Source organism: Amphiura filiformis, chromosome 2, assembly GCF_039555335.1.
Source record: "Amphiura filiformis chromosome 2, Afil_fr2py, whole genome shotgun sequence".
Classification (NCBI taxonomy): Eukaryota; Metazoa; Echinodermata; class Ophiuroidea; order Amphilepidida; family Amphiuridae; genus Amphiura; species Amphiura filiformis.
Window position 1 is genome coordinate 89,923,864 of NC_092629.1, and position 269,220 is coordinate 90,193,083.

The window sequence follows — 269,220 nt, forward strand, 5'->3', positions numbered from 1 at the left end:
AGACCAGTATGCAGTCCGCTGTTATTCGGTGCAATTTAAATTGCGACAAAACGCTGCGATGTTATGTTCTTTGTGCAATTCTTGCGCATATAATTAGGATTGTTCAGGGCTTTGGTCTTTTTCAGTTTTTTTTTTCACAATGGCAAAACACATGCAAAATGTCAGACTGTATTCTGACTTAATATTTCAATGGACATTCTGTCCATTTTACTGATTAAAATTATACAGTACACATAGAGTATATGTTCACATAAGCCATTACTTAAAGATACTAAACTTAAATTACAAAATAAAGTAGTTAATAGATGGAGAATTTTGTTCTGTGTACTTTGATGCCTCATTTGGTACTATGCGGGTTTATTCTACTAAGCTATATGTATTTGAATGATAAAAGTTCAAAAGTGACAAATTTTGATATTTTCTGTGCTACCTTTTGTTACGGACCCACAGCCTGACAGATGAATGCTCATTCCAGTGTTCAATATTTGCATGCTTTGATGGAAAAGTCAATTTAAAGTTTTGTCACTTATGAAAAGCTCTCTTTTTTATTCAAATTGCTATAAGGTTGGGGAAATAAAGTTGTTTCGAGTCAAATGAGATATCAAAATATGCAGGACAAAATTCTCAATTTATCAACCACTTTATTGTGTAATTAAGTTTTAGTGTCTTTAAGACATGGCTTTTTGTGTGCAGTATTTTACATATATTTCTAGGATTCTAATCAAATCTGACATCCAAGATCACATAGTTCTGACAAATAGTTTGATGGACAATAATTACTATTAATGATGTATAGTTGAACTATAGTCTTGCCAATCTATATATAAATATGAATTATGGTGAATAAATGATGATCAAATCAACTCAAATTGTGTAGTTTGTTTTGAAATTTATTTTGCAGTAATCAATCGCTAAGGCTGCATGCGGGTGATATATTTAAAATGAGCTTAGACATTGATGGCTTAGATAAGCAATCAATTACTAAAATAAGGCATCACATAAGCAATCCATGGTTTATATTAAGCAATCGATGCAATTTCTTGTAAAGAATGTTTCTTGAAAAAGATATTCAAGAAATGGAAGAAGCCCATCCAAAGAACATAAGCCACGATCTCTTCAAGAAACTCACAAAACTAGCAGGTGATAGAGTCAAAGTTCAATCTGCAGCCAAAGACAAACATGGTTCGCTGAAAACAGCCCCAGAGGAAGTAATGAAGTCCTGGGATGAATACTTCAGTAAACATCTGAATGCAGAATTCCCCAGAGACTGTAATATACTTAACTGTATCCCGGAACCTGTCAACCCCGCTACAGCAAGTTTGCCCTTTTCCATAGATGAAGTTGAAGAGGCCATCAAGAAGCTTAAAAACAACAAAGCTTGTGGTTGGGATAAGATCTCAGCAGAAGTGTTGAAAGCAGGAGGACCCATGTTGAAACAAATGTTGAAGATCATCAACTCTGGGCTGAAGGAAAAATCCCTGAAGACTGGAGTAAAGGTCTGATAACCCCTGTGTACAAAAAGGTGACAAACTGGACCCAGCCAACTACAGAGCTATTACCCTCCTATCAATCCCGGGAAAAGTATTCTGTAGGATGGTTCTTAACCGAATACAACAGACTGTAGATAACCATCTGAGAGAGGAACAGTGTGGGTTCAGGAGTTCCAGAGGCACCTCAGATGTGGTATTTACAGTACGCCAAATCTTTGAAAAGGCTCAAGAAAGACGCATTCCAATACACTGGAACTTCATGGATTTCAAAGCAGCATTTGACACCATATGGAGGGAGGCCCCTTGGAAATGTCTGCGATCAGTAGGAGTAGACACTAAACTGGTGAACCTCATTGCAAAAATGCATGAGCAAACCAAATGGAAAGATCACGGATTGGTTTGAAATTCTAGTTGGTGTTAGACAGGGATGTCTGCTCTCACCATGCCTCTTCAATTTATATCTGCAGTTTGTCATGAAAGACATCCAAAATCTAGGCTCAGGTATGCAGATGGGTAACATGTGCATTAACAACATCCGATATGCAGATGACACCACACTTATGGATATGGACTTTAAGAACCTGCAAATCTCCGCTAATGAATTGGAAAAGGCATGCAGCAGCTGGGGAATGAAAATTAACCCAACAAAATCCAAGATCATGTCTGACGATCCAAGAGATATCATGCTGAACCAAATGCCCAGTGACAAAGTAAATAACTTCGTCTTTCTGGGTAGTAGTAGTGTGCCCTCAGTAGAAGAGGATATTAAATATCTCACAAAGTTGGCAGCTTAGGCATTTGGGAGACTGAAAAACACCATCTGGTCTAACCATGACATCACCAGATCGCTGAAAGTAAGGATCTACCAGTCTCCCAGGACAACACCAGGGAAGAAGCTTTGATCAGAATAAAGGCAGGTTGGAGTTACATTCTATGTGATAAATAGTTACCAATGTATCTGAGAAGTAGAATGTTCAACCAGTGTGTATTGCCAACAATGACATACAGGGTGTATCAAAATGATTGGTACCGGGCTATGTGACATTTTCAAAAATATATCAAAAATATAAAATTGGTAATTAATATAGTTTTTTTACAATAAATAGAAAGGATCATATTGTGACGGGATTCGAAATATTAAATATTATAAAGTAGTATCCTTTAATTTTATTATCCAAATCACGAAGTGCGCCTTTTTAAAGGCGAATTTTCGTTTTGCATTACGTCATTATCAATCAATCAATTAACTGGTAATAAGCCTCGCTGATTGGCTGCTTACCATGTGGTCTCGCCGGAGTGGAAATTTCCCCACTCCGGTGATGATCGTTCTAGGTAATTATATTTCTCTTGTTCTTTCGTTATTCTTTCATTATTTTGATTATTATAAATAATACTAGGAATTAAATCATTCCAACTCAACTTAGATTATTATGTATAGAACACGTAGAGGTGATTTGGGAGTCGTGAAATTAATTTTAGGATGTATTTTAAGCGATTTTCTGTGAGCAGTTCGAGTGATGCTTCGTTGTTTTATTTTCCGTGTGCGTGTATACGGAAAGCATAGCATCTCTGCACATTTCTTATCGGTTTTGGCCTCAAATTCACCCCCAAAATCATGCTTTATCGTGTTCGTATTTCAAAATCATATGTTTTAAACAATATAGTATTCTTTGCTGCTCGTGTTGGTATATAACAGGATTTTCTAGGTAAAGCGGAAAGAGAGAAATTGCTGATTTAGTTCGTCTATCTTAGATTATTTTATAATTAAATTTATTTGGGTTCCATTATTGCTAGATGGCTGACGTGCAAGATTGTGCATATCAATGAGGTCAAAGGTATACGTACCGCACAGTGCATTGCTGAGTAGCGCATATACATGTACATGCACTAATTGCGTCAATTACTCGGGTTTTCCCCGAATATTATTTTGGATCTTGGATTTAGTTAATTATTTGAGATGGCGAGTTGCGTATAATATTAATAGGGATTATTATATTTTCGCGTTGTATTATTTTCGTTTGGAAAATAATACTCTCACTCTCTTTCTCACTTTTCACAATTTATTATGTGTTTATTTATATTGTCTGACTTTTGATATTATTCATGATTATTAGTATGCAAACATTGTAGCCTCAGCTAAAAGCATTTGTTAATAACGAAATTACATTTTGTCAAATCATGGAGGCTTTAACATTTGGATCAGATTATTTATGTGGAACTCACGCAAGTCACACCCAGATACTATTTTAAATTAATTAGGTCTTTATTGCAAAACATGTCGTGTGCAGGGCCTATGATCTCATATAAAGTGTGTGAAGTGTATTTAAATATTCATGTATTTTTATTTTTATAATATGTGAATATTAAGAGCTTACGGAAAGTTATTGGTAAGATGATATGGTATATTTTTATCATTATTATTGTGATTTCAACAGACATGATTGTGTTATATTATGGTTCCGTGCACGTGTATGTTTGCTTTTCAGTGCGGGAGAGAGAGAGGCAATGGATCAAAAGGTACTAGCACGGATCCATAAAAGAGGAGCACGGAGCAAGGAGCACGGATCCATAAAAGAGGAGCAAGGAGCACGGATCCATAAGAGAGGAGGTCTGGGGGCCTAATTGCTGCGGAGAGTAATATTTGGCGAGTTAATGGTAGCAGAGAGGAGGTCTGGGGGCCTAATTACTGCGGGGAGCAATATTTAGCGAGTTAATGGTAGCAGAGAGGAAGTCTGGGGGCCTAATTACTGCGGAGAGTAGTATTTGGAGAGTTAAGGGTAGTAGAGAGGAGGAACACGTCGGGTAGGACTGGTGTCCTGGTTCTACGAGGACTGGTGTCCTGGTTCTACGTGGACTGGTGTCCTGGTTCTACGTGGACTGGTGTCCTGGTTCTACGTGGACTGGTGTCCTGGTGCGACGTGGGCTGGTGTCCTGGTTCAACGTGGGCTGGTGCCCTAGTACTGCGGGTATTTGGAGGAGAGTTGGACTAGTCCGAGTTGGGTGATGGAGGAGTTTGACTAGTCCGAGTTGGGTGATGGAGGAGTTTGACTAGTCCGAGTTGGGTGGTGGAGGAGTTTGACTGGTCCGAGTTTGGGTGATGGAGGAGTTAATCAATCCGAGTTTTGAGTGATGGAGGGCTTGGAGTTTTGATTGGTGGAGCACAGGGTTGATTGGTGGAGCACAAGTTTTGATTGGTGGAGCACAGGGTTGATTGGTGGAGCACAAGTTTGATTGGTGGAGCACAAGTTTGATTGGTGGAGCACAAGCTGAGTGATGGAGGTAGTGACAAGGCCTAATGGTATAGTAGGGCCTAATGGTTTGTATGGTGCTATTGTTTATAACACATAGTCTGTTGAAATCTGTATTGTTGTTTATCATGTCGTAATTTTAAGAGTGATGATGCATAGAGATATATACGTCATGTATCGTAAAGATACATACGTATGTCATCTTTTATGTATTGTTGAAAATCTGGTCTGCACCTAGAGAGGGGCCTCTATGTGCAAATTTTCAATTGCGTTCAAAAACTTGTGTATTTTTCAAAATATTAATATGTGCCAATGCATTTTAGTATGTCATTTGCATGTATTATACCTATTGGCGTGGGGCCATGCTGCCCAATTTTTCGTATGCCAATAGGTAGTTGTGTTTTATATCATATTTGTCAAACTTTGTGATGACACTACATGCTTGCATGTCGTACGCAAGTGTCGTCGATATTAGCATGGCGCTTCGCGGGGCTACTATGCCCAAATTTTCATTTTGTACTAAATAACTTAGATTTTTGTAGGCCTAACATGTTATATAATTATATTAACACATTTTTCTTATTTCACTCCGGTGATGATCGTTCTAGATTCTGATGTGGCGTATTTTAGCCTGTTAATTTGGCCCGGGTTTACCAATCAGATTGTTGCCGTTGTGTAGCGTGCTATTGGTGGTACGGCAACTTGTGTTTACTGTTACCTGCTGCCCGGTTACTGTGACGTGTGAAACAGCCTGCTGGCCAGATTGAAAGCTAGTGTTGATTAATATGTGAGATGTTACTACTTTGTGGAGATAAAGTATATTTTGAGAAACCGTAGTATGTTACATAGATGAGACAAGTGCCATGAATAAATCAATAATACATTGTTGAAGTAAAACGAGATATCACTGCAGTTTTCTTTGAGGTCCATCACAGACTCCTCCAGTGCATAGCCGGATTCTAGCTCCGGCAAGCCCACCTATAAAACCACTTGCTAAGTACCTAGCCGCTCGGTCCCGTCACAATATGTTAACTTATCGATCTAATAATATGAAGATGATAGGTTGATGCATCTGGGAGCTATTGTCATTTAAACGAAGGTCGACGTAATCATGGTTTTACTTACACAACACAAAATGAATAGGTTCACTGCTTGAACAATTTATTGCATTCATGCTCTTCAATATCTTAGTCTACGTAACATAAAATAATTTCATTGCTTTACACGTGCTTTTAGAAAGACAGTTCCTGAAGTCCCTGCCTTACGACTCTGGCAGTGTGAGGTGAAGCTCTATCTTGAATGAACTTAACACCTGGGATGGATCCATTCTGTAACTGCCCATATCAAATATTGAAACATTGCAAATTATAGCAAGTTTGCATGGGATACTCCTTGCTCTTGGAAACTGTCTTCTAAATCTTCTCTGCACTCCTCCATAGCTTCGTGTCAACCAGTGATTCTTTACTATGAAAGCATGCTGAAGTGTGGAATACTGTGGAGCCATTCCAATAACTTTTACCAGGTCTAACCTAACCTACACTGTCTACAGTCTATAGCCATTCTGCCACACCATCTACTAAGTAACCTCAATACTACAATTTAAATTACCGCCCTGGAAGCCGTTGATACACAAACTTCTTTTACCCCACCTGAATTATTCAAGTCAATAATATTACTCTCAACCAATGATTAGAACATTTATATAATATTATGAATGAAGAAATAGTTCAGGGAAAAAGCATTTCCATGATTTTCAACATATCATTCACACAAGGTATCTGTAGCAAAATAGAGCTTTGAAAATGGTGCGCTACTGATCCAGCGTTGCGATGAAAAGTGTAAAAACACCTACTTTCCTTTAGAATCACGTAATTTCTGACAAGAATGTGCTATCTTTATGATCTAAAATTCTTAGAGAAGATAAAACTATTATAATTACAAATATTTAAACAATTAACCCCAAACTGGTACACAAAATAGTAAAATAATTCGGCAAAAAATGAAAAGTCGTCGGTACCAATCATTTTGATACACCCTGTATGGGGCAGAAACATGGACAACAACCAAGTACCTGGAACAGAAACTACAAACAGCCCAAAGAGCAATGGAAAGGAAAATGCTACACATTACCTTAAGGGATAAAATTAAGAACACTGAAATAAGACGTCAAACTCAAGTCAAAGACATTATGGTGAAACTCAAAGAAGCGAAATGGAGATGGGCAGGTCACCTGGCACGAAGGGAAGATAACAGATGGACTGAATGGCTAACAGGGAAAAGAACAGGGAAAAGATCAAGGGGAAGACAGAAGAGGAGGTGGCGTGATGACATTACTGCCTGCATGGGACCTACGTGGACAAGAAATGCAAGAGACAGAGAACAGTGGAAGAATCATGAAGAGGGCTATGTCCAACAATGGTCGAACACAGCCTTGTGAGGTGAGGTGAGTCTCCCTATTGCCACCTATGGGCCCGGCCTATGGGTCAGAATCCTGAGCGCTATGTGAATCCGATCGACACAGACTGGCTGTTTTTGAAATGCGTTGCCTTAGGGCAATGCTTGGAGTTTCCCTACTTGACAAAAACCGCAACAATTCCATCGGACAGAGTCTCAACATCATTAGCCCCATCAATGATGTTATTTGCCGGAGACGTTTGAAATGTGCTGGGCATATCTTCAGGATGCCTCAACATCCTACCAAGCCTACTTTAATGACTTCAGCAAGAAAAGACCACGAGTTCGTTTAATAATGTGAAGCTATCGGCGTATTTATAACGGCTGTGTTACTTTTTGTGAAGACTGTCTTATATTATGTTGTTGAACTAAATAGAAAAGAGGGAATACAGATTATCAATGCATGCAAGTATATTTTATTTTTAATTACAGACAATCTTTATTAATTGATAGGCATTCAAACACCAATGCATTAGTTTAAAATAATTATATTTTGGTTATACGAATTTTTAAAGACTGGTGCCTTTAATAACGTTCAATGATCAACATAAAAATAACCAAATGAATGTGTTTACTAATATACACCTTAAACCCAGAGAGGCATATCTATGTGACTAGTGAACTGAAATAAAATAAATAAGTGATATGATTGAGTGACTGACTAGTGAACTTGAAATTATGTAAAGTACAACTCAATATTTAACTTTGTGAAACTTTTGCGATGGTGGTAAAAGCATTTCTGAAGCGCAATTGATTTTAACAACTTCCTGTTTCGAAAATGTAAAAATATTTGCATGTATACATGAAATTTTCAAATATCTTAACCAGTAATGATATTCATTAAATTTTACATGCAAGTAAAATTTAACATGCATGTAAATATGAGGGCAGAGTTAAGCAAGGTGGAAACAGAACTGTACAGTAACTGACAACAACATGTCTACATGTCGGGCTACATGTAGTATTGGAACGTCGAGGTATCACGTAAGAGGAATAATATATCTATATATATATAGTCAAACAAAGTGGACTTAGTAACATATTGTGCAACTATGAATAAGCGTCTTTAACCAGTGCTGGACTGAAACATCATTTACATGTGACAGGATTTGGTAAAAGTTCATAGTTAATGAAGGATTGTTAAAATGTGCACTACAGACATTATTCAATCATCTGTAACGAACTTGAAATACTAGTATTCGAGAGATTCCTGGTGTAAAGGGTATATAGAAAATATAGTATAATTTGTCAAGTCGTAATTTCCAAAGTCAGTATTATCATCACGCGACCACAAGAGCCACAAGCTTCCTCCAACTGCTGTGATTTGGGGCCAGTGATGGTATAGTACAAACAATCTTATGCAATTTGCCACTTCGTCATTATCATTGACACCGTGACACGACCTCACGTTTCCTACCAATTGCTGCTTGGGGCACAAGTGATACTTAGTACGGTATAGACAATCTATATGTAATTTTACAAAGTCTTAATAATCATTTGCAGGACCACAAGTTCAACTGCTGCTTTGGCCCATGATAAGTAGTATAGTAAGCTACAGACAATCTATATGTAATTTGTCAAGTCGGAATTATTATCATTTACGCCACCACAAGGTTCCTCCAACTACTGCAATTTGGGCCACAAGCCTTCCTCCATCTGCCACGATTTTGGGCCAGTGATGATAGGCATTCTATATTTAACTGCCAAGTCGTTATTGTTACCACAAGTTTCCCCAACTGCTGCAATTTGGGGCCAGTGATACATAGTATGTAGTATAGACAATCTATAACTATAAGTAATTTGCCAAGTCGTCATTGTCATTTACACGACCACAAGCTTTCTCCAAACTGCTATGACTTTGAACCAGTGATACATAGTATAGTATAGACAATCTTATGTTATTTGTTGAGTCATTATAATCACCTTTTAACTGCGAAGCAGGTGACCACAAACCTCCCCCAACTTGCTGCGATTTTGCGCCATATACAACTTTGGTCTATCATCAGAAATCCACCAAGATCCCCCAGCTGAAGGACACTCAAAAGTTGCTGAACATTAACCTAATACAAAAACACAATTGCGCTGTCGTCCGGAATTCTTCTTTCTGTTTGGTGCAAGATAAAGAGCATATTCTTTCAGAGGCTCCTTGTGTATACACCACACCTAACTTTTATCTGACTGTGTGATTCTTTGTCAACAAGAAGAAGAAAGGAGCTGACATTGATTGAAGTGGACGACGACCATGGATTGTCATCCGGATTGGCATATCTTTTCCTCCAAACTTCTCTACGTATTTACGCTAGTGTTGATTCAGCTAATGTGGTGCGAACAAAATGCTGTTTATGCACTAGCAGACGTGGGGTAAGTCATGACAAATTTGCTATATATACTTTATGGTTTTAAAACTAAATAGATGAACACTGACTCTGAAAACGCGACGACTCTGCCATATTTGTGTCTGACGCTTAAGGTTCAAAATTGTGTACCTCCATGTTATTTCGGGGTCGGCCTGTTATTTCGAAGGGGCGTTATTCTGAAAATTTGGGTTGCATATCATAAGAAATTTGTTCGCAATGTGGACCAATGATTTTGGGTTTTTCGTTCATATATTTTGTTGTTGTTGAATTAAATAATATTTTTCAATAACACTTTATTTTTTAGTAACCGACAATCTTTATTCAATACCCTAAACAATATCTTGCATTACTATAATCATGATAATAATGTATTGTTGTTAACTGAAATTGAGAAATGTCAAATACATAAAACAACAAACCAAATACTACAGTTCAATGATCAACATTATGTTGAAGAATATATGCACCTTCAAACTGGAGTAGGTGTGATATGATTGAGTGCCCAGTGAACTTGAACCTCTTAATTCCTGTGTATTACTGTACAGTGCAAATTAAAAATTTTATGAAACTTTCGCGATGGGATAAACATGTGTGAAGCACATTTTTGTGCATTATTGTTTAATATTCTTTAACTACCTGTTGCCGCAAAATAAACAGATTTTTACATACAAATCTCATAAAATTTGACAGTATGAGTAATGACATTCATTGAATTGTACATACGAGTGAAAATTTCTTAGGGTATGTCTAAATTTGAGGCCAGGAGGAAATATAGATAAAACTGAAACTACTGGTCGCATGTCATAAGTTGGGTATGCAAAAAGGGTGGAGGGATTACACTTTACTGAAAATTGCGATACACAATTGATTGGCTTTCCGTAACCCCATATCCTACAGCAGTGGTTGATACCTCATTTTAAGCCTAATTTTATACTCTTTCAGTCTACTGAAGCATATAATTATACATCATTCAGTAAAAAAATCAGATCAGTTGAAATGAAAAATGCCAGGGGTGGAGGAGCAGGCGGATGTGGAGCAGGCGGATGCGGGAGTGTGTGCATAGGGCCTATGTGAAAATTCACATGTCAGCATGTCAAAACTTATGGTTACTTTTTCAAATCTAGTGAGGGAATGATGTATTGACAGCTTTGAATGTTGAATTTATACAACTAAAACAATTACCGACTACTTAAGGTGGCACTACACCCCATGATATATTTTAAGACTAATTTTGCATTTTTCTCAAAAAATAACTACACACTGGTAAAAAAAAAGTTATGTATATTATAGGGGCCAGGAATCCAATTACCTCACTGAAATTTCAGTGATTCAAGACAAGTGATTCATCTAAATATGTTAAGAAATGAGGTACATTCTACCGGTACCTCTTTTCTTATCATAAATAACGTACTGCTTGTATTGAGTCACTGAAATTCCAGTGCAGTAACTGGATTCCTTGCCCCTATAATATACATAACTTTTGTTACCAGTGTGTTGTTATTTTTGAGAAAAATGCAAAAATAGACTAAATTTATCAAGGGTGTAGTACCACCTATAAAGGGTATTATGTTCCATTTTTTATTTTTTTTATTTTCATTTTTAATGAAATCCTAGTTGAATTTCACTATTTTAGCAACATGATAATGTACGTTTCTCTTCTTGATATTCATTTCCTCAATAATAGAATAACCGTCTCGCTATTTACTCGTAAAAAGGTCATTGACTTTCACAATGTAATTAACATACGTACAAATATTTCAAATAGTTCATTTGAAGCATTGATGTATTGAGAACATATCCTCCAAATCTGATGACATTCTTGTGTAAAATAAAAATTTTAGAGTCATTTTTATAATTGAGGTCCGATTTGAGAAAAATGCATTTGAAAATTGAGATTTACATAGACACCTGTGTATTAATTAAATCTCAAAAATTAAGTATGCGTTAAGGTTAAAAATTGTGTTAATTATTAGAGGTTGTCAATTATATATACAACATATCAAAAAATAAATTTTTTGTCATTTTTGACCATGTAATGGAAATTGTACCCAACTTATGACATGCGACCTACTATGTAACTGTGAAGCGAAATAATACTTCTACGCTACTCAAATTTGGTACACTCACCAGAGCGCTTTCGCCGGGTCAACCGGCGTCTTCAGTGGATGTTATTGCTCTGAAGATAGTTGTTGCTTGTGATGTAGTACTAGGACACCTCTGATGACGTCACAGATGTTGATGACGTCAAACAGGAAGATGTTGTGCTGCCCCCTTGGTTCCGGGGGGGGTCAGGAGGTTGTCCCAGACAGGGTCTATATCTAACCCTTTGTCACGGTTCAGTCTGGGTCTTTTAGTTCTAATATGGATTGCTTCCAAGACCCTGCGAGGAAAGTCCTTGGACTCGCTCTCTAACACTTTTACGTTCTCCCAGTCAATCTGGTGCCCTTTGCCCCTGTCGATGTGTTCCTTGATCGCTGACTTGGAACTGGCCAGTGGCCACTTTAGATTTATGTTCTGATAGCCTCTTTTCGAGCTTGCGTCCAGACTCACCAATGTAGGCTATAGGGAGTCACAGTCTTTGCAAGGGATGCTGTACACAGCACCAGATTGCTTTTCTTGTTCAGTTTTGTCCTTTGGGGAGACAAGAGATCTGCGTATGGTATGAGGTTTGAAAGCTGTGCTAACTTGTAAACTTGTAACCTGCAGAGTTGAAAGCCCTTCGCAGCCGTTCCGAAAGTCCTTCCACGTAAGTTCTTCTACATCTTCCTGTTTGACGTCATCAACATCTGTGACGTCATCGGGGGTGTCCTAGTACTACAGCAGCAGCAACAACGATCTTCAGAGCAATAACATCCGCTGAAGACGCCGGTTGACCCGGTGAAAGCGCTCCGGTGAGTGTACCAAATTTGAGTAGCGTAGAAGTATTATTTTGCTTTCTATTTACGTTTACCGCTACGTACAATCATACTATCATGTAACTGCTTAAACTATATTTACATGTAGTATGCAAATGCATAATGATAAAGAGAGAGATATTAAAGTAGTGAAAAATATAATACTGGTCCCGTAGTATGTTTTGATTCTCTTGACTCTTGCAGGATGAGAATCAATTTTGATTCACGCTAAGTTTTAAATGCACCACTGATGAATATCCCATAGGCTTACGTTTGGACAAGCTTGACCATATGACTTGAGCTAGGGCCATATTTGTAATTTACAGTCTTTTCAGTAATTTTCTTACAAAGATGTTTTTTTAGAATATGCAACAACAATTGGAAACAGACTTTCCAACTGTGAGAAATTAACCTTTATATCTAGACCATTTAAAGTGTGCAAATTGGGGTCCCAAGCATTTGGCATGTGCAAAAGGGGTTAGAGAAGTCTATCTCCCCCTTGCCACCCCACCCACCCCACCACCACGTGGGATGGTGGCCGCCCTAATATTTAAGCTTTTAGGCTTTTTAAAATACTTTTTAGTCCATTCTCTAAACTTCTCTACCATTTTCGTCAAAGTTTGCCCCCTTACAAAGTTGCCCCTCTTTGCCCACCCTCTGAAAAAGTGCTGGCTACGCCACTGGTGCTGTCGACTTCTTCACACAGTTTGGTAGATCATTGATGTAAATCATAAACAGGGGACGCCTGATGTAATTTTGCCCTCTTCACTGGTTTGACCGTCGACCACAACCGGCTGTGTGCGTTGCTTAATGAAGTCTTCAATACAAATACACTCATTTAGTAAAGTTATCTGGCAGCCTTCATCTTGTAGTTGATTATAAAATTCTTGTTCTCAATGTTCTTGATGCGCTCGTATATCCTGATTCACTTGTCCTGCAAAGATCACTGTTCAGCGAAGTCCAGGGAAGACTTTTATATCCTTTGCATAAAATCTTTTGCGTATAAAATCAGCGCTCAGAAATGGTGCTGCTTTCTCCACACTTAACTCCTAGTCTACTCCTTGCGCAGTTCTCCAAACACTTTTAAGTTAAAACTCCTTGCACCGCACTACGAACTTACACACTATACTGCTGTATCTAAATACTCGACAGCTTTGTAAGGTCAAACTTTTCACTGTGAGGTTACCACGCTTGCGCGGAAGCTGTCTTGTGTGACCTTTATGCTAATACAGTCCCCGGGGGGGCACTTCAATTTGAAATGGATATAGGTGTAGGGCTGGCGCTTTCGCACTAAGGGACATTCGGTGAGAGCAACATGTAAAAAATATGGGGTCATTGGGTGAGAGCATGATTTTTGGCATTCGGTGAGAGCAAAATGTAAAAAATATGGGGTCATTGGGTGAGAACATGACCTTTTTTAAATGGAATCTTTGGGTGAGAACCAACAGCGCCACAAAAACCTCGAAAATCGAATTTCTAGTTCTAAATGGCTTCAAATTTCTTTATTTTTTCGAAATAAGTAACAAAATCAGTGATAAATGAAAGTTGCTGTTCAAATTGAACTTGTAAGGGACTTTGGGTGACAGATCAAATGGAAAAATGGGGGGTCTTTGGGTGACAGAGCGCGGAGCGAGCATGTATTCGTAAAAAAATATGGGGTCTTTGGGTGACAGCGATGCTGAAAAAGGGGTCTTAACAGCCCTACATACGCGTCACCTCCAAAGTTGGAGTGCCCCCCCGGGATACAGTCACCCGTGTTCACTCACGCTGCCCTCACACTTCCCGCCGTGAATCAAATCATCCTCCAGACACGCTCCATAAGATATGCTAATGCATGGAGTACAAAGAATTACTTTGATCAATACCAGTTAAACAGGTGATTGGTATTGTACTCCATGCATTTGCATATGTCTTCTGGAGCGTGTCTGGAGGATGAGTTAACCAGTAAAAATAAAAACATGTTTCTCGTCCGGGTTTTAAAAAGGAGGAAGAGGGGCTTGAGGCCCTTTTTATTTTATTGTTCTGGTACGTACGCCCCCGCTAGTGATCACGGAACCATCCAGAATTGTTTCTTGCATATTAGCAAGGCTATAGAAAACATCTCAACTTCCAAAACATCTTTCTTCAAAGGTTTTGACTGAATTTAAAAAACTGAAAATAAATTTGAAGTGGCCTCAAAAAAGGAAGCGGGAGGGGACGAGAAACATGTTTTATTTTTATTCGGCCTTATTATCTTCCGTGCAGTAGAAACGGGAAAATCCGAAATATTACTCAAATTTGGTCCAACTTTGGCTTAAATGTAACACAAAACTCGAAAATGTAACACGTTAAAACTTGCACAGTGTTATACTGTGTAGTTTTCCGATGATGGAAAAAATCAAAGTATTCATCAAAAAAATCCAAGAAATTGTGAGTCTTGCGATGAAATTTATACCTCAAAATGTTTCAGAATTGTCAACTTGCCTAAAAATTCCGATGATCAAAAACATATGGTCCTGTGTCACAACCTGGGGTACCTTTGTGTTACATAGTAAAATTTAAATGGTTCAAACATTTTATCTACACATCTCATTTGAAGTGGTTCATCCTCCTGAGCATTTTGACACCTTTTTTTTATGGAAATCGGTTAAAAAATGAGAGAGTGAGGGCAAAAACAATCACAAAGTAGGGAGGATGTAACCCCACCTCTTTTTTCCACATTTACAATCATTTTGAGCAAGTATTGGTCTTTTAAATGAACTTCTGTATTTATTTACTTGGTTTAGATGTCTGGGAGTCCATTTAGACATTTTTTTACTAGATACAAATTTTTAATGGGGGGTTTAAATCAAATTTACGATATGAATCCCTCCCCCTAATCCTCCTCCCCCTAATCATCAGCCACCCTTGGCACATTTCATGGCAAACGTCATAAGAAAATAATTAAAAAATATTTTAAAACAGGATAAAAGCATGAGTAATCTAGAATAAATTAGCCTCAGTTTAAGACCTAATTGAATCTTCTAAGTGAAGGAAAACTCAAGAGACAGTGTTTTGAAATCCAAGCTGCACATCAAAATGTAACAAAGCCACCTTTTTGGGTACCCCAGTATATGACACAGGATCATATGCGCTGAAAAATGTCATTATGTTCCTTATCTCTTCACCGATTTTCAAGGTTTTCGTGTATATTGCCATTTTGTCTAAATGCGAGTAGAAAGTTGTCAGATTCAAAACATCATTCAACCCTCAAAGACCTTTCTAAAATCCCCGTGCCGAACACACGAAGATTAAAAGTTCGGCTGGTCATTCGGCAAACATCGGCCGGATCACTGGACCACTGTGATTGGTCCAGCGGCTGGAGCATGCGCGAGTAAATTAACAAGCATTTGGATACAGTAATATTTGTAGTGCACCGTTCTCTATCTCCAAAATGATTCTATCTTCACACACAACTTTCACACAATTTTTTCAGGAAACAGGATTGTATTGCAGTTGTCCCCCTGTTTCCACTCATATTGACAGATGTGTTGTTTCATAAACCAGACTTCAGCAAGTCGACAACACTGGGAGGTAGTAGTACATTGACTACATAAAATATTTCTGGTTCGCAATTTCCTTTCTTTGAAGGAAATGAACTGTAAGCACATTAACTAGCCCAGAACAACACTACAAACTGTGAAGAATTATGTTTACATTTTCTTTTATACCAAGCACTGGAAAACCCCATTCTATTAATAGCCAATTACTACCTTCACACTATGCTGCAATCTGGGAAATTCCCAAGTCTCAATTATTACATTAACCTTTCACATGACATCACTTCCTGAGGGGATTCCCATAGGATTCAAAGTATTTTGATTCAATTTGTTTTTGATCAAGTTGATGCAGAGGGGAAATTCCCATCACTCATGAAATAACTTTAATTTTGTAAACAAAGATAAATGATCAAATTAAATTACTCAGGACACATCTTAGGCTTCATCGATCTTTTGGTTTGTAACCTATCCGTGGTCTAATATATATTAAGGGAGAAGTGGAAAACAGACGTTGCTTATTTTATTTTAAGCATTGAACATTTACATCCTTTTTTATTCCAGGAAGGAAACCATTCTCTGTACCAATCTGACGCACATAGACCTGACCCACGTTTCATCAGTACTCATCACCACAAATGTGTCAGACCCATGCAACGTATCAGTGACTGTCCCATCAGAGAAAGGGTTACAACTAGACATCATGCAATTGTCTAACTGGTATGTGCATAGCTACTTCTATATCAACACAGATGAGCAGGAGGAATGTTGGGGTGACAAAGATCTTGTAACCTTCAGAGGACAACCAACTCCTTGCAGTATCAGATTCACTAGTAAGAACTTGACAATTTACATAAAGGCATTCACTGTAATGAAGGTAATCATTCATTCAATAAAGAATGGAAGTATGGATAAGAACCAAACAGAAGAACTTGATTATGAACACTTATGTAACAAAAGTAGTTTTGATTATTGTGGTATGTTAGAAAGTTTTGATAATGTATTCATTATAAGACCACGTAATGAATCATTTGATCACGTTTTAGCCACCAATCTTGGCTTGAATGCTGTATACAAGATATACTATGATTTTAATTCAATAGGTCCTATACCTGACTATGTGTACTTTGCAGAAATGCCTACCATTCCGTTTCGATGCCAAAGCTACATGTACCATAACAAAATGAAAATCAGCTGCCCATCAACATCAAACACAAGCACCCTTCTGATATATGAACAAATCTATGATCTATCTGTTCCTAGTGTACTAAATATCTCAAGGAGAAATGTGGTTTACATTTCTTCTGGAGTATTTGAAAGCCTGCCCCCAATCCAATACCTACTTCTCTCGCATAACAAGATCAAAACAATTGATGGCGTATTGCATGGTCTTGATAGATTGCAAGTGCTTGACCTATCCAATAATATGCTTGAATACTTACCAGCTAGGGTATTTTCAGGGCTTCAGTCCCTTCAACAACTTTATTTATGGAGAAATGGTCTATCTGTTCTGACTCCTCCCTTGTTCAATAGTCTTGGTAATTTGACAGTGTTATGGCTGAATGAGAATCAATTGACAGAACTTGATGTCAACATATTCCAAGGTTTGCATAGACTCTCTATGTTAGCATTCAATACAAACAAACTAAGAGAATTAAAACATGGCCTATTTGATAGTCTTGGTAATTTAACAACATTAACACTTTATCAGAATCAACTGGTTGAACTTGATTCCAGCCTTTTCCAAGGTTTGCATACATTATCTACTTTAGTATTGCATACAAACAAACTAACAGAATTAAAAACTGGCATATTTGATAGTCTTGACAATTTGAAAGAATTATGGCTGTATGACAATCAACTGACAGAACTTGATGTCAGCATTTTCCAAGGTTTGCATAAATTATCTACTTTAGTATTGTATACAAACAAACTAACAGAATTAAAAACTGGCATATTTGATAGTCTTGGAAATTTGACAGCATTATCGCTGCAAGAGAATCAACTGACAAAACTTGATGTCAGCCTTTTCCAAGGTTTGCATAAATTATATAAATTATCGCTAAATGAGAATCAACTGACAGAACTTGATGGTAGCCTTTTCCAAGGTTTGCATAAATTATATATATTATCGCTAAATGAGAATCAACCGACAGAACTTGATGGTAGGCTTTTCCATGGTTTGCATAAACTATCTTTCTTATATTTGAATACAAACCAACTAAAAGAATTAAAACCTGGCATATTTGATAGTCTTGGAAATTTGACAGTATTATGGCTGAATGATAATCAACTGACAGAACTTGATGTCAGTCTTTTCCAAGGTTTACATAAATTGTCTCTCTTAGGATTGTATTCAAACCAACTAACAGAATTAAAACCTGGCATATTCGATAGTCTTGGCAATGTGAAAGAATTATACCTGTCTGAGAATCAACTGACAGAACTTGATATCAACATTTTCCAAGGTTTGCATAAATTGTCCATTTTAGATTTGCATAAAAATCAATTAAGAGAATTAAAACCTGGTATATTTGATTGTCTTGGAAATTTGACAGAATTAGTGCTGTTTGAGAATCAACTGACAGAACTTGATATCAACCTTTTCCAAGGTTTGCATAAACTGTCTCTCGTTGCATTGAATTCAAACCAACTAACGAATTGAAACCAGGCATATTCGATAGTCTTGACAATTTGACAGAATTGGATCTGTCTGAGAATCAGCTGACAGAACTTGATACCGGCCTTTTCCAAAGTATGCAAAAATTGTCCAGCTTAACATTGACAAGAAACAAACTAACATAATTAAAACCTGACATTTTTCATAGTCTTGGTAATTTGACAGAATTATGGCTGCAAGGGAATCAACTGACAGAAATTAATGTCAACCTTTTCCGCGGTTTGCATAAATTGTCTAACTTAACGTTGGATATAAATCAATTGAGAAGTATTGGACTTGGCACATTCAATGATCTGTCACAATTGGTTTTACTTGCTCTACAAGATAATTTAATTTCAACTCTTGATTCTGGATTGTTTTCCACATTGATTGTATTGCACAGGTTGGAACTAAACAATAACAGTCTGACAACAATAGAACCTGGAATATTCAAGTCTCTGGGCAACTTGACAGTGTTGTGGCTTAGTGACAATAAGCTGACTTATCTAAACAGGGATATGTTTCAGGGATTATTCAGTCTGGAGTTTCTTACTTTGTATGGAAATGAATTAACAGACTTTGCGTCTTTCACTTTTCAACATTTAAAAAGTCTAGTTGGATTAATTTGCTTTAATAATAAACTTGTGCACATACAACGAGATGCATTCATAGGTATGTTATCTTTACAATTTATTGATCTTCGGTCCAATCCTCTTGGAAAGTTAACACATGATTCCTTTAGTGAACTAGGACGTAAGACAACGATATCAGTTGATTCTGTAGGAGTTTGCGAGTATCATAGATCAAGACGTAGGCCCTCTCTGTGCTGCTGAGGAAGATTTGAACCCATACTTATCATGTGAACCAATGCTATATAGGGAAGTGATCAGCGTGACAGTGTGGTTAATTGGTTTGTGCACAATTGTATCAAATACGGTAGTGCTGATATGGGGATGTATACAGATAAGAAAAGAACAACCAAAACGAGACGAAATTAAACAAAAATTACTTATTTTTAACCTGGCTGGTGCAGACCTACTCATGGGATTCTATTTGCTCATTCTTGGTGTTGTTGACACACAGTATGGTACATATTTTCCACTGCAAGCTGAAAACTGGAGGACAAGCTCATTGTGTAAATTTGCTGCTGTGTTATCAGTCTTATCAAGTGAAGCATCTCTATTCTTCTTGACGCTGATTAGTTTGGATAGGTTCTGGGTGTTTCAAAATATCACAAGATTAAGCAACGAAGGTTTGCTACCTACTCGCATGTCCAGAATAATTGCAATAATGACAATTTGGGCGATAGCAATTACGCTGAGCACTATACCACTAGGCCTAAGTGATGAAAGCTTTGAGTTCTCTCAAGTTTGTATTGGGTTACCTTTGGCAAGACGCATTGATTTTTACACAGAAAGGCATCCCGTCAACATCTCTTTACCTGACTCTGACAGAAATTTTAATATTGGACTTCAAACATTGAATCAAACAGGAACCAGCCTAGCCCCATACTACTCCATAAGTTTATTTCTTGGGATCAACTTTTGTTGTTGTATAAGTGTAGCAATGTGTTACATTTCCACCTTTTTTTATTGTAATATACACACGTACCGTGGCTCATTTGAGAATGAGTGTGTCCCGTTGGAGGAGAGAAGTGAGAATGACTTTGAAAATGGGAATCATCGTTCTTACCGATCTCATGTGTTGGATGCCGATCATAATCCTTGGAATTCTTGTCCAAACTGAGTATACAAAATTGTCCCACAGCATACGCATGGGTAATAGCATTTGCCTTACCAATCAATTCTGCCGTGAACCCATTCTTGTACGCAATAGGCCAGCTAGTGTCAAATCATTTAGATCGTAGAGAGAAAAATAAAGGAAATGCACAAACTGTTCCAATTGCTGAAACAAAACTTTGATTCGTGATTAAAGAAGGAACATTACAGCTTAATTTCAAAGCCAGTTTCGGGTTCAAACTCATAGGTTAATTTTCCCCTAGATTATTTGCACACATAGACTAATAATAATAATCCGTTTGCTTCACAGCACCCTAGCTGACCCCTACTCCAAAACTTGGTTCATGAAAAACATCACGAACATAGACATTATATAATCATCTTACTTCACAGCCCCAACTCACTCAAATATGATGAAAATTAGTGATGCGGAAAATTAAGTATCCGCATCTTGTATCTGGGAGAAAGATATAGAATCATCTCATTTAATGGAGGATTTCGTGATCCTAGCATCCTCTTTTTATGACATTTTTCAGTAGATATCCACGAAAAAAGCTTATTTCCAAAATTGCAGTTGATTCCGATTTTGCGTTTGCGAGTTATGCATGATTATGTGTATTACACTGCTCCATAGACAATGTGTTGTAATTTCGTTCTGGTGCACCAGAACGAAATTCAAATTTGGCGATATTTTTGCTGAACGAATTACTCTGCAAGAAATATTTGGTACATAAACATTATGTAGCCAGAGGTATCCAGTGGTGTAAAAATCTCAACTTTTTTTGGGAAAAGTGGGGGGGATGAGGCTGTGGATCACGAAATGCCCCTTTAAAAAATAACCAACATATAGTCAAGATGCAATGGAAATATCGTGCAATTTTGTGACTGAGCTTTAATATCATAAACTGACTGTAAAGAATATGAAAAATGCACCTTGTTCGGAAAAGAGTTTAAATAACACAGTGGTCAAATTTCACAATTGTTCAGATCGTATTTTAAACCACACCCAAGTATATGCTTTTATCATAACGATTCAGAAAAAGTATGGTTTGAACTATCTGATATGTATGGTTCTCGAGTTATAGGCAAAAAGGTCAACGGTGGCATTTTGGGCTTCACAGGAGTCAAAATCTAAAAGTCGCTACGATTTTTATTTAGAAAAATGGTCCCTAATTGTATAATGTTTGATAACAATTCGAACAAAGAATAGTTTGCATCATCGTTGCATACCTAACCGGGTGAAAGGATATGACACTTGACCTTTTTGCTTGTAACATTTTGTTTGTAAACTATATTTTTTCTGAATCGTTATTACCAGAGGAATTATACTTTTTTGCGGTTTCAATGCAATTTGACCAAAATACCCATTGTACCATATTGACCTTGATCTCTTTGGCGATGTTACCTATGTAACGATACATCATAGATGGTGTAAAACTATGCTTTATTTGAATGTTTTTTACAAGACGAACAATTTGCGACATTTTTTGGTTAAAATTGGAGCATTTGCTTAGGTTTTGACCCCGTGGAGCGACAGATCTGACATTTTACCTTTTTGCTTATTATTCGAGAACCATACGCCGCAGGTACACATAATTAGGAATGTGATAGGATTAGCCAAAAAAGTTTGGGTTCCACAAAGAAGGGTAGTACTCCCACCTTCAGTTTACAATTCAAATGCACTTGGCCTTCACGAAGTAAAAACAATTGTTAATTAAAGTCTCCCAACCAAAATAGCTATTAATTATAGGGATCATATTATTGTATAGATATTTGTGTATGTATATATTTAAAGGGAAATATATAACCTTATATAGAACTGTAGTGATATTGTACAAATTAATTTTTGACTTTAATTAAAGACTCTGTCAGCGGTTAAAATATCATAGAGAATAATTTTAAGGATAATGTTGGAAGAAAAATATAATCATGTATATTGTTTGATTTATATAAAGTATTATATTAATGATGTTGACACAGAATACACAGTATTGGGCACCATCAAGCAAATAAAGATGAAAAAAGTGTCCCAACACATATTGAACATCGTAAATATAAAGATATGAAGGTGTAACTATTTAAAGTAAACATAATATATGATAATAACAGTATAGAATAACAAAATAAACCTGTATATTTTGGCTTTAAGGATAATTTTGTAGGCAAATTATGTAAACTAGGATCTTATTGAACCTTTTCACGGATCCTCCATTTCGCTGCAAAAACGAGATTCTCCCTACAAACGCATGCGCAAAGTGCATTTTTTGTTTTTCGCGCTTTCTAGCAAAGGGTCAGAGGGATGTTGCAAAGACTAAGCGGTAATGCTAAAGAAACACATACAAACACACAACACGTACTATGTGGGTAGAATCTTGTTTGAGATGACCGTGTAAAGGGTTATACAAAATGTATTTTAAGTGTTGTAATACTGTGATAATTGTTGTAATACTGTGATATTACTCAAAATAAACTTTATGAGGTTTTTCAAAGTAAATTCGTATTCCGTGGGTGTTGTCTAGGTCGCAGACACAAAATTTGATTGGACAGTCACATGATTGTACAATCATGTCATCCATACCGCGGAATGTGGGCATGTTACCTATAGGGCAGGGCCAGTTGATTTCAAAGTTCAATCAAATATGTAAAAGATGCACAAAATCACACACACTTCACATTTTACATACATCTTTCACAAATAAAGGAATATTACAAAAACGGTTCCAGAGGCTCCCAAAGTCTTGTCTCTAGTCGAGTTTTAATAAATCGGCCTAAGTGTCGAAGGTTAAACTAGGATTTTGTACAAGAATATTTGGTTAATATTGATTTGTACAAGAATATTTGGTTAATATTGATTTGTACAAGAATATTTGTGTTAATATTGATTTGTACAAGAATATTTGGTTAATATTGATTTGTACAAGAATATTTGGTTAATATTGATTTGTACAAGAATATTTGGTTAATATTGATTTGTACAAGAATATTTGGTTAATATTGATTTGTACAAGAATATTTGTGTTAATATTGATTTGTACAAGAATATTTGTGTTAATATTGATTTGTACAAGAATATTTGGTTAATATTGATTTGTACAAGAATATTTGGTTAATATTGATTTGTACAAGAATATTTGGTTAATATTGATTTGTACAAGAATATTTGGTTAATTTTTTTTTTTTTTTTTTTTTTTTTTTGACAGCCATGGTGTTACTGTCTATGGTTTATTCCCTGTACTTGAGTCCGGTGGGGAAGAAAACATACAAAATAACCACCGGACCCTTCACAAAACTTTCCTGACAGCAAAGACTATAATTGTTATATATTATTATATATTATATAGTTATACATATAAAACCTTTAAATAGGGCCTATACTATAATTATTACACATATTTTACTTAAATGATTAACAAAAAAGATTAACAAAGGATTTTTTTTAAACCAATTAACCAGTGCAGAGACTTCGCCATAGTTGCCATTTTTTCGAAAACTTGTTACGCTCTAAATTACATGCTGCTTGATATTTCAGGATATTATAATAATGTTTAATTTCTTGTTTAAAAGCTTTTAAATCTGGGTATTGTTCCATCATCTTTGCTCTATAGATGTGGAATTTTGCCATTGTCATTATAAGGGTTAAAGTCAAATCAAATTTGGTTTAATATTGATTTGTACAAGAATATTTGGTTAATATTGATTTGGACAATATTTGGTTAATATTGATTTGTACAAGAATATTTGGTTAATATTGATTTGTACAAGAATATTTGGTTAAAATTGATTTGTACAAGAATATTTGGTTAATATTGATTTGTACAAGAATATTTGGTTAATATTGATTTGTACAAGAATATTTGGTTAATATTGATTTGTACAAGAATATTTGGTTAATATTGATTTGTACAAGAATATTTGGTTAATATTGATTTGTACAAGAATATTTGGTTAATATTAATTTGTACAAGAATATTTGGTTAATATTGATTTGTACAAGAATATTTGTGTTAATATTGATTTGTACAAGAATATTTGGTTAATATTGATTTGTACAAGAATATTTATTTGGTTAATATTGATTTGTACAAGAATATTTGTGTTAATATTGATTTGTACAAGAATATTTGTGTTAATATTGATTTGTTCAAGAATATTTGTGTTAATATTGATTTGTACAAGAATATTTGGTTAATATTGATTTATACAAGAATATTTGGTTAATATTGATTTGTACAAGAATATTTGGTTAATATTGATTTGTACAAGAATATTTGGTTAATATTGATTTGTACAAGAATATTTGGTTAATATTGATTTGTACAAGAATATTTGGTTAATATTGATTTGTACAAGAATATTTGGTTAATATTGATTTGTACAAGAATATTTGTGTTAATATTGATTTGTACAAGAATATTTGGTTAATATTGATTTGTACAAGAATATTTGTGTTAATATTGATTTGTACAAGAATATTTGGTTAATATTGATTTGTACAAGAATATTTGTGTTAATATTGATTTGTACAAGAATATTTGTGTTAATATTGATTTGTTCAAGAATATTTGTGTTAATATTGATTTGTACAAGAATATTTGGTTAATATTGATTTGGACAATATTTGGTTAATATTGATTTGTACAAGAATATTTGGTTAATATTGATTTGTACAAGAATATTTGGTTAATATTGATTTGTACAAGAATATTTGGTTAATATTGATTTGTACAAGAATATTTGGTTAATATTGATTTGTACAAGAATATTTGGTTAATATTGATTTGTACAAGAATATTTGTGTTAATATTGATTTGTTCAAGAATATTTGGTTAATATTGATTTGTACAAGAATATTTGTGTTAATATTGATTTGTACAAGAATATTTGGTTAATATTGATTTGTACAAGAATATTTGGTTAATATTGATTTGTACAAGAATATTTGGTTAATATTGATTTGTACAAGAATATTTGGTTAATATTGATTTGGACAATATTTGGTTAATATTGATTTGTACAAGAATATTTGGTTAATATTGATTTGTACAAGAATATTTGGTTAATATTGATTTGTACAAGAATATTTGGTTAATATTGATTTGTACAAGAATATTTGTGTTAATATTGATTTGTACAAGAATATTTGGTTAATATTGATTTGTACAAGAATATTTGTGTTAATATTGATTTGTACAAGAATATTTGGTTAATATTGATTTGTACAAGAATATTTGTGTTAATATTGATTTGTACAAGAATATTTGTGTTAATATTGATTTGTTCAAGAATATTTGTGTTAATATTGATTTGTACAAGAATATTTGGTTAATATTGATTTGGACAATATTTGGTTAATATTGATTTGTACAAGAATATTTGGTTAATATTGATTTGTACAAGAATATTTGGTTAATATTGATTTGTACAAGAATATTTGGTTAATATTGATTTGTACAAGAATATTTGGTTAATATTGATTTGTACAAGAATATTTGTGTTAATATTGATTTGTTCAAGAATATTTGTGTTAATATTGATTTGTACAAGAATATTTGGTTAATATTGATTTGGACAATATTTGGTTAATATTGATTTGTACAAGAATATTTGGTTAATATTGATTTGTACAAGAATATTTGGTTAATATTGATTTGTACAAGAATATTTGGTTAATATTGATTTGTACAAGAATATTTGGTTAATATTGATTTGTACAAGAATATTTGGTTAATATTGATTTGTACAAGAATATTTGGTTAATATTGATTTGTACAAGAATATTTGGTTAATATTGATTTGTACAAGAATATTTGGTTAATATTGATTTGTACAAGAATATTTGTGTTAATATTGATTTGTACAAGAATATTTGGTTAATATTGATTTGTACAAGAATATTTGTGTTAATATTGATTTGTACAAGAATATTTGGTTAATATTGATTTGTACAAGAATATTTGTGTTAATATTGATTTGTACAAGAATATTTGTGTTAATATTGATTTGTTCAAGAATATTTGTGTTAATATTGATTTGTACAAGAATATTTGGTTAATATTGATTTATACAAGAATATTTGGTTAATATTGATTTGTACAAGAATATTTGGTTAATATTGATTTGTACAAGAATATTTGGTTAATATTGATTTGTACAAGAATATTTGGTTAATATTGATTTGTACAAGAATATTTGGTTAATATTGATTTGTACAAGAATATTTGGTTAATATTGATTTGTACAAGAATATTTGTGTTAATATTGATTTGTACAAGAATATTTGGTTAATATTGATTTGTACAAGAATATTTGTGTTAATATTGATTTGTACAAGAATATTTGGTTAATATTGATTTGTACAAGAATATTTGTGTTAATATTGATTTGTACAAGAATATTTGTGTTAATATTGATTTGTTCAAGAATATTTGTGTTAATATTGATTTGTACAAGAATATTTGGTTAATATTGATTTGGACAATATTTGGTTAATATTGATTTGTACAAGAATATTTGGTTAATATTGATTTGTACAAGAATATTTGGTTAATATTGATTTGTACAAGAATATTTGGTTAATATTGATTTGTACAAGAATATTTGGTTAATATTGATTTGTACAAGAATATTTGGTTAATATTGATTTGTACAAGAATATTTGTGTTAATATTGATTTGTTCAAGAATATTTGGTTAATATTGATTTGTACAAGAATATTTGTGTTAATATTGATTTGTACAAGAATATTTGGTTAATATTGATTTGTACAAGAATATTTGGTTAATATTGATTTGTACAAGAATATTTGGTTAATATTGATTTGTACAAGAATATTTGGTTAATATTGATTTGGACAATATTTGGTTAATATTGATTTGTACAAGAATATTTGGTTAATATTGATTTGTACAAGAATATTTGGTTAATATTGATTTGTACAAGAATATTTGGTTAATATTGATTTGTACAAGAATATTTGTGTTAATATTGATTTGTACAAGAATATTTGTGTTAATATTGATTTATACAAGAATATTTGTGTTAATATTGATTTGTACAAGAATATTTGGTTAATATTGATTTGTACAATATTTGGTAAATATTGATTTGTACAAGAATATTTGGTTAATATTGATTTGTACAAGAATATTTGTGTTAATATTGATTTGTACAAGAATATTTGGTTAATATTGATTTGTACAAGAATATTTGGTTAATATTGATTTGTACAAGAATATTTGGTTAATATTGATTTGTACAAGAATATTTGTGTTAATATTGATTTGTACAAGACTATTTGTGTTAATATTGATTTGTACAAGAATATTTGGTTAATATTGATTTGTACAAGAATATTTGTGTTAATATTGATTTGTACAAGAATATTTGTGTTCATATTGATTTGTACAAGAATATTTGTGTTAATATTGATTTGTAAAAGAATATTTGTGTTAATATTGATTTATACAAGAATATTTGTGTTAATATTGATTTGTACAAGAATATTTGGTTAATATTGATTTGTACAATATTTGGTTAATATTGATTTGTACAAGAATATTTGGTTAATATTGATTTGTACAAGAATATTTGTGTTAATATTGATTTGTACAAGCATATTTGGTTAATATTGATTTGGACAATATTTGGTTAATATTGATTTGTTCAAGAATATTTGTGTTAATATTGATTTGTACAAGAATATTTGGTTAATATTGATTTGTACAAGAATATTTGGTTAATATTGATTTGTACAAGAATATTTGGTTAATATTGATTTGTACAAGAATATTTGTGTTAATATTGATTTGTACAAGAACATTTGTGTTAATATTGATTTGTACAAGAATATTTGGTTAATATTGATTTGTATAAGAATATTTGTGTTAATATTGATTTGGACAAGAATATTTGGTTAATATTGATTTGTACAAGAATATTTGGTTAATATTGATTTGTACAAGAATATTTGGTTAATATTGATTTGTACAAGAATATTTGTGTTAATATTGATTTGTACAAGATATTTGGTTAATATTGATTTGTACAAGAATATTTGGTTAATATTGATTTGTACAAGAATATTTGGTTAATATTGATTTGTACAAGAATATTTGGTTAATATTGATTTGTACAAGAATATTTGTGTTAATATTGATTTGTACAAGAACATTTGTGTTAATATTGATTTGTACAAGAATATTTGGTTAATATTGATTTGTATAAGAATATTTGTGTTAATATTGATTTGGACAAGAATATTTGGTTAATATTGATTTGTACAAGAATATTTGGTTAATATTGATTTGTACAAGAATATTTGGTTAATATTGATTTGTACAAGAATATTTGTGTTAATATTGATTTGTACAAGATATTTGGTTAATATTGATTTGTACAAGAATTTTGTGTTAATATTGATTTGTACAAGAATATTTGGTTAATATTGATTTGTACAAGAATATTTGGTTAATATTGATTTGTACAAGAATATTTGGTTAATATTGATTTGTACAAGAATATTTGTGTTAATATTGATTTGTACAAGAATATTTGTGTTAATATTGATTTGTACAAGATTGAAAATCAAAATAAAATGTTGTACAGATGACACTGTAATCATGGGAATATTTTGTAAATATTCACTTTTTAGCCTGATGCCGTCACTTTTGTCAGAATAAAAATAATCTGTAAAAACTGAGTTATAACTTCTTGAATTATATTTATCAGGACTGTTCAGGTCAACTGTACGATAAGCCTATATACTACTAGTCCAATAACACACTTACGCACAGACGTTTCGATAACTGTCAGTTCTCGAGGATCATGGAAAAAGAGAGTGACCGGTACAAGAGATGGATCAAGGAGGCCAATACCATCAGCCTTTCAGTTGGGGTTAGAAGTAAAACCATTACATTTCAAGTTCAAGTTTTTAAAAAAAGCACCACAATGAACCGAGATGAGGGGAAATATAACTTAGGTTATATTTTTGACGACCTGTTTATGGAGAAATTGATTGACAACTCCGTTGCCAAGCAGCGATCAACAACATTCATTACATCAACAGTAGCATCAAAAAAGATAACTGGAAGTTATCAAAACGTCCACACGAAAGTATTGCAACATTGCTGAAAAAAGATGAATTCCGCAAACTGTAAGTTGAACATTGGTCCAATATCCTGTCCACTTTACATGACGTACCGGATAGGCTGATAAATGAAATGGAATGTGTCACTTGTGGTAATTGAAGGGTCCACTTTCAATTTCTCAGCGGCACACCCCTACCAAAACCAAACTTGATACCCCCCCCCCCCGGACTCTTAGGTTGTGCCTAAAATTCAAGTTATGTCAAGGGAGGGGAATCTTTATGGTATTAGCTTGGGAGTATACACCAGGCACAAAAAGAAACTCGTCAGTTATTATTCATCCTTGCTGTTCAATAACTTGATCATTTTGGATTATTCTGAAATATACATTTTGTTAATTGGACTTTGCTTTCTCATTTGACACCCTGTTCGTGAAAAACGAACAAGAATTGACCAAGATATGCGCCTCCAAAGCCTCAAACCCCAAAATCAAAAGTTGCATTTTCAACAATTTTCAATGGGAACGCATCGTTGTATTGCACACAAGCACCACGGGCCAATCAATAAAGCACACAGTGTAACAGGCACAATTGAATCGTTAAAATTGCAACTTTTCATTTTGGGGTTTGAGAGTTTGGAGGCGCATATCTTAGTCAATTCTTGCTCAATGTTCACGAACAGGGTGTCAAATGAGAAAGAAAAGTCCAATTAACAAAATGCATATTTCAGAATAATCCAAAATTATCAAGTTATTGAACAGCAAGGATGAATATTACTGACGAGTTTCTTTTTGTGCCTGGTGTACATCAAATGTGTGTACATGTATGGGCTACTCCAATTGAAATCCACACTACCCATGTGGAAGATTTTGGTAATATCTTCCACAGGGGGTATGTTTTTCAAATATAAATGGTCCGTGTTAATCATTCTGGAAGCCATACTTCCCCTGTAGTATGGCTTTATCCAGCGGGCTGCAACGTTCATTGTTCTATTGTGTCCGATTAGAGCGCTGACATATTGGAATATGTTGCCAATCAATATTCATGAGAGTGTACATTCAAAGTCCATTTTTTGAAATTGGATGACTTGTGCTTGACAGGTGCGAAATACATCTGACTGGGCGTTTTAGTTACGTCATTGATGTCATCGAATGGCTGCTTAGTGCTGTTATGTGTTTAGTTTCTATAATAATAATTACATTTATTTTAATTTATTTTCTGTCTCTGTACTTATTCTTTCCTATGCCTACACTAACTTTATCACTCCCTCGCTCTCCTTCTCTCTCTTTCCTTCTACCCCCCCGCTTTCTTTCTTTTTGTCCTCGCTCACTCTCCCTCTTTACCTGTCCTTATCTTTCTATTATTTTATTTACTTCTCATGTTTTCTTTTTCTTCATTTTTCCTCTTTCTCCCTTCCTGTAGGCCCCTCTCATTCTCCAAATCCCTGGTGAATCTGCCCCCCCCCATTGGCAACGCCGCTATTTATATGCCAATCTACTTCTTAAAATAAAAATTACATGGACTTTTGTGGAAGAAAAACCCTTTATAGGCCTAGATTTATACTTACATGTATACGCAACGACTACAATTATCGAGTACTATAGAAATGTGGACCTGGCAGCCTTAATACATTCTGATATGTAATGAATCAGCAAAAGCATTCAATTTATTTAAATGAAGCGCCTAAAGTCAGGTGGGTGATAAATGAATTACATCGACAGCTAAAGCCTCCTTTATAGACTTCAGACCCGCACAAGCCCACATTTGAGATACGTGAGAACAATGGTATCACTTTACACATGACTGCCCTTACACATGACTGTATTGTGATCACTTATTGATACCTGTCTGTTGTGCAGAGCATTAATATGATGCCGGATCAGTGACCATTTTAATGGCAGAATCCCTTTGTTCGAAAGTATGGCACCACTTTTATGAATAGCCTGTCGCAAAATCAAATCGGCATCAAAGGAACAAAGCATTACGTAATATATTGCCGCTCCTTTCTATCTCGAACCTCCTTGGCTTTATCTATATATATTCTACAACTGGCATGAGTTTCTGCCAATAAGTTTCTGCATAATTTCTGCCAATAATATAAAGCATACTCCAGTTACTGTCCGTTTTCCTATACACAATACACAGTGCTCTCACCATTGACGCGTGACCACCTACAAATAGTGTATGTTAGAAGTATAGGCCATTGCCTAGTTAACGTCACTGTGTGAAAAATAACCGACCAATATTTAAAGTATTCTCTGAAATTCTAGAAAATATAGTTTTGTAACATGTCCTAAATTTTTAGCTAATTTAGGTGTTTGGAAATATTCGCACTTTGGTGTTTTAGGAAGGATAATGTAAACGACAGATAACGCCAAAAAATATGAAGAAATTATTTCCAAACCGTGTTAAGTCTACAACCATTATGTTTCTCATTTTCAAGAATGCTGGTTAACAATATACACACTATTGTCTCATTTCGTAAACAAAGGCCCACGGAGTATTGTTACCTTGCGTTTGCTTTATAATCGGTTACCCAACTGAAACTATAATACCAGCTCATTGCAATACCGCACAGGTAAAACAGAAACATGTGTAGTGTAGATTTAACCAGAGAAGATCAGATTTAACATAGTTGAGCTGTTTTCTTGGTTTAATAGCTTTTAATGGGGTTTAAGTCCTGCAAAGGTCGTGGTGAGTTCTGCTGTAGACATGACTGCATTATGGTTATTTAAAATCGATTGTTTTTTACCTAACTTACAATGCTAATTGGTTCATAAGTCTGGTTAATGTTGAAAAGGTCAAATTAGGACGAACAATGTTATTAACACGGTAAAACTTAAATTTTTAGCCAAGACTCCGTGCCGTGTGGGGGTGTGTTCACGTTAGGTGTACAAGTACAGTTTAGATATCAGACATGAATCATGCATCCAATGTATTTTATGTCACTGTGCTTCTATCAGGACCCTGACAGCAAGTTCAGAAGTGTGTTACTGCGTGTAAGCGGTCATTGACCCTGTCATCGCGTATCCAGGAACTACCGGTGGCGTAGGCGCACTTGAATGCGCCCTATACGCGTTATTGATTGCGTAGGACGCTTGTGCTGGCGACGAGTTTGTTAGCACCCCATCGACCCCCCGCGTTGCCGTTAGCACCCGTTAGCACCCCATGGCAGCTCCCATGTGTCAATTTGTGATTCGCGGGATCTTGTTTTTCAGGCTCTGTATCGTGCAAATTTGGCTGGTCCGATTTTACAGTGGGGGACTTGCTTCAATCTCGCTATACTTCGTGTCCTTCTAAGCTCTTCTATTCATTGATCAGGTCACACTTAAACAAGGTAATAAAATTAAACAAAATACAGATAGTCATACACAGCCATTTTCCACAGGTGAGAGGGTACTGTGTAACGTACTATGAATGGGTGCTAGCATGAAAGGCCTATAGGTACCCTCGTAGAAGTAGGTCATCAAACCTCACATGACATTTTCCACCCAAAATCGCCCTACTTTGTCTTTGTGTCCTTATTTTCATTGATCAGGTGACACGTACGAGGTAATTCAGGGACTTCTAAATGGTATGTATAAAAAATATGAACACAAGTTGGGTTTTTACATCAGTTACTGGTACTTCAAAAATGCTACATTTTGATTCAAATCATGTGGAAATTGTTACCAGGTCATACACACAAGGTAATTCTTACGGGAATTCCCAAATAATATGGATCGTATAGATGAATATGAACACAGCATAGGTTTTCAAAGTCATACAAATTGCAAATGTGGCATGATCGAGGAAAATGCGTCATTGAAATAAACCTATTGTTACCAAGTTATAGGTAATTTATCTAGGTTTGACATTTCCCTCTTTTTTTTAATTTTACAAATGTGGTATGATCAGGGAAATAGGTCATGGAAATAAACTTATTATATGCCTTTTCTTTTTTACTTTTTACAGATGTGGTATGATCAAGGAACTGCGTCATTGAAATTATGGGCAATTTATCAGTTGTTGAAAAAGTTAAGAATCAAAAGGACATCTGAACACCTTTCTTGACAATAACTCAAAATCTATATTAGGTTATTCCAGTTGAAATCCATACTACCTCCGTGGACGATTTTTGAAATATCTTCCACATGGGGGGTTTGTTTTTCAAATGTAATTCGTCAGGGTTAATCATTTTGAAACCCATACTCCCCCTGAGTTATGACTTTACCTATATCTTCCACAGCTGGGGTGAGTATTTCAAATGGAAGTTACCTGACTGTTTATTCTATTATTGAAACTCATACTCCCTCTGTGGAAGACTTTAGCTAAATCTTCCACAGGGGTAGTGTGGATTTTAAATGGAATAGTCCATTAGCAGCATTAGACTTATTTCCATCGATCGTGTCACGATTGAGTATCGGCCTTCGGTTTTGCAGTACCAATTTACAGGGTGAGGGGCATGAGGGATTGTCCACCCCCAGTTAGAACTCTTTTCCCCCAGTAAAATCCCCAAATTACGAAAATGTCCTTTTGCGGCAGTTTTGGGCAAAGTCGACCCCGCCAATTCACTTTACTCACCCATTCCCCCTCCCGACACAAACTCACAAGTGTTACTTTAACTATTTTGTATAAGAAGCTATTTATTTACGTTATTGTAAAACAAAAATATATTTTTTAAACCAAATAAAGAGGGAAGCTGAGGGAATATCCACATTGTAATCATCGTTTATTTTTACTACCAGACAATTTTCATTTATTTCAGTATTGCTACATTCGATAATTTCAAACAACAATGAATTGCTATAATTAACAGAAATTCAGAATAAAACGACAAATACATGACTCAATACCTTGCGCCAAAAAGACACACAAAATGCCGCTATTCAACATAGAAAAACCCGAATGAATGTGTTTACGAATTACTCAGCAAAACTGGAGCAGGCCTTTTATTACATCACAATAACAATAATTTGTTAACTGAAATTCAGAAGTAAATGACTCTTTCTGACGCAAAAACAGTAACTCGTCCAAAACGCCATCGTTCAAAGAACGACATGAAAATCAATGTGTTTAAGAACATACACTTATGAACTGTGGTGTTATGTGTGATATGGGTGAATGACTGGAAAACTTGAAATTGTGTATCATACAGAGCAATATTTATTTTATAAAACTTTTGAGATGAGGGTAAAACCCATTTCTAAAGCAAAAAGTTTTCACAATCGTATGTTTGTTTTTATTGTCTGTTGCAAAATAAAAAATATTTGCATACAAAACATTTTCCCAAATCCTTGTCAGTTAATGACATTCATTAAATTTTATATGCATGTGAAAATTGTTTAGGTTACACCTAAATTTGAGACCGGAGTTCTGGTTATTCCAGGCGGAAATAGAATGTAAATTAACTGCTTAAAACACATCTACCCTGTCTACGTGTAGTATTGGATGTATATAGCTGACAGAACATTGGACTTGTTTTGTATCTATTCCTCCATCCTTCTTCCAACTGCTGCGATTTGGGGCAAGTGGTACATAGTATAGCACAGACAATCGTATGCAATTTGTCAAGTCGTCATTGTTATCTGACCATCATCAGCTTCTTCCAACAGCAGCGATTTTGGGTCAGTGATACACAGTATAGCATAGACAATCGTTTGTTCTTGACCAAATCTTCATTGTTATCTGACGGCCACCAACTTGTTCAAACTGCTGCGATTTTGAGCCGTGATACACAGTATAACATAGACAATCGTTTGTTCTTGACCAAGTCGTCATTTTATCTGACGTCCAACAGCATATTCATCATCTGTTGCGATTTCGGGCCAGTGCTACATATTATAGCATAGACAATCTTCTATAATTTGCCAAGTCGCCATTGATATCTGACGGTCCAAGTCGGACCAACAGTTCCTTCAAACTGCTGCGATTCTGGGCCAGTGCTACATAGTATAGCTTGGGCAATCTTATGCAATTTGTTGTGCTACGATTATCACCAACTGATTGCGGAGCAGACATCCAAACACAAACTACCAACAACTACTACGATTGGGGCGGGGCTTTACAGTTACAACTTTGGTTTAGAAATCTACCAAGCTCACCTAGATGAAGATCCCTCAAAAGGTGCTGCAAAACAGGTGCGCGCGGTTGATTTGGTTTCCTTGTCCTGTGTAATAGAATAGAAAAATAGACCGCTATTCCTTAACCGGATCATTCTGTACATATCACACCCACCTGTTACTTGAATAACATTTAAAGTCAATGAGAAGAAAATATTGGATAGGTGCTGAGATTTAATGACGGGAACATGACCATGGATTGCCATCCGGATTGGCAAATCTTTGCCTCCAGACTCCGCTATGTATTTATGTTTGTGTTCATTCAGCTGATGTGGTGCGAACAAAATGCTGTTTGTGCAGACGTGGGGTAAGTTATGACAAAAGTGCTATATTTACGAAGGGTTTACTAAATAGATGAAGACACTCATTATAGTATTAATTAATAGTATAAATGCCTAATGGTTAGGCGTGCCTAATGGTTAGACTATATCGCTTTTGGTACATGAGGTCCAGGGTTATATTCCAGGTGGTGGCAACTCGCTGGGGTAGTGACTCGCATTGGTAACTTGAACTATAATAATACTCCGTCCTTCGAAGGATACTTTCTGAACTCTATGAAAGAATTTTTTGTAACAGGATACTACTCCAAAAGGTTATTATTCCGAAGAGTCATTGCTTTGGAATTTAGAAATGCGTTTTTGATCCAAACGGTTGTATATCCATAAATAGATATTCAGGAGGGGTTTATTTCCAATTTACGCCCCTTACGCATATAATTATTAAACAAATTGGAAAATCAACACTTTTCTGACTAAAGCCCCTTCCGAATAAAAACCTTTCGGAGCAATAAACCGGAGAAATAGTCTTCCAAAGTCAACCGGCGGTCATCTGAAGTCAAAGATCAAATGTGTTCGATTGGGCTTTTAAACTTATTAAAGGTATATCATCCTTGATGGGACAAATTGTTAAAGTTTGCCCGATTGGGTTTAAACTTGCTACAAGTACAAGTCGTCTTTGATATGATGGATATGATGAAAAAGTCCATCTGGGGTCACCCAAGGTCAAAGGTCAAATGTTAAGTTTTGCCCAATTTCACTTAAACTTGGTGCAAATCATCATTGGTATGATGTGAACATGAAAAAATACTCCAAGGTCATCCGAGGTTAAAGGTCAAATAGGGTCAACTGTTAAAGTTTGCCCAATTGGGCTTATCCTTAAAAGGTCTTTGTGGTTAAAAACGTGATTTTCACTAAAATGCTACCACATATCACATAGCACAATGACGTCACTTACACATATGCATAAGCTCGAGTTAGTGTCTATAGAGTGTGCACAGAATTGAGGTCAAAGGTCATTTCTAGGTTACTTCCGGTACGTAATCAAATGTTTTCAAGATGCTGGTAGGCCTACTTCTACAAATTTACAACGATGCTTCTGGCTAAATAAGCCTCTGTCTCTAGTAACTCTAGTTTCTTTTTAGTGCTAGTTAGGATGTTTTTGCTTATATAGTGGGGGTAGTTTTCCTAACTAGCATGATTCTAAAATAGTGTTCTGTTAAGCTAGTAAAAGCAGCAACGGTATTTCGAACCATTTTTGGTTTAGCAGCTATGAGATAAAATTAGATACCAGTAGCGTACGTCGCCTACTTGTGTCAGTCAATTAGGAAGGGAACCCAGTCGGGGGGAAATTTGGGGTACTGATTACGGCGAGCGAAACAAGTTGAAAATTTGAGCAGTCGTGTGAACCAGGCTCCCCAACTTGTTAATGCCTGCGATCGTTTAGTTTGTACCATCTATGGTCTAATATATGAGCCAAATGTTTTAGCATTGAACATTCACATCCATTTTTAATCCAGGAATGAAACCAATCTCTGTACCAATCTGACCCACATAGACCTGACCCAAGATTCATCGGTACTCATCACCACAGATGTGTCAGACCCATGCAGCATATCAGTGACTGCCCCATCAACATCTGGTTTACAACTGGACATCATACAATCGTCTAACTGGTATGTGTATAGCTACTTCTATATCAACACAGATGGGCAGAAGGAATGCTGGGGTGACGAGAATGTTACAGCTTTCAGAGGACAACCAACACCTTGCAGCATCAGATTTATTAGTAAGAACTTAGAGGTAAACGTTAAGACATCCACTGTTATGAATGTATCGATTCATTCAATAAAGGATGGGAGTATAAATAGGAACGAAACAGATGACTCTTGGTGTAACAAAAGTAGTTACGATTATTGTAATATGTTAGAAAGTTATGATAGTGTATTCACTCTGAGCGCGAATTATATATCATTTGATCAAGTGTTAGCCAATAATGATGCATTGAGCACTGCACACAGGTTTAATTCAGTAGCACCTATCCCGGACTATGTGTACATTGAAAATATACCGAGCCTTCAGTCCCAATGCCAACGCTACATTTACCCAACAAAAATGAAAATCAATTGCCCATCATCATCAACAAACACAAGCACCCTTCTGATATATGAACAAATCATTGATCCATCTGTTCCTTTGGTGTTAAATGTCTCAAGAAGAAATGTGGTTTACATTTCTTCTGGAGCATTTGAAAACCTCCCCCAAATCCAGTACCTACTTTTCTCATACAACAAGATACAAACAATTGATGGTGTATTTCGTGGTCTTGATAGATTGCAAGTGCTTGACCTATCCAATAATATGCTGGAATACTTACCAGCTAGGGTGTTTTCCAAGCTCCAGTCCCTTCAACATCTTTATTTGGGGAGAAATATTTTATCTGGACTAACTCCTCGCTCATTTGAAAGTCTTGGCAATTTGACACAGTTATGGTTGAATGAGAATCAATTGACAGAAGTTGATGTCAGCATATTCCAAGATTTGCCTAAATTGTCTATTTTATCACTGCAAACAAACAAACTAACAGAATTGAAACCTGACATATTTGACAATCTTTGCAATTTGACAAAATTATGGCTGAGTGAAAATCAACTGACAGAACTTGACGTTAGACTTTTCAAAGGTTTGCATCAATTGTCTATTTTATCCCTGCAAATAAACCAAGTAACAGAATTAAAACCTGGCATATTTGACAGTCTTGGCAATTTGACAAATTTACGGCTGTATGAGAATCAGCTGGGACAATTGAAACCTGGTATATTTGACAGTCTTGAAAATTTGAAACAATTATGGTTGGATGACAATCAACTGACAGAAGTTGATGTTAGGACTTTCCACGGCTTGCATAAATTGTCTATTTTATCACTACAAACAAACAAACTAACCGAATTAAAACCGGGCATATTTTACAGCCTTTGCAATTTGACACTGTTATGGCTAAGTAATAACCAGCTGAAAGAACTTGATGTCAGCTTTTTTCAAGGTTTACATCAACTGACTTTCTTACAACTGGGAAAAAACCAACTGACAGAATTAAAACCTGGTATATTTGATAGTCTTGGCAATTTGACAGAATTATGGCTGAATGATAATCTACTGACAGAACTTAATATCAGCCTTTTCCAAGATTTGCATAAACTGTCTATTTTATCACTGCAAACAAACAAACTAACAGACTTAAAACCTGGCATTTTTGACAGTTTTGGCAATTTGACAAAATTATGGCTGTATAAGAATCAGCTGAGACAATTAAATCCGGGTATATTTGATAGCCTTGTCAACTTGAAAGAATTATGGCTGAATCAGAATCAACTGACAGAACTTGATGACAGTCTTTTCAAAGCTTTACATCGGTTATCTGTCTTACAATTGTATTCAAACCAGCTAACAGAATTGAAACCTGGTATATTTGATAATCTGGGCAATTTGACACAATTATGGCTGAGTGATAACCAACTGACAGAACTTGATGTTAGCCTTTTCAAAAATGTGCATCAATTGTCAATTTTATCACTGCAAATAAACCAAGTAACGGAATTACAACCTGGCATCTTTGATAATCTTGGAAATTTGACAAAATTGCGAATATTCGAGAATCCGCTGAGAGAATTAAAACCTGGCATGTTCGATAATCTTGGCAAGTTGACAGAACTATGGCTGTACGAGAATCAACTGACAGAAATTGACGTCAACCTTTTTCAAAGGTTGCATAAATTGTCTATTTTATCACTGCAAACAAACAAACTATCAGACTTAAAACCTGGTGTATTTGACGGTCTTGGCAATTTGGCAACATTACAGCTGCATGAGAACCAACTTAGACAATTAAAAAATCCCATATTTGATAGTCTTAGCAATTTGAAAAAATTATATTTGTATGAGAATCAACTGACAGATCTTGACAGCAGCCTTTTCAAAGGCTTACATCAATTGTATCTCTTAGAATTACATACAAACCAGCTAACAGAATTAGAACCGGGCATATTTGATAACCTTGGCAATTTAACACAATTATGGCTGAGTGATAACCAACTGACCGAGCTTGGTGAGAGCCTTTTCCGAGATCTGCATAAATTGGCTATTTTATCACTGCAAACAAACAAACTAACAGATTTAAAACGTGGTATATTTGACGGTCTTGGCAATTTGGCAACATTACAGCTGTATGAGAATCAGCTAAGACAATTAAAACCTCCCATATTTGATAGTCTTGGCAATTTAAAAAATTATATTTGTATGGCAATCAACTGACAGATCTTGACAGCAGCCTTTTCAAAAGTTTACATCAATTGTCTTACTTATCCTTACGAACAAACAAACTAAAAGAATTAAAACCTGGAATATTTGATAGCCTTGGCAAGTTGACAGAATTATGGCTGAATGATAATCAACTGACAGAACTTAATGACAGCCTTTTCAAAGGTTTGCATCAATTGTCTATTTTATCACTGCAAACAAACAAACTAACAGATTTAAAACCTGGTATATTTGACAGTCTTGGCAATTTGGCAACATTACAGCTGTATGAGAATCAGCTAAGACAATTAAAACCTCCCATATTTGATAGTCTTGGCAATTTAAAAAAATTATATTTGTATGCCAATCAACTGACAGATCTTGACAGCAGCCTTTTCAAAAGTTTGCATCAATTGTCTTACTTATCCTTACGAACAAACAAACTAAAAGAATTAAAACCTGGAATATTTGATAGCCTTGGCAAGTTGACCGAATTATGGCTGAATGATAATCAACTGACAGAACTTAATGTCAGCCTTTTCAAAGATTTGCATCAATTGTCTATTTTATCACTACAAACAAACAAACTAACAGATTTAAAACCTAGCTTATTTGACGGTTTTCGCAATTTGGCAAAATTACAGCTCTATGAGAATCAACTGATATTCAAAGCTGGCATATTTGGTACCCTTTCCAATTTGATAGAATTATGGCTGTATGATAATCAACTGACAGAACTTGATATCAGCCTTTTTCAAGGGTTGCATAAATTGTCTATTTTATCACTGCAAGCAAACGAATTAAACGAATTAAAACCTGGCATATTTGACAGTCTTGGTAATTTGACAAACTTACAGCTGCATGAGAATCAGCTGAGAAAATTAAAACCTCCCATATTTGATAGTCTTGGCAATTTGAAAGAATTATATTTATATGAGAATCAACTGACAGATCTTGACAGCTGCCTTTTCAAAGGTTTACATCAATTATCTCTCTTAGAATTGCATACAAATCAGCTAAGAGAATTAGAATCTGGCATATTTGATAACCTTGGCAATTTAACACAATTGTGGCTGAATGATAATCAACTGACAGAACTTAATCAGAGCCTTTTCCGAGATTTGCATAAACTGTCTATTTTATCACTGCAAATAAACAAACTAACATATTTAAAACCTGGCTTATTTGACAGTCTTGGCAAGTTAACAAACTTACAGCTCTATGAGAATCACCTGAAACAATTAAAACCTGGTATTTTCGATAGTCTTGTCAATTTGAAAGAATTATGGCTGTATGAGAATCAACTGACAGAACTTGATGCCACCCTTTTCTACGCTTTGCGTAAATTGTCTAAATTAGTATTGGATAGGAATGAATTAAAAATAATTGAAAATGGCACATTTCATGAACTTTCACAGCTGGTTAATCTTACTATACCACATAATTTAATTTCGACTCTTGATTCTGGATTGTTCTCCACATTAACTCGATTGCACAGGTTGGAATTGAACAGTAATAATCTGAAAACTTTAGAACCTGGGATATTCAAGTCTCTGGGTAAGCTGTCACATCTATGGCTTCATTTCAATGAACTGACTCAGATAAGCAGCGATATGTTTCAGGGACTATTCAGTCTGGAATATCTTGCTTTAACTGGAAATAAATTAACACACCTTGAGTCTTTCTCATTTCAACATTTAATTAACGTACACTGGTTAAGCTGTAAATATAACAACATTTTATATATCCACCAAGATGCATTCATAAACATGACAAACCTGCAATTTGTTGACCTCAGGTTAAATCCGCTTGAAAAATTAACACCTGACTCTTTTCGTGAACTAAACAATAACACACTAATATCAGTTGATTCGCCAGCAGTTTGTGAGTGTATCATACATGATGATATCGGTCCCCTCTGTGCTGCTGAGGAAGATAAGACCCCATACTTATCATGTGAACCAATGTTATATAAAGAAGTGATCAGATTGACAGTGTGGCTAATTGGTTTGTGCACAGTTGTTTCGAACACTGCAGTTCTAATCTGGGGATGTATGCAGCTAAGAAAAGAACAAACAAAACGAGACGAAATAAAACAAAAGTTATTTATTGTTAACCTGGCTGGTGCAGACCTACTCATGGGATTCTATTTGCTCATTCTTGGTGTTGTTGACACACATTATGGTACATATTTTCCACTGCAAGCTGAAAAATGGAGAATAAGCTCATTCTGTAAATTTACCGCTGTGTTATCTGTATTATCAAGTGAGGCATCCCTATTTTTCTTAACGCTGATAAGTTTTGATAGGTTCTGGGTGTTTCAAAATATCATAAAATTAACCAATCAAGGTTTGCTACCAACTCGCATGTCCAGAATAATTGCAATACTGACCATTTGGGCAATAGCAATTATACTGAGTACTATACCACTAGGCTTAGGTGATGAAGACTTTGAGTTCTCACAAGTTTGCATTGGGTTACCACTAGCAAGACGTATCAATTTTCACTCAGAGAGGCATCTTGTTAATCTAACTTTAACTGACCGTGACAGAGTAGGCAATGTAACATATCAAACACTGAACCAAACTGGAACCAGTCCAGCACCATACTACTCCATTGGCTTATTTCTTGGCGTCAACTTTTTTTGTTGCATGAGTGTGGCAGTGTGTTATATTTGTACATTTTTTATTGTAATATACACACGTACTGTCGCTCATTTGAGAATGAGCGTCTCTCGCTGGAGAAGAGAAGTGAGAACAGCCCTGAAGATGGGAATCATCGTTCTTACAGATTTTATGTGCTGGATGCCAATAATAATCCTCGGAATACTTGTCCAAACAGAGTATACAAAAGTGTCCCCAACAGCATACGCATGGGTCATAGCATTTGCTTTACCAATCAATTCAGCCGTGAATCCATTTTTGTACGCAATTGGTCAGATAGTGTCAAATCGTTTAGATCGTAGAGAGCAAAGAAATTACCAAACTGTTCCAATAGCAGAAACAAGGCTTTGATTAATGACTGTATTCATTCACATTTGTACCACAATTAGTAAAAAGTTCGTCTTTGGTTCAAGTTTCCTTCAAGCCATGTACACCCAGTGGGATTTGTTTCTTTCCTCTGGTGCATTTTGTGTTTACAAATTGTGTTCCCCACGTTTGATGATATTACTGATGCTGGTAATAAAGTATGTTATCCGTCTCTCTGGGAGAAAGATAATCGTATAATCATCTCATTTTACAAGGCCCACATGCGTTGCCTGCTTTTATAATTACACTGGCGGATGCAAGTGTTATTTTCCATTCAAATACAAATGTGGTTAAGACTCAGATGTGGTTGCACTTGGATTGGAACTCTCCATGTGATACCTAAAACGTTAACACATTCACAAACACCCACCCACACATCCTCAACCCCCCCGCCATACAAAACCTGAAAGTGGTTTATTCTGGTTTGTGTCTTCTTGAATATAGATTAGGCAACACAAAAAATTAATTTAAACACAATTTCTATTTGAGAATGGCAATATTCACATTCTATATGTTATGAGTTATCCGAGCCAACATGACAATTTCAATAGCGTAGCGGTAGCCATCATACCTATTAGATATGCATAAAGAAAATTTTTTAAATTTAATTCGCTTCTTTTTTGTACCTCCTTTTTAAACCAAAAGTTTGTCACAAGAAATAGGATATCTTTTGAATAAAGGGCGTTTTCCCACAAAGACGGAATCACGTTATGTACTCCCATCTTCAATCTTCAGTTTACAAATGTACTGGTCTTAAAATCTCAATAATTTCAAAATATTTATGTATATATTCTGTAGTGATAATTGTAATTTTTTGCGTTTTACACCACTTGTTGTCAAAGGTGAAAATATCATGTATACATAATAATATTTAAGGATCATGTTGTTAGCAAACTATTTACATGTAGCAATGTTCAATATTATAGCAAGCATAATTGTAATCTTATTACTCTATAGGAGCAAGGTTCTTTCAAATGTCTCTAAAATCAAGTGAACATTATAGGATTATAGGGAACCATCAACATTTTGCGACGTGTATTTTACGTATAAGTAGAATTTTTGCATTACAAATATGTTCGGATACGAACTTACGAAGCAGCTACCAAGAAAATAAAAGAGGCGCGAATATATTAATTTGGTGCATATGTCACTGTAGGATACTTAGAATCAGAATTGGCAAAACGTGAAGAATTAATCAACAAAAATTTCTATTTTTACAGTTTTGTGATTACTTCATAGTGACAAATCCCAGATGACTATAAACCGTCCCTTTGTATTACGACTATAGAGGGCGGTGTTATCTATTATTACGGCGTAAAGCCATTTTCTCGTTACTGTTGCCCGCGTTTATCGAATAATATGCAGAGTATTAATGTCATCTATAATCTCTTACAAATACATTCATATTTTGGGCCTGACAGAGGTCATAAGAATTATGTAATCTAATATTTTTAACAAAATACGTATAAATTAATGTTGTTTGATGGGAATTTATGATATTAAATCCATTATTTGATAACATACCTTGTTACAGTTCCATGCTGCTACACATGTATGCACTTATCAGACTGGCAATCTTGCTTCTTCTTGTCAGTCTGGTGAAGTGCTGTGTAGCATAATAGTCTAACAAAGTATATTAACAAAATATAGATTTGATAGTATGAATTCTCATCAAACAGTTTTAAGTGACAATCCAAATTAAACGTTTAAATGTTGTTGTTTTTCAAAACAAGCATTATTTTAACAATTGTTTCATATACAATTTATACGCAAAGTGTGAATCCAGAGTTTTCGGAACTAGAGATAGATGCTGTTGGTGGCGTCTGGCCAGATGAAGGGGGCTATACCCGGCTACCTGTACATGTATCAAAGATCTTTTAGTAAAGCTAGATGAGAATAAGTATATGTGTTCACGTAACCTCCTTCAACTCATTTGCATAGAATTGGATACCAAGATCGTATTCTGATTCGTCGAACTTCGAATTAGCATACTTTTGGATACCTCCATATTTGGGTTTACCTAATTAATTATTAATGACGATTACGTTGTTTACATCATGACGTCATTAGAGCTTGTCACTCGTCCGATTCGAAACACGAAAAGCATTTGCACTTTTTTTCCCATTAATGTTATATCATGAAATACCATATAGCGGAGGTGTTAGTTTTTTATATAAGGAAAATATTCAAACCGATGACCCCATGTTGACAATGGCTAAATATGCTGTATTAGTTCTGGAAAGGGTCCGGCGACGGTCCGCCATTTTTTTTTTTCTTCAGATTTTGATGTCATTTAGTAGACTTGCTTACCAGTCGTTTTCATTATCCTAACTACAGTTTGCACATTGAAAAGTGAACTTCGACGTACGTGATGCGAAAAATTCTTGCCGTACCTTTTTTGATTCATTTTTCAGCCGGGACGGTTACGTTTGCGGCCACGCATCGGTATAGGGATGACCAGTTCTTGTGTATATAGAATTCTGTGACATGTATAGACCCGTGACGTCACGCAGACGTCACGGGTCTATTAGATCTGTCGATAAAATGCACTTTTTTGGCCCAAATCTATGCTGTTTCGTATATTTATCAGCGTTTCCAACCCTTTTGAAACCATTCTAAGGCATTCCATGCGCTACAATTTCAAAATTGTGGCTAAATCATAGATATCTCGGGCATCTCAGAGCATTACCTGGTTTTTCCATATGAAAGTAATTAAGGTGTTCCATCAAAGCTTTCGTCGTGTGCTGCCACCTAGCGGTGGTTCCGGGAACGTTGCGTCAAGTAAAAATATAATTGTTGTAATACTTACACTGTGATCATATTACACGTATTCCTCGTAAACAGATGTATTTTTATTTATGTACGGTAATTGACAATCTTACCAATGCAAACATGTTTGTTTTCTCTCCTCAAAAAACATTTCAAAAATAATGTTCATATAAAACCTGTAGACAGAGTGTGAATCAAGCAAGATATAATGATATTGCTGTAATTAATAATATTACAACCATATTACAACCATATGTGACGTACCATGTCAAAAGGAGACACTTTTGGGCAGGTTATCAATTTTGAGGTTTTTACATATCCTAAGTATAGAGATATTTTTCTCCACAACGCTGTTTTCCCCAATGAAATCGGACATTCCTAAGCGAAGATATTGAGTTCGTAAGTTATAGTATTATAAAATTAGAAATTGAGATATCGGCCTTTAAAAATATTATTGACAATGCTGAGAGTAGGAATTACCTTGAAAAATGTCAGATTTTTGGCTATTTCTCCATTTACGATCCTGCCCAAAAGTGTCTCCTTTTGACATGACACGTCACATATACTTGTGTATGTAATGAAAGTAAACAATAATATTGCATGGAAATAGAAAATCGTAAAATGCTACAGAATTAGGTGTCAGTATTACCGTAAAAACTCGATAGTTAGCATAATAATTATGTGCTTACTATCGAGCGCTTTTAAAAACATGAAATTGTACCAAGTCATTCGCTTTACCAACTGAGCTAATGGAGTTGAGACACACATTTGTCATTTGCAGATTTATTTGTTCGTATATAACTATGTGTGTCGATGATTTGCTCAAAACCCTTTAAGCTTTTGTGGATGGGGTTCATCATATTTGCATGTTTTAAAAGCGCTCGATAGTAAGCACATATGGTAACTATCGAGTTTTTACGGTATATTATTTAGGTACCTGTGTATCCTAAACAAAGACAAATATGTCATAATTACCATTACCTGTACCCTTTAGCTCTGATTTAAGATTGGTTGAAATCGGTTGATAATTAAAATAAACGTTGATTGAAAACCCAAGGAAGGAAAGAACCGGGGAAAAGAAATAAAAAGTTGCACTTTAATGTTCTAATCAATTGAAAGCACGGCGCTAGTTGTGTACAAATCAAATTAGCATCTTCCTTGGCATTTTGGATCACCTTGTCTTTATTTCTTGACCGATTTTAATCTAATTAAAGAGTTTAACTTCAACACTACACTATTTTTCGCTCACCTGGAACGTTTTCACTAGTTCGAAAGTAAAACTTTCATGTAGCTTCATTCGAATGTAACTTACATGCAAGCCACCAATTAAATTACGCTACATGTACAAGCGAGTGTGTGTCCATACGGGACTTTACTTGTAAGTCAACTCACAAGTAAGCGTGACCTTCACTAGTAACTTATGCCATGATTATACACAATGAGGATTGGAACATCAAGGTCAATGCTTACATGAGAGTTACATACAAGTCTTGATCACACTGGCCTTCGAATGTATAGCTCCCTACATATAAGATATCTTACATGTAAAATCGTCAAAAGTAACTTGTAGCTACATGCGACAGCGTTTAGATGGGCACTACTTGCAAATATACATTCGAAAGTACTTACAAGTGACTTTACAAGCGATCGTCTGAACAGATGATGTGAAATACACTTTTAAAGCCTTCTTCAGTAGACATAATAGGTGTGTTTAGATGGTAGCCTACTTTTGAATGTAACTTACAAGCGAGCCAGCAATTAAATTATGTTACAAGCGAGTATGTGTCCACACGGGACTTACTGGTAAGCCAACTCAAAAGTAAGAGTGACCTTCACTGGTAAGTTATGCCATGAGTATGCACAATCAGAATAGGATTGGGTCATGAGGTCATGCTTACATGCGAGTTTACATGCAAGTCTTGTTCACACTGGCCTTACGAATGTAGCTCACTACATGTAAGATATCTTACATGTAAAATCGTCACTTGTAACTTGCATGTAGCTACATGCGAGTGCGTTTAGACGGGCACTACATGCAAGTTTACATTCGAATGTAGTTACAAGCGACTTTACAATTGATCCTCTGAACAAGCCTAATAGTAAGTACGAAGTAATAAAAATATCTGTTGCAACTTTCGGATTTGCATACGAGTAATTCTGGTTCTACAACAATTATTTCTTTTAACACAAACACATTGCTGCCTAAGATGACTTTATAGCACTGTATAAATATCAAAATGAAGTAATAATTACAAATTTTAATGCACACTATCGCCTCTGTAGTTTCCCGAGTATAAAGACAGCACGAATATTTTCTGCAACACTGCAAGTAATATGTAGGTCAAGACTCGGCGCAAAATGGCGAGAAGCGCTTACTCGCCACGCCAAAAAACCGACGAGAGCAATTATGAACAATAAATTCAAAAAGAATTAATGAAATATGAAGTTATTTTGTAGTGATTCGTCTTTTTTAATTACAGTAAAATCTACGGGTATTTTATATATATCACCTACTTATTTTATATACCTTTAGCTGTACACAATAGTAGGTATTTGTCTCGGTTTTGTCATATAGTTATTTCTTTGTGAAGGAATTGTACGATCTGGCCTACTTTTCCTCGTTTTGAAAACCTCTATTTCATCGTTTGAACACTGTTTTTAATTCTGTAAATTCAACATGAACAGTCAAATTAATTGTTTATGTCACGTCTTAACTATGCAAATTTACTATTAACAATAAAAATTGTGCTCTTTTTGCTCATTCAGTTTTGACCATGTTTACGCGACGCAAACTTGTTAGACAAACTGGTTTGAGTCCCAAATCAATGTTTGTGTTTCTCATGCATTATTTCGTAGAGCGATATACCTTTACTTTCAATGGTAAAATACAGTTTTAAGTTGCAAATTTTCTTCGAGGTCTGTGGATTTTGGTGTTTTAGGCTACATCTGAATAAAAATTAAAATCTTAATCAAAGACAATGACGCCCTGTTTGACAAAGCTATTATGGGTTCATTGTAAAATAGATTATGCTATGATATATGACCCTCTTACTCAAACACCACGACACTTAAATCAGGGGCGATTTGAACAATTTTGTCCGACGAGTAAACATGTTGGGGTGGTTCACCAAGGAGGGAATAATGGATCCTTGTTGGACAACGTTAGATGTCTCAATCCCAAAGACATAGTTCAGTAATCAATACGGAAACAAATAGATTGGCAAGGTATACTTCGAAATGTGGGAGTATTATCCTGGAATATGGTTGAGTGACGTCTGTCCTTAGATTGGAGATTTGAACAATTTGTCCGGAGAGTAAACATGTTGATTTTGTTCACCAAGAGTGGAATAATAGAAAATAGCAGGTGTATAATATTTGTTTTGCAAGTTTTTCTTTTATATCGTGCTCCTTTTTTTGGTTCCAGTATAGAAAGGTATTCGTAAGCTTGCATATCTTTGATAACGCTGCATCTTTCAATGATTTCTGCAATGAATAACATCTGGCATCGTATATGGTGAATCAATTACGGTAGCACTCTTGAATTGTACTACAAAACCTGTTCGGTAACAACTACATCCAAAAACATCGTCATTAACTACTGAAACTATCTGAACGAAGTACTTGAATTTGGTGTTTGATTGTCACAATTATTTATTGGATGGTTGGTTTCTGTATGTACCAATAAAAATCATCTACAGCGCACCCGCTGACATACTGCTAACTGGTAATGTTTACCATTTGAAGTTTGTAACATTGACGTGATACAGAAGTATTTGATTATTATATAGCAGGAAAGTCGGTGTTATTCTTGGATATGACTGCACTAAGGACTTCGCTTACATCTCTGTTGACCTAAAAGCATGCTTCGTGCAAATGGTTATTTCACCAATATCTTGATTGAAACAATATTATTTAAACATAGTATTTGCTGTAAAGTGGCCAAATAGAACTAATGGTTATACGTACAAGGTTTACTAGTTTCATAGATCCAGTTTTGCAAAGTTTCCATCAGCACAAAACTTGATTTACCGCAGAGAAGATCCCTCAAAGTCTAGTGTCACAAATTTTTCATCGGCACAGAACTTAAACTTTTGCAAGGTAGATTCCTAGTAGTCATGTTTCACAACTTCTCTTGTTAGCACAGCACTTGAACTACTGTAGCGATGATCCTTAGTAGTCTAGTTTCACAAATTTTCCATCAGCACAGAACTTGAACTACTGCAAAATATCCCCGGTAATCTAGTTTCACAAAGTGTGAATCACATATCTTGAACTGCTAGTTTCACGAAGTTTCCAACCGAACCATCGCACCACATAACTTCTTCAAAGAAGATCCCCAGTAGTCTAGCTTCACAAGGTTCCCATCGGCTCAGAAATTGAAGTATTGCAGAGAAGATAGCAAATTGTGAATCGCAGCTCTTGAACTACTGCAACGACAAATAACTTTTAACTACTTCAGAGAAAACTCCTTTTTAACTACTCTCCCAGAGAAAGTTTCCATCAGCACAGAACTTGAACTACTGCAGAGAAGATCTTGAGAAGTGGGGAGACGAAATCATTCTGTGACTTAAAATAACACAGGAACTCTTCAAGTAAACATGGTCAGGGATTGGTATCAAGATAGGCGCATCTTTGCATTCCGAATAAGCTATGTGTTTGTGCTTCTTCAGTTTATGTGGTGTGGGCAACATGCTGTGTGGGCATATACTGGGTAAGTCAATAATATTATCTTATTGTAGTCCAATTTCTTTTATCCGGCCATGATGAACCAAGCATCGATCAGTTTTAACTTAAAAGTGAAACATTTGGATAAGTGCATGATGATTGTTTAATAAAGGGTGATAAGACTGAACATTGTGGTCTCTGCGTATTACACAGTATTGTACCTACAAAGAGATGTCCTTCAAGGTGTTGAAACAAAAACCATGTTCTACTTTGAAGATCAATAACAGGAATAAGGGAGATCCGTATAAAAGAGTATCGGATAAGGGATATTGTACTTTAGCTAATGAAGGCAAAGCCCTCTCCGGCGCCCTCCCTGTACATCCACCACTATACTTTGGTTTACCTCATGTTTGGTAGTGACGTCAATTCGTTTTCATGGTTGAGCCGGAAGTGTCCTTTGCGTGTGTGCCTATACGCTCTGAGAGATCAACCTTTCACCCATGACTCGATACTGCAACCAACGAAATACGCACCTAGGTCATTCCCAAAATTGAGGTGAGCCAAAGCTTAAATCGGACATTCCCACTTGCTAGGGTGATGCTCTATCCTATATGCATGATATACATATGAACTGATCTTCCGGAACCTTTCGTATTCGAATCTGCATGCATCGGCAACAAAGTATACATACTCCTCGCCTAAAAAAATCTTACTTATTCTGTACCGCGCATGTCCACCCTGTTTTGCGATACACTCCGTCAATCTCCTCCTCATACTAATCAATAAGTGTTGGGTATCCGGGCCTATTCTCGACGAAGCCTTGCACTTGCATGCAATTCTTTCAGGGTCATGAATGCGTTTGCCCAAATTATCACATAGGTTCTCGATTTGAGAAAGGTCTGGTGATCTGGCTGGTAGTTGTGTCGATAAGATAGGCCATAGATAATCTTGCTGTGTGTGGGGCGTGCATTGTTGTGCCGCAATGTCATGTTTGCATATTGATGAAAGGCTAGTACAGCCACAGGATCCACAATCTCGTCAACTTCACGACGTGCAGTTACGTTGCCTTTAATTGCTACAAGTTCAATGTTTCTGATTCAACTTATGCCGCCCAAAATCATCACGTGTCCACCACCGTACCTGTCATGCTCCAAGACACAGGGGTCCAGACACCTGATTGCAATCTCACCCAAGCTCTCATTGTCCTGCAGTATTTTGTTCTCTTCTCAGTGAAACAGGTACAGGTGTCATATCCAGTCGAACATTCAACACTTGTTGATTAGTATGTGGTGGGGTATTTTCGCAAAACGGGGAGGACATACACGGTACTCTTATCGTTCGGATTTCTCCCCGTAATCTAGCTTTCTTATTGTGTATGTTTCATTACGTTCAGATCAAAATACAAAAGGCCTTTTGATGCACCGAATATACATACCAAGAAATATTGTAAGATGACAACATCTTTTGGACAACTTGTATTTTAATGTAATTGGGTTTTTATAATCCAGGTATGAAACCATCGTTTGTACCAATGTGACCTACATAGACCTAACCCAAGTTTCATCGGTACTCATCACTGCAAATGTGTCAAATCCATGCAACATATCGGTGACTGCCCCGTCCGAGAAAGGTTTACAACTGGACATAACGCAATCGTCTAACTGGTCTGTGTACGATTATTTCTACATCAAGACAGATGAACAGGATGAATGCTGGGGTGACAAAGATCTTGTAGCCTTCAAAGGACAACTAACACCTTGCAGCATAAGATTCACTAGTAAGAACTTGGATATTCACATAAAGTCATCCACTGCAATGAATGTGTCCATTAAATCAATAAAGGATGGAAGTATAATTCAGAACCAAACAGATAAACTTGATCATGAACACTTTTGGTGTAATAAGAATAGTTACTGTGGTAGGTTAGAAAGTTATGATAGTATATTTCCTGTGACTCCACATAATATATCATTTGATCAACTTTTGGCCAACAATATTGTATTGAATGCTGTACACAAGAGACACTATGGTTCGTTAGGTCCTATACCTGACTATGTTTATATTGCAGAAATGCCTACCATTCCCTCTCAATGCCAGAGCTATGTTTACCATAAGAAGATCGAAATGAATTGTCCATCAACATCAACAAACACAAGTATCCTTTTGAAATATCAACCAATCTACATGTATGACCCATCTGCTCCTAGTGCATTAAATGTCTCAAGGAGAAATGTGGTTCAGATTTCTTCTGGAGCATTTGAAAACCTTCCCCCAATCCAATACCTGCTTCTCTCATATAACAAGATTAAAACAATTGATGGCGTGTTTCATGGCCTTCATAGATTACAAGTGCTTGATCTCACTGGTAATATTATGGAATACGTACCACTACCAGCTAGGGTGTTTTCAGGGCTCCAGTCTCTTCAACAACTTTATTTGGGGGAAAATGAACTATCTGAGCTGGCTCCTAATTCATTTGAAAGTCTTCGTAATTTGACAGTATTATGGCTGAATAATAATCAATTGAAAACACTGGACGTCAACATATTCCAAGGTTTACATAGACTCTCTATCTTAGTATTGATTACAAACCAACTGCAAGAATTAAAACCGGGTATATTTGATGGTCTTGGCAATTTAACACAATTATATATGTATGAAAATCAACTGACAGAAGTTAATGTCCAGCTTTTCCGAGGTTTACATAAGTTATCTATTTTAGAATTGCGTTCAAACCAATTGACCGAGCTTGACGTTAATCTCTTCCAAGATTTGCATGAATTGTCTATTTTATCATTGAATACAAACCAACTAAAAAAAGTCGAACCTGACATATTTGAAAGCCTTAGCAATTTGACAGAATTATGGCTAAATGATAATCAACTGACAGAACTTGATATCCGCCTTTTCCAAGGTTTAGACAAATTGTCTATTTTATCACTGCAAACAAACAAGCTGGCAGAATTAAAACCTGGCATATTTAACAGTCTTGGAAATTTGGCAACATTGCAGCTGCACGAGAATCAGCTGACATTAAAACCGGGTATATTTGATAGTCTTGGCAATTTGACACAATTGTTGCTGCATGAGAATCAACTGACAATACTAGATGTCAGCCTTTTCCAAGGTTTACATAAATTGTCTATTTTACAATTAAATACAAATCTACTGACAGAACTTGATGTCAGCCTTTTCCAAGGTTTGCATAAATTGTCCACCTTAACATTACAAAGAAACCAACTAACAGAATTAAAACCTGGTATATTTGATAGTCTTGGCAATTTGACAGAATTACAGCTGTATGAGAATCAACTGACAGAACTTGATGTCAGCCTTTTCCAAGATTTGCATAAATTGTCCATATTATCATTACATACAAACCAACTAACAAACTTGAAACCTGGCATATTTGATAGCCTTGGCAATTTGACAGAGTTATGGCTGTATGGGAATCAACTGACAGAACTTGATGTCAGCCTTTTCCAAGGTTTGCATAAATTGTCCATATTAGCATTACATACAAACCAACTAACATACTTGAAATCTGGCATATTTAATAGTCTTGGCAATTTGACAGACTTAGCGCTATATGATAATCAACTAACAGAACTTGATGTTAGCCTTTTCAAAGGTTTGCATAAATTGTCTATCTTGTCATTGCATACAAACCAACTAACAGAATTAAAACATGACATATTTGATACTCTTGGTAATTTAATTGAATTGTGGCTGTATGAGAATCAACTGACAGAACATAATGTCAGCCTTTTCCAAGGTTTGCATAAATTGTCCATATTAGCATTGTTTACAAACCAACTAACAGAATTAAAACCTGGCATATTTGATGGTCTTGGCAATTTGAAAGAATTATGGCTGTATGAAAATCAACTGACAGAACTTAATGTTAACCTTTTCCTAGGTTTGCATAAATTGTCTACTTTAGATTTGCATACAAATCAACTAAGAAAATTAAAACCTGGCATATTTGAGGGTCTTGATAATTTGAAAGAATTACATTTGTATGATACTCAGCTGACAGAACTTGATGCCAACCTTTTTAAAGGTTTGCATAAATTGTTGACCTTATCATTACATTCAAATCGATTAAACGAATTAAAGCCTGGTATATTTAATGACCTCTCACAGTTGGTTTTACTTGATCTCGCTGATAATTTATTTCCAACTCTTAATTCTGGATTGTTTTCCACATTAATTCGATTGCAAAGGTTGGAACTAAACAATAACCGCCTGCAAACTTTAGAACCTGGGATATTCAAGTCTCTGGGCAGCTTGACACACTTGTGGCTTCATTACAATAAGCTGACTCAGCTAAGCAGAGACATGTTTATGGGACTATTCAGTCTGGAGTTTCTTAGTTTACCTGGAAATAAGTTAACACATCTCAAATCTTTCTCATTTCAACATTTAATTAGCTTACTATGGCTAGACTGCAGAAACAACACACTTGCATATGTTCACCAAGATGCATTCATACACATGACAAACTTGCAATTAGTTGACCTCCGGTTAAATCCTCTTGCAAAGTTAACAATTGATTCATTTAGTGAACTAAGAAATAACACAATAATATCAGTTGATTCTCCAGCAGTTTGTAAGTGTATTCTACATGAAGATACCAGTCCCCTTTGCGCTGCTGAGAAAGATTTGACCCCATACTTGTCATGTGAACCACTGCTATATAGGGAGATTATCAGATTGATAGTGTGGTTAATGGGTTTGTGCACGATAGCTTCGAACACTGTAGTTTTAATTTGGGGATGTATGCAGTTAAGAAACACAAAACAAGATGAAATAAAACAAAAATTATTTATTGTTAACCTGGCTGGTGCAGACATACTCATGGGATTCTATTTGCTGATTCTTGGTGTTGTTGACAAATATTATGGCACATATTTTTCATTGCAAGCTGAAAAATGGAGGACAAGTTCATTATGTAAATTTGCTGCTGTGTTATCTGTTTTATCAAGTGAAGCATCTCTGTTATTCGTGACACTGATTAGTTTCGATAGGTTCTGGGTATTTCAAAATATCACACGATTAACCAAGGAAGGTTTGCTACCTACTCGCATGTCCAGAATAATTGCAATGACGACAATCTGGATATTTGCGTTTACGCTTAGTTTAATACCACTAGACTTAGGTGATGAAGACTTTGAGTTTTCTCAAGTTTGCATTGGGTTACCTTTGGCAAGACGTATTGATTTTTACACAGAAAGGCATCCCGTCGACATTTCTTTGACTGACCATGATAGAGTACCCAATGTCTCAGTTCAAACACTGCACCAAACTGGAACCAGCCTTGCACCATACTACTCCATCACTTTATTTCTTGGAATCAACTTTTGTTGTTGCATCAGTGTAGCATTTTGTTATATCTCTACATTTGTCATTGTAATATACACACGAACCGTGGCTCATTTGAGAATGAGTGTGTCCCGTTGGAGGAGAGAAGTGAGAATGACTTTGAAAATGGGAATCATCGTTCTTACCGATCTCATGTGCTGGATGCCGATAATAATTCTAGGTATTCTTGTTCAAACAGAGTATATAAAGTTGTCCCCAACAGCATATGCATGGGTCATAGCATTTGCCTTACCAATCAATTCAGCTGTGAATCCATTCCTGTATGCAATAGGTCAGATAGTGTCAAATCGTTTAGATCGTAGAGAGAAAAATCAAAGAAATAATCAAACTGTTCCAATTGCTCAAACAAAGCTTTAATTTATGATTGTGGAAGAAATTACGAAGTCAGTCTGGGGTTCAAGTCCCCTCACAGGTTAATTTCCCGCTGGTGCATCTGCCAGTGTATGTTGTGTTAACATTGTAATTATATGGATCAAATTCTAGTCTGGATTGATATGCAATGACCCCCTTTTATGTTTTCCTGCCACCAAAAGAACCCCCTTTTTTCAAAAATTTTGGGAACATTCCTGATAATCTCTCACTGAATGACCCCATTTTTCCATTATTTTTCTTTATTTTTTTTTCAACTTTTGAGGAATTTTTTCAAATTTTGTATCAACTTTTATATTTTGACCCAAAATATTTCCCAGTCTCACTGAATGACCCCTTTTTTGGTAAGATTTCCCCTAGTCTCACGGAAAGATCCCCTGTTTGGGGCCTTCTCAGTGGAAGACCCCCCGCCTTTTTCGGTATCTTGGCTCTCACCTACTTTCGAACTGCTGTCCGCACATCACTTCCAAAGTCGAGTGTCCCCCTCCCCGTTCACAACCCCCTGGCTGACCCCAATACTTGGCTCATGATAGACATCTCTAGCATATAACAGTCCTGCAATTGTTATTTTTTCTCCACGCGAGAGTAAATTGTCGGCTCTTGAAAAATATCTTGCATATTTAGCATATTTGTAGTCCAGCATAATAAACTAACAAACATAATTTATACCTGAGTAAATTTGATTAAAATTAATAATGCTGATACATTTCATGTACGAGAGGCAGATAAAACGTTTCACAAAAGTACATACTTTTTAAATTGTAAAATGATCTACCTCAAATTTAGATTATTTTACGTCATTAGCAAAGATCCTCTAGAGGGCGCCATATTACATTATTCATTCACAGAAAAACAATCTCAAAGATCATTTAACCATCAAAGGGAGTCGTGTTATGTTTGTTTATACTAAGCAGTGGCTCCGGAACGAGAGGAGGTGGGGCCGGCCCCCAATAATTCTGAAGGGCCTACCCCCCCCCCCCCCATAATTTAAGGTAAAATTTTAGAGTGAAAAACTGGTACTTTTATTCAAAAGGGCATATCTTCAAAAGCTGTGAGCCGATTGAAATAATTGTTTTGGTTTATTAAAGCTAACGATTAAAGGTTTCTTTACATATCAGAATATATTTAATCAACTTTTCAGAAATAGGAGAAAAAGAGGGCGGAATGAGGGGCCTCTTTTTTTGGGACACCCTGTACAGAGAAATATATTCACCTTTGTCAGTAATAAAATTGAGCCTTAAAAACACCAAGGGCCTGTTTCTTAAAGCTCGGCTAGATATAAGTCTTCTTACAGTCAGTCTACTCTGAAGTACAAAGTACAGACGCGGACGCACACGTTGTGCAGACTTTGAAGACACGTGTACGCATACCTGCAGCAGAGACGCAGCACTACGCACTGTTAACGCGCTGTATTCAAGAAATCGGCCTGAGTGTCCTAGCAAATAGATAAAACTGTAATACATTGTAAATATTCATTTTTCAGTCTTATGTTACTATCAATTAAACTTTTATGTAAAAAGTTTTCACTTGTGGGCAAATTATGTGATCTTATACAACATACTTTGCAAATGTTTTCCCCTCCGAACTACATGTAGTCTAACAATATCTTAATATAAATATAAAAGTTATGCACAGACTGAGAGTAAAGCCAATGAAAATCATGTTTCGTAATACACTGTGACAATACTCCTCTTATTATATCTTTTCATATACTTTGATCAGCCCGTAATCGGCGGGAATTGTTAGGCTTTACCCCGAAAAGTAGACCGAAGTGATACACTTGGCCTGTATGGTCTATATTTTGCGTGTTAAAGAAAATAGGGAAAAGTATAGGACTTCAATTTATAGATTATGATGTTTCTGGCGAGATGTCACAAGGCAATTCTCTAAATAAAATATATTAATATTAATCCGCGATGTTATAAGGCCCGCCGATTACGAGCTGATTTGTGAACATATGTAAAAAAAAGTAAACAATGATATTGCACGGGAATCACGGAATTGTTGTTTTATAACTGGTTTTTTTATAGTTTTATGACAATCTTATAGATAAAAACAATTCTGAAATGTTTTGTCGACAATCTATAAACCAATGTATTATTAAAAACAGTTAATGAGTTATGTATAATTAAAAGTATTTCAATTCAATCCTAATTTATATTGTAAATTGGTTCAATGTACTTCTGTGCTTTTCTGTACAATTTGTTTTTACAAATAACTGCCGCTTAAAACAAATCAACTGGACTCATGTTTTTCTTGAGAGGCTACGGAATCGCCATACTGCAGTTACTGTCCGTTTTCCTATACACAATACACAGTGCTCTTACCATTGACGCGTGACCTCTACAAATAGCGTATGTTAGAAGTATGGGTATTTGCCTAGTTAACGTCGCTGTGTGAAAAAGAACCGGCCAATATTAAAAGTACTCTTCTAAAATTCTAGAAAATATAGTTTTGTAACATGTCCTAAATTTTTAGCTAATTTAGGTGTTTGGAAATATTCGTACTTAGGTGTTTTAGGAAGGATATGTAAACGACAGATAACACCAAAAAATATGAAGAAATTATTTCCAAACCGTGATAAGTCTGCAAACCACCATGCTTCTCATTTTCAAGAACGCTGGTTATCAATAAGCAGAGTATTGTATCATTTCTTTAAACAAAAGCCCACACAGAATTGTTCTCTAGCGTTCGCTTTATAATCGTTCACCCAACTGAACCTATAATACCAGCTCATGGCTCCATTGCACAGTAAAGCAGAAACATATGTTGTGTGGATTTAACCAGAGAAGATATGATTTAATCAGTTGAGCTGTTTTCAATGAGTGTTATCTTGGTTTAATAGCTTTTAATGACCTGCAAAGGTCGTGGTGAATTCTACTGTAGACATGACTGCATCATGCACTTTATCCTAGGTGTATCTTCAGGCCATCTGTTGATTTGGCGACAATTACTAAGTAGTCATCGACCCTGTGACAAAGTGTTGCCAAAGGTCGTTGATTGTAAGTCAAACTTGGAGTAACATTTTAAACAAATAATAGTTTGCCAAATCCTGAGTGTTTTGTTACCTGAGTAATGTCATAATATAGGTCAAAATTAGCATGATTCAATGGGCTTGGACTTTTTTGCCCTGTTACCCAGGTCCTTAGGCAAACTGTCCTTTGTTTATAATGTTTTTACAAGCGGAACAATTTGAGACTTAATCAGAGCATTTTTGATCTTTACACATCTTTTTATCAAAAATTTTACCTATGCCTATAACGCCTATAACGCAAGAACTGTGCATCGGAGAGAAACTATACTGTTTTCTGAATCCTATTAATAAGAGGAATACAATTAGATGGGTTTTTTCAATCCATATTTGTCCAATTTAGAAATTTGAGCCCTGCATTAGCGGTCATTTTTGTTTTTTGCAATTTACCATTTGTCCCCTCCTTATTTGAGATGTTGTTCAGGAGGGTGCTCAGATACACTAGCAAGCAAAAACATTCGTGTTCCAATTATGACCATGTGTACCCATTATTTTATTGACTAGTCTAAATTAGAAGGAATCTCGTCTTCCTCGTCTTATGCCTTGTGTGCTGGCGAGGCTACTTCTGGATACTAACTGCATTATTTATGTTCCCTAACTAAATACCTCACATAGACCTGCCTTTAAAGGGGAAACCCCACTCAGCCAGTTCACCACAGAGGAACTGACTTACACCCGCTACATTGATGACAGACAGAACAGAAATAAACAACAGCAACAACGCATTGTATTTTGTTGTATTCATACACTCCTAGATAGTGAAAACCAATTAGAGCAAACGTTAGTAAATTGAATATATGAATACAAAAGCCACCTAAGTCCATACTTTGGCCAAATTGAGTTAAGCATGGGAAATTGTTGCTATACATAGGCCTGTCATATGCATGAAAGAACAACTCAAATTCATTATCTGTGTCTATTGGGCATGTGAAAAATAGCATGTATGAAAGAATCACCCAATTCCATGATTTGAGTCTTGTAACACATTGATTGAAATCCAGTATGTATAAAAGTCCAGCAAGCAAAAACATTCGTGTTCCAATTATGACCAGGTGTACCCATTATTTTATTGACTAGTCTAAATTAGAAGGAATCTCGTCTTCCTCGTCTTATGCCTTGTGTGCTGGCGAGGCTACTTCTGGATACTAACTGCATTATTTATGTTCCCTAACTAAATACCTCACATAAAGTGTTTACCCCCCTTAAAGGTCATATATATTGCTCGGACAACATCATATCATTGGCAAGCTAATATTATGAGGACAATGAAAATGACTCTTTTTTTTTGAGAAAATAAGACGTTTAAAATTGATATTCCGCAAAAACCAACTTAAGCGATGAGTTCCTTCGAGCGAGACAGATTTGACCTAGAAAAAAGTTGACATCATGAAATGACTGTGCCTGCTTTGCGAGAAAGGACTATAAACATTCTCAATGCACAGAACGTATACTGTTGTTCTTCACAGAAAAAAACTCTGAATTAAGTATTACAAATTTAATGGTTTTTAAACATATGGATAAAATCAGCCGCTTTTTTATATATTAGTAGATTGTGGTATTACAATTCATATGTATATCAATATCATGAGAAATATTTGGACTAAAAAATAAAAAAATAATTTGAGCTTAGAATTTCAGCGTGATCAATCTGAGACTAGCATATAAACCGTGTTAAGTCCACAAACTCATGTATCTGATTTCCCTGTGCGATATTGCAATGCTATAGTTATTATAGTTTCAGTTGGATGAAATATTACAAAGCAAACGCATAGTAACAATACTGTACAACTCATTGTTGCTAATGTCAAACTTGTCAAAGTGATCACACAAGTAAATGAGAGCATGATACAGTGTCCGCTTCATTTACTTACGTCATCAGCCGGTGCCTTGAAAATTAATTTCGCTTCAAACGGGGGAAGAACACGCACGAGCCCGAACTGTACCCACACAATTTCTCTTTTTTCAGGAGAAATACGCATAAAACAATTGCAACGAGTATCAACTTGTAATGTAATAATTATTCTCTTCGAATAGTAAATAAACTTGTTTTTGCAATAGACCTGCCTTTAAAGGGGAAACCCCACTCAGCCAGTTCACCACAGAGGAACTGACTTACACCCGCTACATTGATGACAGACAGAACAGAATTAAACAACAGCAACAACGCATTGTATTTTGTTGTATTCATACACTCCTAGATAGTGAAAACCAATTAGAGCAAACGTTAGTAAATTGAATATATGAATACAAAAGCCACCTAAGTCCATACTTTGGCCAAATTGAGTTAAGCATGGGAAATTGTTGCTATACATAGGCCTGTCATGTGCATGAAAGAACAACTCAAATTCATTATCTGTGTCTATTGGGCATGTGAAAAATAGCATGTATGAAAGAATCACCCAATTCCATGATTTGAGTCTTGTAACACATTGATTGAAATCCAGTATGTATAAAAGTCCACTTGTAACACAAGTGGGTTTAATAAAGGAAAGTGTGTGGTTTATATTACATGGCAGAATGCTTATCAACATTATACATACCTGTGTGCTTTATTTTGTATTATCTTACTAGTGGTAATCTCATTCTAACATTGTTGTCTTTGTATATGATTCAAAAAACCACCTAAGTCCAAAATTTAAAATGAACCCCACGAAGTCCCTGAAATGCTAATCGTCATACCTAATACAGGTTAATCCACTCATTTGCACGTAAAACTTACCATATTGACCAGGTAAATCTAACTGAAGGAATTAAAATGATACACGGGTTTTTCTCTCAAAATAACTTCGCATGGACTTAGGTGGCTTTTGTATTCATGTATTCAATTATTAGCCGTGCATAAATATTGTATAATTGCACGGGCGCGCACTCCGCGTTGTACGCGCAATGCTTTCGGACGCGTTCATTTCTTTTGCGGGTGGTTGCATTTATATTTGCTTGCATTTTTTAGTGACAGTTTTGTTATAATAATTGCAAAAATCACGTATGATCGTGTATGAAATAGGTTAATAAATACATATCACTTTTTGCTCGATAAATTGTACAAAATAATGCACTTGTACTGAAATTTTGATGTGTCTATAATGCACCCCCCCCCCCTTGGGGCTTGTGCATTAGACGCATCAACATCTCAGTGGTCGTGCAATATCTTGTACAATTTCACTTCCAACAAGTGATACGCATTTATTAACTTTTATAATTGGTATTCAGAAACAGTAAAACTAGGATCTCATATATCATCGGTCAGGACACAGTTCTTTAACCTTCATATGAATGTACACTCATACTCTACAACTTGGAACCATTGGATCGATATCATTATTTTGCTCATAGTGAAATAGATGACCCCTGTCCATATAGCCCTACAATATTACATATTAGGCTTACTCAAAGACCATGACGCTGCTGTTTGACAAAGCTAGATGAACCCTGTACATATGTGATGCGATCAAGCAAAATCAGTCGGAACTCGGAAATATTGATTTTGAGATATAGGCATACAAAGGAAACATTTCCTTTTGTTTCCTGTTGTTTTGGAAACTCTTTAATTGCTTATATCTTTTGAACTGGTTGTTCAATTTGAATGGTGTTTTCTGCAAAATCCAGATTTGTAAATGCTTTAAAATAGCCCTATATATTCCACAAACAAATTCATCAGGATTGTCTATAATTCATAATTTGTAAAAAGTTCTTTTTCTGTTTTACCCGGTTTGTGGATATGTAGAATTCAAAATATTGTAGGTGTGTGTTTGTTTTTTGGTTTTTAAAAAAGGCCAAACCAGGCCACTTTTACAAATTGTCAATGCATTAATATTGTGCTGAACTGGTGATCCGAAGTAGCAAGCAGCAATACTAGAGTCTCAAACATACTCCTCTGTTGGGCACAAGTTCCTTAACTCCAATATGTTTGTACACTTATAGAATGACCTTTGCATATATTGAGTATAAAAATCACACTCCAGAACTTCAGGTCAAATTTTGAGCCATGATTGCTAACTGTGAGTTATTGTACTGTGCAATTGAAAGGAGACCATTATGGCTCATAATGAAATACATGACCCCTTAAATAGGTGACCCTCACAGACCATGACGCCATGCTTGACAAAGCTATATCAGATATCCCTCTGAACAAATTCATCAGGATCGTTCATAAAAGTCACTGGTAAATAATGTTCTCAAGACAGATCCAAATAAGTAAAATTAGGTACTCACTAGAAATATTTCGATTCCTGTCAGGAATCTTGTTCACTCTGGTAGTGGTGAGTGGTAGTGTTTCTAGATCTTATCGGCAAACTTTGTGACTGGTCTTGATGACGTTACATGCGTTGCTTGCTCGCAAAGCACTCGTGCACCCTAAAGATAAACGAGACCCCTCCAGACAGCCGAAGCAGTCTACGAAATACCATGCAAGAGCTGTCCAAAAACTTACATAGGGGAAACTGGCCGCTTATTGTCAACCAGATTGAAAGAACACAAGACCGAATCGGAAAAAGCCGGTGAAAAACATTCACCAGAGCACAGAGAAAAGCGACCGCCACAGAAACTTACAAATCGGCCATAGCAGAACATACAGCCACAAACAATCACGTAATTGGGTGGAAGTAGGCCAACAAAACAACTCGCTGGCTCAAAGAGGTAATTTGGATACGAAGCAGAGGCAACACCACCATGAACAAGGACGAGGGGGCGTACAGACTCCATCGGATCTACGATCAGATCATCAATCGGCAAGCAACCCATGTGACGTCATCAAGACCAGTCACAAAGTTTGCCGATAAGATCTAGAAACACTACAACTCACCACTACCAGAGTGAACAAGATTCCTGACAGGAATCGAAATATTTCTAGTGAGTACCTAATTTTACTTATTTGGATCTGTCTTGAGAACATTATTTACCAGTATATCAGATATGCCTATTTTAATTGGGCTCATTGTGAAATAGATGACCCCACGATAGATGACCCTCTTAGTCACTCAACACACAACGACGCCCTGTTTGACAAAGCTGAATGCCTTTTTCCCTTTTTCAATCGGGCTTAGTTAGATAACCCCACGATAGATGACCCTCTTACTCAAAAACCATAACGACGTCCTGTTACACAAATAGCCCAGTTAAAACATAACCCACCACTAATTGCAACATAATCCATTTAAACATCATTTATTTCAGAAAAGCAAATGATATAACACATCAAAAGTCCCCGAAAATCTAATAGTGGAACAGTGCCTATTTTGTATCAATCCAAAAAGGCCGCTTGTGCAAAGTTGGTCAAATGTTGTTTAAAAAAATACGAGAGGAAAATATTTGTATGGCTATTAACAAGATTTGATAAACTTTGAAATTGCACACTCTGCATAAACGACCATTTTGGATTTATGCAAATTAGGTACTGTTCTACTACTTGGAATTTCTGGGATTTTGTGAACTTTTGATATGTTTTTGTGTGAGCTTTTGGGAGATGGACGCATGTGAAATGGATTCTGTTGCAAATAGTGGTGGGTGATTTTCATAATTTGACTGGGCTAACAGCTGGATGACTTTTTGGCTCGTTGTGACCCCTTGATAGATGACACGAATACTCAAAGACCATGACGCCTTGTTGAATAAAGCTAGATGTATCACTCCCAAAGGCATAGTTCAATGATCAATACGGAAATCAATAGCTTGGTAAGGTATACTTTGAAGTGGAGATATTATCATAATATGGTTGAGTGACTTCTGACCTTAAATCAGGGGAAAACGAAACAATTTTGCCCCGAGGACATAACATGTTGAATTGGTTAATCAAGGGGGGAATAATAGAAAATAGCAAGTGTATAATACTTGTTTTGTACCCTATTTCGTGTATATCGTATTCCCTTTTGGATCCAGTTTAGGACGGTATTCATAAGCTTGCATATCTTTAGTAACGCTGCATCTTTCTGCAATGAATAATATCTAACATCGTATATGGTGGATCAATTATGGTAGCACTCTTGAACTATACTAATACACTTGTTGTGTAACAACTACATTCAAATTTAAATCGTCATTAACTGCTGAAAATATTTGGACGAAGTGTCTACTTGGATTGAACTTTGCAACTAAGTTCTCTCAGCAGAGCTCAACAGGTGTTTGGCTGTCAAATCAACATTGGATGGTTGGTTTATGTATGTACAATCAAAACTTACAATGCTTTCTTATTGACTTAATCCTCAGAAATTGCCATAAGCACAGATATTGAGCTACTTCAGAGAAGGTCCCTAGTAGTCTAGTGCTACAAAGTTTCTATCGATATAGAGCTTGAACTATTGCGTGCGGAGAAGATCCCTGGTAGCTAGTTTCACACAGTTTCCATCAGCACAGAACGTGAACTACTGTAGAGAAGATCCCTGGTAGTCTAGTTTCACGAAGTTTCTATCCGCCCATAGCCTGAACTACTGCAAAAAAGATCTCCGGTAATCTATTTTCACACAAGTTTGAATCGCAGATCTTGAACTATGCGCAGAGAAGATTCTTAGTAGTCCAGTTTCACGAAGTTTCCATCAGCACAGAGCCTGAACTAATACAAAAAGATCCCCGGTAATCTAGTTTCACCAAGTGTGAATCGCAGACCTTGAACTACTGCAGAGAAGATCCCTAGTAGTCTAGTTTTACGAGGTTTCCATCGGTACCGCATAACTTGAACTTCTGCTAAGAGGATCCCTAGTAGTCTAGTCTCAACGGCACAACCATCAACAATTGCAGATAAGATCTTGAGCAGTGCAGAGAGGAAATCATCCCGTGACCTAAGACAACACAAGAACTTACATTGAAGCTTTAATTCAAGTAACATGGCCAGGGATTGCGACCAAGATAGGCGCATCTTTGCCTTCGGAATTAGCTATGTGTTTGTGCTTCAGTTTATGTGGTGTGGGCAAAATGCTGTGTGGGCATATAATGGGTAAGTCATCAATATAATCTTATTATAGTCCAATCCGGAAGTCCAACCTCTTTTATCCGGCAATGATGAACCAAGCATCAGCCATGCCAGTTAAAAGGGCATTTCGTGATCCACAGCCTCATCCTCCCACTTTTCTCAAAAAAAGTTGAGATTTTTTATCACTGGAATACTCTGGCTACATAATGTTTATGTACAAAATATTTCTTGCAGATTAATTCGTTAATAGCAAAGATATCATGCACAACTCACAAACGCGGAATCAACTGAAATTTTGGGAATATGCTTTTTTTCGTGGATATGTACTGAAAAATGTCATAAAGGATGCTAGGATCACGAAATACTCCTTTAAGTGATAAATCTGGATACGTACATGATTATTACTGTGTGTATTATATAGTGTTTTACATAACAAAGAGATATCATAGGCCTACTTAAAGGAACACTCCAGCAATCACAACATTATGCCTTATTTGTTACAAAAATAATTATCAAGCACGAATCACGTGGTTTTATTTAAAATAAACTTCTGTGATTCGTGCTTGATAATTATTGTTTTCCTAACATATAAGGTATAATGTTGTGATTGCCAGAGTGTTCCTTTAAATTTAAATATAATAAAAACAATATAAACATGGTAAAGGCATTGAAACAAAAGCATTTTCTCCTTTGAAACTCAATAACAGGAATAAGGGAGATCTGTACGTATTAAAGATTGAACGGTAAGTAGTAAAGTCAGAGCCCAATCTGTACATCCGCCACTATACTTTTCTTCACTTCAAGTTCGGTAGAGACGTCAATTCTTGTTTGCAGTTGCGCCGCATGCTGCATATAGGCTACATCCGGGATATACACCTAATCAGGGGTAAACCGGTATAGAGTGGCAACAACAATTTTTTTTTTTTTTTTTTTTTTTTTTTTAACACAGGGCTGTTAACTTTTCACAATTGCTGGGAGTTAGATATTGTTCTAACTCGTCCCGCTGAGAGGCAATATTTTTGACCGATTAAATGCGACAAAAACATTTTCTCAAATTATCTTTCTGTTAGTAACTACTTTTAACTATATTGCTATTGCAATTGCAACGTCCAATACCAGAAAAACAAGCATTGAAAATAATGCTAGTAAAATGGGTCTTAGTTTCAATAATTATTTTGACGATGCGTGAGAATTTACTACAGTGGCGTGAGAATATGAGAAAGTACCCAAAATCGTGAAACTCACACCAAATGCGGAGAAATCCCTTTATCGATTTTAATGAGATTAAACGGTATTATATTATATTTTATATACCTCATCTAAAGATTCCTGCCATCTGATTGGTTAAAAGAGCGGGCATAGTTTTGACTATGCCCGCAAAAGTAACTATTCCCCATGCATAGCTCTGTGTGGCGTTGTTCCCGGCGTAAAATGATATTACGCACGCGTTAATATTTTTGCGCGTTATAATTACGCGGAAAATCGCAGATTGTAATCTGTGCCGTTCGCATTGAAACTATTAATTTCTCTTGCCAAAATCGATGCTTTTAACCAACCAGATGACAAGAATCTTCAGATTTGATAAATAAAACAAATATTGACTGCTTTTTATTCGGGGAATGGTTAAAATTATAGGCCCGCGGTGATCTCAAAACCATGACTATGCCTCTCGGCTACGGCTCGGGGCATAGTCATGGTTTTGAGATCACCGCGGGCCTATAATTTTAACCATGCCCCGAATAAAAAGCAGTCAATATTTGTATAACTTAGCAGCATAATGGCTGCAAAGAACAAACAAATTAGTCATTTTTGCCGTAACGTGGGGGACACGTCCTCCCTGCCCACACCACCACCCCCATCCCATCATTCTTGCAGACAATTCCTTTAGAGTTGAAGGTGGCATTGCTAAAAGTTCAGCGCCTGCACAAATTATCCAATAGGTGCTCGATTTGGGAGAGGTCTCTTATCTGGCCACAAAAGGCAGTTGTGTCGATAAGATCTTGATTAATCTTGATGTGTGTGCGGGGCGTGTATTGTCGTGCTGTAATGTCATGTTTGGATCCCGATGGAAGGCTGGTATAAACGCAGATCCAGAATCTCGTTAACATAACGACGTGCGGTTAAGTTGCCTTTCAATGTTACAAGTTCGATTTTTCTGTTTCACCTTATGCCGCCCGCACCATCACGCGTCCACCACTGTACCTGATGATGATCCAAGACACAAGAGTCCAGTAAGCTAATTGCAATCTCACCCAAGTTGTCATTGTCCTACAGTTATCTATGCCCGTGTAACGGGGCATTTATCTATGCCCGTGTAACGGGCACAGATATTGTATTTGTTGTGTTTAGTCTTCGGCTTTTTCTCCTCCTTCTCCTCCTCCTCCTTCTCCTTAAAGGTGAACCTCATTGAAAATAAAGTTATATATCAATGGAAAGCTTATGATGCCAGGAAGCAGAAAAGAATATTTTTTATTTGCCTAACGTACCAGGATAGACATAATCTCCATGCAAAGATTGGATATTGGCACCCCCCCTAAATTACAAAACGAAATCGTTCAAATTGGGCGCTTTCGTTGATGACGTCAGCACGGGGACATACAGTAATGTTACTTCCGGGTTTGATTGTAAACACAATGTCCATGCATTACTACATGTAGTGTGGCATGCATGGGCCAATGCACGAACTCAGTCATTGTCAACTTACTTTACATGAAAAATATCTTCAATAAAATAAGAATAACATGAAGGAAACATCATGATCAAATCAAGAATGAAGTTCCTGAATAAAGAGTGTGGATTACAAAATGGGAAAAGTGCTGGCCGGGGTGATTTGGGATAGGTCAAGACATCCACGATATGCAGGGAATCATACAGTAAAACACGAAGAGCGAAGATTCGCCGAAGAACCGGAATGAAAACAGATTGCCAAAAATAACTGCTAGTACTACTAGTTCAGATCGTCACACCAAGTTGAGATGAACTTATCACAATGAGACAATGAAGGAATAGAATAAGGTACATGTACGGGATTTTTTAATTATTTCTTAACTTTACAACCGGTCATGTATGATAGGCGAACTTATAGATACAAACGGGGTGAACACAGTGACTGACTATGACTGCGTCTCAGTCGCCGAGTGTTCCGTATCCGCGATTGTACGTACTGTACTTGCAGACAAAATGACCGATTTGATATTCACATTCTGATATTTCCAACTTATTGCTACTTCATCAGCACAATTTATTCCTGTAAATGTTCCAAATTTAAGGGAACGATTGATCAAATCTGCTGAAACACGGCGCAAGTGCTACCGCCAAGACGAAGCGAGTCGCTGTGTTTGTGCATACGGCCATACCCACCTTGATCGGCGCTGCTCCCTGTAATTTCTTCAGCAGCAATTTACGTATCGTGTTCGGTAATCCATAAAACATGAATGTTTCACTTTTTCAGTACACTGATTGTAGTATCATTAAAAGAATCGTGACACAAGTGACAATATTTTAATTTTATTCAGATTTCAGAATTCCATCAAATAACGGTATACTAAGCTTACATTTTATTTATTTTATAATAAAGTATCTTTTTCTTTCAATCGTGATTGTGTTGAAAGAATGTACCGGGAGAATGTTTTACCGCAATGCGCTAAATATGAAAACCTTTATATGGGCTGGATTTGATGAATTTGATGAAATCGTCGGGTTTTTTTTTATTAATGTTTTGATTACTACAAGACGATATTTTTAAAAATCAGATATTTTTAAATGAATCAAGAATAGGGAATGTCACAAACAAGTTATTTAATTTGTTATTCGATCATGTTTATTCAGTCCATGACATGAACGGTATACGGTAGCAGCAAGCATTTGCGCATGGAATTGATCCCAGCCAGTTATGACTGATTTTGTCAAAAATTTACGGAAAAATTTCGTGTTGACAATAATTCTATTATTTCTAATATATATAGAAGGAATCAGCAACTGGAAGATTCTTCTCATTTCAAGCTTTATTGTGAAAATCAGACTTGCAGGGCAGCTTGCAAAGTACAGGAAGCAAGTCTTGTTTACATGTTTCCGAGTAGGATCACGTGACTGCGAACCCTGAGCTTACGTCACGAGCATTCCCAAGGTCAAAGACGATTAATTTGGGTGCTTTTTGGGCGCCTTAAAAAAGACCAAAAATTCATTCATTTTTTTAATTTTTCAGCTTTATTGGCCATCAAAAAAAATCGGAAAAAATTATTTTTAGTATCCTGATATCATAAGCTTTCCATTGATATATAACTTTATTTTCAATGAGGTTCACCTTTAAGACCACACCTTTGCTCTCCTCTAGTTCAAGAACTAAAGTGCCCCGGGGCCCATACTTGGTATAATGATGACCCATGACCCCTAGAGGGGCGCAACACTAAATCACTACGCATTTTATGTAAGAACGAAATTCGGCTAATATAGTCCATAGTGAGTATGAGATTGTAGCGACCATATCTACCGACATGTTCACTTTAAATCACTCAATATCAGCTCATATGAATTCGACAAGTGTCTTCAATGATAACATGCAGAAAAAAACGGACATTTTATCTCAAAAGCAATTCTCTGTGGCGGATGAGGACAACTTCCGATTTTGAAATGTGAGTGGTGAATTTAGTATATTTTTAGGCCATATTTTTTGCACCGCGAAATAGCGAAAAAAGTCAACGGTCATCGATATATGCCGACAAATGTTTTGGAATCTACAGAAACAGAGCTTTAATTTGATACCAAATTTATTTTTTCACGTATTGCAGGGACGCCAGGAATGGCGCTCGAAGTAGGCCAAAATCACACGTTATCCTATGGGACGCTTATTTAGTGTTGCGCCCCTAGAAATTTCGTAGGGTAGTCTCGACCCCAGAGGTCAAAGGTCATGGGCTACAGGGGGCAATATGTGTAATATTTGAATCATCTTTAGCCCAAGAACTATAGCGCCCTCAGGGTTCATACTTAGTATAATGATGGCCCATGACCCCTAGAAGTAACTTATGGTAGCCATAGGTCAAAGGTCACAGGCTACAGGGGGCAATATGTGTACATTTTTAAAACCACTTTAGCTCAAGAACTATAGCGCCCTCAGGGTTCTTGCTTGGTACAATGATGACCCATGACCCTTACATATTTCCTGTAGTAACATCTATCCCAGTGGTTCACGGTCATGTGCTACAGTGAGCAATATGTGTAAAATTTCAAACAGCTCTAGCGCAAGAACTACAACGCCCTCAGGGTTCATAAGTGGTAAAATTATGACCCATGACCCTTGATGTATTCTATATTAGCAGCATCCCCAGAAGTCAAAGTCTAAAGGCTTTAAAAAGCAAAATAGGTACGACCTATTAACACAGTGTACCGCAATAGGTAGTATTTTGTTAGCTCCCTGTGTTTGCAATGATAAAGGTCTGAATCGTACGTCAATGAAACTAATCACTTGACAAAAACTCCCTTAAAAGGGAATGTGTAGGCATTTTGATTTTTGATTTTGGACCACCTCAAAAGGTTGTCATGATGGGACAAGGGGTGTGGTTGGTTAAGGGGTGGGATATTAGAGAGAGTGTGGTCCAGTCTGGTGGTGGTTTAGAGAGAGTGAGGGTCTGATGGGGGTATAAGAGAGATTGAAGGCTTGGTAGGGTATTAGAGAGAGTGTGTGCCAGTCTGGTGGTGTTTTAGAGCGAGTGAGTGTCTGGTGGAGTATAAGAGAGAGTGAGGTCTAGTGGGGTATTAGAGAGAGTGAGGTCTGGTGGGGTATTAGAGAGAGTGTGGTCCAGACTGGTGGTGTTTTAGAGCGAGTGAGTGTCTGATGGAGTATAAGAGAGTGAATGCTTGGTGGGGTATTAGAGAGAGTATGGGTCAGTCTGGTGATGTTTTAGAGCAGTGAGTGTCTGATGGAGTATAAAGAGAGTGAAGGCTTTGTGGGGTATTAGAGAGAGAGAGTGAGGGTCTGGTAGGGTATTAGAGAGAGTGTGATCCAGTCTAGTGGTGTTTCAGAGAGAGTGATGGTCTGGTGGAGTATAAGAGAGAGTAAGGGTATGATGGGGTATAAGAGAGAGTGTGGTCCAGTCTGGTGGTGTTTTAGAGAGAGTGATGATCTGATAGGGGTATAAAAGAGAGTGAAGGCTTGGTAGGGTATTAGGGAGAGTGTGGGCCAGTCCAGTGTTATGAGCATTACATGTATATCAAATGAAAGCTTAAAACAAGCGCTTTCACATGGTGCTCACCATGTTTTCGTTTGTGAATCGGGGAAGGGGGTTAGGTTTGGTCACGGGCATAGATATTCGTGTTTGTTAAAACACATTACTGTGGCATCTAGTCATTTTTCTCTTCTAAGTGAAACAGGTACAGGCGTCATCTCCAGTCGAATATTCAACGTTTGTTGCTTAGCATGGGGTGGGGTATTAACGCAAAACGGGGAGAACATACACGGTACGCTTTTCGTTCGGATTTCTCCCCGTAATTTAGCTTCCATCTTCTTCTTCTAGCTTTCTTATTGTGTATGTTTCATTATGTTTTGATCAAAATAAAAAAGGTCTTTTGATGTACCCATATATAAGTAAACAATTCCCTAAATATTGTAAGATATGTATACTAGGCAACTATATTCTATTGTAATCGGGTGTTTTATATTTCAGGAATGAAACCATTCCATGCACCAATCTGACCCACATAGACCTGACCAAAGTTTCATCAGTACTCATCACCACAAGTGTGTCTGAACCATGCAATATATCGGTGACTGCTCCATCAGCATCTGGTTTACAACTGGACATCATCAAATTGTGTAATTGGTATGTGCATGATTATTTCTATATGAAGACAGGTGAACAGGAGGAATGCTGGCGCGACAAAGACATTGTAGCCTTCAAAGGACAACCAACACCTTGCAGCATCAGACTCATTAGTAAGAACTTCGAGGTAAACATTAAGACATCCGCTGTAATGAATGTATTGATTCATTCACTTAAGGATGGAAGTATGAGTAAGAACCAAACAGATGAACTTGATTATGAACACTATTGGTGTAACAAAAGTAGTCACTGTGGTATGTTAGAAAGTTATGATAGTGTATTCACTGTGAGTCCACATAATGTATCCTTTGATCAACTTTTGGCCAACAATATTGTATTGAATGCTGTACACAAGAGACACTATGATTCATTAGGTCATATACCTGACTATGTGTATATTGCAGATATGCCTGCCACTCCCTCTCAATGTCAAAGCTACATTTACCATAAGAAGATTGAAATTAATTGTCCATCAACAAACACACGCATCCTTTTGATATATGAGCCAATCTACATGTATGACACATTTCCTGGTGCATTAAATATCTCTAGAAGAAATGTGGTTCACATTTCTTCTGGAGCATTTGAAACCCTATCCCAAATCCAATACCTACTTCTCTCGTATAACAATATTAAAACAATTGATGGCGTTTTTCATGGTCTTCATAGATTGCAAGTGCTTGATCTCACTGGTAATTCTCTAGAATACGTACCAGCTAGTTTGTTTTCAGGGCTCCAGTCCCTTCAACAACTTTATTTGGGGGGAAATGTTCTATCTGAGCTAGCTCCTCGCTCATTTGATAGTCTTTACAATTTGACAGTGCTATGGCTGAATGAGAATCAATTGACAGAACTGGATGTCAACATATTCCAAGGTTTACATAGACTCACTATCTTAGTATTGACTACGAACCAACTAACAGAATTAAACCCTGGCATATTTGATGGTCTTGGCAATTTGACAGAATTATGGCTGTATGAGAATCAACTGACAGAACTTAATGTCAGCATTTTCCAAGCTTTGCATAAATTGTCTATACTAAAATTAGATACAAACCACATATCGGAATTAAAACCTGGAATATTTGATTGTCTTATCAATTTGATAACGTTACAATTACAAACAAACCAACTAAGAGAATTACAATTTGGCATATTTGATAGTCTTGGAAATTTGAAAAAATTGTTATTGTATGAAAATTATCTGACAGAGATTGATGTCAGCCTTTTCCAAGGTTTGCATAAATTGTCTATTTTAGCAATACATACAAATCAATTAACAGAACTAAAACCTGGCATATTTGATAACCTAGGCAATTTGACAGAATTGTGGTTATATGAAAATCAACTGACAGGACTTAATGTGAGCCTTTTCCAAGGTTTACATAAATTGTCCTTATTAGCATTACATACAAACCAACTAACAGAATTAAAACCTGGTATATTTGATAGTCTTGGCAATTTGATAACATTATACCTGTATAAGAATCAACTAACAGAACTTGATGTCAACCTTTTCCAAGCTTTTCATAAATTGTCTCTCTTAAATTTGCACACAAATAATCTAAAAGAATTAAAACCGGGCATATTTGATAGTCTTGGCAACTTGACAGACTTAGAGCTATATAGTAATCAACTGACAGAACTTGATGTCAGCCTTTTCAAAGGTTTGCATAAATTGTCCATCTTATCATTGCATACAAACCAGTTAAAAAGATTAAACCCGGGCATATTTGATAGTCTTAGCAATTTGACAGAACTATGGCTGTATGAGAATCACCTGTCAGAACTTAATATCAGCCTTTTCCACAGTTTGCATAAATTGTCTATATTAGGTTTGCACACAAACAAACTAAAAGAATTAGAACCTGGCATATTTCATAGCCTTGGCAATTTGACAGACTTAGAACTGTATGATAATCAACTGACAGAACTTGATGTCAGCCTTTTTCAAGGTTTGAATAAATTGATAATCTTATCATTGCATACAAACCAACTAACAGAATTAAAACCTGGTTCATTCGATAGTCTTTACAATTTGACCAAATTATATCTGTATAATAATCAACTGATAGAACTTGATGTCAGCCTTTTCCTAGGTCTACATAAATTGTCTATCTTAGCATTGGAATTAAATAAATTTAGAATACTTGAACTTGGTACATTTAATGATATGTCAAAGTTGGTCATACTTACTCTCAATGATAATCTAATTACAACTCTTGCTCCTGGATTGTTTTCCACATTAATTGGATTGCAAAGGTTGGAACTGGTCAGAAACAATCTGAAAACAATAGAACCGGGAATTTTCAAGTCTCTGGGTAACTTGACACAATTGTGGCTTACTTACAACAAGCTGGCTCAGCTAAGTAGAGATAGCTTTCCAGGATTATTAAATCTGGAGGTGCTTAGCTTAAGAGGAAATGAACTAACACATCTTGAGTCTTCCTCATTTCAACATTTAATTAGCTTACTATGGCTCGACTGCAGAGATAACAAGCTTATGTATGTACACCAAGATGCATTCATACACATGTCAAACTTGCAATTAGTTGACCTCCGGTTAAATTCTCTTGGAAAGTTAACAAATTATTAATTTACCCAACTATGAAATAACACAATAATATCAGTTGATTCTCCAGCAGTTTGTAAGTGTATCATACATAAAGATACCGGTCCCCTTTGTGCTGCTGAGAAAGATTTGACGCCATACCTGTCATGCGAAACACTGCTATATAGGGAAGTGATCAGATTGACAGTGTGGCTACTTGGTTTATGCACAATTGTATCAAACACTGTAGTTCTAATCTGGGGATGTATGCAGTTAAGAAAAACAAAACAAGATGAAATAAAACAAAAATTATTCATTGTTAACCTGGCTGGTGCAGACCTACTCATGGGATTCTATTTGTTGATTCTTGGTGTGGTTGACACACAATATGGTTCATATTTTCCATTGCAAGCTGAAAATTGGAGGACAAGCTCATTATGTAAAATTGCTGCTGTATTATCTGTTTTATCAAGTGAAGCATCTCTATTCTTCTTGACGCTGATTAGTTTCGATAGGTTCTGGGTATTTCAATATATCTCAAGATTAAGAAGGCAAGGTTTGTTACCTACTCGCATGTCCAGAATAATTGCAATAACAACCATTTGGGTGTTAGCGATTACACTTAGTACTATACCACTAGGGTTAGGGGATGGAGACTTTGAGTTCTCTCAAGTTTGTATTGGTTTACCTTTAGCTAGACGTATTGATTTTTACACAGAAAGGCATCCTGTTAACATTTCTTTAACTGACCCTGACAGAATAGGTAATGTTTCATTTCAGACACTCAACCCAACTGGAACGAGTCTAGCACCATACTACTCTATAATCTTATTTCTTGGGCTCAACTTTTTTTGTTGCATCAGTGTAGCAATATGCTACATCTCTACATTTTGTACTGTTATGCACACACATACTGTGGCTCCAATGAGAATGAGTGTCTCTCGCTGGCGAAGGGAAGTGAGAATGGCCCTGAAGATGGGAATAATCGTTCTTACAGATCTCATGTGCTGGATGCCGATAATAATACTTGGAATTCTTGTCCAAACAGAGTATACAAAATTGTCCCCAACAACATACGCTTGGATTATAGCATTTGCTTTACCAATCAATTCAGCCATGAATCCATTCTTGTACGCGATAGGCCAGATAGTGTCAATTCATATAGAACGTAGAGAGAAAAGGCAAAGAAATAAACAAACTGTTCCAATTGCTGAAACAAAGCTTTGATTCATGATTGTGGACGACGAATTTGTAGCACAATTACAACAAAGAAGTCAGCCTGGGTTCAAGTCTCGTTGGCGCTTTTTATTTTGATGTACCTACCTGTGCATCTGGGTTTACATTGTAATAAAATCATAAAATCATTCTAATATGCAATGTGTGTGTCTGTTTCTCAGAGCAATTAGCATATATTTGCTTCACAGCCCCCTAGATGAACTCTACACCCAATACTATGAAAGACGTCTCTATCGTGTAAACCAAACAAGTATTCCTGAAAAAAATTGGTGTCAGTTCCAATTTACAATGTAACTATTATTTTAATGTAAAGTTTTGCACTGCAGCACTGACAAGAACATTTAGTGGTAGTTCATTTTATCATTAAATAGGCCTAATTATACACTTACATAGGCGTGCGTGTTTTGGCGCAACGTCAGCCTTCTATTCTTCAAATTTTTTCACAGGAGGAAGATGGCGAATTTCATCATTCGATATCAGCAAAGTATCAGGCCCTTGCAACTCCTATACCAGCGCAATTCAAAAAGATTTTTGTTTAATTAACACTTTAATTGACATGCTGGATGTTTTTATAAAAATATTGTATGTGATGAAGAAGGGGGCTGGTGGTTTATTTGTGTAAAGGTCAAAATAGGATTCGGATAGGGTCAGGACTCTGTTTTGTCATCTTCCTTCTGTGGGTCTTTGAACCTGCTCATTGTCTGGTGTTTTGTTTTTTTGTTTTTTTTGTTTTTGTTTTTTTTGGGTTTTTTTGTAATTTTGATTTTGAAATGGAGCCTTCATCTTTGGTTCGAGTTGTATTTTTTCCTGAATGTATTTTAATGCTTTCTCTCCCCCACCAGCTCTAAGTACTGATAAAATACAAAAACTGAAAAAGAAAGAAAAAAAAAAAGAGGTGGACACCATCAGTTCCCCCCGTGTATTATCCGCCGGCGCCATTATCACGTGACTGTAGAAAAATGCTGCTGCCACCAGATATAGGCTAAGTAAAACAGCGTATTACTATCAAGACTTATGTCGATATTACCAAGACAGAGATAAGTGTCTGACGTCATCTGTCAAAGTCGTGATGACTTGCAAAACTCGGCGGTAAACCGGGCCATGATTTTAAGCTTATTGTTAATTTTGCACCTTCAAACATACAAACCATCTCAAAAGTTAGGTCTTTATAGTAGGAAACCTTTTTGGGCGAAGGCACCATGTCAACAATGCCTAGAAAAGTTGCTTTTTGCCTTGTAAAAGTACGTAATTTTTCGGCACTTCCTGGTCAGCATGGAAGCAGGTGGATTCGGCCAAATCAATTCGTCCACAGTTGACTTGGCCATATGCCAATTCATGCATTTGGCCCCAAGCTAAGTCAGCCACAAACCAATTCGATATTGACTAAAAGCACAGATATTGTTCCAATATCTATGCTAAAAGGGATAAACGATTTAATATGTTAATGAATATATGTGACCGTCCATCTCGAAACAGCTGTAAAGTCGGCTCGCGGTCAATTTTGTTTTATTTCGTGTTAAGCAAATATATCATATAAGCTTTAAAATGAACAATCATTTGACTCCAAACGATATCCAGAAGTAAAAAAAAAGAGGGTTAAGTGCACAATGTACAAAAAAAGTGACTATATCTCATTAACCGATGATCCTACAGATATGCGACCACTGACTTTTTTCCCTTATGACCAGAGGAAAAATTCGACATATGGCACGACTCGAGGATATTTGGTTAAAAAGATAGAGGGTTAAGTGCACAAAATTAAAAAAAGTGACTATATCTCATTAACCAATGATCCTACAGATATGCGACCACTGACATTTTTGTTCCTTATGACCAAGGGAAAAGTTTGACATATCTCACGACTCTGTAGGAAATGATGTACATCATCATCATCATACATCATCATTTTATTTTCATTCAAATCAACATACAAAATATATATAAAAGACACAACATTTGAATGAGGAGATGCTCAAAAGGCCCAAAGGCCTGAAGCGAGCACCCCCTTACACTGCCTTAAGTTACAACATATACAATTACACAAAGTTAACAAATAAAAGAAAAAAGAAAGAGGAGAAGAACATGCAAAGAAAGACTCCAATATAAATATTTATAATGACCAGAGGAAAAATTTGACATATGGCACGACTCTCTAGGATATTTGGTTAAAAATAAAAAAAAGTGAATATATCTTATTAACCAATACAGAACATGCAAAGAAAGACTCCAATATAAATATTTATAACATTTCATATAGATATTCCACAGTCCACACAAGAAATTGATAGTTGGAGTGAAGATGGGGGGGAGGGGTGAGGTCATTAAATAATCCCTAAATATTAGATGTAATTTTTTATTAGACTTTCCTTTATTTGTAACTTAAACTGGTTTACTGATTTTGCCATCTTTATATATTTATCAGTAATATTCCATTTCCTAGGACCGGAAGCCCGTGTTGTGATGGCCACAAACTGCGGCTACGTACAGATACGCGAACGCTGACTTGTTTTGTTCTTTATGACCAGAGGAAAAGTTCGACATCGCACGACTCTTTAGGATATTTGGTTTAAAAGATAGAGGGTTATTGCACAAAGTACAACGAATTGGTTTGTGACTGAATGCAAGACATCAATTCATCTAAATATACAGATTTGGTGTAAAAACAACGGTTATGGAGAAAATCACGAAATAGTTAAATTTGGCCAACTTTTTTGTACATCAATATACAGGGTTCGAATTGGCATGTGGGCGATTTGGTTTGGGGCTGAATTGACGAATAGTATCGATATCGATATTGATATTTTTACAGAGCACGTGATATTTCGATATGATGATTAGAATTGTCACGTGATCGTCAAACCTGTACTAAAGGTGTCAGTTCTGCAGGAACTGACACAAAAAACCTATACGAGTGGCTCCTAAAAGTTCCCATAACAGGTATGTTTTCACGCGAGAGTAAATTTGATGAAAATATATGGATGCAGATTTAAGTATGTACCTTTGTCTTTCAAACTTTTTTATCCGCCCCTCGTAGAATAGAATAGTGGTTTCACCCTGTATGCCGGAGGATAACTAAGAGGTATCCAAAAGGGAAAAAGTATTAAAAGTATTAATTCATTCCGCTCAAGCTAACACCCCAAATTTGCAACAAGAAATCGGATTGATGTCTCTTGAATGTACTTCAATGAATGTGATGCACCCCGCACTCGATTTACAATAGCACATTTGTCAAAGGTGAAAATTTTACAAATATTTTTGGGACCATCTTGTACAAGTAGTATAAGCAACCTTTCATCTCATACATAAAAGACATAACTTAAATATTTGTTACCTAATTTACAATTCAAGTTCCCTGTGCATTAAAACTGTTAAGGGTTGCAAACGATTCAATTACAAATACAGTTTGTATTTAAAGGTTAAACATTACTTTTATAGATATAAGTGTAATGATAATTGTAAATATTCATTGTTGAGTTGTATATCATTTTATCCAAATGTGTAAACATATCATGACTGTATACATTTTAAGTAATTTTATACAAAGCATAATTTTAATATGAGAAAGGTTTTTAACACAAGTCTCCACATACATAAATGACAGCCAGTGAAAAAATTTCACTGACCATCCAGGATTTGAACCTGGGACCTTCGGATCACCGGACCGATGCTCTACCAACTGAGCTAATGAGTCAGATGGAAAAGAGCAGTGATGTTATTATCTATAGGCCTTCAGTTCAATACTTTTAATGTTTTACCATACAAAAACAGGGTTCTGTCAAATGTCTAAAATCAAATACACGAATTCCCCGTGAGAACTACATGCCGATTGGCCAAAAAGAAGTTTTCATTATCAATTGCACCAATCAGCATTGTTAGAATAATTTCACCACCCAAAAAAAAAATGGGGCGAATTATTTGCATAGCTCCATTCTGATTGGTGATTAAAGTGAAGATATCATGTAATTGGCCAATCAGAGGCAATGTTAGATCGGCAGGTAGTGCTCAGGGAGATATGGCACCATGAAGCAAACATGGATTCTGTAATACTGTCCGATTTTTTAATATTATATAATGTAGATTATATATGTAAATAGGTGTGTGTCTATGAAGAAAATGACTGTGTGAATATGTTAGAATGAAGTCATATCATAATTGACAAAAGTAAACATATTATGAAAATGTAATCACTTGTATACAATGCAAAGCAAATGTTGCCATAAAAACGTCAAGTGTGTCAACACATTTTACATTATCGTTAATATATATTTTTGTGTAAGTATATTGGAAGCAAAATATAATATAATTCCATGCTCGCTCTCGCAGGGTTTCTCCGGGATCTCCGGTTTACACCTGCTTTCAACAAATCGATCGATGATTAGTTGTTTGGTTATCAAAAACTTCCTTCACCCAATGGAATTTGGGGAGCTGCACAGATAATTGGTAGATGTTACAATCTAAGTACGGATAGGTTTGCGCCAGGTTCAATAGTAAAATTGACCCTTAGACACGTCAATGGTCTGTTTCTCAAAACTCGGCTAGAGATAAGTGTTCTTGGGCCATTGGGCTTGATTGCAACTAGCCCTGTAATTGAACTTCTTAACATTCAGCCTTCTTTGTTCATCAAGTAAAATTGAAAGAATATAAAAACGATACGTTGATAGGGCTAGTTCACAAAGCCTTACTTCTAGCCGAGTTTCATGAAATTGACCCGAGCAACTAATTGTTTGATGCCTACCCAAGACAAGGATATATGCAGCTCAAGAAATACTTCCCGAGACACCTTCAAAGAGGCATTATAATGGAGTGCTCATCTGTATAATAGTGAAATAAGGCTACGAAGGTGACTGCGCTGGTGCTCTACCAATGAATTACTTATACATGTACATATTGGGATTTATGTCCTTCATTAATATATTCTCGTTCATTGATTGGTTAAACGAGTATCATGTGACCAAAAATAGTTTTAACTATTTTGCAAAGCAGTCAAAAAGTCGATTGCTGAGGGAATGAGGTACTATTGGAAGTACTATTTCCCCGAGAAATAGTACTACTATTTCCCTCTGTGCGCGTATGACCTCATTGCCACGTCGCAGTTCCTGCAGACTGCAGCTACAATACTGCGGTTTCATCAGGCATAATCTCACTTAGGCCTACATCAGAAGTAACAGTGAAATAACAGAGAACCAGGTTACTCGTTTCACGGTATTGTAGCGGTTGCAACATTTTCGACAGTAGGCTAAGCTTTAGCCACTCAACTGTGTACGTGCTGCATGTGCAATCATGTCAAAACAAAGCAAGGTCAGCCTAGCCTTAACTATAGGCCTAGTCTACGTGCATGACTAGGCCTATATCCATGATAAAAAGCCTTGCATTTCTAATATTTAACCAATCAATGAACAAAGAATATATTAATAAACCGCTACAATACCGTGAAACCGTTACTCGTTTCACGGTATTGTAGCGGTTGCAACATTTTCGACAGTAGGCTAAGCTTTAGCCACTCAACTGTGTACGTGCTGCATGTGCAATCATGTCAAAACAAAGCAAGGTCAGCCTAGCCTTAACTATAGGCCTAGTCTACGTGCATGACTAGGCCTATGTCCATGATAAAAGCCTTGCATGTCTAATATTTAACCAATCAATGAACAAAGAATATATTAATAAAGGATATAAAACAAATATTTACTGCTCTATATTCGGGAACTGGTGGAATCTATTGGTCCCCTTGGTGAACTGGAGACCGTGGGCCTACTATTTTCCCTCGATATACGGTCTCGGGAAAACAATAGTAGGCCCACATTTGTATACCATGCCTCTGTAATACTCAAATACCATTGCTAACTGTAAGTTAATGGACTGTACCATTGAAAGAGATAATATTGACTTCTAATGAAATACATGTAGATGACCCCTCAATAGATGACCCATTTACTCAAAGACCTTGACGCCTTGTTTGACAAAGCTATATGCTTTTTAATTGGGCTCATAATGAAATATATGACCCCTTAAATAGGTGACCCTCTTACTCAAAGACCATGACGTCCTGTTTGACAAAGCTAGATGGCTTTCTGGCTCATCATGAAATAGATGACCCCTTACTAGGTGACCCTCTTACTCAAAGACCATGACGACCTGTTTGACAAAGCTAGATGGCTTTCTGGCTCATCATGAAATAGATGACCCCTTACTAGGTGACCCTCTTACTCAAAGACCATGACGTCCTGTTTGATAAAGCTAAATGACTTTTTGGCTCATCGTGAAATAGATGACCCCTTACTTACTAGGTGACCCTCTTACGCAAAGGCCATGACGTCCTGTTTGACAAAGCTATAGTGCCTTTTTAAAATAGATGACCCCACGACAGATGACCTCCTTACTCAAAAAACCTTGACGTCCTGTATCAGGTAGGATAGGATAAGAAGCTTTATTTCACCATGGACATAAGCTATATTCTTGATCCATTGATTATCCTTTTCTGGTACATTGTGTACATTATGTACATCTACATTAATAATAATATTTTCTTTTACTATAAGTAATCTTTGTCTGGAGTCTATTAACATAAATTTTGTTTTGTCAGTATTTAGAGTAAATTTATTACTTGCAAAGTTGGATGGCTTTTTTTGGCTCGATGTGAAAAGATGACCCCTTGTTAGATGACCCTCTTACTCAGAGACCATGACGCCTTGTTGAAAAAGGCTTGATGTCTCACTCCCAAAGGCATGGTTCAATGATCAACACGAAACGAATAGCTTGGTAAGATACATTTTGAAGTATGGGGTATTCTAGAATATGGTTGAGTGACTTCTGACCTTAAATTAGGGGAGAATTGAACAAGTTTGCCCGGAGGGAATAGCATGTTAAATTGGTTCACTAAAGGGGGAATAATAGAAAATAGTAGGTGTATAATACTGCTTTTTTTCTTTTATATCGTGTTCCCTTTTGGTTCCAGTATAGAAAGGTATTCATAAGCTTGCATATCGCTGCATCTTTCAATCATTTCTGTAATGAATAATATCTAGCATGGATCATATTATGGTCGTACTCCTGAACTATACTACGAAACCTGTTCGCTAATAACTATCCAAAAACACATGGTCATATAAACTACAGAAAATATTTGGACGAAGTACATAATTGGATTGAACAGGTGTTTGGCTGTCAAATCAACACTGGATGGTTAGTTTATGTATGTACCAATCAAAAATTAGTATCTACAAAACTCGTTCGCAGTCATACTGCTAATTGGTAATGCTTAACATTGGAAGTTTGTAACATTGGTTATTCATTTACAGCATGACTTGATACAGACGTATTGAATTATTATATAGCAGGAAAGTTAGTGATATTCTTGGATAGAACTGTACTAAGTAACTTGTTGCATATTAACACACTTCTTCCTAGCATGCCTGACTTGGACCCGGTTACATCTCTATGGTTCACGTAAATGGTTATATCATCAACTTCTTGATTGACACAATACTTTAAAAGATATTTACTGTAAAGTGGTCAGATAGGAGGAGAGGTTATACGTGCCAGGTTTACTTTTGAACTTGTTCTCACAGTATGCCATCAGTACAGATCTTGAACCACTCATGCACTGCAGAGATGACCCCTTTAGTTTCACAGTTTCCATCGATACAGAACTTGAACTACTGTAGAGAAGATCAATAGCCATCAGCACAGAGCCTGAACTACTGCAAAAAAGATCCCCGGTGAGTTTAGTTTCACAAAGAGTGAATCGCACTCTGCAGAGAAGATAACTTGTATTATAGTTTTACAAAGATTTCATCAGCACGGAGCCTGAAATATCCTACTTTCACAAAGTGTGAATCGAAGATTTTGAACTACTGCAGAGAAGTCTACTTTCGCAAAGTTTCCATAAGCACAGAACTTGATCTATTATATTGCAGAGATGTTTCCTAGTAGTCTAGCTTCACAAAGTTTCCACCGATGCAGAACTTGAACTACTGCAAAGAAGTAGTCTAGTTTCAAAAAGTTTTCATAAGCACAGAACTTGATCTACTGCAGAGAGGATCTCTAGTAGTGCAGTTTCACGAAGTTTTCATAAACACAGAACTTGTACTACTGAAGACAAGATCCCTAGCAGTCTAATGTCACAAAGTTTCCATCGATACAGAACTTGAACTACTAAAGAGAAGATACCGAGTAGACTAGTTTCACAAAGATTTCATATTAAAGCATTTTAGCACAGAACTTGTTCTATTGAAGATCTCCAGTAGTCTCGTTTCACAAAGTTTCCATCGATACAGAACTTAAACTACTGAAGAGCAGATCCCTATAGTAGACTAGTTTCACAAAGTTTCCATAAGCACAGATCTTGAGCTATTGCCGCTCAGATCCCTAGTATTCTAGTTTCACAAAGTTGCCATCAGCACGGAACTTGAACTACTGCCGAGAAGATCGCTAGCATTGAAGAGGTAGTCATTAATTACAGAAAATATTTGGACGAAGTACATAATTGGATTGAACAGGTGTTTGGCTGTCAAATCAACATTGGATGGTTAGTTTATGTATGAACCAATCAAAAATCATCTACAAAACTCGTTCGCAGACATACTGCTAATTGGTAATGCTTAACATTTGAAGTTTGTAACAGTGGTTATTTACATCATGACTTGATACAGACGTATTGAGTTATTATATAGCAGGAAAGTTAGTGATATTCTTGGATAGAACTGTACTAAGTAACTTGTTGCATATTAACACACTTCTCCCTAGCATGCCTAGGCTGACTTGGACCCGGTTACATCTCTATGGTTCACGTAAATGGTTATATCATCAACGTCTTGATTGAAACAATACTTTAAAAGATATTTAAAGGAGGAGAGTTTATAGGTGCCAGGTTTATTTTTGAACTTGTTCTCACGGTTTGCCATCAGTACAGATCTTGAACCACTGCAGAGATGATCCCTAGTAGTTTAGTTCCATAAAGTTTCCATCGATACAGAACTTGAACTACTGTAGAGAAGATCAATAGCCATCAGCACAGAGCCTGAACTACTGCAAACAAGATCCCCGGTGAGTTTAGTTTCACAAAGAGTGAATCGCACTCTGCAGAGAAGATAACTTGTATTATAGTTTTACAAAGATTTCATCAGCACGGAGCCTGAAATATCCTACTTTCACAAAGTGTGAATCGAAGATTTTGAACTACTGCAGAGAAGTCTACTTTCGCAAAGTTTCCATAAGCACAGAACTTGATCTATTATATTGCAGAGATGTTTCCTAGTAGTCTAGCTTCACAAAGTTTCCACCGATGCAGAACTTGAACTACTGCAAAGAAGTAGTCTAGTTTCAAAAAGTTTTCATAAGCACAGAACTTGATCTACTGCAGAGAGGATCTCTAGTAGTGCAGTTTCACGAAGTTTTCATAAACACAGAACTTGTACTACTGAAGACAAGATCCCTAGCAGTCTAATGTCACAAAGTTTCCATCGATACAGAACTTGAACTACTAAAGAGAAGATACCGAGTAGTCTAGTTTCACAAAGTTTCCATCGATACAGAACTTAAACTACTGAAGAGCAGATCCCTATAGTAGACTAGTTTCACAAAGTTTCCATAAGCACAGATCTTGAGCTATTGCCGCTCAGATCCCTAGTAGTCTAGTTTCACAAAGTTGCCATCAGCACGGAACTTGAACTACTGCCGAGAAGATCGCTAGCATTGAAGAGATATGAATTCATCCTTTGACTTAAAACAACACAAGAACTTGGATTGGAGCTTCGATTCTAATAAACATGGCCAGCGGTTGCGATCAAGATAGGCGCATCTTTGCCTTCGGAGTTAGTTATGTGTTTGTGCTTCTTCAGCTAATGTGGTGTGGACAAAATTCTGTGTGGGCATATAATGGGTAAGTTATCAATATTATCTTAACATCTCTTTTATCCGGCCATGATGAACCAGGCATTGGCCAGTTACTAGTTTAAGTGATCGACCTGGACATTGTGCATGACGATTATTTAATAACGGGTACGGGTGATAAGACTAAACATTACGTAACAAAGAGATGACGTTCCAATGCTTCAACCATGTAAATCATGTGTCAAGGTGTTGAAATTTAAAAAACATTAAAAAAAAACTGTTCTCCTTTGAAGATCAATAACAGGAATAAGGGAAATCCGTATAAAATAGTGTCGGATATTGGGCTGTAGGTAAATGAAGGCAGAGCCCTTCCTGTACATCCACCATTATAACGCCGGTAGAGTGCCGACAAACCGCCCTTTTTTCGTGTACGCTCTTGGCTATTACCCTTACGCGCATGACTCGATACTGCGACCAACGACATACGCACCTACGTCACTCCTGAAATTGAGGTGAACCAAAGCTTAGATGGGACACTCCCACTCGCTACGTTTAGCATGATGCGCTATCTTTTATGCATGAATATGTCCGAGTATGTAAACAAATGAAAATGAGCCCATTAATTTTACATTTTCAATTCATTCATAAAGGAACCTCTCTTTCTAGTCTATTTCTCAAAATTTTAGTGTGATTGACAGGGAGAAGCATAAAATAGTACAAACTTTTTACCATTGTAGGATTTACATTAACACAACGAAACACTTAAGATGACGACGACATGATTAATAGACAACTTGTATTTTAATGTAATCGGGTGTTATAAATATATTCCAGGAATGAAACCATTCTTTGTAGCAACCTGACCCACATAGACCTGACCCAAGTTTCATCGGTACTCATCACTGCAAATGTGTCAGATCCATGCAAAATATCGGTCACTACCCCATCCGAGACGGGTTTACAACTGGACATCATACAATCGTCCAACTGGTCTGTGTACGACTATTTTTACGTCAAAACACATCAGCAGGAGGAATGCTGGGGTGACAAAGATCTTGTAGCCTTCAGAGGACAACCAACACCACCTTGCAGCGTCAGATTCACTAGTAAGAACTTTGAGATTGACATTAAGACATTCATTGTAATTAATGTATCAATTCATTCGTTAAAGGATATGAAACAAACAGAAGAACTTGATTATGAACACTCTTGGTGTAACAAAAATAGTTATGATTATTGTCGAATGTTAGAGAGTTATGATAGCGTATTCACTGTGAGCCCATATAACATATCATTTGATCAAGTTTTGGCCAACAATAATGCATTGAGCATTGCATACTATCTTACTTCATTAGATCATATACCTGACTATGTGTATATTGCAGAAATGCCTACCATTCCCTCTCAATGTCAAAGCCACGTTTACCATAAAATGATTGAAATCAATTGTCCATCGACAGCAACCAGCACAAGTACCCTTCTGATACATGAGCAAATCTATGACCCATCTGTACCTGGTGCATTAAATATCTCAAGGAGAAATGTAGTTCACATTTCTTCTGAAGCATTTGAAAATCTGCCCCCAATCCAATACCTACTTCTCTCACATAACAAGATAAGAACAGTTGATGGCATATTTCATAGTCTTCGTAGATTGCAAGTGCTTGATCTCACTGGTAATATTATGGAATACGTACCAGCTAGGGCGTTTTCAGGGCTCCAGTCCCTTCAACAACTTGATTTAGGGAGAAATGTTTTGTCTGAGCTGGCTCCTTACTCATTTCAAAGTCTTGGCAATTTGACGGTGTTATGGCTGAATGATAATCAATTGAAAATACTGGATGTCAACACATTCCAAGGTTTGCATAGACTCTCCATCTTAGTATTGATTAGAAATCTAGTTACAGAATTAAAACCTGGTATATTTGATGGTATTGGCAATTTGACACAATTATATCTGTATGAAAATCAACTGACAGAACTTAATGTCCACCTTTTCCGAGATTTGCATAAATTGTCCATATTAGCACTACACACAAACCAACTAACAGAATTAAAACCTGGCATATTTGATCATCTTGGCAATTTGACACAATTATGGCTGTATGAGAATGAACTGAAAGAACTTAATGTCCAGCTTTTCCCAGGTTTGTATAAATTGTCTGTTTTAGAATTGCGTACAAACCAATTGACCGTGCTTGATGTAAATCTCTTTAAAGATTTGCACGAATTGTCTATTTTATCATTGAATACAAACCAACTAAGAAAAGTCGAACCTGGCATATTTGACAGCCTTGACAATTTGACACAATTATGGCTGAATGATAATCAACTGACAGAACTTGATGTACGCCTTTTCCAAGGTTTACATAAATTGTCTATTTTATCATTGCAAACAAACAACCTGACAGAATTAAAACCTGGCATATTTGACGGTCTTGGAAATTTGGCAACATTACAGCTGCATGAGAATCAGCTGATATTAAAACCGGGTATATTTGATAGACTAGGCAATTTGACACAATTATGGCTGTATGAGAATGAACTGACAGAACTTGATGTCCGCCTTTTCCAAGATTTGCATAACTTGTCTATTTTACAATTGCACACGAATCAACTAAGAGAATTAAAACCTAGCGTATTTGATAGTCTCGGCAATTTGACAGAATTATGGCTGTATGAGAATCAACTGACAGAACTTAATGTCAGCCTTTTCCAAGGTTTGCATAAATTGTCTATATTAGCATTACAAACAAACCAGCTAACAGAATTAAAACCTGGTATATTTGATGGTCTTGGCAATTTGACAAAATTAGGACTGTATGAGAATCATTTGACAGAACTTAATGTCAGCCTTTTCAAAGGTTTGCATAAATTGTCAATTTTGCAATTGCATAAAAACCAATTAACAGAATTGAAACCGGGCATATTTGAAAGTCTTGGCAATGTGGCAGATTTAGAGCTATATGGTAATCAACTGACAGAACTTGGTGTCAACCTTTTCCTAGGTTTGCATAAATTGTCCGTCTTGTCATTGCATACAAATCAATTAACAGAATTAGAACCTGGCATATTTGATAGTCTTGACAATTTGACGACATTATACTTGTATGATAATCAACTGACAGAACTTGATGTCAGCCTTTTCGAAGGTTTGCATAAATTGTCTATCTTATCATTACATTCAAATCGATTACAAGAATTAAAGCCTGGTATATTTAATGATCTGTCACAGTTGGTTTCACTTGACCTCGTTGATAATTTATTTACAACTCTTGATTCTGGATTGTTTTCCACATTAATTGCATTGAAAAGGTTGGAACTGAACAATAACACTTTGAAAACTTTAAAACCTTGGATATTTAAGTCTCTGGGTAGCTTGACACAGTTGTGGCTTCATTATAATAAGTTGACACACCTGGACAGAGAGATGTTCCAGGGACTATTCAGTCTGCAGTTTCTTAGTTTACTTGGAAATAAGTTGACATATTTTGAGTCTTTCTTATTTCAACATTTAATTAGCTTACTCTGGCTAGACTGCAGGGATAACAAACTTGTGTATGTACACCAAGATGCATTCATATACATGTCTAACTTGCAATTAGTTGACCTCAGGTTAAATCCTCTTGGAAAGTTAACAAATGATTCATTTAGTGAACTACGAAATAACACGATAATATCAGTTGATTCTCCAGCAGTTTGTGAGTGTATCATAAATGAAAATTTCAGTCCCCTTTGTGCTGCTGAGAAAGATTTGACTCCATACTTGTCATGTGAACCAATGCTATATAGGGAAGTGATCAGATTGACAGTGTGGTTAATTGGTTTGTGCACAGTTATGTCGAACACTGCAGTTCTAATCTGGGGATGTATGCAGCTAAGAAAAACAAACCAAGATGAAATAAAACAAAAATTACTCATTGTTAACTTGGCTGCTGCAGACTTACTCATGGGATTTTATTTGCTCATTCTTGGTGTTGTTGACAAACAGTATGGTACATATTTTCCATTGCAAGCTGAAAAGTGGAGGACAAGCATATTATGTAAATTTGCAGCTGCATTATCTGTTTTATCAAGTGAGTCGTCTCTATTCTTCTTGACGCTAATTAGTTTCGATAGGTTCTGGGTATTTCAAAATATCTCACGATTGAACAGACAAGGTTTGTTACCAACTCGTATGTCCAAAATAATTGTAATAACAGCAATTTGGGTGTTAGCGATTACACTGAGTACTATACCACTAGGCTTAGGGGATGAAGACTATGAGTTTTCTCAAGTTTGTATTGGTTTACCTTTAGCTAGACGTATTGATTTTTACACAGAAAGACATCCTGTTAACATCTCTTTAACTGACCCTGATAGAACACCACACGTTTCATTTCAAACACTGAACCAAACTGGAACGAGTTTGGCACCATACTACTCAATCAGTTTATATCTTGGGCTCAACTTTTTTTGTTGCATCAGTGTAGTAATATGCTATATCTCTACATTTGTTACTATAATACATACACATACTGTGTCTCCGATGAGAATGAGTGTCTCTCGCTGGAGAAGAGAAGTGCGAATGGCTCTGAAGATGGGAATCATCGTTCTTACAGATCTCATGTGCTGGATGCCGATAATAATCCTTGGAATTCTTGTCCAAACAGAGTATACAAAATTGTCCCCAACAGCATACGCATGGGTCATAGCATTTGCCTTACCGATCAATTCAGCCGTGAATCCATTTTTGTATGCAATAGGCCAGATAGTGTCAAATTATTTAGAGCGAGAGCGTAAAGCGAGAAATCAAAGAAACAGACAATCAGTTCCAATAGCAGAAACAAAACTTTGATTTGTGGAACAAAAATTTGTAGCACATTATTACAAAGTCAGTCATGGGTTCAAATCTCCTGACAGGTTTTTTTCCCCTCCAGTGTATCTGCCTGGGCATGATGTGATATTGCTTTAAATGCACTTGTGAATGTGGTAGGTGTAGAATGGGGGGGGGTATTTAACTTACATCTAAATGCACTGTGCCTTAAATATGCGGAAGTATGTCAACCGATTCTACGATATAGAAACAATAAATAGAAAGTTCTTGTCCAACAGAGTATACAAATTTGTCCCCAACAGCATACACATGGGTCATAGTATTTGCCTTACCAAATACCAATCAATTCTGCCGTGAATCCATATTTGTATGCAATAGGCCAGATAAATACATGTAGATATTGTGTATGAATTTGACTGGAAAAAATATAATATTTTTATGGATATGACTCTACTGATTATTGTAAATATTGAGCATTTAGTTCTGTAACTCAAATATAAAAATATGTAAAACAATCATGTATAAATAATCACTTTTAAAAGACCATGTTGTAAGCAAAATAATATAAGTAGGGATGACCAATGAACCATCAACTTGATTAGAACACTCCCATAGACATGCAGGGAGCTCAACTGTGCACTGCTTGCACAGACATTTCTAAATTGAGCTCATTCTTTTATTTTTCATAATTTTACTGTAAAAATTGGAGATGTTAATGCCAATTATGTTTTGTAACTATGCTGCTAATTACAGCATCATAACTCATTTGGTTTTTCTGTAAGTGTGAGTCAAAATTGGTCCATCGCCACAGTGCGCTTAATTGCCAGTGGCCCAGTGCAGCACTGCTCAGAATGGCACAAAATATTCAGATGAATAAGATCAGGTGAACACCTTGACCTACTGAGCTGTAATTTGGCAGAGTTGTTGTTATTACCTCTATCATACCCTCTGTAAAAAGGAAAAAAAAAAAACGGATAAGTAGATCTCGAGTTAAAAATTAAATCACCAGCTTCCCTTTGGAATTTCCAAACACCTTTCGAATCATGTTAAATAGACACCTTTCTGAACATAAATGTGAAGTTTCATGCTCATTTGTTGTATTATTCACCTGATCTCAACCCTAAACATTTTCTTATATTTATACCATCTGCACTGACTTGCTGCTATACACGCACAGGAGCTGTACTTTTAAAATACGCGCCTAATCAATAATGAGTCTTTCACTCCATTGTTAAAGTACTGTGCTCCCTGTAGCATATGGAGTGACCATGCCCTGGAGTGTGATGGTTTTGTAGCACATGACAGTATTCATTCAAGCCTATCAAGGTCAGTTATTAGCCACTTGCTGAATGGCTGGGCATTATCAGCTATCAAAGAGATACCTTATGCTGCTGCCAATCACAATAGAGGTTAAACATTTTGTTAAAACCCCAGAAGTGATATCAGGACAAAGCTGTGCATGTTGGTACTTGATTGTTTGGATTCCTATGTTGAAAATCCCTTGTAGTACATTAGTATTTTTCTTATGTGTAGTGTATATTGTTGTGGAAAAAAGTTCACCTGGACTTTTGATTTTGTGCCACTTTGGCCATTATGGATGATTTTTGGCAAATGTTTTCTAAAAGCATGATTTCAGTGCCTCGGTTTGAAGAAATACTTAATGCTATTGACTAGTAAAGTGCCATTTCATAAGAAATCCCTTTGATACTATCACAATATGCTTGTTTCATGTTTGCATATATATTAAAATAAAGAAATATAAAAAGGTAAATATATGCTTATACCAATTTTGCTCACATTGCTATATTTAGACTTTGTCAATTTATTTCGTTCCAATGACCAGTCAGAATGGGAAACTTTGAAAATTCATAATTCGAAAAGTTTTTGACCGATTTTGACCATTTAACCACCAAAATACTTCTGTTGATGAGTTCTTTCCAGAAAACAATCTTTTGTAGCAAAAGGGGCAACATGAATTTATGATGGTCATCCCTAATATAAGCAATGTTTAATCTTATACGTATGTAAGAGAGCAAGATTTTGTAAACAATTTCTTCTAAAACATATTAAAAGGGAATATGGCACCTTTAAGTGAAGTAACATATTTGTAATAGAGACCTTTTAACTTCATTTCGCAAGGTCTCTACTATATGCACGGTCAGATATATACCCATATAACTGTCAACGTCAGGTCAATACGCATATTGCATTGTGGGAAGGAATCTCGGCACAAGTTGACTTCCGGTAGAGAAACCCTAAATCCGCGTATTCAACCTGAAGTCAATTGACCTCCGAGGGCGACAGTTATATGGGTATCAATTCGTGCATAAAGCGCACACAAAAATAGAGTGTTATCGTATACCTATAGTCTTGGCACTTGATCTATAAATATGAATTATGGTGAACAAGTAAATAATGATCAAATCAATTTGTGTAGTGTTGTGTTTCTTTTATTTGCAGTTATATTTGTAGTTGTTTACCATATCGTCATTGGCAGGAAAACCTCATAATTCCAAATGTCAAATGCAAAACATATGCAAAAGTGGGCCCACACATGAACCTCACATGTACCAAATTTGTCATTTTGTGTGAGATGCAAAAAGCTGTTGAAAATTAACAGGGTTTACATAGAAAATGGTATTGGTTATTTGGCCATTTACAGACACTTCTGTACTTTACACTTAACCCTCTCCACAGCGGGTGTCGAGTGCAGACGACAAGTTTCAAATTTTCCTAAAAAATATCAACAATTTCAGAATTGTACATTTTCATGATCATATTTGGATTCAGCATGAAAAATTCATTAAAATGAGTACAAACAAGCCCAGTATTTGTAGCTCTTGATATTTTGAGGAAAAATCTCAGAACTTTTTATGTTGAAGCCTATGGCCGGCATGCAGAAATATCAGAATGTGTGTCGGAGATTTTCTCCAAGTTGACATACAAAAAATGGGGTTTTGCATTTCACCTTTAGAATTACATGAGATTTTGATAAAGTTGAAGCCCCATGAAAATACATGTAGCTAATTTCTCTACCCAAGTAGATAAATTACAGCTTTATGTAAAATGTCCTATTTTATCTTTGGCTTTCGGCTTAACCGCTTGCAGACTTGTGGGCACATCTATGCTGTGGTTTTTAGTTTACGACTTTCTGAATGTCAGGCATGAGAATGGCTTTTCTGAAAACTGCCTGAAAAATCGTGTGAATTCGGCTTTAAAAGACCAAAAATAGGCTGAAAAAAAAAAATAAAATATGCGTAAACTTTGAGAACAAAATAAGCCTGAAAATTCTCATGCCTGGAATGTTCAAATCACTGAATAAGCCTTTAAAGCTATGCATAATGAAATTCATCCTCATATTACTGATACTGGGCAAAAAGTAGTCTAGTCTGGACTGCCAGACATGGGTATAAATGGCATCCAACACACACAACTTTACACAGAAAAGGATCTAACAAAGACAATAAATTAAGTGACAATTTTATTATCACAAATTATCTACAAACGATATTTACAATCCATAGGAAATAAATACAAAAACATAAGATATTCTTATGTTAAAGCTAGGCCCTTCTGTGCACTGCAGCTTTGGAAGATTACCTTGCCTTTTCTACCAGTGGCACAAAGACATAAAGTAACCCATTCCCAAACAACCCAGAACACGAATGCAGATCTACTTCATATTTTAACTACCGGATTGCTATTGCTGCCGCCCCCAGTGGTACACTGCTACACAGCTACTTCATTGGTACTCTTGAGTACCTGTGTGGGTACTCTGGAGTACACACATTCGAGTCACACATACAGTACACACACTGGTACTGGATTGCTGGTACTCTAGAGTAGCCACTAAGTACCTGGGCAGCAGTGTACCTATGGGGTCTGCAGCAATAGGAATCTGCTAGTGTAAACTGAAAAATTGTCAAGTTTGCTAGTTGAGTTGTTTTTTAATGTGTATGTATGGTTTTTTTTTAAATGATGTACCATAAAACCTTGTCTAAAAGCAAATAATGACCGTCACCACGAATGAGCAGTAAATGTCCTCAATTGTATTCTGAGTTACAGTGTAAATATGGGTCATGAAGTATTTATTTGGTGCTACGGTATCTCATTAAATGAGGTACACGAAAGCACCAAATTGAGGTACCTATGAATACTCACCTTCATGCCCATTTTTACACTGTAAACTAGAATACAATTGAGGACATTTAAGGATCATTCGTGGTGGACGGTCACATATAGTGTTTTTGATGAAAGCTAACTTAATACGAACTAGAAACGTCACGGTTTTCGACGCAAGGCGTCGAATGGGATGCCTCCACCATGGGGCGATTTAAATCTGTACAAATCCATTTTTAGTAATTTTACCTCAGATGACCCTTGGGTGACCCTGGATGACTCCGAAATGACATGCCAAAAATTTGGCTCTAAATGTTGACTTTACCCACCAAGTTTCATGCCCATACGACCAATTTTATTAATTTGACCTTAGATGACCCTGAAATGACCATCCAAAAATTTGGCTCTAAATTTTGACTGTACCTACCAAGTTTCATGCCCATATGACAATTTTTAGAAATTTGAACTCAGATGACCCCCCTGGGTGAGCTTGGATGACCCTGAAATGACCTTCCAAAAATTTGGCTCCAAATGTTGACTGTACCCACCAAGTTTCATGCCCATACGATCAATTTTATTCATTTGACCGTAGATGACCCCTGGGTGACCTCAGATGACCCTGAAATGACCTTCCAAAAATTTGGCTCTAAATGTTGACTGTACCTACCAAGTTTCATGCCCATACGACCAATTTTATCAATTTGACCTTAGATGACCCCGGATGACCCCAAAATGACCTTCCAAAAATTTGGCTCTAAATGGTGACTGTATCTACCAAGTTTCATGCCCATACGACAGTTTTTAGTAATTTGACCTCAAATGACCTTTGACCGCAGTATATGACCTTGAAACTCACCCAAAAAAAGTATCCAGAGTTTTTGACCATGACCCACCTATCCTGAAAATCTGAAGTCAATCCGCCCATCCATGCCCGAGATACAGCATCCGGACGGACGGAAGCACGGAAGCTCGGACATTGCAAAAACAGTATGCCTCGCGGTGGAGGCATAAAAACGTGTAAATATGTCGAAGGCGTCGAATGGGATGCCTCCACCATGGGGCGATTTAAATCTGTACAAATCCATTTTAGTAATTTTACCTCAGATGACCCTTGGGTGACCCTGGATGACTCCGAAATGACATGCCAAAAATTTGGCTCTAAATGTTGACTTTACCCACCAAGTTTCATGCCCATACGACCAATTTTATTAATTTGACCTTAGATGACCCTGAAATGACCATCCAAAAATTTGGCTCTAAATTTTGACTGTACCTACCAAGTTTCATGCCCATATGACAATTTTTAGAAATTTGAACTCAGATGACCCCCCTGGGTGAGCTTGGATGACCCTGAAATGACCTTCCAAAAATTTGGCTCCAAATGTTGACTGTACCCACCAAGTTTCATGCCCATACGATCAATTTTATTCATTTGACCGTAGATGACCCCTGGGTGACCTCAGATGACCCCGAAATGACCTTCCAAAAATTTGGCTCTAAATGTTGACTGTACCTACCAAGTTTCATGCCCATACGACCAATTTTATCAATTTGACCTTAGATGACCCCGGATGACCCCAAAATGACCTTCCAAAAATTTGGCTCTAAATGTTGACTGTATCTACCAAGTTTCATGCCCATACGACAGTTTTTAGTAATTTGACCTCAAATGACCTTTGACCGCAGTATATGACCTTGAAACTCACCCAAAAAAAAAGTATCCAGAGTTTTTGACCATGACCCACCTATCCTGAAAATCTGAAGTCAATCCGCCCATCCATGCCCGAGATACAGCATCCGGACGGACGGAAGCACGGAAGCTCGGACATTGCAAAAACAGTATGCCTCGCGGTGGAGGCATAAAAACGTGTAAATATGTCAATACAATATATTGGTCTTACAATAATACTTGTTTGTATATGCTTGATCTGTAACTTATTTGCTCAAACTCCATAATGGTGTCTGGATTAATTTAGCTTTCATCCGAAGTGTAGAAAAGGTTTTACGGTATGTCCATTAGCTGTGACCACACATATGTACAGGATGGAGTTATGTCTTTGTGCCACTGCTGTGTGTTCCTGTATAGCTGGGCACAAAATTATCAACTAATAACTCTGCAAATTACTAAATTGGAGATATGTCTTTGTGCCGCTGAGCTCAACCAGCAACACATGACCCCACAAAAAGGTAAGCACATGTACAGTCACAGGGGCTGAGTGCCACTACTCTACAAATATTTCAGGTAAAACAATTAGGTCCAAAAGGTGAAATTTCATGGTGAAATAGTACCTTTTTCAATGAAGAAACCTGACCATTATTAATTAATAGTTTTTCCCCTAATGTTTTGTCTCCTCAAAATCACAATGCTAAAATGTTTTGCCAAATTGCTTTTACATATTAAATGTACTGCTAACCATCCAGAGCATACTACTTTTTGCACAAGGTCCTATTCACACGCTTAGCATAATATGTCTATGCAAGTACTAATGCTTTTAAAATAGGACTTGGCAAAACATTTTAGCTCTACACTAGGGCACTATTAGGGACATTCCACATTGAGAAACAAGGTATTCAACATAAACTCACAACATTTTCTGTCATGTTACCCCCTCCTTCTGGCAATTTTAGCAAATTAATTCAGAGCTCAGAAAATATTCATTCATGGACAATAATGTAGTCACATATACATAACATCTTTATAGTTTGTTCTGTAACAAACTTACATAATTTCTAGTTTAAAAAAAAAAATTCAAAATTCAAAATTAATGAAAGCATATCACCAGAGATTCTGGACAATGCATTCATTAAATTTTTGCTACTGATCAACGTGTGTTGACTCTCATTCATTTGGGTATGTTGAAATTAAGATTTATTTTAAATCTGTTTCAATAGACATACCTTTGTCTTGATGGATAATAAACCAGTGTTACTCAAGGTGTGTTGCATCACATCCCAGCTAAGACTGAAGGTTTCAGTCCCAATGGCGGTCCGTGTCTGGTTGAACAGAGTTAAATTAAATCTTATCTTCCTACTGATCAATTCAATTGAATTTCAAAGAAGGGCATTTAACAGACATAAGGCCAAAAAAAAAAAAAAAGGTTTGTCTCAAAGCTCACGAGAAATTTAAAAACAAATCTGAAATGCAATTTTTTTATTTTTATTCCGACTTTTTTTCATGGTATTTTTTGAAAAAGTCTGATTTTCGCCGATTTTTCTGGAAAAACTATAACAAATTTTTTTTTTGAAATAAAAAAATTTCCGCATTTTTTTTTGTCAAATCGTGGGATTTTACAAACGCGCGCTCAAGCTTTGAGACAAACCCTTTTTTTTTTGGCCTAACATCTTTATAGTTTGTTGTTCCGTAACAAACTTACATAATTTCTAGTTTTAAAAAAAATTAAAATTTGACAGAAATTGTACATTGTGGCTTTAAGTCCGAGTCTTAGCTATGAAAAGGTGCATAACGTCATGTTTAAAATAGTGGAAGATCTTGTATCACACTAAAACATACTGAGTATCAATCATTTGGCAGTGATGATGTATAACAAAACAAGATAGAAAGTTATAACCAAGTGGTTTAAAAACACATCCCTACCTCTGAGAATGCATACAGACTATCCTGAGTATGGCATATCAAAACAAATCATGGCAGTTTTAAAGTTTTAAGGGTTTTTTGTTTTGTAAATTAATATCAATATAACAATTTAAATGATGTTTAATCCTGAAGGGTCACTTGTATTTCAACATTTATATCATTCATATGCAAAAAACAGGAAACATGATCATTTTATTCAGAAATCTTGTTTTGGGTATCCAAACAAGTAAACAAGCACATCGACTGCTCAGTGCCAGAAGTGGGCGAGTGCAATAGCTGCCATGTGTAGCAGCCATGTGTAGATGAGTATAATATACTGTGTGTAAATTGCCAAATGTTCACAGGGCAGCTTTTGCACTTACCCACTTCTCGCACTGAGCAGTCAACATGTTTATAATTTACACACGATAGAAATACTTGCATACTTCTTAAAAGACTGTATATGTGGCTGAGCTTCAACCCAACCCAACTGCATGCACAATGCAAGGCCTATTTTTTTATATATATATATATATATAGATGAGGAATGTTGAAGTTGGTATAAAATGTGCTATTCCCGTTTAATTCCCTATGGAAGACATGACCTTAATCTCCCACACAGGGACTGTAGATTTCAAATGGAGTCACCCTTGTGTGGAAGATTAAGGTCATGTCTTACATAGAGGGTGTATGGATTTCAACTGTAATAGCCAAATACTACCACCACATTTTAATTTTTAATTTTTGGCAGTGATATTCACTTATTTCTTGATAACAGAGCTGATATGACAACTGCTTCATGCATTGGGCTATTCCAGTTAAAAAATCCAAGCACTCCCTATGGAAGACATGGCCCTTACTCTTCTTCAAATGAGTTTAGGGACAGCTTCAAAACTCAACCGCCGGTTCCCCACCGGTTCGAGCCGGTTTCTATCATTCTAAACAAAGAAATGCGGTTTAAGTTAACTGCCATCAACCACCGGTCGAGTTTTGACGCCGTCCCTCACCTGAATGGGCGCCTCTACATCTTCAACCCCTTTGATGTGATACATGATAAGGCCGAGTATCTAGGGTTAGATGAGACCTTCTCTTGACCCAGAGTGTGAACTTTTGATGACATGATGCCTCCTACTAAACTTCTGCATAGTGGATACATATCATATGGCAGTGATGTAAATTTATAAGGCCTATGCACTGAGGTCTGGAATTTAATGACATCATAAGGCAGTTGATTTCCCAAAGTAGAAATTAGGGAAGACCTAGGACGAAGAAGTAAGACGATTTGTTTGAACGTTTTTCTGTTGTGTTTCCAATGTGGCAGACGCTGTGTATTCGGTTCTCTAATGGGATTTTCGCTTCCCAGCTGCATTTGGGCAATTCCCGTTGATATCCATACACCCCCTATGGAAGACATGACCTAAATATCACACGCAAGGGGAGTAGATTCCAATTGGTGTCGCCCGTTCAGGTAACTCCATTTGTAATTCACACTCCCTGTGTGGAAGATTAAGGTCAAGTCTTCCATAGGGGGTGTAGGGATTTCAACAAGAATAGCCCAATGTAAATTGCAGGTTACCTGCTTTATTTGTCGATACTCTACGAACGTTTTTTTGTAACATCAGGTTGGTCCCCATTTATCGGCAACATTTGTAGAAGTTATATGCTGCAATTATAATGTAAGGTTCTGTTTATATAGACCATCTAAAGGTGTTCCAGATAATCTTTGTAACTTAACATTAGTACTGCAGGCATGAGAATACATTTCAATGAAAAAAAAAGAGGAAAAATTTGAAAAATGGAAAAACACATAAAATCTGTGGCAAAAAAAAGGAATTCTTTATAATAGGAAAATTCACATGCCTGGTACCGATTATGGGCAAGACTTCTTGAAGTTACATCCTGAACCAACATGATAATGTAACTCGCATGTTAGCTTCTTTATGACTATCTCACATTCTTCCTCATGTACAGACTTTGTAACTTCAAATTGGTACTGATTACCGGCAGCATTTTTGTTACACCCTGTACCACCATGATCAGGAAACTTGCAGGCTGCCTGGTCAAGATCGGTTGACCATCTCGATCTGTCTTTGATGCTCTATATGTACAGTTTCTGTAACTTCAGATTGGTACCAATAATGGCAAGATACCTTGAAGTTACACCCTGTACAGAGCTGCCAACATTTGAATCTTGAAAAAAGGGAGATTTCCTGTTGCAATCAGGGAGATTTGTCAAAATGTGTACATCTTAATGGACTGAAACCATTTCCTTTTCAGGAGATGACCAAAATTAAGGGTTCTGAAGGTTTAAAAGTATAGAGTCTCCTGCGAAAAGAGGGAGAGTTGGCAGCTCTGCCTGTACCACCATGATTATGTAATTTGCAAGTTGGCTGGTTTAAAGACCGGTTGACCATCTCAAGTTGTTCATGATGCTCTATGTACAGTTTCTGTAACTTCAGATTGGTACCAATCATGGCAAGATACCTTGAAGTTACACCCTGTACCACCATGATTATGTAACTTGCAAGTTGCCTGGTTTAAAGACCGGTTGACTATCTCAAGTTGTTCATGATGCTCTATGTACAGTTTCTTCATCTTCAGACTATTACCAATCCAACCCAGGACCACTCCTACCCGAGAGTCAAAGACTTTGTCACTGTGCAACGATGATGATAATGTCTATTCATTGACCATCCGTTCCAGATAATTGGTCTTTATCTGTTGACCATCTCCAGTTGTTCTTGATATTCTGTGTAAAGTCTCTGTAACTTGAGATTAGTACCAATTATCGGCAAGATTTCTTGCAAAAGATCCCTTTTTTGCAGTCCCTGTCAAAAAAACAACAACAAAACCATGATGGTATTGCAAGTAAATAATTTATAAAGATATCTGCCATTACAAATACACTTATAGATGACTTGACCTCAATGTTTATCAACAAAGGCAAGGGACTGGTATATCGATATGCTTGAGTGAACCCCATGCAACCACTACACTGTTCAATAGCTTGATTGTGATGTGGCAGGAGTTTAAAAAACACGAGCCCTGAAACAAATATGATGTGCGTGCATACTGCCAGGCAAGAAACAATAGAAATTGTGATGATGTGTGCGCAGACTGCCAGGCATTGACGTCAGAAGTCAACTCATCTATAGCTTCAAATCTATTAATCATATCACAATATTTTAACATAGAAAGAAAAGTAGTTTATGTATGTCCATCAGGGTTCGGTTTTTGCCGGCAAAAACCTGTTTTTGCCGTTGCCAGTGGCAAAAACTGGTAAAAACTCACATATAGTCACTCAAATATTAAAAGTATACAACATACAACTTTTAATGAATATTTCAACATCATTTTTATCTCATCAAGTCCTTAAAATGAAAAAGTTTTGAATCTGATATATGCCACATTTCGGTTAAATGCACTTGAGCAATGAAAACACATGCCTTTAAAATAAAATATGTTACTTATAAAATACAAAATCTGGCTTTGTTACACTCAGGAAATGATTTTTGTAACTTAATAATTTGTTTTTGAGATGAAAAAACTGAACCTACAAATCACTTTTTTAGTTTTTGCCATTTTTGCCGGCAAAAACTGGCAAAAATTGTTTTTGCCAAGCGGTTAAAACCATGGTTAAAACCGCGGTTTTTTCCACCTACGGCAAAAACCTGCGAACCTTGATGTCCATCTTCCCATATTTAAAGGAAACTCCCAAATTTAAAAAGTTGCAGTAAATCGTACTGATTTTAATTCAGCGCTAAGATAATGGTGGGTTTTACATGCCACGATGCCTTTGATATAATAACCATTGATTGCTGAAAGTGCAACCATTAAAGTTGGGCGCATTTTGTCACGCTTCACACGCAATAAAGTCACTTCTAATCACAAGCTTTGAAGCAGCATAGCACCCACCCACAGCTGATCTAGATCCACCCCTGCATCACCTCTCCTAAATTTTGATATTTCCACGCTGCCATTGTTAACTTACCAATACATGTGCCTGCCACTGTTCTTCCTCCAGGTCAGCTTTGTAAAATGGACCCAACATATCATCGCAAATCTCACGTAATCTACTCTCTTGTCCTGAAGAAGAAATATAAAAAAATGCAAATAATATTTTTTTTTTTTAATTTTAATTTAAAATTTGCTACCTCAATGAATGTACAAATCAATCTAGCATAGGTAAACCAAAAACTTCCTTGTATTCCTTATAATGGCAATGATGCTGTGCATAGAATGCCTGCATGTTAAGGGGTGGGGTATGAACGTTTGGACAGTATTTATTGTGGGACATTAGAGCACATCAGACATATCGAATTGTATTCTGAATACGAAGAATGTCCTTCTGATATCAAATAATTTTGATTTTTTGAAATTTGCAATGTAATACACATTTTATGGCAAATGATTAAAAATTGATATTTCTGATATTTAACAGTACTCAAAGTAAACTTTATAAATCTGATGATTTATACTTAAAGTGTATGTAGGTGGGATAAAAAACCAACAATAAATTGAAAAATTTGACAATTTTACATATGGAAGATATGGATTTTTTTTCCAAAACACCAAAAAAAATTAGGTCTTTTTGAGAAAAAATCCATATCTTCAATATGAAAGGTCAAAATTTTCAATTGATCGTCGGCTTTTCCTCCCAGCTACATACACTTTAAGAATATGTCATTAGATTTATCAAATTTACTTTCGAGGACTGTTATATATCAAAATGTGAAAAATATCAAATTTTAATAATTTGTCATAAAATTTGTATTATATCATGAATTTCAAAAAATGAAAATTATTTGATATCAGAAAGACATTCTTCGTATTCAGAATGCAATTCGATATGTCTGATGTGCTCTCATGTCTCACAAAAAATACTGCAACGCTCATTCCAGATCCCTTAAGCACAGCCTTGATTCTGTTTGAGGTCCCTAATCAGCCTACATCTAAATTAAACATCACATCCAGGATCACTGACAAATCCTCCTCGCACTGACAAATCCTCCTCGCATGAAATTTTGGTATAAAGGAACACTCCGGCAATCACAACATTATGCCTTATATAAACATATTTAATAAAACTCATATTGACCAATAAAAGCAGCCGGCTCTCAACACGCGACATTCAACATTCCAGCGCCAAAATTGTCTAGGGCAATGATGCATGGTTATTTGTGCTCAACTGTTGTTAGCCTTCATTGTGTTACTGGGACGTCATTGCCACAGGCAATTTTGGTGCCCAGGAAATTCGAATATTGCGTGGTGAGAGACGGCTGTTTTTATTTGTTTTTAAGGTCAATATGTGATGCGCAATTAAAGAGTTTCCAAAATAACAGGAAACAAAAGGAAATAATTCTTTTGTTTGGCTATATCTCAAAATCAATATTTCCGAGTTCCGACTGATTTTGCTTGATCGCATCACATATGAGTTTGTTTTAAATAAAACCATGTGATTCATGCTTCATAATTGTTTTTCTAACATACATGTCATATTGTTGTGATTGCCAAAGACTTCCTTTAAAATAAACAATAAACATTGAGCTTACCCTCTTGAACAAGATATCTGGCATACGTCAAGAGCCAGAACCTATATTCTTTCCCTGATTGTAATGACAGTGATGCTGTGAGCTGGTTTTCAAGATGACTAAGTGTTGATGCTAGTTGCATAGAGTGGCTACTGGTAAACATAGCCTTGGCTCTGCTGGCAGATCTAAAAATAAAAAGAATCAACAAAATAAATTCCTTAAAATTGGTTTTTTCATTATTTTCTTATTTAATTTATTCTATTCAGTAACCCAATAGAACCAAATTAGTTTGATCTTTCGTTCTACCATCGATGCTTGGTCCATCCTTATTATGAAGGAAATCAATGGCTATTGTTAATTATGATAACATTGAATCTTTGCATGTAATTGACCAATACAAATTTTCCATTTATTCCGATTAATTAGTTCATTAGCATCGAAGCAGCATACAACAGTTGATCCTAAGATTGAACAAATTTGGTTGTGGTGCCTAATTCATTGCCAGGAATTAAGTTCCTAAAGACAACAGAGAATGTTCACAAGGAATTGAATACCTGAGTGGAAGGGCCCAACTCCATCAAAACTGTTTTTGAGATATTAAGAAAAAAATTAATATTTGGAAAAGTTTTATAGACAGAATGTTTTCATCTTCAGGACCTTTAATACGTGAACATACAGTAGGTACATACGACTATCGAGTGACTATTTATGTTACATTCGAAATCATATATGATGTTTCCATGACAACAGTACACGTCTTAATACGAGCTGGAGTTGAGTCCTTCTTCCACTAATATACTGCAAGTGCCAGTTCCGTAAGCAGATGTGTTATAAATAGCTACAGAAATATGTTAGCAAGAAAGTTTATTGTAGTGAAAAGCAGATTTCATGGATGAACAAAAATTCCACTTAATCCAAATCCAAACCATGATTAAGTGTATGTGAAAGACTATTTAGAGAGTGGATTTTGGCTCATCTTTCACACACAAGGAAAAACAGTCTGATAGCACTAAAATGCTGGGTCCAACTCATTTTTGTAAAAAATTGGAGTTGGGCCCTTCTTCCACTTAGGTATTCAATTTGAACCAGAACAACATATGCGCCAATCAGATTGACATCTTATTCTTTTTGAAACTATGATATATATGATATATGATTTGACATCTCACAAATCACATAAAAATGCACAATAAACAACTTGCTTGTTTGGCTCCTGAAGCTTAGAGATCCTAGATTGCAATGCATCTTTTGATGGTAAAGAAAAGGTACTTACTTGTTTGTTTGGCTCTGAAGTTTAGAAAGAGGACCCGTGGATTGCAATGCATCTTGGGGTGGAAAACATGTTTGGTAATCAGAACACTGATGAAGTATGTCGGTTTGAGAGTTCACCAATATCCTGAAAAAAGATAAAGAAATGCATGTAATTAGAAATAGATAAACAACTGGTCAAATCATTTCATCAACTTTTCAATTTGGCATGTACACATAAAAATGTAGAGTCTAATTTTGAACTATTCTTTGGTTCACCTCAAGTTTGGTAGTGATGAGTCACTGAACTTCACGTTGTTAATTCCGCCTTGCCAACTTTGCTGAAGTACACTCTCATCAAAAGTCTACATCAATTTTCTATAGCAACTATTAATATTATTCTTTGGTTCACCAAGTTTGGTAGTGGCATCTTATTAATATTACGCACGTCGCACATGATTTGATACTGCGACCAGAGAAATACACACCTACGTCACCAAACTTGAGGCGAAGCAATGTATAAGATGACAGTAGCGTTTGCACAATAGCTATCAGTGTTTTATCCACGACAAGTTGTCTCTAAATTGCTGCCACTGCTAAGTGCATGGAATATGTGTGCTGTACTTACCAACATCCCATGGACAGATTATAGGTGTATGATCTCCCAGTAGATACCGTTATCACCGGAGCACCTTTTTCCGTTAAAATACACCGGGTAATTGTGGCTTGGTTACCATTTTTACCTTAATTGGGTGGAAGAGAAAAAAAAATTCTTGTTAGAATTATAAATTTTTAACCCAACATAATTTAACAGGATCTGAGATCCATCCTGTCGAATCAGGAAATTTTGAAATGGGAACATCACACATGTCAATGTACCCAAGGGTCACTGTGTCAAAGTCTCAATGAAATCCATCAAAGCATGTTTGACAAATCAACAAATGCCAAGGATTAACATTTATTTTGCAGAGGGTTAACATTTTGTGAACATACAGCCACAGACATACACATCCCTACAGACATACATCAGAGCTCATTTTGTAAATAGTCCCTTTTCTGAACTTCATTTGTTAAGAACAAGCTTGGGGTACTTGGCACACAAAGGGTTAACTGTTAATCTCTCAATGAAGTCTTGACAATAGGCTAATTTTGTATAACGCATACATAACAGATAGACCAAAACCCGATACTTTCCATTCTTGACACACAAAAAAAGTTTGCTGCTTATTCATTTCAGGGGTTGGTTTGGACATCAGTGAACAATATAAAAACTGCAAATTTCTGCTGATCTTGGAATTTCGCTTTAAAGATCTATTGACTCCTACATGTCTTTTAATCCACAGCATTCATGAACCATCCCATGATTCACTCACGATTCTTCATCTTCATTAAATATAACGCATCCCTCAAAGTTGAGTATTGCTGCACCTTGAATATTAATATGGTGACGAAAACAAAAGTGCTGGTGATGAACGTGAAGAAAGTTTTATTTTGTACAGTGCTTTGGGCAAGTAACAATAACATCAGCAATTACGGAAGCTGGATGCTAGCAAGTCCGTGCTGAAATGCTTTTACGGACGGACTTACAAAGAGGGATGGAGAAAGATCATTCCATAGCTTGATGGTATATGGAAAGAATGAGTACTGGAAAGCAAAAATTCAGTCATACAAACCAATGGAACATGTAGTAGTATGTAAATACTTCAGATATGTGGAAAACTCATTGATGGGATGGCAGATTACATCCATCCCACAATGCAATGTGCCTCTATCACACAAACCAATGGAAACTAGCAGTATTTTGATAGTGCAGAATGTTACAGTGAAAAAAGAAACATTGCATGCTGGGAATACTTCAACTTATCCACTGGAATACAAGGTAAATGTTATCTTACCCTTTCCCATAATTGGCATAAGTGTGACGTCCTTAATGATGACACCAAGTTTCCTCATGTCCCTGCATGGGAGAGAAAAAATAAGAAATTATGATCCGAATATCAAAGTAAAAAGGAGTCAAAATTTCAATTATACCTAAATTGTTTCACCTTGAGTTTCAACAGTGGCCTATGTGGTACAGTAATGCATGTAATCATGCGCAACAATGTCCGAATCAACTGAATTTGTTTGTGGATATCTACAGTACATGTACCATAACCCAAAATAGAGGATGCAAAATCATGAAATACTCCTTTCATTGAATCACACTAATTGCAGTACTGGATCATCTTGCAGAAATCTTAAGTACATAATATATTATGTTATTATATTACGTAAATTTGAGAGAATTTCATCCAAATGGACTATGCCAGCTGTGAGCTGCCAGTCAGTGTTGACAAAATATTTTTTAGAGGATGCCAATTTCATAAAAATACACTTTTTCCTACAACTATGTACACAATAAATTTAGCAATATTTCCTGAAGTTAGGAAATTTCCTAAAAAAATTACATTTCTGCAGAGACACCTTTGTCCCCGACCTTCGCCAATTATGAAAACACTGGGATTCCCCAAGGATCAATTCTACGCCCCATACAGTAAATATGTAATTGTGTCTTTCAGGAAATGTATCTTACCATATGTACAAGCTTGCATTTGCTGTGACCACCATGAGGTACTGGTTATTACACCGTAATATACTGACTGCACTAGGTAACGCCATAGCCGGAAGCACTCGTCTACCACATAGGGTGTATACACTGACGGTCTGGTCTTCACAACTAACTGCAATCTGTTGTCTGAAACATGTCAAAATAGATGATAAATGGTGGGATTTAAGGACGTTTCTCTAAAATCGAAATATTGCCCTCATGATGGCAGTATTCAGCTTAGAAATGTAAACTGATTTACATGCAAGTTAAAATTTCCTACGCATACCTCACAATATTGCCAATTGCTAAAACATACTAAAATCAGTTTTGAAATTCACCCTGACCTTGCATTGTAAATAACTTCATACCATCATCTTGCAGGGAAGGGAAATCCCCAAATATTGACTGTGCATAGAAAGTAATGTTAATCTATGTCGGTAATCCACAGAGAAAATAAAAGTCTTGACCTCAATATGAATAAGGTATATCTCCTGGTAATTTTCATCTGATGAGGTGGTCATTTTTAAATCCATTCACCCACCTAAAAATAAGGACATAGGTTGAGGGATGCTACAAAGTTACAAAATAACTGCACATAATGAAAATATAACTCAATCATATTTGACTGGTTGACATTTTACATACACAACTGACTGAGTTTCTAATTACAGCCACAGCCAGTCATTTTGTGTGCATACAGTGTACACTATCTTCATAAACGCAGTCATAACAGTCATGAGAGCATGTCCAACAACTCTTGACCAATTATGAAAACAATGGGCTATTCCAGATCAAGTCCTTACACCCCCTTATAGAAGACATGGCCTTAATCATTCCACACAGGGAGTGTGAATTTCAAATGGGGTTACCTGAATGTATGACTCTGTTTGAAATCTACACCCCCTGTGTGGAAGATTAAGGTATTTCCTTCCATAGGGGGTATGCATTTCAATTGGAATAGTCCAATGATATTTATTTCTACTCACTTGTTCCCAACCAGGGCAAGTCCTTTGCTTGGCAGTATGGACTCCCAGCCTTTCTTTTCACACTTCAATTTAATTTCTACTCACTTGTTCCCAACCAGGGCAAGTCCTTTGCTTGGCAATATAGACTCCCAGCCTTTCTTTTCACACTTCAATTTGATTTCTACTCACTTGTTCCCAACCAGGGCAAGTCCTTTGCTTGGCAGTATGGACTCCCAGCCTTTCTTTTCACACTTCAATTTGATTTCTACTCACTTGTTCCCAACCAGGGCAAGTCCTTTGCTTGGCAATATAGACTCCCAGCCTTTCTTTTCACACTTCAATTTGATTTCTACTCACTTGTTCCCAACCAGGGCAAGTCCTTTGCTTGGCAGTATGGACTCCCAGCCTTTCTTTTCACACTTCAATTTGATTTCTACTCACTTGTTCCCAACCAGGGCAAGTCCTTTGCTTGGCAGTATAGACTCCCAGCCTTTCTTTTCACATTTCAATTTGATTTCTACTCACTTGTTCCCAACCAGGGCAAGTCCTTTGCTTGGCAGTATGGACTCCCAGCCTTTCTTTTCACACTTCAATTTAATTTCTACTCACTTGTTCCCAACCAGGGCAAGTCCTTTGCTTGGCAATATAGACTCCCAGCCTTTCTTTTCACACTTCAATTTAATTTCTACTCACTTGTTCCCAACCAGGGCAAGTCCTTTGCTTGGCAATATAGACTCCCAGCCTTTCTTTTCACACTTCAATTTAATTTCTACTCACTTGTTCCCAACCAGGTCAAGTCCTTTGCTTGGCAATATAGACTCCCAGCCTTTCTTTTCACACTTCAATTTAATTTCTACTCACTTGTTCCCAACCAGGGCAAGTCCTTTGCTTGGCAATATAGACTCCCAGCCTTTCTTTTCACACTTCAATTTGATTTCTACTCACTTGTTCCCAACCAGGGCAAGTCCTTTGCTTGGCAATATAGACTCCCAGCCTTTCTTTTCACACTTCAATTTGATTTCTACTCACTTGTTCCCAACCAGGGCAAGTCCTTTGCTTGGCAGTATGGACTCCCAGCCTTTCTTTTCACACTTCAATTTGATTTCTACTCACTTGTTCCCAACCAGGGCAAGTCCTTTGCTTGGCAGTATGGACTCCCAGCCTTTCTTTTCACACTTCAATTTGATTTCTACTCACTTGTTCCCAACCAGGCAAGTCCTTTGCTTGGCAGTATGGACTCCCAGCCTTTCTTTTCACATTTCAATTTGATTTCTACTCACTTGTTCCCAACCAGGGCAAGTCCTTTGCTTGGCAATATAGACTCCCAGCCTTTCTTTTCACACTTCAATTTGATTTCTACTCACTTGTTCCCAACCAGGGCAAGTCCTTTGCTTGGCAGTATGGACTCCCAGCCTTTCTTTTCACACTTCAATTTGATTTCTACTCACTTGTTCCCAACCAGGGCAAGTCCTTTGCTTGGCAGTATGGACTCCCAGCCTTTCTTTTCACACTTCAATTTGATTTCTACTCACTTGTTCCCAACCAGGGCAAGTCCTTTGCTTGGCAGTATGGACTCCCAGCCTTTCTTTTCACACTTCAATTTGATTTCTACTCACTTGTTCCCAACCAGGGCAAGTCCTTTGCTTGGCAGTATAGACTCCCAGCCTTTCTTTTCACACTTCAATTTGATTTCTACTCACTTGTTCCCAACCAGGGCAAGTCCTTTGCTTGGCAATATAGACTCCCAGCCTTTCTTTTCACACTTCAATTTGATTTCTACTCACTTGTTCCCAACCAGGGCAAGTCCTTTGCTTGGCAGTATAGACTCCCAGCCTTTCTTTTCACATTTCAATTTGGCCAGCGTAACTCCTGTAAAATTGGGAACAGATATATTCTATCAATTTAAATCTATTGTAACTATGGTTTAGAGGTTAATGACTGAGCATCAGTTGTTTTGAGGGTTGTGATATTCCGAGGTTCAAAGCACAATGTTTAGATATTTCGCAATACCCGAAAAATAACTGATGCTCAGTCACTTTTCACTTTTTAAATTCAATTTTCATCACATTTTCTTCTTTTAAATTTGAAAACACAATTTTAACTGTATCTTTCGTTTTCCCTGTCAAAAATCGAATAGCCTATGAAGGAAATACCGTCAGCGACCAATCACACTAGCGCGCAATCACACGATGTCCAAATACGGCAGCCAGCATTCGCGTAAATTGTTTGAATGCATAACATGTCATGCGGCACGGTCATTGTAAAGCTACGTCACGAGACATGGTCATTATACTTTTTCTATAACCTGTATTTGCGGCCGCATATTTAAAAGTTATTGTCTATTTGGGTATTCTAACTATCTCAGAAATTCTGCGAGAATCCATTCTCGCAAAGGTTCTCCTAAACTGTTTGCATGAATCTAAAAAGATTCTTGCAGATTTTTTGAACCTACGCACAAAGTAAATTCAGCAAATCTAAAGATTCTCAATAAAATGCTGTTGCTAGAATCAAAGTGATTCTCAAAAGGTGAAAAAATTCTGCCCCTGTCTTTTGTAACTCCCATGTAGATTTTATAGTTTTCTGGGCAATGCAAGTTGCACTGACCACACATTTAGAAATGGATCTCTGGTTTGGAACAAAGACTTGAATAAGTCTAGCTATTGCTTTATATACAAATTCATAATTAGACTTTGACAAGTCAACTTACCAGCATGTGAGACATTATTTTCCATCTCTACAAGCAGGTGTCCATCTTTAGCAGTGTTGCCTATTGATACCTGTATGGAGGCCGTCTTTGGTGGTTCTGGTACTGCAAGGTTTATGGCACTTACAACTTCCCTGGTTATGACATTCTGTGACAAGAAAGCAGAAGACGGAATATTACTAATTTAAATATCTCTTGTTTTTTTCAATGACCACCAAAACTGATTGAGAACCAATAATTTTGATACAGCCAGTAGGTGTGTTAGTCGTTTCTTGTTTCCTCAGACTTTCAGAATTTGGCGTGTTTTATGTATTACCACACACTCGTCCGCATGATTGGTCATTGTACATGTACTGTGTGCTGTTTCCGATTCATTAATTAGCTTAAATCAACATTATTCTATTCATAATGGACTATATTCAAGTTGAAATCCATACACCCCTGTGGATCTCCCACACAGGGAGTGTAGATTTTAAATGGAACCACCCATTCAGGTAACCCCACTTGAAATTCACACCCCTGCGAGGGATATTGAGGTCATATTTTCCATAGGGAGTGTATGGATTTCACCTGGAATATTCCAATGACAAGGGTTTGATGGAGCACATGACCTGACTCAGAACAAAGACGTACCACTTGAGACCAACATATATCACTTGATACAAGAAATATTTTCCACATAAAATTGACTCAAAATCACAAATTGCCCTTCCAAAACTGTGAAGGTTTATCATCATGAGCATGGCTAACATAATAATATTCATTGTTTAGAGACACAAGGCCACATAAAGGGGCTATTCAAATTGAAATCTATACATCCCCTATAAAGACATGACCTATGCATGATACAAGATGGTAAGCAGATTTTAAATCTACTTAAACTTAAATCTACGCATTTACCTTAGCCAATGCAGCAGGTGCCACCTGTCCCGACTTGGCAGCCGCAGCTGCCGCCGCAGCAGCAGCAGCAGCTGCTGCTGCAGCTGCAGCGGCTGACGCTGATGCCGCTGCTTTCTCCTTCTGCTTGTCTTTCTTTGCTCTCTTACTGAGCGAGGTTTCTGCAGTTGTGGAGACTTTCCTTTTGGTGGATGCATTGTTGAGAGGAGAGATATCTTTGGTTTTGGCACTGTCTTTGCTATAGAGGAAAATAGACAAAATGGTAACAAATATTAAATGATAATAAATGTAGTTTCTGGCAGAGCAGACCAGCATTTTTGTACATTCTGAGAGCGTGCCTAGTGTAAATACTGACTGGCTGATTCAATCGTCTGACAATCATAACAACAGACCAATAATCTGATTGGCTGAATACGCATCAAAACGTTGGTTGGCGTAGAGCAGCGCTTTTGAAGGGAACACAAAGCTCCACATATTTCGCTCATTAACAGGGCCATCACGTCAATCAGAGCAAAAGACTGGCATACTTCTCTGGAAGCAAGTGTAAGTTAGGACAAAATCTAAAGAAGAATGAAGCCATGTAAACATTACTACTGTCTAGTCCAACCACTTTTATCCACCCACTAGTGGCTGGATAAATGGAAACAATTTGGAATTTAATTATGTGTAATTCTGCATTGAATGTCCCAAGTGTAAAATTTGGGACAATATTCCAAACCTCCATACCTTACAAAACTACTTTCATTCCTATGGCTTCATCAATCTTTAGTTTATTCCTTTACTCTGTAACACTGCAAGTGGACTGAAAACAACAAGTAGAATTCCCACATATTTATAACAACCTTAATTCAGACGTCACCGGATCAGAGGATGGGAGGAATTTTAAGTGTGGGAAGCGTGTGGTCCAGCAATTCAGGTTCTTTAGTCTCACAATTTATGGCCCAGCTTGTTCTAATACTGATCACATATTTCTTATGACTTACCTAGGCCCTGCATCTACATCACTGCCAGAATTTTTGGTAGATTTTTCTGTAAATCTGCTGTCCAGTGCTGACATAGGCTGTTGAAGAAATAAGAGTAGATATTCTGTCAATGAGGGTACATTAAATAAGAAACTTTCATGCCAACTTTATTAGAGTTCTTACTGAATTGGGAACTAAAGCATCAATTTTATCTGGTATTGGTGGTTCCTAGTTTGTCACTGCTGCATTTTGTTTTCACAATTAGAACTGTTAGAAAATGTTATGGAAAAATTGCACCAATTTACCATCTTTTTCCATTGAAAATTGTGAAAATAGGGAAGTGATGATATCTAACTTGATTACTAAGTTAATAGTAGTTCTACAAGTATGCAATTGGTTATACCAGTATCATTGCAGTCAAGACCCTGTGTGAGTGGTCAAGTTTTCATCAGACATGTCTCTGATTTGGTTGAGCTTTCATCAGACACGTCTCTGATTTGGTCGAGCTTTCATCAGAGTTGTCTCTGATTTGGTCGAGCTTTCGTCAGACGTGTCTCTGACTTGGTCAAGTTTTCATCAGATGTGTCTCTGACTTGGTCAAGTTTTCGTCAGATGTGTCTCCGCTTGGTCGAGTTTTCGTCAGATGTGTCTCAGGCTAAGACAGAGACACATCTGACGAAAACTCTACCACTCAGCCCGGCTGCACCATTACTGGTATAACCAATGTCGTACTCGTAGAAATACTATAACTTACTTATGAATTCCCATTGAGAAAGCCTAACTTTATTTTTTTTAAGTTCTTCTCAAAATCAAGACAGCAATTTTGTAGTTAACATTTGACATACTAAACATGAGCACTGATGCATACCTGAATATTGGCTGGAATGGTTCCTGATGTCTTCATAACTCCTTTGTCCGAATCCTGTTTCTCCTTCTTCACCATCACCTTGGTATCATCCACACCACTCTTAGACTGCTCACCAAACAGATTTTGAACGGAGCCATTGAACGGTCTGGGTGGTCCACTGCAATGAGAAATGGAAAACTATTAGGTCAACAATTTTTTTTAGTTTGTCTCAAAGCTGAAGAAGCAAAGCATGGGTACACACATGCAACTTCCATTTGAGAGTGCAGATGCAAAACGTGATATATGCCACTTTTAACCTTTTTAAGATCATAAAGCCACCAACATGCTTATAAGGCCAATGAAAGTCAATTCCTAGTTTTCTGTTACACAATTTTTCATGACTGTGTAGGAGACCATTTCATTTTTTGTTATTCGTTATTTCATACCATTTCATTATTGCATCTGTTACAGGTGTAAACCAATAACTACCCATGTATACATGTGATAAATCACAGTTTGTAGTTTACAGATGTAATTTACAACCACATGAAGGTGATTGTCAAACTATACTCAAAAAGTTACACAATTTTTTTATGGGATGAAATCAGAGCAGATCAAAAAGTGCGGGACAGAGAAGTGAGTAGGTATTCATTATTAATTCATTATTAGCCATATACCATGCTCCTACTGCAAAGAAAATCCCTGAAAATCAACAGAAAGAGATTTATGAAATATTTAAAACCACAATTACTTTTTGGTATGTTAAAATTTGTTAGAAATCAACATTTTATTCAAAATAATGAAATATTTGGCCAGCAATTAGTTTTGACCGGAGTAGGGTAACAGGAAGCAAGGAATCGACTTTCATTAGCCTAATGCTAGCTTTAAATTGACACCCTACTTCAAAGGTTATTTTGAAAAGATGATAAAAAGTAGCACACTATCAGAAACTTGAGTGTAACTAATTCTTGCCATTATGACAGATGAGGCAACTTGTCTAATATAATTGTCGATGGCCAAGTACCCAATTCAAGCCTGCAATGAAACCTTAAAAATAAATTAATACCATTTCAAAGTTAATAACTGCACGTCACTAGCTCATGGAAAGCATTGTCTAAACATTTTGCTTTTGAAACTGAGGAATATCCAGAGGAGCAATATTCCGTGGTCCCAAGCAAAATTGTTTAGATTTTTCACAAATCTCGACATATTACTGATGCAAAGTTACTAACCACAAAATAAGATTTTATTTTCTGAAACTTGTAAAAATAAACAATTTTAATCATAACTTACATTTTGCCTTTCAAGTAAAATGCATTATCTACATTAAACAAATACCACACCAGATTTTTTTAACCTTTCCAAAGTAAAACAAAGTATCCACTTCTCATTAACAAAGTTAAGATACTTAGAGACTTTCTGGGTTGACGACTGGGAAACTGTTAAGAAAGTTATGAAGAGAAGGGGCAGTCAAAAAAGTGGTGAATTTTGTAACCAGATTCTGGTTCCATTGAGACAGCGCAGTTGTGTCCAAATTGACAGAGTTTGCTATATTTATTGAACATGTATTTTTAGAACTTCAGAGGGCATCTTGTCACAACAGCGCGGTACAATGAGCGTTGAAGTAAGACTTACCTAATACTCGCCCTAGGTGCAATATACAACGGTGTGATTCTTCTCCTTCCATCCGGTGTTCTCGTTTCAATCTGTTTGCTTTTTACATCCTAGAAAATAAAAGAAAATTATTATCTTATAATACAATTTAGAAAATGGTAGTAAATTTATGCAAATTGTTTTTGATAAATTAGCATATAATCGATAATGATCCTAGTGTTTTTCCTGCTTGTAATTATAACACATACACAAACACACCCCTGTGTATTTGCCGGCAAATGGACTAGACAAGCACGGACATGTATTTTCTGCACCTAACCGGGGACTCTTTCCAGTTTTACACAAATTATTTTAAATTTTTTCATGTTGTTTCCTTACATTGAGGCCTACCATTAAATCAATATGTTTCCAAATTTTGAGTTGTATTGTTCGAGCAGTTTTTATAAAAGCAAAAACATGCATAACAATGCCCATACGATAGGACATACTTCTGGTTGTGGTTACCACATTTCCCCAAATTTTTTATCAGACCATCTAAACTAAACACATCTTACTGGGGTAATGAGTAACAAATGAACTTTCTTTTGATTCCAAAATCTCTGTTTGATGAAGAAAAATGGGGTTTGAGGGTGTCGATTGGGTTACACCCCTTTAATGGCACAAATTGGACTAGGATATTCCAGTTTAAATCCATATACCCCTTATGGAAGACATGATCATAATCTCTAACACAGGGGGTGTAGATTTCAAATAGAGTCGCCCATTCAGGTAACCCCATTTGAAATTCACACTCCCCATGTGGAAGATTAAGGTCTTATCTTCCATACGGAGTACATGGATTTAAACTGCAATAGCCCATTGCTACATACCACCGGCTGTCCTTCCACAATGATAGAGGTATCTATGTCTTTCTTCGGTGTAGAAAACTGCTTGCTGATTTTAGTTGCTTGCACCTCCTGCTGTTGTTTATGTTGTTGTTGTAACTTCAGCATGTCAGGGTTCTCAATGATGGTGTTACTTAACGTTGCTTCCGTGTTGGTCGACAGCACCGTTTTGCCGTAGATCTTCTCATGCAAACGTTTCTGTTTTGAGAGAAATAAAATTGAGAATTATACAGCAGGTAGAAATTTGAATTTGTTGGATTTTATTTTTTTAAACAAAGAAACAAAAAAAACCCCATTTACTTGAAATAACCAGACGATTACACAGAAATGTGAATTTCAATTCTGAAAAGGACTCTTCTTCATCTTCATCAATCAGGTTATTCCAGTTTAAATCTATATGCCCCCTATGAAAGACAAGACCTTTAATCTTCCACACAGGGAGTGTAGATTTTAAATGGTGTCACCGATTCAGATAACTCCATTTGAAACTCACACTCCCTGTGTGGAAGATTAAGGTCATGTCTTCCATAGGGGGTATATGGATTTCAACTAGAATAGCCCATAAGGTATATTGCTGATAGCAATTATTAGCTAAACATGATGCATACTGGGAATGAAAAGGGCTCAAAAGTTATCGAATTCATCACCCGTGACAGCCAATTTGAGCCCTTTTCACCCCCATCATGTATCACTTTTGCCTATCAATTGCTATCAGCACTATACCTTATTGAGTTGGCAAGATACTGGATATGTCATACTAACTTGTACTGATTGAGGATGAGCTTAGTTTTGGAATAATTAATCACATTTCTTAAAGGGTGTGCTGTTGGTACAAAAGTACACATTTAAAAACTGAGATTAATTTTTCCAAAACTAAACTGCTGATGACTATGTTGGATGCTAAGACATCAGTGATGGTGGAGATGAAGAGGGAATCCCTTGCTTTGTGGCAAACTTCACAGAATTTCTGGTTATAACCTCTGGAAACCCTTGTTTCAGGCTGAACATATTGGTTAAATGGTATGTCAACTAGGCATTTGGTTCCTCAAAAGTTGATCGGGTTGAACACTGGGTGCAGGGTACTAGCATGATCCAACAAATTTCAGCCTTTTCAATTAAATTCTGTGAAATCAGTCCAAATTATAAGAACATGTTATGAAATTAACCCATGACAGGCCTTGAAATAAAGCAGGCTCTCATGCAAAGTGACCTCAAAAATATGTGAGGGTCCCTGATTTATTATAGGTTCTTCTTGGAGGGCCCTCAACCCTTTGTAGTTGTACGCAAAACTGCAAAACTAACCCTAACCCTGTAAAAACTGCAAAACGTCATAAGAGAGACCTTGCCTTTGAGGGCCCTCAAAATTTTCTAGGCCTGATACATCAACACATCTTTTTACCTTTTCTTCATTTGAGAGAGGTGTTCCAATTTCTTGCGTCTTGAGTTGGAAGTAGCACACTGTACCGTCCCAGGAACAACCCAGCAGGTCGTGTCCATTGTGACTCCTGAAATCACAACAATGGAGTAAATTAACATTTCAGGTGTAAAAGGAGATCTATCCAAGTTGCTTTGTGTAAAGTAGCTATCAATTTTGTTTTACAGGAAATATGATGTTTATAACACTTCAAAATCTATATCACCACTCCAAATAATGCCCTGCAGTGCACGATTTGTTCCACTCCAATCATGGCATTCCCCAAATAATACCAACCCGACCCAACCCGTTCCCAAAAATTTTGAAACAAGCTTATCTGATTTGGACCAATTTTTTTTTTTTGCACAGTCGATCCGAACTTCTGTTACCCTCATTTCAATCCGTTCTAGCTTTTTCAAATCTGATCCGAAATTTTAAATCCGATCCGATCAATGTTAAATGACTTACTTTTTCCTTTAAAACATAAAGGCACACAATGCCATGGATGATTTGTTAGAGATCCTTTAAGAATATGAAAGAATCTTGACATCCCATACAACGCATGGGACTTTGACCATCGGTGAGGGATTTGTTCTTATTAATAATATCCGAGCAAGAATTGATCATCATTGATATCTTTTTTGTGTATCTTCTCATACTAACTTTTATATGGTGATACAATCACAATCGTCCACTGGATACTCACCATGAGAGGTCCATGACGGAATTAGTGAATAGGTCATGAATAACAACTAATGGTCTCTTTAGAGCTGTAAGCTGTAAAGATGAAGAGAAACATATTATCAACATGTATTATTACACTTCTGTTACAATTAACTTATTTAGGGAATCACTCAACCACATTTGCATGTCAATCAGGGGGAGGAAACAATTGGGCTATTCCAGTTGATATCCATACACCATCAAAGTAAGACATACCCTTAACCTCCCACACAAAGGGTGTACACTTCAAATGGAATCACCCATTCAGGTAACCCATTCCTAAGGCATACTCCCTACGTGGAAGATTGAGGTAATGTCTTTCATAGGGGCTGAATGGATTTCATATAAACATCTCAAAAAAAGTAACTAACCCCCTTAAATAATGACCATTATTCAAAAACGGGTGATTGCATTACAAATCTGTAAAATGCATTGCAAGTAGAATTTATTTCTGCACATTTTGACACCTGATTTGTAGCAATTGACTAAATATTGACGTCACAGCATACATTTAAATAAATGTAGCCCAAGATTTTAAAGTTGCAGTAAATTCTATTGATTTTGCATTCAGTGTAATGGAAGGAAATCTGTGTAATGATATCTGCATGTTTTTGTATTGTAAAAATTTGTATGTAAGTGCAACTTTCAAATCTGGACCTCACTACATTAAATTGACCAGTGCTTTATTGTTTTCTGGGCTATCGTATCAAATGAGGTGTCAAAATGCGCAGAAATAAATTCTGCTTCCACGCATTTTACAGATTTGTAATACAATAGCCCCTTTTTTAATAATGGCCATTATTTAAGGTGGGTTAGTTACTTTATTTGAGATGTTTATATAGCAAATTTTGCAGACAATAATAAATTACGAGGAATTGTGCAACTATAATGTTTTGCAGTGTCCTTTTTAAGCGTTAGTCCACACGTGTGCATAGGACCTTGTGCACAGTAAAATGCGCTGGGCGGTAAATACTTAATTTGTAAAAGGAATTGGGCAAAACATTATAAATAAGAGTTAAATAGCGAAGAAAAGTTTATAGTATACAAATTCAATGCCAAATTGTAGCATGATATTCGGCTATTCCAGTTGAAATCCATTCACTATCTATGGAAAACATGACCTCAATCTTTCACACAGTAGCTTCCATTCACATAACTCCATTTGAAATCTACACCCCCTGTGTGGAAGATTAAGCAGGCCTGTGAAATGGCTTTTTTAAAAAAGCGGAAAATTTACCAACCAGTGGGTTTCGAAAAAAATCAGAAAATTTACGTACCAAACTACAGTACAAATTCAATGCTATTCCGCGCGTATTTCACCAGCAATAAATTGAAGATTATAAGCTTCCATTTCATGGCCTAAATGTGAGTGTCGCTTCGACAAAATTACATTTTATGGTAGCCATGATGTATCTTCTCTTAATTCCATATGATTTTTATGAAATCAAATGTGAAACTTCCGATGGATGGTTCAGATTCAAAATCACTTACGAACAATCACATATTTCGTATTTCCCCACAGGTACCACAACGACATTTTTAACTCATTCCGATGGGCGCAGTTCCCAAACAAACATATTACACAATGAGTAAGAACGAGGAATCAAAGAATATTGTGATGATGTTATATATGACCTGCGTTTCATGACCGGGGTATGGGCCGGGTTCATGACCTTTCAAGCATCGTTAATCTCATTTCCCAGTCGTTTTTATTGCGACACACATGTAATGCTATCAGAAGTACACAGACACACTTTTGATTTTAGAAAAGCGGAAATTGAAATCGGTCAGAAAAATGAAAAAAAAAGCGGATTTCCGCTCTGTAGCGGAGATTTCACAGGCCTGAAATTAAGGTCATGTATTCCATAGAGGGTGTACAGATTTCAACTAGACTAACGCCCCTATGTTGAATTACAACTTACCCAAATTGACACCGCTTTATCTCTGCTGCCGATAGCACAACAACTGTAATGTTGAGGCTGAAAAAGACACACAAAAAATCCACCCAAATTATACTCCAATATAGGAATCAATGCTTTAGATTTTGAACATTTTGCTACTCTTCATTAAAAGGAGTATTTTGTGATTCTATCATCCTCTTTTTAAGGTATGTTTCAGTAGATATCCATGAAAAACAAGTTTATTTCCAAAATTTTTGTTGATTCTGATTTTGCATTTGCAAGTTATATGCATGATTATGTATATTACACTGCTCCATAGGTCATTTACATATTAACCCCAGTGCTCGATTTACTATGTGCACACATGCACATGTAACATTGATTGCCTCTGAACATGTGAAATTTCCTCTGTACTTTCAGCTTTCTTTAAAAGGAATAAACCTCATTTGTACATGTAGATGTTATTTTCTGAATCCACCCCTGATTTATTCCCAAAATAAAATTTTTCCGAAATCTTGCCATATACTCCTGTCATACTCAGGTGTGCCCAGATGGGAGTATATTTAATAATAACATGATTCAAAGCATCCCTTTTTAAATCATTTTGTAAAAAATGGTAAACACTTACCTTACTTGACCCCTTCTTGATAGTTTTTGAAAATATATTCTGGTTGAATCTCTGTAAAGAAAAGAAATAAACATACATAATTACATGCAAGTGAAATTTGTTGGAAGCAATTTTGGGTAGTGACAGGCAGGGTATTAGCTAGCCATCCGTCCACCCGTCATTTTGGATAGGCAGGCAAAATTAATGCTTGTGATTATACTAAATTCTAAAAATAATGCTTGAATAAGTTCTGTGAACTCAAAACAAGACCAGACTAATAAATCAAGGTTACTGCAATAGCTACTAGTACGGTATTTGAACTGACTGAACCCCCAGAAGGGGCAGAGATCTGGATTATTTTTTCAGGGTTAAAATCTGACAAGCTGTTTTGGTGAAAATTACAGGCAGTTGTCAAATCCTAGCTAAGAGCTCTAAGACTCTGGTGACAGGGGTCAGTGATGGTGAGGACCCAACGATTTATGTAGCACAAATTTCTGCACCACCTTTCTCTGCGTAATTTGATTTTGGCTGTGTGAGAGCCAGCACCTCTGCATATTGTTGATTGAATGCAAGGTCGCAAGTGCATAGAATTGACACGGCTCTTACAACCTTCAACTTCACTGTAATGACAGATGCATGCACAGGAGATGGCTTTAAGGACTCAAGACCCCAGGTTAAATCTATGCCCAATGTGTGGAAAGTCAGCCTACTTTATGCATATTTCAGCTACATAGCCCTTGTGGTTGTTCTCGCATCTGGGGCTTGATGTGCACGTCCCTGTATAATCATCATCAGGGATTATATGTAAGGGTATGCTTACAATGGCATTTTTATAGATACTTGTGTTCAACCACATAACAATTTATTTGTTCCTTACCACACATGTGACAGCCTTTCTGTGACCAACAAAGTCCATATTTGACTTCCACCCATCCCTCTCAATAATCTGAGCCGTAGGTCCGCGGTTGTTCATGGCGTGAGCGGACACTATATAGTGACCATCAGGTGACCAGCTGAGTCTTAGTACATGCGTTGTACCACCACACTGAAAGCAAACAATCACACAAATAAACAAAAGTATGAGTCATGCTAATCTGAACAGTGGGCCCAAGGTTGTTCATGGCATCCGTTTGTTGTATCACCATATTAAAAACAAACATACACATAAACAAACACAATTTTTTATATGAGTCACACTAATTCAGTCAATATATTACCCAATGATTTCAAGAAAGATAGACAAATGAGTATTATTTTGAATTGATAAGCGTGCTTGCTGGCAGACTATTAAGCAAATTATTAAAAATATCCAGCAGAAAAAATATCCATTGATTTTATAGCAACTCGGACAAGATAGGCATATTTGTATGTCTTGTGTAAGAGATGGTTGTTTACATTTACAGGTCAAAATTACCTAGAGATTACACTACACTGCAAACAACATCACATTGTTTTTTCCCCCAACATACTATCAAAATTTCAACAACAAAATGTTTCTCAACTTTGACCTTCATGTTCTTCTTAGGGATGGAGGGAGGCTTTTAGCCAACTGGTTATGGAAATTGGTTATATAAAATCAAGATGACAAATACCTCTGTAAATGGATCAAATATCCCAACTTCTTCTTTCCAGTCCAAAGTTCGCCATACTCGTAGACTTTTGTCATCAGCCTAGATGAAATAAGAAACACACAATTCCTTTCAAGCATAGGATAGCATATCGAGACAACAAAGTGCGTAGGTGTAGAGGTGGGGGTGTACAGGGGTGTGTGTGTGCATGTATCTCCAGTTGGCAGCTAGATAGTAAAAACTAATTATGTTTTGAAGATTTACTTTTATAATTTAAGCATACTGCTAACTGTCCGGCGCATATTATTTTGCTCGCATAAATATGCAAGGGTTAAATCTTAAAAAGGACCTTGCAAAAGATAATAGGGCACTGTTGCCAGTGTTTACATGTACAGGGTGTGTAGGTGTTTGCCAGCAAACGAGGACACACACGCACACTTCACATTCAAACCGTAGACCATTCTGCAATGGGGGACTGTCCAGTGCTGTACGGTGCAAAACCTGATTGAGGAGCCAATGGCTCCTAACTTTATAAATTTAGGCGCCCAAATTTTGCTCCCAGGTAAAAAATCTGAGGTGCCAACTGAACAGCCATGTGCGTTGAATGTTCATAGCTGCTGTACTCAATCTACATATTCCCATTGAACTCCATACAGCATGTAGCCTACAGTGTAGGCCTATATGTTTTCCAGGAAGTCCCCATTGAGACATGATAAATGCATATATTCATAGCATACATTCATAGTGATTCATACTCTTGAATGCTACATTACATACATGCTTTGCATTTGCTGGCGATTAAAAGCTTCAATAGTTGGTCGCCATTGGCGCCAGGGATTGAATATTTAGTCGCCATTAGAAAAAATCTAGTCGCACCGTACAGCACTGGGACTGTCCTCGGTTTCTGGAGGTCTGCAATCGACCGCAAATGCATGTATAATGTATATTTTGTGAAATACGACCTCTATCGGTATATTAGATATAACGTCTGTAGTTGCTACAGTAGGTTACATTTCATACACACAAAAATACACAAACAAAATGGCGGAAACATCCTTGGTATGTCGATTGAGTACAGATTCAGATGGCCGTGCTTGCATAGTCCTCAACAGCGTCCATGTTTGGAGGCGATTACACATGGAGATGTGTAGGGGTGTGTATGCTTTACTGCAATGTGATGCTGCTTTCAGAGTGTCATGCTGCTTACCACTTTGATGTCAAATTTTCAGTCACCACTCACAGCACTGTCCGTCCAGCAAGACCAGCTGCAAGCAGCATAATTGTCGAAACATTCATCACTCCACAAACATTCATCACTCCACAAATATTGATCACTCCACCACTTTACCCAAAGCGGTAAATCATTGGGAGTTGACTTATTCTGTACGTAACAAGATACAACTCTTGACCAATGAGAAAAAAGCAACAACACTGGTTTTCGGACTCATGGCGCTATGACACTATGAAACCAGCAAAAGTACATGTATGCGCATGTCAGTGTATGCAATATTTACCTGTGAGGCCAGATATTTGCCCACTGGGTCCCAAGTAACTCCTTTCACTAACCCAGGATGACCTGACAACACTTTTATCACTATGAAACCAACATATTTACATGTGTATGTCAGTGAGTGTATGTAATATTTACCTGTGAGGCCAGATATTTGCCCACTGGGTCCCAAGTAACTCCTTTCACTAACCCAGAATGACCAGACAACACTTTTATCACCTCTGTCGAAATAAAAACAAACAAAAGAACAATACAATAAAATAAGTAATAATCACAGAAATGAAACCAGAGAACCAGGACTCAGCCACCACCTTGATATACGCATGTCGCAAACACTGGGGTGTTCCTGTTTTGCTCACAATGCCCCTTAAACTAATCGGTGCTTGTGCGCGATACTAGGCATTTTTTTCTTTTAACTGACTACGCTCCTGCACATGACGGTATAGACGAATCTGAAGAGCCATATTCCTACACCTCTCTGGCGGCCATAGCTGGGCGGGGGCCATGCATCCAATTTACACAACACCAGCATCATAGACGTGCAGCGTTTACCGCTCCCGTGACGCAGCGCAAGTGCTACACGCTCCAATGCGCTCGCGACAGTGGGTGTCTTGGATCGCAATCCAAACGAACTAAGCTAGTTCGGCGCGGATGGGCCCGGCCAGTTATGGCCGACTTAATCCTGACCATCACTTAGCTCGTCGGATTCGTCTATAGGGAGTCCTGATTCTCTGGTTTTAATTCTGTGGTAATAATACACAGAAACTTAATATAATCTTGCTATGATTAGGGAATGTCATTTATTTATTTATTTTGTGTGTGTGTAATGTTCATGTATTCATCAGAAGGCTTTTATTGTTTTGCTCTACATAAACATGAAGATTTCAGGGAGTAACATAAATAACATTTAATTGAAATCAGCCAAGAATTCAGCATCAAAGTGGTTACGTAATTATCTTGGTTACCGGATCACGCTATTTTGGTATGCCTTCGAGTGCCATATATATACTTTGTGTGGTGATTGTTTCGATTGTGGTTCATTACTCAAGCGTGTGATCCCGTTGACAAAGTAACATTACGTAACTTTGCTGGCAAATTGGCTTAGTTACTAATAACCAGAATAGCAAAGTTACTATACAAATCAAACCATGCACTTAGTCTTTGGCGTACACGCAATACGTGCATGGTTGAACACATGTTCATGACACAGGTGACAAGACAATGAAACTTACCTGGAAATTTGACAGCATTCCATATCACAATAGAGTTATCAATACTACATGACGCCAACCAGGCATCATGGGGTGACCATGCCACATCTAACACATCTGTAACAAAAGTTTAGACAGGTGTATGCTGTTAGCATAAGGCCTAAAAACTAAGATTTGTACTGCCCTTTTCGACCGACCCTAAAATCTGAAAAAATAGGGTTGCGTTGTGTGTTTGTTTGTTTTTCTTGTTTTTTCATATTTGAATTTTCATATTAAGTATAAATTACACAAAAATGTTGTGAAAATGTTTTGCCTGTTTGCAGGGACTGCTTTTTGAAATTTGCTGAGGAGAAGAAAATACCTCTTGTAAAAGTTCTTAAGAAGAGTACTAGAAGAGCATTCTAAGTTAAGAACATATCTTTGTTTGCAAGTCAGATGAGCAACAAGTAGCTCTTCTCCGATCTTTTCAGAAGAGCTTTAAGAAGGGCAATTGCTATTGCTCTTCTTAAACGGCAGTCCCTTGTTTAAGACAAGCATAAGAAACCCTATAAATCATTGTTTATCATTTTATTTTGTAGTGAACTTGAATTTCTTGATATCGGATCTGGCAAAAAATAAAAATAAACCGACAGACCGCCCCTGACTTTGGAGCTCTAAAGGCAATACAATATTTTTAGGCCTAACGAACATGTCATGGCAACAAATACGGCACAAAATTAACTTCAAACAAAAAAAGTATGGTATATCACTTACACCATTTTGCTACTGGCAAGTCCACATTCAGCTATTCTAGTTGAAATCCATACACCCCCAATGGAAGACATGACCTTAATCTCCCACACAGGGGGTGTATATTTTAAATGAGTCACCCATTCAGGTAACCCCATTTGAAATTTACACTGCCTGCGTGGAAGATTAAGGTCATGTCATCCATAGATGGTGTGTGGATTTCAAAATATTTATAGTCTTTGTTACTTTAAAAGTTACAGTGCAAATGAAGTTGACAAATTTCCCGACAAAATGATCCTGCGTGCATCTTCAATACACTTTAAGTTCTATATCATGTCTATAACTATATATACACACAAAATGTCATGAAGAAATAAATATATGGAGACGGGAAACAGTTTTAACAGCAATTTTTGATGTAGAGCGCATCTTCCTCATGCAGTTTTAATTTTTGTAAAATACATTTATAATCCATTCATAACCTCATGAATATGCATGATGCGTGTCATCCAATCATATTTTATTATTTGTGACAATGCGAACGCAATTCGAGGTCATTAATAACTCACAATTGACTCCGGACGCGCAACAATGACTTCCGCGTCTGACGTAGCCTGGACGTAGCAATCAAAACATGGGGTGATCGGGGCCCCGAACATGGATAAAGAATTGGCATCATTGCGAATTACAGCGTCCAATTCAAATGGCGACTACCTTCAAAAAAATAAATAAAAGCAGCCCCGATCACAGCAGGTAAACCAATAAATATGCACACACATTCTAAACAAAACAGGGTCCTGTTTTGAATGAATATTGAATAAATATAAACAATTTTTCCTAATATGTTTGTCCCTGTGTTTATACGTTGATCGAGTGAGCTCCCGGAGTGAGGTTTACGACCTGCGTCTAGGTCTCAGCTGCTCCCAATCCCGGCATCTATTGCTCTCAATAATTATGATTGCATCGTATGACGTGACTCAAAACAAATACAATTGGGGAATCCCGAACAGGAAAAAAACAAAATAAATAGACGAGTCACAACAACAAGAAATAGGAACAACAACAGGAACCAAACGATATTACAATTAAATTATTTTAAGGCCCAAGCCTCCGTGAAATCCCATGCAAGGTGTAACTAAAAATACAAATTTGTTATTGTGTACTTGAAGGATATTTAGTCATTAAAATTGCCAATTAGATATTTTTGAAATGAAACACTTCTTCTTCTACCGACCGGTGAGTACATTCCTCTCTTCGAGAGTATCGTCGTACTGTGTGCAGTGCAAATGTGGACGAGCGGGAACACGGCTTGCCCCCCAAAAAAAAAAAAACACAGGAAAACAGCAGTATATGGTGCATGGTGGACTATTGACAAAACTGGAAAATAAATCTTATATTTTGTTTGTAAAATAAATTACACGTCCGACTTTCGCTTTAAAACCACTAACAAAATCTGAATCTTGATTTTTATTATCATCCAGATGAGACAATTACTGAATAGGCCTATTTATTATTTTGTATGGTAAATTGAAGCTCAAAATATCATTCATGGCCCTAGTTATGAAGCTCAAAATATCATGGCCCTATAAATAGTTATGCTGGCCGGGCATGCTGGTTGTTCTTTCCCATGTTCCTCACAAATCACAATATAAATTAATTTCTTCAGGTATTTATTCACAATCATTTTGTAAATGGTAGGCCTAACAAATATCATGCAGCTGAAACATCATGGCACATGGGGCCTAGCATGCTACTGCTAGCTAGGCCTAGCATTTGTTGTTCCTCACCATAGAAAGTCAGTCATCGTAGTTATGACGATGTGAGTAGGCTACCTCGGGCTAGGTAATTTAAACCTGGAACTGTTTTTTAGATTCATTTTTAGAGCATCATTCCATTCTATTTTTCTCGGATCATTCATGCATTCTCCAAGTTTGTTTTAAAACTCGCATGCTCGGTAAACTGTCGCGCCGTGCAGAGACACTTGACTTGCATGCTCGCGCTCATGATGCCGGGCAGGCATGATGCTTGGTTCGGCCAGCAGTGCCAGACTTAAACAAAATGCTCAAGCCAGGCTAAAAAGCGTAGTAATCATGATGATATAAATTATAAGCATGCTGGTCAATATGGAAAAATAGGGCCTACAGATTAGAAGATGCAGTGCAAGGAAAACTTGAGCTCTATTTTTACTGTCACACTCAGCCACCGGTACGTACGGTATACTATAATTAATTGTCAGCATTTAATTGGTGGGTCAAGAGAAAATTCTGATTTTAAGCCAATAAAATTGTAATCACATTTATAAAACCTATAAAACCTACTTACCGGGAGTAAACCCTAATGGTAGAACTATTCATCCATTTAAATCCAAGTATACAATATATCCAGGTCCACTTGTAAACATGAGAATATAAACTCGGCGTGCAATAATCATGATTGATGCAACTCATTCACGCATTCAGAAAATATGCATCTTGCAGCGTCCAATTTCAAACACACGGAGGGCCTACACGTCTCATGCATGCATAATTACGATAGCCAAATATTCAACATGAATATATATGCTATTGTTCTCCAGATAATGTCACGATATAAAATAAAGTTTCATGTAAAAATACATTTCTGTAGCAAAAATCAACAGTACCATGAGTAAACGGTTAAATTAATCAATTAATCAAGGGCCCCAGAATATGGATAGCAAAAATGCCCTGTATCCACGCCAATGACGTCATGTAGTCAGGATTCGCCCATTATTAATGAGGGATGGCGACTAAATAAATTGAAATATTCGAAAAATTTCCAGCAAATAATACTGAAGGAAAGATAGGATTTTGTACAAAAAACGGTAATGAATGACAATATAACTTTGCACCATCTATTTTGAGGTCAGTGTGTGAAATTGTCGGGGTTTGTTTTGGGCCTCGGTATTTTCCTCGGCGCTGAAGCGCCTCGAAAATACCTCGCCCAAAACAAAACCTCCAATTTCACACAATGACCTCAAAATAGATGGTGCGCAGTTATTATTGTCTAAGTATAAACTCAAAGTTGGCCAATGGCCATTGAGGTGGACAAGTAAAACAAAATTATTATAGTGCAGAACTTTATGCTTTATATCGTCAGATCAGTGTATGAATACTGATTTTTGAAAGAATTTTGTTATTTATTTATGGATTAAATTACCAGCTGCAACAAAACCCGGAACATGTCCCCAGACATGTTTTTGAGTTATATATGCAGGGTTTGAATTTGTTAAAAAATTTGTGTAGCAGTTTTTGGCTAATTCATCATAATCATGATACTTCCATACTAAAGCACTTACAAAAAGTGCTTTACAAATGCAAAATTGGGTAGCAGTTACTTTAAAATGTGGAGCAAACTGCTATGCGATACAGCCAAACTCGAACCCTGGTTATATGCCTTTAAAGATGCCATTCGCATAAAAAAATCTAATTTTGGAATTCTTAACTTCATGGTATTTGAATGTTGGACTTAGTGGTATTTCAAATCCTTGAAAGTACTTATTAAAAAGAGGTTTATTTAATCAATAATTAACAGTTGAACTATGATAATCCCTATTCAATCATGTGTAAGGCAGGTAATTAATCAGCCCGTTGCTCAGAATAGCAATTTGGCAAAAATATCAGTTACAAAATTATCTATATCTTGAAAAGTAAGAATTTAATTTTGTTTCTCATTTTTTTCAGTTCGTCCTTTTTTACGGGATTATCATATTTTGTGTAACTGCACGACCAGATGATCACCAATTATAGGCCTATATAAGCCAAATTTGATCATAAAATATGTCAGAAACATTGCAAATAACACTCTCTGTAAGTGTAAATTACTATCTGTAGCGTTTGTACATTAATCATGGTTTCTGAATTTGGCAGCCTCACTCGCACCGATCGGGCAAACTGAAGTACCAAAAGTATCTTCGTTTATCAGACAAAACCTGTCTTAGTTCCACAAATCACTTAAAATCCCCAAACTTTTTGGTCCGTATGCACAAAAATGTTAGACCTAGTCTAAGTGGATTTAGTCCCAGGAGAAAGGACATTTTCCTTTACATTATATGCTAAAGTTATTTTGTATTATTTTTGATCTATGCATTTAAATCTTTAGAAATTGCTGCTACTCTAGGAAGGAAATAAGAGTACAGGACCATTCCTGATGGAATTAAATTCCACTTAGGCCAAGTCTAACTTTAGCACTCTTTTGTGCAAATTCACAAACTTGCTTTCGGTAAAATTGATTCTGCTTTAATACAGACACGTTTTACCATGTCCATATGGTTTCCCCGTGCAGATATTCCCATAACTAAAGAAAATCATGTTTCCTTTCTTTTCACTGTTCATTTAGGTCTCAATGTTCATCTCTCCTTTTTTAATTATATGATTAATGCAGGGATATGGTTTAAGTACTTTTCCCAAAGTTTAATAGGAAAATGGACTTCCTTTCATTTCAGTCCCATTTATCTTTACACGCAGTGAGTCCCAAAATGATGAGCCATATGGGTCATAGTCAATTGCATATGTGCCATCATTGTTGTCCTGTACATGCAGTGAGTTTCCTCCTTGTGTAGCCTCTACCATGGTGCCACCAATTGTCATCCTTTGTCCATTGCAATCTACACTTTTAACAATGGCTCTTTGCTTCTGCTTGGCTCTTCCCTTTTGATTCTGCACAAACCTCTTGGAACCACTAGTAAGTCCTAACTGAATGGTGCATCGCTGTGGATCAACCTGAGGTTTCCATCTGATATCACCCAAATCTTGCAGTGATTTTTGAATCTGTGTCATGGCTGAATGATGCTTCTCAGTGAAATCAAAGTCAGTCTTATCTGCTCCTGTCCTGGGTAGCTCTGCAATTACTAGTTCATTCAGTCTATCCATGATTTGGTTGTGTGTGGTCAGCAGCTGTGTAGGATGGCTTGTATCACATGACTGATTAGCAAACTCAGAAGCACTGGTCATTTGGGCTGCAAGAGAGTCTATGGATTCATTTGTTGCAGTTAGATTGTTCATCTCTGTTTCATACAAGTTTTTCAAGTGGGAATGTACTTTACTGTGGGTTGTGTCAATTTGTTCATACAAATTTTGAACCAATTCTTGCATTTCCTTCTCTTTCTTTTTGAAGTTAGTGGTGAGAGTTTCCTGCTGGTCTACAACTGTCAATTGCTTGTGCTGTAATTCCTTCTTTGTCTCATCTAATTTGGCTGTAGCTTTGTGCATATCATCAATTATCGTTACAATCGCTGCTGATAACTCAATAAGGTCATGACCCTGATGATCAAGTAGGCCACATGTTGCACAAACAGGGACTTTGCAGTTGGCTTCTGTACAGTACATAGTCGCATCTTGCTTTGGGTGTTTTGTACAATGCTGCTGTCGTTGTGTCATAGGGTTGCATTTACTTTCTTGGAGCTCTGCCAATGTTGAAAGCTTATGGTGCCTTAAAATGCCTAATTGCGCATGGGCATCCACACATTTTGGGTACAGGAAAGTCCCACAGTCATGACAAAAACTGACTGCTTGACCACTGCCACAACTACCGCATGAGATGGATGAGTTGAAAATATCTTGGTACTCCTTCAGATTCTCCACGAGAAAATTATTAGGCAGACTATCAACAGTTTCCCCTGGTAATGTGATCAATTTGCGACATGATCGCTTTCCGGCAATGCTTTGGAGACAAGATTTGCAATAGGTATGCAGACAAGGAAGACACTTGGCTTTATGTTCATCATTGTCATATGGCTCAGCACAAATGGAGCAAGTTAAAAATTCATCCTTGAATTCCTCCTTTCTCTGGACTGGTGACAGTGAAGCAGCCATGTTGCTTTTAATATTTTTTGTAGCAGCAAAAGTACAAACACGTTGGCTGATACATGTAGCTCTAATGGAAATGACTATGAATAGCAACTTTATAACTGCACTGCATGGTACTAAATGATAAGAAATTCAACACTTTGTACTCAGTCCAAAAGTTATGCGATCATATTTAAGTTATTACAAACAAAAATAATTTCAGGGCATTTCATTTCACACGGCAAAACTCCTCTTGCATTGTGCATAAAACAATCACAGGCATATAATTTCAAGTGATAATAATTTCAAGTGTTTACACAAATAGCGTTTATCAACAGATTAATCAGTCATTGCCACTATACCAGATATTTGACTCGGTGACCTTTAGCTTTGTAGGTAAATAGTTATACTATTAACAACAGTAACTCAAATACACAATGTTCATGTTTCCTATTTGATACTGATGTTTTGGTATGTTTTATGAATGATACTGTTGATGGGAGAAGTTTATGGATTAAAGAATCTACTTAGTGAACTCTTTAATTTTTCTAGCTATATAAATTAGTTGAAATTAAAGGGGTACAAAACTCTTGGCCAATTTTGTACCTATTTTTGCATTTTTCTCAAAAATTATAGCGCATTGGTGACAAGTAAGATATGTATATTATAGGGGCAAGGACTACAACTACTGCACTGAAAATTCAGCAACTCAAGGCAAGTAGTTATTGATTTATTGATCAAGTATTGGTTTCCCTCATTTTTGACTGTAACTCCACAACTGTTGTCTGTGCTGAAATCAAATTTCCAGTGCAGTAGTTGTAGTCCTTGCCCCTATAATATACATATTTTACTTGTCACCAATACGCTATAATTTTTGAGAAAAATGCAAAAATAGGTACAAAATTGGGCAGGGGTGTAGTGTACCCCCTTAATAATCACATTAATTACATGTCAATTTTGTCCTGGTATTTTGAGGCAGAGGGGTAGGAGGCAACTTTCTCTTGCTCTAACCCCCCCCATCACACCCCACCCCTTGAGAGGATTGTGATCTGACTGCAGAATGAAGATACTGCAGCTGAGATTGTATCCCTGCTCAATACAGGTACTGCATTAGGGTGTTTCTATTATCTCCACCATTTTGTGTGCTCTCAGGTCCCACAAACTTCAGTGCCCTGGGTGTACTTAATAGAAAGAATATGTGACCCATCACATCGAAACAGACCACTTCGCGGCTAGCTTCATTGGCAAATAACAATGAAAGAAGATGGAAAAATATAAAGAAAATAAAAAGAATTCTGTGCTTGTTTTGCCTCATTTTTACTTATCTGATTTCAACAAGCAAGGTGTCATTTTCAAGCTAAAAAGCAGCAGTTTATCCTAGTGTTTAAATCTCCATTTTCATTTTTGCCGCAAGGTGGTCTGTTTCGGTGTGATGGGTCACATGGTAATCTAAATATGACAATTGAGCCAACATCTGCCACAGACCAATGACCTATGACCTACAGGTCAAATGCAAATGACCCTTACCTCCTGAATGAGTTCTCAACGTATGGACACACTTCCAGGCTTCCACATGACTTTTGTTACTTCCAAATATGGGCGCGCTTCCGTAGCTGTAAGTAATTGAAAAACTATTGTAAGTATATCATCAAACATTATACAGTTCGCTTTTTTGAAAGGACTCGGAATCAATCATGATTCTTGCAAAAGCATTGGGCTATTCCAGTTGAAATCCACACACCCCCTACAGAAGACGATGACCTTAATCTCCCACACAGGTGGTTGTAGATTTCAAATGGGGTTACCTGAATGGGTGAATCCATTTAAAATTCACACTCCCTGTGTGGGATTAAGATTGTGTTTTCCATATAGGGGGTGAAATGTGTATGTGTATCAAATGGAATAGCCCACTTGGCCAAAATCATTTGATTTTCGAGCAATGCACCGTACCAGAAGGCTTTTGCAAAGCATGTACAGATTAGTGCTGTAATCGATTGTCGTAAGTATCGATAGTCGGAAAATACATAGACTTCCGACATGTCGAAACACTCAATGTCAGTATCGATACACAAACGACATGGCACACATGCTTAGATTATCTCAAATCAGGTCTCAAATTACCGTCAAATACTCAAATTACCGTCTCCCAATTTAGTTTTAGCTGTTAGGCTTCAATACACTAATTGTTGTTAACTTGTTTCTGGAACTGATAATAAAATTGGTAAACTCAAATCCGTGTTTCAAACTGCGTGAGTATCGATAATAGTATCGACATGTCGGATGTTTGCCTCCCGACATATCGATACCCAGAAAGCTTATCGATTACAGCACTAGTACAGATTAATTAAATTAGTCGATACACACTTCGCTTTGAAAATGATTGTCAAAAGGGTTATTATACTGTCTAGACTTTTAATGGTTTATCTTGTTTAGGCTAATTAGGGTTCTGTATTACTTACTCAACCATCTGCCAAATCATAACCAGTCTATCATCACCGCCTGATGCTAGGTAATAGCCGTTGTTGGACCATCTCACACAATTCACACAGGCTACAATAAAAAGACAATTCATAGCATTATAGGATATGTTCAAAATATATTGCTTACAGTTTCAGCTCAGTCCAGTCATTGATGCAAACACTTTCAATGCATCTAGAGCAAGCATGTTCAAGTGCTTTCTAGTACTGCGAAGTAATGTACATTGTACAAAATTTAACAAAGAAAGATGTTCAAGTACTTCCAGTACTGCAATGTAATGTACCCTGTACAAAATTTAACAAATCAGAATGTTGTACCCATTCGTAATATGCTCATTACTGTTCCTGTAAAACCCTTCAGACTAAACTCTTTCAAGGTTTTTGAATACTATCACAAACTTCAATCTACAAGCGAAATAAATGTAAAGCGCTTTGATACATGCGAAAAGCGCTATATAAAAACAAACATATATTTATTTATTTATATTATCATATTATTATTATTATTATTTTATTATAACCAAACTCACCAAGATGATTGTCCATCTCACACAGCACCTTAGGTACATTTTCATTTTTCTCGTCTGCTTCACTCTTCACAGGAGCCATATTCCAGATGATGATCTTACCAGAGTCATCTCCTATTAACAAAAAAAAGGGATTACTTACATGTATTCTGATTATCTCCTCTTAGCAATTAATAAGACAGGCCTAGAAATCCGTGGCAGTGCGGCGAATCCATTTGGATTCTCGCATGAGAATTTTGCGAGAATCCTTGATTCACGTTCCATTTGAAATGTTGCCAAATTTTGATAAAAGATTACATGCCAGGCAAGTTGTAACAAGGCTATTACTTACTTGGGTGTCCACTTGTGCAATATATTGTACTAATTTTAGCCTACATGTATATAGACTCCCTTAAATTAGCAAAACTTGGACGATCATACATGGTCGCATGTCACAAATAGGTCACCCCAAAATGGAGGAGCCGTAACATGAAAATGCTTTCTTCCCACTTCAAGTTTAGTTTATTCTCAAAGTATGATACCTATTTTAGAAAGTTCGGTGTCATTTTGTAGATAATTATACATGTTCTTTGTCAAATGCAAAAAAACCCAAGTCAATTAGACAACTACTTTCAGATTTATACTTCAATATGTAAGATGTGTCAATGGAGGAGCTGGGGCGGGTGAGCCGGGGCGGGTGAGCCCCATAGGGTTGTACACAAAATTGTGAAAATATGGCAAACTTCAAACCATTGTATCTTAAAAAGTACAACTAGCATGAACACCAAATTGCACATATATCATCCTGGATTGTTAATCTACCTCATAGTAGATCAACTGCAACAAAAGATGTAACTAATTAATTGCCTAATTAAATACTAATTAAGACAGCTTTCCCTATATCTTACTGTACAAAGTGTGTACGTAATGCTCTGACATTTCTAAATGGCCTATCTCTTGCCCGAGTCACCCTGCTTATTCAAAAGTACACATTGTTTTAAGGAAATTTGATGAGGAATTCAATTATGCTATTAGTTTTAGTGCCAGACATGGAGGAAAAAAGTTTTGATTGATAATGTCATACAAATTGTAAAATTATTTTTTCAATTTTTGACCACCCTGTATGTGTAACGCAAGGGATACCAAACTCTTTCTTCCTAATTTGTTGGAAGGGCCCATGCAATGTCTTTCTGAATCCATATTTATTTTGAGCTACATAGCTTTCAGAAAAAGAAAATATGGCGTTTACCATGACATGAAAGATGCTAATTTTGTTGATGTTCCACCCTGTATATTTCTTACCCACCCTGTATTATGATATTATACTTTGTTGATTTGGCATCCTTGTAATATAAGCTTTCCAGAAATGTATACTTTTAATGGTCTAAAATGTATTCATTATAAGTTGTGTTGAAGTGAATCAAGATTGGTGATATTTTTATCACAAAACATTATGTTACACAAAAGATGACCAATTCATGACATGCGACCACATGTATAATAATGGGAAGCATGGTGGCTCAATGGTTAGGGCATGAGCTTCATAATCGAAAGGCTGCGGGTTCAAGCCCCATCACAGTCAGTGTGTTGCGTCCTTGAGCAAGATATCTTAATTCCCAATTGCTTCATTCCACCCAGGTGTAAAATGGGGAGCTGCTGGGAGTAATCACAATCTAAGTTGCTGAGAGTACCTGCGCATCAGTTGCGGACTTGGTGAAGCGGAAATGATTCTGATATATCCTAATGGCAGCAGAATAATTGTTGAAGTGTGCTGATAATTAGGACATGCCTAGCTGAAGCGCATGTTAAATCAAACAACAATTATTTATTTATTTATTTAATAAAGCAAGATATAATAAAAGAATTTAACTTGCCATTCATGGAGGTGGTGGAACTTGCATACAATGTATGGTAGTGTACACATGTGCACAACAACTATTTCATACCACCACTAGGGGGGTGATCCATAAAGGAGCAACTGGGATATTCTAGTTGAAATCCATACAACCTGTATGGAAGACATGACCTTAATCTCACACACACGGAGTGTTTTACACAGGGAGTGTGAATTTCAACTAGGATACCCGAATGGGTGACTTCATTTGAAATTCACAGATAAGTTTGTTTTGAGTGGCCCTCCTCCTTTATTGCATAGCTTGGCCCCTTTAGCAAACCTTGAGCCATCTGGTTGACCATTTTACTTGGAGTGACCCACCCCTCCCAATTCATTACATACATGTACCTTGCCCCCCCCAGTAGCAAAACTTGAGCCATCTGGATGGATGTCAATCCCAAAGATGGGTTTACCTGGAGTGACCCTTCCTCCTCACCCTTCATTATATATACCTAAGCTCCCTGTAGCAAACCTTGAGCCATCTGGTTGACCATTTTACTTGGAGTGACCCACCCCCTCCCAATTCATTACATACCTGTACCTTGGCCCCCTGTAGCAAACCTTGAGCCATCTGGATGGATGTCATTCCCAAAGATGGGTTTACCTGGAGTGACCCTTCCTCCTCACCCTTCATTATACCTAAGTCCCCTGTAGCCAACCTTGAACCATCTGGTAGCTATAGTTTTACTTGGAATGACCCCCTCCTCATACATTACATACCTTGGCCCCCTGTAGCAAATCTTGAGCCATCTGGATGGATGTCAATCCCAAAGATGGGTTTACCTGTATGTATCAAAAGTAGAAAAAGGATAAATTATTACTTTCCATTTCTGTTAGAGATCCATCAGAGAAAATCTTGGTTTTTAAAGCGCATTTGGGGTAAATTTCGTTTTTTTATTTTTATAGATCTTGTTTTTTGCTTTTTTTCGGGGCCTAGTGATAGTTAAAAATGCGATCCCCAACCCTTTGGTTATCGGGGTACCTTTAGACGAATTTGTCTCTGTGTCTTATAATCCCCGGTAAAAAAAAAAAAAATGTCGCATTGTTCAATCCCGTAATGAATATTTCTACCAGATCGCTGTTTAGCCAGCAGCCATTGAAAGTCATGAAAACATGCATATCTCTGACCCCTGTAAGGCCAACCATGTCACATCAATTCCAACCACTAGGATCTACCGATTGAGACCATGATCGGGTTTATAAATACTTAACCCTAACCGCCTAAGGGCTTTTTGGCAACGGGAAGGGAAAGAAGGAAAGAATAAAGAGAGAAAAGAAGGAAAGAAGTTGTTTGCTCTGGGATTCGAACCCGAGACCCCTCGCATGCCAAGCACTCGGTCGGCGACACTTTGCCACGGGTCTTGGGCTTCGCTGGCCAGCGAAACCGTGCCTATATCACTTAGGGCGATTGCGTCACCACACAGCGTGGGATGCATGCACGAACAGCGCATATATCAAGTAGTATTAGTCCCAAACAAAAATGTTTGGTAGACTCATAACCGGTGCGATCTTACCTTTCCGATGTTGATTAAGATACTTCTTGCATCGATCCCGAGATGCGGAAAAACCAATAGTCATTTTGTCCCACATAAATGAATAAATAACAAAACCCCCGATCCCCGGTGGACTCACCCAAAAGGTGACGCCACACCATATGATCGTCCCTTATCCGACTTGGGATCCCCTACTCGGACCAAACTTGTAGGGGGTGGCGGGGTCCGGGATAATCAACATCGAAAGGTAAGATCGACGGTTATGAGTCTACCAAACATTTTTGTTTGGGACTAGACTCAGTACACCGGTCGATCTTACCGTTCCGATGTTGATTAAGATACTTCTTGCATCAACATCTGAAAGATCGATCTAGCAAGTAACCGGACGGATGGAGGTACAAGATTGGTCAGCATCTGATCAGGGATCGGGAGCGGTAACGATGGTTTTCGCGAGGTCAGAAAATATTTTCCCCAACGGTCGGGAAACAAAAAGACCACGCGATCACAGACATAAACCTCCTTACTTAAAAAGTTTGGTGGTTAAGAATAGCGACACTGGTTCTTACCATGCTGAGTATTCTGTATAGTCTGAAAACCTGGTACCCGTACACCACCGTATTATGATCGCCGAACAATGTCCCGGTAAACCTCCCGCCCCGCCTCTGATTACTAACGTAAACGGAAGTATCGTAGAGAAGGGCGAAGGTGGCTTCCGGGACACCGCCTGCTAGATCTCCTCAAGGGACAACCGAACGGTATACCCAAGATGATGAGATAGCACGTGTCGAGTGGGTCGTGGGACGCGAAACCTTCGCGATCCCCCGGACCCCACCAACACCTGGACCAGCCATCGCGACAGCGGCTGGACCGAAAGGCTCTGTAAGGGTGATGAATGCGGTCGTGAGTCCCTCGCAAGGCTTGTGTTCGGAAGAAATAGTGCTGCAGCGCCTTATCGGACACCCCAGCCTATCTTTGGCTTCAGCCGAACCTTGCCCAACCCTGGGGATTGGAGAGGGACGAATGTCGGTATGCACCGCGCCCGCTCGTAGTCACGAGAACAGAGCGCCGAAACAGTGTCGCTCCAGTGTTTGTGAACACGGAAGCTAACCTCGAGACCGTGTGCAACTCAGCACCGCCGCCCCGAAGCCAACGCCAAACCGGAAAGCCATCTTGAGAGTTACGATTTAAGCGCCGCTTTTGACGGAAGGTCAAAAGGGTGACCCTTAAAGTAATCTAAGACTGTGTTGGGATCCCTTAGGAGGATCACTTTCTTTTTTGGTAGACTATCGTTGAATATACCGTCGAGTCGTACATTAATAAGGTAACCATCGGCTATGATAGTCGATTGCCTCGAAACCTCGGTGAATGGAGAGGACAGCTGACTTATAGTTGGCCCCAGTGGCCCGCTGAAGTCTTGCTTGGAACTTTTCTGTCAGAAACTCCGAACTAGCAGCACAGAGGCTCTAGCGGAGAGCTATTTGTCTCATTGCACCAAGCGTGGTATGGAGCCAGACTCTGGCTATACGCACGGAGGGTAGACTTCCGCCTAGCCCCGGCGATGAGAAAAACAGCTTCTGATGAAAAGTATCCCTCCGCTGCGTGTTCCTGGTAAGGGCCATGCAGCTAACTGCAGGTGCTCTAGTGATAGACTGGTACCTCCGCTCCGGGCATCCGGAGTAGATCTGGTACTGGGAGTGCCAGCTGCCTTGCCGCTAGCAGAATGACAATGCAGTCTTCCCACCCGATCTTGGCCACCACCCTCATGAGTAGTGAGATCGGAGGGACTGCATAAGCTGTCATCCTCCCCAGTCTATGGACAGAGCGCCCACGGTGAATGCTTGGGGTCCGCGACCCTTGAGCAGTACACCGGCAGTGGATGATTGCGATGAGATGCGAACAGATCTTTCGAGGGGTGGTACATCCCTTGAAGATCGTCTGAGCGACTCCGCGGAGCAAGGGACCATTCTGCTGGTCCTGACACCCTTCCTCGTGACAGATTGTGCGCGAGGATGCTGGTGACGCCCGCGATGTGTATCGCTCTCATCGTAATCTGCCTGAACTTGCACCACCCTATCAGGTGTTGTGCATGCAGGCTCAATCGTGGTGGCCCGGAGTCCCCTTGTCTGTTGGGGTAGGCTACCACGGTTGTGTTATCCGTCAGGACAACGGTATGTGATTCCACGATCACCTCCTCGTAAGCGAGGGAGGTTGATGTGAAACTCTGTCTCTATGGCCCCCATAGGCCCGAGACGGAGTCTCCGTGGATGTGGACCCCCAGCCCCGTTTTGACGCAATGGTCGTCACTACGTGACATACCGGGGTGCAGGAAACCTGACACCCTGGGTCAAATTGGGCTGATGGGTCCACCACCAGAGTTCCTCTCGCGCGATCTCCGACAACGGAACCGCGAGGGATATTGGGTGGCGACTGGGCCTGCAAGCAGGCTAGAAGGTGTAGTTGGGTAAGCCTAACGTAGAAACGGCAGTACAGTACGAGGTCTACCATACTGGCCATTAGGCCTACCACCTTCATCCATGCCACAGCGGGTTTTGCCCGAGACTCGGCCAAGAGTCAGGCACACCGCACCATGTTAAATCACCCGCCGGGTGAGAGCACCGCGAACCCCTCCGTGAGGGTGATCTGGGCCCCTACAAATAGTGGTGTCTGCGTCGGGACCACGCTGGACTTTTTTGAGCTGATCAAAAAATCCAGGATCCCGCACCCTACGGACTATCAACCCCATGAGACCCGTAGTCTTCAGGGGAGTGCATCCGTATAGAGCCAAACGTCCAGGTAGCAACTGATGTTGACACCCTGTGCTTCAGGTACGCTGCCACCGCTCTGACCAACAGTGTTGAACACCCTGGGAGAGATGGGCAGGCGGATGGCGGTATCAAAACTGGTAATTTTGATTCTGTACCTAGAAGCGCAGATGCCTCCGATCTTGAGAGGCGATTGGCATATGCAGATAGGTGTCCGAGAGATCTAGCGATGCTGTTCCCATGCCCCTGATGGAGCAGGCTAGCACCGAGGCGAGAGTCCCCATACTGAACCTCTTGGGCCTGAAGAACGTGTTCAACAGCCTGCGGTTCCGGATGGGGCTCCCGTCGCCGGTCTTCCTTGGAGCCAATGGTTCCAAGATCACCCGAGAACGGGGTAGACCGGGACAATCGCCCGCTTCGTGAGAAGCTGTGTGATCCCTGTCAGTAGTGCCCGACGCTGGGGGCCGCTCTGACGGCACTACTGTGGACCTCTGAAATGTGCAGACGAATGTGGGGAGACTGGGTTGCCAGTCTGTAACCCCCACTCACCACTGACCATACCCAGGCGCTCAAAGAGATGGTTTCCCACCTCTGGGTGAAAGCCATAAGCGGTCAGTCCACTGGGAGATCCCCTGTGGAAAAACCGCTGAGCCCCCAGGAATGCTCTGCCTAGCTTCCCTTGGAAGAGCGCTTGCTCTTCTTCGGGCTTGCCAGCTGTTCCTGTGCTACCCTTGGGCCTCCGAGAAATGGGTGCTGCAGAGGTAGTGGGCTCGGGTACTGTTGGTGGTGCACGGCCTGCTGAAGTCGGAGCTCCTACCCATGGTAAGGGCAGTTTCCGACCTCTTCAGAGTGCTCCTGCTGGTAGCTTCTTTGCACGGTCCTCCACCGTAGCGCAGAAGCATCCAAAGAGAAAAAGGACCCTGCCTTTCCATCGCGTTGAGCGATTGGAGTGGCAGGCCCCTCCCCCCGGCGCGAGTGGACACCCTATGGGCTAGGCCCATGGAGCTCTCGTTGAGGCTAGCTGTTAGCACCGCTAATAGGCTCACCTCATGGAAGAGCTCAGATGTTGTCTGAGCGTGATACGCTTGACGACATCTGGGTCCCTCTCGGATCCCCTCAGGTAGGTCCCGTGGTCCTCCGCGCTACACGCAGAGGAAGCGTGCAAGCACGCGGGCGCCATAGCTCTACTGAGCTCGACAGCCCCACGATATCTACCCGTGAGGTTTGCGGGAATGAGAGTGCAGGCGCCCCCTGTGAGGAAGCAGCAGCTGAGCATCCTACTGAAAGGATCCCCTGGTCCTCCTCCATGGGCTCCCCCTTAGGGGGTGTCCGGAGGAAGATCAGTGCTGTTGCTCCCCTCGCGGGGCAGCGGGGAAGGAGACTGTAGTGATGTCACTACCGTACTCAGCTTCCGACTCCTTTCCTCGCCCACAGTATCCGTGATCATGCTCCGATGATGACGGTAACTGAGGACGGGCATCTGAAAGCGGGTAAGAAGGCATAACCACTGTGTGGCTCGCCGACTACCTGCCAGCAGAAGAGGGAGTACTCCCGCAAGACCCTGAGGTATCCGCCATGGCACCACTGGGTCCAAGATGCTCTCGCAGCCGTCGTCCTAGCGCTAGCAGCACGGGCCTACCCTGATCAAGATCTGGGTTAGCCCCATGCCGGCTGGCCTGGTCAACAGCTGATGTTGGTACTGCGTGGCCATCGCTGGCGACACTTGCCACGGTGCTAGGCCGTGGAAGAAACACCCTGCGGCGGGTACCACGGGCATACCCGCCGGCAGCTGACCCTGAAAGGATCCGCCACCAGGGTAACCCCATGGTACTGCAGTACCAGCACCGCCTCCCCCTTGTTGCCACAGAGACTGTGGCGACTAAGGCGGGTGCTGCGGTACCGGTGCGGTATCAGCGTGGGTACCCGTGAGGGTTCCCAACTGTGGACCGCTGTACCCTCGCCACACTGCGTTCCCTGTTTGGGGGATCAAGCTGTGTGCTGGCGTGGTACCGGCGCGGTACTAGCGTAGGTGCCCGTGAGGGCTCCCGGCTGTGTACCACTGTACCCATGCCTCACTGCGTTCCCCGCAAGGGGATCAAGCCGTGAGTATGGGTTCCCCGCTATACCGGCTGTCCCTTGGCTAGAGGGAGCTTGCCTAGTACCACGGGTAGCTGAGCGTGCAGATACCCCGATCAATCACCTCGCCACCTGAATAGGCAGCGTCAATCAATGGAGCTATGCCCTGTTGATTTGACAGTGATCGATCAAGAGAGGGTAATTGACCCATTGACGGTAATGGATCACCCACGCTCCGCTGGCTCTCGAGGACATAAGTGGGTTGTTGATCAGCTAGGCTGTTCAAGCTACTCACTGTACCCTCTAGAGCTTCGCCCAAGGTCGCTGTGTGTGGCGGACCACTCACGGCAGCTATGGGCGGGTGCATAGCGGCTACCACTGAAGTCACGCCGTAGCCCGTCCTATGTCGCGGCCACCGGATGCACCTGGGTCGCTGTCCCGTGAGAGAGTGCGAGCCCAACCCCTGAATAATCGCCAGCCAGTCCCTGTGGACAGCCAGCAGCTATTCTAGGGCCCAGGGTATCACTCGGCGGTCCCGCCATGGAACGCTGCCGTGTGACAACCCCAGTTGGTTCTGCTAAGACTACACCCACAGCGTTAGCCGCGGTATCGTCTCTGTTGAACCCATGCATGCTAGGGTTCAACCCAGGCAAGCCCGGGTACCCTTGCATGCTGCCCGTCGCTGGCTACTACTGTGGCTGTTTGAGCCCGTAGACATGCCTGCAACAGACGGGTGTCCTCCTGCTAAAAACCCGTGAGGATTTTCGCTAGAGGGCTGGTATCCTCCTGCTACAAAACCCGCTAGGGTTTTCGCTGGTGGTTACCGCTCTGCTGCCTGCTACTTTGCTCCGACGTATAGTCAGTGCTTTCGCTGGCTGCTGAGCCTTTGGACGCGCTTAGCAGTCCCGAAGGAACCGCCTGCTTGTCCGGGGACCGGAGCCCCTTAAGCAGACCTGCCATGACCCATAGGGGCTGTCACAGCAGAATCTACCGTCATCGACTGGTATCCTCCTGCTGCAAAACCCGCTAGGGTTTTCGCTGGTGGTTACCGCTCTGCTGCCTGCTACTTTGCTCCGACGATAGTCAGTGCTTTCGCTGGCTGCTGAGCCTTTGGACGCGCTTAGCAGTCCTCGAAGGAACCGCCTGCTTGTCCGGGGACCGGAGCCCCCTTAAGCAGACCTGCCATGACCCATAGGGGCTGTCACAGCAGAATCCGCCGTATCGACCTTACCAGTGCCCTTGGTAGAATTCTTCTTCGTCTTATGGCGATGACGGAGCCTATCCCAATCGTCAAGCTGGAACTCGGAGAGTCCTAAGCAAAAGAAAGACATCTAGAAGATCGTGAGCACTCCCTGTGGGTGAAACAGAGCGGGCGTGGGTCCCGCTCCGTCACCAGGGAAGGGCAAGCCCGACAGGGCCGAGGCGAAGCGAGGAGAAAGGGAGGGGGCACTACCCCCCCAACACGCGACTCAAGCCCAGTAAGCAAACCTGAGCACGGAGGCTGGTCGCTAACGTTAGTGGTAAAGTAAGGACTGGCTAACTTTATTACTAAAATGTCAGACGGGTCCCTACCAATCCCCACCGTATGAATATCTGATTAACTCGTCTTTATTGGACGGTAATGAAGACATAACGATAGAGTAATCACCCTAACATAGCAACAATAACCTACCGTATATGAAATACAATGTGTATGTACAAACATCTATTGTAACTTACAGGCTGCAATGGTTGTTTTACGTGGGAAACAAAATGAATGGCGCCAACGAAGCGGCCATTTTGAATTGCTCGTGTGTCCCGTGATACAAACGGAGGCACGATATGTAGCTAAGTTTTGGATCGTTTTTGTCACTTTTTCGCCAGAAAATGCCGTCAAAACTATCCTCAGCCGAACAATACCGGTTTGGTTTTACCTAAGGTGTGAAACTACAACCAGTATATCTCGCCTCGGTCGAGAAATTGATACACAGTGCTATGAACAATCGATAGGCACGTCTGTGTCAGTCGGAGACCAAGGAGAATAAGGGCGATCATATGGTGTGACGTCACCTTTTGGGTGAGTCCACCGGGGATCGGGGTTTTGTTATTTATTCATTTATGTGGGACAAAATGACTATTGGTTTTTTCCGCATCTTGGGATCGATGCAAGAAGTATCTTAATCAACATCGGAAACGGTAAGATCGACCGGTGTACTGAGTCTTTGTAGTATTCAGGAGGGTTAGGGTTAAGGAAGCCTATACTGAGTTTTGATAGTGGTAACCTAACCCTAACCGCCTAAGGGCTTTTTGTTGACGGAAGGGAAAGAAGGAAAGAATAAAGAGAGAAAAGAAGGAAAGAAGTTGTTTGCTCTGGGTGGGATTCGAACCCGAGACCCCTCGCATGCCAAGCACTCGGTCGGCGACACTTTGCCACAGGTCTTGGGCTTCGCTGGCCAGTGAAACCGTGCCTATATATCACTTTGGGCGATTGCGTCATCACAACGCGTGGGATGCATGCACGAACAGCGCATATATCAGGTAGTATTTTGTAGTATTCAGGAGGGTTAGTGTTAATGAGCAGCTTGATACTGACGTAATGATACGCATGCGAGATAGTGATCTTTGTGAATCTGAGGTGACCAGGAGCTGCTATTTTGGTCCTTGTGCGTTCTACTCGCTAGATAGATACAGCGTTTTGAAAATTTCCTTTTGGTTGACATAAAACAAAATTTTCAATAACTTGTTATAATAGTAGGATTTCAATTTTTTATTTGTATATGTATGTTGTTTTGAGGAATGACAAAAGTTGTTTTTGGAAACTTATATGTTTATTTCAACTGGTGATGTAGGACTAGGATTGCAAGGTGAGTGAATATGTGAATTGTGAAGAGGTTTCCTTGTGAGCGATAGTAAGATACGGGGACGTAGGCTAAAATAGTCCTTGTCTTTGACCCGCTCTGACGCCTCAATTAATGCGGTCTCATTACGTATCTGCTTACCAGACAGTAGCTAAAATCCCCTGTTCATGTTGCATGAGTCACTCTATTGTGGGCCATCTTCTGATACCCTGGGTCAGAAATTTGCAACCAAGTGCGAGAATTGAGAATCCATTCAGATTCACACAGTGGAATTCTGCAAGCATCTGTGGATTCTCCCCATAACTTTGCATAATAAACTGAATTATTATTTATATCAGGCTTTTGAGCCATACAATAAAACTGTATATTGTACAATATTTGCAAAATACCCGGATGAAATACAATATTTGTTTAATATTGTACGCGTATCTTGTACGCGTCACGCGTTACCATGGTGACAGCGCCAACACGCATCATGATACAACAGCACAACAATTACAGACACCGTAACGGCTCACAGGAGATTTCGTACTGTATAAACAAGTAAAATCACAAGCTCAATTCGCGGCAATTCTGGATGATGATAACCTTAATAATAATAATCCACATCTACAAATTAAATCTATATATAATTATTCCGAAATTGTCTTTGGAGAGTAAAGAGCAGCAAACAAGAAGGTCAAAAGGTAAGCTTACATTACAATACACATTGGTTAAACCTGGTGGCTATAGTTAAATTTTCATTTCACCGCATAGCAAAAGCCTGATATAATAATAATAATAATATTGAATGGCTTATTTTCATGTGATACAAGAATATATTGCACTCGATAGAAAAATATTGCACTCGTCTTCGACTCGTGCAATATTTTTCTATCTCGTGCAATATATTCTTGTATCACACTCAAAGCCATTCAATATTATATAAATATTTACGAGAACCCATTTAGATTCTTGCAATTTTGTTGACGAGAATCTTTACGAGAATGGATTCTCAGATTCTTGTTGAATTTCTCCCAGGAATTTCTGACCCTGATACTTAGAGTGTTTGGAGTGGACAACCGGATCAGTTTTGAAAGGTCTTTTGTCTACCTCTGTTTGTAAACAAGCGAGGTCGAGGATGGCAAAATTGTCATCCTCACCAAATAGGAAAGTAACAGCATTATATTTTGCAGTACCCGGTACCGTAAACATTTGACGATGGGCTAGAGCATATTTTAATTGTACATCACATATTTACTGTGTTGAACATGTTGATGTTGAAACACACCTGACTTTCTCTGATTGGGAATTGGCTGCCGACATGGCTGAGGCGATCTGATGTTGCCAAGTGTAAATTTGTGAATGAACTTTGCATCGTAGCCCAAGCACGGATCCAGGGGGTGCTTTGGTGGCTCCTCTCACAAAAAAGAGGAAAGGAGATTATTTTAGGCATTGCTTGAAGGCGGATCCTTGTCCCAAAAGCATGTGAAAATTACTGCAGTTCCGCCGATATGCAGGGCCCATAATTGCGATTGCGAGTCTTGTAAAGTGTCAGTGGACCTGTGTAACATTTTAAATTTTGCAAATTGAGTTCAGGCCCTTTTTCTGTTTAATTAAATAAAATTAAAACAATGATATGATAGTGTAAAAATGCTGCACTAAATGGCTTCAAGTGGTCCTTCATGTTGCAAAATTGTCCCAACTTATGAGGGGGAACATCCCCCTTGGACCCCCCCCCTGTGTATAGTCATTAAAAAGAAGTGGCCATTTTCACTCCTGCTTTCAACATTTGCCAAGTTATGTTTAAAACAATTCATAGGACTGCAAATCTGCAATTAATAGGGAAAACTTGTCCACAGAAAGCTTCATGGACCATCATTCACAAATTTTCGGCTTTTTCAAACTAAAATTTAAATTTTACAAACTAATCGTGCCAAAATGGTCCACCAAATCGCCTCAGACACCCCCCTGCGTAGTGGTTAAACAAGGGCCCACTTTCGCTTCTGCTTTCAATATTTTTTACATCTCTTTTTTTTAAGCACCCCGGGGGAAGCAGTCCTGGATTCCCCATTGCAGTAGCCATGTTAATGTTATGTACAGTGTGTAGCTTGCTGAGAACTCTAGCTTCAATTTGCACCACGATAGTTACGCATTCGATGCTAGAGTACTTTACTATGGTTTTCGATCGGACAGCGGTTCAATTTTTTACACGGGAGGTTATTTATTCTGTTAATGTTGAAATTTGAATGAAAGTTATTTCGATGAGTCAACTGTATCTTTTGAGCAAGATTTGCGTATTTTGGACAGTCTAAAATTTTGCTGAAGTGTAATTTTAGCAACATTTTTGATGCAATCGCCTGTCGTGATCGGCTGTGTTTACTTCTGACCTTCCATTGCTTTACACGGTGTCATGCTTCAGCGAATCCGACTACATTTTGAATGTAAAGGTCTCTAGCCTAGAATGTGAAGCTATCGGTGAGCAAATTCTTGGCTAGAGTTCTCGAGCAATGTGCAGCTAGTACCATGGGCGTGTGCAAGATTTGTTACTGCGGGGGGTATGTCTGGTCAAGCACCCTCACAGACCCGAACGTAGTGAGGGTGCTTGGTATATCCGCCATGTTTCAAATCCATAGATGGCCAGCATAATGTCCCGCAAATTTAAGCTTTATGAGAAGCCTATTTTGGTTGCAAAATGAGAACACAGAGTGGCTTATCTTTAACCCACATTTTCAATCTCTCATGCCAGAGGTTAAAATAAAACGATCCCTAACTAATTATCAAAAGATCGTAAATTTAATTTCTTGAAACGTGCCGGCGAAACGATTTGTTTACAAGTAACAATCCTTGTTCCGACACCGATACCGTTCATTCGGCTTCATTCGGTTTCATTCGGCATAACCACATGATCACTCAGGTGAACTAGGTGATTGGACGATAGATTGCGTTAAATTTTATCCAGGTTACCGGGCCATGCATAATGGCGATACTCGCGTCTTGGAAATATTTTTCAACAACGTTGCAAAATGATCGGAAATACACCATCAAGGCGACTCGATCGGTAAGCATCATTGAAACTAAGCAATATTCTTCTTTTGATTTTTTCGATAAAATTTTAGTTTACAGTTTTGATTAGTTTGATGAGAGTGGATTTCAAAACCAGTCCACTAGTAGACGTTGTAATTGACAGTTTGACATTTCTGCCGGAGGATAATGTGAATCCATAAGATGTGGCGATCAATTTGACGATTAAAATCTTTCCTTTGGGGCGATTTCCATTTCTTGCTATCATTTAAAGGCTGAAAGCATCAATACTAAAGATAGGCTATCAGTCGCTTGTGCAGATTATGTTAACATTGGATTCCATTTCTTGTTTATTGTTCACTGTATGGAAAAGCCTGTTCTGTCGTATCTTGTATTGGTTGTATTTCCGACGCATATGCGGGGGCTGAATCTAAATCGTTTGTGCCACTAGGCATATTGCGTCGCGCTTGCGCGGCGTAGGGGGGTGGCTGAGAGGGGCTGTGCCCCCCTTAGAAGTGAGAAACTTTTGCAAAATGAAGGACCAATTGAAACCATTTGGTGGACTATTTTGGTATTATTTAATTGTGCACAATTTGAGTTTGAAAAAGCCGAAAATTGGTGAAAAGAAGCTATTAAAAAGCCATTATCGGGAATCGTTAAAACGTCAACAAATTTCAAAACACAGAAATTAGTAAACTTAATGGCGAGCGGTCCGAATTTTGAGCCATACAAGTTTACGTGGTGAACTACTATAAACACTAAATTAGTAAACAGTATGTTAGGCATATTCGGTATACCGAATTTCGCTGTTTATATCGGTTTGAAATCAATACCGAAACCGATACCGACCGTTTTTTCAAAAACCGAAAATCGAAAAAAAAAAAAAAAAAAAAAATCGATTTTTTTTTTTTTTTTTTAAATTTTTTTAAATGTTTTTCCTAACCTTATAACCCTCTAACCCACCCCAATCTTACGACTACCCCTTCTGCCAAACCTTACTATAACTATACAAACCCATCCAAGCCCAACTAACCTAACACCCTTGCCCGAATCGGGAATTAGGGATGAAATTGATTTCACCTAAAAATCGGACCTATATATTTTTTTTTTCAAATTTTATTTTGTTTAAATGTTTTTCCTTACCTTATAACCATCTAACCCACCCCAACCTTACGACTACCCTTCTACCAAACCTTACTATAACTATACAAACCCACCCAAGCCCAACTAACCTTTAACCTAACCCAAAACCCTTGCCCCCTTATTGGGGAGAAATTGATTTCACCTTGAAAATCGGACAGGTATTTAATTTTTTATGTTTTAAATGCATGAATGTGTTAATAACGTTTTAATTACTTTATTTTGCCTCATTTCATCGATTTGCTATTTTTATTGCTAAATTATAAAAGAGAAACCTTTAAAAGAATTTTTGAAATATTAAAAAAAAAATCTAAAATTCTGAAAATACAAAAAAATACATTCAAGTGCACAAGTTGTTTTCTTCTGGGTAAGAATTTTTATCTTACATGCACCAGTTTCTTTCTTGCAGGTTAGAAATTTGATAAATAGGTCATCATATACAAAATTCATGCATGGGCCTATTTATCAAATTTCTAACCTGCAAGAAAGAAACTGGTGCATGTAAGATAAAAATTCTTACCTAGAAGAAAACAACTTGTGCACTCTAATGTATTTTCTTTGTATTTTCAGAATTTTAGATTTTTTTTGAAATTTCCAAAATTATGTGAAATGTTTCTCCTTTTATAATTAGCCATAAAAATAGCCATTTTGATGAGATGAGGCTAAACAAGGTAATTGAAATATTATTGACATATATTTATGCATTTAATAACACTAAACATGTCTAGGTCCGATTTTAGGTGAAATCAATTTACCTCTAATTCCCTCTTTGGTGTTGGGGCTAGGGTATTAGGTTAGTTGGGCTTGGGTGAGTTTGCATAGTTATAGTAAGGCCTGGGAAAAAGGGTTATAGTTTGTTTAAGGTCAGAAAAACATTAAAACAAAGTAACATTTGAAATTTGAAAAAGAATATTTTTATATGTTTATAGGTCCGATTTTTAGGTGAAATTTAAATTCCCCAATTCCCCTTTGGGGTTGTGACATGGGTGTTAGTTAGTTGGGCTTGGGTGGGTTTGTATATTATGTAGTACGGTTTGGGGGAGGGTTAAGAGTTTGTTTATGGGTAGGAAAAACATTAAAAACTTGTGAAAAAATTTTAAAAAAAAAAAAAAAAAAAAAAAATCGATTTTTTTTTTTTTTTTTTCAAAACCGATTTTTCGGTTTATATCGGTTTTACACAGACGGTTTATCGGTTTTCGGTTTTTAAAATACCGATTATGCCTACAGTATGTTGTACAGTGAGTGCAGTCATGAGTCATAAAACATAAACATGACAGTACAGCTACCAAAAATGTTAATTTTTGTCACCAATTTAATAAGCAATTTACTCGTAAGTACTTACCATTGTGATTCACCCATGCGGGCTTCAAAAGCTTCATCTTGATTCAAATTATTTGGGCAATTAAATTAACATTTACGGTTCAAAAACTTCAACAAAGATAACGCTACCATCAGTGCTGGATCCATGTTGTTGCACGCGAGAACAGCGTTGCTTCTTTTTGTGTACAAATATTACACCCAAATTATTTTCTTTTTATTCTTCCCATTGATTTATGTACTGTCGTACTAAATTAGTTTAGCCCAATTGTGCGGGTTATCCAATTTCCAGTAATCTTTCGCGAACCCGGCAAATTTGACGGTATGAACGGAGTAGGCCGAACCGAATATATGATCGATATATTTATGCGCCTTATTTGGGCGCATTGCTAATATTAAGGGCGTAAACCACCAAATAACTTCTCCATTGAAAAGCACGTAAAAATCAACTTTTTTAAGCGGCGTTTTTTACCAGGCGTGACAATATTTTTCACTTTTTAACGTCATCCCTGTATTAATTAAGGACTGAAATTTCATTTAAGCTTCAATTTTGGGGAACTTTACAGATTCATTTTTTATTGAATGTTGAAAAGCGACGTCGCTATTTCAACGCCAAAACTAACATTAAAACTTGTTCCGTTGGCAGTAATTCGGACAGGGCCTACTTTTCTTGTTCTCTTCTTATTTGTATAATATTAATTTCATATCTATATTAGTCATTAATAGGTTATCATCTTTCATTTAAATCAGAACATGCCAACCTCACGAAAAATATGGTCCCTAAAGACACCACATTGTCTCCAGTAGCCATATACTTTTAACCGGAACTCATCACCATTGCACCTTTCGCGCAGTGATTTGGTGTAATGCGCTCTTAGGGACGCACCATTAAGCTGGTTTCATACTTTCTGCCGCTTGCCGCTGAGCGGCATGAGGCTTCATCATGCCGCTTGTACTTTTCTGCAAGCGGAGCGGCACACCTCTAAGGCTAATGAAAGTCAAGTCCCAGTTTCCCGTTACATAATATTTCATGACTGTGTAGGTGACCATTTCATTATTCATTATTCATTATTTTATACTATTTCATTATTGCAACTGTTACAGGCATAAACCAATAGCTGCCCATGTATACATGTGATAAATCACAGTTTGTAGTTTACAGATGTAGTTTACAACCACATGAAGGTGATTGTACAACTATTATCAAAAGTTTCACAATATTTTTTACGGGATGAGATCAGAGCAGATCAAAAAGTGCGGGACAGATAATTGAGTAGGTATTCATTATTAATTCATTATTAGCCATATACCATGCTCCTACTGCAAAGAAAATCCCTGAAAATCAACAGAAAGAGATTTATGACATATTTAAAAACACAATTATTTATTTGTTTATTAAAAAGTTTGTTAGAAATCAACATTTATTCAAAATAATGAAATATTTGGCCAGCAATTTGTTTTGAGCGGAGTAGGGTAACGGGAAACTTTGAATCGACTTTCATTAGCCTAAGCGGCAGCGGCATGACTCTGAAAGCTACTCTTTCAGCAGCTAACAGTAGGCCTATACCGGTAAAAGGGGGTCTTTTATACTGGTATTTTGTTCTCATACGTCAGAGCGGCACCGCTCCGAGTTGACTTGAATTCAACTCCCAGCGGTGCTGCCGCCGCGGCAAAGCGGTGGAGTGATCGATATATCGGCTTGCCGCTGGTCACCGCTAGCGTTTTTAGTGAGATTGCGCAGTGAAGTAAAATCATCTTCAGAGCGGCAAAGCGGCAGGAAAGTATGAAACCAGCATTAGACTTCAAGGGGGATATATTAGGAAGTTTTGAGGAAAAAAAACTTCCCCCACTACATGAGCAAAAAAAAAAAAAACTTTCCCCACCAACACTAAAAAAAACCTTTCCCCACCTAACTGTGTATAAATGCATTAAAAAAAAAAATTTTGGCGGCGAAAAAAAACCACCCCTTTGAAGTCTAATGGTGCGTCCCTTAGCAGGAAAACCTCAAGAGCCGTTTTCAGTGGCGGGGCCAGGATTTTTTGCGGGAAGGTGAATTTCAAGGGTTGGAGGATCAGAGCCGTAGCCAGGAGTTGCAATGCATCCCCTCCCCAATTTGCAAAAGTATATATGGATTTTTGAAGCATTTTTGGTCAATATCCAAATTTGGGAAAGAAAGTCCACTTTTCACAAAATTCCCCGGGCCCCCCTTCTCTTGGAAAAAGTCCACTTTTTCAAAATCATCACCCCACACACTGTGACACATTCACCCCCCGCACACACCATGCACGTATCGTGGTCACTCCTAGCTCCTAATACCCCGGGGGCTAAAGAAAATGTAAATTTTGCCGCCCCTTGCAGCAACAGCCCAAAAAGGTTGAGCCAATTATTTTCCAGCCAGGATGACTCTCGAAAATCTAAAAAGTGGAGGTGGGGGGTGGTGAGTAAAAAAACCATTTCTATTAATAAAGAATTAGCTTAAGTTGGTCCTGTTGGCGACATATAGTTACACTACTGAGTAGCTAGTTTTCCATAATTTACCGCCCTTTTTAATTAATCATTCTTTTGCCGCCCATTCTGTCCAGCCCTTTTTCTTTAATAATTCTTCTTGTCGCCCCTTCATCTTCCACAGTGGCGGCGCCACGGGGGGGGGCAAATTCCCCCGTCAAAACTCTTGCCCCCTGTTTCCCCCAGTAAAACCCCAAAATTCCCACTTTTTGTGGCAATTTTGCGCAAATTTGATTGATTTTGCCCCCTCTGAAATTCACTGTGCCCCCTCAATGCCCCCCCCCCCCGAAAAAAATCCTGGCGCCGCCAAGGCTTTTTTGCCGCCCCTGCTTTCTGGGGGCTAGCACCCCAAAGCGCCCCTCAAAATACGCACATAAAAACCTGGCTACGGCCCTAAGGGTCAGGGAGATGACCGGAGATCACAACACATTTTGCACAGAATTGCCCCACAAAGTGGAAATGCCATCATAATTGGGGGGGTTAATGGGGGAGGCAAGAATTCTGACTTGACACTTAGGGGCTGTGCAGTAATTAGGGGTGGTGCAGACGTTGATCCACAAGCCTCAGCACACAGCCTCGGATCGGGCAGGCTATTGGGGGAAAGTTTTGCAACGCATGCAGAAAAAAGGGTCCGGTGAGCTGCAAACAAAATCAAGGCCTTTCTTGGTTCAGTTGGAAATCGCCAGCAAAAGTCTCACTTTCGGAGCTAGCTATACGAAAACTCAAGGGTCTTTCTTGGTTTGAATCTGGCCTGGAAAGAAAATCATAAATGTGAGGAACTCAATGAATGAGCAATTTAGGCGGGTATTTTAGAGCTAATTAAGGTTCGCTCTGTACTCTTTTTTGGTAAAATTCAGGCCGAGGTCCCTGGGAGCCATACGCTGTTCAAAAACAGAGGTCTTTTCCCGGGGTGCATACCGGTCCCCATATGGTCATTACGGGCGTCATTAGTGTTAAGTGTCCCCCCCTCCCCCGGAAGAACGGTCATATAATTAAGCCACATGTCACGGGGAGATGGTAAATCACGCATTCATTCTGCTGCTCACCCATACAGTGTCAACAACCTGTAAATATTTTTTCCATAGTACGGCTCTATACTCACTACTCAGTTGAAATCAATATTCTATTATTGACACAGATAAAGAAAGTTTACATATGTATTGTGTTATAGGACTTGCACCTGGAACTTAACTGAATGGGCTATATTAAACGTGTTCCTTTATACCTATAAAGTATAATTGTAATTCTCAAAATTAAATATAGGGCCTATCACAATTTTTTCTTATGGATTGCAAAATCTTTACTTATAAAATGCAGTAAAAGATATCCACAGCAAGCTGCAAGGCCCCGCTAATTAGTGTATTGCTTTTCGAGTTAGTGTACTGGAAACAAAACCCTGGTTTTACTTGAAAACAAATCGATTTTTCTTGTAATAGAAACATTATATGGGGTACTAGAGCATGCACAAATCGTAATAATGTGTAGAATATAGACTCTGTGGTATCTCATATGATAGTCATGGTATGCTTATCCTGAGTCGCTCGGCCTATCTCGAACAAAATCGCCATGCGTAGCTGTTGAAAAACGAGAGGAGTCGCTGTATTAATCACGGCAATTTTTGACACAAAGATATAGGGATGATGACGATGTGCACTATAAAGTCAACAATTATGTGAAACCGAAGCTGATCGTGATTTCAATGTCCAGAAGGGATCTCCCAGGCCTGGGATCTCCCAGGATCTCCAGTGAAACAGAATAGCGCCCTCTTCAAGCGAGAAATTGGGCGCTACATTTATCTTTTGGGCGGACTCTGATTTTTCGATCAATCGATAGCACAGATTTTTTCCAATTAATTAATTCCGGTGAACTGGAGAGTGGAGGATGGAGAAAATAAACAGATAATGGATGAATGCATGAATGATGCCAAAAAACTGAGATGGAAAGTGGAATTATAGTCACTCGCTTTCTCATTATGACATGACATTAACTTGGTAAGAGAAATGTAAATACTTTCCATGCTATGCATTAAATGAGATGAGATCAAGCATTTTGCTTGTTTTTGTGTTGACAGACTGACAGTCATCATAGTCGGGATTATGCACTTTCAGTTTCTCACGCGTTTGAACGGGAATTGGATTGCGTACTTTTTCGATGTCTAGTGAGCAAATTTCTTCAATATTTTGAGAAAATGATGTCAAATTTTCTATTCTATATTGTTTTGTAATAATGTCTTTTGCCAATAGTGTGTTTAAAGTTGTAATTTTGTGTTTTTTGATCGCAAAGATCGGATATTTTCGTTCCCGATTCGAATTCTGAACCCTTCGCAAGGGTGCCGATTTCGGCAGAACTTTGACGATAATTTTGCCTTTTTGGACACTAAAATGCATTCGATCCTTAATTTTGTTTCAACCGAGTCTTAAATTAGCAAGCACAATAAGGTTGGTACCACTTTTATATACATTGATAAAATTTTAAAGATTTTTTTCAAGTTTCTAACCGGCGCAAATCGTTAAGTGTGTATTTCCCATTGACATCCAAAATGGGAAATACGAGTCTGATGGACATAGGAACGGCGTCCATGAGACTCAGCGAGTCTAAGTCATCATGACTTTCTGATTGTGCAACAAAAATGTGTGTGTACAAAATTAAATGTACAATTTTTGTACATGTATCATAAATGATGTAAAGTATTTGATAAAAATGTACTACTGTCCTGGATTATACGTTTTCAATATTACATTCGCATGGACGGGGATGATTTTGCGGGGCTCTCCAAAAGTAGGAATTCCAAGATAAATGAACGCAGCTTTCAACAGCTCGGCTGTACTCAATCCAACCGCGATTGTTCATTGTACTAATACTTAAATACTATCGTGTACAACGCCACGGGAAAACATGACAATTACAAGTGCATTTGCATGGTTGGATTGACTTCCGCATTACTCACGCTCAGTCACACACGCTGAAATTAAAGCGCACTACGGTACGCAAAAAAATCGTCGTGGTAAACTGGTATTGAAAGCTGCGTTCATTAATTGGAATTCAGTAGATCACCATGTAAACTTGTATACGGCTCAAAATTTGGACTGCTAGCCATTTTAAAGTTTACTGTGATCCATATTGTGTAATCTGTTGGAGTGTTGATGTTTTAAATTTAATGATCCCTGATTCCCGGTCTATTATTTTAGCTGTGTTACACGTCTGACGCTTGTTGGAACCAGCCAAACATCAGAATAAAAAAAACCAATAGCCATGCCAATAAGCTTCGTTATTCCTCAAAACAACATGTAACTTCTTTAATAAAAAATTGAAATCCTATAGCTAAAATATTAGTTTCTCAATCATGAGAGCTCAATAGGCACGCAATGACAATTGCGTCGGCGTACAACGCCTACATGTACCACACAAGCTCTGCATTTCCTGTGCATGCACAATCGATCGCGCTATTGTGTCATGCACTAAACCAGCTATGTCATGATTTAGGGACAATTTAGTATGAGGTTTTCAGGCCTCACTCTCATGATCGAGAAACTATTATTTTAGCTATAGTAATGACCAGTGCTGTACGTCGGTGCGACCATTTTAGGCGCATTGGCGACTAGATTTTTTCTGATGCGACTAAACCTTCAATCCATGGCGCCAATGGCGACCAACTGTTGAAGCTTTTAATCGCCAGCAAATGCAAAACATGTACCTATGGAATGACATACATGTTTCTCTGGCCCATGTGGGGACTGGGGAGTATTCTTACTTGAGAACTTAAGCTTCGAATTTGCACACGATAGTTACACATTCGATGCTAGAGTGCATTGCTTTCGGGTTTTTTTTTTCGGGGCAGACTGCGGTGCAAGTTTTTGCACCGGAGGTTATTTGTTCTGTTAATGTTGAAATTTGGATGAAAGTTATTGCGATGAGGCTAGTGAACTGTACCTTTTGAGCAAGATTTGCATATTTTGGACAGTCTAAAATTTTGCAGAAGTGTAACTTTAGCAACATTTTTGATGCAATCGCCTGTCATGATTGGCTGTGTTTACTTCTGAACTTTGATTGTTTTACACGGCATCATGCTTCAGCGAATCCGACTAGATTTTGAATGCAATGGTCTCTAGCCTAGAATGTGAAGCTATCGGTGAGCAAATTCTTGGATAGACTTCTCGAGCAAGAGTATTCATGATACCCCTCCCCTTTCCAAATAACTGTCAAATATGTGCTTCCAAGATTCAAGCTTGTTTTGATGTTGTTTACCTTTTTTAATTCATCTTATTTGAAGTTACTATTTTATTGCACTTTTCTCTAGTTCATACATGTGGTAGTTACGGTTTCATGTTCTTTCCACATCAAAAATCAGATTATTTTTGTTCCAAAGGGGTGTCAAGTCAACTTTTACAACCTTGATGTGATATTAATTTAGTTTGGCACATGACACAAGTACTACCTTGGCGTGAGAAAGTGCCTGAATGTGTTACTGTTTAATGCTCAATGCGTGACAGATGACAGCCCGGCATAAAACACAAATTTTTTTGTACTTCTGCTACAAGGAATAGGTTATGTTTGAAACTCCGGCACACGGTACATACTGTATGTCAATGTAATGTGTATGTGTGATAATTTCCATCTGACAGGTTATCTTATTATACATACAAATCCAATTTCACGCATTCCTACGTATACACCTCAAAGGCAGCCATGGCTGGGTCCCCGCTGAGTATATCTCACATGTGAAATGATGCGTCGGCCTTGGCGGGAGTTTATAACACAATACAATAACATTGATTTTTAAGCGGCTTTAATCCACCCAATTGGGCAGTCATAACACCAGCAGTGCGCCAGGGACCCAGTAATGGCTGACCATGACTCAGCTCGTTGGATTTGTCTATATGTCTCCTTGACTCCTTCCTTCATGCCATAACTCAAATTAAATAATAAAATGATCATTCAAATGAAATATTTACAATGTCTATAGTTGGATGACTCAACAATCATTTTTACTTTTCTAGGGAATTTTACTCAAAAGTCAAACTGGTTCAAAGCTGAAACGCATACATCCTTGGCATTGGTAGTGCATAGAGTGATATATATTGGACAGTGACTGTCATTTTTTGCTTTTGAAATTTGCTTTGAATTCAGAGTCTTGGTTTAGTGATGTACATGTAGCATTCAATGCAACACCATCACAGCATTTTCATTCAGTGTACATGTAGTACTAGTGTTTACAATCTTCTGGTCTGGTCAAAGGAATAAACAAGCACAGAAGGTGGACAAAGAAGTTTTCCCCTGGGTTTTGACCCCAGGATCCCTGGTTTAAGATCTCCATCGGCGAAATGTACTCACCCAACAATGCCTTGCATATGACTTTGTGTCATACAAATGATACAATGTAGCATAGCATGGGATGCATGCATGCACAGTGGTTTTGCTGTGTAAGATTATGAAAGATTTTATAGAGTTTGGGTTGAAGGGATTATATGTAGTGATTTCCCAGACCATTACACCAGATAATTTACTTTTCTTGTTGTCATTTTTTTCAGTTCATAATATATAGCCCACACAAGATGAACACCAAGCATAGACCAGAGAATCTGGAACTCTGTAACGTGCAGCCACCTCTACATCTCGTTTCCAGCGAGCCAGTGCTGTGCGGAATAAGTGCCACCACACCGACTATAAAACTCTCTTCTGCCTACGAGTTCCCGTCCAATGTCGGCGATGGAGCCGCGCATCCCGGGAAGATCTCAACGAGTCCGTTGATTTTATCGGCTCTGCAGCAGAGTCATGACAGCAAACTTGGGATTTCTACAAATGCGCTTCAGGGTCGGGAAAATAGTGATCTTTGTCCGTCGGATCACAATGGAAATGCAGGTAATGGCAATATTACTGCTAGTTTCTGTCTTCTTCCTCCTTTCTGTTCTTCTTTCTCCTTCCTTTATTTGTATCTGTTTTTTACCACATATGTTCTTTTCTTCCTTCCCAATTCTTTCCTTTTTACCTATTTTTTTTGTTACTATTTTTCATTTCACTTTCTTTCTTCATTTCTGTCTTTTCTCTTCTCTTCTCTTCTCTTCTCTTCTCTTCTCTTCTCTTCTCTTCTCTTCTCCTTTTCTCCTTCCTTCTTTCTTTTCCTTCTTTCCTTCCTTCCTAAAAAAGTAAATATAAATACACTCATGTCTTCAGATCATTTGCGAATGATGAAAATTTCCACCATTGGTCCAATTTGTGGCACGATCTTGTTGTGTTTGTCTCGCTCTCTCCTCCTCTCCTCTCCTCTCCTCTCCTCTCCTCTCCTCTTCTCTTCTCTTCTCTTTCTCTTCTCTTCTCTTCTCTTCTCTTCTCTTCTCTTCTCTTCTCTTCTCTTCTCTTCTCTTATCCTTTCCTCCCTTCCTTCTTTCTTTTCCTTATTTCCTTCCTTCCTAAAAAAAGTAAATATAAATACACTCATGTCTTCAGATCATTTGCGAATGATGAAAATTTCCACCATTGGTCCAATTTGTGGCACGATCTTGTTGTGATTGACGACACGTAAATTACCGTATTTGTATGACACAAATGATGTCACAGAACTAATCTCAACACAGTGATGAAGCATTGACCGTGTGAATGCTCTCATCGCTCATTTATTATAATAAATGAGCGATGTGTCGTAATCAGGAAATTATGACACAGTGACGAAATAAAATGCTTGTGTGGACTGGGTCAATTCCCTCTAAAGAAATTATTTACCAGTACAAAATAAAATAATGATAGTAATCTAAATTTTGTTTTTGTTCACAGATAACAGTACCTCAGAAGCACCAGAGATGCTCAGCGTGATATCCTCATCGACCAACTGTCAATCACCATTGAAAAACTCATTAAGTTCCTCGATTACATCATCAGGAAATAGCGGGCTATTGTCTGTCCTTCCAATTAAGACAAGGTAATTAAGCCTATAATGACTCTAATTAATCCCCATTCCAGAAAAATTTCATTTCAAATCCACACGATCCCTGTGGAAGATATTGGAAAAATCTTCCACAGGGGGAGTATGAATTTCAAATGCAATGAACACATTAGCAGCTCCATTGGAAACACACTCTTCTTCAGGGGAAGATTCAGGTTGAATCTTTCTCAGAGGGTGTATGAAATTCAAATGGAACAGCCTAATATGTTCACCTCATTTGAAATTCATACTCCCTCTGTTAAAGATATTTCCAAAATCTACAGGCTTAGTGTGGATTTTAAATGGAATAGCCCAATTACTGTCCATTCTAGAAAAATATGGCACTAATTTTTTTGAGATTACAAAAATATTACCAAGTTCTGCCAAATGAAACAGTGCAATCATTTAGCACTAATTAGAGAGACAAGAAAAAGTTTACTAATTTACCAATTTCTTTATAAAAAAAAAAGAGCCAAAAACATGCATATTGTATTCAGCATGTTTTCTGAGTCGCACTCAAAAATCAAAGACTTGGAACAAGTCAAAGCTGAAATTTTACTCAATTTTTGTTTGTGTTAATTTTTTTTGTGTCAATTTTTTGTTGTTGTTATTTTAAAAGCTTGGTTATAAGAATGAAATTTTTTTTCTCAAAAATTAGAATGAATAAATTGAAATTAGACTTTGTAGACTTGATTGTTACAGCATGTGAAAAACATCCAAAAAATTAATGTTTTTGTGCCCTTAATTCATATAAAAGAGTGAAATTTCAAGCAATATTGCACGATTTGCATTTTTTCGAAAAAAAAATTGCATGTGTTGTGTTTTTAATATGAAAATTGATAATTTGTATTTATGTCAAACTCTATTAATGATTTCAAAATGCATTCAAATTCAGTGCATTTTGAAATCATTAATAGAGTATGACATGAATACAATTATTAAAAACACAAAACATCATGCAATTTTTTTAGGTCAACCATAATGATCCTAGCATTTAGGTCTAGGTCCAGGGACACTACAAAACCGAAAAAAAAAATAACTTACAAAAATGTTTTTGTTTTTTTCATTTTTTGTTTTTGTTTTGTTTTTTCAATTTCGGGCACCCAGTTACCCGCCCGAAAAATGCGCCGCGTACCCGGGCACAAAATTACCCGAAAATCGCACCCCTAACACCTGATGAACAATTATTGATGCTCAGACTTCAATATAATCTCCAACTTAAACATGATTGCTATACCTGTGTTGTTGACAATCTATAGATCAATCCACCTGTAAAATTTTCTTGACAAAATTCCTTCTTGTCAATGAATTTTAATAGAATAGGCATCTCCTTCTAAAAAAATACATACTTGGGACATTCCAATTGAAATTCATACACCCCGGGCATACACCCCCTATGGAAAGCATGACTTTTAATCTTCCACGTATGTGTGAATTTCAAATTGCATTTAAAACTGAATCAGTGACTCCGTTTCAAATCTACTCTCCCGGGTGTGGGAGATTAAGGTCATGTCCTCCGCTTGAGGGGTGTATGGATTTCTAATAGAATAGCCAATATATGCGGTACAAGAATTAATAAATCCCATGACAAATCTACTGTGTTGGCCTTCGCAGATCCTCATCAACACACTGTGCATTTATCTGTCCAAATCTGAAAGATATCGCTATGGATCACAATGACCTCATCCCAATGACATAGTTTTCTAACCTCAATGAACAATCATAGTGCAAAAATTTGACCTCAAGTTGCTGAGTATGAGTTTTTGTGCCCAAATTTGCAAAGGTCATTCAATGAATATACAAATGTATTGGGGTTAAAGAACTGTGCCCTGATAGATGAGCATGTTGTGGATCCTAGTGAATACACTGTGTGTTTATCTGTCAAAATCTGAAAGATATAGCAAATTATTTTGTAGTTGTCGTCATTACTCTTGTGTGCACACTGGTAACCATGGTAACAGAGCAGTGCTGTGTAACCTTGCTATTCTGTCTGTAAACATGTATGCTCACTAATTATGTTTTGAAATTGTGTTTTTCGCAGTACTGCGTATGAGAATCACTTAGAAACAAATTGCATTTATTTAATAATTGCAGTTGTAGCCATTGTACAGTTGCATCTGTTAGAAGAACTTTGAGAGGGGAAATCTTGCCCCCAAAAGTGCTGATGAAATACCAAAACTGCAGCAGGATACTAGCTGATATTGCATCACAGTACATGTATAATATAATTTTTGGCTATTTACACAACAAGATTTGGACATTTTTGGGAAAATGCTGTAAAACTTTGACCCACTTCAACAGTTCAATAGTACAATGAACTCCTCAAAATGGTCATGAAAAGGTTGTCAGCCTCCAGTCTCCTTCACTGTGGAGTGTTTGGATCTGAGACTAAAAAAGGGTATATTAGTCTCAGGTTTGGATCGCAAGTGGAATAGCACATGGTTTCTTCAAAAGTACTAACAAGAGCTAATTTTATGTAATTTTATAAAGCTTATTATTACTAATCTTTACTGTTCAAATTCCCCAAGCAAAATTTTGTTACATTTCTGGTACAGCCAATAATTGATTCACCCATACACATACGTAGTTGTAGTAACTACCAATTTCGAACGTTTGAGGACTTGTTCTCAAGTTGTAGGTACTCCGTAGGGTGCCTCCAGGGTTTTATTTTGGCAATTTTGCATCAGTATATCTGGTAAAATACTCACTTTAGAAACCTGTGTCACTGATGTACAATGTATGTCATCTGTGATTGCTCAACTTATTCTACGCATTGGAAAGATAAAAAAACTTATTCTACGCATCAGCTTTTGTCCAAAGAAATACTTATAAAGTTGATTTTTAAGTGATTTTTATGAGCAGCGAAAAATCCACTCCACGACTATGTACATGTGAATATGGTGATGAATGCATGCTAAATCGGCGACACATACACATAGCTCCTTGGAACTCACGCTCGGAGCTGTGAGTTCCAATTAGGCAACAAGAAAAGGTTTGTCTCAAAGCTCGCGCACGCATTTGTAAAATCACACGATTTGACAAAAAAGAAATGCGAAAATTTTTTTTATTTTTTAGTTTTTTCCAGAAAAATTTGGCGAAAATCAGACTTTTTTTCTCAAAATACCATAAACAAGAAATGTCTTTAAAAAAGACAATGCCTCCAAGATACCAGTGGGCACCTTTTGTTATTAGTTAAGGAGACACATAATGCTAGCTTTAAGGTAACGCTATTGGATATAGATTTTTGTCTGATTGAAATATCTGAGTCCATTCTCTCTTGATTACAAGACTGAAAATTTTATTTTAATCGGATATTGGGTTACCAAAATATGGCCTGTCAAAATGGCTTGAAACCAAGAAGTTGGCAACAAATTTCTTTTATTTTTGTTAAGCAATGTTGGCAGGTAGACCTTATTTTCAAATTACATATGCAAGAATTATACAAAGAAAAAATGTTCAGATCGGCGACAAAATCAGCTATAAACCCCATGGATGCCTTTGTCCATGCAAATTTCCATTTGCATAATTAATTAGGGCCCTAATCAACTTTTCTAAGAAGTGGCCCTAATTAATTATGCAAATTGAAATTTGCCAAAACGCTAACCGTAATTTTGTAGTATAGTGTGTGTTCTACCCATGTACCATGCCTCAGTACCATAGCTCTTTTAATTGTATCTGAAATCTTTACTTTGCATAATTCATGCATGTAATTAGAAAATCATCTGGCAACTGGACTTGTCAAAATATAGAAAATAAAAAAGAAAGTTGTTGCCAATTTTTGTTTTGGTTTCAGCGCCATTTTGACAGGCCATAGGCCTATCTCAAGAACCGAATGTAATCTACAGGGCATAAGCTTTAACATATTATTTAAATAGAAAGGAAATCTAAATTTGTGCATTAGCCAATAGGGCCACGGTCACCTAAAGCCATCTTGCAATCTTGCAGATAATTCTGATGTATGAAATAAGACCTTCAAACTTTCAGATATGAAGAGTTCCAGATGCAGGCAGCCGTTTCTGTTTTTTAAATATAGGCCTAAGTTGTATCAAGAGTCATTTCTCATGGATTTTTTGACTGAAAATTACGATTGTAACGTTTCAGAGTAACACATTTTAAGTATCAGATTCTTTTATGCTTGTTTATTATATTTTGTATTCAGGACTAAAATGATATTAATATTATTATATTTAGGGGGGGTCTTTTCATAGGCCATTACTCTTTTGTATGTGTAATTGAATAAAAAATCAAAACATTATTGTTTTGTTTTGTTTCCTTCATTTGTGCTTTGTCTTGCATCGAAAGGGCCAATATCAACACCTTGTTTGTAAGAAGTATTGTGTGGGGAAAGATGATTCTTGCATTTTATTTTTATTTTATCTTAACAAACAAAAAGCAAATTTCTCAGTCAAAGTCTTGAAAGCGGTCATGGGTGCATGCAAAATATTGCAACAGTACTCAGTAGAATGTAAAAACTGACATACATAGGCCTACCACCAACATGACCAACCACGCATGGGAATTGGGGAAGCAAATCCTGTAAAACGAATTACTCCGCATTATATCAACGCAATAAAATTGCAATACTTTAGTACATGTATTTGAACAGCAATGAAGCCGGCCATAGGCGCTGCGGCTAGGCGTATCATACCATACATTGCAGTTCAAATGCATCATGATCATGATTGTGGCCTAGTCGAGCCTAGCATGCATGCCAGTCGGTCTGCTGACTCGCGCCGGCACAAAAATACCTCAATTTTGCACAAAACAATCCATGATATCAAATTATCACATCCAAAGTGTCGCCATGAACGTCAGCTTCAACTTCTCCAGCCAAAGTTTTTGCATTGATAATCAGGTTTCATGTAATCATGAAATTAAACCTTGTTTGATGTGTATTCCCATTGCCACTGCATAAGCGGTTTTCAACGATAAAGCTGCTGATGAGCGCTGAGGCTACAACCTATAATTAAAGACCGAATTAAAAAAAAGACTAGTTTGCGTCTGACGTCATGACAAAAGCGCCACGTGACCGCGCAGTTGGTTGCTGGTTGACGGGACAGTATACGCAAGCTAGTCTTTTTAATTCGGTCTTCAATTATACAACATATGAGTTTGAAAATATTCTAATGCATAATTCATTAACTTGATAGACCCACGCCATTGGCGCCACGTGCTAGGTGTTTCTAGAATCCCTATAGAATAAGATTAATTTTAATGCTAATTTATTGCACATGCTGAGGAAGCGTGATTACCTTTTTGAACATTCGGAAATGGCGATAGGCGAATTTATGTATGGCGCAGAGAGGTGGGGGATATATATTGGGCTCTCAATATTGGGCGGAAATTAGAGTACTTCTCAGACTATAAATTTGTACAATCGGCCTACATGCCGCGCAATGTGCGGCATTTTAGGTGTCAATTTCAAAGCAAACTACCTCCTGCGGAGGCAGAAAAATCAACACACTGTGCATTTATCTGTCCAAATCTGAAAGATATCGCTATGGATCACAATGACCTCATCCCAATGACATAGTTTTCTAACCTCAATGAACAATCATAGTGCAAAAATTTGACCTCAGGTTGATGAGTATGAGGTTTTGTGCCCAAATTTGCAAAGGTCATTCAATGAATATACAAATGTATTGGGGTTAAAGAACTGTGCCCTGATAGATGAGCATGTTGTGGATCCTAGTGAATACACTGTGTGTTTATCTGTCAAAATCTGAAAGATATAGCAAATTATTTTGTAGTTGTCGTCATTACTCTTGTGTGCACACTGGTAACCATGGTAACAGAGCAGTGCTGTGTAACCTTGCTATTCTGTCTGTAAACATGTATGCTCACTAATTATGTTTTGAAATTGTGTTTTTCGCAGTACTGCGTATGAGAATCACTTAGAAACAAATTGCATTTATTTAATAATTGCAGTTGTAGCCATTGTACAGTTGCATCTGTTAGAAGAACTTTGAGAGGGAAATCTTGCCCCAAAAGTGCTGATGAAATACCAAAACTGCAGCAGGATACTAGCTGATATTGCATCACAGTACATGTATAATATAATTTTTGGCTATTTACACAACAAGATTTGGACATTTTTGGGAAAATGCTGTAAAACTTTGACCCACTTCAACAGTTCAATAGTACAATGAACTCCTCAAAATGGTCATGAAAAGGTTGTCAGCCTCCAGTCTCCTTCACTGTGGAGTGTTTGGATCTGAGACTAAAAAAGGGTATATTAGTCTCAGGTTTGGATCGCAACTGGAATAGCACATTGTTTCTTCAAAAGTACTAACAAGAGCTAATTTTATGTAATTTTATAAAGCTTATTATTACTAATCTTTACTGTTCAAATTCCCCAAGCAAAATTTTGTTACATTTCTGGTACAGCCAATAATTGATTCACCCATACACATACGTAGTTGTAGTAACTACCAATTTCGAACGTTTGAGGACTTGTTCTCAAGTTGTAGGTACTCCCGTAGGGTGCCTCCAGGGTTTTATTTTGGCAATTTTGCATCAGTATATCTGGTAAAATACTCACTTTAGAAACCTGTGTCACTGATGTACAATGTATGTCATCTGTGATTGCTCAACTTATTCTACGCATTGGAAAGATAAAAAACTTATTCTACGCATCAGCTTTTGTCCAAAGAAATACTTATAAAGTTGATTTTTAAGTGATTTTTATGAGCAGCGAAAAATCCACTCCACGACTATGTACATGTGAATATGGTGATGAATGCATGCTAAATCGCAGCGACACATACACATAGCTCCTTGGAACTCACGCTCGGAGCTGTGAGTTCCAATTAGGCCACAAGAAAAGGTTTGTCTCAAAGCTCGCGCACGCATTTGTAAAATCACACGATTTGACAAAAATGAAAAAAAAAAATTTGTTTTTTTAGTTTTTCCAGAAAAATTTGGCGAAAATCAGACTTTTTTTTTCTCAAAATACCATAAAAAAGTCGGGAATAAAAAAAAAAATCACATTTCGCATTTGTTTTCAAACCACTCGTGAGCTTTGAGACAAACCTTTTTTTTTTTGGCCTTATTGGAACTACCTACCCATAGACGTCCATAAATGAGCTTTCTGTAAATTTTCAATTTATAAGATTAAAAAGTCATGGTTGTTTCCTTTCAATACAGGTCTTGATTAATTGGCATTTTGAAATCCCCTTGGGGAAACTAATGGGCATGTAAAACTGCTATCAATGCAAACAGAAGATATTGTATGGAAGTTTGAGGTCAATTTGTTGTGACTGTGAACAGTTCGTCAATTAAGGAATCATAGGGATTTTCAACCACGATTGGCCAGATCAATAAACGTTTTTCAATTAGAATTTACAATTTCAAATTACAAAATACCTAGACAAAGTTTATGTTGCCGTTAATTTTACTCCTACTAATAGGTTTGCTACTCTCTCCATATTTGACTCCTTAATGCCACATAAGGCTACAGGCACATTCCCAGATATTTATAATCTTCTTTTCTTAATCTTACTCCTACTCACAGGTTTGCTACTCTTTCCGCATAGCCGACTCTTTGATGCCACCTGAGGCTATTGCATTCAACTCTAAGAGACATAACAGTCTGCCTATTCCTGGTAAGTGTGGATATTTGGGCTATTCCAGTTGAAATCCATACACCCTTTTGGAAAACATGACCTTAATCTTCCACACGGGGGTGTACATTTCAAATGGAGTTACCCATTCAGGTAACCCCATTTGAAATACATACTCTCTGTTTGGAAGGGTAAGGTCATGTCTTCCATCTAGGGGGTGTATGAATTTCAACTGGAACAGCCCACTACAAGTACAGGCAGAACATCCCAATTATGGATCATTAAAAAAATAAACTTATACGACAAAATGCAGTGACACATTTTATATTGCCTTACAGCACTGCAGAAGCAGTGAAGTATCAACTGGCCTTAATATTATGAGTTGGACTGTAGCTACATGTACACTAAAAACATTGTCAATTTTCACCTTATAGTAATTTTCCTTTCCTTAATGCATTTTCAGGTGTTATAGATCATCTGACCCCGGCTCACGCCTTTGACAACGGGAAAAGCAATGGTAAAGTATACAAACATGGAAAATCCAGCAACGGTACCATATCTACATCGCAGCCCAACTCTCCCGTTCACGCATCAAAACCATCGTCCTGGTTACGTATGTTTGGCAAGAAAGAGCCCAAGATATCGACGGCGAGTGGGTATAGTAGCGCAGGGGAAATGAGCGACGCCAGCTGCTTTAGTATAAACAGGTGAGCAGTGCATGCTGGGAAAATAGGCTATTCTAGTTGAAATATGTACCCCCCTATGGAAGACATGATCTTAATCTGCCACACAGGGGGTGTGAATTTCACATGGGGTTACCTGAAAGGGTGACTCCATCTGAAATCTACACTCTGTGTGGGGGATATTAAGGTGGTTGCGCATACAACTTTATTGCACTCACAGCCGTTTATTTTCACCACTTTTATATACACTACATACAATAATATATTATTCTGCATTTGCAGATTTTACACTTACATGTACCACACTCTGCACACTCATTGCACTACAAGTTCATTCATAAAAATAAGCTCTGATAAATATCGCAGATAAATTGATAGGTACAAGGTACAGTTTATGTGAAATCAAAAAGTTTTAAATTCAGGGCGTCCTAGAGAAGAGTGGTTTTCGCGCATAGGGGATAAACAGCCATTCACTCACAAACAATTTTTTCTCTATTCACAGCCAAGAAGAAGAACAACTGGGTGCAACTCCAAAGCAGCGTATGCAGTTACTCGTAAAAACAGTGCGGGACAAAATGAGGAAAGTTGGCAATAATCAAGTTGCGCCTGCACCTCAGTCCCTGCTCGCCCCGCCACAGCCAGGTTTGTGTCAGTTAGTGTATTGATCAATTGGTTGATCAGTTTTGATTGATCAATCGATCAACAAATTAATGAAGTAATCAATCTTGTAAACAATAAGTTAAACAATGAATCAGTTATTCAAGCAAGCAAATCAAGTTAAACAATAAATTAAATTAATTTAGTCAAGTTAATTAATTAAATCAAACAATGAATCAGTCAATAATGCAAGCAAAGGATAATTAATCAGTTTATAGCAAAAATCAAGTGCTAGTTCCATCACAAGAAGCATTACTACCTACCAGGGTAGCCTCATTAACCCCATGAGAACTACGTAACCTGCCGATTGGCCAAAATGAATATTCTATCCAATTTTGAACCAATCAAGGAGGGTATTATTAAGATTATCTGTAAATGCAATTTTGACCATAAATAATTGGCAATTGAAATGAGCATTTCAAGTTATCAACCAATCAGAAATGCTGTTAGATGACTTGTAGATTAGTGTCCAGGGGGTTAAGGTTATTTAGCTTTTGAATGGCCTTGCCTCAGTGCTGCAAAAATATCTAGTTACCTTACATGCAAAAAACATGTCTACCTACATGTATCATGTAAAATTTAACAAAATTATAAAAAAGTGTTGGTTTTTTTTTTTTTTTTTTTTTTTTGGTTGCATATTTTGTCAGCTGCTGTCAGGCACTAAAAAATGTTTGTTCAATTAAGTTTTCATGAGTGCCAAGCAACTTTTGTCAAGCAAGTGATTGATAAGCAATGGTTTGTCAAGGAGAGTGATTGACAGCATATGGTTACCATAAATGCAGGGGGATAGATGAAATCTGCCTACAGATCCTGTGCGCATGCAGTCCCTTTATATCATAGGTGCTTGATAAGATAACTAAAGGCAAAATCTCTTATTTATCAGTTTTTGAAAATTGTAATTTAATAAAATTAATCTATTATTTATTCTCTTATCCTCAGCCGTCAGCACACGTAAACGTCTCGACTCATTTGCACCAAGCAGTGTGGCCACCGACGACATAGCGGAAGAGATTCACTTTAAAGGTATACCGTGTTGTCGACAAGAATTCTACACTGGGCTATTACAGAAGATACTCCTTCCAGGAGGCATTGATCCATTGGGTAAGAAAGAGTCTAATGCGCATTGGCACAGTCCCCGGGTCACAGTTCAATAAACTCCATTTGATAATTATAGACCTACCTCAAGATGATGGGTATGAGTTTTTGTATCCAACACATTTAAAGGTTGTCCATAGTCTCATTTTCAGTTGGCACAGTTTAATAAACTCCATTCAAGAATTGTAGTCCAAAAGTTGACCATAACATGTGGGCTATGAGGTTTTGTACCCAACATATTCAGAGGTCATTGTGTGTGTGTGTGCGCAGTGGCATGTCCAGGGGGTGCTTTGGGTGCTGAAGCCCCCCGCACTTAGTTAAAAATCATGTAAAATCAACCGTTTTTTGGCGATTTTAGCCATTAAGCCCCCCGCATAGCTCTGAAAGCCTCTCTGAGCCCCCGGCTGGAACAGATCCTGGACACGCTGGTGGTGTGTGTTTGCATATTGATGTTAAAGAACTGTGTACTCTCAGATGAGATTGTTTGAGTTCTTGTGAGAGGGAGCATTCAACAAATATATTCCTGGGCTTCAAGTTGCCCTACATGTATATTTCCTATATTTTTGAACTCATCCTATATTTTCCTATATTGTTGAAAAATGCCCTATAAGGCGAGGAAAAACCCCCTGTTCTATGGGTGGATGGACCTTTCAAGTAGGGTCAGTTCTAGGTTCTTTTGCAAAAGCACTGTGCATTGTGGTGATAATCCTCTTTGGGTTCAGCCGGTCCCCATGTGAGTTGACCATTCATTCAGGGACCAGCTGCACTGGTACTGTGATAACCAACAGCGTACTCAGAAATACTATCACTTAATATGAATTCCCACCGAGAAAGCCTATCTATATATAAGGTAAAGTTAAATCGAATTCTGGAAATAAAATTTGCAACTTACATGCGACAGTTGCGTCCGGTAACTCCGAACTTCATCAGGCATCTGATTGGTCACGTGACAAACGACGGGGAAGATCCTGCAAAGCCTGGTCCCAAGCATGCGGCAGTTGAAAGCGGAGTCCCCCTTTTTTGTTGATGGCTGGCTGCTCCACTCTCTCCCAAATGGCTTCCCTGACACCCCGCTCGAACCACTTTTCTTCTTTGTCGAGGATCACAACCTCCTCTGACCGAACGAATTTATCGGTGGACCAAATCATTGAACTCTTAACCATCTGTCTCAAGACTACGTATTTCTCATATAACAACAAATTCTTCATTCAACAATATGGCTGTGCCATGGGTTCAGCTGTCTCACCTATTGTTGTTAACATCTACATGGAGAATTTTGAGCAGATCGTGCTAGACAAATATCCGGAAACCCTCCTAAACTGTGGCTGCGCCACGTCGATGATAATCGTTTGTTGTTATTGATAGGAATGAGGCTGCCTCTTTTTACAAATTCATCAACGAGGTAGACCCAAACATCAAGTTTACCCAGGAGGAGTGCGTTGATAACAAGCTAGCCTTTTGGACTGTCAAGTTCACATTCACGAGGACGGATCACTCAAGTCCACGGTTTACAGGAAACCAACTCATACGGACTTTTACTTACAATTTGACTCTCATCATCCCCTAATACATAAACTCGGGGTGATCAGATCCCTGCAACATCGGGCTAATACCATTATCAGCGACCAAGAGGATCTTCCTGGAGAACAAAATCACATTCAGAAATCCCTGGGTTGCTGTGGCTACCCCAACTGGGCCTTCACCAAAGCTAAAAAGACCAAAGAGCACACACAGAATCAAAACGCAGAAACGGGCACGGGTACCCAGGTAACAATACCCTACATATCTGGCTTGTCAGAAAGGATAAAGAATACTCTTAAGTCCTTTGGGATCGCAACGTCTTACAAACCCACCAACATCATCAGGGGGAAGTTAGTCCACGTTAAGGATAAACCCCCAAGGACAAGCAGAGTAATTTGGTTTATGGCATAACCTGTGCGGCTACTGATTGTGGTGAAGCCTACGAGGAGAGACCAAACAGTCTCTCAGGGCTAGGATAAACCAACATCGGAGACCTAGCTCCAGCGAAGCTCAGAACTCTGCAGTTTTCAATCACTGCAAAACAACGGAACACTTCTTTAAGCCAGAGGAGGTTGTGATCCTCGACAAAGAAGAAAAGTGGTTCGCGCGGGGTGTCAGGGAAGCCATTTGGGAGAGAGTGGAGCAGCCAGCCATCAACAAAAAAGGGGGACTCCGCTTTCAACTGCCGCATGCTTGGGACCAGGCTTTGCAGGATCTTCCCCGTCGTTTGTCACGTGACCAATCAGATGCCTGATGAAGTTCGGAGTTACCGGACGCAACTGTCGCATGTAAGTTGCAAATTTTATTTCCAGAATTGATTTAACTTTACCTTATATGTTATTTACTGGATGACTAATCTACACCAACCTATCTATATACTTACATTATATTGTCACACAATTTTTTTTCACAGGAAATGGTTGGCTATTGTGGCTTTTCATCGTAGCTCTAGCCTACATCTACAATGCCATTGTCATCTTTCTACGCTGTTCATTCCCGGTGCAAACCGCATCAAATTATCCCATCTGGTTCTGTTTTGACTATTTCTTTGACTCTATTTACATTCTGGACATTATACTCCGTATGCGCCTGATTTTCTTCGACTGTGGGATGGTTGTTGTAAGTATATATTTGTGGCCTGCATAATCCGGCCTGGGTGGTGTGGGTGGGGGCAAGCTTTTTCATTAAACGGGCACCGGACAGACAAGTTTAGGCAACGGAAAACATTGAATCTGTAATTTGTGCCTGGTCTTGGTGAAACACTCGCTTCCACATATCAAACAGGAAGCTTAAACAGTTAATGCACATCATTTTCGAAGCAACTGAACCCCCAATATGGAGAGTTGTGGTCTAATTTACTTCAATCATTAAGGGGTGGGGTATGTACGTTTGGACAGTATTTATTGTGGGACATTAGAGCACATCAGACATATCGAATTGTATTCTGAATACGGAGAATGTCCTTCTGATATCAAATAATTTTGATTTTTTGAAATTCGCAATGTAATACACACTTTATTGCAAATGATTAAAAATTGATATTTTTGATATTTAACAGTACTCGAAGTATACTTAAAGTGTATGTAGGTGGGATGAAAAGCTGACGATCAATTGAAAATTTTGACCTTTTGTATTGAAGATATGGATTTTTTTTCCAAAAACACCCAAAAAAATTAGGCCTTTTGGGGAAAAAATCCATATCTTTAATATGAAAGGTCAACATTTTCAATTGATCGTCGGCTTTTCCTCCCAGCTACATACACTTTAAGAATATGTCATTTTCTTCTAAAATTTTCTTCGAGGACTGTTATAATATCAAAAATGTGAAAAATATCAGATTTTAATAATTTGTCATAAAATTTGTATTATATCGTGAATTTCAAAAAATGAAAATTATTTGATATCAGAAGGACATTCTTCGTATTCAGAATGCAATTCGATATGTCTAATGTGCTCTCATGTCCCACAAAAAATGCTGTCGAAATGCTCAAAACGCTCATTTCAGATCCCTTAAGATATTGCAATTTGAAAAGATAGCAAAAGACATGAAATTGTCTCAGTGTGGCAGCCATTGATTCATGTTGTGACACAGTAATCACAGAGATAGTTGTGAATTATTGAAGACTGATACGGTCATAAGCAAGATCAGACCTACCAAATGTGTAACACCCAAAATCTTCACTGAAAGTAACAAAAAATAAGCACACACAAAATAAATGGCCAAACTCTTTTGTAAGGCCTATTGCGATCATGACCTTGTGTGCAGATACACTGACAGCGTGTTTCTATTGAGCAACAGTTGCGACTGAATTTGGGGTGATGTGAGGAATATGTGGGTGAAGGTGAATGCGCAGTAATGCAAGTGAATCCATCAACCACCTGAGGTGATTATGCGGTAATGTTTGCAGTAGAAACAGTTCAGCTGACGATTTTGTGGGTGACGCTGGAAGTTAGCCTACTACAATACAGTGTGAGCATTCAAAATCTGACCTTGAAGGTCACAAAAACTATTTTCTTGACTTCCGTCCTCTCCACTAAATATGTGGGTAGTGAATTGTTACCCTGCATGTACAGGGCAGTACAAACAACCTGATGTAGGTGAGAGGATTAAAATGCGGGAGAAGGTGAAAGAGCGATAATGCGAGGTGCTCAGTATAAACAAGCTGTTAGATACACACTGCAATTTTTTCCATCTACCGATATAAAAGAAATCAATGTTTTTGCTAATATGAAACCCTAGAAATGATATTGAAACTTAAATATCATTTAAAAAATTCATAATTACCTGCCCATTTTAAAGTCGCAAGCGTAACAACTTTTGGCCAAGGTGACATTTTCATTTGTTTCCAAGTATGCTCTTACTGCACTCCTTTATGACCAATATATTTTATTTTTCTTGTTTCACAGACGGCGTTTGATGAGAAAAAACTATCTTAAAACACCGAACTGTAGGGTAAGAGGTTACAATACAGTAAAAGTGGAATTTTGCTGGAAAATAATTTTTGCATTTCTATAATTTTGAACCGTTTGTTTCACTTGTTTTTAAATTTGTGATTTTAAATTTCCTTCCTTTTACCTATACACATAAGGAATATATTCATGCCTTGTTATTTTTGTGGTAGCAGCTTGTAATGTGAAAATAAATGTACAACAAAAATTTCCACTTTTACAGTACTGTGTAGTAGGATATTTGAGAGTTATTAATTAGGCCAAAAAATAACTTGTTTGGTTGCCCTTCCAAGACAAAAATTTAGAGGGTCGGTAGGTTGATCTTTTTTTTCCTTTTTTTTTCATGGGTTCTTCCTCCATTTTTCCTCCATTTTGAAAAGGCTATTATTGACAAATGCTTGAACATTTTACGGTAAACCATTTTTTGTGTGTGTTTTTGGACTGAATTTAAATGGAAATACTCCATGTTTTTAATCAAATTATGCACTTTAAAATGAATAAAGTGAGTGAATAATAAATATAAGATGTCCCTGATACTGTCATAATTTAAGGTTTCTTTTTTTTTTTTCGCTGAGGGAAACAAAACATATATTTTTTTTTGCCTTATTTTTCTGCATTATTTTAAATCAGAGAAGACATCTTTCCCTTCCCACAATGCATTTCTCCCATTTCAGTTTTCTGTACTGATTTGCTATATCTAGTGCAACATGGGTCGTAAGGAACGAAATGTACCTCAATGAACAGATCACATCCAGATCCTACAAAATATGCTTATTTCTTGACTATCGATCGACCCATGATTAGCCTGTGGACTCTCAAAATGAAAACAAAGGGAACCTGTATAAAGTAATGGGAGTGTCATTTGATGTAATGAGGTGATGCATCATGTTGTAAAGGATTCTGGGAAGGGTAAAGTATCTTCTCTGATTTTTGCAGTTTTTATGCCTCCACCGGAGGTACTATTTTTTCTAGTTTGTCCGTCATTCCTTCTGTCGCAATATATAATAAACGATATAATATAATAATTTTTGGGTACTATGTTTCATTTGTGACTGGTCTATTTCAGTTGAAATCCATATACTCCATATGGAAGACATGACCTTAATATTCCACAGGGAGTGTGAATTTGAAATGGGGTTACCTGAACGGGTGACTCCATTTGAAATCTATACACCCTGTATAGGAGACTAATGTCATGTCTTCCATAGGAGGTGTATGGATTTCAACTGGAATAGCCCAGTGCTATGCTTTTTGTTTCACCTGGAGTGTGGTGGTGATGTTGGAGCATATTTTACTGGTCGCAGTATCAAATCGTGCATGCCAACCTCATTGTGCAGGGCATATACACACGGTAAATTTGTCGGCACGCTTGCAGTGCCACCGCATTAAGGGGGTCGATCTTTTGTGCGTAATTATAGAGGGCCAGGGGATTCACTCTATCATTAAAAAAATTATTTGAAGGAGTCAAAGAGCCCTAGGAATAAAAAATGTAGCGTAATTCACGCCAGATACAATTTCTTTATCGACAAAATTAATTTTTGTAATCGATCAAAAAACGAAGCGTTTTATATCAATTTTAAATTTAGCCTGAATCCGTAAATATGGTACCTCTCGCCTTTTTTGAGTCAAGGCTATTTTTACCATTATGCAGCGAACCATTGTTGAAGCTATTTCACATACATGTACAAAACATTCTAGAGAAAGAATGAGGACATATAGTGTTGAAATATCTTTTGTTGATTTCGAATGATAATGTCATGAAGTCGTAAATTTTAAGGTCAAATTCCTAAAACCAAAACAAAACATTGCGACACAGATAATTCCCGACTTATGCAATTTCATCATCACATCAGTGTCTTTATTATTTGTTTGAAACCTTTCCCAAACGTTCGTGCTATTTATGCATAAAACGGCTAATCTATCTTTACAAAACGCGTCTTTTTTTAGTAAACAAAAGGCTAAAGATGGCATTATGAGATTTATCTTTTATCATTACACTCCATCGCTCAACTGCCACGGTGGCCGAGCGGTAAAGCGGTAGACGCGTAATCGAAGGAAGTTTAGAATCGCTGGTTCGAGTCCCAACGAAGCCTGGAAACTTTTTTTTTTTCTTCAAAATTCATGATCGCATTCGAAATGAGTCACTTGTCGGTAAATCATGTATCGTATCCTTAAGCACTAACATCACTACCAATCTCAAGGTGAGCCCTGCTGAAAAACATATTTTGTTGTGGGCAGGAAAAACCTCCTTTGTGTCATTGGCCCCTGAACATGTTTAAAGCAAAACTTCCTGTGTAACCTCTTGGCAGTTTTGTTTTAAACATGTTCAAGGGCCACAAGTACATACGACAATTTTTTTTTCAATTTTCACAGATGGACTTCCTATCCCTTTTCCCACTGGATTTGTTCTATTTTGCCACCGGATTTTATAGCGATCCAAATTATGGTTTAGAGGGCGCTGCCACAGCATCGATCCTTCTGCGATTGCCACGACTCATCAAAGTACATAGCTACGTAGAATTTGTGGAAAGATTTGAAAATAGAACCACATATCCAAATATATTCAGGTTTGTATTAGGGTGTACATTGTAGAAATTTGAAATCAGGACCAATTCACCAAAAATATATTCAGTGTTGTATTATGGAGGAAAATTTTACATTACGACCATTTCACCGAATATGTTCAGGGGGGTTATTAGGATGTAGGATAATTTAACACTAGGACCAATTCACCAAATATACTTAGGTTTGCATTCGTTCAGTTATTTATTTATCTTTCATTCATTCATTCATTCATTTATGCATTCATTCGTTTGTTTATTTGTTCGTTCGTTCATCCATTGATTTATGCTATTTTGTTATTGATTTATTGGTTCATTTGTTTGTTCATGGACACACTCTTGCATTCATTCATTCATTCATTAATTCATTTATTTATTTTTTATGCATTCATTCATTTATGCATTCATTCATATGCACTTTTTTTTATTAATGTGTTTGTTCATTGATTTATCATAAAAAACATCAAAAGAATGTACAAACACCCGCAGGACATGCTGAAAACCTGCGTTGGCAGGCCATCAAGCAGGCAGGAGGGCCTAAAAAGGCAACACAAAACACAATTTATAAAATATAACTACAATAGAATACACATGCCAACATTGTTTTTTAACACAACAAATGAGGACGTGGGGGAGAGATGCAAGGCAGCAAGCAAGGGGGAGCTAGATTTTAAGGTAAGGAGTCGCATCCCAATGGGGTTCGTTTCGGGCGTTCCAGATTGTAAAGCTGCTGACGAGAGCGATCTTACTAATCTCCCGGACCAATTGCTTGGAGAATTAGGCTCCTGCAAATTTGAAGACATCGCGCAATCTCCCCACGTTCTCATTTGTAACCAGACCCATGGACCCAATTTCAAAACAGTTCAGGTAACATTTGAAAACTTTGGATGATATCAGACTGGAAAATTTACTCTTGTGGGCAGTTTGGATGTTTGTTTCTAGAGGAACGGTAAGCTTGAATATATGAATGGACTTTTTTTTTCATATTTTCACACATTATACAGGGTGATCCAATCTGTTGGCTATCTTCTGTACATGATTCATCTGAATACCTGCTGTTACTATTTGGTATCCGTGTGGGAAGGATTTGGTGTGAACGAATGGGTCTTTCCCCAAAATGCCAGTAATTCTGCGTAAGTGTTACTAAAAGATTTCATTGGAACAGAGGTGTAAGTCTTCCGGAAATTCCCGGAATTCCGGAAATGTGGCCAAAAAGAAAAAAAATTCCGGAAATGTTCCGGGATTGGAACATAAATTCGTCATAAAAAGAGCAAAAAAATTTTTTTTGAGGGGGTGATACCCTGCAGCCTATTCCCCGGACAAGCCCTGTGCACTTCCGGAAATTTGGCGAGGTGCTCGCCTTTGGTTCGCATGTTTTTCAGGGAGTGGATCGATACCTCACTTACACCTCTGTTGGAACAAAACCAAAAATTGAACTCAGAAGTGACGGTTTAGCCTATCATGGTCTGTAGGCATCATCAGAATGATGTTTGTAGATCCCTACTTCCAGTTGGACGTATCCCGACTGAAGATCATACACATGACTAAGGATGGCACTGCAGAATCTAAAAAATTGGGGGTGGGGGGTGGATAAAAAAAATTGTCACCAAATGTTTTAAATATTCAAGAATTAGAGGTGTTACACCCCCTTCTTATACCTTTGGTGACCAAAAAAGTATAGTAACATTAGTTTTCAATAAATTTCCCCCTTTTTCATTAATAATTCTTCTTGCCACCCCTTCTGTCCCGCCCTTTTTTCTTTAATAATTCTTCTTACCGCCCCTACATCTTCCGCCGCCCCTTCGTTTTTGTCGCCCCCTGCTTTTACCACAGGGGGCTCGCGCTCCCAAAGCTCCCAAAAAAATATGCGCATGTCAGGGTGAGGCAGGAGTAGCCTCCCTGGCTCAAAATACCAGGATGAAATGCTCTAAATACCAGGAACAAGGGACCAAATTGACGAAAAGTATAATGGCGTTCTAATTTTGGCCCTTTTTTTTTTGTAATTTTCGCGTAAAATGTTCAATTTTCGTTGCTGCTGGTATTGGACATTGTATTGTAATATAGTTAGAGCCAGTTAATAATTAAAATAGACAATTCATGAATTTTTTTTGTTCCCCATTTTTTAGATTATCGAGCACCCTGGCAAAAAAAAGGGGGCAACATTTAACAATTTTAGTCGGCAAACAATGTTTCTGCCGGTTCAGCGGGATGATTTGGAAATCCCCCGGCTTATTGGTCCCGGGAGTCCACCTGGGGTCTCCAGGGACTTGGGCCAGGGCAGGGTGACTGACTTTCGCTTCTGTCATTGGTCGGGGACCAGCGGCACCTTGTGCCTTTCTAGCTGAGTTTTATACGTTCCAGTTCGGTTTGCTAGCACTATATTAATGCTACACAAACACCTCTTTCTTGGCAGAATTTCCTGGGGTCACTTTATATAAAATTTGTGATGATCACTAATAACATGAAATGTTGATATTTTGTTTTGTGTGTGTCCTTTTTAGGTATGTCTTTTGCCTGTATCGTGCAGCTAAAACCTTGATCACAATTGGCAATTTGCCGCCGCCGGTGACAAATTTTGAGATTTTCTTCATGAATGTAGATTTCTTGATTGGTATATTTGTGTTTGCTACTATCATTGGTCAGGTGAGTTAATATTATTAATCTAGGTTAGCTAGCCTGATGATCTGGTTAATGAAGAACCTTAATTGATTGTTTAATGTCTTTTTCATTTGTTTTGCTACTATCTGTGATCAGGTTAGATGATAGTAAACCAAGTTGGCTAACTGCTAACCCAGTTTGCTAGCAGTAAATCAGTTTAAGGTTTAGGTCTGATGATAATAAACCAGGCTAGCTAACTGCTAACCCAGAACCCAGTTTTCTTGCAGTAAATCAGTTTAAGGTTTGGGTGAGATGATTGTAAATCAGGTTAGAGCTAACTGCTAACCTAATTTGCTAACAGTAAACCAGTTGAAGGTTTAGGTGAGATGATATAGTAAACCAGGTTAACTATTGCTTATCCAGTTTGCTAGCAGTAAACCAGTTTGCTAGCGTAAACCAGTACAAGGTTTAAGTGAGATGTTAGTAAACCAGGTTATAATTAGCTAACCTGCTAACCCAATTTGCTAGCAGTAAACCAGTTAAAAGTTTAGGCAAAATGATAGTAAACCAGGTTAGCTAACTGCTAACAGTAACACAGTTTGCTAGCAGTAAACCAGCTTAAGTACACAAACTTCTGTTAGGGTTAAGTAGCAGGCGAAATATATCACAAATTATTCTATATTAATGAGCCGTGAATACTTGTCCACAGATGCGAGATATCGTTGGTAATGCTGGGGCTGCTCGAGGAGCCTTCCGTCGGCGAATGGATAACACAATGGCACTACTCAAGCACTGGAAGATACCAAAAGATATACAGAATAGAGTACGGTTATGGTACATGTACTCATGGGACAGGAAAGAACTCGTTGGTGAGTATGACTGTAGTCATTGACTAGGGCAAAATTAAAAAAAATATTGTTCTGTGTCACCCTCTAGTAAAACATTTAAAATAATATTTTGTATGCACAAAAAATAATTTTCCCCGATAGGTCAGAGTGCAACATGTCCCAAAACTGTCCTACAATGATTTAATGCCGATTTGGATCATTAGTGTTACTTGTGTGTTAACATTATTTTGTGCCACTTTAAGTCAAGTAAACCTCAACATTTTAAAATTTTTTTTATTGTGTTGTACTGAGTATACTCAATGTAAAGAGTGTAGTCACTAATTCAAGTTCAGTCAGTAGTCCTTCCTTAATCTAGTTCCAAAAGTTCACAAAGGTTCCAGTATGAGGTATTTGCGGTATCGATATCATCATCAGATAGAGCACGAAAGAGCTTGGAAGTAGTACGTCGACCCATTATCAGCGTATAAAAAATTTGTTTGATGAAAAATCATTAAATAAAAAAATATATTACACACAGGTGACAGGTGGAGCAGAAACTGTCCAATTATGTCCATCACTGATTATATCAGGCTCAAAAATTCTAAAAAAGGCCTAGAAAAAGGGGACATGATATACCAAATGACCAAAAATCTGACCCATGTTTGGGTCCCATCCCATTCCAGCCCTTTAGGGCCCATCCATAATTTTCTTATTCTTCTTTCTTTCCCAACCCAATATCTCAATTTTGCTATTTGTCATGTTAGTAGTACTCATGGAAATTCTTCGCCATTATATTTGTACGTAACTCGAGGGGGTAAAAAGTTACATACGCTTTTATACCGTAAGTGAAAATGGCGAAAATTATGGACAGCCCCTTATGATCATTTGTACTGTTTACCCCTCCCTGGTTCTATTTTAATACTTAAAGTATGGCCATGGAGCATTTTTGTAGGTCAAAGTGTCATATGTGCATTCTAGTAGTATGGGCTAGTCTTTCAATGTGATTGATCATTTACATGAACAGAAATCATTTCATCGTTATATCAGTGCGGCATTGTATTGTGTCAATTTTCAGTGTTATTTTCAGGTTTTTGTTTAATTTTCAGTAGTTAAGTTTTTGAATACCGTAAAAGATTTGCCTAATGGCTGGCACATATGGGCTCCTTTGTTTTATGGTAAATTTTACGTACGTACAAATAAAGAGCTCCCTTGAAAATCCCAACAAGAATTAATGGTCCATGCCCTTATTTGCCGGTGGGGTTTTTACAGGAGGGCATTTTTAGTTTGTGCCCAAAATTCCACTTATGTCAAGGGAACTCGTATGTGCGATTAGGTGAATCTTTTATATTTTTCTATTCATTTGTTTAGATGAACGATAAACAATATGTATTGGAATATTCCATTTAAAATCCACACTACCCCTGTGGAAGATTTTGAAAATATCTTCCACAGGGGGAGTATGAATTTCAAATAGAAAGAACACATTAGCAGCTCCATTTGAAACACACCCTCCCTCAGTGGACAGTTCAGGTTGAATCATTCTCAGAGGGTGTATGAAATTCAAATTGAGCTGTTAATGTGTTCATTCCATTTGAAATTCATACGCCCTTTGTGGAAGATATTTCCAAAATCTTCCACAGGGGTAGTGTGGTTTTTAAATGGAATAGCCCATTGTGCAGATTTTCAGTGGGATTTAAGATGTCAGTCAGTATAATTTTTAATGTGTTACTTTTCGTAATGAATAAATTTCAAATGTTTTTTTTTTCGTATAGATGAATTGGAAGCAATCAAAGGTGTTCCTATTAAGATGCAGACAGATCTTGCCATACATGTACATATGGGGACATTGAGTAAAGTGTCATTGTTTCAGGTAGGTCTTTATCAAAGAGATTAACCCCCCTGAGCACTACCTGCCGATCTAACATTGCCTCTGATTGGTCAATTACGTGATATCTTCACTTTAATCACCAATCAAAATGGAGCTTCGCAAATAATTCATGCCAATTTTTTTGCGTGCTAAAATTATTCTAACAATGTTGCTGATTGGTCCAATGGATAATGAATACTTCTTTTTGGCCAATCGGCAGGTAGTTCTCATGGGGTTAAAGGTAAAGGAGTCGAACCTGCATTTTTTACTTGACGCCAGATGGAGTGCCCATCTCTCTTTTGTTAGTGATTATGCCAGACTCCACCATGAAATGTTGCTGTGGGAGGACTGCTACACCTCCACGGCGAGTCTGTTTACCTTTCCAGCATTTAAGAATGCTAGTATCCATTTATACAGTTGGGTAGTGATGAGTAATCGAAAGAAAGCGCCTTACATGATGGTGTCGCCAGGGCTTGAAACCGCAACCTTCCAATTATGAGTCGGAGCTCATTCCACTCTTCCAGTTTAGGCTATTCCAGTTGACATTTATACATTCCCTATGGAAGACATGACCTTAAGCTTTCACACAGAGGGTGTAGATTTCAAATTGAGTCAACCATCATGTAGCCCCATTTGAGATTCACACTATTCCAGGGTATATGGATTTCAACTGGAATAGCTCATTATTTGGTGCTGATGCAGTAAAGATCAATATGTACATTGCTATTATATAATTTATGCAATATTCAAATAACAAAGACATTTTTCTACATAATGTACACACAGTATACCTCAGAAGATACTCCACTGAGGTCTGCCTCTCAAACACTTTGCAAAAAAGCTACATGTATATACCGGGTGTCCCAAAAAAGGTTACATGTAGATTTTTGAAAATGATCTAAGTTAATCTTAACAAATATAAATATCCTTTTCATGACGTATTCTATGTACACTTTACTAGTACCCGTGTGAATGTCAAGTTCACAACCTACGTACTTAGCCCGCATTCCAGGCATTCCGGACCAAGCTCTTTGTGTGACATAATGCAACACGAGGTTCATTATAATATACCACTGTCACAGCCACCCTGCATTTGGGGGGGGGGGGCACTTGAGTAGGCGCAGCCTTAGCATGGCAGATGCAGTATTTTATTCTGATAAATAAAGAATAAAACTTGTTCAGTTTCATTTCAAGAGTTCAGTCAGAAATGGAAAAACAAACAGCAGCGATTTCAAGTCAACAAAATCAAAACAAGGCCTAAATGCAAAGGATTGTTATTCCTTTCACTATGTTGATAACAGGAGATACAGTGTGCAGAACTGCTTTTACCAACAACATGTTCTTATCAAATAACCATTTTCCTTTATTCGTTACCACCAAGAGTCAAGAAGCTCTAAAACTGATTTATTTTCAGTGTACAATATTTTCTAAAAAAGTTCAAAAATGAAAAATTAGAGAAACATAAAAAGTAATAAAGAAAAAAAATCTGAAAACAAAAATGTAATTGTGTTCAACTTTCATTGTGCGATATTTTGATGGTTAGCCACTCTTGACACCCATGTCATCTTGCTCTCATAAGTTAAGTTGCTTTGTAGATACGGAATTGAAATTTAGCACACAGTTACAAGAAGGATGAATAAACAATATCTGAAAATGACATTATTTTGTTGTACCATCACAAAATGCGGTTCATTTTCTACATTTTCTACATGTAACCTTTTTATGGGACACCTTGTGCTATTTGTGCTACTCAGGATTTTGTGTGGGGTGTTTTAGCCACTTTTTGTTGCTGTTGCCGCCACTAAACAACCAATTCGTTTTTGTTAATTAAAAAATGGTCTATAAATGCCCAACACATAGGGCTACATGCTAGGATGGCTTTTACATTATATGCCTGGGGATTTGAGAGACAAAAACTTTTTGGCGTAAATTAAAATAAATATCACATCATATGATTCAAATAATATTCATATATCACAAAATTCTACTTGAATAAATATCACATTCATACTCAAATAATAAACATATGTGACACAATCTGGTCCACAATCTGGTCCACGGAGGCCAAAGGCGGCAAGTTTGAAATTGAGATAAATCATTTACAAAAACTTGAAAAATATATTACATTAATACTCAACTGATATTCATTGGCATGCAAGAGTACCAAATGTTCACACATTTTAATTCTTCAATGATACTCCACTAATAAGAGTAACATTATTCAAATAAATATCACATAAATAATGTTATTATTCAGATAATATATACATACAAAATTATATCACAAAATTTATATGCAAGAAGTACCAAGATACACACAGTATACTTCTGCAAAAGATTCCCAACTAACAACACGAGTAAGCGTTTGCTTATGATTAAGCTATACACACACTGTACAAAGACTACCTCAACACCAACCCACCTTCAAAGGGCATTTCATGATCCACAGCATCATCACCCCCCCCCCCACTTTTCTCAAAAAAAGTTGAGATTTTTATATCACTGGAAACCTCTGGCTACATGATGTTTATGTACAAAATATTTCTTGCAGATTAATTCGTTTGAATTACGTTCTGGTATACCAGAGCGAAATTACAACACATTGTCTATGGAGCAGTGTAATGCACATAATCATGCATTACTCGCAAATGCAAAATCAGAATCAACTGAAATTTTTGGAATAAGCTTTTTCTTGAATATCTGCTGGAAAATGTCATAAAAAGAGGATGCTAGGATCACCAAATACTCCTTTAAATGGACCCATTTGGTACACAACTATTTCTTGTTGATATGCTTCCGCTAAGTAACATCATTCGAAAGCATATTGTGGAACTCCAAATGTACACTGATGACACTCAAAGTTATGTTTTCATCTGCCCGCTCACACCCATTGGCATTGTTCACGCTGTTTGTAGAATTGAGGCTTATATCGCGGAAGTTCATGAGTGGATGGTAGCCAAGTTAAATGCGGAGAAGACGGAAGTGTTGTGATTTCCAGCATAAATTCCCAAGATTAATCTTTCCAGTATGAATGTTGCTGGTATTAATGTCACCATTAAATCGGACCCCATCACAAATCTGAAAAAATTATACTAAACTGAATAAGACTAGGATTTTGTTTTTTGCCTATCCAATATAGGCAAAAGACAAAATCCTATCTTTTATTTTGTAAATCAATTTGGCGATGTTAGGACATAACTGATTGACTGGTGTTTGATTGATTTCTCAATTGGATGTGCTCTTCTTGATCTCCATGTTTACAACATTGACATTGAACTTTGTCAAATAAAAACCCACCCAAGGTGTATAGGAAGGGATTGAGGGTAGAATTGATAGGCAGCACAAATGTTGCTATCCACGCATAAGCTGTAGGGCTGACTTCAACTGCACCAGCCTGGACAAGAATTGATAAAATCCCAATCGGTACCCAGCAGAAAAAATCTGTGAGGACAAGAAGAGACATTTTCATAGCCATGCGCATTTCTTCATGTGATCTTTGAGAACGTCCAGAGGCTCTGGTAGTTTTCCTAACAGTGTTAAAAATGGATGTGTAACAGAGGCCTACTACTAGGAAACAGACAAGGTTGAGACCAGTAAACATGGCAATTGATAGATACATGGACACCTTGCTGGAAACGTCTGTATCCTTTGATATGTATTCTTCAGATGTATAATTAACACTTAGAAATGTCATAGGAGAGACATGTTTTTTTTTATACAATTTGAACTTGGAAATGGGAAGGCCGACACAAACATCTGAAACTGCATAAATGTCGGACTTTCCGCCTGATAATATGAATGAGGTAATGGCGAAACTGACAGCTATAAGCCACAATATGGCCACCAGCACATAAGCTATTCTTGTACTCAACCGTCTGCCTCCAAATGGGTATTTGATGCCCAGAAACCTGTCTATGCTTATGAGGGTTATAATGAGAGCTGAAGCCTCACTGGATAACACAGATAAGGCTCCAGCAAATCTACATAACACACTTCTTCGCCAGAATTCAGAATTAGATGGGAAAAAATCTGTGTAGTACATGTCTGCTGATAGCAAAATGATAAGGTATATGCACATTGTGAGATCAGATATTGAAAGATATGTGATAAGAAGAAACTGGACCTTATTACTTCGATGCCGAGTAGCAAATCTGCTGTAAAGAGTATATATATATTTCCAAGAATGCCAAAGATACTCATAAACCACATGACAATTCGTAGGAAGTCAAAAGTCAATAAGCGTGTACATGTTAGGAACGGGGATGGTGGTTCTTTGGTTTCACACGGCAAAGATGATGCGTAACAGCATATTGCTGCTCTGGTGACAAACAAATTGACCGTTTCTTCCAAGTGTACTGTTCTTAAAGATGTACACTTTGATAGTACTGGAATTTGATTCAAATTATTTTCTGAAAGGTTTAAAAAACCTAATTGGTTCATGCTGTTGCATATATCTTCTGGAAGATAATGAAGCTGGTTATGATCTAGTCCTAGTTCATAAAGCGTTGTTTGATTTTGAAATGTGCCAGGGTGGAGAAAGGTTAGCATATTATGGGATAACAACAATGTTTGTAAGCTCTTCAATGATCCAAAGGCACTGGGTGCTATCTCATACAATGCATTGTTTTCCAGTTCTAATGTCTTTAGGTTTGCCAGTCCTTCAAACATGTCTGATGGTATCTCACGCAATGTATTGTTTTCCAGAACTAACCATCTCAGATTTGATAGTCCTTCAAACGCACCAGGCTGAATCTCACATATTTCATTGTTAGACAGGAATAAATACACCAGACTTTTCAGTTCTTTAAAAACACCAAGCTGTATCTCATGTAATACATTGTCTCGCAGGGACAAGAATACCAGGTTTGTCTGTCCTTCAAGTAAACCTGGTTGAATCTCATGTAATGTATTATTAGCCAGGTCTAATTCCTCTACACTTGTCAATCCTTCAAACACACCTGGCTGGATCTCTTGCAATGAATTGTTAGACAAATATAAACACTCCAGATTGATCAATCCTTCAAACACACCAGGTTGAATCTCTTGCAAGGAATTGTCAGACAAGTTTAATCGCTTCAGACTGGTCAATCCTCCAAACGCACCAGGCTGTATCTCATGCAGTACGTTGTTTTCCAGGTATAAATGTGTCAGATTTGTTAATCCTTCAAACACACCCGGTTGTATCTCGCACAGAAAATTGTTATCCAGATGTAATCTGTATAATGAGCCGGCAAACTGTGCAAATGCGCTGGGTTTAATACTATGCAAAGTACTTTTAGCCCAGCTAAGACTATGCCCTACGTCCAATGGATACAAAACTGGAATTGTAGACACACTTCCATCAGTGCAATTACTGCTTATGGTGGTATTATCCAGGGTACAGGTGCATTTAGTTTGGCATTCCATAAAACAATTTGTAGTTATCCAACCACCTGTTTTTTCACATGTAATTGTCTTATCACTGATCTGTCCCCTAACAGTCATCCATTGAGTACAAGTGAAAATCATGTACATGTATAACACTGCTGCTGATTGTATTAGGCATGGGATCCAACGGTGACAAGCGTATTGAGTCATGATGTTGCCGGTTCTGTTGCATATCAGAAAATGATATTTCATCCCCATTGCTTCATGTGTTATGAGCAAAGGTTTAATATTTCGATTAGTCAACCGTGATGAGCCATATGGAGATGTTGTCACTTCAGATTTGCATCACAGAATTATTATTTCAAGACATTATTGCTTCATGTGTTAGAAACATAAGTTTTAATGTTTCAAAATGTTAAGTTAAATCTTATCATCAATATCACAAAATTAGTATTTCAAAACATTGCTTCATGTGTTTAAACATAAATTTTAATATTTCAAAATGTTAAATTAAATCTTGTCATCGATATTTTTATTCTTCCATTTTTTATTGGAAATAAACTCACTGACCCCAAAAACGTTATGATGCAGATGGTTGGCTGTCTGGTTCTTTCACTTGTTTGTGGTTTGTTCACTGGGCGGAAGCAGTATCTAGTGGTGCTGGTGTACCACGCTGTTGTGACAAGATTGTGCTCTGAAGTTCATAAAATAACAACTTGTCGAAAGGTCAATTTAGACACAAGCGGAGCCTGACACTTTTTTCCCACATAGTTTTCTCATTCGTCAACTGTCTGGGTTGATGAATGAGGGCAGCAGTTTAGAGATGAGCCTATCTTTTAACCCCCTGAGCACTACCTGCCCATCTAACATTGCCTCTGATTGGTCAATTATGTGATATCTTCACTTTAATCACCAATCAAAATGGAGCTTTGCAAATAATTCACCCCAATTTTTTTGCATGGTGAAATTATTCTAACAATGTTACTGATTGGTCCAATTGATAATGAAAACTTCTTTTTGACCAATAGGCAGGTAGTTCTCATGGGGTTAAACCACATTGAGACTACCCTGACTAACCTTTCACACTGTTCTCTCAAAGATAATTGATTAATCAGTTATGTTATAGCCTTATGATATTTATTGCTTTGCAAGCTGCTGGCCATAGGGTTCAAACTCACTTTGAGACTACCCTGATTGTGAACCTTTCACACTGTTCTCTCAAAGATAATTGATTAATCAGTTATGTTATAGCCTTATGATATTTATTGCTTTGCAAGCTGCTGGCCATAGGGTTCAAACTCACTTTGAGACTACCCTGATTGTGAACCTTTCACACTGTTCTCTCAAAGATAATTGATTAATCAGTTATGTTATAGCCTTATGATATTTATTGCTTTGCAAGCTGCTGGCCATAGGGTTCAAACTCACTTTGAGACTACCCTGATTGTGAACCTTTCACACTGTTCTCTCAAAGATAATTGATTAATCAGTTATGTTATAGCCTTATGATATTTATTGCTTTGCAAGCTGCTGGCCATAGGGTTCAAACTCACTTTGAGACTACCCTGATTGTGAACCTTTCACACTGTTCTCTCAAAGATAATTGATTAATCAGTTATGTTATAGCCTTATGATATTTATTGCTTTGCAAGCTGCTGGCCATAGGGTTCAAACTCACTTTGAGACTACCCTGATTGTGAACCTTTCACACTGTTCTCTCAAAGATAATTGATTAATCAGTTATGTTATAGCCTTATGATATTTATTGCTTTGCAAGCTGCTGGCCATAGGGTTCAAACTCACTTTGAGACTACCCTGATTGTGAACCTTTCACACTGTTCTCTCAAAGATAATTGATTAATCAGTTATGTTATAGCCTTATGATATTTATTGCTTTGCAAGCTGCTGGCCATAGGGTTCAAACTCACTTTGAGACTACCCTGATTGTGAACCTTTCACACTGTTCTCTCAAAGATAATTGATTAATCAGTTATGTTATAGCCTTATGATATTTATTGCTTTGCAAGCTGCTGGCCATAGGGTTCAAACTCACTTTGAGACTACCCTGATTGTGAACCTTTCACACTGTTCTCTCAAAGATAATTGATTAATCAGTTATGTTATAGCCTTATGATATTTATTGCTTTGCAAGCTGCTGGCCATAGGGTTCAAACTCACTTTGAGACTACCCTGATTGTGAACCTTTCACACTGTTCTCTCAAAGATAATTGATTAATCAGTTATGTTATAGCCTTATGATATTTATTGCTTTGCAAGCTGCTGGCCATAGGGTTCAAACTCACTTTGAGACTACCCTGATTGTGAACCTTTCACACTGTTCTCTCAAAGATAATTGATTAATCAGTTATGTTATAGCCTTATGATATTTATTGCTTTGCAAGCTGCTGGCCATAGGGTTCAAACTCACTTTGAGACTACCCTGATTGTGAACCTTTCACACTGTTCTCTCAAAGATAATTGATTAATCAGTTATGTTATAGCCTTATGATATTTATTGCTTTGCAAGCTGCTGGCCATAGGGTTCAAACTCACTTTGAGACTACCCTGATTGTGAACCTTTCACACTGTTCTCTCAAAGATAATTGATTAATCAGTTATGTTATAGCCTTATGATATTTATTGCTTTGCAAGCTGCTGGCCATAGGGTTCAAACTCACTTTGAGACTACCCTGATTGTGAACCTTTCACACTGTTCTCTCAAAGATAATTGATTAATCAGTTATGTTATAGCCTTATGATATTTATTGCTTTGCAAGCTGCTGGCCATAGGGTTCAAACTCACTTTGAGACTACCCTGATTGTGAACCTTTCACACTGTTCTCTCAAAGATAATTGATTAATCAGTTATGTTATAGCCTTATGATATTTATTGCTTTGCAAGCTGCTGGCCATAGGGTTCAAACTCACTTTGAGACTACCCTGATTGTGAACCTTTCACACTGTTCTCTCAAAGATAATTGATTAATCAGTTATGTTATAGCCTTATGATATTTATTGCTTTGCAAGCTGCTGGCCATAGGGTTCAAACTCACTTTGAGACTACCCTGATTGTGAACCTTTCACACTGTTCTCTCAAAGATAATTGATTAATCAGTTATGTTATAGCCATGTGATATTTAATATTGCTTTGCAAGCTGCTGGCCATAGGGTTCAACATAAAAAGTTCTTGTTTTGAGATGTTTTATCCTGAGACTAGAATACCTAGTCTCAGGTTTTCTCAATATATCAAAAGCTATCTCAAGAACCACTGAACCAATACAGAGATTGTTTGTACTCATTTTAATGCATTTCCCATGCTGATTCCAAATATGGGCATGATATTGTATAATTCTGAAATTTATGAATTTTTAAAGAAAATTGGTAATTTGTCGTCTGCAGTCAACACCTGTGTGGAGAGTGTTAATATAATGTTGTAATAAGTATGTAACAAGACCTGACTACATGATCAAGTTCAGTAATTGTATACAGTTATTGGTAGGAAATATATCTGGTCGTAATTACATAATTTTTTATTAGAAAATTAATCGAGGTGGAAAGGAAAATTCGCACTTTGCTGTACAAAAATACTCTCACACCATGTCTTTCTGTCTGTTTGTCTTTCTCAAATTGAAGTTTTAATAAATCATGTCATTACTTTTTTTTACCCTGTAGGACTGTGACAAGATGTTGCTGAGAGATTTAGTACTGAAGCTGAGACCTGTTCTGTATTTGCCAGGGGACTACATCTGCAGGAAGGTAAGGGCATGGTCAATATTAACATTTGCAGGAAGGTAAGGGCATGGTCAATATTAAGGCCGAACCTATAATTGGATCAGTGAAAAAAATATAGTGCTTTTTATTTCTTTTTGTTATTTTTTTTTAACGATTTTTACCTAGAGCACTTGCTAGGATCATTATAATTTTGTATCCAAAATGAGCAAAATTATATATAACTATGAACTTAGGATCACTTCCGGTTAATTTCCGGAATTTTAATTTTCGCCAATACCAACGCCAATATCGATCGTGTGTGGACAGTAGTAAGTTTACTTTCACAAGATAGCATGGAAATTGTTTTCTATTTTAAGCGGAGTTAGGAGCCATTTATTTAATTCAATTTTTCCAAAAAACTTGAGGCGTTTATTAGAGGAGGAGGCGTTTTTAGAGGATATACGGTACGTATATTAGGCGCTAATTTGGTTGAATATAGTATGTATTTCAGATTGAATCTAATAATTATATTTCATACAGGGAGAAGTCGGTAATGTAGTCATACAATTTTTAAGATTGAATGTAATAATTGTTTTCCATACAGGGAGAAGTTGGAAAGGAGATGTACATCATTAAAAGTGGATGTGTTCAAGTACTCGGTGGGGAAAATAATCGGACGGTACTGGCAACACTGCAGAGTGGAAGCTACTTTGGTGAGATAAGGTCAGTCTCAGTGATGATCAGGTTATGGTCAGGGTTGCCAAACCAGCAATTTTGTAGCCCAAGTGGGCTACTTTTGATGATTTTCCCTCAAAATGTGACCGCTACTGTTTAATAGAAACCAATAAATTAAAACAAAAATAGGGGACATTTTTACATTGGCCTCCACAAATACATGTAATTTCCCATACCATAGAAACCTATGGTTACGAGAAAAATTTGGTGACTCTTCAGTTATTTGATGTGCAATTGCCTGTACAATGTATATATTTATTTCAACATTTTAATGTCTGTGATGTTAATTTTCCTTTAAAAGAAAATTGGATTTGTTCTTATATGATTGGTTTATTGTTTTGGGTCCAAATTAATATAATGATATTAAAAAATACATAATAGATATTGCTCTATTATTGGGGAGGCCATGGCAGCCCCACTTTCTAATACCCTGTGTAGTTGAACATAGTTGTGGAAGATTCTTGTAATGTGTACTCTCTAGGCTATACATAACAAACTTATTCCAAAAATGTCAAGATCTTAATTCTAGGCGAAATCACTGATTTCCCTTTAAAGAATAGATAGCTTATTGATTTGTTTTCATTCAACATTTTGTTTAATTTTTACAGCTTGTTGAGCATAGTGGATGTGAAAAATTGTTTTGCAGTTTACAGGGTCAGAATTTTGTTTCACAGAGTGAGAATCAATCTTGATTCTTGCCAAATAAATCTGCAGGAATTATTTGATTCTTGCAGATCAACTTCTGTGTAAACCACAAAAGTTTGTGAGAATCAACCTTGATTCACGAAAATCTGTTTACGATAGTCTTTGCGAGAATCAATTCTAGGATTCTGGCCAAAATTCTGACCCTGGTTTATATGTACCTTCAGGGCTACCCAAACTTGTGTCAATTCACAAGAAAATAAAGTTAGTGGCATAACAGAAAAGAATCACCCTTTGAATTGTTTTGATATATTTCATATACCCTTACAGCTTGTTGAGCGTAGGCTCAGGAAATCGTCGTACAGCTGACGTATACTCTCCAGGCTACGCCAACTTGTTCCTGCTTGACAAGAAGACATTGCAGGAGGTTATTGTCAACTACCCAGATGCTCAAGAGAGTCTGAAGAAGAAAGCAAGGTGAGTGAATGTTTATATACACACCTCCAAAAATGAAAGTGCCCACTTGCTCAAGAGTGTTTGAAGAAGAAATGAAAAACGGAACTATTCAAATCTTTATAATTTCAGGAGGAATGATGCCAAAAAACATTGGTTCCACTAATGTAGGAATTAGGGGTTCATTCATATATTTTCATGACTAAACGGTTGTTTATGCCCGAGGGGCCGCTTATGCCCGAGGGCATAAACAACCGCTTAGTCATGAAAAATATATGAATGAACCCTGCTCATACATACCAGAACATTTTGTGATTCTTATTTCATCAAAATAATGACAAAGATAACAAGGAACATCATAAAAAGCGATGAATTTCCTTCGTTTTCTTTACCCCGAGATCGCACATCCGGGCCACCGGGCATAAACGCTGTTTATGCCCGGCTCTCGACCAATCACGCGCGCCGTTATATAGCGAGTATGTATGAATATAAAATCCCAAACCCATAGTGCCATGACTACCTACCCTGCAGCTGTTAATCACCATGCAAAATCGTGTATCTTGCCCTTAGTTTAAATAATCATGTTTAATCAGTGATAAAATATCAATTTTAGTGTCCTAATACAAGTGCAAAATATGCTAATCTATGCAAAGTTATGTAAATTTCTGTCCATAATATTTTTTAAGCTGTTGAAAACTCTTATTACAATATATGTGCACTTTTCCTTTAATCGCAGGGAAATTCTGAAGAAGAACCAGGCAACTGAAAACCAAAACAAGAAACGTCGCGGTAAATCATTGATCGCAGAATCTATACTCAAGACTCATGGCCAAGAGAAAAACCCTAGTAAATTCTTCAGCACTGTACTGGCAGCCGCTCGCAATCAGAAGATCAGCTCTACCATCTTGAAGGGTTCTTTCCGGAATAGTATGGGTTCGGCAGGATCGCTGGCCAAATTTTCAGCGTCAGATTTCTCGTCGGATGATGAGCTGTTGAATAATCCTCCAAGGAAACGTAAATGTGAGTAATAATCAAGGAGGTTAGATGAGGAGAGTGTGGACTTTGCCATGTATATGAGAACAGGGTTCATCTTATCAAAAGGAAGCTTTTTGTTTTCTCTCATATGCTCAGTAGACTTTCTAGTCTGAAATAGTATTTAAATTTTTATGCCTCCACCGCGAGGCATACTGTTTTTGCACTGTCCGTCCTTCCGTGCTTCCGTCCGTCCGGATGCTGTATCTCGGGCATGGATGGGCGGATTGACTTCAGATTTTCAGGATAGGTGGGTCATGGTCAAAAACTATGGATACTTTTTTTTGGGTGAGGTTCAAGGTCATATACTGAGGTCAAAGGTCATTTGAGGTCGAACAAGGTAAACTTGTAAATTGGGTCTCATATGAACAGTTCAAATCCTATTGCAACCATTATTATGTTTTGATGAATCCAAGTGTGTGAAAATATTGAATCCAACACATAATAATGATAAAATTGGATGCTTTACGCCCAATATTTATTGGTCTCGCTATGAGTTTTAAAATATTGGACTCGACTATGTCTCGTCCAATATTTAAAAACTCACAGCTCGACCAATAAATATGGGCTTAATCGATCCAATTTTATATCAAACTTGAGTCATAGCTGCACTTTGTGAACCCTCATATATTGGTGGTGATATCAGGTCATATACTGAGGTCAAAGGTCATTTGAGGTCAACTTATTATTTTGAGACTTTTGGTTAAAATTTGGTCTCATATGAACAGTTTAAATCCTAATGCAACCAATCTTGGGTCATAGCTACACTATGGAAACCCTCATTATTTATTTATGGGGGGGGGACCTTTTTATACTTTGATGCATGTAGTCCTACAGGGGGGCCCATTTTCCTTATTTACCTCTTTTCTCAGAGACTAGGGGTTGCATGTTCCTCAAACTTGGTGGGTAAGTGCATCTTGACCCCATGCAGAACAAGTTTGTATTGGTTAGTGGGTCAAGGTCACATTAGGTCATCCAGGGGTCATATGAGGTCAAATTAGCAAAAACTGTCGTATGGGCATGAAACTTGGTAGGTACATTCAACATTTAGAACCAAATTTTTGGAAGGTAATTTTGGGGTCATCTGGGGTCACCCAGGGGTCATCTGAGGTCAAATTAGTAAAACTGTTGCATGGGCATGAAATTTGGTGGGTACAGTCAACATTTAAAGCTAAATTTTTGGAAGGTCATTTCAGGGTCATCAGAGGTCATCCACGGATCATCTGAGGTCAAATTAGAACAAACTGTCGTATGGGCAGGAAACTTGGTGGGAACAGTCAATATATAGAGCCAAATTTTTGGAAGGTCTTTTGGGGTCACCAGGGTCATCTGAGGTCAAATTAGTAAAACTGTTGTATGGGCATAAAACTTGGTGGGTACAGTCACCATCAGCCAGGTAATCATGACAGCCGAGTCATCCAGGTGTCACCTGATGTTAAATTCAGTCTGCCCTTGAGGCTTGAAACTTGGTATCAACTTTTGAGTGCCACATTGCTCCCTTTGGTGGAGGCATCACGGTCGACGCTGTGCGTCGAAAACCGCGACATCCAAGAACCGCGGTCCATCTAGTTATTTTTGAAAAATGGCCGAAACAAAGTTTTATACTGTTTTTGGATGCTGGAGTACTCAAGCCCAAAGACCACATAAAGACTCTTTGCTTTCTGCTTTTTTTGTTGTTGTTACAAACAGTAAAATCAACTTTAGTATTGATAAGAAGATCTTTGCATTACAATTATGTTTGTATGTGTCTGTTTGTATGCAGTTAAGAGAAAGAAGAGCAGACGTAGAAGCAAGTCGGCAGTTCCTATGAGCACAAACGCTGATATCCATGCTGCTGATGACAGCGACGCATTATCAGCAGCGGAGAAGGGTGTATATGACAACAAAGGGTACCTTAGTACAGACGCATCATTTAATGTGGATGAAAAGAAGTTGACGACACAATCAACTGAAGAGGCTATAGCTGATATAATGACAGATTCAGGTATGTCTTTATTTGTTTATTTGTTTGTTTGTATGTTTGTTAGTATAGACAGGCACAATCAACTAAAGAAGTTACAGCTGATATATTGACAGAATCAGGTAATTGTTATTGATTGATTGATTGATTACTGTTTGTTTACTTGAGTGATTATTATTTGATTGATTGTTCGATCGATTGATTGTTTGTTTACTCGAGTGATTAATTGTTTGATTGATTGATTGAATGATTGATTGATCAATTTTTCACAATACCCTCAAATTTAGTGATGCGCAATTATGACCTTCAAAAAATGAGTATGGGCCAAATGAGTAAGAGTAAAATTAGAGAAAATGGGAATTGGTAATAGAATGTACCTGTATATGGACAAAATTAAACAAAAAGGACAAATTGTTTTTGTGTTGTTACCCCTAAATTGTGCACCATTGGATAAAAAAGTTCAACTTTGAATGTAAATAGTGCACTTTTTTATGTTGCACAAACTCAGGGCAAATGTCAAAAGGTTGACTTTCGCCAAAAGCTGAGGACATCTTGTGATACCCAAAGATTACTACAAACTATTTGCCAACAGCCAAAGTCCCTGTGCTTTGTATGCTGTGAATTCTCACATATTCATGAGGGCCAATTGTTCGATCATTCGTGTCTAACAATCACATATTCACGTCAGTGTTGTGTGCTTATATGCGATAGCAATGGTATGTGTGTGTCCCACTTCATGGAATGATCGGCCCTCATTAACAGAGTGATACTGGGGCTTTACCTGTTTGCGAATAGTCTGTGGTGTTAACCTAACTTGCAGCCAATCAGCAAGTAATATTCATAAACCTAACTTGTAGCCAATCAGCAGATAATATTTATAAAGCTAACTTGCAGCCAATCAGCAGATAATATTTATAAAGCTAACTTGCAGCCAATCAGCAGGTAGTATTCATAAACCTAACTTGTAGCCAATCAGCAGATAATATTTATAAAGCTAACTTGCAGCCAATCAGCAGATAATATTTATAAAGCTAACTTGCAGCCAATCAGCAGGTAGTATTCATAAACCTAACTTGCAGCCAATCAGCAGATAATATTTATAAAGCTAACTCGCAGCCAATCAGCAGGTAGTATTCATAAACCTAACTTGTAGCCAATCAGCAGATAATATTTATAAAGCTAACTTGCAGCCAATCAGCAGATAATATTTATAAAGCTAACTTGCAGCCAATCAGCAGGTAGTATTCATAAACCTAACTTGCAGCCAATCAGCAGATAATATTTATAAAGCTAACTCGCAGCCAATCAGCAGGTAGTATTCATAAACCTAACTTGCAGCCAATCAGCAGATAATATTTATAAAGCTAACTTGCAGCCAATCAGCAGGTAGTATTCATAAACCTAGCTTGTAGCCAATCAGCAGGTAGTATTTATAAACCTAACTTGCAGCCAATCAGCAGATAATATTTATAAACCTAACTTGTAGCCAATCAGCAGGTAGTATTCATAAACCTAACTTACAGCCAATCAGCAGGTAGTATTTATAAACCTAACTTGCAGCCAATCAGCAGGTAGTATTTACAAACCTAACTTGCAGCCAATCAGCAGGTAGTATTCATAAACCTAACTTACAGCCAATCAGCAGGTAGTATTTATAAACCTAACTTGCAGCCAATCAGCAGGTAGTATTTATAAACCTAACTTGCAGCCAATCAGCAGGTAGTATTTACAAACCTAACTTGCAGCCAATCAGCAGGTAGTATTCATAAACCTAACTTACAGCCAATCAGCAGGTAGTATTTATAAACCTAACTTGCAGCCAATCAGCAGATAGCATTCATAACCGTATCAGCAGGTATCATTCATAAACCTAACTTGCAGCCAATCAGCAGGTAGCATTCATAAACCTAACTTGCAGCCAATCAGCAGATAGTATTGGTAAACCTAAAATGTTGTGTTGATTTCTTTTCCTTTTCAGAATCCAAAAAAGAAACCAGTGAAACTGATCAAAAAGATAAGAAATCAATGCTTCAAAAACAAATCTGTGTGGATGAAACTGAAGTAGATGATGAGGGTAACAAGTCCAAACTTACACCTCTAGAGCAGTTCTCATTTGATGATCCAGGTAAGAATATGGGAGAAGATAACCTCAATGGGTAATTCCATTTCAAATACACACTACCCCTGTGGAAGATTTTGGAAATATCTGCCACAGGGGGAGTATGAATTTCAGATGGAATGAGCACATTAGGCAGTTTCGTTTGAATTTCATGCACCCTCTGAGAAAGATTGAACCTGCGGTTTTGAAACCCGACCCCTTGGGTGCTAGATACGTGGACAGCCATACCTTGCCACAGAGGATTGCCTTGGTCAGCCAAGATTTCCGTCACCATATGTGCCTTGGCATGATGACACAATCACATCCCGTGGAATACTTGCGCTCGTAGTTTTTTTTCTGTTGTAGCTTTTTGTGACTTTTGGTCACATTAGGGTTAATGCGCATCAATCAATATGTATTTCCATGTGCTGTGTGGATGAGACTGAAGTAGATGATGTGGGTAACAAGTCCAAACTTATGCCCCTAGAGCAGTTCTAATAATGCACATATGTGTGTACTTTCATGTGGTGCTCTGCATCAAAATGGGTTGTTTATGATACTGCTTTGTACTATGAAGTCGTACAAGCAATAATCTGTTGGCCTTCTTTCTTATTAGGTTATTCCAGTTGCAATCCATACGTGCCATATGGAAGACACGGCCTTAATCTCCCACACAGGGAGTGTGAATTTCAAATGCGATTACCTGAAATCTACACCACCTGTGTGGGAGGTTAATGTCATATTTTCCGTAAGGGGTGTGTGGATTTCAACAAGAATAACCCATTTCTAATTTCCATCTTTCTCTCTTTTTTCCTCCACAGGATGGAGTAGCAGGGATGAAGATAAATCAGATGGTTTACTGTCTGGTCGTCAGTTCACGTTTGATGAGCGAGACGAAGAATCCGATATGTCACATCCACTAAAACAATTTACGTTTGATGAGATGGATGAAATGATAAGAGAAGAAACCGACGATCAGGTAATTATTACTTTCCAAATCATTTCAACATTTCCTTGGACTTTATCTTGAATTGCCATGGTCTGGGGAGGGTATTGTAAGTTGCACACCAATTTACTAACATTTTTGGGGGGACCATATGATTTTCGATGGATGACGCTCTAGTGTAATATCAGCTGCTGCATCTGTCGCAGTGACAAAGTGCAGGGTCCGAATTTTGGCTCGCAAAGATTCTCGTAAATTTATTCGGCAAGAATCAAGATTAACTCTGGCACTGTGAAATGAAATTTTGACCCTGAAGCGCCCTCAAGATGTTCGACTATAAAATAGTAGTCTTTAGGCTGACTAATGTTGTGTAGGCTAGTTGGCCAGTGATGGTGAGTTATAGTTTCCCGGGTATTGTCATGTGATGAGAGACGTCATGAAATCCTTTGGTTGTACTTTACTCTCAGGTTCCTCCTCTGAAGCAGTTTACATTTGATGAAATGGACGAATTGGAAGACTTGGCTATTCCACCACTCCGTCAGTTTACATTTGATGATAGTGAAGATAGGTGAGTGGATGGGTACCATGAGGCTATTCCATTTATAATCCATACACCCCCTATGGAAGGCATGACCTTAATCTTCAACACAGGGAGTGTAAATTTCAAATAGAGTTACCTGATGAATGGGTGATTTCATTTGAATCTAAACCCTTTGTGTGGGAGATAATAAAGTCATGTCTTCTGTATGGATTTCATCTGGAAGAGCTATCTGGATGGCTTGCCCCGCTGCCCGAGATAACCAAAATTGGACGCACAGCAACCAAAAACACAAACTGGATTTAAAATGACAGATATGATTAAAATTATGCACTTTTATTTATGATATTCAATAAAACAAAATATGCGAATCGTGAACTTCCAAGAAAGAGTCAAAATTTTGGTATCTGAAAAAACTACAAATTTTGTTGTTGACCCTATAAAATAGTAGTCCTGACAGATGTTTAGGTTGGATTCTATAAGCCTGAATGTGCCTAAATCTAGTGGGTATAATAACCCATCTATTGTTCACTACAGTGTTCTATGGGGCTTTCATATGCACAGTTTTTAAATTAATGGTGGTCAAGGCCATTCAATCAAGATGAAAACTCCCTGTGATGAAATTGGGCTATTCCAGTTGAAATCCATACTTGGTCAAGGCCATTCAATCAAGATGAAAACTCCCTGTGATGAAATTGGGCTATTCCAGTTGAAATCCATACACACTTTATGGAAGACATGACTTTAATCTCCCACACATGGGGTGTGCCTTTCCAATTGGAGTCACCCATTCAGGTAATCCCATTGAGGAAGATTAAGGTCATTTCTTCCTGGTGGTGTAGGAATTTCAACTGGCATCCCAATTGGATCATCCTTTAACTTCATACTGTCATTTTATGAAATTTGTATATTTTGTTCTTATTTATCTTTTTTTTTTGTCATTTTTATACAGTGATACTGAAATTGAGCATCATGTGAGGAGGATGAGCAGCAAAGATTCAGGGAGGCCATCTCAACCTGACTCAAACGATTTCTCAATACCCAAGGAAACGGAAGAAGAAAGCGACAGTAACTCGTCAAAAGATGGCACTCAAGAGGATGATGAAAAACGCACCAGTAGACCAAAGATAAGCTACCCGCATGCAGAGCGCATACGCGCCCGACAGAGGCGCAGCAGAGGTGCGAAACCCGTAAGGGTAGCGTAAAAGAGCCTGCGTAGCAAGAAGGACAGTTTGGGTAAAAAAGCATGAGGAAGTTTAGAAGTTTGGACGAGTCGAGGGATGCGGATGCCATCGCAGGATTTAAGTTTGAGTTTTCGATCACGGATGATGATAAGAAGGAGGAACAGAAGCGAGAAAGACGAAAGCAAGAATATGATTCAAGCGATGCGGATAAAAGCGAGACAAGCGACACAAAACCACGACGAAGGATCGGGATGAGTAGAAGACTGCCTCCGATATCGTTGGACACGTTACCAAGCGAATCGGTCGAGGAGAAAGAACAAGATGAGGAGAAAGAACAAGATGAGGGAAGGAAACAGAAGAGGAGGAGGAGGATGTTGGGGAAGACAAGACTGATAAAGGAAACAAGAAGTAGAAATAACCACAGCAGAGCGAACATATCTTCCATCATGCTTTGCGAAAATTCTAGTGATATAGTCACGTGACCTTTCAGTTGCATTGTAGCCACGATGGAGAACAGACCTCAAGCACGGTTACAATGACCGATGCTGTAGGTCTATGCACGGTACATGGTACCAATTATGTCCCCCGTCCTTCCTGCGACCATCATCACCCATAGTCGGCGCTGAGTTTTGGTGATCACAGATTCAAAATTTTATGAATTGAATAGACTGTAATATGAATTATCTGTGTTGATTTCAGCATAGACATTTAGTTGTTTTTGATGTGTTAATAGGGCAAGGATGTTGAAATAAATGAGGGGCAATTTTGATACGGTGACCTGCTTTATATTATATAATTCATGTAGTTAATATGTGTGTGTGGGTACGTACGTGTACACCGGTAGTGATATCGACTTTAGATAAACAAGATACACACGATTTGTAATGAAACATGTTGGTGCAATTCTTCCTCTGTATTGTGTTTCACAGATGACGAATTTCAAAGAAAATCCCAGTAAATTGATTGAGATTTACTGTATTGGCTGTTTCCATTTCACATTGATATTACTGTGATATGCTGTGTTACACAATGTACATGCACATATACTAAGTATTCCGTATGTTATTCCAGCCAAACTTCCACAGCTAGCTGTCCAGCGTTGATGCCATAATAACATATTTAATTGCACATCCCATGTGCTTCGTAATTCCATCTCTTCTACTGCTGGCTTGATTCCGCTCACACCGCACAAACCACAGTGAGCAGATCAAACTGACTGCGGAAGAGACCGACATTGGAAAAACCCGTTATAATATTTAGCTGGTATCCGTGGACTTTTTTTTTGGTCTAATAATGCTTTAATATGGTGCTCTCTTACATTGAAAAGCGTTATGGTACCCAGTTTAATATGAGGATCAATAATATGAAGAAAAAACTAAGTACGTTACAGTACGAAGTACGCAGCCTCTAAAATATGGGCAACTCGTGTAGGTCTTCAATGGCAGGTTCCATGCGGGATCTACGCACATAGGCTGCATGGGAAGGTACGTTTTTCTGCTGTGAGAAATAACCAAAGATATGAAAGCATTGGGCTGTTCCATTTAAAATCCACATTCCCCCTATGGAAGACATGACCTGAATCACCCACACAGGGGTTGTAGATATCAAATGGAATCACCCATTCAGGTAACCTCATTTGAAATTCACACTCCCTGTGTGGAAAATTAAGGACATGCCTTCCATAGGGGTGTATGGATTTCAAATGGAATAGCCCATTGCTGAAACGGTAAATAGTAGCCAATTGAATGTATGTTATGTCTAAATCAGGCAATCACATGGATCTAGCCCTAGTTTTCTCCTGGGAGGGGCTACATTATTCTTTATAGCTGTTATAATAGTTTGTTCAACTCAGAAGTAGATCGAATTGCTAAATGAAGGCCATAGCTACACATATGAGCTCATGAACCCTGGCTACTTAAAGTCCGATTCAGACTCCACATCGCAGCGCGATGCGATGCTTTGAAAACTTAAATCTGAGCTGAGTTTTTACAAGCTCGGCAGTGAAAATTGTCATCGCGCTGTGTCAATTTTGTCTGCGATGAAAGTTGAACTTTGTAACGTCAGAGCGGCGCCGCACCCATGTTGACTTGAATTCAACTCCTAGCGATCTGCCGCTTTGTGCAAAGCGATGGAGTGATTGATGTATCAACTTGCCGCTGGTCACGCCTAGCATTTCTGGTGCAACTGCACAGTGAAGCAAAATCGTCATCAAAGCGGCAAGTGGCAGGAAAGTATGAAACCAGCATTAAAAGAGGAGTACAGGGATGTGTTGCTGAGAAGCAAGCCTTAAATAACAGGAGCTTGGAGCAAATTTGTACTTGTAAAGCCATTGATTGCTCCTGATGATCATTGTAAAATTCACATGGACCAGGGGCGATTTTCTAAAACAAATTGCTCCTGGTTAGTTTTGCACTTGATGCAGTAGTGCTGGTATGCTGTATTGTACATGCAGAAACGGGTTTACTCTTTGAAAATTGCTCCTGGTTCTTGTAAAATCCCAGTGAACCAGGAGCAATGTTCAACAACAAATTGCTCCTGGTTCCAGACCGCTTATTTCAAGGCTTGCTGAGAAAGTGGCATTTTCAGCTCGCATGTATTCTTATTTTTATCCATTGTTTTTACCAATTAAGCTTCATTTTGAATAGAAATCATTTCATTCAAAGTCCTTACCATAACATTAGAGGTATATTTTGGGATCTTTTCTCCTATCAAATTTAGTATATTGTCAGTGTGCAGAATCCTTGCTACATATCCCCACCCTAAAGATTGCCCTCCTGGACCAGAGGGAATCCTGCACAAATTTATTACATTTCACCTTGATTTTTTCATGTGCAATTTGTGACAACATTGACTGTAGAAACTTGCAAATTTTTTCAATTTCAGCCAAAGTTGATCTTGAATTAGAATAGAATGAACAAAAATTGTTTTTGTGCAATGTGTTTTTATAAAGTGCAATATACAGTGAACAAATTTGTGGAAAAATTGGACATTGGTCATATTACATTATGTATTTATTAATCGAACAAAAATATTAAGTATCATCACATTATGTAAAAAATAGATTATATTTTCACATAAACTTGAAAAATATACTATTGTAGAATTTGCTATGATGCTTGATTAAGAGTTAGGCTGCATTGTACTATAATACTTGTAGATGAAAGTTGAATTTGCAATGAAAATTGTGGTAGTTTGTTTCAAATTACACTAGGTTCCAGAGAAGTACGACATTCTTTTGCTATCGGATTGACGCGAGTGGCCTGTTAATGAACAACATACACGGAGCTTTGTGTTCCCTTCAAGAACGCCGCTCTGCGCCGACCAATGCTTTGATGCGTAATCTGCCAATCAGATATTGGTTTAGTGTTATGATTGTCAGACGATTGAATCAGCCAATCGGAACCCCACTTCCGTATTTACACTGTGCACGCTCTCAAAATATGAACAAGTGCCGTCCTTCTCTACCAGAGACTGTGAGAGTATAACAATAATCTTAAGTGTAATGTGTTTTTAAAGTGCAATGTTCACCTTTTCCTTTGTTGCAAAGGTAAATAGTGGAGTTTAAGTCAATTCAGTAGAACTATTTCAGTAGATTTATTGATTGATAAAAAATTTGTAGAATCTTGTCAGTAATCTAAATATAAAATACATTCCAGTAGGTTTTGTAACATATCCATTGAAACTTAAATTATTTTAAATGCATAATTGATGTATATAAAACTTGTATTCAAACTGTGATGGGTAATTCCATTTGAAATCCACATGCTGAAATCATAACCAAAATCCATCAAATTGAATCATTCCAGATCAAATTGAATCATTTCAGATCAAATTGAATCATTTCAGATCAAATTGAATCATTCCAGATCAAATTGAATCATTTCAGATCAAATTGAATCATTCCAGATCAAATTGAATCATTTCAGATCAAATTGAATCATTCCAGATCAAATTGAATCATTTCAGATCAAATTGAATCATTTCAGATCAAATTGAATCATTTCAGATCAAATTGAATCATTTCAGATCAAATTGAATCATTTCAGATCAAATTGAATCATTTCAGATCAAATTGAATCATTTCAGATCAAATTCAATCATTCCAGATCAAATTCAATCATTCCAGATCAAATTCAATCATTTCAGATCAAATTGAATCATTTCAGATCAAATTCAATCATTTCAGATCAAATTGAATCATTCCAGATCAAATTCAATCATTTCAGATCAAATTGAATCATTCCAGATCAAATTGAATCATTTCAGATCAAATTCAATCATTTCAGATCAAATTCAATCATTTCAGATTGTTTCATGCAGAGACAGTCAAAAGGCTATTAGGGGCCTATATGGAAATTTTTGGATTATAAATTTTTTAAAACTAATTAAATAAAGGCTTGCTGAATTTCAAAATGTTCTGCAACATTCAGATGGATTTTAACATTAAACAGGCAACATTTCTTCTGAATTAGGAGCAGGTGAAATAAATTTTAAAAATCGTAGTGGTTTATAGTGCACAGTGCCTAGGCATTGAACCACAAGCCTCAGCACACTTCACAAGTTGTCGCTGACCACTACAGCCCCATTTCATTCCATAAACCATTAAACAACAACACAGGGACTAGTTGCTAAGAAGCGCAAACCATAGACATACCAAAATTGACCTTCGCAGCCAGGATCATCAGCTCCCCAAGTTTTGTACGGGTTAAAACAAGACAATTAGCAATATAAGTTCAAGCTAACCACCGCCAGGATTTGAACTCGTACCATAGTCGAACGTCTAATCGACTGCTCAATAGAATATGAAGAGCTTTGTTTCAAAACCCCTTACATCCACTTGAGCAATTTTGAGAAAACATCAAAAAATCATCAAAAAAAGTACTGATATATGGGAGTTTGCAACAAAAGCAGATTTTGGCGGGATGCTTTGGTAGGATGAGCATCCCGCCAAAAACTGAATTTGTTGCAAACCCCCTTATATCAGTGATTTTTTTGATGATTTTTGATGTGTTCTCAAAATTGCCCAAGTGGATGTAAGGGGTTTTGAAACAAAGCTCTTCATATAGAGATAACAATTTGATCTTGTAGAGGGGTGTGGATTTCAAGTGGTAATGATGCCCAAAATGTTCAAAATGTCAAAGGTCAACAAGACCATAATCACCTTGAATATAATTATAATGCACAAGAAAATGTGTATCTGTATATATATTCATATTGCTATATTTGTGCAGTGTTGTATAAAATGTAGTAGATGCGATATTTGTTTGGTAATAGAGTTTAAAGATATATCTTTTACTTGTAAATAAATATGAAGATGCGAAGATGTATAAAGATTATTTGATACTCTTGGATATAATGTCCATATGTGACCCGCTCCCACAAAATGAGCGTAAAGTCGTAAGTTGGGAGTTTCGAGACGTTCCAACTGTTGAGTTCATGCTTTGTTTGAAGATACCTTGTATTGGCATATCCTTTGAGAATGAAAAACATACTATGCTGTACATGTACTCTGTATTCATTTATGACCCAATTCACAAAGGACATACCACTGCCAATTCAGTATCAAAGTTACGTAATGTTATTATGTCAACAGGGTACACAAGCTTGAGTAATGAACCAGGATCGAAACAATCACCACACAAAGTGTATGGCACTCGAAGGCATACCAAATAGCGTGATCCGGTAACCAAGAGAATTACGTAACCACTTCAATGCTGAATACGGCTGTCTTCAAACAAAGAACATCAACTTAACAGTTGGAACGTCTCATATGTGGTATCAATTTGAAACCATTCAAGTGCGCTAGCACAGATTAGAGATATGAAATTGATGCAGTGAACTAAAATCAAATCCATATCAAATAATATATTGTAATATGTTTTGTACCAGTGCAATGTGTATAGATATAGTGATGCCAATGGTGCTTCTTGTGCAATAAATTGTTGTTAAAAATCAGTACATAAACTGCACTTTACCATGATTTAATTTGTGCTCATTTTTATTAATTTTGATGCCAATGAATGTTGTACATTATGTGCCCTCCATGAGTAACATACCAAAATGGCGGTTTACCATATCGGTATGGTGCAAGTTTGAGTCAGTTATATTTGGGTATATCTTTGTATAATTGTATCAGACAGATACAAAATTATTTTCATCCTTTTCTTCGAGTATAGCAACACCACTCCTGATCATAATGTGGAAAGTACACATAAGAAATACACATCAACCAATATACTTTTTTTATTTATATATATATTTAATTTTCATTCAAATTATCAAAAGGCTAAACAGGTATACATTGTACATTTGATAAGATAAATACACATACTGGTTGGTCCAGTATTTTGCCAAAATGGCTAGTCCATTTGAAATGCATACACCCCCTATGGAAGACAAGACCATAATCTCCCACACAGGGAGTGTGAATGTCAAATGGAGTCGCACATTCAGGTAAGATAAGATAAGATTAAGGTCATATCTTCCATATTGGGTGTATGTATATATTTCAAATGGAATAACCCAGTTATATATATTTCAGTTACAAATTGGAATCATAATTCAAAAATTCACATTTAAGATGGCTAACAGGGACCCATATTTAGGAATTTATTTTCTCAAATTGGGATGTTTAGGGATTTCCCAAAAAAGCAACCCATTAGAGCAGCACATCACTGTATACCTTATACATAATACAGGTGAGTACCCAATGGTTGCTTCTCATGTTGTTTTTTTTCTTTCTGTGACTAGTTTTGGTTACCTCTTTCTTTCGTACAGATAGGTGCATATTTCTCTGATTGCAATATCAAATTGTGACACGATCTGGTCCATGGGGGCCAAAGGAGGCATATTTGAAAATTGCGTTACTGTAATTATTACATTATACAAACATTAGGCTATCATTTACTGAAAACACCAAAGGTCTAGCATACTTGGTTCTAAAGTTATGAAGTTTTTTGATTTCTATTTTCCTATGTATTTTATTGTTATTTACTCTGTAGTTTTACCTTTATCTCAGTTTAAAATTTGCTGCCTTTGTCCCCCATGGACCAGATCGTGTCACAATTGTGCATGCTAACCTATCCTAGATCCTAAATTATAATACACTTGAATACAAGAGTGATTTGTTGGCACGCATTTAGTGCAACCAATTAAAAGCACTGAAGCCCCTACCCAACGTAAGTAAAACAAAGTTGACATTTCACATATCTAATTCAATCAGACCAAATAAGTGGTAATTTGAGTTTATATACATGTCAGGATGTCAGCAATATGTTTATTGGGAACAACCTATAAACAAAATTAGTTTTGTAGCTGACACCCTCCATCCCATCTGTGACAAAAACAGAAGCAGGTAAAACTTATACTGATGGTTTTTTAAAGGGCTTTATAAGGGCATAGGATTAACACAATCAACATTTTTATCCTCTCCCTCCATAACGAAATTAGTTTTTGTTTTATAGGACTTCATATTGGGTTTCATCCCTTACTGGGCAAGTAACTCAATTTTCATAACTTCCTTTGGTCTGGTTGGATTAGATAGGCAATTCTATTTGAAATCTACACTCCCCCTGTGGAAGATTTCACAGAGGGAGTATGAGTTTCAAATAGAACAGTCAATTGGGTAACCTCCATATGAATACTCACTCCAGCTGTGGAAGATAGAGGTAAATAAATCTGAAATCTTCCACAGAGGGGTGTGGATTTCAAATTCAATAGCCCATTATGTCAGATAAGTGTACTTTTAATTTAAGAGCACTTAAAAAACTCAAGATCACAAGAGTAAACTGAGATGTTGAATTCAAATTAATAGGTAGTATATAAATTTATTTTATGTACAAAATGTATGAGAGGAAGTATATATAAAATAAAACTACATGTTAACTAGCTTTAACATTGACTTAAAAAATAGTGCATTGTGTACTCTGACTTTTTATTTTGGTTGGTGTGGAGGGCCAAACTCGGGGAAGTAAGAACTGATTTTTCAGCAAAATAGAGACTTCTGAACCAAAATTTCAACATATTTTTGGTCTATTGAACTAAAATTGGGCCAAATTATGATATCGAGCTGAGAAAATTTTACAATTTTACCAACATTGATGTGTGATCCCAGGTGTGTGATGTCATTTTAAATTTTTAAAAAGTAGTTCTTTGATCCCATGGACATTACCAGCCATATTATCAACATCTAAGAACTACAGGGTGTCCCAGAAAAAATTACTGAGAGAATGCATCCTAAACGTCGATTTTACTGGAATGTTTGACTGATTACGAAGAAATGAGTGATTACTTAACGTATGTGTCAATTCACTTCATTCCAAGTTAGAAGAAAGATCATTCAACACAATGTGCACTATAGTAGTTAAGGTGGTTCGAAAGGCAAGGTTTAGGGAAATCATGAATTCCAACATTTTTGCAAATATCTCCAAAACCTTTCATGATACAATCTCAAGTGAGTTTGTGCTTATGTAGGGATATGTTGGCCATGTTATGAAGGTAATAAAACCGTTGCCATGGCAACCAAGCAGTCGCTATTGGCTTCTGACCAATCACATTAAAAGTTGTTTTTTTCCTGTTTTTTCGCAAATCACTTCATTTTTCCCAATAGAAGTATACTCACATGTTGAGTAATGTTCCTGCACACGTCCACTGATTTTCCCGTAAAAAATCCCAGTGGAGGGGGAGTCAAAGTGAAATTTTCGTTTTTTGGCCACAGATTCCATATTTCTTACAAACTTTTTACCAACTTTTAATGTGATTGGTCAGAAGCCAATAGCGACTGCTTGGTTACCATGGCAACGGAGATACGGTAAGATTGGCCACTAGAGCTAAACAGTGCTAAGAGATCTAAAAGCTGTATTCTGATTGGTTACACTGTTTAGTTGATTATATCTTAAAATTAACCAATCGGAGCCACTTTTGGAAAAGCAGTAGTACCCATGAGGTTGTTTTTTTCTTTGGTCAAGAAATCCATATGGACATTTTTGAAGACAACTGCAGTGTTTTGATGTGATGGGTCACAAAATAGAGAAGATATCTTACCCTTCCCATAATCCTTTGCAACATAAAACATTACATCAAATGACACTCCTATTACTTTGTACAAGTTCCATTTGTTTTCATTAGACATACGGTTAAACATGGGTCGATAGTCAAGAAATAATCATATTTTGCAAGATCTGGATGCGTTCTGTTCATTAGGTACATTTCATCATTATCGACCCATTTTGCACTAGAGAGTAAATCAGTGCAGGCAATTGAAATGGGAGAAATGCATTATGGGAAGTGTAAGAAATCTTCTTTGAGTTACAAAATGTTCTACAATTTAGAGATGTATCCAGCCCGGAATCTTTGAAAATCGATGCCCTTTTCTCTCGTCACTCTCATCACTTTGCCGTTATGTTCGTCCTCTTCAACTAATTTCATAAAGCCTTCCACAACTTTTGACATACTGTGATACAAATAAAAAAAGCAAAACAAAAACCACAATGAAACAAACTGCTGAAGTTGCTAAAACTACCAACAGTGATCAATATGTGATACAATCTAGTAGATTTGTGTTCATTATTCATTTACACTTTGAAAATGCAAAACTCTGGTCCAAACCCCATCAAAATTGGATACCTGGTTCCAATATCTGTGGTTTAATAGAGTAATTTTCAACTTCAAAGACAAAAAATGAAAGGGAAGAGTGCCCCTCTGACAACAAATGAAAGTGAAAATCAGGAAGGCAAAAGAAAAGCAATGTAGCAAGTACCTGTTTTCCACCAAAATTCAGCCCGATCATGGGCTAAAATAGTGTAAAATACAATTTTTTCCAAGCTACACACGCACATTGTCCCAATTAAGCCCTTTTTCACCCTGATAATGGGCCAAAATAGTGTAAAATACTTTACAATATTGCCCCAATAAAGCCTTTTTACAGGCTCAAAGACTTTAGATGTAGTCTCTCAAAAAAAAAAAAATGGTATGTGTATATATCCCACCGATAATACCAGGTCAAAATGATGCAACCAGCCAATTTTCTTTGTCTTTGCCCCCAAATTTTTGATTTTCCCCCCTGACCAAGAAAGCTGGCTACACAACACACCTAGTATATTATTTACAATGCAAATACATTTTGAATTGGTGAGCAAACTAAATCCAAAGCATTTGTTTCACAAGTAAAAAAGCAGTGTTTTGTAAGGCCAAAAAAAATATTGTTTGCTTGCCCTCCAGTGGGATTTTTGGGGTGGGTCAGAAAAATATTTTTTTAAACAAATAGCAATGAACATTGGTCATGTGGAAAGATACATCAATTATACTTCAGACCTTCAATACGCATGATATACACCATAGAAATGGATTCAATTAGGATGACTGAATACTTTCAGACATAAGGGCGCAAAATTTATTGGAAACATTGATGCAGGAATGGACAGTTATAAATGTAATGAGTTTATACAGTAATGATTTTGTTCTTTAAAAAAATGTTGTTGGCCAAAGTTAGCTTTGAAAAGAAATTTAGACACAGAAAAAGTAATAAAAAACTATTAAAATTTATAAACTAAAACTAAAATAATAATTTTTTAGGGCCAACTCATGATTGTGGCCAATTTTGGGTTAGTCGGGGAGGAGGGCAAGCAGACAACTTTTTTGGGGGGCCTAATTTTTACTGCTCAGTGCCAGTAGTGGGTAAGTGCAATAGCTGCCATGTGCAGATGAATACAATATACTGTGTAAATTTCCAAATGCTAACAGGGAAGCGATTGCACTTCTGGCACCGAGTAGTCGATTTATTCAGAGATACTGTGATTTTGCTTGGGCGAGAGGCCGGGGGTCACTCCCATTGTGGCCTGTACACCATCCGCGATAATCAACTTTTGAAAAGCACCCTAAACAAGGATTTAACCTTGGCTAAAACGATATCCTAAACAGGTAACATGCGCCTGTTTCATGCCCTAAACTGGAATTTTATTCCTTGCATCAAATTTCATACCCTAAATTTAATTTCCGCATATTTGCAATTGCAATTTTGCTACCCTTTTTTCCGATTATTCATGTTTTTGACACCCTAAATACGATACACGCATATCGTGCCTACCCACGAAAAACTACCCTTTTTACATGTTTTTATTATCGCGGATGGTGTACAGGCCACAATGGGAGTGACCCCCCTTGGGAGAGAGGGTGAACAAACTTACTCTAAGGTTTGTATGTGTTTTCTGTGTTCTAGTGCATCTTCTGGTAAGTCCGTTCTTGATTTTGTTTTAATAAACATACCAGCATTTCCAACAAATGTTGGACATAGAACGTTGAGACGGATGTTGTCTGTGGTAAAGGCACTGTCGTATTGCTGGATAAAAAGAGAAAAATCCTAATGTTTACTGTTTCTGCAACCATACAGGAAAGCTGTTTCAAAAAATGAGATTCTGTAACCAGTACTCTCTCTCTCTCTATGTTCAGGCTAACAAAAATTGCTCATTAGTTTCCAATTGAGATACATACAGACAGACAAATGATGAGACTGAGGCAGCAACAGGGACAAAAGATATGAAAGACATACCGAGATGAGGACATACTGACAGAGGAAAGAGACATTGGAGGGAAAGGGACATAGAAATAAGCTGAATATTACAAAACAAAGAGGCGGTCAAGGGAGAAATGTGAGAGAGGACGATAAAGAACTGATAAGCAAGACAGGAAGAGAGATAGAAATGAGAGAAAGAGAGTTAAAGAAGGGGGAGAAGGACAAAATGACAGATTATAGAGAGTGAAAAGGAATGAGACAGAAAAGAGTGAGATGCGCAGAGAGGAGTGAGACAAAGCAGAAGTGGACAGAAAGAGAAGAAGTCACAGAGACAATGACAGCAGAAAGAGGGACATAATACAAACTGATGGAGCAGACGCTAACAACTAAATGACAGAAGAAAGTGAGAATGGAAGGAGAGGCAGAAGATAGACACAAAAAAGAGGGGGAGTGGGAGTGAAAATTTGAGATATTAAGAAGAGATGAGAACAGAGGGTGAGAAAAAAAGATAGAAAAGAGAAGAGGGAGAGAGAATATAAAGGAGAGACAAAGAAAAGACAGGAGATACAGACAAGAGGAGATAGAAAACGGAAATGAGGAGAGTATGAGAAAAAAGAAAATTGTGGAAAGAGATTTCAAGAAAGCAGGAGTAAAATATAGACAAAAGAGAAAGGTGATGGAGGAGAGAGTATATAGTGATAATGAAGGGAATGGAGGGAGAGAGAGAGGGTAAGAATGAGAGAACAACAGACAGCCATTCAGAGGAGGTAGATACCATATTATTTGCCTCGTTCATTTAGGAAGAAACCAATAGTTCAAATAAGCCCTGTAAACACAACTAGTTTCACAATATAGCTGATCGTGTCCCTCTTCTTGTGAAACTAAACCAGAAGTGGGTAAAACTATTAAACATCAATGTTTTGAAGGTACTCCATCCCTGTTTCTTTTATAATGGGAGATATTGACATCCACACATACCCTATGGAAGACATATTCTTAATCTCCCACACAGGGGGTGTAGATTTCAAATGGAATCACACATCAGGTAACCCCATTTGAAATTTACACTTCCTGTGTGGAAGATTAAGGTCATGTCTTCCATAGGGGTATATATAGATTTCAACTGGAATAGCCCAATCTTTTGGCTTACTTACCACTACAATTCTAGAGAAGCCAATGACGCCTTCCTTGACTGCTGTGTAGACTGGGCTAAAAGCGCCACCAACCAGTCCTGTAATGATTTAGAAAGGAAACTGGGATTTATATACTATTCTTATATTTGAAATCCTATTGGACTATTGCAGAGAATTTGAGAGAAATAGAGACAGGGCTGCAAGACATGACCTTAATCTTCCAGGAGTTATCTGAATGCTTTAAATTACCATTGCATGAGTACTTAGTATTTCCTTTGTATTATTATTGTTTTTTCTAGGGCTAGATGCCTTTTTATTTTGGTTCTCTAAATGTGCCAGTGAAAATCTGTTCAAAAAGCACACAAACAAACAAACAAACAAACCTACCTGCCATAGAAGATATATTAACAACCAATCCTCCATGTCCTCCTGATGTTTTACTCATATATTCCTTGGCTAAATATGTACCACCAACAACAGCTTTCTACCAAAGAAAAAGAAGAGAAACAAAATCGTAAGATCCTTACCTTAAGGCAAATGGGATGGCAGCTGAGCTATATTTGTCCAATTTTAGCCATTTAACTAAACACCTGCAGTATACTTCTTAAACCTCTGCATGCTTGCCATAGGCTTCAACATAAAATACCCAAATTCTGAGATATTTTCTCAAAATATCAAGAGCTATCTCAAGAACCACTGAACCAATACTAGGCTTATTTGTAATCATTTCAATGCATTTTTCATGCTGATTCTAAATATGGTCATGAAAATTTACAATTCTGAAATTTTTGATTTTTAAAAAAATTTGAAACTTGTCATCTGCAGTCGACACCCGCGTGAAGAGAGTTAATATCTTATTGGAAATTAGTTAAGGAAGCCAATAATTACATTTATATTTCCATAGGTCTTGTGATTCTTGAGTTAAGGGCAATAATAATTATAAAAAAACAAAAAAAATCTGGTGTTTTCTCCCTCAAGAAAAATCATACACAGAGGGCCAAAATGCCTTGGGATTTTCTTGATTGAACCCATACCATTCCTCTTGTGTGTCAGCTTTATTAGTCTCAATATTTGAGTGCAAACACTGCTACGTTGTGCTCCTCTCTGACCTACCTTGATATCTTAATGAGATTTTGGATATTTAAAGGAGTATTTTGTGATTCTGGCATTCTCTTTTTATTACATGTTTCGGTAGCTATTCACGAAAAAATCATATCAATACTCATGCCACAAACATGGGTAGCATTTCCAGCCTTTTGATATATCAACGACTCCTTTTTTTAAGTATATGGATGGGTCCTTTTTTCAAAATTTTCTCAATTCTTTTTGGAAAATATAGACCAATTTTTCCTCATTGAAGCCAAAATTGTGGAAATTTCCCGAAAAACTAAGACAATTTTTGTTAAATTTGGCTGAAAATTATGACTTTTGGTATATCAATGGTTCCAAATATCTTGAAAAATTGGTATAGGTGTAGAACAGAGACATCATGGGGGGGGGCTTGCGGGGGCTCAGCCTCCTCAATAATTTTGATGTGGGGGCTCAGCCCCCTCCCTCAATAATTCCAGATGAAGTTAAAAAAATGTGACCAAATACCAGGAAAATGGGTGTTTTTTACCTATTTTTCACAAAATTTCCTGACATACCCCCCTTGGCCACCCCCCAGGATGGGTCACCAAAATTTTTGGTTTAGTCAGCCTCCCCCATGTTAAAAATCTTCCTAAGCCAATGTCATGCGTATGCGCCCCGTGGTATCATATCAAAACTCTATGAAAGTGGCAAAATGTCCTTTTTTCCGGTTATCATAATAAATTAAAAAATCAGTTAAAGACAGGCAAAATGCACCCCCCCATCTCTATGTCAATACATACCAAGTTGACATCAATCATTAGTGATCGTTTTTCTTGTGAGCCCTCATCGCCTATTCCTGCATTGTTTACAACAATATCAATTCGCCCATACTTGTCAAGTGCTTTCCTGAAAACATCTGGTATAAAAAATGTAGAAATGGGTAAAGTAATGAAAACTGACAGAATAAATAAATAAATACCCTACACTACATACAAAATATTTCCCATACAACAGACACTACCATCCTGCGGATCATGTTTGTGGGAATAGTTTGGAATAATTTTCTCTATAATTTGGTTCACCTCAAGTTTGGTAGTGACGTCAATGCTCTTTCGCGGTTGCGCCGCAAGCATTCTGACAAATCGCCCTGTACGCGTGCGTGTACACTAAGGTGTTTACCTTTATGCGCGCGATTCAATACTGCGGCAAGCGAAATACGCACCTACGTCACTACCGAACTTGAGATGAACCAAATTATATATAGTTGACAGTGCATACACTCAGGGACCGTGTATGAAGGGACTTGAAACGGATTATTGATAGCTGTTGTCAAGCTATTGTTATCGGATTATCTTTTACGACCTTCGACACCATGTGAGTTGCGCCAAGGGCACGATATTTGATTTTTTATTATTTACTCATGTTGCCCTACAAAATACCAAAAACACATCAAAATATTCCACTATTTCTAAAGTTATGTCAAATTGTGTAAAATGTCTATCCTTTGTCGAAAATAATTTCTGTGTAGCGTTGAGAATCATTTACATAAGATTTTGGAGACAAAATGTGATAATTTTGTGGATATTCAGAATGCTAGAACAAACAAATTTACAGTTTTTCTTGAATGTGTATACCATATGCTGTCTGTTTCTACTGATTTGAATACTTAAATAATTCTTAAAATAATGTTCTTTGATGAATTATATTTGCATTTCTAAAGTATATCATTATAGTCAAACGTGTAGGCTCATTTTGCAATGTACAAGACAAGCCACACGTTGTATTGTAACTGTGCTTGGATTCGTACCATGGTCTATCGATCAACGTATTATTCATTCAACTGAGGATCATTTGTAAACCAGCAACTCGCATGGTACAATGGGTGGAGGCCATTTCTAGTCCCTTCATACTCGGTCCCTGATACACTTAACATCTGTAGGTTGGTGTAGTCACACAGTACAGAGAAACCAATAGCTTATGAACAAAAATCTGAACTTCAGTCGCGAGCGTAGTGACATGGAGCATCACCTGTAACAGCCGGGGGTCCAGGGGTCCGCTTCAGTTTTAATACTTAGAAAGTATGCCTTATTTGGCCCCAATTTGCCTGCGCTTATGCACATGTACTGGGGAGCCGGGGATGCCATGGCCGTCCCACTTTTTGATAAATTTGTTATACTGTTTTTCTTTATCTTTATTTCAATTTGGGAACATATATTTGTAATTTGGCCGCCTCACATTTGTGATGGCCGCCCCACATTTTTCAACTATGCTACGGCCTTGTTAGGGAGGGGGTGTACTTACGTTTGAACTGATGGTGGCTTGTAACGTCACACTGTAAAAAGTATGCCTTATTTGGCCCATATTTACTGATGAACTGTTGTTCTGTAGATCTGCCACGTTGGACATCAACATCAGCAAGACACACTCCCTAAACAATGTAGAAATAATAGCATTGTATTATAAATATCTCCCTACAGAGATACCATACAACGAGGTGGGATACTCGGTACAAATGACTATATTGGGATGCCGGATGTGCACCCAAACCAAACATGAGTATACATATGCATAAAATGCATAAAAAAAGTACTATGAGTAGCTTTACACATTGCCAGTTATGATTGTCCAATGTACCTTACCTGGCGTAGCCCCTATCTGAAGCAGACCTTCTGCATATCCCTTGCCTAAATCGTCTGCACCACTAGTTATGATTGCTACTGTGCCATCAACTTTCAGGCTACTTTCATTGGACATCAACATCAGCAAGACACACTCCCTAAACAATGTAGAAATAATAGCATTGTATTATAAATATCTCCCTACAGAGATACCATACAACGAGGTGGGATACTCGGTACAAATGACTATATTGGGATGCCGGATGTGCACCCAAACCAAACATGAGTATACATATGCATAAAAATGCATAAAAAAGTACTATGAGTAGCTTTACACATTGCCAGTTATGATTGTCCAATGTACCTTACCTGGCGTAGCCCCTATCTGAAGCAGACCTTCTGCATATCCCTTGCCTAAATCGTCTGCACCACTAGTTATGATTGCTACTGTGCCATCAACTTTCAGGCTACTTTCATTGCAGCTTAGTACTTTGTTTCCTTACCTTAGCTCCTTTCTGAAGCAGAGCTTCTGCATATCCCTTGCCTAAGCCATCTGCACCACCGGTTGATTGCTACCATGCCCTCAACTTTCCCTGCACTTTAGTTCTTTGTTCCCTTACCTTAGCTCCTTTCTGAAGCAGAGCTTCTGCATATCCCTTGCCTAAGCCATCTGCACCACCAGTTGATTGCTACCATGCTCTCAACTTTCCCTGCACTTTAGTTCTTTGTTCTCTTACAGGGCCTGCTTGAAAAGCAGTGCTTGTCACTGAAGCAGTATAACCCTCAATAAAGAAAGAATAAATAATAATAATAATTACCTTAGCTCCTTTCTGAAGCAGAGCTTCTGCATATCCCTTGCCTAAGCCATCTGCACCACCGGTTAATTGCTACCATGCCCTCAACTTTCCCTGCACTTTATAGTTCTTTGTTCCCTTATCTTAGCTCCTTTCTGAAGCAGAGCTTCTGCATATCCCTTGCCTAAGCCATCTGCACCACGGTTGACTGCTACCATGCCCTCAACTTTCCCTGCACTTTAGTTCTTTGTTCCCTTACCTTAGCTCCTTTCTGAAGCAGAGCTTCTGCATATCCCTTGCCTAAGCCATCTGCACCACCGGTTGACTGCTACCATGCCCTCAACTTTCCCTGCACTTTAGTTCTTTGTTCCCTTACCTTAGCTCCTTTCTGAAGCACAGTTTCTGCATATCCCTTGCCTAAGCCATCTGCACCACCGGTTGATTGCTACAGCACCCTCAACTTTCCCTGCACCTTAGTACTTTTTTCCCTTACCTTAGCTCCTTTCTGAAGCAGAGCTTCTGCATATCCCTTGCCTAAGCCATCTGCACCACCAGTTATGATTGCGACCGTGCCCTCAACTTTCATTCTGCAACGTTGTTTCTATTTAAATTACTTTTGAAGTTATAAGGTGCTATTTTGAAACTGAGAATATCTGCATCAAAAGCCTGTGCAATGGAATGGAAAACATATACACATTTTAGATAAATTGTCATTTATCCACTCCCCCCACCACCAAAAACAAAAATGTTTTTTTAGAGAGAATGTACATGTAGTCTTTGAGCTTCCAAAAAGGCTTTATTGGGATATAATGTGCACGCGTAGTGTGCAAAAAGTTTGTATTTTACACTATTTTGGCCCATGATCTGGGTGAAAAGGGCCTAATTGGGACAATGTGCGCGGGTAGCACAGACATTTTTTGTATTTTACACTATTTTGGCTCATGATCGGGATGAATTTTGGTGGAATAAACAGGCTCCTTGCCCCTTTTCTTGTCCTTTGCCTTCCTGATTCTCTTTCATTTTTTGTCGGAGGGGTATTTTCTGTTTCATTTTTTTGTCAGAGGGCACTCTGCTCCCTGCCCCCCACTGGCTATGCTACTGCACATACGCTTTGATTGATCTTTGATGGTGCAGTTTCAAATGGCTAACGTTCGCTCAAAGCACTAGCGTATGCATGCACACGCTTAAAGATGCTACATGCATGCGAAACAGCTGCTTCAACGCCTTGACGTCACCAGGGAGGCCACTCACATAAATGGTCTGTAGGCCTACGCATGCATGACAAACATAGCAAGTAAAAAGGGGTGTGTTTTAGGCATGGCAAGTTACGCACATGACACATTTAGGGTTTAAAAACACTGATTTTCAAGAATAAGGGTAGTTTTCTGAAACTGAACAACTTGTTTACGATACCTTTTCAAATTGTTGGTAAATTACATGTCCAAAAAGGGTACATTTTCTTCATTTTTACTGGCCAAAAACTCATTAGGAGGTAAATTCTATATTAAATTACCTTATTAAGGGGCTAAATTTGCTGGTACGGTAAAACTCATTTAGGGGGTGTTTAAAAAAAAATGGTCACGCATGTGTACTCTTTCATACTTGAGTGGCCCCCTGGGTGACGTCACTGCCACATCAGGGTGAAAATGGTATAGTTGTCTTACCTTTCATGAGCAAAGTCTCCTGTAAAATTATACTTCAAGCAAAAGTATCCCTGGACACTGTAATATAAATCAAAACATAACAAAGAGCTTTAAAAGTTGTGGCGGACGGACATACCCAAGATAAGAATGAGCAGATTCACTGTGACCTGACAAAATCAAGGTCTGCTATGCAGGGTCTGAATTCCAACAATCAAGTACTGTAAACATGGAAATTTTCATGCTCCATTTATTTTCGTGCTTTTTTGAATTCCACACTGCTATACGGTGAAAATAACAACACACAAATATGTGACCTGCTCTGACAAAACCAGGAACAAGTCACATATTTGACATTTCATAATTTGAATTAAAATGTAAGCACTAGACAATAAGCTTTAAAATTATATAAATAGCATCAATACTTTTTTGACCCCCCTTTATGGGTGTCAAAACTTTCTTGACCCCCCCCCCCCTTTTTGGAAGGTCAAAACCTTTTGAGCCCACCACTCAGTTTTGGAGTCCATCACTCAGCTGCAATTTTAGCACTGGAGCCCACCACTCAGAGGCCAAAATTGCACAATTTTATTGGATTAGTCAAGAATTTGGTCCATTTTGGTAAAAGATTGCCAAATATGCAAGATTTTCATTAAATGCCGCCCACCACTAAAACTATCCTAGCTACAACCCTGCCCCCCACTAAGGTATTTATGAACACTCCCTAATTGAGTATAGATTTACTATGAACTGAATTTACACACAGATCCTTGAACTAATTTTTCATTATGTACATTATCACAAGTATATATTTGTTTGTACGGGTATTACCAATATTCCAAATTGATAAGAACTGATCAATACCCTGGAATAATGAACTTTGACCTAGAATTGCTACCTGTCTACTGAGCCTGATTGCAAAGTTGAAAATGATAAGATGCAACATTGATAGCTACAAAAACATGTTTGTTTGCTAGTGTTCATACAAAAAGAAAATAATTATACATGTTGTACATCCTATCAGGGCTATCTATAGACCACTTGACATGTGACGACCACTTGACATGTGACGTCATTGCCCGGCAGTATGCGCATGCATTATGGTACTTTCCATTGTCCTTTGCCCTGCAGTGTGTGTGCGCATCGTAGTCTGCTCAGGGCATGTGTATTTTAAATCTCCCACCATGCACATTTCATATAGTACAAGAAAGCCATTGAACAGTGAAGCGGTTCGTTCTGGCATATCGACAGACCAATCCCTCACCTTTGTTGATAAACAATAATGTTAAGTGGTCTATAGAACTAGCCCCTCAGATCTTGACGTCAAAATTATGAGCCGGCGCGTGGTGCAAAACCTACAGGCTGGTTTTCTACTAGGATCCACAACATGCTCATCTATCAAGGCACAGTTCTTAAACCCCTATACATTTGTACATTCATTGAATGAACTTTGACAATTTGGGTACAAAAAATCATACTCTGCAACTTGAGGTCAAATTTTGCACTATGGTTGTTTAATTGAGGTTATTGAACTATGCCATTGGGATGAGGTAATTGTGGCCCATAGTGTAGGTGGGATTTTGCCATGGCTCTAAACAGAGATCATTTGACATTCCAGAATCTGTGCTCAAACTAGACTGTGCAATAAACACATTTCCCCAAATCTCCCTGCATGTGTGTGTGTGTGGGGGGGGGATGTTGTAGAGGATAACACTAGCTGACCCAGGGGGAGCTTGGGGAGACACACTTGTGTCTCCTCATCCCAGTATATCTACAAATGTTGCACAAAATTAGCCTAATTAGCTATTAGGGGTATAACAGAGAGTGAGGTAATTTTTGTCTCACCTGAACTTGTTCAGAGACTTTGCAGTCACTACTCCCCATTCCAGAAATATACAGCACTAATTTTTTTGGATTAAAAAATGTTATCCTGTTTGCCAAAGGAAACATAGCTAAATCCTAATCCTTTAGTAAGTCCTAACTGGCAATGAAAGTAAAATTTTAATGTTTGGTCAATTTTTAAAAATAAGGGCCAAAAACATGCATTTTTACGGCGTTTTTCGACCTTTTTCATAGGCCCCTATTATATGACAATCAAGGCCAAAGACTTGAACAAAGACTAATTTCAAGTTGTGCATTCTAATTTTTGGAAAACACATTCTCCAATCTTTTTCATAACCATAGCAAAAATAACATATAATATTAAAATTATGAGCTAACTCTTACCCCTGCTCTTACCCTATAATTAAATTGTATGTTTTTGGACCATTTTCCCTTTAATTGCAAAAATATTAAAATTTGACTTTTATTGCCAGTTAGGACTACTGTAAAAGTAGAAATTTTCGCGAGGTTTTTATTTTCGCGAATTTCGCGAATGGACATAAAATCGCGAAAATAAAAACTCGCGAAAATAACCTTTTGCATTAGGTTTCTATTGTATCAATATCAAAACCGCCAAATTTAATTCTCACGCAATTGACAAAATCTTCAAAATCGCGAAAATATCTTCTCGCGAAAATATTGACTTTTACAGTAACTAAAGGATAAGTATTTAGCTATGTTTCATTTGGCAAAACAGGATAATATTTTTTTTTAATCCAAAAAATTATTGCTGTATTTTTCTGGAATGGGGAGTAGTTCTATATACTTCTATCTGTATCTATAGTAGTAGGGGGTGTGAACATAATGTGACAGGATCTAGGGGAATGAGTCACATGTCTGCAATTTTCAATTACCATAGAAGTTTTTTACATAATTTTCTGGCAGTTTACGAATGCTACATTTTGATGCAAACCCCATCAAAATTGGACATCTGGTTACTGAGGGGTGGTGCAATAATCATGTGTACCCCGGGGTGGTGAATTCTCAAAATGGTCTGCCAATAATCGCTTTCCCCCCACCTTTCGACGTGCCAAAAACCTTTGCCCCCCTTTGACATGCCAAAAAATCTTTGCCCCCGCCCCTACACATGCAAGATTTTGGGAACCCAAATTTAAAACCTTAAATTGTTTTATCATATAATGCGAGCTCAGCGAGCAGGAAATTGTGCACATTTGAACGTGTTCCTAACGTTTTCCTACGCCTTTTTAGGGCATAATATAGAAACGGTGCCCAAAATATCTGTGCCAAAAGTTGCTTGCCCCCCTTTCAACCTGCCAAAAATCACTTGACCCCTCCCCCTTTTGACCTGCCAAAAATGCTTGCCCCCCCATGGCCTGCCAAAAAATCTTTTCCCCCCTATAATTCACCACCCGGGGGTACACATAATTATTGCACCACCCCTGAGTTATGAGCAATTTATCAATGGCTGAAAACAATATAAAACAAAAGAATTTGAACACTATTTTTGCCCAATCTCAAAAACAATATTAGGGACATCCAACTCATTCCCCTTGATCATGTCACATTTGCTAAATTTGATTTAAGGGGTACTACACCCATTGATTTTTTTTTTTTGTGCATTTTTTTGCATTTTGTGAAGAAATTACAAAAAAAATTGGAAAAAGTGGTATGCAAAATGAAGGGGCAAATCTTCTCGTTTTATTGGTGGCATCGGTATCAACGTAGCTTACATGCTTTTAAAAGTAGAAGCCAAAAGGTGGTACATCACTGATGATTTAAATTCACTTCATTTTGGAAAGCTTACTATCAACGGATTTCATTAAAATTTTGGATATGTGTTGCTAACACATTAGGGAAATAAAGTTGATATGTAAAATGGGAATAAGTGGTTCCTGATTTCTTTTATGACTTCATGAACTTGGTGCTCCACAACTATCAAAAAAGGAACTGGTTAAAATGCTTCTATTTTAAATGTTGAGCTATATTTTGTATTTCACAGAAACTTAATTAAGCCATAGGTAACAGGTTACCACAACCATATTACAGCAATGTTGAAAAAAATGGTATTTCTTCTCACCTATACCACATATGTGACCCCTCGCCACAACTGAGCCCGGATGTCGCCAATCATCATTTTTGAGATATTCAACCAAAATATTCTGCTTGAAATTAGCTTTAAAATAATGTATATCATGTATATAGTACTTGACATTTAAGTAGTGAAAAATCAATAAAACAGTCAATAAATCCTTTCTTTCCTATTGTTTATTGTTAAGTTCGATGGAGCATATCTCAATAGTGGCACTGGCGACATCCGGGCTCAGTTGTGGCGAGGAGTCACATATTGGGTAGTTTTCTGTAAACTTAACTTTTGTGATTTTGGTAACTATTGTATATTTATTTGTGAAATCCATCTCAACTAGGCATTCTAAATTGTACTCACCATTTACATCCCAAGGTATATTAGTATGTCCACCTTGCACTTCTCGATATATATCCAGTTAAAGACAGAATATCAAAATTATGCCTCATGATATCACAGACTCTCACATGTGTATTCAAAATTGATGCTTAAATTTGACCTGAACCAATTGACCTATAACCTGACATACGGTGACCTAATAGCCTTTTCTTCTCCTAACAACACATATAGTATTAAATTGACTAATGACTATGCATCCATTGTGTAAGTGTTTATTTAATTTATTCATTCAGTGTTCATACATACTCACGATATAACGACGCTTCTGATTGGATTTGCGCCCTTTTTTGTTGGTCATAAATACCGTTTATGACCAGTACATAAAGCATAAACAAGCTGCGCCACGCAGCGTTGGAACCCAATTAACACGATCCACGATTTGCTAGTGTTGGGTACACGCTTGAATGTCACAGCGCCCATTTCACGCGGAGCTAAAGATGACGCGTATCACGCGTTGACTCCGGCCGTTGACCTCATGGCGGAGCTGCTTCCTGCAAGTAGGCCTACTCATTTTCTTCCAATTTATGATGGAAAACGGTATGGAAATGTTATTTAAACTTGTAAACCCTTATTATTTTCATCTGTATTGCCTTGCTAAGAATGTTGGGTATGTATGAACGGGTTTCGGATTTGGGCATGATCCGATGCCCTCGGCTCTCGCCTCGGGCATAAACAGCGATCATGCCCGAAATCCTATGAATGAACCCCTAATTAATATTAACTGTTATTTTGCATGCACCACTGGATTTTCTATAGAGAGTATAACAAAGGATTTAATGTATTCTATTCATGTACCCTACTTGAACATGTTGAATGGAATAAATTATGGTTTGTTATGAAACACACATTTGAGTTACTAGGATACAGTAAACAAAAAATATATAGGGCTAAAATGATTTACTAAAATGGGTTTAAAAGCACTTTGTATGTAGATATATTTTACATGTTCAGGACATGAGGTGATGAATATATATATGTACTTTATAAATTTGCAAGAAAAAAAAGAAGAGGGGTACTGATGAAAATCAGGGTATTATTCCCCCTTAAAGTTGAGTGAAATAGATACCATTCCAAAAATATCACTACTAGTGAACTCAAACTTAGTATAATTCAAGACCGAAATAAAAAAGACTAGTTTGCATATATATGATGTCCCGTCAACCAGACCAAACAAACCGTACTGCGCAGCACAGTATCACCCTCAGGTCAATAAATACATTTGTACAGACAGAATCACATGGAAATGTAAACGCACCATCCTGCGCTGAATTACAAATAAACTGAATTAATGAAATAAAACTCAGCTCTAGAGATATCTTTCAATTCCAAAATGAAAAGAGTCATAATCCTATTGACCAAGATAATTGAAGCTTGCACTCTCTCGTTGTGTCTACCATGTCTCATAGAATTTAGACCCCCCACAGTTTAATTCACACAATACATACAAGAGCTTATAAGTTGAAAAGACCGCCACTTGATGATAATTTTATTCATAGCATGTTGCAGGTTAAAGTATTTCTGGTATAGGCCTAATGACAAATGTATGTTGATGGTGCAGGTCCAGATGATGGGCTATGCATGGCGGTGTCAATATTTTATTGATATGATTATTCTCAAACAGTTGAATATATCACATTATTATCGGTCAATTTAAAAACATTTTGGTGAAAATGCAGTAAAATATATGTGTTGAAAGAAAACAGCAATCGCAACTAAGTGTATTGAACTTGCAGTTAGTGTATTGAAAACAAAACCTGAGTTTTACCTTACAACAAATCAAAAACTGAGCATGCGTAGATCATAAAACGTGTCATTTCAGCTAATGAATGGAAACGCTGGGGTCTCATATTGTTCAAGTGATATGCTTAGCCCGACTCGCTCGGCCTATCTCGAACAAAATCGCCATGCGTAGCTTTTGAAAAACGAGCGGATTCACCCTACTATCACGGCAATTTTTGACACGAAGATATAGGGATGATGACGCTGTGCGCAGGTCAGCAACCAAACACGTCGCGAGTTTGCCCTGACATCACACACAAACTATTAATCTTTTTAATTTTGTCTTTGATTATAGCTACAATCATTGGGTGTGTGCAGGGCTTTAATGTGGTGACATAAAAGCAGGCGGCATAGGAAGCGCGACCGTGGACGTCACGAGGCTGGCGAAGATACAGGGCTGACAGCCCCATTCAAAAATACACGGTTAGCAATTACAAATGGAAAATTAACATACTTGCAGTGGGGTACTTTGCAGAACCCCGACGGTTTTAGAGTAAGATAATTTTGCTTTGACACCACAAACAAATTAGAATTGTTTGTGAAGAGTTCATGATTATGTGTTAATCCAATGGCGACCTCAAAATTGGCGATATCGCTTCCATCACCGCCTGCATAAAAGGATGTTCAAGGGTCATCTTGGGGTCAAATGAGGTCAATATGCAAAAATACTTAAAATCTTATTTTTATTTTTACCTAAATGATATATACCCACATAATTATTATAAATAAATGATACATGCATAATGCATGCATGTCTGCTGAATTCAACAACCTTTCTAGGCAATGTTTCCTGGGGAAAAAGAATGACAAAATTCAGGCTTTGAAACTTACGAACAGCTGATCTTCCTTCCACAGACATAGCTGGTATGTTCCCCATCAACTACACAATGTTAAAAGACCTAAAATACCCTTTAAACTGTTAATTTTTCAAAAAGTTGTGGCAGTTTCTGAACCTTATCAGTAGTCATGCTTCCTTACAGTTGGTGACCTCTGACCTAATATCATGTGACCATAATTAGCCTGAAAAATAATTAGCCAGAATACCAAATCTGGCTAATATATAGCCATATATTTTGATTCTGGTTAATGTTTTAACCAGAATACAAAATCTGGCTAAATATCTTAGCCAGAAAACTTTTCAAGTTAAGATTTTAGCCTGAAATTGGATTCAGGTTATTATTTCTGTTTATTAAATAACCAGAATTGATATTCTGGTTAATTTGTTAACCAGAAATTGATATTCTGGTTAATTTATTGGTCTTAGAATAATTTCTGTTTAGATTCAGGCTAAATTAACCAGAATGTTTGGTAAGGGATATCATTAACCTAGGTTGGTCAAAATACTTCACATGGGAAGGGTCAATGGGGTGTGAAGGACCAGTTGTGTAGCTTCCCCGGGGTAGCGTCATAGGGGCACGGGGACTGACGAAACTATTGAAATTAGACGTGGACAACTAAAAAATTGGACTATGCTATGCTATGGCATGATGCTATGAACTCAACTAGTCTACTGACCTTCCAAGTTTGAAGTTTGAATCTGCGTTGGAAACCACTCTGCCTTGCCCTTGGCTTGGATCATATGCAGCTCGATGCTTAGGCATACATATACATGTATGCGCCACACAGTTGTACTGACTCCTTTTGAACAAAATACATGTATAAACAACTAAAACAAGAACGAAGTTATGTGCTGTAGAAGTTTTAATTTAGTAAAATGTGTTTGTGTGTATTTTTTTTGTTAAACACAGCTTGTAACCATTCATGGCTCACACTATAAGGGCACATATCACTAAAACACATCACCAACTAGTTACCCGCTGAAAGAGTCGTATCTGATGATAAATACTTAAAGTGTATGTAGCTGGGATGAAAAGCCGACGATCAATTGAACATTTTGACCTTTCGTATTGAAGATATGGATTTTTTTTCCAAAACAACAACAAAAATGAGGTCTTTTGGGGGAAAAATCCATATCTTTTATTAAATATGAAAGGTCAAAATTTTCAATTGATCGTCGGCTTTTCCTCCCAGCTACATACACTTTAAGAATATCATTAGATATATTAAATTTACTTTGAGGACTGTTATATATCAAAAATGTGAAAAATATCAAATTTTAATCATTTGTCATAAAATTTGTATTATATCGTGAATTTCAACAAATGAAAATTATTTGATATCAGAAAGACATTCTTCGTATTCAGAATGCAATTCGATGTCTGATGTGCTCTCATGTCCCACAAAAAAAACTGTCGAAACGCTCAACGCTCATTCCAGATCCCTTAAGTTATTTCTAAAAATATGAAGTGTTCCGGGTCCAAAACTAAAGTGAAAATGGCCACTTGTTTATCCATATGCAGGGGGTGTCGGGGGGGGCATGTTCACTCCTTAGAAATGAGAATTTTGCAAAATGACGGTTCAATTTTAGTGCCTCGTGTTTACACTTTCATCAAAAGAGCCCATCACTCATAGTACTCAATTTGCAAAATTTTACGCTGACTGGTCCACTGACACTTTATAGACTACACGCAATTATTAAAGCATGCAAGGATTGTCAGCATTCAGAGTCCGTTAATTAATACTCCCGGGTTAATACTAACTTTGGTGACAATATGTGATGGGCCATGTGCACCCTGCACAGGCTTTTGGGCCTATAGGGCCCGCCTTCAAACAGTGTCTAAAATAATCACAGGCCTAAAGGCCTATATTATACCATAGACTGTAAAAAGAAAGACTGCAGTTTTTTAGCTTTTTTTTAGGCATGGGCCTTCCGTCTCAATTACGTGCAAATGACCTTTTTTCTCTTCTGTTCCCCCCCCCCCTTTCTCTTTTCCTATTCTTGCTTTCTCTCTCTTTTCCTTTTCTCGCTTTCTCTTCTCTCCTTTCCTCCTTTTTAGCTGCGAAAAGGAAGTATGGCTTGTGTTTAAAGTAATTCAAATGAGAAAAGTCTTGATAAAAATGTCCTAAGACCATTTTCATGAACATCGAATGTAATAAGTGTCCGATTGGTCCATTTATCACAGTTTGTTGTGTATGCTGGGAAGACATTGAACACATTGAACACACCGTATACATCCACTATACATAAATGTACACATTAAGTTGTATTTGTACTAAATGCGCAGCACAGCAGCCTATAAATATTGATAGAAGTCAGAGTTACTTCTTTCAATTGTTCAATTTTGTCAGCTAAATTTGGGTGTAAATTGATGGATTGTGATACAGCAACAATTCTTTAGTCAAACTATATTCTATTTTCTGTGAGTTGTGATACTGCTGAAAAATATGTGTAGCTGTGTTCTCAAGTATGTAGAGAAATCGCTGCACATCATTCTGACCACTTTATTCATTGAGGGGGTGTATAAAAGCGGAGTATGGCAACTCTCAAGGGGTAACATCCGGGGGGACTTCCATAACAGATATACATCATGTGCCTCGGGAAAGACCCTTTCAAACCGGCTTGTACCCAATGACCCCCTTTTTGTTTTTATGGTCTTACCTACGGTATTACCCAATGACCCCCTTTAAAAAAATCTTGTACTCAATGAACCCCCTTATTCTATTTCCTGCTACCCAATGACCCCCCTTTTTAATTCCCAAATTTAGGTGGTATTTGTATTCTCCTTAAGAAATAATGAGATCTCAAGGTGCAGGTGGCCAAGTTTTTTTTTCGCAGTTTGGCACTTAGGCCTATTAATGTGTACTTAATAATACTCTTTTGGCAATCCTGTACCCAATGACTCCCATTTTACAAGTTGTTACCCCAATGACCATGCTTTTTTCAAGGTTACATACTGAATGACCCCATTTTTATTCAGGGTACTGAATGACCCCATATTTTTGTAATTGTAGGCCTACATTTGACCTGAATGCCCCCTACTTTTAACATGGCCGAGGCACATCCATAGGGAGTGCCTCCCCCGGGGGTAACATTTAATAAAAATTTCCATATCATTTCCAGGAAAGGCGGGCGGGTAGGGGCAACATGGAGGCTCCTCCAGCTCTTCAAAAACAAAGATGTGTCAAGTGGACTCTGAAAAGCTTTGATAAATGGTTATAAACATATGGTTACACTGAACAAGCCACTGAGAACACATATCTAGACAAATCTGTTTTCCTAGCGGTCTTTCGCGGTCACTGTCTTTTGCAGCTTTTTGCGGTTACTGTCTTTTGTAGTACTGATATTTTATATTCTAAAAAATGTACTGGTCAGGTGTAATTATGGTCAGGTGCAATTACAGTGTTTGAGTTAATTTTTTTTACAATTTACAATTTGAAGTACAGTCTCGGAATCAAAATAAATGTACAATTTTTTAGAACACTTACTTTCAACATGCATGACATGGGCCAAAGTATTTTGCACAGAAGTAGGTGGGTATAAAACATGTGCACAAATCGCCAGGGTCTGCAAAACGCTAAGCAAAACGCGGGGTAAGTTTAGTGGTGTGCGCCCTTATGGTCACACAGGACCTACACACAGGATCACATGACGTCATCGGGAAATTCCCAACTGGAAGGCCAAGGGCAAGGTGTTTAATACGTGTACAGTGGGTGCGACTTCTACTCCCGGCTTTATTTAATACTTTGCTGTGTTTTGTGAAAAGAATTAAAAGTATAATTTTCGGTAGGTGAATACAGGCCGCGCTCTATATTCTCTATCCTCTGTTTATCTGTCCAGAAGTCCAGATGTGACTGAGCTTTGAAAACATTAATACGGCCGGTGCTTCTGAAAGTGAAGAAAGCAAAGTAAGCTTAGCACATGTTTAAGTTTATAGACGAATCCAAGGAGCGAAGTGATAGTCAGATTCCAGTCAGCCATATACTGGGTCCCCCGCAGCACCAAACTGGTGTTGTGACTGAAATTGGGTAATAAAGCATGGTAGGTATTATAGAAGGAGGTTCCACAGAAATATCCTAATCCACTCTATAGGGTTAAGCCGATTACGCTATTCAAGTCAACGCGAGTCATCACTTGAATGGATTTAATCAGTGCAGTCCCTCAAACATGCGCACGGCCTTTGATGTTTATGATCGTTATGCGACAATATCGATCATCTATTTTAAAATTTAATTTAAACAGACCCCCCAGGTGACCCGTACTGGAAATGGATGGTATTAGTGCCCTTTTGCATTGGTCACATGATCTTCGATTGCGTCATTGTGTTTCCGAGTTCAAGTTGATTTACTCATTTTGAATTCCCTCATTTCCTTCCAAAGTTACGGTGAATTTATGTATTTTTTCTGATCATGATTAGTAATACTGGCGGGTGTCTGCGGGACTTTTAAACTAGCGGAAATGATTTGGAAAGGTTTTCCAAGACTGGCAATTTGTTGTTTCTATGATCCGCCAAGCTTGGCCATAAGAAATATTGGCATTATAAAATTACCGGAAGTAAATTGTTTTCCTTTGTTTATGGTCACGCCACAATGCTTTGTGGGTAAAAATGCGTCATTCTGCTTAGAAGTCGCGATAACGGTGGTTCATAACCGGCCAAGCTCAAAAGATAAGAAGCTTAGCAAATCGATAGTGCACCATTCATACCTGATTGCTCAGTATTGACTCATAGCGATCATAGTACAAAGGGAACTGGGTTCGTGAATTCTCCTTCTATTAATACCTACCATGATTAAAAGTCAGCTTAAGGGGTACTACACCCTGTGGTAAATTTGTGACTATTTTTGCATTTTTCTCAAAAATAATAATACACTGGTAATAAAATTATATATATTAGGGCAGGAATCCAATTACTCCACTGAAATTTCAGTGACTCAAGACAAGCGGTTCAGTATATATGATAGGAAACGAGGTACATGCTAGCAGTACCTTATTTTTTATCATAAATAACAAACCACTTGTTTTGGGTCACTGAAAGTCCAGTGTAGTAATTGATTCCTTGCCCCTATAATATACGTAACTTTGTTACCACTGTGTTATTAGTTTTTGAGAAAATGCAAAATAGACATTAAATTTATCAAGGTGTAGTAATACTTAAAATCTATGTTAGATTGTGTTGTGTTGTAAACTGTCATCATTCTTTTGTTTACGTATAACACGGGTGATAAAATGCAGTTTAAAATCCCCTCCAAAGCCGCATCATTTCACATTTTAGGTGGGATTGAGCCGACGGGGACCCAGCTATGGCTGCCGTTGAGGTGTAGGAATGCGTGAAATTGGATTCGTCTATAGCTTGATCAAAAATCTATCTGGTAATTCATCTATCTACTATCCACGATCACACGATAGTTACTCTGTCACATCCATCGTCGTTATCAGTGGCCTGGATTGAGGATAGACTTTTCAATGAACCTTTAGCTTGCACATTCCATTGTCATGATTTGTAATTGTTTGATATTTTCTCAAGTTTTGCGTTCTAGCTTCGAATATGAAGTTATCGGTGAGCAAATTTGTGGCTAGTCTTCTTGAGTATCTTGCACACTTCCGATTTTCCATTGCTTTACACGGTGTCCTGCTTCACCGATTCTGATGCGTTTTGAGATAGCTCCAAGCTCTATCCTATCCATCGTCAGTGAGGATGGACATCTAGATCATCTATAACAATAGTGATAGTCCTGCAAGTCCTGGTTCTTTATTCAGGATGAAATGCAGAGGTATAGGTTCCCTGTGCTTTTATACTCGAGAACTCTAGCGTCTAATGTCATGTACACACAATAGTTACGCATTCAATGCTAGAGTACGATGCAACGTATCAACATTGAAATCGAGTTGAAAAGTGAAAGTTGACATCAACCTTTTGTCAACATTGAATTTGAATCAACGTTGAAGCTTCAACCTGATTTCAACCCACTTTCGACCGGATTGTAACATTGTGTTTACATGTAGTGACGGAGGTGAGAGTACCTCGTCATAGACATGATAGAGCTTCATTTTTTTAAACACAAATATTTTTACTTTTAGCAATAATGTGTGATTTGCATAAAGAATAGATTCCTAATTAAATGTTTGTTTTCACTGATCACATTATCCCCTTTTAATTTCGAGCCAAACAAATGAGGTATAACGAAGAAAATTGATATTTCATTCCAGTGCCTACAATGTGTGTACTATGTTCGCTGATCATATTACATTTGATACTGCACGGAGTATCACGCTCGATGTGTGTACACATAAGCTGCATCCAAGGGACTTGTTAGCAAGAACTTGATCGGTGAACTCTGAATAAAACCAGGTCTCCCCGGTTTAATTATGAAAAGTTAAATTTTACTGTTATTAAAGCACTTTAGGCTTAGGGAGGACAGTTTTTATGGTCTACTTAGCTCAGCAATGCTTTGCTGTCTTCGATAATGGTTCATGTACGCCAGAGCATTCGATAGGAACAAGCGAAGAGTAAACAAGTTTGCTGATATCTATCCACGGTTGATCCCGAGCGGGTGGTATACGATAATACAGGGATATATGCCACGGTTCATTTGGGGGTACCTTTTCAGCGATTTCAGTATGTCGATGATGGGTGGGATTTCAGTGGAGACCAATGGCTAAAAGCACGCAATTTGCTAATTATTAGCAAATTTTGGATTTTTTTGTGAAAAGTTAGTGTACTGATGGATGGCAAAAACAGCAAAAAGCAGGTATAGAGAAAGTTTGAGTAGCACATCCCTGTACAAAATTTTAAAGACCCCCCCGAGCGGTTGATCAATCAGCTATGAAATTCACTTCCGGCAAGTATGGCAAGTAGTATGCACCAAGAGAGAAAGCCAATATTACGCCAGTGGTGTAGCTGCCGGGGCAAGGGGGCATAATTTCCCAGCAAAATTTATAGAAAAAAAAAAAGAGAGACAAAGGGAGAGGAAAAGAGAGAGGGAGAGGAAGAGAGAGGGAGGGAGAGAGGGAATAGTATAGTGGCATCGCACCCCCCTTTTTCAAAAAAACCAGGTTTATTGATGGAAATCCTGGTTCCTTGATCAACAAAGCAGCTTTTGGGATCAAGAAATCAGGTTTTTTAATCAAGATACCACGTTCTTCGCCGAGTAAACCAGTCTTCTCTTTTATTGCACAAAATAGGTGTCATATGGGTGAGTGGTTTTGTCGTCTCTGTTTATCATGCCACTTGCTGCCTGATAATCTGAAATGTCAGGGCCTGGATATGTGGCGTGCATGGCATGAAGCCATACAAGCACTTTCCCTTTTCTTGGCACACCAAGGGGGGGAGCAATTTTTTGCACAGATAGTTTGGCACCGTTTCGAGATTAAACCCTAAAAAGATGTAGAAATATGTTAGGAAACGTTCAAATATGTAACATTTTCTACTCGCTGCGCTTTTAAAATTTGGCATGTGTAGAGGTGGGGCAAAGACTTTCTGGCATGTCGAAGGGGGGGGGCAAAGATTTTTTGGCATGTTGAAAAGGGCAATTTTGAGAATTCACCACCCCAGGGTACACATAATTATGAATGCGAGACGTCTCACCCCGAAACCTATTCGCCCCAAAAAAGTTCACCCAATACACATTACATACCACGACCAGTTCGCCCCAATACACGTACATACCACGACCAGTTCGCCCCAATTGACTCACCGTGTATAACGTTGCCGTAGTGTGCATAGTACTAGTAGTGTTAAACATGATGTAAATTACTTATAAATCGCCAGTGTAATAATTTATATAATATATGGCAAAACAAAACATTATATAAAAGAAAAGAAAAACAAAAAAAAACTCTTACTCTTGCGAGTTTTGTGTATTTTTATTTTACCGACTCAAACTCAGTTAAAATAAGTTTGAGATGTTCAAAACTTTCAAAACTTGCAGTCCTATAAACATATTAAATCAGAGAAGATCTTCTTTGACATAATGAAACTATTAAAAGGACTGAAAAAAAATATATTTGGCAATTTTATGTACAACTAGCAAAACAAACGCCAGCAGCAGCTTTGAGATGTTTTGTGGGTTCCGTGCTGTGCACCGGCTGTGCACTGACTTTTGCCGCTTTTTGCACAAGCGTGTATAAGCGGCGGATATTTGCTGCCACTTCCGCGCTAAAAAAAACGCCGGGTGTGATATGTGTTCAATCCTGGTTCAATCAATGGTACCGTGACCAAAGCACGCAAAAGTGCCAGAACACACCGACGGCGTATCTTGCTTGACAAGTCCCGGGCCCGGGCCGTGTGCCTTACACACTGATGTACGATCGATTGCTTGACAAGTAGGCCTAGTATGCTCTCAATTTGATTAAGACCCGGAGGTAGTGCCACAAAGAAGAAAAATGCAATGATTTTGTTTGCAAAACTGGTTAAAGTCCAGTATTAATACGATTTCTGTCAAATTTTAATTTGGTTATTCTTTGCCAAATATTATTATAGTAACAACTGTCAGGAAAGTTTTCTGGTCATTCTAAACTGTGATGTTCTAAAATAATCAAAGATATAACAATTTTTAAATATTAGTCTCAGATAATTATATATTCATCCTCATATAGCTTGATATGCGCGTTACAACTCTTTACAATAACTTATTATTATAGGCCTATATATCTTTAATTGAAATGCTATTATTTTAATTATATAATCATAATTTTATAATGTTTCAGATATATTGTACATTGTAATTGACAGTTATCATGATTCATTTTGTTCTTAATTTCTGCAACTTGCCTGTCAATCACAGACTAATTATGATTGATTTAAACACCACGGGACATCTTACATTGTACGATGTGTCCTAATCCTCTCAATATGCCAACAATTTTAAGGCGGGATGTTTTAACTCGATGATGTTAATACAAATGTCGGCCTTATTTTATTGATTTATATCATACGCTAATACATAAGCTGGCATAATTATTCCGGAATATCATGATTATATCGTTATGAACACGACAGAGTGCCGAATACGCATAAAATTGTTGTTCTGAGTAAACGCCGCAGCGTTTGAAAATCTTGGTACCATGCTCGACCAATGGGCTCAATCGATCCAATTTTATATCACAATTTTGCCCCCGAAATACCAATGACCACAATTTTTGGCAAGCTGAGAGGGGGGCAAGCAATTTTTGGCACAAATTCATGGGGCGCCTTTTTAATTAAACGCTCTAAAAGGCTTAGGAAAACAGTACGGAAACGCTTAAATATGCAAATTGTCCTGCTCGCTGGGCTCGCAACATACATCTAGACCATTTAAGGGGGTACTACACCCATTGATTTTTTTTTTGCATTTTTTGCATTTTGTGAAGAAATTACAAAAAAAATTGGACAAAGTGGTATGCAAAATGAAGGGGCAAATCTTCTGCGTTTTATTGGTGGCATCGGTATCAACGTAGCTTACATGCTTTTAAAAGTAGAAGCCAAAAGGTGGTACATCACTGATGATTTAAATTCACTTCATTTTGGAAAGCTTAATATCAACGGATTTCGTTAAAATTTTGGATATGTGTTGCTAACACGTTAGGGAAATAAAGTTGATATGTAAAATGGGAATAAGTGGTTCCTGATTTCTTTTATGACTTCATGAACTTGGTGCTCCACAACTATCAAAAAGGAACTGGTTAAAATGCTTCTATTTTCAATGTTGAGCTATATTTTGTATTTTTAACTTGCGACATTATTTCACTGAAACTTAATTAAGCCATAGGTAACAGGTTACCACAACCATACTATAGCAATGTTGAAAAAAATTGTATTTCTTGTCACCTATACCACCATATTGGGTAGTTTTCCGTAAGCTTAGCTTTTGTGATTTTGGTAACTATTTTATATTTATTTGTGAAATCCATCTCAACTAAGCATTCTAAATTGTACTCACCATTTACATCCCAAGGTATATTAGTATATCCACCTTGCACTTCTCGATATATATCCAGTTAAAGACAGAATATCAAAATTATTCCTCATTATGATACATTTTGTATCACAGACTCTCACATGTGTATTCAAAATTGATGCTTAAATTTGACCTGAACCAATTGACCTATAACCTGACATACTGTGACCTAATAGCCTTTTCTTCTCCTAACAACACATCAATAACAACATCAATATCAAATTGACTAATGACTATGCATCTATTGTGTAAGTGTTTATTTAATTTATTCAGTGTTATATATTTTGCAAGCACCACTAGATTTTCTATAGAGAGTATAACAAAGGATTTAATGTATTCTATTCATGTACCCTACTTGAACATGTTGAAAAGAATAAATTATGGTTTGTTATGAAACACGCATCTGAGTTACCAGGATACGGTAAACAAAAAATATATAGGGCTAAAATGACTTACTATACAATGGTTTAAAAACACCTTTTTTATTTATTTTAAAAAAAAAAATTTTATTTCACATGATCCGTGCATATAACGCCTCGCTATAAATGAAAAAATATGTTTTTAGACCAATCAAACCAATATATGGGTGTAGTACGCCCTTAAGGTTTGCAATTTGGGATCCCAAAAATTTGACATGTTCAAGGGGGGTAAAGAATTTTTGGCGAGCCGAGAGGGGGGGGCAAGCGATTTTTGGCGGGCCGAGAGGGGGGGGGGGGCAAGCGATTTTTGGTGAGCCGTTTGGAAATTTTACCCGGGGCTCATAATTATTGCACAGCACCTAAACACGTTACACAAAATTGTTCCATTAATTGGATTTTTACCCATGGTAGCTCCAATATCTTAAAAACATAATTAATTTGGCAGAGTTCAATGTAAGCTTTGACATTTTTAAACATTAAATAGGCTATCGCCCTTTTTTACATTTTAAAGTAAAAACAAAATTGAAGAAGAAAAAGTTTGTTCTCAGAGAATAAATAAATTGAATATCTCTTGTGTGAAATATTGTATTAGGCCTATATTAAAGCCACGATTTCTCTGTGATACGGAAAACGGAAAAATTCACGGAAATCGGGTTTGCCTAACGGAATTTTGAAAATGCCACAAAATTGTAAAAAACTGTGTAAAATGTCTAACTGTTGTGTTGATTTGCAAAATAAAACAAAGAAAAGTGATTATTTGGCAGTAATCAACCATTAAACAACCCATTTTAGCATTAATTCTAGGCCTACTACAGTAAAGGGTAATACAAAATACACTTATAAAACATGTTTGTTTTCAATTTTCAGTGCTTTATAATTATTGGAAAACGGAAAATCACGGAAATCGTCCAATTTGTAACACGGAATTTTAATTTCGTAACATGGAGAAATCGTGGCTTTAGCCTATATTATGTTGTAAAAGAATTAAATGGGAAATATTTTCCATTTCGAATTATAGCGGAAAGAAAACACATTCGGATTTATGCGCGCAAAAGTAACATTTTCCAATTCCCGGTGTGCGTTGTGTAATTCCCAGGTGTGCGTTGTGTAACTTGGGGCGGAGGGGTGTATAAAAATAGTTGTTTTTAAAAGGTTTAGTATGCCTACAACGTCAGAAATCCCATTCTTGCATGAAAAGTAGCCTATACATTACGGATACATTACCATGCATGAAGATATAATAATGTCTATAATACATGCTGCATGCATGGAAGACACCATTTAATATCATGAGTAGGCCTAATGTTGGAAACTCCATTCTTCCATACCAGAAGTTCAGCTTTTTCCTCTGGTCTTAAATTAAAATAAATATCTTGTTGTTTTCTTTGGTTTTAGATTTCAATAACATTTGTCAAAGTGTCAAAGTGATTTTCCATTTCTGCGCCAAATTTCAAGTTTGAGTATATGGGTGACCGATCATGACGATGTGTGTTGTGTGTGTGTGGTGTGGGTGTGGGGGTGTGTGTGTGGGGGGGGGTATACCGGGTGTGGTTATAGAGAATAGCTAACCAAGCAAAGAAACAAAATTATTTGGGAAAGATTTTCCATTTTGAATTATTGGAGAAAGAAAACTCAAATTCAGATTTATGTGCTAAAAGTGACATTTTCCATTTCGCTCAATTCTTCTAGTATTTCAGTGTGTTTATACTGCTGAATGAAGGTGAGCTTCAGTATGTGGGGGTGTGGGCGGGGCAGGGTGTGGAGGGTGTTATTGTTAAACGTTATATGCCTAGAGCGTCAAAAATCCACTCCTACATTAAAAGTATACAGTACCATGCATGATGATATATAATAATGTCTGTACCTTCAAAGCGCATGCTGCATGCACTGCAAGACACCATTAAATCTTTTGGCTGCCTGCAGATCTGAACATATAGGACTTTTCCCACAAAATGGTCTTGGGAGCAAAAATTTGCCTTTTGCGTGAAAAAAAGAAGGACGGGTCTTTGGATGTGGGTAAAGGAGCTCGTTACTAATAATATTTTGCCAAAGGATAACCAAATTAAAATTTGACCGAAATCGCATTAAAGGGGCATTTCGTGATCCACAGCCTCATCCCCCTCTCTCTCTCTCTGTGTCAGGTGGCGCTGTGTAGCGCTGCTGTGGTCTTCACTAGAGTACGCCATCTCACTCGATCTGATGCCAGTGCGTTGCACCTTGCATTCCCTGGTTAGAAACCAGCTTCACGTCATTAGTCCAAGATGTTGGTGGACGTCCTCTTCCTCGTTTGCCTTCCATAGCCCCTTGCAAAATCTGTTTTCTACACCTCCATGTTTCCTGACAATATGGCCAAAGTACTTCAGCTTTCTCTCCATTATGCCGCTTCTGATGGTTAGACTTGTACCAATCTTGTCGAGGATCCAGGAATTTGTTCTCCTGTCTTTCCATGTCACTCGTAGAAGCCTCCTGTAACACCACATCTCAAAAGCATCTACTCTTTTCCTATCATTCTTGGTCATAGCCCAAGACTCGCATCCATAAGTGGCAATGGAAAACACAGTTGCACTAAGTAGGCGTACCTTGAGGTCAATGGATAGGCCTCTGCTTTTCCATATGCTTGACATGCCCTGCACAGTTGTCCTTGCAATAGCCAGTCTTCTCTTAATTTCAGTTGTGCTGTCACCACTGTTGTTAATCATTGAACCCAGATATTCAAATTGCTTCACCTCCTCAATCTGCTGTCCATCTATCACAAACTCATCACTTTTCCGCTCTCTGTCTACAACCATTATTTTGTCTTCTTTGTGTTCAGGAGAAGGTGTTTTTTTTTTCTTTTCTCTTTGATGCGCTTCAAAAGTTCAATCAGCTCTACTCTGCTGCTACAAATAAGAGTGGTATCATCGGCGTTCCTCAGGTTAGTAATTCTTGTACCGCCAAACTTCACTCCACCTTCAAACCCCTCCAAAGCTGTTCTCATTATGTCTTCAGAGTAGATGTTAAATAGGTTTGGTGATAGCACACAGCCCTGTCGTAAGCCTCTTCCAATCTTGAACCAATCTGTGTCTCCACTACTTGTTCTGACTGCCGATTCTTGGTCTTCATATAAGCAGCTGATCAGATCCACAAGATGACTTGGGAAACCCATCTTTTTCATAGTTTCCCACATCTGAGGGTGGCTAACACAGTCAAAAGCTTTACTGTAATCTATGAAGCACATGTAAAGAGGAAGTCTATGCTCTCTGCATTTCTCAATCACATTCCTGATATTGACAATTTGGTCCCTAGTACCCCTTCCTTCACGAAATCCTGCCTGCTCATCAGCTATTTCTTCCTCCATTTTGTTCTTCATTCTCTTGATGATGATCTTCAGAAGCACTTTACTTGCATGACAAATCAGGCTGATGGTCCGGTGATTGGCACACTCTTTCAAATTTCCCTTCTTTGGCAGTGGAATAAATACTGCCCTGCACCAGTCTCTCGGCCATTTCTTCTTTTTCCAGATGATACCACATAGACGCCACATTAGGTCTATCCTTCTTTCCCAGTTGCCTTCCACAACTCAGAAGCTACATTATCAATGCCAGGTGACTTAGCATTTTTTTTTTGTTCCATGGCAAGCTCAACTTCAGATCTCAATGGTGGAGGTTCTTCCTCACTCGTTTCACACTGTACATACACCTTGTCATCTTGTGCCTCAAACAGCTGGGAACTATACTGAACCCATCGCCTTTTGATGTCTACACTTTCGGTAAGAGTGTGACCTTTCTCATCATTTATAACATCCATCCTGGGGTCCACTTCTTGGTAAGTTCTTTGGCAATACCAAAAGCTATTTTTGAGTCACCCTTACATCTTTCCATTTCCACACATTTCCTTTCGATGTAGTTTCTTTTGTCCTCCTTAACACTTTTGGAGACCTCTTTGTTTAAGCGTGCCCATTCTTCCTTTCCTCCATCTGCCTTTGCTCTCTTCCTGTCATCAGCTAGGTTTAAGGTCTGCTGAGAGATCCACGGCTGTTTCCGTTTCATCTTTCTAGGGATGTACTTCTTTGCTGTGCTCTGGACTGCTTCTTTCATGTCTTCCCACAATTCATTTGGGGTCTGCTCCTCTTCATTAACTTTCAGTAACTCGTCAAACCTGTTCTTCACATCTACTGAATATTTAGTGGGAATGTTGTCAACATCATACCTGGTAGGTGGTGCATTGCCTCTCTTAGCTCTCAGTTTTAGTTTTACTTTGGCTACAAGTAGCTGATGGTCACTACCACAGTCAGCACCTGGTCGTGTCCTGACATTTTGGAGTGATGTTCTCCACCTCTTCCTGACCATGATGTAATCGATCTGGTTTCTTGTTCTATCTCCTGGGCTCATCCAAGTCCACAGTCTCCGTGGATGATGCTGAAATAACGTGTTCCCAATGACTAGGTTATTAGCTTCACAAAATTCCTCCAGTCTGTCTCCACGTTCATTTCTGATCCCAAGTCCATATTGGCCTATACACCCAGTTTTCTCCTTCATTTTACCAATCTTAGCATTCCAATCCCCCAGTACGATGAGTAAGTCTCTTCTAGGTATACTATCCATAACTCCTTGTACCATCTCATAGAAGTCTGTCATCTCGCTCTCTGATGCATCTGATGTTGGTGCATACACTTGTATGATAGATACATTTAAAGGATGTCCTTGCAGTCTTACAGTCATCACTCTTTCATTTATTGGATTATATCCCAAAACACACTTGGCTGTGGTTCTTTCTATTATGAAACCCACACCTCCTCGTTTCCTTCCAGTATCTTTTCCAGAATAGATGAACATACTTCCATCATCTGTAGTGAACCTCCCTTGACCAAGCCACCACAACTCTGTTACTCCTAGGATCTTAATATTGTTTGCAACCATCTCCTTCTCCACAACTTCAATCTTTCCTCCTGACATACTGCGTACATTCCATGTAGCAATATTTATTGGCTTCCTTAAAGGGGTGCTGTTCCTTTCCTTCCTGGGACCATCAAGAACAGGACTTCCTGTAGCAGGCTTTAATCCTGATCTGTCATCACCAACAGGTGTACTCTGAGCAGCATCTCTCTCTTCCCCAGTAGCCATTGACGTATCTTCCGCCCTGCGGGTCGCACCTTCCGATACCATCGTTTTCTTTTGACTTTGTACTCTCATGCTTACATTCAAGGCCAAATAGTACGGTGGGTGGCCAGGTCCTTCCGTACCAACAGTAGAGGGCCATTCCTGAGTTCTTACAGTACTAGCCTCCTCTTGACACAAACCATCTCCCTGGATGCCAGATATGAGCTTTGTGTAATTGTGTTTTGTCGTTGACCATACGGTTGATTCCTCCGGCGCAACACATACATCAATGCTGTTGACCACTGACGACTATTTAAACCATAGCTAGTATTCGCTATTTACCCATAGCTGGGTTACAGAAGGTTCACCCTACAAAAGTGTCCCTTCCTTCTGCCTACTCATACCACACTGGCGAGGTAACATGGTAGAGGCTGGATGAGCTCCGAGTTGGAAGAGAGGAGTTCTCATCCCCACTTTTCTCAAAAAAAGTTGAGATTTTTATATCACTGGAAACCTCTGGCTACATAATGTTTATGTACAAAATATTTCTTGCAGATTAATTCGTTTTGCAAAGATATCGTGAAATTTGAATTTCGTTCTGGTGCACCAGAACGAAATTACAACGCATTGTCTATGGAGCAGTGTAATACACATAATCGTGCATAACTCGCAAACGCAAAAATCGGAATCAACTGAAATTTTGGGAATAGGCTTTTTTCGTGGATATCTACTGAATAATGTCATAAAAAGAGATTGCTATGATCACGAAACACTCCTTTAATAGGCCTACTGGGCTTTAATCAGTTTTGCAAACAAAATCCCAACTTTTTCTTCTTCGCGTGCCTCCCAATATAGGCCTACGTCACAATTTCAAAACACGCCCGTAATTCTCGGGTCGTAAAAACATACCGATAAAATAGATAAGTAACAAAAACCCATATGGATGGAAAAGTACATGATCAAAAATAAAATGTTTTCATAACATAAACATAGTCAGCTCAACTGAATCTCGGGGCTGAATCACAAGGGTTTCTAAACAAATTCATAGCATTACACGCTTATATATATCACCAGCCAAATTGTTACAAATACTCAACATTTATTTAAAAACAGCACTGCATACTGTCTACTGAAAATACAAATTGTATTAGTTACGAACAATGGATTGTAAAAACATGACAAATTCATACAAAAATACATTTTAATGGCATACAATTTATAGAACACCGTCAAATTTGTTTACAAAGACATACATGTAGGCCTACAGTAAATAAACAAATTAAACAACACAATGTAAAGTGATTCAATAATATAATAATAATTAAGATATGATTAATATACTAGTACTATTAATAATATTAAAATGATAGTTATTTTTTATTGTTATCATAAGAAAATAATAATAATACTATAATTTTTACTATAATACCGTATTAATTATTATTATATGAATAGGTCGTATTGATTATTCCATAATACATGAATATAAATGCAAACAATTGGAAGTTGTATTGATTGGCCATATGACCGCATGCACTGCATTCACGGCACTTTACAGTTTACACAGTGAGTCAATTGGGGCGAACTTGTCGTGGTATGTACGTGTATTGGGGCGAACTGGTCGCGGTATGTACGTGTATTGGGGCGAACTGGTAGTGGTATGTACTGGTGTGGGGCGAAACGTCCTGACACCATAATTATTGCACAGCCCCTAATTATATTCATGTAAATTTGTTATTAACCATCATCTTATACTGAGCCATATTTTGTAACATGGACTATGAAGGACCCCCCCCCTGGAAAAAGGTGAAAATAAAACTCAAAATTCATATTTGATTTCAAGTTTTCAACAAGTTTTGACGTTTTCAACACAGAAGGATTATTTTGTATTAGTGCCTTTATTTGTGCACTATTCCAACATTTGCAACAGATATTGAATACTTACTGCACAAAATGCTTGCCCCATAGCTTGTACTGACACATAGGCCTATATAATAATATAATAAACAAGATATTCCTGAAAAAAATTGGTGTCAGTTCCAATTTACAATGTAATTATTATTTGAATGTAATGTTAAAGATGGAATTGCATGAGAAGTTTTGCACTGCAGCACTGACAGGAACATTTAGTGGTAGTTCATTTATCATTAAATAATTATACACTTATATACGTGTTTTGGCGCAGCGTCAGCCTTCTCTTCTAGCTAAAAACGTTTTTAAAAATAAACAAATGAGGTAGCTAATTTGCAAATTTTGCGACAAAAATCACATGGGATCTTAAGACTGCATCTGATCTTAAGGGGGTACTACACCCCTCGATAAATTTATGTCTATTTTTGCATTTTTCTCAAAAACTAATAACACAGTGGTATATTATAGGGGCAAGGAATCTAATTACTACACTGGAATTTCAGTGACCCAAGACAAGCGGTTCGTTATTTATGATAAGAAAAGAGGTACCGCAAGAATGTACCTCGTTTCCGATCATATATACTGAACCCCTTGTCTTGAATCACTGAAATTCCAGTGTAGTAATTGGATTCCTTGCCCCAATAATATACATAACTTTTGTTACCAGTGTGTTATTACTTTTTGAGAAAAATGCAAAATAGTCACAAATTTACCACAGGGGTGTAGTACCCCCTTAAGACCGCTCTTAACCATCACCCCACCAAATTACATTTCTATATGCCTCACCAGTTCCAAAAAATGGCCAAAAGCAATTCGACAAATAAAAAAATAGGCAAATGTGGTGACTAATTTGCATATCTTGCGACAAAAATTGCATCGGATCTTACGACTGCCGCTTACCACAACCTCATCAAGTTGCATCCTATATCGCCTCACCAGTTCTTGAAATGGCAAAAAAAAAAACACCCAAAAACAATTTTCAAGTTAAATATTCAAATTAGCTACCCAATTTGCATATATTGCCAAAAATTGCATCAAGTCTTAGGGCAGCAACTTACCACCACCCTACCAAGTTATACCCCAATCCAGGGGGGGGGGCACTCAACTTTGGAAGTGACGGGTATGTGCCTACCGAGTCGCTAAGTAGGGGCCTATCGGGTACAAAGCGTTATTTTAAAAAAGGGGGTAATTGGGTACAAACAAAATAAAAAAGGGGGTCATTGGGTACAATATTTTGAAAAAAGGGGGTCATCGAGTATAAGATTTTTAAAAAGGGTTATCGGGTAGAAAATTTTGAAAAAATGGAGCAAAATTTTGAAAATTTCGGCATAATTTTGACAAAATTGAGCAAAATTTGACAGTTTCGCATTTTTTTTGTTCTATTTTGATGATGCTATTCTAGAAAAAAGGGGTCATTGGGTAGCCTCAACTAAAAAAGGGGGTCATTGGGTAGCATAACTAAAAAAAGGGCGGTCATCGGGTATGGCTTTTAAAAAAGGGGTCATCGGGTATAGTCGACTTCAAAAGAGGGGGCCTATTGACAGGCACATACCGTCACCTCCAAAGTTGGGTGCCCCCCCCCCCCCCCGGGACCCCAATACACCTCACCAGCTCCGAGAAACTGCCGCTACCACAACCTCATCAAGTTACATCCCTATACGCCTCACCAGTTCTTCGAAATGGCAAAAAAAAAAAAAAAAAATTTAAAGTTAAATATGCAAATTAGCTACCTCATTTGCATATTTTGCGCCAAAAAATGCATCAATTCTTAGGGCAGCCACTTACCACGACCCTACCAAGTTACACCCAGATACACCTCACCAGCTCCAAGAAACTAACCTGGAAGCCAAAGGCATTTAAAAACAAAGTTCACACAATACAAATGTATAAGACCCCATTATAGCATAAGGCAATTTATAAGTCATTTTAAAGGATTTTAAATGTGACATATAAAATTTCTCTATAACACAGGGAGATATAAAATGTAGGGATTTGGGTACTTTTTGTTCAATTTTCACAGAAATTGAAGGATTTTGACCTATGTTTTTGTTTGTATGTTTACCCCTGGGTCGCTGAAACAAAGAATTATATTAATTAAGGGGTACTACACCCCTGTGGTAAATTTGTGACTATTTTTGCATTTTTCTCAAAAACTAATAACACACTGGTAACAAAAGTTATATATATTATTGGGGCAAGGAATCCAATTACTACACTGAAATTACAGTGACGCAAGACAAGCGGTTCAGTAAATATGATAGAAAACGAGGTACATCCTAGCGGTACCTTATTTCGTATCATAAATAACAAACCGCTTGTCTTGGGGCACTGAAATTCCAGTGTAGTAATTATATTCCTTGCCCCTATAATATACATAACTTTTGTTACCACTGTGTTTTTAGCTTTTGAGAAAAATGCCAAAATAGACACAAATTTATCGAGGGGTGTAGTACCCCCTTAAATCACCTAATTTATAATTAATAAAGGACAAAGAAAGATAAAAGCAAAAGTCTGCTTCATTTAGTTAAAACAATAGTAACATCCCTGTTGTGTACAAAAATATAACTCTATACGACAATGCAAATCGGGATCAATTCATGGACTAAGTGCACAGGGAAATGTTGAGTATGTAAATTAAATGGAACCGCCAAAATGCCAATGGGTATGTAATTTAACTAGAACAGCCTTAAATTGATATCGATATTAATATTGACGTCACAGATTCGATTTGTCACGTGATCATCAAACCTGTACTAGAAGGTGTCAGTTCTGCAGGAACTGACACAAAAATTTAAAAATCCGCATTCCGTATTAGGTTTTCAATTTCTCACAAGCTTTGAGACACAATTGAAATTTAATTAATGTGGCCTTATACCAGAGTTCCATTGTGGCATATCTGAATTTGATATATTGATGAATGTTTTCAGTCATCCAGTTGTAGTATCATGAAATTTGGAATTAAATCAAAATACTGGACTTATTATTTTTAGCAATACCTACGTTGTGTGTGATACCATCACACTTCATCAGGCAACTGACCCGCTGGACTGGTCATGTGACAGACGGCTAGGGATCGGCTTGATGGCAAATTGTGGAACTTGTAGACATTTGTTGAAAAAACTTACTTTTCATACCAAGGCATATATTACAAGCAGCAACATGGGTGTGCTATGGGCTCCCCCGTTTCACCTATAGTTGTTAATTTGTGCATGGAAAGTTTTGAACAAAATGCACCATGTTTGTACATGGGTACACCCCATGCCTCAGGCTTCATTTTGTCGACGACACTTTCATTGTTTTAGAGCGTAGTGAGTTGGAAAACTTCTTTCACCACATCAATGATATAGATGAGATCATAAAGTTCCCCAAGAACTTTGCAAAGACAGCTCCCTTGCATTTCTTGACTGTTTAATCACCTTGAAAGGTGACGGCTCCCTATCATCCAAAGTATATAGGAAACCCATACACACAGACCATTATCTACAATTTGGGTCTCACCATCCTCTCATACACAAGCTAGGAGTCATACGAACTCTCCAGTATAGACACTATCATAAGTGAAACTGAACAAGTCCCGGAGGAGAAAGACCACATTGAAAAGTCACTTCAAAATTGTGGCTACCCCGTGGGCATTCTTGAAAGCCAACAAGAAGAAAAGCCAGGATAACCAACAAACTAACAGGGGTGGTAGACCTACTAAAGCGCGGGCTACACTACCGTTCATCTCGGGAACCTAGGAACGTGTTAAGAAATATCTGAAAGCGTACAGGATTGCGGCCTCGTTTAAACCAGGAAATACCCTCCGTGGAAAACTTGTTCATGTCAAGGACAAACAACCCAAAGAGAAATCCTCTAATCTTGTGTCTACATGGACTTGTATGTGCAGGCAAATACTGCACTGAATCCTATGTGGGTGAAACCAAACAAGCCCTAAAATCACATCTCTAAGAAAGTGGTCATTCCATAAACATTGAGGATGCAACCCTTTTAGACAGGGAGGAACAGTGGCACCACTGAGGCATCAAAGAGGCTATTTGGGAGAGAGTAGAATTACCATCACTCATTCTTATTCAATGGGTGCGTCTTGTAAAGAATTCACGTAATTTGATTGGTTTCCTGGTGTATAATATCTCACAATAGTTGATAGTGCTATTAGTCAGGGCGCGCGCCGCCACGCAACGGCGGCACGCTTGTTGCTCCTCAATGATCGTAGCGATAATGCGTTCAGCGTAAAACACGTCGCGAGATCTAAGTCACGAGATTCGGGCGGCTTAGATGTTCGTGATGGGTTCGGTCATTTAAAAAACAACGGGATGTCTTCACAAAAGTAACTTAATTTTTTCCTGAAAACAGGCAGTTTTTCTCATAAAAATTACATTAAAACTGAATAAGAATGAGAATAACAGATAGGATTTTGTCTTTTGCCTATCAAATATCGTGTCATAATGGATGGGCTGGCCAATATTTTTATCGTAGTGGATACCGCTGCGCCGCATCCACTACTCAAAATATTGGCCAGCCCATCCATTATGACACGATATTTGATAGGCAAAAGACAAAATCCTATCTTGTTATTCTCTAAATAAAAGGGGAGGCCTACACAGCCGTTTCGCGCATCCAGTTGCCCACCGGATGTCACGACATCCGGTGGGCAACTAGGTGCACCACTAGATGCCCACCGGTTGTGGCAACATCTAGTGGGCAACTGGATGCAGCTGCACCAGGTGGACATGAGGATGTGGTGACATCTGGTGGCCTACCTGATGTGGACAACAGGTATGCTGACAGATGTTCACACGTAGTTAGAATTCAGATGTAGACATCTGTAAGCATTATGATTGCATACATGCGATTGCACTGCAGATGTAGACATACCATGCACATCTACATGCAGTCATCAACAAAATATATTTGGCATGATCTTTATTTTTTAAGTTTTTGGCCGATTTTATTTCCAGATGGCTCCTGTGGTGGTTCCCATTTTCTTTTCTTTTCTAACTCTGTGTTGTTTGGATAGTACGTATATGCGTTGGTTGATCTTTGTTTTCATGGGTTTTGTTAGTTTGAAATTATTTTTATAACAAAAACCTGCTTTTTGATGGTTTCCACTTTCCATTCGTGGTTCGCGGTTTTATTGGCTCCAAGTTGTTTAGCTATTACTAATGCATTGCTTGATCTTTGTTTTCATGGATTTTTGTTATTTTGGATGCTGCAAATTTTTTTTTGATCAAAATTATACTTTTGACGGTTTCCACGTTTCAGTAGCGGTTCCGGTGTTATTGGCTCCGTGTTGTTTAGCTGGTACTAATGCGTTTCTCAAGATCTTTTTTCATGAATTTTGTTATTTTTGATGTTGCAACTTATTTTTGGAACAAAAATCTACTTTTTGATGGTTTCCACTTTCCAGTGGTGGTTCCCGGTGTTATTGGCTCCAAGTTGTCATGTTGTTTAGCTGGTACTAATGCTTTGCTTGATCTTTGTTTTAATGGATTTTGTTATTTTGGATGTTGCAAATTATTTTTGGAACAAAAATCTTCTTTTTGATGGTTTGTTTCAGTAGCGGTTCCCAGTGTTATTGGCTCCATGTTGTTTAGCTGGTACTAATGCGTTGCTTCAAGATCTTTTTTCATGAATTTTGTTATTTTTGACGTTGCAACTTAATTTTGGAACAAAAATCTTCTTTTTGATGGTTTCCACGTTCCAATGGTGGTTCCCGGTGTTATAGGCTCCAAGTTGTCATGTTGTTTAGCTGGTCAGTACTAATACTTTGCTTGATCTTTGTTTTAATGGATTTTGTTCATTTTGGATGTTGCAAATTATTTTTTGAACAAATAATGATAATTTTGTATGGTTTCCACTCTCCAGAGGTGGTTCCCAGTGTTATTGGCTCCATTTTTTTCAGCTGGTAGGCCTACTAATGCATTGATTGATCATTGTTTTCATGTATTTTGTTATTTTGGATGTTGCAAATTATTGTTTGAACAAATATTAATAATTTTTTATTGTTTCCACTCTCCAGATTGGCTCCATGTTTTTCAGCTGGTACTAATTGCATTGATTGATCTTTGTTTTCATGGATTGTTATTTTGGGTGTTGCAAATTATTTTTGTGAACAAATATTACAGGTAATAATTTTTGATAGTTTCCGCTCTCCAGGGGTGCATGGTTCCCAGTGTTATAAAAGTTACATGTTGTTTAGCTAGTACTACTTGGGGGCTATCATTTTCTTCGAAAGGAGGTCCCAAATATAGGGGTCATAAATTTTTGGAAAGAAAAATAGAGGCGTCATAAAATTTTTAATGACCAAAATGTAGGAGTCACAAAATAACTACAGATAGTTTACATGCATAGGCCTATCAGGGCGTCGCCAGACCTATTTCATTAAGGGGTAAGAGTCAATGATTGCAGGCGAGCCATCTGTGTGTCGACATACCAAAATACTAGAGCGGTTATCGCATGATAACTGAACCATGTGATCAGCCGGGGGGGGGGGGGACTTTGTTATATTTCATTTGACACCTTGGGGATCATAGGTATACCTTCTTGGCATTTCGAAATGGACCAAAATATGAATACTGATCCAGCTTGTGAGGAGTGCATCCTGGTAGGAAATAATTTTTAATATATTATGGGCCATTTATTTACTTTTACAAAGATTTGCAGGCATGATTTATTAGGGGCATGATTATTAATTGATTAATATTTAATTAGTTAATTAAGTTCAAACAGGCAGTTATTGTATCTAAAAAGTTACCAAACCTGTGTTAGGAGCCCAATTGTGCGACTTCAGATTTAATAATTATATGCCTAGTAATTGCCTACAATTTAACCCATAAAACTATATAACAAGACAAAGAAAATAGCTGAATAAAACAGTATAATGTGGTCAAATCGGTATACATATGAATAAATACTACAATGTGTACCAATACTAATAGGCCAGTAAAAATCAGCCCCAAAATCTCCAAAGGTCAAAATAATTGCAACATGAATTCTGTTTTCAGAAAATGTTGCTCTTAAGTCTCTATTTTAACATACTCAAAGTCTACCAAAATCAACCTCTGCGAAAGATGTGTAAAATTGACTTTTTCAAAATGGCAGCCAAAATGTCGTAAAATAATAGACAGTTGTGATTTCAATATGAGTGTCCATGTGACCTACAAATGCTCTTATGCCCAAACCGTTTCATAAATATTTATTTGTCTGCGTAGTTTTTGGCAAAATTCAAAATGGCCGCCAAATACGTTCATTATGGGTTGTGAATACAGACAGGGCAATCAACTTTTCACCATAGAAGCTTTATCAGTATTAAAATAGTACATATAAGTTATGATCCACATAATTATTATGTGTATCGGATACTTTAGAGTAAATATTTGAATGGTAATTATAATATAACATTCAATACAGCGTCGACAAACCGTTCTCCTATAAAGAGCTACAGGGTCGGTTCTAAAGACCTATAAATCAGGGGTAATTCGAACAGGTGATTTAATAGTCAGTGTGACTGCAATATGACTGTAACTTATTTTTACTGTTCCACTTGAATAATTCTGGGGACGACGATAGACTTCGCCACTCCCATAGGCTTGAGGATCGCTGATGTTTGATTATGCGCTCTGATTATCAGGCACGCGGCATCGGTTAAGGCTCGGGTGTGGCTTCGCCTATTAGGGTTGGTGGCCAGCGTTCGGAGCTGCCACTTGCGTACGAGGGAGATACAGCTATACTTCCTCGGACAGTTCCAAGCGTGGCGCCATCCTCAGAGCCTCATATTAAATTCTGGTTCTTCGGCAGCTCCACTCCGGCCTCTCCTGGTGGATAAATCAACTCAGTATGAGTCCCCATGACAGCATAACCGTTGCGTTTTACATCAACAGGGAGGGGGCACCAAAAGTCCTAGCTACCAGCATTTGCAAGGAGACATTGTCCCTCCTTCTGTGGTGTCAATGGAGGTGGTACGAAGCTTCTGGCCGGGATTGACTCGCCGATTGCTTGGCGGGGGGGGGGGATCAGTCCTCATCTCTCTTGTCTAATAGAGTGTCACCTCAACATATAATAATCATGTTCTGCTCTTTTAAGCGTTATTTATAAGCATAATGATGAAATATAAATGATACCACTCACAGAGCTTTCTCATGATGATATCAGATCTCCTTCTTGACTCCTGGTCAGGGATATTTCTCTTTAATTTAATATTTACCATATGGTAAATATTTCTCTTCGTTTTATCTTCTCTGTAAGAGCACTCCTTACAGAACGGGCCATACTCTATTAATTTTTGCCCACCTAAGGGATTTTAGTGTATCCCTCAACTAAATAAGTTACTCACATCAGACAAAAAGAAGAAGTGTTGCAACTTTTTCCCCTCTTCGCTCCATCAGGGGTTCTATTTTCTACTCAAGCCCGTAAAGGACCATACATAGGGCTTTTTCGTACCCCGAAAGGGCGCACGTGATATTATACCGTAATACAACAAATTACATAGGTTTTTTCAAAAGGTTGAATTTAAAACCTTTTTTCCCTTGATTTTCATCAAAATCACAAAAATCATGTTTTTTGACGTTTTAGCTAAGATTTTGGTCACGTGACTTGTAAATGAGAATTGGTATGCCCAAATATGGAATCATTATTGTGTTAGCTTTCCAAATAACCACAACAAGCAGGCCGCCTAATGTATGCAAACAGCAGACAACATGATGCACACTTTTGGTAGTCCGCTTGATTTCCAATACTAGCAGTCCACCACATATTGACATCCAGTGTCACACCAGATGTCAACATCTGGTTGTCAACTGGATGTGCCTAAACGGGAGTGCCACTGGATGTCACATCCAGTGGACCACCAGTGGGCACCCGGGTGTCCACTGGATGCGCGAAATGCCTGTGTACGATGCAACCTATCTCACGCATGGGACAGAACCATCAAGCCGATCCCTAGCCGTCTGTCACATGACCAGTCCAGACAGCGGGTCAGTTGCCTGGTGAAGTGTGATGGTATCACACGCAGCATAGCATTGCTAAAAATAGTTAAAAGTCCAGTATTTTGATTTAATTCCAAATTTCATGAATTTGATATAATTCATGTGCAAATCATGACAACAGTAAACTCGCCATCATGAACAACAAACAGGCCTAAACAAAACATTTTAGGAGACGAGATGATTGCGTCCGCATGGTTTAGAGAGTCAACAAGAAGTGATTCAATACTCTAAACATGTGCAAGACATCATCCCCGGCGTGCAATTGATGCATGTGTACATGTATGCTTGCAACACTATAATCTTATTCAATTATGCAAAGACGAATTATCGTCACAACACTTTGTAAAAAAATACCTGGTATAAATATTCTCTACCGATAAATACTGGGCAAAATTGACCCCTCCAACCACGGCCAAATCCGGGAAGAAATAATTTATCCCCCTCCACCCTCCCCCCCCAGCCTAGAAATCTGGCTACGCCCCCTGGTTATAAGACAGGTGTGTTATCTATTGAAGATAGCACGCGGCACAATTATTATAGCTATGAGACACTGTGCTATCTACTGAAGATAATACACACCATAATATATAGCTGTGAGATAGGTATGATATCTACTGAAGATAGCACATGCCATATTATAGCTTTGAGACAGATGTGCTATCTACTGAAGATAACACACCAAATTATAGCTATGAGACAAATGTGCTATCTACTCACATTATTTTGCAATTGCGAAATAATGTGATAACACGCACAATTCACGTCATGTGATGTGGCGCAAACCTGTGTGTATGTCCAACACAGTCAAATCACATTCGGTATGTTGTTAATGCCAGCAAATGTGTGTAATTAAACAACAAAACAAAGATTTGCAGTCAAAATGATACACAGATTTTTAAATTCATTTGAATTTTGGCACAGACATTTTGTATTCATTGGTGCAAAAAGATGCAAATTAAGACCATGCACCCGGGCCATGCACCAGATGCAGAAGTCTTAACGTTTTGAAATATAAGGGCATTTTGTGCATATAATTTTGACATTTTTAACTAAAACATTGATTTCTCAGAGTTCAATTTTTGACAACATTGCATGATATTTGTAACAAGATAACTAAAAAATTATGTAAGCAAAAGATTAACTTTTTAATCATTTAGACACATCAAAGTCTAGGGAAGGTTTTCTCTTTTTTTTCAAAAGATTTGTTTCAAACAAAATATACACCATTATGTGCTATTTTTTGCTGAATAGAGTAACAATATTTCGAAAAACAAGAAAATTTAAAGAAACCATTGTTCAAAATTGAATATTTTGGCATGCCCAATTGGAGGCCTATTTGATGCTTTCATTGCTACATACACTATTTTTTTCTTGTATTGGTGGTATCCACAGTCGTCACATACAGAGGTCAAATGTCATTTGAAGTTTAGATTTTGTTTGTTTACCACTGATACAGTTTGATATTTAGCTGTTGTAGATAATATCTTTCCCAATTTAAATCGCCCCATGGTGTAGGCATCCCAATCGACGCCTTGCGTCGAAAAGCGTGACCTATCTAGTTGTATATGTTGTCACAAAAAAGTGAATATTTGTGATTTTTTCAAAAACTGTATAGTTTTATATACTGGTACTTAGGACTTACACACTTCAGAATTAATGAAGTCGGAAGAATTACATGTTCTCTCCCATTACTCTGTCATTAAGGGATGGGGTATGAGTGTTTGGAAAGTATTTTTTGTGGGACATGAGAGCACATCAGACATATCGAATTGTATTCTGAATACGAAAAATGTCCTTCTGATATCAAATAATTTTGATTTTTTGAAATTCGCAACGTAATACACATTTTATGGCAAATGATTAAAAATTTATATTTTTGATATTTAACAGTCCTCAAAGTAAACTTTATAAATCTGATATGGACTTAAAGTGTATGTAGCTGGGATGAAAAGCAGACGATCAATTGAAAATTTTGACCTTTCATATTGAAGATATGGATTTTTTTTCCCAACACCGATAAAAATTGGTCTTTTTGGGGAAAAATGTATAAAATTTACTTTGAGGACTTTAATTTGTAATAATTTGTCATAAAATTTGTATTATATTGCGAATTTCAAAAAAATTCAAATTATTTGATATCAGAAGGACATTCTTTGTATTCAGAATGAATTCGATATGTCTGATGTGTTCTCAAAATGCTCATTCCAGAGCCCTTAATGGAATCAGCCAAATTCAATGTTTGTCAGGTCAAGAAGCAATTTTGACATAATGTCGTATTCAGACATTTGAGTTCTTCACATTAAATTGCCAAAATAGCCAATGGGGTTTCTTACACTTTACCTTGTTATTTTGGGTTAAAATTTCACAATTTTGAGTAATAACAAAATAAAAATTTGATGGAAATCTTATATGACTGTTATTTGCTGCAGAAGAAAGCCAGAAACAGCTAGAATATCAGTTCAATTCAATAGCAACTTTGCTGTAAGTTCAGTAGTCATTTTGTTGATCTTGAAGTCAATAACATTGATGTTTTTTCTTTCAGGTCTTAACATTTCAGAATGGCCACTGCATTCCCAATCGATGGTATTGAGTACAAAGATCTTGCGTTCCATGAAAAAATCGGAGAAGGCGCATTTGGTTCAGTCCACCGTTTGACTTTCCTTCGCCCTTTCAAAGGTTATAATCAAGTTGCTGGCAAAAGTGTTTTCAAAATGGATGAAAAGGAAGTTCAACTTATGAGTCAGCTTCACCACCGACATATCGTCAAATTGGTTGGGCTTTCTCAATCAGGTCCAATTCATGTTATCCTGATGGAGTATGCTCCAAACGGATCGCTGCGTGATTATCTATCTGATGCTTCCCAGCCTCTGCCAATTGAGTTGAGAATTAAATGGATCGAGGAGTCAGCACTAGCCATCCAGTATCTCCATGATCAGAATTTTCTTCACAGGGACATCAAGTCATCTAATTGTCTTCTTTTTGAAGACAATCTTTTGAAGCTCTGCGACTTTGGCATTGCACGCAAAATAGAGCATTCAGAGTCAACTTCAAGCCAAAAAGGGACATATCGTTACATGTCACCAGAACTGCATGTAGGGAATGATCAAGGACGGGCTGTATTTTCAAAGCCAGCCGACATCTATGCATATGGAATGCTGATGTTGGAGATCTGTATCAGAAAACCACCCTTCCAAACCTGGGAATGGCCTAAGTTGGTCTTAGAAGTAGGCAGGGGAGCCAAGCCAACTATCCCAAGTGATTGTTCAAAAGATCTAGCAGGTATCATGCAGCAGTGCTGGGAATACAATCCCAAGCAGCGACCTACTATTGCATCTATCATCTCAGATGTCAGAATGGCCACTGCATTCCCAGTAGACAACATTGAGTATAAAGATCTCACATTCCATGAACAAATAGGAGAAGGCGCATTTGGTAAAGTCCATCGTGTGACTTTCCTTCGCCCTCACGAAGGTTATAATGAAATTGCTGGTAAAACTGTTTTCAAAATGGATGAAAAAGAAGTTCAGCTTATGAGTCGGCTTCACCACCGGCATATTGTCAAATTGGTTGGACTGTGTCAATCAGGTCCAATTCATGTTATCCTGATGGAGTATGCTCCAAACAGATCACTGCATGATTATCTATCTGATTCTTCTAAGCCTCTGCCAAGTGGGTTGAGAATTAAATGGATCAAGGAGTCAGCACTAGCCATCCAGTATCTCCATGATCAGAACTTTCTTCACAGGGACATCAAGTCATCTAATTGCCTTCTTTTTGAAGACAATCTTTTGAAGCTGTGCGACTTTGGTCTAACACGAAGAATAGATTGCTCGCAAACATCATCTAGCCAAAAAGACACTTACAGATACATGGCGCCAGAAATTCATGGCGGGAATGATCGCGGGCGGGATGTGTTTTCAAAGCCAGCTGACATATATGCGTATGGTATGCTGATGTTGGAGATCTGCACCAGGAAACCACCATTCCATACCTGGGAATGGCACAAAGTGGTCTATGAAGTAGGCAGTGGGGCGAAGCCAACTGTCCCAACAGATTGTTCAAAGGATCTTGCAGGTATCATGCAGCAATGCTGGGAATACAATCCCAAGCAGCGACCTACTATTGCATCTATCATTGCAGATCTTGATAGGGAAGGAGAGAAGGGAACTTCGGAGAAGTCATCTACCGTCTTGACAGAAGGTACAGTAGATAGTTACCTCCCCCCCACACACACATGGTTTTGGAAAAGAGGTGATTATTTGATCACATTATGTGCATGTTTTCTATAATCAGATTGGTCATGTTTCTTGCTATATAAAATTATAATGTCTGTCATGGAGAATTCCTGACAATTTTGGAACTATTATGTGATTAGCTGATCAGATCCACAGGTGATAGCAATTGAAGACTGTAGTGGAAGAGGTGCTCAAGTGCCAAAATACCAGTCTAGTTTTGAGAAAATTGGGTTTAAAATTCAGTGATTTGCTCATCCGGACGATAGTAAAAATCATCATAATTTAGATTTTGGTACCTTTGTCATTGTCATAGATGTGCTAACATAGCCTGTGAGTGGTTCAGCCGAAAGCTGTGTATTTAAGATAAAATAAGACATTTTACACGAATCTGTAATTTAGATACTGACAGTATCTAAATTAGCTACATGTATTTGAATGGGGCTTCAACTTTGTCAGTACTGCTGTTTTCTTTGTTTTTTGCCAAATGTGTCATTTCAAAAATACCAAATGACAATTTGAATGACTTATCCTTCACTTTTAAGCAATTTATAAACAATTTTAATTTTTTTACACTTGCGCTGGGATCACTGAATGGGTCTTTAAGATTTGACAATTATCTGCAGATCACAAACTTTATTATTTTGGACTAAAACTTCAGGAGTAACTTTATACTCAATATTCATCTTAGACAGCTATAAAATAACACCTTGTAACCAGTGTTGTAGTCAAGACCTCTATGTCCGAGACCGAGACCAAGACCTGCCCGTCCGAAATCGAGACCGAGACCGAGACCAAACCTTCCGAGACCAAGACCACCCCTTCCGAGACCGAGACCTCTAAGTTCCGAGACCAAGACCGAGACCGAGACCTTTGTTTAATCCCAGGGGATACTAAAGTTTGGTTTGGGTAGGGGTGTGCTGCTGAGAATTTGAAAGGGAACCCATCATTGTACCAACTTTTCAAGAAATTTGGACCCGCAGTTTAACACTTTTTGTCTTAATTTTTACAATTTTTCCTCCAAATTTTGGGAAAATTTCAAAAATGTTGGCTATAGTGGAGGCAAAATTAGGCTAGTGTGTGAAGGGCCAGTGTGTGAAGCGCCAGTGCTCGAAGCGCGCAAAATTGAACAACTTTACCATATTTGGGCCCAAAACACCATGAACACAGTGTTTTTTGTGCTGAAAAGAAGATGCACACTACACAGAGCAACCATTTGTTCATCTATTATGCTTTTGTATAGAATGTTCCCATTGCAAAAGTTTAGTGGCCTCCTCGTTTCCGCCACCTGCCCACATATAATGTTTGACAAAATCATGACCCTCAAAGACTTCAATAACTCAATTTTGACAAAATGGCACTTGAGTGTGAGTTCTTCTTCCACCACAGTCTGCAATTGTACACTCTTGGGAATGTAGCCATTATGTTGGTGGAAATGAATGAATTCTTCGAATTCATCCAACTGTAATGAAATATGGTGAAGGGGATAATCAGTAACTATCAGTTTTTCAAGGTCATAAGGGGTCATCTGAGGTCAAATTATTAGTACCAGTAAAGGTTGTTGGATTTTCATTCCAGCACCTAGGTCGTAAAAACGTATATCTGTGAATCTGATTGGGTGATCATCTGAATTAAATCTCGGTTCTCGTGATCGCAAGATTTTGTTTTTCTGAGCCTATTTTAGTTCATTACAATTGTGTACAAATTTGAAAGTTGAAAATCCTTAGCGAATCTTTTAATATTGCTTTAATTAGAGCATATATTGAACCACCTTCTTATAGAATAATAGATTCTGTAGCTTTATACTTTTTTGTCCAATCAATCAATAGCTAATTTAATATTTGGACCTAGAAAAATGTGGTACTTTGGGGCCGATTTTACAGTGTCTCTCTAGTCTCTCCCAAATCTAATTCCATTATGTGCATGATCATGATATAAAGTCTTTATGCATCTTGATTTTATATTTGCATTTTAGACACAACAAGAAGACCAAGAGGTGATGAAGTGGATGGTGTAGATGACAAGTTATCTGTTGATGAGTTCATGACACCAAAGAAAAGTGAACATCTCTTTGAAAATGACATCTTTGAAGGTAAGTATGTTATTGTTGTGTTTAAACTACCCCAAAGTTATATTAATGGAATTCAATTTGTTTTGAATTACCGGTAGAAATGAATATTTGATGCATGTCACAATGCAGTTTATTCCAATTTGGCCATGATATTCTTCATACTCTTTCTGCATTCAGATCAGGCTTATTTAATGTCCAACACTTTTCCCTGCAACACAAGTCCATGTACTATTCTAGTCTTTTTATAATTGCCTCCATCCATCCTAATATCAACTACATTGTCTTTTTTAAAGACAGTTCTTGTTGAGAGCTGACTCAGTTTTTGAGAAAAACTGATTTTATGATATTTCCTCCCATAGAGTACAGTGTTATAGCAATTTGTCCGGGGCTTATGATGGTTCATTTGAATGGAAAGCCATGCTGCCTTTGAAAATCATGCAACATGTGCATTTAACCATGGCCCATGCATGCTGTTTGGTATACTAACAAATGACATTCATTATCATAAACTTACCAAATCACATATTATGGACTATCATTTTTTTTTATTTTCAGAATAAATTTTTGAACACAATTTGATGAAAAATGTGCATTTTGTTCAATTCAGGTCAGATATCGGAATGTGATAAAGACAAAGAAAATTCGGAGACGCCATCTGCAGTCATGACAAAAGGTACGGTTTATACAATGTTACCCCCCCCCCCTTGATAAAAGCAGAGGGGATTATGTGAAACTGCATTCTGTCATATATGCATTTACATATAATCAGAATGGTAATGTTTCTTGCAATATAAAATTAGAATGTCTGTCATGGAGACTGACTTTCAGACAAACTTGGAACCATATTATGTGATTAGCTGATCAAGTCCATTCCAGATAGTAATTGTACAATTTTGGGTGTGTAGTCATTATGTTGGTGGAAATGAATGAATTCTTCACATTCATCCAACTGTAATGAAATGTGGTGAAGGGGATAATCAGTAACTACATGAATTGTATCAGTTTTTCAAGGTCATAAGGGGTCATCTGAGGTCAAATTATTAGTACCAGTAAAGGTTATTGGATTTTCATTCCAGCACCTAGGTCATAAAAACGTATATCAGTGAATCTGATTGAGTGATCATCTGAATTAAATCTCGGTTCTCGTGATCGCAAGATTTTGTTTTTCTGAACCTATTTTAGTTCATTACAATTGTGTACAAATTTGAAAGTTGAAAATCCTTAGCGAATCTTTTAATATTGCTTTAATTAGAGCATAATTGAACCACCTTCATATAGAATAATAGATTCTGTAGCTTTATACTTTTGTGTCCAATCAATCAATAGCTAATTTAATATTTGGACCTAGAAAAATGTGGTACTTTGGGGCCAATTTTACAGTGTCTCTCTAGTCTCTCCCAATTCTAATTCCATTATGTGCATGATCATGATATAAAGTCTTTATGCATCTTGATTTTATATTTGCATTTTAGACACAACAAGAAGACCAAGAGGTGATGAAGTGGATGGTGTAGATGACAAGTTATCTGTTGATGAGTTCATGACACCAAAGAAAAGTGAACATCTCTTTGAAAATGACATCTTTGAAGGTAAGTATGTTATTGTTGTGTTTAAACTACCCCAAAGTTATATTAATGGAATTCAACTTGTTTTGAATTACCGGTAGAAATGAATATTTGATGCATGTCACAATGCAGTTTATTCCAATTTGGCCATGATATTCTTCATACTCTTTCTGCATTCAGATCAGGCTTATTTAATGTCCAACACTTTTCCCTGCAACACAAGTCCATGTACTATTCTAGTCTTTTTATAATTGCCTCCATCCATCCTAATATCAACTACATTGTCTTTTTTAAAGACAGTTCTTGTTGAGAGCTGACTCAGTTTTTGAGAAAAACTGATTTTATGATATTTCCTCCCATAGAGTACAGTGTTATAGCAATTTGTCCGGGGCTTATGATGGTTCATTTGAATGGAAAGCCATGCTGCCTTTGAAAATCATGCAACATGTGCATTTAACCATGGCCCATGCATGCTGTTTGGTATACTAACAAATGACATTCATTATCATAAACTTACCAAATCACATATTATGGACTATCATTTTTTTTTTTTATTCAGAATAAATTTTTGAACACAATTTGATGAAAAATGTGCATTTTGTTCAATTCAGGTCAGAAATCGGAATGTGATAAAGACAAAGAAAATTCGGAGACGCCATCTGCAGTCATGACAAAAGGTACGGTTTATACAATGTTACCCCCCCCCCTTGATAAAAGCAGAGGGGATTATGTGAAACTGCATTCTGTCATATATGCATTTACATATAATCAGAATGGTAATGTTTCTTGCAATATAAAATTAGAATGTCTGTCATGGAGACTGACTTTCAGACAAACTTGGAACCATATTATGTGATTAGCTGATCAAGTCCATTCCAGATAGTAATTGTACAATTTTGGGTGTGTAGTCATTATGTTGGTGGAAATGAATGAATTCTTCAAATTCATCCAACTGTAATGAAATGTGGTGAAGGGGATAATCAGTAACTACATGAATTGTATCAGTTTTTCAAGGTCATAAGGGGTCATCTGAGGTCAAATTATTAGTACCAGTAAAGGTTATTGGATTTTCATTCCAGCACCTAGGTCGTAAAAACGTATATCAGTGAATCTGATTGAGTGATCATCTGAATTAAATCTCGGTTCTTGTGATCGCAAGATTTTGTTTTTCTGAACCTATTTTAGTTCATTACAATTGTGTACAAATTTGAAAGTTGAAAATCCTCAGCGAATCTTTTAATATTGCTTTAATTAGAGCATAATTGAACCACCTTCATATAGAATAATAGATTCTGTAGCTTTATACTTTTGTGTCCAATCAATCAATAGCTAATTTAATATTTGGACCTAGGAAAATGTGGTACTTTGGGGCCAATTTTACAGTGTCTCTCTAGTCTCTCCCAAATCTGATTCCACTATAGCCTGTGGATGATCATGATATAAACTCTTTATGCATCTTGATTTTATATTTGCATTTTAGACACAACAAGAAGACCAAGAGGTGATGAAGTGGATGGTGTAGATGACAAGTTATCTGTTGATGAGTTCATGACACCAAAGAAAAGTGGACATCTCTTTGAAAATGACATCTTTGAAGGTAAGTATGTTATTGTCATGTTTAAATTAGCCCAAGTGGTAATAATGGAATTCAATTCCATCCTCCTAATATCAACTACAGTGTCATCAACTACATTGTGCATTTAACCATGACACATGCATGCTGTTTGGTATACTAACAAATGACATTCATTATCATAAACTTTACGAATCAGATAGTGTGGACTATCAATTTTGTTATTCAGAATAAATTTTTGAACACAATTTGATGGAAAATGTGAATTTTGTTCAATTCAGGTGAGAAATTGGAATGTGATAAAGACAAAGAAATTCAAAGAAGCCATTTGCAGTCAGTGGCGGCACCATGGGGGGGGATGGGGAAAATGCCCCAGTCAGAACTCTTGCCCTCCCCAGTAAAACCCAAAATGTCCACTTTTTATGGCAACTTTGCGTAAAAATGTGTTGATTTTGCCCCCCCTGAAATTCACTTTGCCCCCTCAATGCCCCCCCCCCCGAAAAAATTCCTGCCACCGCCACTGTCTGCAGTCATGACAAAAGGTACAGTTTATATAGTGTCCCCCCCCCCTGATAAAAGCATAGGGGATTATATGAAACTGCATTCTATCATGTGTGCATTTGTGTTGTATTAAATATAATCAGAATGGTTTATGTTTCTTGATAATATATAAAACCATGTCTGTCATGGAGACTTAGTGAGGTCACACTCCAATCAGAGAGGCTGTATGTATGTAGTATAGGGAATGTTGCCGATAACTGCAATATGTTGGATTTCATTCCAGCGTCTAGATCATAAAAAGTTGTAATGTAATAGTGAATCTGATTGGGTGATTATCTGAAATGAATCTCGGTTCTCGGGATCTCAAGATTTTGTTTTTCGGAGGTTCTTTTTTTTAAAGTACATTACAATTTTTAAAAAATTGGATTTTGAAAATCCTCAGCATGATCAGGACCACCTTGTAGAATAATGCATTCTGTAGCTTTATACTTTTATGTCAAATCAATCATTAGCTAATTTTAATATCTGGACCTAACATGTATGGAAAATATGAAACTATGTGGGTGCCAATTTTACAGTGTCTCTCTAGTCTCTCCCAAGTCTGATTCCACTAATTAGCCTGTGGATGATCATGATATAAACTTTGTAAGCATCTTGATTTTATATTTGCATTTTAGACACAACAAGAAGACCAAAAGGTGACGAAGTGGATGGTGTAGATGACAAGTTATCTGTTGATGAGTTCATGACACCAAAGAAAAGTGGACATCTCTTTGAAAATGACATCTTTGATGGTATTTATATGTTTGCTATATTAAGTATCAAATTCTGCCTAGAAATAATCATCGGAAACATGAAAGTTTTAGTGCATCTGAAAGGGGAAGGTTTACAGATTATTATTTTCCCATTGCTATTTTTATGGCCTTAATCTGATTCCCACTGGGAGTCAGTGGAATATAGCGTGGGGGGCACCGACTCTGATTGGGGGCACCGGGTCTGATTGGAGGGGCACAAGCCATTTTTCAGCAATTTTCCTATGGGATTTTTGAAAATTTCAGATCGATGGGGGGGGGCATGTCAACCCCCCGGTGCCCCTATGATGCTACGCCACTGCTGGGAGTGTATTAATTGGGTCATCAATTTTGGCACTGGCAATTTTTTACTAAGTGAATTCATGCATTTGCCAATAGGCTGATTTCTCTACCAAACTGTAGGCATGTGTCAAACAGCCCAAAATTACATTCTGGCTACTCAGATTGGATATTTCTACCTTGGAAATATATATTACAAGTTTTCTCAAGCATGTATCCATTGTGATCCTTGCATTTAATATTTAATGTCTATAATTGACTAGATTTCCTGCAAGGATGGACACAGCAGATAGGCTGTCCCTTCTCTTTATAATTATGTGAGACATTTACGAGAGAATAAAATCATTTCATGTTTAATTTGCTGGCAGATCCACCATGATGAGCTGTTGAACTCATCGACATGTAATCGTAAGTGAGCGCTTGTTCAAATCCAAATGGTCCTGATTTTTTCTCTCCTTTATGATAGTGCCAGTTCACCTGAGCTTCTTCATGTTTTTGAAAACATACATTTTTGATTGAACTTGCACATATTCCACCAAATTTTCTACAACTGTCTGGGTTTCATTAGTTTCATTAATTCGAAAAATTTTAACTGTAAAAGACATCATGATATTATTGCAATACATGCATATTTAACCTTTAAATCAATATTATAGACTAAATTTTCAGAATGGATCTCCAAATTTGGCAATTTGCACTTCTCTCAGTAAAGCAGCATTTTTGGTACAACTTTTGTTACTTTGTTGTTAGCTATATTATAGGTAACCTGCAAATTGGCACATTGATAGCTCATAGAAGTCGCATTTTCTAGTTTTTTTCTAACTTACGATCAGTAAAAGGAATATGATGAAATCATCATTTTTCTGCAGTATCTCAAAAACATTGGCTTCAAATTCTCCGCCATGTTGTTATATCCCATAATTCCAGGCAAGAAACAGCATTGTCTATAATATGTGGACCAATGCACTGAATGCAGTCATTCTCTTACAGTGTGTGGATTGGTCACAGGTTAATAATTTTATATTACCTGTGTGTACATGTAGTGACATAAGTATAAAGTAAAATAAACTTTGACCTTTTGCAGGTATGTTACAATAAGTTGAATGAATTTGGTGTATTACCGCATGTGTAAGCGCTTTCATATCCATATGCAGAGATAAGGCAAGGTTGGAACTGTCCCATAGGGCTTTCTCCCTGATTGAAGGTGTATGGGATGTATCACAGTATGGTATTGGGGTACCTTTTTAGCAATTTTGGTTTTATCGATGGGTGGGCTTTCAGTGGAGACCAAAGCGCCCAATTTGGGGGAGTTTTGGCAAAAGTTCCCAATTGGTGAAAATTTTGGTGCTTTTTGTGTACAATTTGTATACTAATGGCTTGCAAAAACAGCAAAAAGTAAGAATTATAGAGAACTAACAGCAACATCCGAAAGTCTGTGTGGCACATCCCTGTAAATTTTTTGTCTAAGACCCCCGGAGACAGTTGGGTGGGAAACCGTTAAGTGGGGTGAGATGATGATGATATGGATTATCTGTATTATAGGGTGAGTAACAAAAAGTGCAATAAGGCGAAGAAGATGTCATCATTATTTTGAAACCAAGATGATTTTTTTAATTTTTGAAACTTGATATAAATGCTATGTTCACTAGTCACTTATCTGTGAATAAATTAAGTGAATCTCATTTACAGTTTTATTTTCATGCCTTTTTGCTGCAAAACCCACTTCAGTTTTTGTCCACAGTGCACCTGCACTTTTGATGAGAGCACACAGTGTGCAACAAACACTGCAGATCCAAAACTGACATTTCAAACTTATTTCAAACTTGATTATTGCTTCCTTTCACATCATGTTTATATTCACATACCATAATGTTCCTATTAAGCACCCAGTCTCTATTAATTAAACACCCACCCCCAAACTTTTCCAAAATGAAAATTGAAAAACCAATAAAATTTACCATTATTAAGTGCAAATATACATGAAAAGAATGTTAGGTCATTCCTAGGTCTCACTGGATATTATAGGAAATTAATTTCTCATGATAAGCCATTCCTCCTGCAAACAGATGTGTCTAAAACGGGAATGGGTGGTGTTATTTTGGTCATTTAATGTAAAAACATACACAAATAATTGATCCCAAATAAACAGCCACCCTTTATGAAATGTCATGGCCAATTGGTGCTTATTAGGAACAATACGGTATAAGTCCTCTCACAATTCTTAAGTCCTTCATATGCTCAAAAATCAACTTCAGGTTCTCTGTGCCCCAGCCACTACTGAATATTTTATAATGTACTCCACTTTAAATTGCACACATTTCTTTTCAACATTTGAAATAAACGCCCACTGATCTCTATAATGTTAATTTCTTCATCCTGTTATAAACATCTTTGAAATAAAGGAAGGTGTGAAAATAACAATAAACATTTAAACAATGATTATTTCAAGACCAGGGCCATTAAATATGTAATACTTTAGTGCCAATCAGGTTAAAAGAAAATGGAAATTCTCCCAACTCTACATCACATAGAGTTTTCTTTCATTTAAAAACAGTGCCTTGTGGTGCCCAATTAGTTTGGCTTGGGCATAGAGAACCTAAAGTTGGAGTTTTGTGGGGTATGAAGGATGTAAAAAATTTAAGAGACTTTATTTGAACATAAAACGGATGCGAAAGAATGCAAAATTAAGTTTGAATTAGGTTAAAGTCAGTATTGAATTTGTAAAATTTTCAAAATACAGACACCTTGTGGACAAAAATTAAAAGTGGATGTCTCAGTAAAAATACTCATAAAAATAAAACGGTAGAGCTGATTCACTTCCTATTTTCACACTAGATGACTATTAAGTACAGTATTTATAAAAAGTTTCAACAACTGAAAAATTGAGGTTTTTAAATAAATATGGCTTCTTTACCTTATTGCACTTTTTGACTCAGCCTGTACCAATTCCAGACAAATACAGCACTATTTGGGGTTAGGGTGGGTGCAGGGATAAAACAATATTCTTTCTCATTCCTGTACATCGTTGTGCCTTGCTACATGCTTGACCATTCCTCATTATGCATTGACAAAAGGCAAGACTCCAGTCCATGATGAGGAATCCAAGACTCCCTCGGTGTGCAAAAACACGAGAACAGGACACAGAGCCTCTGGCAGGGATAGCCAAGAGTAACAAAAGTCACTTTTAAACTTTCAATACGTTTATTGTTTTATGGGTGAAAAGGTCAAATGTCTAACAAAAATTGAAAAATGCTCTGATTTTGATAAAAATTGTTTCAAATTGCTCCGATTGCAGAAACATTAAAAAAAATGAATAGTTTGTCATATCTCAGGTGCTTTGTTAC

The 269,220-nt window shown here is 37.5% G+C and overlaps 4 protein-coding genes and 2 long non-coding RNA genes across 6 annotated transcripts; 3 read left to right on the plus strand and 3 right to left on the minus strand.

The window, feature by feature from the left end:
* Positions 1–94,969: 94,969 nt before the first annotated feature.
* On the minus strand, positions 94,970–95,509 carry LOC140146814 (uncharacterized). The gene is made up of 2 exons (XR_011858316.1): positions 95,363–95,509; positions 94,970–95,326 (listed from the first exon to the last, which is right to left on the minus strand). It is a non-coding gene; the product is annotated as an uncharacterized lncRNA (long non-coding RNA).
* A 5,513-nt stretch (positions 95,510–101,022) lies between these two features.
* LOC140146815 (protein HIRA-like) lies at positions 101,023–152,638 on the minus strand. Its single transcript, XM_072168693.1, has 28 exons — positions 152,435–152,638; positions 138,502–138,564; positions 135,912–136,022; positions 135,364–135,454; positions 134,432–134,517; positions 126,393–126,488; positions 125,299–125,381; positions 123,675–123,752; positions 122,960–123,127; positions 122,104–122,154; positions 121,497–121,553; positions 119,558–119,628; positions 118,837–118,942; positions 117,423–117,635; positions 116,575–116,663; positions 114,961–115,117; positions 114,114–114,190; positions 113,134–113,368; positions 112,237–112,381; positions 111,314–111,398; positions 108,550–108,711; positions 107,873–107,934; positions 106,606–106,720; positions 106,003–106,125; positions 104,751–104,914; positions 103,190–103,284; positions 101,555–102,026; positions 101,023–101,362 (listed from the first exon to the last, which is right to left on the minus strand). The coding sequence occupies exons 1-27, from the start codon at positions 152,469–152,471 to the stop codon at positions 101,913–101,915; spliced, it is 2,934 nt and encodes a 977-aa protein (XP_072024794.1). The 5' UTR covers positions 152,472–152,638; the 3' UTR covers positions 101,023–101,362; positions 101,555–101,912.
* Positions 152,639–156,795: 4,157 nt separating this feature from the next.
* Positions 156,796–202,936, plus strand: LOC140144564 (cyclic nucleotide-gated channel beta-1-like). The gene is made up of 24 exons (XM_072166385.1): positions 156,796–156,905; positions 160,443–160,773; positions 161,683–161,827; positions 169,344–169,434; positions 169,856–170,099; positions 170,578–170,717; positions 171,672–171,833; positions 174,262–174,467; positions 175,923–175,942; positions 176,256–176,301; positions 178,671–178,864; positions 179,863–179,991; positions 181,360–181,501; positions 182,166–182,325; positions 184,056–184,153; positions 193,190–193,273; positions 193,833–193,951; positions 194,936–195,082; positions 195,795–196,078; positions 197,853–198,074; positions 200,029–200,175; positions 200,970–201,127; positions 201,559–201,659; positions 202,582–202,936. The coding sequence occupies exons 4-24, from the start codon at positions 169,377–169,379 to the stop codon at positions 202,832–202,834; spliced, it is 3,114 nt and encodes a 1,037-aa protein (XP_072022486.1). The 5' UTR covers positions 156,796–156,905; positions 160,443–160,773; positions 161,683–161,827; positions 169,344–169,376; the 3' UTR covers positions 202,835–202,936.
* A 7,779-nt stretch (positions 202,937–210,715) lies between these two features.
* LOC140146816 (15-hydroxyprostaglandin dehydrogenase [NAD(+)]-like) lies at positions 210,716–229,313 on the minus strand. Its single transcript, XM_072168694.1, has 9 exons — positions 229,194–229,313; positions 221,603–221,659; positions 220,432–220,604; positions 218,828–218,954; positions 217,327–217,442; positions 215,843–215,939; positions 215,477–215,553; positions 213,997–214,148; positions 210,716–212,264 (listed from the first exon to the last, which is right to left on the minus strand). Exons 3-9 carry the CDS (start codon positions 220,522–220,524, stop codon positions 212,132–212,134), a joined length of 795 nt encoding a protein of 264 aa, XP_072024795.1. The 5' UTR covers positions 220,525–220,604; positions 221,603–221,659; positions 229,194–229,313; the 3' UTR covers positions 210,716–212,131.
* A 28,088-nt stretch (positions 229,314–257,401) lies between these two features.
* Positions 257,402–261,706, plus strand: LOC140144573 (tyrosine-protein kinase JAK1-like). The gene is made up of 3 exons (XM_072166396.1): positions 257,402–259,043; positions 261,051–261,167; positions 261,702–261,706. The coding sequence occupies exons 1-3, from the start codon at positions 257,402–257,404 to the stop codon at positions 261,704–261,706; spliced, it is 1,764 nt and encodes a 587-aa protein (XP_072022497.1).
* A 910-nt stretch (positions 261,707–262,616) lies between these two features.
* Positions 262,617–264,304, plus strand: LOC140137573 (uncharacterized). Its single transcript, XR_011856867.1, has 3 exons — positions 262,617–262,735; positions 263,323–263,388; positions 264,192–264,304. It is a non-coding gene; the product is annotated as an uncharacterized lncRNA (long non-coding RNA).
* The last annotated feature ends 4,916 nt before the right edge of the window (positions 264,305–269,220 follow it).

What these genes read in the sequence shown, in the direction of transcription:
- LOC140144573 (XM_072166396.1), top strand. Translation starts at nt 257,402, where the DNA reads ATGGCCACTGCATTCCCAATCGATGGTATTGAGTACAAAGATCTTGCG. An exon ending in ATCTACCGTCTTGACAGAAG is followed by an intron (nt 259,044 to 261,050) that starts GTACAGTAGATA and finishes TTTGCATTTTAG; the next exon opens with ACACAACAAGAAGACCAAGA.
- LOC140146815 (XM_072168693.1), bottom strand. Translation starts at nt 152,471, where the DNA reads ATGAAGCTTTTGAAGCCCGCATGGGTGAATCACAATG. An exon ending in GATGTAGATGCAGGGCCTAG is followed by an intron (nt 113,369 to 114,113) that starts GTAAGTCATAAG and finishes TTTCCTCTATAG; the next exon opens with CAAAGACAGTGCCAAAACCA. An exon ending in AATGCAAGCTTGTACATATG is followed by an intron (nt 107,935 to 108,549) that starts GTAAGATACATT and finishes TCTCCCATGCAG; the next exon opens with GGACATGAGGAAACTTGGTG.
- LOC140146816 (XM_072168694.1), bottom strand. Translation starts at nt 220,524, where the DNA reads ATGAAAGTTGAGGGCACGGTCGCAATCATAACTGGTGGTGCAGATGGC. An exon ending in TAATATATCTTCTATGGCAG is followed by an intron (nt 215,554 to 215,842) that starts GTAGGTTTGTTT and finishes AAATCATTACAG; the next exon opens with GACTGGTTGGTGGCGCTTTT. An exon ending in GCTTCTCTAGAATTGTAGTG is followed by an intron (nt 214,149 to 215,476) that starts GTAAGTAAGCCA and finishes CTTTTTATCCAG; the next exon opens with CAATACGACAGTGCCTTTAC.
- LOC140144564 (XM_072166385.1), top strand. Translation starts at nt 169,377, where the DNA reads ATGCCACCTGAGGCTATTGCATTCAACTCTAAGAGACATAACAGTCTG. An exon ending in ACATATCCAAATATATTCAG is followed by an intron (nt 178,865 to 179,862) that starts GTTTGTATTAGG and finishes CACATTATACAG; the next exon opens with GGTGATCCAATCTGTTGGCT. An exon ending in AGCTACTTTGGTGAGATAAG is followed by an intron (nt 193,952 to 194,935) that starts GTCAGTCTCAGT and finishes ATACCCTTACAG; the next exon opens with CTTGTTGAGCGTAGGCTCAG.